At 44.5% G+C, this 288,358-nt stretch overlaps 1 protein-coding gene across 2 annotated transcripts; it reads right to left on the reverse strand.

Annotated features, from left to right (window-relative positions):
- Positions 1 to 23,364: 23,364 nt before the first annotated feature.
- Positions 23,365 to 218,076, reverse strand: LOC144823811 (uncharacterized). Of its 2 annotated transcripts, none has more exons than XM_078682663.1 (10): positions 217,985 to 218,076; positions 209,679 to 210,416; positions 140,336 to 141,127; positions 129,535 to 129,746; positions 118,876 to 119,036; positions 115,462 to 115,713; positions 89,246 to 89,405; positions 82,529 to 82,607; positions 56,437 to 56,475; positions 23,365 to 23,780 (listed from the first exon to the last, which is right to left on the reverse strand). In XM_078682663.1, exons 1-9 carry the CDS (start codon positions 218,046 to 218,048, stop codon positions 56,441 to 56,443), a joined length of 2,493 nt encoding a protein of 830 aa, XP_078538789.1. In that variant the 5' UTR covers positions 218,049 to 218,076; the 3' UTR covers positions 23,365 to 23,780; positions 56,437 to 56,440. The 2 variants fall into 2 exon arrangements, with proteins under 2 accessions (XP_078538789.1, XP_078538790.1); XM_078682664.1 differs by having other exon boundaries at positions 56,422 to 56,475.
- Positions 218,077 to 288,358: the final 70,282 nt, after the last annotated feature.

Consider the following 288,358-nt stretch of genomic DNA (forward strand, 5'->3'; position numbering starts at 1 on the left):
GTATGGCACACTTGGATTGGCTAGGGTGCCTAGAAATTTGACAATCGTAGTTCAGTTTACACATTAGTAATACTGCCTACTCCCAGATACCTTCTAGATTATGTTCACTGAGGGATTGGTTGCTATGTGACTTGGAACTGCAGAAACAATGTAAAACCCATATCAATTAAAAGGAAAAGTACTGATGATGGACTTCAGGCTGAATTTGTGGATGGTCCCTGTAAGTAGCGGACAGTGGTTGCTATTTTACATGCGTTTTTGAGTGTACATTATTGTCAGACTTGGCCCCATTGGCAAGAGTCTCCCTTCCTCTTTTTTTTGCTGTTGCCTCATCTGTTTCTGTTGGTCTAGATACTTTGGGCACTTTGCCACTGCTGGTCAGTGCCAAAGTGCACGTGCTCCATAATGTAAAGTGATGCAATGGATTAGTGATTCCATGATTGGTTATTTAATTTATTGTTAGACCCTAGTATAGTGCACCATGTGTGCCCAGGACCTGTTAAGCAATCACTGATAAAATATCGACGTAAAAAATATAGACGTCGAAAATATCGGAGGCGGAATATCGAAGCCAAGAATAACGAAGTCCTATCTACATTATGATAATTGCAAAAATACCGGAAAAAAAATATCGTTGTAAAAAATTCTGTTGGTAAAAGTATCGTTATTTTAAAAATGTTTAAAAATAATGTAAAATAAAATAAATAATACATATGTTTTAAATAAACATAGTTAAAATATGTTTAAAATTAAAAGTAATGTAAAAAATAATTACATACACATATAAAATATAATATATATACCTACTTATTAATATTTACAATTAATTATTTTAATAACTTCTAAATTGTTAACAAATATTTTATTATTATACATACATACATACATACACATACAACAATAATATAAATAAAATTATAAAAACAATATATATAAAATTAAAATTAAAATATAGTTTTTTAAGTAAATTATACTCTAGATTAACTAAAACAGTAAATATTGGATAGCGTTATTGGATAGCGTGTTAAATAGTGTAGGGGTAAAAACTACTATTACAACTCCAGAGAGTGCAACAGTAGGGAAAGTGTTGGATAGCGTAGGGGTTAAAATAACTTACTAATAACTCAAACATTTAAAAAAATAATAATAAATAAATTATTAAATAACAATAAATTAATTAACAATATCAATAAATAATTATTTACAAATAATTCCCAATTAGTAATTAATTAACAATTACATTGAGGATGAATACAATTAAATAATAATTATCGAAAATTAATTACCAAACAATAATTAAATAAACAATATATAATTTTCAATACCCTAAAATAATAATTATAAAAATTATTTAGCAATGAATAATTAATTAACAAAAAACTATTGATAAATGCCAATATATTATAATTAATAATATTTAACTACCAATTATTAACCAATTATTAACGAATTAATTAATGAACATTAAATTAATTTCCCACAAAATATATATTAATTATTAGAAAGTTATTACCAATTATTATTTAATTAACAATAAATTAATTATCAGTAATCAACAATAAAATAAATAATTACTTGATTACAATTAAATTACTTCCCACCCTATTGACCTATAACCTCACAATAGACTTCAATAATAAATTAATACACTTAATATAATATCCAATTAATCAATTAATAAAAATCATTACCAATTAATACAAATGAATTACCAATTAAAAATTATTTAACATAAATTGGGTATAGACACTCTCTGCCTTTAAAGACAAAGGATTTATGTTAAAAAAGGGGGACCCAGACCCCAGAACTTTAGATCACTTCTAGGAAATCAAGAGGAACCTTTGCCAAGGAGAAGAACCGGAGAAGTTGAAGGAGGATTACTGCCCCTGTGATGTTTGCTGTTTGGGGTTGGCTTGCAGTGGTTACTTGTTGCCAAACAAAGGAGAAATGTACTTTGCTGTTTGCTCTGTCATCTTGAGGAAGATCTACAAGGGCTTGAAATTGAGCTTGCCTCCTGCCTGAAGTCTCAGGGACACAAAGGGGATTTAGTCAGCCCGCCATCCTATCGGAGTACGGGACCGCCCGCCATAAGGGTGGGGGTCCCGTGGGGGTATTAGGATGCACCCGCCACAGTGGCGGGCGCATACACCCTTTTTAACATTGTGGCGGGAGGTGCTCTCTGCACCGCCGGCCACAGCGCTAAAAATGCATGTATGCATTTGCATACACAAAACGGCAGGCACCGCACAAATGCTGGGGGGTACCACAGGTACCCCCCGTGTGTACCCCCCACCTTGCCTTCACTCCGGGGGCCCGCAGGGGGCCCCCCAAGTGAAGACCGCCTGCCTTTCCGTGGCGGCATTTAAAGAAGCCCATACTAATATGGCTGGCGGTGTCTGATAGACACCGCCACTATATTAAACCTTTTCCACCCCCGGTCGCAAGGTGACCGGGCCGGAAAAGCGGCGGACGGTCTTTCCGTCCGCCGCGGACCCCCCAGCCATGCTAATGTGGCATGGGGTCATTCTGGTCAGGATGGCGGGCGGATCGCCCCCACCAGGCTGGCGGTGGCTACCGCCAGCCTGGCGGGGGTAATCCGGCCGCCATCCTAATGGGCCCCAAAGACTTCACCACCAGCTCCCCCTGAATGTCCTTGCTGGGAATTCTAACCTACAGAGAGATGCCTGCGGATGTTTAGGACCTCTAGAGACTGTTTGCTGCTGGGAGCTGGAAGCGAGACACAATGACGAAGAAGCGTGTCACATCCGCGCCGAGTCCCGATGCATCGCTGAGCCATGGGAAGAAGTGTGCCGCATCTATACCGAGTCCCGACGCATCACCGAGAACATTGTTGCAGCGCCTGCTGTGCGTCTGCCAAAGTACACGCATCAGAACGGATCATCGAATCGCAAGGAGCCGACATTTTGTTGCATCGCACCGGATTGTCACATCGCATTGAGGTACCATCTTGTCGCATTGTAACCGGAACGCAGTAAGAAACCAACGCCTCCTCTTCAGTAAGGAACACACGCACCACCTCCCCTGCTCTGCAGTAAGGAAACAACGCATTGCCTCCCCCGAAGCAAGGAACTGAAGCATTACCTTCCCTGCGACTCTTTTGTTTGTTTTGCGTGAGGAATCTAAGGTACTTTGTTGAAAAAGTGTCGCATTTACAACTTGCATTGAATTGAACTATTTCTACAGTTGAAGAGCCTACTTTTAGTACTGTATTGTGGATTTTTGTTGTTTGGTCTTGTTTAGATAAAGAATACTTATTTTTCTAAACTGGTGTGGGGTCCATTTGTAGTGTTTCACTGTGTTATTTATTGTATGTGTTCACAAATGCTTTACACACTGCCTCTGAGATAAGCCTGTCGGCTCATGCCAAGCTACCAAGGGGGTGTTCAGGGGTAATTTTAGGAGTGTATCCCCCTTTCCCTGACTAGAAGCAACGATCCCTATTTGGACAAAGGTGCCAAGCATTGCCAACTAGAGACCCCCATTTCAAATAATTATTTTTTCCTCTGCAGCATATTAAATTTTAATGCTGTAAAGTTCTGGTTGTAGAGGTTGTACCATCTGTGTTTGATGAGCTGATCCTTTAGTGCCAGAATTAATAGCTGACTTCTCTCAGAAACTGGTGGGTAAAATTAGCTTTTGCCAGATGGACTGTTTTGTGGCTGGTCATCGCTCTTTGAGTGCCATTGTGAGTCCAGCAACATGTGTGCGCTACGGAGTACTAACCTAGGCTGGATAATGGAATGCTAGCGCTATTATTACTGTCGTCTTGCAGGTGTTTGCAGTGGGGGTGACCCAAAGAAAGTATTTGCCTTCTCTATGGTACTGCACAGAGTGGTCGGGATAATAGGCAGCCTGCGCATTGGGATATACTGTATCCAGAATTAGTAAGAGGCCTCTAGGATCACCTCCATCAATAGGTTGTGTCTTCTTTTTTTTTTTTTTTTTCAATAGGTTGTGTCTTCAATTCAAACGATAGGCTGCAGTGGCACTGTAAAGTTCCTAACCTGTTCATTATATCACTTCAATGTGTGTGACTGTCCTTTATCAAACTGTCATAAGCAAAAACTACCAGTAGTGAGTCATTTCGCAATACCCACAAAACACACACCCCGCACTCCAACTTTGAGAAATTTGCGTTAATCTTGCAGACGTGGGTGGATGTCAGGATTGGCCACCGAACCAACTTGATTAATCTCACAAGACTATGCAAACCAATCTATCCTAATTTCATGCACCAGCTATGTTCTGCTTAAATCTTCAGGCTGTGCTTTCAACAAAATCCTGTAGTAATATTGAATACTATATGAAACAAACTGTTTCAGTGCCGTTCTTCTAATATTCTTTGTCCAAGTGGCCACTGTGCTTGTCTCTGATTCCATTATCTTGGGACAGAGGAAAGAACAAGAGGCATGCTTGGGCAGAAAACCTGGCTTCAAGCTGCACCACTCGGTGAAGACGCCCTAGGGCAGAATGAACTCTGATGACCCTGCACAGCCCCATCTCAATCAGCAGTCCAAGCGTATTACGCTGCACTGCCAGTGGGTGCACATAATATCCAGGAGGAGCACACTCTTTGTGCAGCAATAGATGAACAATGTTCCACTCTCCAGTCATGTACGCCTATCTTAAACTACAAAGCTCTGTAATGCAAATGGCCAGACATGGGGAGAAAGCCACTCTGCTCCTTAATAGCATAGAAAATACATAAATAACTATGTGGGCTGTGAATTCTACCCAATAGCGGAACTCTACAGAATTCCCTGGAATTTTTAGGTAACTCTGCAGAATTCTATAGAATGAAACTCATAACTTGTAATAGATATTGTTAAATAATTCAGATAAATCCAAGTAAAGTTGGTACTAGTTTAATGGAACAGCACAGTACTCTCTTCATCAATTCCCAGCAGAGATCTGCCAGTATAATTACATTCACAGGTAAACAATTCTAAAAAGAATCTACAGACTGGTGCATGTGCACAGAACTAAGAAACAGTGGATTAAAAGGGAAACACTTCAATATAACTTAAAAGAGAAATACATGTGAGAATAAGAATACAAAATGAAACACCAAGCTCCGCCCACCCCTAATTTTTTAAAGCCACATTACGTGGCTGTGAGTGGCTCCAAAAATATGGAGTAACTGAACACAGTGCAAATTGCAGCAATGCGTTACTCTGCCCTGGGTAGGAATTCCATGTGCATTGCATGGATGTTCCAGCCCAACTTCCATGGATTATAACGCATTCTGATATTTACAAGAACTTGGAGACCTGGAAATGCACTAAAAAGATACGCCTCCACAGGGTAGGCCTAATGAGGAGAAATATCTTAGCACATTGGCAGCTTGGCACAAAGACAGCCAGGCATATGTTAGAGGCAATGTGTAAAGTATTTATGGAGCACACAAACAGTAAGGAAGTGAAAAAAACAACACAAAAAAATCCCACCCCAGTTTGGAAAAATAGGGTAAAATATATTAGATTGACACCAAAGCAAATAAAATCCAATTAGTAGAACGCGGGATATGCAATGTCAAATATTTCATGTAAGTATTGCATCTGAAAGCACAAAGTGCCAGTCACAGCTATCTGGTCATGCGGGACTGGGTGAAATTCACAAATTCGGATCAACTGGGATGAAGCCTGGGCCAGATACAGGGAACAGGTTAGTTATGCTGAAAAAGTTACCTTCTAAAGTCGAGCAATAAGATTTCCATTCATGGTGTAGAAGACCACGATGGTCAAGTAGAGAGTCATGAATGGCTGTCACAGTAGCACCAAGAGCATGCCAGGCTTCATAGACGGTGGTTGCTATGACGAGAAGATCCTGTCGGGTTTTGCGGCTCATCATTGCTGGAGATTCCCTTTCAAGGTCACTGCAGGGTGAGGATTCTGTAGCCTGAAGTGCAGATCTCGCATTGCCGGTTGTCGCTGGCGGTCACTGTTGAACAAAGAGTTATGTTCAATCAAGCTTCATGTTGGCGCACTGCGTGGGATGGTAAGATCTTGGTGCAAACGGGCCAGTTTTTGGTGACAGAGAGCTCAAAACATCAGGATTTCTCCTTTTCTTCAAGAAGGAGTTCAACTAATGCAACACCAAGGGGTCCAGGCCCTGAGGAGCACCTCTTGGGGATCAGGAACTCAGTCAGCCAGCAGGGCTCAGGCAGGTCCAGCTGCAAGTCCAGCTAGATCTACTTGTAGCAGGTCAGCTGGGGAGCTGCATGGAGTTGCAGGGTGTCCTCTGGAACTTGGTATGTCTCTACAGCTCAGAGTAGGATGTCAGTAAGCTGGCCCTTGCAGTCATTTCACCTTGGAATGAAGGGTTCAAATTGAGTCTTCCTTCTCATCAACCCAAGCAGCACAGAGTCATTCTTCTGTAGTATCCACCGGTCAGGAGTGTACTGAAGTGTTGGGTCTGAGGGTCCAGTATTTAAACCTGGTGCCCACTTTGAAGTGGGGACGTTTTATTTGGTATGCCCTTTCATTGAGAACATAAAGTTATAAACCTTGGTCAGATTACCTTAACAATGCACTGAGCACGCTATAAGTGCCGGCCCTTTGGAATTCATCGGCATTTCTGTCGAATTTCAAAACTGTTACCAAAAACTAAGTTGACTTTAGTAAACAAGAATGAGGCTCTTCCCTTAACCGAAGCAGTAAATCTATTATTAATGGTTATTACCTGCTAAGGTATGCATTGTCATAGGAATGCAGTAACACTGAGCGACACGCTCTGTTATTAAATTGGGTGCCTTCAGCAATGTAATGTTTGTTCCACAGCTGTGTAACATCACCTGTATGCCCACAGATGTCACGCTGTGACTACTAGCCTGAAAACCTTTCTCACCATGCCTCAACAATGGCTTGATAGCCCTCCCCCACAGAGTCAAACGCCCGTAGTGCTCCAGGAAGACGGATTTCCCCTGCCACGTAGTTTAGACTGCATTTCATCTACATCTTGTGAACCCTCCACTAAAGTAGTTACATGCCAGCAAAGTACTACATAGGCTATGAGAGGAGAACACAATCAAAAAAAGAGGAAAGCGTGTGGTCTGCCTAAAACCACGCACCAGGCTTCAAAAACAGACAAAACAGAAGTCCGTAGCATAGGGTTGTGAAGGAGGAGCACAGGATGTATTGGGTTTGGATACTGGGGGTAATGGAATCACTAACTATGTTAACACTAATTATGAGTCTGATCTCCTGAAAAGAGTGGAAGATAAACGTATTGCCCTCCTGGATCCGGTACTGATAAAATTGTCAGGTATTGAAGAGAGACTGGCCAACATAGAGCGGCACTTATCTAGTGCACCCCAACCATCGACTGGTACAGGGCAAGCTGATATCATTGAAGGAAGACAGGGAAGGTCTGTTGAATCTAGAATACGACCTAGTACAGTTACATTATCTCCAAATATGAGGACTAGGCCCATAGTGGCTAACCCCATAGTAAGCCCTTCCCCAACCATTCCCACTATACATAAGGCAGGCTCCCGGGTTTCTCAGGGAGGAGTGGCGAATGAGAATATGTCTATGTACCTCCCCCCCCCCCCCGAAGCGACTCCTTACACAATCGTATTAGCCAATGTCCCAAAGCTTTCTTCCTGTGTCCCTGAACACTGGTCCTCATTAAAGAACAAGGCTATGCACCTGCTGGATGCTAGAGCAAGGGTATGGAATGCATTAATTAGCAAGGAAGACATTAGTATACTCCTCCTGGGGTTTTTCTATCAGCCCCATGGTGAACATGTAAGAGGCAGGGCAGTACATGTTCTATTAGTCCAGATTCACCCCCCTCCAGGTGGGTAACCGACGGTGTAATGGACACCCAAAATAATTGAGCACATACTCCAACAACATTAACTAACACCCGGATAGAAAGAACAAGTCTTAATTTGGAGGGTGAGGTAGGGTGCGGTGGTTGTTTATAAATAAGTACCACGTTGGGCAAAGGGGAACTTGGTTGCAGTGGGCCTGTTACGTGTAGAGCAAGAAAGTCACACATTATCCCTGACCTAAAACTAATTTTGTGGAACATAGCTGGGCTGCATTCTAAAATATCTTCTGTGGACTGGTCCACTTTTGTTGACGACCATGATATAATGGTCTTCCAGGAAACCTTGACCCTGGATCAAGTTTTCCGACAGGGCTTTATAAACTTTTCAAAAACAGCACAAGGTGGGCAGAGGGGGAGACCAATGGGGGCCTAACAACATGGGTGAGACAGTCAGACCAGTATAGGGTGGATGAACTATATATTGATACTAGGGATATACTTATAATAGAATACAGATGGCAGAAGTCCCCGATCTGCTGCTCATTATTGTTTATGCGAGGGGTATGCAAGGTGGGAAAGCATCTCCTATCATAGCTCTTTTAGATAAGTTTTTAGATGAACATAGAGGTGTAAGCAATATGATAATTGCTGGAGATTTTAATTGCTCTTTTGAACCCCTAGATGACAACGATGATAATCTTAGTGGTGAGGAGGACTGCCAGTGGAACATACCACACTTAGATCTACCTCCCATTAAAAAATGGACAGGGGCTGCTCTACAGCTGAAAGAGTTTTGTTTAGAACAGGGGTCCGGGCTGTAAACGGGAGGTCGGCTTCAGACAGGTGGGGCTCGCCAACGTTTAATAACGGCCTACGTAGCAGCCGCGTTGATTTTATCCTTCTTAACAAGGAATTTTGGCCCTCCCTAGTAGACATGGAACTTCGAGAGCGGACAGAGAGTGACCATAACCCCTTAGTACTCTCCATGCAGATCAAAGGCATCCCTACTGTTGCTAGCTTGATGCCTGGACCTGCTTATGTTGAAGTACATATATCTAATGACACAAGGAGGGTTAAATGGAATAAAGTCATCAAAAAACCAGAACACTTACAGCAGATGAGAGAGTTAGTGGCCGCAGCGTTTACCACTCTTCTAAGTAGTGCAACGCAAGAGGAGTTGAATGCAACGGTATCACAGGTCCACAGTGATTTGTTTAACAAGCTTAAAAGCTTTTTTAGTACTATGCTTAAAAAAAACAGAGTTATTCTGGCCACAGGGCTGCTCTTGGTATGGTCAATCCTGTGGAAAAGCTTCCAGAACATTAGCCAATGCAATAAGATCAAAGAACCGGGGAGATATAAGACTGGCCAGAGTTGAGTACAAAAAGGTCCAACTAAAAGCAAAAAGGGACTGAGATGAACAATACTGGGCAGAGTTGCTTGATGCCTGTTCAGCGAGAAGCATGGCCATGTTCTGGCATCTTGTGAAATGGGGTTGGGGTGAACCAACCCGCACCCCAGTGAACCATGTAGCCTCAGAAAAGTGGGTATCTCATTATAAGGCCCAGAAAAATGCGACCTGCCCTCCCCTGAAGGCATTCTATTTTTTACTAAGAAAGAGGTGGAAATAGCTTTAAAAGCAGTCCGAAGAGGCAGGGCACGTGGGTTGGACTGCATTCCGACAGACCTGTTCCTTTACGACACAACCAATTGGGTAACATATATACAGCTCCTTGTGAATGCCATTGCTAGCAGAGCACCCATGCCCGATACATGGTCAGGAGCAGAAATCCTCCCAATTTTTAAGAAAGGAGACCGTTCAAACCCAGGTAATTACAGGCCAATAGGCCTCATTGACAGGTGTACAGAAAGTTTGAGCTAGTATGGTATTAGGTAGAATTCAGGCTTGGATTGATGATTCTGACATTTCATCACCCCTGCAGGTGGGTTTTCGTTCTTGTACCAGTACCATCGACCAGGTCTTCAGGTCTATTTTAGTATACTGGCGCATGGTAATTCTAGGCAGGGGCACCATCTATGCACCTTTTGTCGATCTTAAGTCGGCTTTTGATCTTGTCTCCCGAGAAGAAATGTGGACATAATTTTTAGAATTAGGCATGCCACTTGAAGTATTGGCTTTTCTGGTTAACCTCCATAAAGACAATTATGCGCGAGTGCGCTGGGACGCGCAGGGGAGTGTTACACAAAAGTTCCAGATATCTAAGGGCGTGAGACAGGGGTGCGTTTTAGCACTCACTCTCTTTTCGCTATATATTAATAGGGTAGTTAAGTATTTCCAGAATTTCCCTACAGATGCTCCCACTCTAGCAGGATTGAGGATCCCTCTGCTTATTTTTGCAGATGACACCCTGATATTTTCAAAGACACAGAAGGGTCTACAGTCTGCCTTGGCATGATTCGAGGAGTTTTGCCATGACCATGTTCTCATAGTGAATGTTGAGAAAACGAAATTTATGGTCCTTCATAACCATAAGGTTATTAAAGAGAGAGTGGAAATGAAGGAAGGTGTTCTGGAACAAACACAGAAATGTATATCTCTGGGGGTAACTATAGGTAGTAAACTTAGCTGGAAGCCTCAGATTAATCATCTAGTACTTGGACAAACTCAACTGTCGGGCGCCCTGCTGAAAGAGAAGCGTGTTTCATACACTAAACTGGTTGCTCCAGTTCTAAAAATGTATGAGTGTAAAATCAGTGTTTCGGTCTTGTACTGGGCCGAGATGTGGGGCTTCAACAATCTGGCCCCTTTAGTGACAGCGCAAAATACATTTTTAAGGGCACTAATTGGTCTCCTACAATCAACTCCCTTACTGCCTTTGTTTGTAGACCTTGGCTGCTACTCTATCCAAGACACGGCACAATTTAGACCAGTGGCATACTGGAGGAGGCTCTGGGTTACCCCAGAGCTCACCCAATATGCACAAGCGCTGTTGGAAGTTAGGGAGGCTGACAGTAAGCAAACAATTCCATGGCTGGGACGTGTAAAAGTCACTCTCTGTGAGATGGGGATGAGCAGACTATGGGAACACCCAGCTGGAAATCCCTTTCCCTCAAGGAGTGAATTCAAGGCAGCATATTGGAACATGATTAAAACCAAGTGCTTCTCTGCCTTAGTAAGACCTTCATTATCTAGGGACTTTTTAGAATACAAGCACTAGGTTGAGAACGAAAAGTACTGGGACCTCATCATCTCCGCTAAAGATCGGAAGCTTTACCATCATTTTAGGGTGAGATCGCTTCCTATCAACGTATTCGCCAGTGAGTGGAATGCAACAAATAATATTGAATCATTTTGCCCAACACAGAAGGAATCAATGGCACACGCTTTATTTACTTGTCCAGCCTATAAATCTCTAAGGCACAGATGGCTAAAACCCATCTGTTCGAACCTGGGTACAAGGCTCAGCAACTAGGCTCTAAGGATTCTAAATACTGATAGTACTGAATCGATTGTGGTTGCGGTTGCCAACTTTTTAAGTTGGATGTGGGTTATACGAGCAAAGGAGAGGAGGCATTGATATTCGTTGTGTCTTTATAATACGTTGGGTACAAATAATATCACGTGCTGAGTTTTATTGATTCTTATATATCGTATCTGGCTGATTGTACTGAGGATTTCAAGTCCACTTTTATTAGCTCTGTGTTGGAGTTTTCTTAATGATTTTTAGCATTTTTTATTTATTTATTATTTTATGCATTTATTCACTGTGGACCTATTACTATTATTTTGCATAATATTCCTTCAAGGAACATTTTGCTTACATTGATGAAATGTAATGTATCGGTATGGTTTAGTTCTAAATAATTAATATAGTATGATGTTTATGATTTTTTTTTTAAATAAAGTTTACCTTGTTAAAATGGAATTGTCTTTTATGATGTATTTCGAAATAATGACTTCACTTGATTACAGCTGTTTACAACAATACATTGAACAAATAAACTGTTTCCGGGATGGTCTGTAATAGTAGTTTTTTTACCTGTCAGTACCACAATCACTGTGAACCCAGCATCACGTACGACTCCGTACGTCGTCCCTACATGTTTTATTATTCTCATTTAGCCATAATTTTAAAAGGCTTCCGGGTCACACGTAACCGATCCCACTGTGTGTTGAATATACTCTGGCATTCTTCTGGGGGCAAGCCAGTGCTGATAATGTGTAAGGTGAACTGGGATTCGAGAGTTAGGGGACCCCAGCCAATCCCACTGCTCCTTAAACAATTCTGAAGTATTATTTGGCTGTGGAGTCCGCATTTTGCTCGTTCTGCCCTAGTTCGCAGTTACAATCAACAGATATGCTTATTGCTGTCAAGAGGGTGACCTTGGTGGGAATTTTATGTATGCTGAGTTTGTATCAGATTAGACTAACATGTCTGTCGACTTTTACAATGGAGGAGGTTGCTTGCTCTGACAGCTGTTTGTTTTCATCTATGTGTGTAATGTAAACCAGCACCATCAATATAAGGTTATATAGTGGCCACCTGTAAACTAATTCCAATCCGCAGACGGAGGTACGTTTTTGCTGTACACCTCACTCCAAGTCGAAGTGCGGAACAGCGAAACTCTGCAAACTCCGCGGGCTGATTGGCGCTCTCAACCCACCCCTAATGTAAACCAATAATACCATGTTTTAAGGAGAGAGCACATGCACTATAGCATTGGTTAACAGTGGTAAAGTGCCCATAGCCCTAAAGCCAACAAAAAGGAGGTGCCCATTCCAACACCCCCCAGCATAAAGCCTAATCTTTACCTCAAGGGACTTCCCTGCTTAGGGCCATAGAACCTGGACAATGGCCCTCTGCCATCGGGTAACTGTCTGTGCCACTGGATTCAACGTAGCCTGGCTGATTTATTTATTTATTTATTTAAATTCTTGTAGCGCGCCTGAATCAGCCCCGAAGGGGTATCTCCGCGCGTAGCTTCTGTATGAGTCGAATGCTTATTGAGGGGGATGGCAGAATGAGGGGCAAAGTGAGTTAATCTTGGGTAAATAGGAATGTTTTTAATTTTTTTCTAAAAGAGAGTAGATTAGAGATGTATCTGAGTTGTGGTGGGAGGGAGTTCCATAACAGGGGGCCTTTAAAAGAGGGTGCTTGGCCACCTTGTCTCGCTCTGGTGACTTTAGGTACATGCATCAACATGCTGTTGCTGGAGCGCAAAGCAAGTCCAGGAGAGTAAAGAGCAAAAATGTCTTTTAAATATTTAGGACCGGACCCATAGATGCATTTATGCATTATGCAGCAAAGTTTGAAATTGACCCGTTGTTGCACTGGAAGCCAGTGAAGGTGGGAAAGGAGGGGGCGTGACGGGGTACGGGGGGGGGCATTCAAGATGAGTCTAGCAGCGGTGTTCTGTACAACCTGCAGTCTGCATAGTTGTTCTTGATTAGCGGAGATGAGTAGACCATTGCAATAGTCTATCCGCCCGAGTACTAGTGCCTGTACCAGCGTTTTCCTGTGGATGTCTGGCAGGAAGGGGAAAATGCGCCGTAAGAGACCAATTATTCGGAAACATGTTCCCGTGACTTGACTGACATGGTCTTTTAAAATCAGTGTTTGGTCCAGGCGTACTCCCAAGTTTTTGATGGTCTGTTTGGGCGCAGGAACAGGTCCTAGCTCAAGTGGCCACCAATCCGGGGACCAAAGCAGGGTGGCCCCTCCAAACAACATGACTTCGGTTTTAGTCACGTTGCATTGGAGGAAGTTCTGGGCCATCCAGCCTGCCACGGCTCTCATGCCATTTTGAAAGGATTGCATGACTGCAGGTGTGATAGTTTGGAAGGGAAATAACAGCTGAGTGTCGTCAGCGTAGGAGATTGGGGAGAACCCGTAAGATCTTATAATTTCTGCTAAGGGGGCCACATATACGTTGAATAACGTGGGGCTCAGGCATGAGCCCTGTGGCACTCCCTTAGTGAGCTGCCTACAGATAGATTTGTGGGAGCCTAATTTGACACCCTGTTGTCTATCTGCAAGAAAGCTATCAAGCCACGCAAGGGCGGTCCCTTTTACCCCCACTCCTTTCAAGCGGTCGAGAAGGATTTTGTGCGACACCGTGTCGAAGGCAGCGGACAAATCCAATAGCACCAGAATCACTGAGCTCCCCTTGTCAAGTGACATTCTGATGTTATCTGTCACTGACAAGAGGGCTGATTCGGTGCTATGGTTGGGCCTAAAACCAGATTGTGAATGGTCTAGGCCGCCCGCTGCCTCGATGTAGTTGGAGAGGTGTGCGTTGACATGTTTCTCGGCCAGCTTGCTGAGGTACGGTAGGAGGGAGATGGGCCGGAGGTTGGAAAGCTCCGTCCAGGGGAGAGCCGCGTTCTTGCGGATGGGGTTCACCACCGCTCTTTTCCATTCAGTTGGAACATATCCCTTCTTCAGAGACTGATGGGGGGTGTTACCCTGAAACCGGTCCTAGGATGATTGTTTCTGGTTAAGGGAAGAATTGTCCTGGCAGTTCAGGCTGGACTGTTCCCAAATGACTGATTTGCATATGGCTGGGTCTGAACTAGAGTGGCGAAGTGAGTTAAAGAATAATGATTGATTAAACCCAGATCTGTGACTGGGGTGAGTGTCTGAAAAGTTTCAGTGCTCCGTCCATCACCTCCTTGTATTTGCTTAGTTTGCCCTAGGTTGGCAGGGTATGCCCAGACGAGTGTGCCTTGCTCACTTTGCCCGTGGATACAAGCTACCCTGGCTGATGAGGGGTGTTACCCCAATGCTTGTTTCCGGTCCAGGGAAGACCTGGCTTGGCAGTTCGGGCTGGACTGTTCCCATACGGAATGGGGTTAAGACTGATTTCCATATGACTGGGGCTCATCTGGGTTCCTGAAGTGAGCTAAAGAACAATGATGGATTAAACCCAGATCTGTGGGAGCAAATGTCTGAAAAGTTTCAGTGCTCTGTCCATCATCTCTTTTTTTTGTTGCAGAAAAAACAGACATGCCATACAGAAGAATTTCATACATAAACAGTCAGAATACAAGTTTAAATAGAACTTCATAATAAATAGTCTCATATTTCATCTCACAGTAAATAGAATAAATTCACAATACATATCCAACAATACCTATAAAAAAAGCTGAATTACCTACGATGAGAAAAAATAACACCATAAAACATTGCAAAAACCATAGAGCTATATTGCACTCCTTTTCCCCTCTGCAAGAGATACCCCATATCAATTTGAATGGGCGATCAAAGCGTAGCCCACCCATGTAGCCCTTGATCTACGGAATGCCCTTACCCTCTTTGCATATGTCACTTCAAAATGATAGGTCTGATCCAACTTAGAGAGCCACTGACCAATTGTCAGTACCTTTAAGGATCTCCACTTTTATAACACCAGGGATCTGGCTACCGCTATTGCGATGAAAACAGTGGGCCCGATTCACAGAACTAACTTAAGACAAAATCCTAAACTTACTACCATTTACTCATTTTGGTATTCACGGAAGGCACTTACTCAATTGGGTATTCATTCAGTGGCACTTACTCATTGATGAGTAAGTGCCTTCTGTGAATACCAAAATGAGTAAGTGCACTGTTGGGAGGTATCGTTTGGTGTTTTGGCTTGCTTTTTAGTTGTCAGTATCCCTTTCTTGAGGGATAGGATTGAGTTTTAGTCCCATCTCCACATAGAAATCCACTTTACCCTTACAAGAGGGGTGGCTTAAAAGGTGCCATTCGCTTTTATGTAACTAATGGGTTTTAGTCCCATCTACACAGTTTTCTTTATGGGTCGTTCACATTTTGTGCATGTTTTGTCCCTTACATGAGGGGTAGCAAGTTGGGTTTCAGTCCCTTAGTCACAGTTGTGCAGTCTACACAGTTTCTAATAGGTATGAGTCCCATGTATACAATTGTTTTCTTCACTCAGCTAGTTTCCGCAGTGCGATTATTGGGTGAAATGTTTACAGGTCTCATAGATTTTGGTATTCACAGAAGGCACTTACTCATCAATGAGTAAGTGCCTTCTGTGAATACCAAAATGAGTAAGTGCCTTCTGTGAATATCAAAATGACTAAGGCCCATAGGAATGAATGGGAAAAAACGATTCAGTAAATACCGAATCGGTAAGGGGAAGACCTACAAGGGTGGCAGGGTGTCACATTGACACCCTGTTGCACTCCTGAATAATGTATGGGTGCACATGTGGCACACAAACATGCCCTAAGGGCACGTATGTCTGTCACATGGCACTGTTAAAAAAGCAAAAAATTGCTTTTTTAACAGTTTTCGTTATTTACCACCAACTTGTAGTTGGTGGTAAATAACGAATCCTTACAGGTGAAAAGCACTCACTTGAGTGCGTCCTACATTTCAGATTCGGTAATTTAATGAATAGGTATTTAAGAATTTGGTAATTTACCGAATTCTTAAATACCGATTCGGTAAATTACCGAATCTGAAATGTAGCCACCTACATCCCAAATGCCTAATACCGGTCGGTAACGGCTGAAATTCGGTAATTTCGGCCGTTACCAACCGGTATTAGGGTTCCTACATCTGTCCCTATGTGCCTTCTGTGAATGCCAAAAGGGCAGTAAGTTTAGGATTTTGTCTTGTTAGTTCTGTGAATCGGGCCCAAAGTATTGCCTAAATTTTGGCAGCTGAAAGCCTATATGGGAAAATCCACATAGGGCCAACAACGTTTATGGGAGAATGACCATGGACATACAGTGGCTGATAAACCTAAAAACCTCCTCTCAAAAACGGTCTAACAATTTGTCACACGAAAGTGTACGCATGGGCTGCTTTGAAACTGTTGCAGAGTAAAGGATCATTCACTACTACCTTAGGTATAAAAACATGTGTATGCAAAGCTCAATTAACGTTCTCCAAGGTACTTCGTTCAGTGCGTGTCTACTTAGTTTTGCAACTGCTGCTGACATGGGAGTAATATCTATCAATTAAAAACTACATACACAATCTGAAATTGTAAGTCATTCCTGTCGTTATTTCATGGAATGGGAAAGCTCAAGACAACAAAGGTGCAATTTCACATCAACGAAGCCCTCTGGCCTTTTGCACAGCGACAACGCAGGATAGAATTTCACATGCAAGAAGTGGTCAAAAAAGAACTAGAAATGCTGTTGAAGCAGGACACCATTGAGCCCTCTACTAGCCCATTGTGGTTATGCCAAAAATGGTCAGTGGAGGTGCAGCACGCTTTTGTGGTGATATGTGCCAGGCTAAAAAAGCAGTCTAGAGAGAAAGACGTCCAGGTTTGCACGTTGCAGACAGGACCATATAGCGAACGTAACCATAGGTTTCTCCCCTTTGGTTCCTCAACAAAAGATACCATCAACTTGAACGAAAACTGTAGGTACATTACCACTTTTTCTGACTCATGTTGGTTTGTTCAGATACAAAAGGTTGAGTTTTGGAGACCCAGCTGCCTCAGAAATATTCCAAGATGTCAAACATAAAAAGTGCTACCTGTTATGTATGCTTTCAATTACAGGGATGACATACAGGCATTAGGGACAACACAGCAGGAGCATGACAAGGCTCTCAAATAAGTGCACCAGTTACTGATAAATGCAGGTCTCACTCTAAATGCTGAAATGTGTGAATTTCACAAAATAAACTCAAGTCATTTGTGCACATATCCTCTGATGGTGGAATGACTCCTGACCCAGATAAAGTACAAGCACTGCCAGCCATCAAAACCCCTTTAAGATGTCACCATGCTAAGATCCATCTTGGAGATACCTGCTATTGTTCAAAGTATATTTGTGACCTTTTTACAGCAAGTACCCTTTTGAGAGACCTGACTAAAGGAAATGCCCAGTTCCGACGGTCCTCGGAAAGTGAACAAAGCTTCATTAGAATAAAGCATGTCATTGAAAATGCCACTGAGATACTTACTTTGATCTTGATTTACGTACTGAGAATACTGTTGATGCGGGCCCGGTGGGGCTAGGAGTAAGCCTCCCCCTGACTCAGTACCGGCCAGAGGCAACAACGGACAGAGCGGGGTCTCACAGTTCCTGAGCCAGGTCCAGGAGAGGTGAGGTCTGATCCCCGGGCACACTGGATGTAACGAACACACCAGGTGTCACCGAGGAGATTTAACAGACGATGGAAAATATATCCTTTGCTGTTATAGATTGACACTCATGATTGTTTTTTTCTATTTTGCGTTGGCACATTATTTGCACTACATGCAGTAGCATTACTATTTAGAACAGAGGCCCTGAAGAAAGCCTGGGTTCCTTTTTCCCACTAGGCTGAAACATGTTGGCCCCCATGCAGATATTTGGTTAAACTGCTATGATATTGCGCTGTTCTTGTTTTTAACAGGAAGAGGCCTTCCCTAATAAAAATTCCTCCTTTTGGTTCTCTATTCTATTTTAATTCACCACTTTTATTATTTTTTGCACTGCACTAGATTCCATCAGATCAATATCACATGGTCCAACAGTGATTGCGGGTCGGAACGCTAATCCACCATAGGGTACGATCAATGTCTCAATGATCTAGAGACACACGACCCTAAGGACGACCAAAAGATAACATTGATCATCACAAGTCTTTGATGGGAATCCTATAAAATGTTTTTGATCTACAATCACTGGTGGCCCCGTGTTTAAGATTTTTTCCTTTGTCAGCACTATTTAGTCTTGACGCTACCTTGATGTACTATGCTAGACGTCGGGTGAGTTAAAAAGGAATTTCCATGACATTTTCCCGTAGAGACCCCTAGGTTTCCTTGTTGTTCATTTAGCTTTGCAGAGGGGTACAACATAGGCTGGTCTATAAATATCCCTCAGGCCCTCCACTAACGTTTTGTTATTTGTAAAGTACAAGCACTGCCAGCCATCAAAACCCCTTTAAGATATCACCATGCTAAGATCCATCTTGGAGATGCCTGCTATTGTTCAAAGTATATTTGTGACCTTGCCACAGCAAGTGCCCCATTGAGAGACCTGACTAAAGGAAATGCCCAGTTCCGACGGTCCTCTGAAAGTGAACAAAGCTTCATTAGAATAAAGCATGTCATTGAAAATGCCACTGAGATACTTACTTTGATCTTGATTTACGTACTGAGAATACTGTTGATGCGAGCCCGGTGGGGCTAGGAGTAATCCTTGCTCAGCATAATGAACTTCCACATTCTTAGAGACACATTGTGGCGAATTCAAGTCAAAGTCTGTCCGGCCTATTCTCAGCCAGAGAATGAGAGTCTGGCTGTGGTGTGGGCCTGCAAACACTTTCATGAGTTTTTTTACGGAAAACATTTCACGATTGTTACAGACTACCAAGCACTGCTCACCATATTCAGAAACACAAAAACTAAGATTCCCTCTCGCATTGAGAGATGAGGGTTGGATTTACAGGAGTACAACTATACAATTGTGCATAAGCCAAGCAAGAACCAAAACCCTGCAGATTACTTCTCACAAGTACCATCACATCAGCACAACTCAACACTGAAAACAACTGAACAGTATATCAACTTCATTGTAAGGTCCAGCAAGCTAGCAGCCTTATCCTTTGAACAGATCATTCCCACTACAAATGCTGATAAAGGCATGCTTGCCCTGAAAGGTATTTCTGCACTGTCATGAGAAAAAGTGTTCAACCTCTGAGTGACAATGTTGAATTATAAAAGTTCAAAAATGTGCAGGATGAACTGTCTTTCACTAATAAAGGCATTGTACTAAGAGGCTCCAGGATCACTGCACCCATGAGTATCATACAGCAAGTCATTGAACTCACTCACAAAGGACATCGTGGCATTTTCGCCACCAAAAGAGTCTGAGGGTTCAAGTGTGGTTTCCGTGCTTGGCCTTGAGAGTTGAGAAGGAACTAAAGGAGTACTAAACTCCTTTCATCCCCAAAGTGACACAGCATCCATTAACCAAATCTGACCTTCCTGGACATTTGTGGAAAAGAGTGACTTGATTTCTTTGGGCCCCTAGCATACGGAAATCATCTCATGGTAGACATTGACGAGTATTCCCGTTTTCCTCTGGTGGAGGGAATGTCATCAACAAGACATGACAAGATCATTGACTGACTGAACATCATTTTGCAACATGGGGCATACCAGACATCCTTAAATATGACAATGGTCCACCATTTAATAGCAAGGATTTGAAGGAGTTTCTAATTAGATGTCAAGCGTCAAAAACGTACATCCTTGTGGCCCGAAGCCAAAGGTGTCATAAAACGATTTAGGGGCACCTAAAGAGGGATATCCTTGATGGAGGGAATCGAGCTGAGTCAAGCCTTACTTCAAGCCAATGTATCTATTATTTAACTATTCACTCCATCACTATCAAGAGTCCTGCCACCTTGCTGTTTGGGAGAGCTGTAAGAACCAAACTACCACAGTGGACCACTGATCAAACTCGGAATGCTGACAAGGTGCATGCAACTTACACTGCTCGAAAACGTCAAATGAAAATGTATGCTGACCAATGTCGGAGAACTGAAGAGACCATCTTCGACGAAGGTGACTGGGTGAAAGTGAAAGACTGATCCTCCATTTGCTGCTGAGCCTGTAAGAGTTGTGACGCTCAAGGAACATATGGTAATAGTGCAATATCCCAGAAAATCCATCAGATTGGATTCGTCACCATTCATGCATCAATCTAGACATTCACATGTCCCTGTGATGCCAGATAGGACTGCTCCACCTGATGGCCTAGATCAAATATCAACTCCTGTACCCTTAGGGTGCACCTCAACTACCTCTAACCATGCAATCTGGCAGAACAGTGAAGGCACCTAGACAACTTATAAAAATAATATAATGTTGCTGTTGTGTATACCTTTTTATTTAACAACGGGGAGATGTAGTGTCTTGAGACAATGAGCACCAGGACCCCGTGATTCTGGGGGGACTGAATGAAAGAATTATATAACCATTTTGGGAGTTGTAAAGATGTGGGTGTTAACGGTTAGGAGATAAAGAGAAGTTCTGTTGTACGTTGATGAATAAAGACGTTGGTTACAAGCTTGTTTGTGGCATGTTCATTTTCCATGCTCCCGGGTTGGGGAGAATGCAACACTCAGTATTCTGTCCAATGCATTCTCAGCAAGCAATGACTCTCTCTGCAAAAAATGTCCCTCTTTCGATTAAAGTCACTTTTCAATAAATTTCTGAACTGACTCATTTCCATTCGCCATCCGTTTTATTGTGTATAGAAAGTTAGGTGCATGTCAAAGATTTATTACTCTAAAGAAAGCATTCACAATATTAAGAAATATGACATCTTCAAACCTTCTTGGGAGGGCTTTTGTATATCTACATGGTGCAAGTGCTGATCTATGGAGCCTCAATAGAAATATCGAGATGTTCAAATTAGCTAACAAGTTTCTCTATCCACATTTAATAGACTGTTCCTTCATTAGATGAACAAAAAACTATAATCGGCATGACTAGTCACCCAAAATGGGGAATCGACATCTTTCAGCACTTCTTGGATTGGGGTGATCCAATGCTTTATTCAGGAAAGACAAGAAACTTTTTGTAGACACAAACCTACCTCTCTAATACCAGGATCAATGGTCAGGGGACAGCTCTGAAAATATTAATTACATTACAGTGAGGATTGTCTACTTTCTATAGGCCATGTGCACATGAAAGATGACTGCAGAGTCATTGCTCTATGACGAGGTTGATATAAGTGTATTCCAGTGATCCCTAATTACCTCAACCTAGCACTTTTCATTATTTTTAGGAGTTTCTGAGCACCTATCAGTGATTGATATCTTTTATTGTCCTCTGTCAGTAATTAAAGTAAACTTGGCTCATACTCATAAGCTATATGTTTTATTTTATATAACCCTTTATGAAGCCATTTACTCCAACTTTTTGTTACATCTGCAGTTCTAGTGAATTCTATTCATTATGCCTTACCAGCACCCTTCTTGAAGACCTTTGTCAATAATCAGTGTCTCTCAAATTCCCTTTTAGAAATGAATGCCTCTCATTATCTTCTATATGCATTCAATGTTATTCCATGCAATCTATTTGTGATCCAAGACTCTTTTTGCACCCTGTCAGTTACTGCCTCTTCTGTCATCAAGCACTGTCTCTCATTGCAACCTATCAGTGATCATTGTATCTCAGTGCACTTTTTCAGCAACCTAAGTTAGTCAGTGCTATAAGTGAACAATGTGCTTTATTACACATTATGAATGATAAATGCCTCTTTGTGAAGCTTAACAGTGATTGATGTACCGGGAACATACTCTTTTTATTGATCAACATTTCTTAGTGCACTATATTAGCAATGAATCATGTGATCATTACAGATGATTGATATCTCTTGGTGCTCCTGATCAGTGACTAATGACCCTCGGAAATCCTCATCATCGACCAGTGTATCACAGTGCCCTCAATTGGACTGACATTGGCTAGTCTCAGTTGACCCTATTGGGGATCAATGTTTCTCAATAAACCATATTAATGATCACAGTCTCTCAGTGATCTTCACTAGGCATCAAAGGTTGTCAGTGACCTTTATAAGTGATTTGTGCCTTTTGATGCACTGCACCAGTCATAGATGCCTTTGTGATCATTATAGGTGTATCTTATCAATGATCCATGTCACTCAATGATACTTATCAGTACCTATGTCTATCAGTGATCAATGCCTCTCAGGGGACACTAACAGTGATCAGAATCCCATGACGAATCCTATCAGTGATCATGGCCTCTCAGTGATCCTGCTCAGTGATCAAAGTCTCTCCGTGACCTCTTGCTACACCTAGTCAGTGATCAAAGTCTGGTTTTCAGTGCCAGTGTTCAGTGTCCTTAATTAACCCTGGGCGTAGTTTGCATAGTAGCGCTACGCGTAGCTACTCGAAATGCACTTCGCACTACGCGAGTTACGTGTAGCTATGCCAACTGCATGGTGCAGTAGGGAAAATGCTGTTTGCACTGATTGCACAGTGCCCGATGCTTGTCCACCCTGTGCAGTCATTGCAAACCACATCTTGCACAGTGCAAGCAGTCGTTTCCTCCCGCTCAAGTAGATTTGTACTCGAGCTCCAGCTTTCTCAACGTGGACTGGTAGTTTCTCATCACGAGTGGCCGCAAGCATGCGTGACCACTCGCAATGAGAAACCTGACCTCCCCGCGTTGAGAATCTCGCCGGGAGGTTTATTTCCACGCTTGCGATCAGCACCTTGATGTTGCTGATTGTGAACAAGGAAAAAGTCTCGCTGGGATGTTGATTTTTCTTGCTCGCGGTCCCCAACTTGACGTTGCGGACAACGAGCAAGCAAAAAATGCCCGCTGCACTACGCGTTTTTGCACTGTGCTACGCGCAATTCGCATAGCGCATAGTAGCGCAAACTACGCACGTTCCGCAAGCGTAGCATTGTCCTATGCCCAGGGTTGCTCTTTATGGCAGATGTCTCTAGTGGTATGAGAGAAAGCATCCAAGGCTTCTGTCAATCATTTACCGTACCATCCACCCCAGCAGTGCCTCTTGCAAGGAGACAGGTTGTATTTGAGGTCTTTACAATGCTGTTCTCAAAGAAAATGTACGCAAAAAATGAAACTTGGCTCATGCTGTAAACTCTACTGTTTATTTTATATACGTACATATTATGAAATTGTCATTATTTAACAATAAAATAGACATGATGTCAGCATGCAATATCTTCATAGCTGGTTAGCAGAACAATCAGACATCCAGGGCCGCAGTACCCAAACTCCAGTGCGGCATGTCTTAATGTGTCTTCATGATGAGGGATAACGTCCAGGGTGGTTAACGTGGAACCCCTGTGGTCAATAGTGTGCAGGCCATGAAGGTTAGTTGTATTTAGTTACGGTTCCATGCTGACAACATGTTCTATTGCTCTACATTAGAATATGGTGGAAAAACTGAAATGACTTGCTTCTCAGGGAACAAAGAGAGATAGGGACCTTCTGCAGCACCGTCTTCTCCATAAAACCAAGGTGATTATAGCAGTTCTGGGCAGGTGAGGCTGTGAAGAAATAAGAAGACATCAGACTTTTACATAACTTCATATAACCCTCTAGTCTTAATCCATTGGTAAGTGGAAGGACATACTTCTAAAGTTCCCTAAAATAGCTGCACAGTCCTACAGGCGTCTGCTTTTTTCCATCTGTAAATTGCTGTGAGGCTAATGATTTTTTATCTGTGGAAACTGAAACAGAAACTGCTCATGGTCCAGCTCTGAAATACCTTGTGGACAAGTAATGAAAATGGTCCACCTTTCAGCCTCATAGAGCAGCTTCCTTGATAATGGGTGGCTGCATGTTCGATGTAAGGTGAAATGATATATGGGGAATGGACTTTACCAGTATCTATAACCAGTACTCATAAAAGTTAGCTCTACCTGTGGTGTGTGTTTTGTGCTGTATTCCTAACTTACTGCCTGTGTTTGTGTGTGTATATAGGCATGTGTGTGTGTGCTTGCATGCATATGTGAATTTGTTTGGTGATGCTTTGGTACATGCATGCCTGAGTTCCCAGGTAGTAAAGATGCATGCCTATAGCCATGCTCTCAGATCGCAGGCACACTTCTCCCATTAAGTGTCTAAATGTATTGTATCTCGGTTGCCATAGTTACTTCTGCACTGGTGTATGTGGCCCACCTCACATCTTTCAGATGGACGTCTGCTAAAGGAAACTACTTAGTTTATACAGTGTGTCACACAGCTAGAATCAGCATCCAGTTGCGGCTTTATTGGGCCATCATTAGAAAAATGCATTCAAATAATTTGTCCCTAATAGGCTCAATGTGTCAATCCTGAAACCAGCATGAAGTTGGTTTGAGGTGGCCCCTTGGCTTGATCTTCATAAGAACCTGAATGTGTACTGTATTTTTGCTGAACGATATGACCCTGAACTTGGTTATTGGGACTTGTAATGTTGAAACGTTGATATGTCATCTGGTCAATTCTCCTGTAGGTGGACCTAAGCCTTGAATGAGAGGGCCGACTGCCTGTCTGTTGAAGAGCTTTGAGTTACAAGGAGATCCTTGTTCTTTCAGAAAGAGTCAATGATATTTGGCCATCTTTCCACTCCTCTCTAGAGCTTAAGGGCACTGCTTAAATTAGGGACATTAGGGACGCGTCTGCACCCGTCAGCGCAAAGGACTCTGGTCATCCACTACCTACATTCAGGTATGTCTAGGGAGTTCTTACTGTCCCGAAATGGGCCTCATGTACATTGTCATGATGTTTTACATCCTGACAAATGGCTTGGCCCGGTTTGCTGTGGTCTTTGTAAGCTTACGCTTACCCCTGAGCTTATCCGGAAAACATCTTCGCTTTCTTCTGTCCTACGGGGAGGATTAATTAACGCACGGTCACTCTCCAAGAATGCCCAGAACATTCATGATCTTATTGTGGAGACCAACCTTGACTGGCTCCTGGTCACAGAAACGTGGCTAAAACCCTCGTGTAATCCCGATTTAGCCATAGCCCTCCCGCAGAACTTTCTCATCCAACACTTAGATAGATCTGAATTACGGGGAGGGGGGCTAGCTATTATCTACCGTAACTCCCTTAAATGTTCCACTCAAGAACTTGCAGATATTAAAGGGGCAGAGGCGCTAGCCTTCTCTTTGGCCATCCATGACTCTTATACCTTTTCTGGTGCCCTCATCTATCGCCCTCTGGGACCCCCAACAAAGTTCCTGGAAACTGTGGCCGATGTACTGAGCGAATTAGCGCCTAGATTCTCCCATTTCACAGTACTGGGCGACTTAAACCTGCACTTAGATTCCCTTAAGGAACCAGGAGTTGGTTGCTTTATGGATATTATTGACGTGCTTGGACTCACTCTCCTGAACCGCGGACCCACTCATTTAGCAGGACATCTACTGGACTGTATTTGCTCTAACTCCACTAGCCTGAGAGTTAAGCCTCCTAGCCCCCAGACTTGGACCGATCATTTCTTTGTCCCTTTTCATATTGTACTAAATCCTACACCTACAGTCACCTCTATACAAAGTATTAAAAGTCCCGACGGAAAATACACTCCTAACTGGAAAGAACTACCCAGCAGACCGGATGTTGTAGAAAAGCTAAAAGCCAGTATACCGGTTCCATCAGGCCATACCTCTGCTGGCAATCAGAACTTTTGCGACTGGATTGCCAGAGCGGGTGCCTCGCTGAGATCAACCAGCAATAATAATTCAAGGACCATTAAGACCAAAAAGAGTGCCCCATGGTTCTCATCGGCCTTGAAATTGGAACTGGGAGAAGTAAGAGCCTTGAAACGGAGGTGGCGTAGGAATTACGATGCCACTGCCCGTAACGTCTATAGGTCAGCAAGACGGAAATATCATGCTGGAATAAAGTCAGCCAAGAAAGCCCATTATCTACAGGCCCTCTCCATGGCGGGCCAGGGACAAAAAGAAATCTTCAAGATAGTAAAGGATTTTATGAATCCATCTGCCCTCTCGCAGGAGATTACTCCGTCCCAAAATCTCTGCAATGCAATATCTGACTATTTTGATAATAAGATCCTTGCCATCGTGAAGACTTTCCCTTTAGCACCCGCTATGTCGGTAGTTCCTGAACAGACAGAGGAGGTGAGGACTCTTGCCCGCTTGGAGGAATTTGCCCCGGTCTCCCTTGAAGAGACCTCTAAGGCTATTCTGGCCAGCAAATCTGGATCTCCTTTTGACCCCTGTCCCCCTGTAGTCCTACAGACCTTATAGAGGTGGTTAATCCTTTTTTCAATAGGATTATTAACTCATCATTAGCCATGGCAGACATTCCTAATGACTGGAAGCTTGCAGCTGTCAAGCCTCTCCAGAAAAAGGCACTAGCTGACCCTACCATCCTATCCAACCTGCGCCCTATTTCCCTGCTTCCTGTGCTGTTCAAACTGGTGGAAAAGTTCGTCAATAGTCAACTGACGAGTTTTTTGGAGGAAAACAACAGTCTACACCCCAACCAGTCAGGGTTTCGGTCAAAGCACTCCAACGACGGCCCTGCTATTTACAGCAGAGACCCTCCGAACGGCCATGGACCAGGGAAACAAGGCTGTCTTAATCCTACTCGACCTGTCGGCAGCCTTTGATACGGTCTCACATAACATCTTAGTGAACCGGTTGGCTGCCGCAGGAGTAGGAGGGCAGGTCTTGGCATGGCTCAGGAACTTCCTCAGCTATAGATGCCAAGTCACAGTGTTGGGTCAATACCAGTCTGAAGCTAAGGTCATCAGTTCCGGGGTCCCTCAGGGCTCGAGTCTAAGTCCTGTACTTTTTAATCTGTACATTGTACCCCTAGTGAAACTGATCGCGTCATTTCAGATCAGCACAATATCATACGCTGACGACACCCAGCTCATTCTGGTGTTGGACAGGGAACGGCCTGGTGCCGAGGATGACCTTAAGGAGTGTCTAGCAGCAACATTTAAATGGATGACTAACAATCATTTAAAATGTAATGCTGGAAAGACTGAAATCTTGCCATTCGGGAATTACAATCTGTTTTCCCCAAAAATGTGTTGGCCTGCTGATGCAGAAGCTCCCCCCAACACTATAACATCTGCTCGTAACTTGGGTATCAAGTTCGACGATCAACTGTCTTTCAAACATCAAGCGGTGGCCGTAGCCGGGACGTGCTTCCAGATTATAAAGGCTTTGAGGATGTTTTTTTATCTTCTCCCGCTGTCGGCCAGAAAAACAGTCGCAGTGGCCCTGATAAATTCCAGGTTGGATTATTGTAATGGCTTATATGCTGGAGCTAACAAAGCCGTTCTCCATAGGTTACAAATGGTCCAACATGCAGCGGCCCTCCTTGTATTACGTTGGCCCCGTAGGTCTTCAGCTTCAGCAGTACTTAATGTACTCCACTGGCTACCAATAGGTAAAAGGATTCTTTTTAAGATTCTTATAATTACCTTCAGGGCATTTCAACAGCAAGGGCCTAAATACCTGTGTAATGAGTTCAAAAGATATCACCCGACACGCTGTTTGAGGTCCACCAGTCTGAATCGGCTCACAATCCCTCGATTCAAGCTGGTAACAAAAGGTGGCAAATCCCTTTTTGTACTGGGCGCTAAGGCCTGGAATAAGCTCCCGCCCTCCTTACGATCATTGTCCCAAGAAACACATTTCAGGAAAGCATTAAAAACCTGTGTCTTCTCTTTATCTGATGTTGCCTGTAGGGCGCTGGTGTAGTGTGTAGTGCATAGTGCAAGTTATCTCTTTTCCCTCCAACCCCTTCATCTGGGCTGGGTGAGCGCCAAGATACTCCTTGGAGTGATAGGAGCGCTATAAAAGTGTCCTTTACATTACATTACATTACATATAGGACTAATTCCAGCATCCAAATAGATTTTTTAACTAAACTATGCAAATTACAGTTCGGCAGCTTTGACGCCTTGACTTTGCTAGTGAACAGCACAAATGGAATATTCTTTGTGTCTTCTCACAAAAGTGAGCCCTCTGTGCTTGCCATGCTCCAGCCCTGTGTCTGAATCAGTCACTGATGGATTTTATCCTAGGGTTTCTGAGGCCTCTGGTAAACTTGGATGATGTCTAGTGATACACTTGGTTCCATTGATCCCTATCTGGTGAGTTGTTGAAAACCAGATAACAAGGATTGACTAGGTCCCCAAATTTCAGATTGTATAGCCCAGTTTTTCACTGGAACCAGAAGACGCTTCCAAAAACGTGCTATGGCCAGAAGACACTAACCAAGTTAGGGGTTGACTTACGGCTTGGCAGATGTCACGTCCATCCTACTTAGCCTACTTAGAGGGGGTTTGAAAAAATACACACTAGATAGAGTGAATGAGACACCATGTGATTTTTGGCGGATGACCAACATTTGTCAAAGATTAAATCCTCCCACAGACATTTTGAGTTGTAAAATCTTTGAAGAATTGCCTGTAGACCAAACCATCAAAAAGTGTTTGACTCGGAGACACTCACTTCCAGGGTACCAAGATTTTCTTTACTGTGATCTAGCCATAATGAGCTACTGGCCTGTCAAGACCCAGTACCCCAGAGCACCTACAAATTCAACCTTGACTGGACAGGTGGTGTAATCACCCCTTACTTAGATATAGTATACCTATATCTACCTTATATATAGACACATATGCACTTATCCGTCACTCCTATGGTAGGCCTCGACAATCCTGGAGGCAGAGTGTTTGGTTTTATGTGAGAGGGTGCTCTGGCATGAGCTGAGCCCCTCTGCAGCTTTTGGAACCATCTCCTTATAGCTGTTGTATGATATAGCCATACCATATACTCTTAAGTGCATTATAATCCTCACGGGTATTGATAACTTTGGTTTGGTTTTATCAAAACATGTCGTGTAAGGTGTCAAACACTTTGGAATACTACCCCCACGCCAGTTCTGGCTGCGGGGGTAGCATTCCACCCTTCTAGAGGAGAAGACATGTCCACCAGTGGATATGGGGAATGAAACAATGTTACTCAATTAGTCATGTGTAAATCTGACGAATATCTATACTTACAGGAAGAATTTACTTGTAGTGTGAAGCACGGATATGTACTCATTCATTTTGTACTGGAACGTTTGCATGTTAATGTATCAATAAAAATAACACAAAAAAAGTATATATATCTCCACACCTAAATCCACCTTTAACCAGTTAATCTCAACAGAATGGGGAATACCGACGCAGCCCTGGTTTTCTAAATGAAATTCCACATGATATTCCCTTTCGAGAGGGGAATAGTGCTTCCATTTACTGTCTGTTCTAAACAGGTTGTAAATGAGAGTTGGGAGACTGGAGTGGGGCCAAGTATTTTCAAGGATCGGCTTGTGCATGGGCTCTTAATGGAAAAGCTAAACCTTGTCTTGGGTCTGCTTGTTCACTTAATTTGTAGGATTGCAATTGTCTATTAAAATTTATTTTAATATGAACAACTGCAGCAACCAAAATGCATTGTGTAATTAATGTCTACTCAGTCAAGGCAAGTAACCTAAGGTCTAATACAAAGGTTATATAGCAGACGAAATGCAAAAGTACTTATCAACAAGGTCCATTAGGCAATCGAAGCTCAGAAAAGGAAAAGGGGCTACTCAAGGAGAGAATTTCTCCAGAGTGTGATTGAAGTAGGTTTGATTGAGCGCCATCACACAAGGGTGCATATTTACAAGGACTTAACGCCACTGTAGCGGCAATTTTTTTACGCTAAAGCAGCTTTTTTTCATTGCCTTATTTACAAATTGCCAGTAACTGCAGTTAGCGGCACTTTTCCAGCCTAAACGTGAATTTTCAAGATCACCACTCCTGTTAACAGGACTTAATGAAAATGAGATGCAAGAATTTTCTGCTAACCCCACTTTGCCATATTTACAATTAAATTTCCATCCGGCGATAAACCCTCAAAACTGCTGCTAAGTACAGTTAGAGGCCGTTTTTAAGACCAGAAAATAGCTGGTCTTAAACTTGGTGCAAACACTTGGAGCCTCATGTCAGAGGTTCTGGGGCTGGACAGCGCTGCAAGGAATGCTGCTGCCCTGCGACAAAACAAAAGGGCAGGAATGCACACTATCAATAAGATAGGGGGTGTTCTTGGGCCTCATTCATGAAAAGTTTTGCATCGCTGCGACAACACAGCATTGCATCACTTTTCACTGCGCCTTCTTGTAACACCATGGATGCACTGTATTCACTGTACAATGCTTCATGGCACAATTAATGACGTCTGGAATCCTGACTTATCTGTCAGCGCTAAAGTCACACATTGCTGCAGTTGTGTCAAAAGCATGACGCAACTCCAGAAATGCATGGGGCCAGTCTATCCTGTGTCATGGCATCACCCTTAAGCCTGCCATGAGGCAGGCGTAAGGTTCTGACACAGTGGCATCCTAGAATTGTTGGGAACGCCCACCTTTTCTTTTTTTAAACCTTTATTTATAAAGTTTTCTTGACATTCAGCAAGAGAGAACAACAACCAGGTAGGTTACACATGTCCACAATGCATCTCCAAGCGTATACATATAGAGAATCAAAATACGGCAGCTGGTGAGCCTAAACAGGGCAGATACATGCAGATAACATTTCGCAGGCTGGTCTTCATCACGTGGTACAACTGTTATACAACAGCACTACATTACAATAATGTGGTTCTCATTTGTTTAGTCTGAGGGGCATCAAACAACATAGCTATACATCAACAAGCGTCAAGAAGACAGAGCCCGTCTATAATCTTGCATTGGTATCATTGTAAGCCACCCATCCCTATACTCAAGCTGTCTCAGCCGTGACATAGAGCAAGCAACAGGCAGGGTGGGCTGATCTTGTGCACAGGATTCGTTGGATACATTATCTCATATAGGAGTCTAAGGGATATCCCAGAGAGTATCAGTGAGGGCACCCGTACCAACCTCTACCCTTGACTGCCAGTGTCTGAGTCAGTTGACGCCTCCGCACCTTTCAATAAGTAGTTCTGCAATGGACCCCATATATCGCCTGGCCTACTGCGCACTGGTAGCAAATCTGCATATACACTGTTCTGGTCCTGGCAATAAATCATATCTGCCATCCATTCCTTGAACTTTGGGGCCCTTCCTCTGCCCCATCTGCATGCCACACGTCTTTTGGCTAAGAGTAGCGCAACTTCCACAAACCTGCGAACCGTCTTAGGTATGTCCCGTGTGTACCCCAATACCATTATTAACGGATCACTATCGAGCACTTCTCCAGTCATGGTCTGCAAACCATCCCGTATCTCCGACCAGTAGTCATATATACCAGGACACTCCCATGCCAAGTGGATAAATCCCGCCCCTTCCGCCTTGCAGCGTTCACACCTATCGTTGTCCGCCAAGCGAAATCGTAGCTTTCTAACAGGTGTATAATAAAATCTCTGTAGAAACTTGAAATGAATAATTTTCAGCCTGTTGCTAGATGAAATCCTAGCTGTGAGGGCACTACAATATTGCCACTGATCGTCAGAAATAATTTTACCCAGGTCCTCGCTCCACTGTTTACGCGCGGAGCTCTCAGGTCCCTGTCGTTGCAATCTGATATTGTTGTACAATCTGGAGACGATATGGCGACCATCGGATAACAGCATTGCGTGAAGTGGCAACACCACGTCGGGTTCCTTCGGGAACTCGGGAAGGAGCGTTCTGAGCCCCTGCCGAAGCCTAACGTAATAGAAAACCTCTAGAGGAGTGGGTTCAACATCCTGAAACAATCGTTCCCTGGTACGGAACTGCCCTTCGAGGAATAAATCTCCCCACTTGGCAACCTTTAGGCGCTTACACATCAGCTGAAATCCAGCCTCTTGTAGGAGCGGCATATCGGGGTGATACGAGAGGGGCATAGCAGGTGAATACAGCTGCGTGACATTAAGAGTCCTCGCAATGCGAGTCCAAGCATCTATGGTGCATGTTACCGTAGTGAACGGCGTATCAATATCCTGCACCGAACCGTGTATCAAGCCACTAAGCGGCAGAGGTCGTGCAATCCAGTCTTCTGCTGCGACCTGTGGCATACAGGGCGTGGGGTTAACCCAGTGGTAGGCGTGTTGTGCCTGTGCAGCTAAATAATAGACTTCAAAGTCAGGGACGTCAAAGCCTCCCCTCTCATAAGGCTGGGTGAGAATGTCCCAACGCACCCGTGGTTGTTTGCCTCCCCAGAAAAGACGAAGAAGTTCCGACCTCAGTTGTTTAAAAAAAAAGGCACCAGGGAAATAAGGAACGTTCTGAAATAGGTATAAGAACTTCGGCAATATCACCATCTTTATCAATGACGCCCTCCCTGCCATTGACAACGGCAGTGTCTGCCACCGTGTAACGTCATCCGCCAGTTTCGATACAGCCACTCCGTAATTCATCCTCAGTGTCTCCTCCCTGCTCAGTGATATCTGTATCCCCAGATATTTAAGATCTGTATCGCACCACTCCAGGGGATAATCTAACTGAAATTTTTGGACAGCACCAGTGAGCGGGAAAAACTGAGATTTTTTCCAATTGATCTGCACTCCCGATATTCGTCCGAAAACCAGGAATTCTCTTAGTATAGGATTAAGAGTAGCTTGCGGGTCTTTCACGTAGATCGTGATGTCGTCCGCATACAATGATATGCCAATTTGGCGTTGGTAGCACCGAAAAGCGCTGTTTCTATGCAGTTGGCGGATACGACAGGCCAGCGGCTCTATCGCTATGGCAAAAAGCAATGGGGAGAGAGGGCACCCCTGTCTAGTGCCTCTGGTTATCGGTATCGGGGAAGACAACAACCCGTTAGTAACTACTTTGGCCGTCGGAGCAGTGTATAGCAGCTCCACCCAGTTAACAAACATCTTCGGGAACCCCATCCTGTGCAATATAGCAATTAGGTATGCCCATTCAACCGAGTCGAATGCTTTTGTGGCATCGAGGAACACGGCGGCTACCGGAATATCTGGGGCAATTGTCTGAATCAAAGAGAACAGCTTCCTGAGATTATGCGACGTCGCACGGCCCGGCACGAAACCAGCCTGATCAGGTAAAACCAGTTTGGTCATTATCAGAGAAAGGCGCGTCGCTAGTACTTTAGCAAGGATTTTAGCGTCACAATTTATGAGTGACAGTGGAGGATAGGAGTCCGTATCCGTCGGGGTTTTCCCCGGTTTTAACAGGGAGGTAATAACTACTTCTCGCATCGACCCCGGCAACATACCTACATCCAAAGATTCCACATATACTTCACGAAGGACTGGTGCCATGATATCGATGTAGCATTTATAGAACTCCGCAGGGAGTCCGTCCAGTCCCGTCGCCTTACCATTAGACAGTGACATTATTGCATCACGTATCTCATCTATCTCCAGCGGCGCGCTAAGGAACGCCCTATGCACATCGCTGATCCAACATAGCGCGATGTCGTCCAAAAAACCGCCCACGTCTACTGCACCAGTCTGCTTTGAAGTGTAAAGATGGCTATAATGCGACACAAACTCCCGCTGAATACTCTCAGTGTCCCTACACCGTGTGCCGTCTCGTGTCATAATTTCTAACACATTTGAGCTAAATCGCGGCTTCCTCGTCACTGCAGCCAACACTTTGCCCGGACGTTCCCCCTCGCAATACCGTCGCGCTGTCCAGTGCTTTCCCTTGAAGTTGACCTCTCTCGCCGCTTCTGCCTCATATTCAGTCAATTTATCTCGAAATATCTTATGGATCCCTGCGTCCAGACTGGTTGTCATGGCTATTTCTAGTTCTCTCAGTTCTTGTTCTAATCTGCTCAACGTCCTTTGTATATCCCTCAACACCCCTCCGCCCTTAGATATGCAAATTCCTCTGATCGTGACTTTGAATGCCTCCCACACCATTTCCACACTAGCCACCGAATCTTTGTTCCTAGGAAAGAATTCTTCAATTTCAACTCCCAATTCAGTTTTGAAAACTGTATCCAGCAGCATGGACGGGAGCATCCTCCAAGGTGGTCTCAATTTATTATGACCCGGCACAGCAAGGGACACCAGTACCGGACAGTGGTCAGAGTAAGTTCTCGACAAATGTGTTACCGCTCCAATCCCTTCACATAATCCCCGCGTCACAAAACAGTAGTCCAACCTGGCCCACGTATTTGTGCGTGAAGTAAAGTGTGTGCCTTCCCTGCGTGTGGGGTGCGCATGTCTCCAGCTATCTATTAGCCCAGCTTCCTCTATGATGCCCACCAACATGTCTCGCGCTTGTTTATTATATTGTACGCAGCCATCTGATCTATCCATACCAGGGAATAGTGTGACATTAAAATCCCCTCCCCCAAATAACGTGAGTAGCTCCCACCCCCAAGACATGGCCCCACAACATCGTGAAGAAGTCTGGCGTGTCAACATTAGGTGCGTAGCAACTCACAATCACCACAGTATCCGTGCCCAACCTCCCCCACACTATTACAAAGCGACCATTAGGGTCCAGTATGTCCCCCAACAAGTGGAAAGCAGTGGAGTTCTTGATCAGCACGGCAGTGCCCCTTGAGTACGAAGAATAGGATGAGAATTTTCTGATCACAGCCCATTTTCTAGCAAATGTGGGATCTATCTGTGGCTTAAAGTGTGTCTCCTGCAACAGTGCTATGGTCACATTATGCCTATCCAAATAAGCAAGTATATGTCTGCCCTTCCTAGCATCATTAATGCCCCGCACATTCCATGACAGAATCGACAATGAATTCTTACATTTATCAGCCATAATCATCTGTATCAAATATAGAGTCACATCCATCCGCCCGTCCCCTCCACCCGCCAGCCAAATCGTAACAATAGCTCCTGTGGACATGCAAGTGCCTGTGCACCCATTGACCGTAGTAACCAACCATCCCATTCCCCTTACGCCTCCCCCTCCTCCTCCCGCACTTTGTAAACAACCCAACAACCCCCCCCGCCCACCCCCAAACATCATCGCAACTTTCCATATCGTCAACCTTGCAATTGTCGCTATAAACATCCATAATGCATGCATTGCCCATCCACCCTCCTCCCACTGAAGCATCCCCAACTCTCCAGCAATCCTTCCCCCCCTCCCTTACCACCGCTAGCAAACCCCCAATGAGCTGCAGTGTAACAACCAGTGTCAACGGGGCACACCCTGATGGGGTCATCTAAGGTACGCACTTCATTACCCCCTTCATCTCGTACTTCGTGTCAGGCCTCCCCATGGAGGCGTCAACGAGAGAAGGGGGGTGTCGCCTGGCATACATTACCACCTGTAGTTCCAACGCCGACTGCATCCATAACCATCGCACACAGCCGCAGTGGCCATGTAAAATCTCCAGGTCATTAGTGCAGTAGTATCCGTCCGCAACAACCCCTACATTCACCAAGTTAGTCTACAGACTATGCCAATAATAGACTGCGAGGATTCAGTCTGCCTCTTCATCCGCTCCTCCCTCTGCTCGATGCTGTCCCTGCTCTTTCCTTATCGATTTCAGGAAATTCTCAACTTGTTGTGGATTTACAAAAAAATGCTGTCTTGCCTGATGCGTTACTCTGAGTTTTGCAGGGTATAGTAGAGCGTAATCAATTTGCAAGTTTCGAAGCTTTTTTTTCACATCCAAGAACTTCCGTCTTTGATCTTGCACCATCGGTGTGAAGTCAGGGTACAGGGTGAAATTAACTCCATCACAGGTAAGCTGCTTCTTGGTTCTCGCAGCCCGCAGAGCCGCGTCCCTGTCTCTATAATTGAGCAGCCGTGCTATGATCGGTCTGGGTGGTGTGCCTGGTTGGGGTTGAGGGCCTAAAGATCGATGCGCCCTCTCGACTATGAATTGCTGTGAAAAAACCTCTTCTCCCACCGCTGTTTTCAGAATCCGTTCCACATATTCCTCCATCCGCCCTGTGTTCGTCGATTCCGGCATGCCCACCACGCGTACATTATTGCGGCGGCTGCGCGCTTCCAATTCTTCATTCTTTGCAGCTATTACCTTGAGGATGTTGTCCATTCTTGACAGCCTGGCATCATGGGACGCTACAGTATCATCACTGTCCGAAATCCTCCTCTCCGCCGCTGTGATGCGCTCCTCGTGAACGTCCATTTTTTGTGCAATAGCGTCCATCCTGGAGGACAGCCGGTCTACCTTATCCACCACTGTCGCAAAACCCTGCTTCATTTCCTGCAGTATAAGGTGCATATCCGGCGCAGCGGCGTCGCGGCTGGTACCTGCAGTTGACATGTTGTGCGGCCCTCCTGCGTCTGACTCCAGTCTAGCTTTTTGCTTCGCCTGTTGGGTCGATTCAAAGGATAGTTTTGGCTGTCTAGTGTCCTGTCGTCCCATGACAGCACCCCTCGCTGATCTCGCTCTGGCAATACTGGTTCCTCTACCTCTACTACCTCCGGGCGATCCGGAAGCCTCCGTCATAAATTAGCACAGCAACCTAGGCACCCCTTCAGTATGTACCAGGTCAGCTCCGAGTCCTGTAGCTGTATCCGTGATCTTCAACAAGCGACCTTCCTCTGTTAACAGGTATGTGCACCAGATCTCTGTGCACTCCAGTAGGTCTCACTCCGTCGTGCGGTATTCAACTTGCAGTGGGAAGAATGGTTCTCTCAGAGAAGGCTCCAGTGCACATGGTCCCGAATCAGGGCACACTAATTCATCAAGCTCTCCGCCAGTACCACCATAGGAACGAGGTTGTGATTAATCCTTCAGCATTCACCAACATGTGTTCGTTTCTATTTTCTTTTTTTTTTTTTCTTTTTTTTTTTTTATTTGTTAGTGTTTTTTTAAACCACCGTCAGCAGATACATGTTGCACTACGACAAATATGACCAGTCCATGGCAGTGCGTGCGCTTTGTCTCAGAACTTGGCATATAGCGTGAGCTTCACGTGACCAGCAAGCACAGATCCCCACGCAGTGTCGAATGTTTCTGCCCACCGGCAGCCCAGTGTAAACGGAGTCTCAAATGTTTAGTCGCTAAATCACCGATATGTCTCCACACGCCGTGCACTCTTCTCACCTCATTAGCGCGATTATCTCTCCCCGCTTTAATGTGTGTCAGCTCTGCAGCGCCGTTTGGGAGTCCAACGGCCAGTCTGTTTCAAAGCGCGGGCACCCTCGCTTTTGGCGCCGAAGGCACCTCACTTGCCAGCTCCCCCAGCAGTAGTATCACTGTCCTTTCACCGCCGGGATCCAGGGAGGGGGTAAGAGGATGACGGTCACAAGCAGCGCGGCTCCCAGCACCTCTCACCTCCGGCCGGCCGCGCTAGCTCGTCAGCCCTTCAAGTATCCGCGTTACCCTTGTAGGTGTCCACGACCTTGGCAGTCCCGCTAGGAGCGGCAGTAGTGTTAAGAGTAGCGTCCCTCAGGTTCCTTCCCTGCGTGTAGGCGAGTCCGCACAGCAGTACGTCAGGCAAGGCCCTCCGACCTCATGGGCACCTTGGCTATCGCGTACCTTCCTTGCCCAGTGCCGCGCTCCGCAGTCACCGCAGCAGCTGCCGGTCAGATTTTCCTCCGGCGATATCTTCGCGACCACAGCTCCGCAGCGCTCCAAACTTTCAGCGAGTGTTGGGACGGCGTTCCTCTACACCACCAGCGATTGTTTGTCAACGTTGGAGGTGGTGAATTGAGGATAAATATAGGATAGCGGCACAGGCTGCAGGAGCCTCACACAAGTGCGGCCATGCTGCTCGTGCGCCCTCTAGCGCCCCTGGGAACGCCCACCTTGCTTACAGCATACCTGACACAGGTAAAATGTGCCACAGAGTTTCACAAGGTCAAGCATATGCCTAGATACGTTACTTTGTAAATACAGAGCAACATGGTGCAAAATTATTGCAGCAAGTACGTCAAGAAAGTGACACACCTGCAGCTTTAAACTGTTGGAAGGGGCTCATGAATGAGCCCCCCCCCCGTTTTTTTCCCCTACAATGATGCACAATGGCTGCCATGCGCCAATGCAGGCACCCTTGCGCCATGTTGTTGAGAAGTTGATTGACGTTGAGCAGGAAGGGACACCTACCTGCACAAAACCTATAAATCCAGGGTATTTACTTTTCCTCTGTGTGGTGTGCGTTGAAGGAGGATTTAAAGGTTGTTGAATTTCAGGGGTATTGTTGTGGCTCAATCTCTTCTCGAGACGTCTGCAGGTGCTTCTGGACTAGTGGAGGGCAGAAGTGAACCAGTTGGCCTTCTTGGAGTGCTGTTTGCCTGTTTTTTTCTTGAGGGGTGCCAGGGTGTCGGTGCAGTTGGAGATGCATCGATCGAGGTTGTGCACTACAGTGTTTGTGTCTGTAAGCGTTGGCGGAGTGGTGGTGCTGAGAGAGGTGACGAGAAGTTATTTGGTGGCCTTGATCCAGCTGTGATAGGGTGCGATGACAGCGGTGGTGTACGGTTGGCGTGGTGAAAGTATGATGTATACAATGATGGCCGGTCCAGGAGAGTTCGGTGGTGTGGCTGTAGTTGATGTTCCCGCTCATGGAGAAGACCAGCTCGAGCATGTCTCTGGCTATGTGGGTTGGTGCAGTGACCAGTTGCTTGAGTCCCCAAGAAGAGGGTGGTATTCTGGTCTCTGGGGTTGTCCAGATGGAAATTGAGGTATCCAAGTAGGATGAAGTCGGTGAATGGGAGAGCCTGGTGTACGATGAGGTCTACAGGGCAAAAGTGAATGGGGGTTCATGGCCGGGGGGGCCTGTAGATGAGGGTGCCGTTGAGGGTGGTGTTGGGGTTGGTTCGGATCTGGAAGTGGAGGTGTTCCATGTTCTCCGTTGGGTCATTAGAGTGCGTTGTCAGTCGGATAGTGCTTTTGTAGACAATGTCAATGCCTCCTCCTGGGTGGTCGGGGTAGTCCTTCTGGGTGATTTTGTAGCCGGCAGGGATGGCGAAGGCAATATCCAGTCCAGAGCAGAGGTTGGTTGAGGTTTCCATGAAGAAGGTGATGTATGAAGAGGGGGTGTTGAGGAGGTCCCAGATCTGTGCGGTGTATTTGTGGAGGGACCCCTTGTTGAGGATGATGTATTTGAGCTGGTCCGGTCCGCTGTTGGTCGGCTGGACGGCAAGAGGCACTGGTGTGCTGAAGTGGCAGGAGGTGCGTTTGCAGTTTTGTCTGGCGCAGGGTGCAAGGGTATTCTTCGGTGATGCTAGATGGCAGGCAGAGTGGCATCCAGGGTTGAGGGCGAGGAGGGTGCTGGCATTGTAGTTGTGGAGTGTCTGAGAGGCAGGGTCCCTGGTGTTGGGCATGGTATGGGGCAGACAGATGCAAATGGGCTTGCCTTCAGCACACCAGTGGCATGCATGAAGCACATGGCAGCACAGCATCCACCATTAAGTAGTGCTGCAGGGGGGCTGGACAGCTGGGATGCGGGAAACACTGCAAAGGGCACTGGAGGGGGCAGGATGCAGGTGATTGCGACGGCAACAATGGAGAGGATAGGAAAAAAGGAACTGCAGAAAAAGCACAGGACAGGCAAAGCCAAAGAAAGCTAAGATTATTATTAAAAAAAACAAAGGTAGAAAAGCAACAGAAAAGATCAGAAAGATGAACAGGAACCGCAGAAAAGGAGGACAGTATGGCAGTCAAGCTGTAGAGACGCTCTACCACTGGACCACCATGGATGAGGCACAGGCAGGAGTCTGTGGGAGGTGGAGGGGCCAATGGCCGATATCAGTGACTTGAGCCAGATAGTAAAGTTCCCCACCAGTCTTGTGCGGTGCCCTCGGTGATGTAGGTCAGTCGCAGTGCAGGGATTGCTCAGGGCACAGAGCTCATCACCCACAGGTGCAAGGCCTGGGCCCGACTCACCCCCGGTCCTCCTCCGATAAACTTCGCACTTTCTCATCACATGGACATAAACACAGCTGCCCAATGCGCTGCACTCTCTCCAAATCTGTAAATCAGCAAGCAGGAGCCTCAGCCAGGCAAGCTTGGGGATAACCGCCAAGTTCTCTGGGGAACCTCCTGATGCAGGTGATGCAACAGGGCCCCCTTAGGTGTGAAGTTGCAGTGCTCCCATCACACAAGTTTGGAGCAGCTTAGGGGCCACACCCTCCACAGCATCTGCCAGTGCAACATCCTCAGGCCTATGATGAAGAGAGGCACGGCCCACTATTGGTAATCTCCTCTGTGCACCCTGGTGAAGTGGTGGCGCATGGTATGCAATGCAGTCCTCCATACATTGGTGTGCAGGAGCGCCTCTTAAGTTCACAGCTCCAAGGAGAGTCAGTCAGTCTTCTCACACAGGTCAGAAACGTGTCTCCATGCAACCTGCCAGACTTCACCACCAGGTAAGGGAGATCGCCAACACGTCAATGTCTACTGCCACAGCCCAGCAACTCCACATCACCTCTGCCTCCCACTCCGGGTCACAGATGCAGGCCCAACAAGGCCTCCGGGCCCAGGGACTGTCCCAGCTTTCAAGGTTTTGGCTGCCATGGTATTGCAAGGAGGGTGCTATGAAAAGTGATGCATCACTGGTTTTTTCCAGCGATGCGCCTTGCTTCATAACTTTAGCCCTAAATCAGCATTTCCTCTTCCCCTAGGACTCTGGCTGGTCATCCAGGTTGTTGGTGGGTTTGAAGGGTTGTTGATCTGTGCTGCACTTGGCTCCGGATGCTCCGTTCTGCATTCCATTGGTCTTATTTCCTATTTTTCATTGGAGGTGGACTTATAGGCTGTTTTTGCCTCTATAGGCAAAAAAAGTTACGCTGGGCTGACTAATGTGAGTTTTTTTGCTGCTAATGGGCCTTTCATCACTTTTCTCTCCCCAACTTCAACATTTTTATCGCCTGACGCTAGTGTTAGCAGCAGTTTTCACCACGGCTTGCTGTTATATCGCCATCTAGCGACATATTGAAAATACATTGCCAGGGCGGTATTTTTTGGTGATAGACCGCGTTAAGAAAACTCCCACTAAGGCTAGTTACTGGCAGTTCTTGTAAATATACCCCTCCGTATCTCTGAATGCTATGTTATTTATAGTCTGTCCAATGTGTACTGAACAAACTGAACAACTCGTGATGTGAATCTTGAATATTAACTGATCTGAATCTTCAGCAACTTACTTGGTGTAGGTTTAGCAATTTTTGAGAATGCATCTCTGGACCTTCTTATGTATAGCATCAATTTCTTGTGATATGCAATTTAATGTATATGGATGAGAGCCCAAACGCCTTGTAACATGTAACTCTGGGTTCATGAGGTGAGACCTGAGCCAAGTGAACAATAGGATCCAAGGTTTATAAGATGCATCCTTACCAAATGACATTCAGGCTCCAACCCTTTTGATTTGTTCCTGTAAGTCAGTGTTGTATATTCTCGGAGCGTTTTTTTCAGCTTCTCCTTAGGGGAGTCAACGTTTATCGGAAATGCTCCGTTTTTGAAGCGTAGAAATGTTTCAAATTTAGAAAATGTACCATTCCTGGGAAAGTTCCTCAAAAAGTGTGCAGCAGTTCAGCTTCAGAAGCACATCTCCACTCTCGCAATCATCCATCCAGTGACTAGCTCTGGTTTAGCACTATGTAGTTCTTCAGGATGAGGCTATTGGCATGCCGGAAGCTTGATGGTGGAGTGTTTGTTTGCTTCTTGTTTGAGATCTCTCAGCAGCCTTATAATGTAGTTGGATCCATTCTGTTTAAGTTCATGATGCAGTGTGATCCACTTGCCTCTTTTCTTTGTTCTAGGGGGTTGGTGTCCAAATATGTAAATATTTAAATGTTTCATTTTAGGACATATTCTGTTTTTCCAGACTGAAACCTCAAAATTCGATTCCTCTTCACATTTTTTTGATGTACTATGGGGATTGATACTTAGTCTGTTGTTTACTATTTATTTTGAACTGGTGGATTTGAAGGAGGACACACCCTCTCCCTCCTTCAGTATGTTCATGTTACACATTTATATCTGAAGTCGTCGTTCCTGGAGAGAATCCACTCCTCGAAGGAGCACCTCTTTGCTTTGAAGGATCCTATAGCCTCTTACAGGATTGGCTCTGTAACGTCCTCCCCAGCCCAGGAGCATGTAAATGAAATATGCCAAATGTGGAGATCTGCAACATACAACTTTATTCTTCAATATAGAACCAATCACTACACACATTGCATCATAACTTTTATAACCACACCTTAACACCTCCAAGCAGGTTACGTAATTCGTATTTAGAGTCCGCCTAGAACCGCAAGGGTACTAGCACGCATAGTCCCAAGACACTACATCTCCCCCTTTGTTAAATAAAAAGTACATCCATACACAATCGGGCAACTCGATGAAAAAAGTAGAAGAAAGAATTAAACTCATTAGAGTTCCTAGTGGGAAGCCCAAAGTTTTTGGAGTAAACGCCTCACCCCCTGAATTGTGGCATGTTTCACTAGTGACAATGAATTACTATTTATCAATAGGTTACCATGGCAATAATTAAATAGGGTTTTCATTGAGCATTAGTGTCTCAATCCCCCGTTATCTACAGATAGGTACCTTCTTAATAAATGGTATTTTTTGGGGGAACCTTGAGGCATTTGTAATATTCTTTTATCAACTGGATCCCTGCTTTATTAAAAAAGATATGTTATATAACAACTCCCATTTGTGGTTAACATCCCCCTAGTCTTACTACCCCAGCAGGGTGTGGATAGGCGCCAATGATGTATCTTGCCACTATCTAGTGGTTGAGGCATCTACTCCAAAATCTTTTAATTTCCAAGTAGGACCTATCCCCACTTTCTCTCTAATATTCTGTTTTCACCTGGTTGTCCTTTTGTGTATGGAGAATATTTTGGGAGAATGCCACTAGGTCGGTCCTCTCTTACTCTCCCTGTGGGAAGAAAATAAAAGGTACAGACAGCATTAGCATAATAGTTCCTAATTGAGTCATCAAAGTGATCCCACTGGTCGGCGAGATCAGGTGGTATGCGGTAGTTGAGGGGCACCTTGGTCATGCGCTGATGACATAGGTTCATATGTTTAATCAGACAGGTAGGCGGTGTTGCCTCACTATTGAGATTGGGAGCTGATAAACATCAAAGTAGGTATGCCGAGTCCCATTTGATGGACTTTCCAGGGCAATGCACTATCATCAAGTGTCCTTTGCACATTACAACCCTTAAACGGTTGACATCAAATGGAATTTTCGGTTTACTTTTCTGTTTGACCAGTGTCCAGTCCCCATGCCGAAGACTGTTCCCTGGCACATTGGTGCTGTTTTCATATTGCACTTGTGGGAAATGTGTGTGACATAAACCTTATCAGCATTTATTGATTGGTCCAATGTTCATTGTGGTAGTTTGGTTCTGATGGCTCTCCCAAATAGCAAGGTGGCAGGGCTCTCACAAGTTGTGGAGTAAGGAGTTGATCGAGAGGCATGAAGGGCTTGACAATTGGCCTGGTTGCGATCAATTTCTTTTATTGATACTTGCTGAATTACCTTCTTAAGAGTTCCCATGAATCGTTTAACAACACCATTGGCTTGCGGCCATAGAAGTGCGTACTCTTTTGATGATTGTCATTGTGTAGAACAAGAAACTTGTACTCTTTGCAACTGAAAGAAAGGCCATTGTCAGATTTGAAAATAGCGGGGATGCCCCACGCTGCATAGATGTCATCAAGCCACTTGATGACTTTGTCATGGGTTGTCGATGGCAAGCCTTCCAACAAAGAAAAATGTGGATATTCATCAATGATTAAGATGAGATGATTACTATTGCCTAGTGGCCCAAAGAAGTCAACAGCAACTCTCTCTGAAGCATGTGCAGGAGGGTCAGACATTGTTATTGGATTCTGCATCACCTTGGGGGATAAATAGTTGTCAAATCATTCATCTAGGCGAGGGAAGCACACTCAGTCTCTTAGGGCTCTTTTGGTGGCTACAATGTCCATCATGGGCCAGTTCAATGATTTGCTTTCTTAAAATCACAGGTATAAGGATTCTCAAACCTCTCATTGTGATACCTTCTCAAAGGAAGGATAGCTCATCTTGTACATTTTTGAATTTTTTAAATTCAGCATCATCAGCAAAGGGTCAAACATATTTCTTCCAAGATTGAGTTGTAATGAGGTCTTTGAGGATGAGCATGTCCTTATTTGCATTCGTAGCTGCGATAATTTGTTCAATGGATAGAGCGCTGGACCCCAAAATGAAGTTGAGATATTCTTCAGCCGCTTTGGACGTTGAACTGTGACAATGTAGTGACACTCGTGAAAATTAGGCTGAGGGGTTTTGATCTTTCCACTGTTTGTGTACAATCACATAATTGTACTCCTCCAATCGCAACCTCCAACTCTTGATACAAGGGGGAATCTTAGGTTTTGGGTTTCATAAAATAGTGAGCAATGTCTGGTGATCTGTGATGAAAGTGAAACGTTTCCCATATAAAAACACATCAAAATGTTTGCAGGCCCACACTACAGCCAGACTCTGCTCCTCTGGCTTAGAGCAGGCACATTCTATTTCAGATAGTCCTCGACTAGCATAGGCTATAATGTGTCTCTGGACATTCGGATGGCCATTTTATTGAGCAAGGATTGCCCCCTATCTACTGTGATCTCAGTATATAACTTGGGATCAAAATGGGTAATTTTGGTTGCATTCTCAATCGCATGTTTTTTGTCGTATTCAGGAGACCACTGGAAGGAGACATTTTTCTTGGTTAAGTCTCTCAATGTTGCACTCACTGTTGCAAAGTCGCACATATATCTTGAGCAAAAACTGGCCATGCCTATGAAGGATAGTAGCATAGTTACGTCTTGTGGGGGGCAAGTGCTTGGACTTTATCTGGCTCAGGAGTCATTCCCCCATAAAAGAATATGTGCCCAAAGAATTTGAGTTTGGTTTTGTGAAACATACAATGTGCGCCATTCAGAATGAGACCTGCATCAACAAGTAATTGCATGATTATGTCCGTGATGTGGGGACCAGGATGTCTTTTTCTCAAGCTTGCTTTGTTGGCCTGGCGCATATCAACACAAATGTGTATTGCACCTCTGATGTCCTTCTTGGCACCACAACTATGGGCTAAACCTACTAGTGTGGAACCAGTGGAGCATTCAATTATGTCATATTTCAACCATGTTTCTATTTCTTTCTCAATAGCTTCTTGTAAGTGAAAAGCAACTTTATAGTCCCATTGCACTTTCAAGGTAAGTAGGCATGCACTAGATGAAGTTCCTTTAAAAACATGAATTGGCGCTTACATTGACATTATTTTATGTCTCATGGTTGGTGTAAATGATCCTTGACTCTGTAAAGGTTTAGATTCATCATACGTGTATACTTTCGTATTTGAAAGGGTAAGGCAAGGCACAGGAGACAAGTTGTTATAACTTCTCTACTGTCATGATTCAGCCATATCAGATTCCTGGTGCACCTTGTCTGGCACCTGTTTACTGTTTTCTATTGTCTTTGCCAATGCGTATTGTAACTTTGCCACTTGTTTGTGCCATTGCTTGTTGCAAACTATGATGTTATCAAGGCCTTTTGTCCGGTCTTAGCTCCAGTAGTTTACCTGTGAGCTGGAATCAGGAAGCTAATAGGGACCACAACCTGTTCTAGAAGCTTCCTCCTGAGCCCTTTAAATAGGGGCCACACCCTGTTCTCATTGCTGGTGATTGAGAACCCTGAGCTTGAGCAGAAACTGTTCCTGTTCTTCGGTTGCTGAGAGATGATTCCGGTTGCAGCAAGAAGACTTGTGTTTTCTTTTCCCAGGTTCGAGATCCTCTCTCAGCTACAATCAGGTAGGATCATTCCTTTCTTAACCAACAGCATCGTAAAAGGAACTTCGTGCTGTTTTTGTTATTTTGCATTTTGAATGAAAGTTGCATATTGCGCTGGCGTGCTTTTGAGCATTTACATGTTTGATAATTTTAGCACTGTTGTACATCGCGCTGACGCTCTTGTTAGTCATTTACATGTTTGGTAATTTTGGCACTGTTGTATATTGAGCTGAAGCGCTCTTTATTCATTTACATGTTAGGTAATTTTGGCACTGTTTTACATGTTTGGTGATTTTGGCATTTTTGTACGTCGTGCTGAAGCGCTCTTTGGTCATTTACATGTTGATGACTCTGGCACTTTGGGCACATCGTTCTGAATCGCTCTTACGGGCATTTGCATACCTGATTTGGCATTGTGTCACGTTGCGCTGAAGCGCTTACTGGACATTTGCACATTTTGAACTTTGAGGTTCCAAGGTTGTTGAAAGTACAGCTGTGATATTTAACAGTAGTTAAAGCACATCATTACGGAAATTTGTGTCTTAAGGCCAAGTGGCTTTTTATATGAAGGTGTGCTTCATTTTGAAACATGGTTGTTTAGCCATAACATTGTATCCTTGAGAATTATACGAACAGAAATTGTCAGTGAATCCTGAGAAGACGTACACAACGATTTTATTCATAACCTGATTTTCTTTTACTGGTATGTTGTTAAATATAGTCAAAGAGTTTATAAAGCATGAAAAGAAAGTTAATCAAGGACAACGTCTCGTTCCAGGTCTCCCTCCCAGCAGTACCCACCCTAATTCCCTTCCTCCTGTCTAGCCACTTTGATACTCGGTGTAGTTAAGGTTGATTCAAGACTGCTGGAAAGTTGGCTTCTTGAGCGTACTGCTCCTAAGGAACCCAACTGAATTTTACCAGTTCTGACAGACACATAATATTAATCAACCCACCACTGTCTATAATGAAGGGTATGGGGCAACTGTTCACCTTTAATGTAGTTTTAGGACAATGTAAAAATGAAACTTTTTGCTCTATTTGCTGCTTTTCTTTTGACTTTTGATCTTCTTTTCAAGCAGCAAATCCTACATCTGCATGTCATTCCTTGATAGATATCATCAATGATCACCTGTCTTCTTCACTAGTGCTTGATAGTGACATTGAAAAACCTTTGTATGATGAATTAACTGATGATCAACTGTGTTTTATTTCTACTTGTCGTAACTGAGGTTGTCTTTAGGCCTCGTAGGCATGGCAAGAACGCTTCTGGAACCTTCTGGTGCCCATTTTCTCTTACCGCTGTGATTCATTTGGCTTCTCTTTTACTGTGCAGTCTGTTACAAAGTGGTTTTCTCTCCCACAGTCATGCATGTCTGTTCTATGGCTATACATTTACCTTCATGGGGAAATGAAAACCCACATTTTTGCCTTTGTCGCCCCGAGTGGGATGTGTAAGCTCAGACGTGAGTCCCATGCTCTCCACACCACTGGAGTCAAGCAATCCAGGCTGATGACGGCTGCTAGCCAGAAACCGGTCCTTGGATGCTTGATTCCGGTCCGGGAAAGACATGGCTTGGCAGTTCGGGCTAGACTGTTCCCATGAGGCACAAGGTCTAGGCTGATTTGCATATGGCCATGTCTGACCTGGGGTGGTGTGGAGTGCAAAAAAACGATGGATTTAGGCCCATATCTCTGTACTGGGGTGAATGTATGACAATGTTCTGCATTCTGTCCATCACCTGTTGTTTTTGCAAAATGAAAACCCACACCAGAAGAATAACTTTTTTTTCTTCATAGACGTTGACTTGTGTGCATCTATTTTGAGCTTGTGCTTACTTTTCATGGTCAATGCTGACTAGTTCCTGCATCCATATCAGCAGCTTGTTGATCTGCTAGTTCTTTTGCCCTTGCAGGCATTAACACCTTCTCTAAACTGAGTGTTGTTCTCAAGATGCGTGTACTGAAAGAGACTAAAAGACAACCACCGATGCTTCTGAGGCGCATGGCTGCTTCATCATTAAAGTCACAGAATGTACAGCGTTTGATACATGTGTCAAGTCTCTCAACAAACTCATCAATTGTTTCACCAGCCTGTTGCCATTCTTTAACTGAAAATTTACCTTTCACTGTCAATATTTGGCACCTGATTGAACTTGACCTCCAATGCTTCTTTTATCGTTTGGTAAGACGTTGCGTTTATTTGTGAGACTTTCTTTAACACTTCTTTCAGTCCCATCACTGGCAAGGTTTTTCAAGCATTTAATGATCTTGTTATCTCCTTGCTCCTACAGCACATATATGAAATCATCAAATGTTCTGATCCATGCATTCCACCTGGCACTGATGTTCTGTTTCTTCGCTGTGTCAAACAGTGGTGGTTCCGTCAGGAATGTGGCTGTGTTTTATTTTGTGATCCTTTCTGCTGCCATTGGGAGTTGTTCAGGTTGTGTTTATTGCACAGGATGCCACCTGCAACTGCTGCACTCATTGGTCTTGTGCTGGAGCCTGAGTCGTCATGTCCTATTTGAGGTTGTGTGGTGCTATAATTGCCTGTGCTAGAAAGTACGTTTTTGTTTTCGTACCTGGTCGTCACTGCCATTAGTGTTAGCTTTGTATGATGATGGTTCTATTTTAAGGCATGGCTCAGACTCTGTTCTTTGATCCTTACCAGCAGAATCTTCTGGGCTTTTAAAATGTGCTCCTCTGCAAGGCCTTCAACTTCTTCTATGGAGGTGTCTGTGCTGGAGCAGGGCTTTGACTCCACATACGCAAATTGCAGACTGCTTTGCATCTATTAGGTACACATGTGGCACGCATGAGTAGTTTACTATAATATTGCAAACTCTCAGTGAGAGCAGCCTTGTTTCTTCGGGGCACATATTCCCTACTCATCGCCAGTTGTAACATTCTCCCCAGCCTAGGTATATGCAAATGAAATGTGCCACACAGGGAGTTCTGCAACATATGTTCTTATTCTTCAACATGCAACCACACACTGCACGCATTGTGCCATAACTTTTATAACCACATCTTAACACCTCCCAGCAGATTACGTAATTCCTGTTTAGATTCCGCCCAGAACTGCAAGGATCCTAGCCTGCATAAACTCAAGACTCTACAGGATCCTGCTCTCTTCTTAAGCCCCCACACCATGTTTGGCACTGCCTTTCCTCACCGTCTGACCTTTCAATACACCAGACATGTATGCTAAGTTAGTAGAATCCTGCTAGTTCAAATTCTCCATAATGAGGAAGGTCAATAAATCTCACTGACTCGCAAATGTTAATTTTACTATCTAGTTATTCATGCCTACCAGATTTAGCACATTATAATGGTGTATTGACAAGTTGCACTTACCTTTCACATCTCTCTTAAAAATAGAATTGCCTACTTCTGCCTTTCTGGATAGTACATCACAACCTTCTTTGTTGGTCACCATTGGCTTTCCCTTTACCACCATCGTGGCACCTATCCTGAAACAACTTGGAGGTGAAGATGACAATGAGACACTCAGCATTGTTGTTTCCACTATTGCCACTGACCAATCTCTCTTTTTTAAGGCTCATTCCTAAAATTATTTCTTTTGGTGGGTTTTATAAATTTATGAATTTAAAATTGCGCTTTCTGCATTCTAATCTGGGCACACCTATGTATCACCCTTTGACTAGAGTACATTTTAATTGAATTTATTTCAGCTTCAAAAAATGTTCTTCTTAATATACCACTCTCATTCCACAGAGGTGCTATCTGTGTATTACTTGACGTATTTCGCTTGAATGCTCCTTGTGCATAGCCTACCTATCTTCGGTCTGTATTTCCTGGCTTTAAATAAAACTCTAGCATAGTAGATGATGCACATGGGTAGCACAAATAGTGTCACGCATGACACAAGGCACACAATACAGAAAATGAGCAGTGTGTTTGATCTGAGCTAAAATAAGTAATGAATGGCACACATCCTGAGCCAACCATTAAGAGAACCCTATATGATGTAATTTTAACCCACTTCGCCTTCTGAGCAGAAGCCAAATCACACATGGCATGTCACCTGATCCAGTTTTAATGTTAAGCTTTAGACAGGCGCATGTGCAAACTGTATCAATTTAATTTCAGCCAAGTGTTGCATGGAACCCAATTTTTTTTTAAAGTGGGTGGATTCTGGAACACTAATCACAGAGCCTGAACCTACGGTTTCATGAAACTTCCTAAATCAAACACCTGCTGTGATTTGACATGATAGTGAAATAAAGGTCTGCTGAACTTTGCATTGTGTTTATTGCAGGTGGTGTGATGTTTGTGGGATTTTAATTTTTGGCATTGCTGCTGTTAATTCATCATCCAACAGTCTCTGACCTTCTTGCTTTTGCATCCTCAGGTTCCAAACTATCTTCATCTCTACCATTTTGCTTATTTGCAAACCCCTATCACACTTGTTTCCTTCACAGATACCTTGCTCATTCCCATGAAGCTACTTACGTCTTGTTTCGGTCTTTTATTACTCAGAATTTTCTTTTCAGCTCACTCAACTTCAGCTTCCCTTACTACTTACCCTTTTTATTTCCATATTTTACACTTGAGCTGTGCAATCTTCATTCACACACCCACAGCAGGTACTATGCAGGTAGCAGCATTGCAAAGGAGAGAAAAATGTCCTCATGCAAGTTATGCACAAGCAGCACCGGTGTAAGTTTTCTTCACACAACAGAGCAAAAGCACTGCAATATACTGCAGGCTTTCTTGATGCAAAATAGGCATAGCAGAGGCAACTTCTGTGCAAGCGTCCTTCATCCAAAGAACAGGCACACCACGAACAACAGCTCTGCAAACTTTCCTCACACAGAAAAGGTACAGCATGGACATCAGCATTTAAATTGCTATCACATCAGCGCGTTACTGTGAGCATCAGTGCGAGATTCCCTAGCAAAACAAGTCCAGCATGGGCAGCAGATGTAAAAGCTTCTCTCGCACTAAACATGAAAAATAGCATCAGCTGTAGAGCTCTCCCTCAAGAAACAGATACAGCCCAGGAAGCATGAATACTGCAATCTCCCTCACAAGAGTGATACACCATGGGGAAATTGAAGCAATGGCAGGCACCTTCATTAGAGAGGTACCGTAGTGACAGCAGATGTGAACGAATCTCTCACCAAAACAGGTAGAAAATCACAGCAGCAGAGCAAGCCTATAGGTCAAAAAGTGATGAAGAATGAAGGGATAGGTGTGCACAGGTGCCAACATGTCACATGTGACACCGTCAGTCATTCTCAGCATTTTATCCAAAAGCACAGTGCACACAAGGATTTCTGTTCCCATGTTTAAAAGCTAAACTCAAAACTACAAGTTCCAGATTGCACAGTGATCTTGGATAAAAAACTAGAACCAGATAAGGTTTCTCATATGATGGCAGGAGAGTGTGGTTGTATGTGAAAACCTACACACCACTATGTCAAATTTTTCAGGTACATATCATAAAATGTGATGAAATATACAACCTCAGAGTGCTATCAGGTGCATTTGGGTTATGCATTAAAGAAGCATTTTTTTTTTTTATCTTGTAGCTTTCAGGCTGATAATATATAGATTTTAGAGATACCTGCAGGATCAAATATGCTTTTTAAAGATCATTTCTTTCATTTTACCAATGGTTCCAATTTACCTTATGGTGCATGCCTAGGTTCCATTTCAATATGCGGTTTTTGGTATATGTATATTATTTGCGCATTTTCAGACCATTTAAATGAACATGAAAAATCATAGTTTAGAGAGTTCATAATGATCTAAGTAAAGACTCTGCACCATGGAAAATAAAATGTGGATGGGTGATTGGCACTGTGTCTCACTTTCTGAATTCAGGGCAGACTACACAAACTCCCAGGGCTGGATTTCGCATTACAGGCACCCAGTATGGCAATCTTTGTTGGTACCCTGCCCCACTGCCCATGATCTCCTCTCTGCCCCACTGCCCATGACCTTCTTCTACATGGATTCCCTCACTACCTCCAGCCCCACTGCCCATGATCTCCTCCTACATGGATTCCCTGACTACCTCCCTCCAACGGTGCACATCATCTCCCCATAACCTCAATGTAATGTATCAGAGCACGCTTTATGTCACACAGACATAGTGCACAAAGACAATAAATCATACAAATGAAATAAATCAATTTTAGGAAATGTTACATCAGACAATGTGAGCTGCAAGATGTAGGAATCAGGTCATCCATACTGATAGGCATTGTAGGCCACAGGTATCATGCATTTTACCAGTCTCAAATGTCCCGATTCACAGAATTGGGCCGTTTGAGTGCAGTAAAATGCTTTTTGGTATGTATGAATTCCAATTTGCGCTTCAGTAACGTGTTACCGAATCGCAATTTGGAATTGCAAAACATACTGATTCTGTATTAAGAAATGAAGTGTTAGGCCACAGGTATCATGCATTTTACCAGTCTCAAATGTCCCGATTCACAGAATTGGGCCGTTTGAGTGCAGTAAAATGCTTTTTGGTATGTATGAATTCCAATTTGCGCTTCAGTAACGTGTTACCGAATCGCAATTTGGAATTGCAAAACATACTGATTCTGTATTAAGAAATGAAGTGTTCAGGGTGTCCCTTTTCTCATATTTAATCGCAGCGGTATGTAGGAATGTTTTGCAACTGAAATGCAGTCACAAATCATTTGCACGTTACCATCTACTTCAAGTAGGTGGTAACCCATTCGCAAATACGAAGGGGTCCTCAAGGGAATCCCTTCTTCTTTGTGAATGTTCTCAAAAATGTTTTTCAAGAGCAGGCAGTGGTCCCACGGAGCACTGTCTGCTCTTTAAAAAATGTAAAGAAAACTTTTTATTTAAATTTTTTAAATGCATCCCGTTTTCCGTTAAGGGAAATGGGCTGCAATTAAAACAAATATATTGCTTTATTTAAAAACAATCACAGAAAAGTTTGTCTTCTGACCCCAGCAGGCCACCATCCCTGTGTTTTTTGAGCGTCCTAATGGGTCGCACATTGCGACCTGCCTTATTAATATTAATAAGGTAGGTCGATTTGCAACACTTTAGGAAACGCTAAGTAACACTCGTGGAGTTTTGAATATTCAAATAGCAATTGCCTAACTGCGATTCACAGAGAATGCAATTAGGGAATTGATGTTTGAAATTATGATACATGTGGCACTAGATGTAAAGAGTGATTGCTCTGGAAAAACACAAACTCTGAATTTAAAATGTGACAGTGGTTGGGGTTGTGTATATAAATGAGAATATTTTACTACTGAAAGGAACCCTTTTTAGCAACCTTATAATAAATTTGAGAAGAAACTTAAGGTTCTAAGCGAATGCCTTGCAGTTTGCATGCAGCTCTTTGATAATAAAACAAAGCTCACTGTGCTATATTATGAGGATTGTAGCTTACAAACTGCAAATACCAAAACATCATCTGTGAGAAAAGCAGTAGCCTACTGAGCTATCACCACAAAATGCAAATCTGCGAACTGCTTGTAGCACATTTTCAGGAGGCTTATTTACCATTTCTACTACTTAATAAGTCAAAACCATGACCAGACAAAAAAAACAGCTCACTCCAGCAAGTACACTATTCACCAGAGTTATCCTATTGTTATTGTGCCTTCAAAAATTTGGGGCACATAGATCTCAGCAGGCTGCTTTTGTCTACCCTCTTGTCTGACCTGTCTTAAAGAGGAACTGCACTCCTTTCCAGTTTCCTCTCCAGTGCTCATCCCTGAGGCCATGTATATGCAAATTGGAAGTGCAGCAGGAGAGAGTGAAAGATTTTTCAACCCTCAAATACCCCCTTGCTTTCGAATGAAAGGCACTCGTCAGTGAGCTATACGTTTTTTCATTCCCCTCTGCCAGTAATGATAGGCCTCTGAGCGGTGTCTGTAGATTGTTTTAAATGTTATCTATAGTTGCATTGTTTTGAATTATATTGATTCTCAGCAGCTGGGCTGCCGGATCTGTAGGGGGCCCCCTCTGACCTCTAAGGCACAGGGGACCTCTTGCACAGCGGGGGCTGCGGGGGCATCCATTACGCCCCTGCTAGCGACTACGTGACAATTCAATGGGTCCATTAGATTAAAATAGCATTTTCTCTGTAGAGTCTTTAAGGCAAAGTTTCTTTGAGTTGATTAATTTTTTTCTTTCTTTTGGAAACAATTTAAGAAAGCTTGATTGTAACTTTCTTTCAAGATCAAATCAATATTATTTTGATACGTTGTCCCGGGGCACATAAAAGGAGTGGGGCCCGTAGGCCGGTGCCTACTTTGCCTATTTTGTACTCAGGAACTGGTTTGAATGGTAATGTCAATACTTCTGTATGAGGGGTAAGTGGATGACCTAGGAAGAAGGGGTAGAATTATTATGTGAAGTGTTCTGTGGGGTCTTGGGCTTCTACATTTTGTGAGGGGTGAAGACAATAGCCTTTGAAGTAGGAGTAGAAGGTTGGTTGTTGGGAAGGTATTTCCATAAATGGCTTTAGATGCTATGAGCCTTTCATAAAAGGTGAGGTCAGCAGTTCTCGTATAAGAGGTGGACAGATAGTATGGGAAGGAGGGGGCAATTGAGTGTTTGTGATGGAATTTGGCTGGCAGTCTGCGGTGAGCATTTCTTTTGGAGAAATATACAGGATCACTTGATGGTAGTGGTGAATGGATTGGTGGTTAAGGTTCTGCTTTGTTTGAGGGTCTCCACTATAAATCTATGAGAGCTAAAACCATGCCAGAATTTCAAGATATCAACAAAAGATACATTTCATCCACTGAATTAAAATGGAAATTAGTCACATAGTGGTCATCTCAAAACTCCGGCACGGATATGATCCACCTGAGACCAACAACGGACAGCTCTGCTTTAGTTGATATCTCTGGTCTCTGGGTCAGCATTTTTTTAAAAAGGTGAGCCAGTATGATCTTGCTTTAAGTTGAGGGATGAAGAAGCATTGATAATCAATTTTTGTTACAGGTAAGCAGGGTTTAATGTGGCCGAGGTGGCAGGGAGTGTGATCAAGGTGATCTTTGGTCCCAGAGCTTGGGAGCTGAGATGATGTTCATTGGAGGTGGGCAAGCCACTGAATGCTTGAGCCAGGCTCGATCCTGATGTCTGGCTCCAGCACAGCTCCATGTCCTATTGGAACCTCGAGCCCAAAATGAGTTATGCTTTCATGTAGCTTCTGCCTGCCTCTGTAACCTGGATGTGGGGTTATTGCACGAGTTGTCAAATCTGGAACTGGGGGAACCAGGTTTGAGACTCAATGTCAGTTCCACATCCTGTGATTCTGGGAAATTCACTTAATACTTCACTTAATATTTCCATCCCTATAAAGAAGGAATGGTGACCTTGTGTAATGTAACTGGTGCTCATGTAAAGCACTCCAATACTTTCAGGTCGAGGTCCCACTATATAGAAAGTACAGAAAAAATGCACGAAGATGTAATAACAAAGCCATAACATAAGGAATGATACATAGATACCTATGTACTAGCTACTTTGTACAAAGTGAAACAAGAAAACCTGGATAAATAGCCACTTCCCTGTTTAAATTGTGCGCTAATAGGCAAATATTCTATCCCACCATATTTCATTTTTTTCATTATCACATATGAAAACATGTTTAAATACAATACCAGTTTTACAGATTGGATTACGAGACTATGATGTTCCTCTATAATAATCTGGGTCATATACAGTATTTACACGACAAGTGCCTTCCCTTAGTTCACTAATGGTTCATGTTTAAAAACTATCCCTTTTAATAAAGTACTTCTCAATGCAGTGCTAAGGTATGACTATTAATGCCAAAGCTTCCACGTGTAACAGGAATAAACTTGTTTGAATTCTGAAGAGACTATCAGATTTCATTTGATGTTTGTCGTATGGTTTACATAGTAAACATGTTTAGGCCTTGGCTCGTGCACAAGCTCTAAAATCCGAGCCAGACCCTTACTTTGGCTTCAGCTCACCTGCCGGTAAGTTGTTGACTTGCCCAATCCTAACATTCATGAGTTATGAGCAGGATGGCAAATGTAGTGGTAAGCTCATGTTTATCAGGGTAACAAATGTGGCGTCAACATTCTAGTCCAATGTGGTTACCAGCAAATCACTTCAGTGGACATTGCTGGTGTTCTACCATTTATCTAGCATCCTCAGCTTACATTGAAGTTCAAAGGGATACCAAAGTGGTAGAAGCCATCTTGAAACCTTGATACACTACCATAAGATTTGCTTATATTGCCAACACAATTTAATGCTGAAATCGAGCACCTGGCTACTTTCCAGTCTCACTTGTATTCCATTCAACCATGGTAGGAAGGGTTTGATCCAAATTCACTGCATGAATGTACTTCTACTCCTTTACATCCAGTACTTAATTTGTACAGGTGTTTGCACATTCTGGCAATTGGACCTCAGTTTGGCCCCTTGTAATTATTTATTATACATAGCTAAAGCTAGAGATCTGATCACCTATAGGAAGGCTACCAACATAGCAGAGATAATATAATACAAACCATAGCATTACTCACTGAATCAGCGACCCCCTGAAGAAAATACAGCCCAGTCATCTGCAAAATCAAGATGAAATAGGTTTAAAGTCCTCAGAAACATAGGATTAATACTAGAGAGCATGCGAGTGAAACAGGAAAGGAGAAGGGCATGAAAAAGAGTGAGTGAGGGAGAAAGGGAGGCAGATAAAGCGAGGGAGAAATAAGCAACACAAGAAGGAGAAAGAGCGAGATAAATTAAAAGATGTCATTTAACCATGCAAGTGGCTCAGTAAGTAAAGCATTTGAAGGTGAGGTCGTTATGCGTTTCTTTTTCTAATTTCAATTATTCTTTATTGATTTTCGATACAAAAACTGTAATGCAATAAATGCTGACACATGGGAAAAAAGACCATAGCATGTGGAAACAACAAAACAAATAAGGAAAGCGGTTACAGGTAAAGTAGTGTCCAATTAGTCATTTGTGGTTCGCTGTATGGGTGGAAAATCATTATAGCTGACATGTACATAGTTCAGTTATTCCATAATGTCCATATAAATAAAACATATTGAAAAGGTACTTGGGAAATGAAGTGAAATGAGGGGAAATAGATAGATGGGGAATGAAAGTGGAAGGTCCTATGAATTCTCTTACTTTCATATCTTTAGCACATGGTGAGAATAGAGAAATGCACATTATGCGACATGAGATTGTAGGTCAGAGGTGCACAATGTTCAGGGAGGTTTAGTGGTATTAAAGTAAGTTTCCAGAGACTTACAGATGGGTCTGTGTTGGGGTCTCCATGGGGAATGTTAGAGAGCAATGGGTCCCGCTTTCATCATCACTCTGCCGCATCAAGACTCAAGGTCCAGGGGGACTACATTGCCCAGTCTGCCTTTACTATCTGGCGCCCGGCTGCTTTGTCATCTGTAGGCACCAGGAGGCGCTTTAAATTCGGCCGTGGTCTCCCGCAGGGCTGGTCCCGCTTTCACCACCACTCTTTGATGCATCAAGACTCAAGGTCCAGGGGGACTACATCACCCACCCTAGCTTTGCTATCTGGCGCCCGGCTGCTTTATCATCTGTAAGCGCCAGGAGGTGCTTTAAATACGGCCGCCGGCTCCTGCAGCGCGAGACGAGCGCTGGCGTTCCGGCCAAGGGCAGACCCGTCTGCACCAGGAAGAGACAGGGCAGGGCCAACCCTCTGACACTTGCCCTCCAACTGCCCTCCCGGACTCATAAGGTATTGTTCTTCACGCCATTGGCAATTGACTCATATCACTAACTACTTATTTATCTACTTATTTTTCGTTTACCATGCTAGCTGTAGGCTAAAGCTGTAACAAGTATTAATCTTGTTTATTGACGCACGTCCTGGTTCTTCGAAAAATATTCAGTTTTTACCACTTATATTCTGTAGGAGAGTAGGGTCTGCTTTCCTATTTTGCTTTTTGCTTCACTGGTTTTCGACTTTAATGTGGCTGTGGTCCTGCTAATCAGATCCCACAGCCCAGCTGTTCTCTCGCTAAATTCATACCATGTACTTTAGGTACATCACCAATTGGGAAATGGGTCACTCTTGTGAGTCCCTGTACAGTGTACCATAGGTACCCAGGGCATAGGTGCACCCAAGACCTACCAAGGGCTGCAGCATATCTTATGCTACCCCTGGCTGGCCATCCAAACTGACACAACTGACTGATCACTCACCTGGGGCAAGGTCGTGTAATCACCCCTTGCTTAGGTATAGTATTCCTATACCTACCATTATATATAGACACATATGCACCTATAAGTCACTTCTATGGCAGGCCTTAACAATCTTGAAGGCAGAGTGTGTGGTTTTATGTGAGATGGTGCTCTAGCATGAGCTGAGCCTGTCTGCAGTATTTGGAACCATGTCCTTATAGCTGTTCTATGATATAGCCATACCATATACTCTTAAGTGCATTAGAATCCTCGCGGTTATTGCTAACTTTGGTTTGGCTTTATCAAAACATGTTGTGTAAGGTGTCAAACACTTTTGAATACTACCACCTTGCCAGTTCTGGCGATGGGGGTAGCATTCCACCCTTCTAGAGGGAGAAGACATGTTGTTCCTACTAATCCTGGTTAAAGTTAACCAGAGCCTCAGCATCACAAAATGGATGCTGCTGCCACAGACACAAGTCTGACCTCCTGCTGCTGGGAGTCCTTCCAGCAGGGGAGGCTTGGACAATAGGTTTCCTGTCTAGGGAGGTGCTAGCACAACCCCAAACAGGCCATAGTGTATTGGGGCAGGGAGGGCTGAATGAAATGAGACACTGCCTGGAGCACACAAGGTGTCCCATGCATAGCCCGGTTCAAACCAGTTGCTGGGGCACTCCAGCCCCAGCTCTGGCGCGAAACTGGACAAAGGGAAAGGGGTGTAAACACCCCCTGCCCTGGTCCCACCCATAGGAGGGACCTAGCAGGTAATCCAGCCCACCAGATCAGTATATAGGTAGGAACTGAGTCTAGAGACTTTAGATTTATCCTGACTGAAACTTGTAAGAAAACTCTGGACCTTCGACATTCTACTGCAACTAGAAGACTGAAGAATCTCCCTTGTGGTCAAGGAGTGACTACCCTGTGAAAGCAGGCACCATCAAGCGATCAACGGTTTTCTTTGTCGATGCTCCCGCCGGAGCCCGAGCACAGAGCCTGACAAGACCCAGACTTCCAGACTTCCTTCAGCCCGATCCACAGCCACAGCAAAGCTGAGACCGTGGAAGCGACGCGAGACGTGGGACCGGCAATCTTGGAAAGCCAGCGAATTGCTTTCCATGCAACTTCTGAGGCACCCTCGAAGTTGTGCATTGGGGATTGAGAAGCCCCAGCCCCAAGCACCAACTGCACCGAAGATCAGCCCTCCACACTCCACGAGTTCTGCGTGGGGCCCTTCTGCATTTTCCTGCTTGATGTGTCTGTCCGGTCACTTGCCCGTTGGCTAGTGGCCTCTGTGACAATGAACCTTTAAATTTACAACACTGGTATTGTTGCTCCATACTGGCCTCTGCTTCCCTGAAAAGGAGAAGCCCATCAGACCTTGCTGGTCTGATCCCGAAGCCATCTTCGATTCCTGAGTGGGTTGCCATTGCCAAGGCTTGTTGACTCCGATCCGGAAGCCAATACCGCCGACAGTGAGAGCCTTTGTGGGACAGTCTGTATCCAGCTCCTGGTTGTCGTCAACGCCTCCTGGTCCACGTGGCTGCAGAGTCAAGCTTCACGACATCACCTGATCGCATCCCGACATCGCCTGGTTCCTTCCTAGTTCCTTCCTGGTCACTGGCTAGTGACCCAGACTCTGTCCCCTCTGCTTTCAGGTACTCTTCATCCTCGATCCGCCCTTGGCTCCAACCGGACACTTCTCTACTGGTCGCCTGTGGCATCTTTCTCCAAGGCTCCATAGGCATCAGCGGCGAAACCCGACACACTTTGACACCCATGCACCCGCTTCCTGTGGGTGAGGTAACGCGAGTACTTTGGTGCTCCTGTGGGTATTGTCTATCGTAGTGTCTAAGTTTTGAGTAGCTTTTCCCTAGTCCATCCAGAAGTGTCCCAAAAAAACTAGTTTCCAATTCTTTCATTCCCATTCTAACTCCATGGTAACTCGCGTGTGTGTAAAGACACTGCACATGCATCCCGTAGGCCTCCTACTTCCTATCCTTTGGTAGTACAGTGAAGCCCCAGCGATTCCCTAGGCCCTAGGCCTATCCTTTGTTCGTGACGTGGTTCTTATACCACTATTTTAGTATATGGTTTGAAGTGCCCCTAGGGCATTACTGTATTTTGTGCAACTTACTGTATGATAATTAAGTCTCTTGTTATGTGCTTGTGCCTCTGACCTCATAAAGAGTTCAGAGGATTGTGTTAGTAATAAATACATATATTTTTACATACAACCTGTGTGGTGTCCTTTCACTTGGTATTAAAGGGATTGCATATGTTAAACAGATGGCTTTACATGCCCTCTTGAGTTTAGCCTAAGACTGCTTTGACAATGCTACCACTAGGATAGCTGGTCTATAAGGTTGTCTTTACAACCATCACCATAAGGGTTGTTTGGACTGGTGCAAGGTGCTCACTAGAATAGTGAACATCATATACCAGGCCAACTTCTCACATATTCCACCTCTGATATTCCTACACATTGTTGCCCTTGTTTAACAACATTTGGACCAACTCAATGGGGAAAAGGAAAGCAGCAGACGGTGTGAGTGGGGGGCTATTGAGGAAAGGTAAAAAAGCTAAAAAGTTATCTAAACAAGCGTTGTGTAAAACCAATTGTGTCATGGACCGTATTGGCAACCTTGTTAGCAACTGTGAGGATATTTTACTTACTCCACTGGGTTCGAACGGCAGTGCTTCAAATGTGGCCAAGGCCCCTCTACCACCACCACCCTTAAATTTACCCCGTTAATCCCTGACATGTTTAAAAGGTCTACCCTGAAGGGCCAGCAAACGCTTGCTCACTAAAATATTTCGTCGGTAGTGAGTAACAATCCACTTTTACCAAGCTCCCGTTCACCCATTACAAGTGTCATTGAGCCTGACATCGTATTACCCCTAATGGACATCCCTGAGGAACCCTGTGACCATCTGGGTACCAAGGGGTCAGATGGCGAACCCAGCAGATATGACAAAACTAGTAGGGATATGTATTCATGTACTGACTTGTTTACAGGCCATATAGCTGACCTAAAGGCTCAGATCAAACATCTTATAGAGGAAGCTAGTCAACTTAAGGGCATGATTGACACACTTTCTACGGAACTCAAAATATGCACTAGTACAATCCACCCAGTCACTGAAGCTCCGATCAGGGCCCAAGTTTCCAAAATTAGTAACACCTCTAAAGGGAACACAGGTAGTCTAAACAACAAAACTAAAGCTATTGGGCAATTTGCAACATTCAATAAACAATTAACCTGTGGTCCGAGTACTATGCAGCACATCACTACCAACAAAGTGATAGGGAAAAGTGACCACAGCTTGCATATTGGGGACAAAAGAAAAGAATTCCACAACTTCTCCCGTCTCAGCTACCAGCCTGGAATAATTCTACCTGCCAGGGCGAGCCACTATGACAAACCCCAGTCCCGTCCCTACAAATGTCAAAATTTTCAGACTAATGTTCCAAACTCTTCCCATAGTTTAGCTCAGGAAGATGAGCAATCCCTGATCAATAAATGAACCCAGAGGCTGACTCATGTGCGTAAGTGCAGATCCATAATTAGGGAAGATATATCTTCCACCACAAGACATCCATCTATGGGCAATAACTCTTGCCTCTTCAGTATTGGGAGAAAATCTGGTGGCTCTTGAACTAAGAACATCCCACTTGATACTCACAAAAATCAGGATGAAACTAACCCCCCCACCCCGACCCTGTCTCCATCCAAACATCTAATGCGGAGGTACTAAGTTGCATTGGGGACGCGTCTCTTACAAAACATAGATTGATGTTTAATGAACTCATACCCCTCACCTAGACCTCCAGTAGACACCTAACTAGGGGCAGGTGATAGTCTCTGCATAGGATAAATTCCCAGCATTGTCCATGTCGGGAAGGACTATGTAGTAGAACCCCCTAGGGCCATAGTAACATCACAGGACAACCCATCCTGTCATATAGGCAACCATGTTATAGTTCCAGCTACTCCCAATTTGGGTAATGCTACGGAGGATAGCTTGTATAATCCCATAGGCAATCAAGACATATCTCCTATGACATTAGCTTCCTTGAACATAGTGGAGTTATCTTCAAAGACACCCACACTGGACTGGTCAGTATTTATAGATAAACAGGACGTTTTAGAGTTTCAAGAGACCTGGGCACTTAATCCAGTCTACCACCCTGGCTATTTAAACTTCTCAAAGCCAGCAATAGATGGACGAAAAGGCAGACCCTCAGGCGGGCTAACAATATGGGTAAGACAGAGTTCCTCTTATAATATAGTATAAAAGGAGATTGACAACATTGATATTATGGCACTACTCATTCGCCCAAAACACCCCCCAACTTACTTGTTGTCAATGTGTATGCCTGGGGTATGGTGGGAGGAAGATCATCAAAGACAATCACTGAACTTAATAGTTTTCTAGATACAATGAGCAAAGGGAACAACTTAGTCATAGTAGGAGATTTTAACACCATATTTGAGCCTCTGGACACTGAGGATAGCAACCTTAGTGTAGATGAAGATGCTTAGTGGAGTATTCTCCAACTGGAGATGCCACCTATTAAAAAGTGGACCGAGGCAGCCTCCAACTTAAAGCATTCAGATTGGAAAGGGGAGTTAGGGCAGTGAACGGTCGTAGACCTTCTGATCGCTTAGGATCCCACACATACAGTAATGGCCTGAGAAGCAGTCATATTGACTATATCCTCATTAATGTAGAGAACTGGCCAGCTCTTGTTGATATGGAGGTTTGTGCGATGAATGAAAGTGACCATAACCCATTGTTGTTAAAGATTAAGGTAACTGGCCACGTAACATCCCTGTCCACTGGCACCTTGAGTGAGACTGCCGATACTGTAATAAGTAACAACATAAGGAGGATTAATTGATCCCGTATTGTCAAAAACAAAAGTTCCTTTGAAAAAATTAAAAAAGAGCTGATGAGCACATTAGATGGTCTACATCAATTTAATAAACAGGGAGAAATTAACTTTAATTTTACCCAAATCCACGAGGCCATGTTTGAAAAGATTAGGTACTTCTTTGTCAACCCTCTCAATATTTCAAAGAGACTCTCACCCAAACCCAAACAAGGACAATTGGCTCCAGAATATACTGATTCTTGCCAACTCGATAGCCAGCAGAGCTCCCATTCCTGACTCCTGGCGAGGAGCCGAAATACTACCCATTTATAAAACGGGGGATCATTCTAGCCTTAGCAATTATAGGCCAATCAGTCTAATTGACACCTCCCAAAAGATTATGGCCAGGCTAGTGCTGAACAGAATCCATATTTGGATTGCAGAGAATAACATACTTTCCCCATTTCAGGCAGGCTTTAGGGCCCTCTTAAGTACAATCGACCAAGTTTTTACTTTGTTTTAATCTATTGGCATGTTGTACTACTAGCGGGCGGCACTATGTATGCCAACTTTGTAGATCTCAAAGCTGCTTTCGATACGGTCCAGAGAAACAAACTCTGGGCCATATTGAAAGATCTAAGGTTATCATTAGAGCTCTGACAGCTTGTAGTTAAACTGCACGAATCCAACTACGCGCATGTTCGTTGGGGATCACAAGGAAACACCACCCACAGGTTCCTAATTCTAAAATGGGTGCATCAAGGGTGTGCTCTGGCTCTCACCCTGTTTTCATTGTTTATAAACGGGGTGGTTAATTATTTTTCAGAGCACTCTACCAATGCTCCCTCTGTTGCAGCTTGCAGGCAAAAAGGTCCCAATACTTATGTTCGCTTTTGAAACCCTAAGTTTATCAAAAATTCAAGTTGAGTTGCAGCGAGCCCTAATCTACTTTGAGTCATTCTACATGGCACACAAGTTAGTGGTAAATGTGGACAAAACTAAATTGATGGTGCTGCATAAACACAAAGTAATCAAGGCAATGGTTGTTATGAATAAAGTGCCACTGAAACAAATGGATATATTTACCTACCTTTGAATACCTGTATGCCATAAACTAGACTGGAAACCCCAGATAGATTTCATGGCACTTAGGCACTCCCAGCTTGCTGGAGCACTTTTGAAAGAATATACGCTCTCCCAGACCAAGCCGGCTGGCCCTGTACATAAGATATACAATACAAGCTTATGGCCTCCATTCTCTATGGTGCGGAACACTGGGGATTTGAAAATCTGTCCCCATTAGTCCTATCCCAAAACTGATTTGTGAGAGGTCTAACTGGCCTTCGCCAAAGTACCCCACTTACATCCTTATATTTGATCTAGGGTGTAACACGCTGGCAGAGGTTGCTAGATTTAGACCATTAGCATACTGGAGAAGACTATAGTCCACTCCAGAGCTAGGCCACAATGTTCGAGCACTCAAAGACATTTGAGATGCCAACATCTAACAGAAGATTAGCTCGTTACAGCGGGTGAAAAGCTCCTTAGTGAACATGGGGATGAGGCACCTGTGGTAAGACCCGGTGAATAACATGTTTCCTGCCAAAAAAGCTTTTTAAGAAGCATACAGGGCAATGATTAGAGCTAGCAATTTGTGTTCTTCTAGCTCGTCATCACTGACCAGCATCTTCCTGGGGCCTAAGTTGGAACCATTGTATGAAGATTTTTGGGACTTCATAACAAAGCCCACTGACAGGAAACATTTCCTTCAGTTTCGGACAGGTACATTACCAATCAAAGATTTCACCGAAACCTGGCACCACTCCCAAGACAGTAAATGTATATACTGCTTGAATGTGGACAAGACAATTCCTCGCATCTTATTTATATGTCCAGCATGTAGTTCCCCACGGAGCAAATGGCTTAAACCAATCGGCTCGAATATGGGCACCAGGTCAAGTGCTACTGCATTGCGAATACTGAAGACAAGCACTCAGGAGGCACTTGTGCTCGCCTTAGCAAACTATTTACTTTGGGTGTGGAGAATCCGAAAGCAAGTAGTTGGCGACATTGACTATTTGTAATCACTATCATCCCTAGCACACAGTATGACTAGTTTTACATGGTTTTATAATCTAGATGTAATGAAAGGCAATTTCCTTTAACCAATGACAATGGCCAGTACTGATTTTAATTATTTTTTAAAAATTGTTCTCTTTTAACACCATAGCTGCTTCAAACGTTCCGCGCCAGTGTGGAACGTTCGAAGAAACGGGCGGGGCCACGTCAGCCCCACGCAGTACCAGCCAGGTAGTGCTTGCGACGGCCAACGGCCGACGGGAGCACTTAAAGGGTTATCTAAATACAAATTTGTTTTGTTTTTATCATGTTTTACCAACTTTCATGAATTGTTGTTGTTAAGTATTGGTGATTATGTATGTACTTTTTGGGTGATATTATCTATTTATTGTCTTTTATGATCAGTATGATCAAAATAAAGACTTAATCAATCCAAAAATAAAGCAATGTTATCTGCACCTCTGAAATGTGACACACCAGTTTGAGGTGATTGTTTTAACTGCATTTGTTACCAAGGGATTGAATATGATCAGTAATATTTTGAATGTCAGGGTTAAGGAAGCCCTTAATAAGATAAGCAAATTCCCTCTTTGGTTGCTTGTTAAAAGATTGGCAATGAAGGGGCAACATATCCCAAAACTGTCCTACTGATTTGCAGTGGAAGAGTATTTGAGCAAGGTCACCAGGTTCTTCCTTGCAGTTCCAGCATGTGGGGCTGTCTAAGCTATTCATATTGTAGAGGTAGGATGGGGTCCAATAGGCTCTGTGGATTAGCAAGAACATAATCTGAGATGATGATAATATGTGAAGGGACTGACTTCCATTTAGTGTTCCACTAGGTCTCAGGTACAGGGTAATGATTAGAGCTAGCAATTTGTGTTCTTCAAGCTCGTCATCACTGACCAGCATCTTCCTGGGGCATAAGTTGGAACCATTGTATGAAGATTTCTGGGATTTCATAACAAAGCCCACTGACAGGAAACATTTCCTTCAGTTTCGGACAGGTACATTATCAATCAAAGATTTCACCAAAACCTGGCACCACTCCCAAGACAGTAAATGTATATACTGCCAGAATGTGGACAAGACAATTCCTCGCATCTTATTTATATGTCCAGCATGTAGTTCCCCACAGAGCAAATGGCTTAAACCAATCGGCTCGAATATGGGCACCAGGTCAAGTGCTACTGCATTGCGAATACTGAAGACAAGCACTCAGGAGGCACTCGTGCTCGCCTTAGCAAACTATTTACGTTGGGTGTGGAGAATCCGAAAGCAAGTAGTTGGCGACATTGACTATTTGTAATCACTATCATCCATTGTCTTTTCACTCTGTCACGTATTATACTCTTTAGCCAGTATCGAGACCCTAGCACACAGTATGACTAGTTTTAAATGGTTTTATAATCTAGATGTAATGAAAGGCAATTTCCTTAAACCAATGGCAATGGCCAGTACTGACTTTATATATATTTTTTAAATTGTTCTCTTTTAACACCATAGCTACTTTGAATGTTCCGCGCCAGTGTGGAACGTTTGAAGAAACGGGCGGGGCCACGTCAACCCCGCGCAGCATCAGCCAGGTAGTGCTTGCAACGGCCAACGGCCGAAGGGAGCACTTAAAGGGTTATCTAAATACAAACTTGTTTGTTTTTATCATGTTTTATCAACTTTCATGAATTGGTGTTTTTAAGTATTGGTGATTATGTATGTACTTTTTGGGTGATATTATCTATTTATTGTCTATTATGATCAGTATGATCAAAATAAAGACTTAATCAATCAAAAAATAGAGCAATGTTATCTGCACCTCTGATATGTGACACACCAGTTTGAGGTGATTGTTTTAACTGCATTTGTTACCAAGGAATTGAATATGATCAGTGTTATTTTGAATGTCAGGGTTAAGGAAGCCCTTAATAAGATAAGCAAATTCCCTCTTTGGTTGCTTGTTAAAAGATTGGCAATGAAGGGGCAACATATCCCAAAACTGTCCTACTGATTTGCAGTGGAAGAGTATTTGAGCAAGGTCGCCAGGTTCATCCTTGCAGTTCCAGCATGTGGGGCTGTCTAAGCTATTCATATTGTAGAGGTAGGATGGGATCCAGTAGGCTCTGTGGATTAGCAAGAACATAATCTGAGATATTGATAATATGTGAAGGGACTGACTTCCATTTAGCTTTCCACTAGGTCTCAGGTTCAGGGTGAGAGCAATGATTGCCCCAGTTTACCATTCTTTTCCTGTTTGATTCTTCAGGATATAAACATTTATCGAATTTGGAGACGTGATGATATATTTTGTTTAGATTACTATAGAGTGATGGGTGGGATGGCTTCTTGTTGTGAAATGTTGGTGATGGATGTCTTACGTTTGAGAAAAGTATAACATTCCCAGTTCTCTAATTGATATTATGACTGAAGTTTTGAGATGGTTGAAGGGGAGGTGGTAGAGCCTTATTATTTTTAAAAAAGTAGATGCCTTTTCTTACCCAAGAGTCCCAGTGTAATGTTAGACCTTCATGTGTGATTTTCGAGATGTGCCAGAGAGAGGCTAAATTGGAAAATTTCATTTGTGAGAGTAGTTTCTTGTCAATGGTTAGTAGGGCATTCTTAGTGGTTTTGAGTGAGTATTTGGAAATGGTGAGGTGCTTGTCATTGGTAATGAGAAGCAATATAGGATATAGGTTTTACAAGATGGCTCTTTCTACTTCTAGCCATGTGGGTTGAAATTGTCTGATGTGGAGAACCAGTGTGTGCATTTTCTGGGCAAGAAGGATGTCTGGTAATCTCTAAAATTGGCGAGGTTTCCCTCTCCTAGAGCAGTTGGAAGATTTTTCAGAGCTATTCTAGGTTTTTTACCCGGCCATATAAAGTTTGTGATTAGTTTGTCTAGATTATGGTGAAAGTTGTCAGAGAGGGTTCGAAATTAAGATATCATCTGCATAAGCAGAAAGTTTCAACACATTCCGATCAAAGTTGATTTCTGTTATTTTATAATTGTTTTTTATGTCCAGAAGGAGTGGCTCTAGCGTCATTAGGAAAAGGGAGGGCAAAAGTGGGCACTCTTCCCTAGTACCATTTTCAAGGTTTGCAATAGGATGGCACTTAAAGGGTTATCTAAATACAAACTTGTTTGTTTTTATCATGTTTTATCAACTTTCATGAATTGGTGTTTTTAAGTATTGGTGATTATGTATGTACTTTTTGGGTGATAGTATCTATTTATTGTCTATTATGATCAGTATGATCAAAATAAAGACTTAATCAATCAAAAAATAGAGCAATGTTATCTGCACCTCTGATATGTGACACACCAGTTTGAGGTGATTGTTTTAACTGCATTTGTTACCAAGGGATTGAATATGATCAGTAATATTTTGAATGTCAGGGTTAAGGAAGCCCTTAATAAGATAAGCAAATTCCCTCTTTGGTTGCTTGTTAAAAGATTGGCAATGAAGGGGCAACATATCCCAAAACTGTCCTACTGATTTGCAGTGGAAGAGTATTTGAGCAAGGTCACCAGGTTCTTCCTTGCAGTTCCAGCATGTGGGGCTGTCTAAGCTATTCATATTGTAGAGGTAGGATGGGGTCCAATAGGCTCTGTGGATTAGCAAGAACATAATCTGAGATGATGATAATATGTGAAGGGACTGACTTCCATTTAGTGTTCCACTAGGTCTCAGGTACAGGGTAATGATTAGAGCTAGCAATTTGTGTTCTTCAAGCTCGTCATCACTGACCAGCATCTTCCTGGGGCATAAGTTGGAACCATTGTATGAAGATTTCTGGGATTTCATAACAAAGCCCACTGACAGGAAACATTTCCTTCAGTTTCGGACAGGTACATTATCAATCAAAGATTTCACCAAAACCTGGCACCACTCCCAAGACAGTAAATGTATATACTGCCAGAATGTGGACAAGACAATTCCTCGCATCTTATTTATATGTCCAGCATGTAGTTCCCCACAGAGCAAATGGCTTAAACCAATCGGCTCGAATATGGGCACCAGGTCAAGTGCTACTGCATTGCGAATACTGAAGACAAGCACTCAGGAGGCACTCGTGCTCGCCTTAGCAAACTATTTACGTTGGGTGTGGAGAATCCGAAAGCAAGTAGTTGGCGACATTGACTATTTGTAATCAATATCATCCATTGTCTTTTCACTCTGTCACGTATTATACTCTTTAGCCTGTATCGAGACCCTAGCACACAGTATGACTAGTTTTAAATGGTTTTATAATCTAGATGTAATGAAAGGCAATTTCCTTAAACCAATGGCAATGGCCTGTACTGACTTTATATATATTTTTTAAATTGTTCTCTTTTAACACCATAGCTACTTTGAATGTTCCGCGCCAGTGTGGAACGTTTGAAGAAACGGGCGGGGCCACGTCAACCCAGCGCAGCATCAGCCAGGTAGTGCTTGCAACGGCCAACGGCCGAAGGGAGCACTTAAAGGGTTATCTAAATACAAACTTGTTTGTTTTTATCATGTTTTATCAACTTTCATGAATTGGTGTTTTTAAGAATTGGTGATTATGTATGTACTTTTTGGGTGATATTATCTATTTATTGTCTATTATGATCAGTATGATCAAAATAAAGACTTAATCAATCAAAAAATAGAGCAATGTTATCTGCACCTCTGATATGTGACACACCAGTTTGAGGTGATTGTTTTAACTGCATTTGTTACCAAGGGATTGAATATGATCAGTGTTATTTTGAATGTCAGGGTTAAGGAAGCCCTTAATAAGATAAGCAAATTCCCTCTTTGGTTGCTTGTTAAAAGATTGGCAATGAAGGGGCAACATATCCCAAAACTGTCCTACTGATTTGCAGTGGAAGAGTATTTGAGCAAGGTCGCCAGGTTCATCCTTGCAGTTCCAGCATGTGGGGCTGTCTAAGCTATTCATATTGTAGAGGTAGGATGGGATCCAGTAGGCTCTGTGGATTAGCAAGAACATAATCTGAGATATTGATAATATGTGAAGGGACTGACTTCCATTTAGCTTTCCACTAGGTCTCAGGTTCAGGGTGAGAGCAATGATTGCCCCAGTTTACCATTCTTTTCCTGTTTGATTCTTCAGGATATAAACATTTATCGAATTTGGAGACGTGATGATATATTTTGTTTAGATTACTATAGAGTGATGGGTGGGATGGCTTCTTGTTGTGAAATGTTGGTGATGGATGTCTTACGTTTGAGAAAAGTATAACATTCCCAGTTCTCTAAGTGATATTATGACTGAAGTTTTGAGATGGTTGAAGGGGAGGTGGTAGACCCTTATTATTTTTAAAAAAGTAGATGCCTTTTCTTACCCAAGAGTCCCAGTGTAATGTTAGACCTTCATGTGTGATTTTCGAGATGTGCCAGAGAGAGGCTAAATTGGAAAATTTCATTTGTGAGAGTAGTTTCTTGTCAATGGTTAGTAGGGCATTCTTAGTGGTTTTGAGTGAGTATTTGGAAATGGTGAGGTGCTTGTCATTGGTAATGAGAAGCAATATAGGATATAGGTTTTACAAGATGGCTCTTTCTACTTCTAGCCATGTGGGTTGAAATTGTCTGATGTGGAGAACCAGTGTGTGCATTTTCTGGGCAAGAAGGATGTCTGGTAATCTCTACAATTGGCGAGGTTTCCCTCTCCTAGAGCAGTCGGAAGATTTTTCAGAGCTATTCTAGGTTTTTTACCCGGCCATATAAAGTTTGTGATTAGTTTGTCTAGATTATGGTGAAAGTTGTCAGAGAGGGTTCGAAATTAAGATATCATCTGCATAAGCAGAAAGTTTCAACACATTCCGATCAAAGTTGATTTCTGTTATTTTATAATTGTTTTTTATGTCCAGAAGGAGTGGCTCTAGCGTCATTAGGAAAAGGGAGGGCAAAAGTGGGCACTCTTCCCTAGTACCATTTTCAAGGTTTGCAATAGGATGGCACTGGTGCATATACAGGCACCCAGATTAGTTTATAGGGCCATGATCATTTTTATGAAACAGTCTCCCAAGTTCAAGTTCAAATAACTTTTTTCGGTTTTTTAATACAAAACCATAAAAGTTCATGATTAAAAGAAATAAAGAACACATTAAAAATTCACATTATGATAATCCACATTACACAACAGCAAGGATAAAACCGGTAGGGTATTCAGTTCTCGTGTAACTGTTATTACACTTTACATAAACCTTAATCAAGGATTAAATTTATACAGACTAAAGGTCCAGGCATTTCCTATATTTCATTGAACACCTTAAAAAACCGATCACAAATGGTATACAATCAGGTTTTAACAGTTGTGAATAAAAGAGGGCCGGGCGAATTTGAACAAAATTTAGCCTTTTTAAAAGAGGTTTAAGATAAAAAGCCCTGGGGAATTCATAGAATTTACAAAAGAATACAAAGTGCAGCAGATCCTGTGGAGACAGATTGTCACAGCCACAGGTTGCTAACACTGTCCCTTTGTGACATCCCCTCGGGACTGCTAAAAGTAGGTGGAACAGTCTCCCAAGTTAAAGGCTTTGGGGGATTCCTCAAGAAAGGTGATACTCTATCGAACGCTTTCTCATCATTAAGTGTTGTTGTGACTGAGGACAATGTGGACAATTGTGCCCTGTCTAGGACATGACAAAGGAGGCAGATATTGTCATAACATGCATTTTTTTAAGAAATCAACGTGTGAATTACTTATTAGTTGAGGGAAAAAACGGTTATGGTGCTTGGCAAGTATTTTCACATACATTTTGAAGTCCAGATTTATCAGCGATATGGGTCTATAGTTCTTTACAAAGTCCTTCCCTTCTTTAGGGATCACAACAGTGTAAGATTCTGCTGAAATGCCCCTAATAGTACCAGATATTGTGAAATAATGAAATAGATCTAATAGGGTTGATTGGATTGCGGAAGCAAAGGTTTTATAAAATGTGGCCCTAAAGTCGTCGGGGACGAACGCTTTATTTTCTTTAAGAGTGCCAATAGCTTTGGTAATCTATTTTAGGGATATTGGTTTGGACTGCGTCAGCTTGTTTTCCTCTGATAAGCAAGACAGTTGCAGTTTATTCTGGTAGTTGGACCATTGATCAGGCGTTATCTGCTTATCATCTGAGTATAGGTCCTTGTAGAATTATCAAAATGTTTCTAGGACCATCTAGGGAGCAGTATGGACAGTATTTTTATTGTCCTTTATAGTGGTTATTTTTTGGGTTTTGCTTGTGCTTGAGTTATGAGGAAGTATTTTACCTGCTCTATTGGACTCACAGGGGGATATTCTCAAGAACGTGTGATAACCACGCCCAAATTACCTTAACGCAACTCTCCTTATCGCAGTCTATCACGGGAAAATAACACTGTGTTAACGTAGCATTCACAAAACAGCGGTACCATGTGATCGGCCCACGATAACGCGTCAAATGTCCACTCAACGCAACACAGCAAAAATGCAAAACATAAACGCAAAAAAAGTTGTAATGCAGCCAATCGCGATAAAAAAAAAACTGCAAAAACCAGCGACAGGCCTGCAATCCCCATGCGTCAAGCGGGAAAAGGCAGCATAAAAGCAGAACAAAAACAAAGTGAAACAAAAAGAAACCACGTAGCACCATGGATGCACCCGGACCAAGTACAGATGTCAACACGAACCCCACAAGTCCCACAGATCACCAGCAAGGAACAACAGGGACGGGGAAGGCCTTGGAGAAGAGGAAGAGGAAGACGGGGTGCAGTCCGCAGGAAAACCAGATCAGCGCCACGGGGGTGACAGAACACTACCATAAACTGACCTACAATTAGACTAACGTTAATGCAGTCGGAGTAGGAGGTCAATTGAGGAGGCCAAGAGGCGATGGCATGATGAGAAAAGCAAAACCAAGCACAAACCCGCTGCCAACAGGAAGGCAGCAACAGCGACAGGAGGTGGGAGTCCTGTGCCACAGGAGGAGATGGGGGAAACAGAGGCCACAGTCATCAGTGTGGAGACGGTGCAAGGAGTTGGGAGTCCGGACACAGCTCTATAGGACCTGACACAACATCAACAGGGTGAGTAACGACCAGGGACTGGTGGGCTGGGGGGAGAAGGGCACAATGGCACACATGCACAATGATGTGTAGCACACTGCCACCCACAATTACCCTGGATCATGTCCATGATCCATGTGGCACACTGCAGACCACACACACATAGCAATAACAGCACATCCACATTGACGACAATGTGGTACAATGTGCAACCCAGACACTGTGGAACAGAGGGCACAATGGGTTCCACTCATGCGCAGAAACAGGCCAACTACATCTAACAGAGCAGGAAACTGTGAGATGGAAATGTATGCGTACAACCTCACATCCGTCATATATTCCAAATGTCCACTGTCCCACATCAAAATCCAGTACCTCCCAAACAGTCACAATGTACATTGCCATACAGTCTGCAAGTAAACAAGAACAATGCACCGACATACATGCCATCACAATGTAAACATGCATCTCTACTTCACATTGCAGAGGGACAAACAACACCTCCAGCACAGCTGACCAGACAACTCATCAGTGATGCTGGAGAGGACCACCACACCTTCGACACGGACACCCTACAACAGCTCATGGGCATCCCAGCCAACCCACCACCATGAGCATGGCAGATAAGCTACATAGAGGAGACCCCTGCCCCTGCACAGACCACACAGCAGGAAGCACCCACCAGCACTGCTGGCTCCCAACACTTCACTGAGCCACACATGCCATTCCAATGCCAGGTGTCAGAATGCCAAAAGGAGGTGGCTGAACAGGTGTGGGTGGGGTTCGAACCCATGGAAGAAGAACTAGATCACGAACATGGGTGTCTCATTCCCTTCAGGGACCACCTAGACCCCACAAAGGAGACCCACACTGCAACAGAGACTCATGCATCTGCACATTTCCAGTACTGAACCACGCCAAGATGCACGCAATTATCATTCAGACACCCACGCTGGATTTGCGTATGACAGCCCAGTCCACTCCTCGTACGTATTGAATAGGTGACAACAAAGCTAAACGTCCAAGATCTAACCCTCTGCCTGTGGTGACATGTTTGCGTACCTTGTACACAGCACAATGTAATGTTGTAGGGCCCGGGCCCTCTTGCATACATTATGACCACAAGGACACACGCTGATAGTTTGTGGAACTGGCTATGGGTACATTCGCCCGGTCCCTTTATTGACAGAGCCACATGTACAGTGACGCCTGTGCTGGATGTGTGTGGGGTGAGTGTAAGCCAGCCCTCATGGAGTGGTTGGTGCTGACAACAACTACAACAGTGAAAACTATTGAAACTGAAACAGAATACACCAGCATTACAACTGCCAAGCATCAAGGTGGTAGCTGAAACAAGTACAGACGTCACCCAAAATGCAAACAGTAGTGTCCGTGAGTTGCAGTGCACTGAGGTTGGGGCACTAGAGCTGAGTATGCTCATTTAAAGAAATTGTCCAGGATTGTGTCCCTTCAGGATATTCCAGATGTAGCTTCAGTGGTGTGTGTTACACCTGCATCATCTCCCTCATCATCGTCCCAGGTGTCACACACTGCCTGAGGTGACATTGCTGCGTAACCTCTCCGAAGCACAAAGCTTAATCTGTAACGGTCCATTGGTTGTGGTGCACTGAGTTATTGGCACCTGGAGTGCTGAGCAGGGTATTAGGCAGATGATGGCATCCACGACAGGTGTGAGCAACTCTGTTAGTCTGCCTGTACCACTGTTTCGACTCTGGCTGTTGGCGTTTGGAGGTGGTTCTGGCCGTGGTGGCGTGTGCCTCCTGCGGTGATGCGACGCCCAGGCCGGTCAGGGCTAGATTTAATGTGTGAGCCCTGGTGGACGACAGTTGAGGCCGAAGGCAGTGGACAGTGCAGGGCCACAGACACATGGCATTGATGACCCTAAGTCCACTGACCCAGAGGCCCTCCAATATCTCATCAGACAGAGACCGTGACTAGAGCTTCACAGAGTCAGTGGCCCAGGTTGCACTGGACAGTGACTTCTGGTGCACTGAGGTAGGGCCATGCGCACTGAGTGGGTCCTCATCGATGTCAAAGGTGATTGTGGCGGAGAGTTGCGGAGGACAGTGGAAGGTGTCCTCCAGGGCATGCACAGGGCAGGAGCCATCCGAAAGCATCAAATGGAGGAGTGGAATGGTACTGCCTCGTTATTGCCACAAAGTTGGGGTCAGCTACATGAGGATGAGGACAACCCCCAGTTCATAGACTCTGACGCCACCTGCGTTCAATCAGAGTGTGTCCATGGATGTCGGGAAACAGACTTAGTGGCACTGAGTCTGAAAGGGGATGCAGTTGGCGATGAAGCATGTACAATGATATCAAGTCATTCATAAATAAATCAAGGCTCAGTTCCTAATGTGTGACCTACCCGAACACAGTGTGGGCCGGAGGCAGCGGCCAGCAGTGGCCCACAGCCAAGTGTTGTTGGCTTGCGATGCACAAAGTTAGTGACACCAGAGCAGTTGTTGGTAGTGTTCGATCACCTCCACAAAGATGATTCTTTTTTACACAGGACTGTAACACATCTTCCTCTTGCGCCTCTCCTTGCGTGAAATGATATGACTTCTTAAAACACACAAACGGGAGATACCCTCAAATCCGATACGGGACAGGGTGAGAAGTTACAAAAGAATTTTGGTCCCACTACACAAGCCTTTGGCAAGTAACTCAGAAGTCTCCTCTCGCCTACCACAGTAAGACTATGGGAGGTAGAAAGCTACTCGTAGCACACAAACCAGTCTTACTATAAGACACAGTGGTAGTCATCGATGTAAATTAAAAAAAAAAGAAATACCTTTATATAACACAACACATATAGAGCACAAGCACCGTCATAAGAGCACTGAGTGATAATGCACAAACCGATATTGTTGATTAAAAGTGATTCAATTTTATTCTTAAAAACAAGGTAATGCCTTGCATGGCCAGCAGCTTTGCCTGGGATGTTGGTTGTCCGCTGTGTTAGTACCATCAGCCTGTGGGCAATGGTGGTCAGGATGCCGAGGTTGTCCCTTTAAGCCTGTAGTGGGCAATGACATTCTCTGGTGTTGGATCTGTGAGGTTGGTGCGTTTTCTGAAGGTTGCTGTCTTTGTCTGTGGTGCCACAGTGTTGGCCCGGGGGAGAGGTGCGATTAGGGTCCGGTGGGGTGGTCCTGGGGGTGGTGGCGGTGGGTGTTGTGGCCCTCTTGGGTGTCCAGCCTGTATGATCAGTGGCTCCATGGCATCTGTTGCCCTTCAGGTGTGGCTCTGAGCTGGGCTCCCTTTTCTGGTGCAGTCTGTCATCTGACTTTACACCAGGTCAGACCAGGTGTTAATTTCCTGCTGCTAACACGCCTTATTGCATGTTTTGAGTTCATATCACTGATATGGCTGGTCGTTGAGAATATTGCGGAGTGGTGTTGTCGCCGCTTTTGGCACAGGAACGCCTACTCTGAATCTCATTAGTGATAGTAGCCGGGGTCATCTATGGCGATGTTTTTGCATCTGCTATCGCAGGTAAACTTGTGATATGGGCTCTTTGCACCATGTTGGGAATGGTGAGATAAATGTACCGCAACTTGGCTGCGATAAAGTGCCGATAACTCAGCGATAGTTACTTGAGAATATGCTTCACAGAGTTTAAGGCCTTCAAATTTGTTGATCCAGAAACCAGCTTTTTCACTTAAAATGTTGTTGTATTCATATTTCTTGTTTGTGAGGAGGGAGAGGGTATCTGTAGCTAGTTTTTTGATGTCTAGTGACCCCATTCGTTTTATTTCCTCTTCAGTTTAAATGAGAACGCATTATTCATTTTAATAATTTTAGCTTCATATCAATTAGTGTGGCTCTAAATGTTTCTTTGAGAGTTGCCAGAATGTATTTATATGTATATCTGGGGTGATGTTGTCTAGGATATAGTTTGGGGTCATTTATTTGATTTTCTTTGTATTTTCTGGGTTAGAAAAATCGTCTCTGTTAAAGTGCTATATCTTAGTTTGGGTTTGGTGTTCGTGTCAGCAAGAAGTGCATTAATACAAGAAGGGTCTGATCTATTGTGCGTGTAGTTTCCAGAGATGAGGATATACTCTATTCTGGTTTAGGAGTTATGCGGGCTGAAAAAAGGTGCTTTCTCTGGAGTCTGGGTGTCGAGGTCTCCAGATATCCTTAATATTATATTTGGTACCAATTTTCTGTACAATTTTGTGGACTTTAGGAGGATGATATTTACACTTGGACTGACGATCAAGGATTGTATCGAGTTGAAGGTTGAAATCATTTTCTACAGTGATGAGGTTATTGGAGTGTAGATGTCCTATATTATCTGAGATAATAAAAGAAGATGACATGAATATTAGGGCCATACATATATTGACTATGTGGAAAAATGTGTTGCCTCTGCTTAGAGTGGTGATAATCCTTCTGCCCTTTGTGCTAGAGGTGAATGATTCAAGTATGATATTGTATTTTTTGGAGATTAACATGATGACCATATTTTTTGTGTACTGCAGGGGAGAAGTTAACTTTGGAGATTAAATTGTTTTTAAAAGTATTGTCTTCCTTGTGTGCGATTCTCAAATTCTTATTTCCTGGAGTAGAAATATGTCACCTTTGCTTTTAAAGATGTAGTCTATTATTTTTGATCTCCTTACTGGATGGGTTAGTCCTTTGACATTCAAGGAGACAATATTGAGGCTCTTTGTGGGGCTAGCCATTCCAATGGGAGTTATGATGTAGGGTTATGAGAACTAGGTATTCTGACACAAGATGTTTGGCCAGATATACATCTCTATGCCTGATGGAGGTATCTAGTAAACCTCTGTATGTGAAGACAGCATGTGAATGAAAGTGGAGTATGATGTCTCTGAGAGTGAAGGAAGAACCTAGACATCAATTTGTTTGGAGCCAGAGTAAAATGACTTTCTCGATTCCAGGACAGCATTCCAATCATGTCAAAGTGGTTGGAGAAAAAAGTACCAACAATCTGGTAAAAGACTCAAAAGGATGGAGAAAATACAAGATGAAAGAAAATAAACCCTTTTATCCCCCTGCCCCGCCCATCCTCATAAACACCAACATAGAGGGAGTGACAGAAAAGAGCATCTGTCCCTCAGCAATGGAGAGGGTAGCATAGTCATAACTAAGATGTAACAGGTTTCAAGTTTCGTCTCTACAGGAGACTCATTATACAATAATAAGAACAACACTATATGAATTTAGTTGTAACACCAAAAGGAGAATTTCAAATACGGCAGACATGTACAGTTTATATGTGTGATAAGAGCAGGCCTGGACTGGCCATAGCAGGTACCGGGCATTTCCCTGGTGGGCCGCTAGGGTGGGGCTGGTTTTGGGCCCCTGTGGGGCCGTTTTGTTACTGGGGATCGGCAATATCACCCCCCTGTGACAAAATCGTTGGAAATCGACCCTTGCAAACTGCTCATCTGCACTCCCCTTCACCCTAGGCTGGCTGAGCAGTTTGCAAGGGCCGGTTTTAGTTCCCACTCCGGCCCTGGATAACAGCATGAACAAAGAATAGTTAATGGTAATCATAAGAGACAACAATCTTCTGTCATAAGAGGAAACAAAAAGAGGCACAGCGATTTAATTACCAAATCTATATAATGCTCACTACTAAGGGTGGGAGCTCAATCAAGATATTAAGTTAAATCCCAAGTAACCTGGCTGGTGTAGTATTGACAAACAGAAACCGAAGCTTCACCAGGATGCTCTTTTGAATATAAAAGCAAGATGAATGTTAGAAGCAGACCACAATTAATATACTCATTTAACAGTTGCAATGGTAGGGTTCACTGTAGGTTCAGGGTTAAGGGGATTTCTTTAGATGTCCATTGATGTACGTAATGTTTTCGTTTGTTGGGGGTAGAGAGGAAGAATTCCATCTTGTGGTCTGTGAGTTGGAATTTCAACAAGTCTTTGGGGTCCTCAAAAGTGTGGAACTTGCTCATCACCATTACTTTGAATCTCACCAGACCTACAAAGGAAAATATCAGGACTCTTAGATGGTCTCGGAGAGCTAAGAATCCCTTTCAGTTGTCGGCAGTGATTTTGAAGTAGTCTTGCGATACATGGATTTTGTGACCATTTTTGATGTGGTTGTTCTTGCACATGTAAGCCAATATTGTCTCAGCTTGTTAAAATCAGAGTGGTTTAAATACTATTGGCCTCGCCAAATTTCTGTGAAGTAGTTTGAATGTGGAACCCTGTGAGCTCATTCCAGTTTTAGTTTCTTGGAGAATTTCAGTCAAGTAACTTGCAGACGCCAGTTTACAAGGAATTCTTTGCAGGAGCCTGAAAATTCCTCAGGGCCTTCAAGAATTCCAAATATTCTTAGGTTAGCTCATCTGTTTCAGTCTTCCAGTTCAGCTCTGTCTTGTTTCATGGCTTTCAACCATGATTGTAGTGCTTGTAGATCCTTAGTTGCTCTGGGGGTCATTTGTTCCACAGTGCTCAATTTCAGTTATGCCTCTGCTATTGTGTTAATTTATAACATTGATCTCAGCCCTTATCGCTGTCATCTCCAGTTGCATTGAATCTGTAATTTACTTTGTAGATTTTGCCAGGACATTGACATCTGCAGTTTTTTCAATATCATATATGTTGTGCTGTTGATGTCACTTTTATTTTTGATAGGTGAGTCTGGTAGGGGTGACTCTACTTTTGAGGGCTTCAAGTGAGATTTAGATTCTTTATCTCCCATCTTGGACGACTCAAGACTGTGTCTAATGTTGGTATTGGCTGTGTATTTAGCTGAGCTATAAGAACTTGTCTTAGGTGCTGCCTTTTTTCTTGATCTGGAAGGTGAAGTGCTGCTATTTTCCTCTTAAATTCAGGGAGTTGTATTGATAGAAAGTGATGCATTGAGTATAGTGCAAAAGTAGTATTCGGTTCTTATCTGTTGAAGGATTATGCTGTGTAGGAGATCCTAGTGTGCTTGTCCACAAGGTTGCAGTGGCGGTGTGTAATTTATGACAGGATGCACCGAAAACCTATGTCTCTCTCTCTAACCCCTCTAGGAGGAGCCAGTGAGCCAGACAGATTTTGGTGAAGTAAGGTAGTTAGCTGAAACCTTTCTAGGCATAAGTTCATTGTAATATCTAACTGTGCACAGGCTATTGTTTTAGCTGCAGGACTTCCTTCTATTAATAGGCTTTGTCGTCTACATTTCCCCCTACCATCCCTGTTGTCCACATGGCAGATTACTCCATACCAGTATTCCTATTGGTGATGCAGGCAGACAATAGGCTGAACAGGAAGCCGCTCCTGGCATTAACATGATTCAAGTCACCCAGTGGGAGATATGAGGCTTTTGAAGCATAGAGGCCCCAGGATAGATGATTTTCATAGAAGCAAGCGCAATGTTTATTTGGGCACCCTGTTAGGGTCAGGCAGAGGTTTTTTCTCAAGTTATCACCAAAGTAGACAATGCTGAGGTTGATGAGGCACTGTAATAGTCAAAATATTACCTGCTGCGGGTCTTGTAGGTTGCAGGCACTCACATGGATATCCAAAGTTTTGTATAGAGCTTTGCTCCTAATTCAGTGCCGTTCTAAGGGCCGCTGGCCGCAATTTTGAGGGCATGTGTCTGTCAGTGGAAAGGGAAGTTTTTTGAGAAAAATTGCCCGTAGGAAAGTATGTCTTCAGTTAAACTCCGGAGGCTATGCGTTCATGCATTCCGACATCAGGAACCTCTGTTTATTCCAGAGAAGTGAAACGTGTAATGCTGAATCTCATGGCTTGTTTATGTTCAATTGTAACTCTGGTACTTGTATTATTACATCAATAAAAATATTTAACAGAAAAAAAAATCTGTGCTGCGTAGCTTGGATGTAGGAGCGCATGGCTAAGTAGCCATGCACTCCCCTGTGCAAGCCATACCCACAGTCTGTGTATATTTCAGGGGATTGAATCTTGGCAGAGACCACTAATCCTTTCATTTTGTGAGGTTAAAACAGTGAGTATCATTAAACCGAATAATAGGAACATCATCACATGGGTTGCAAAATGTAAAGTATGAAAAAGAAAAAACATATGAGGGAGAAGTGAGAACAGCAGAAAGCAAAATAATTAAAAGAAAGGATTAAAGTACAAGACAGGTGCAGCAAGAGACGCATAGAGCAATCCAAAGAGAGAGAAAAGTTAATTATTTGCACGAAATGACAACACTTGCAGCCTGATTCATCAAGGGGCCGTTTTGCGAGCCCCTAATAGCGATTCATAGCGAATCGCTATTAAGGACTTGCAAAACGGTATTCATGTAGGAATTGCTACATAAATAGCGATTCCTATATATTCCTTATTTGCGAGTAGCAATTTGCTACTCGCAAATAAGGAATAACTCCCCATTCATTCCTATGGGCCAAAAGGCCCATAGGAATGAATGGGGAGTATCCCTTATTTGCGAGTAGCAATTTGCTACTCGCAAATAAGATAGCGATTTAAAGGGTGCCAGGGGTGTCCAAAGGACACCCTGTAGCACCCCTTAAATGCACATTTGAACAGGTGTTGCGCACACACATGTCCAAAGGACATGTGTGTGTGTAACATGCAAAAGAAAAAAATGCACTTAAGTGCTTTTTACACTATTTTCGCAATTTACCACCAAGTCAGACTTGGTGGTAAATTGCGACCAAATATTGCAATTTCGCAATTTCTAATTGGTTGATGAATTGCATTTAAGGAATCTCTATTAGAGATTCCTTAAATCCAATTCCTCGCAAATATGCGAATTCTTAAATAGCGATTTTTGCATTTGGGATGATGAATCCCAAATGCAAAAATTGCACTCGCAAAAGGCAAGATTCTGAGAATCTTGCCCTTTGCGAGTGCAATTTAGCTTGATGAATCAGGCTGAAAATGTTTATAAAAGTGACATCCAGCAGGAAGGAAATAACAGCAAGAGAGACAAAATGGGAAACGGCACGAGGGATGAGAATATCAGGAGAAGGAAGAAAAGAGTAGAAGGGGGCTATTATGGAACAGGAAGATGAAAGAAAGAGATCCTCAATTAAGAGTGCGAGTCAAGGAAAGGCTAGAGTTAGCAGGAGAGATAAAGCGATAGCGTGGCTTAGGATGGGATGAACGAGAACGATGGAGAGAGGATAGAGACAGTGAAAAATCCTGGCACGAGAAAAGGTCACAGACAAAATACAAAAGAAAGGGATAAGAATAACAGGGAAGGTGACAATTGGAAGACAGCATGAGACTGAAAGATAGAAGCGGCAAGGTAAGTGACATAAAGTATGTGAGGGAAATAGAAGGGGAGATTAGAAGCAGCAGCGTGGCAGACAGCGAAAGATGGGAGGGTTTTCTTTATTATAGTGGTACGGAATGAAAGCAGGACAGAACAAAGAAAAAAGAGAACTTAAAGTGAGAGAGAGCAAGTGACAGATGAGGCGAGAGGAGATAAAGTTCCTCTCCACCAGGAAAGTGATTGGAGGGCACTGCCCTACTCTGTACCTGCGATATGGAAGTATGTGGATATCACAGCTTGCGATTCCTGGTTGGCCTCTCGCCTTCTGCGTGACGCACCACAGTTCTAGAACAAATCACATATGCAATGAGATTAAAAGCAACACAAAATCACTATTGCAGCACAGACGCAATCTGCATGGCAGCAGTGGAGGTTTGGCACCTCGAGTCACAGTCATTGTAAGATACATCATTGGAATTAGTGCAGTTGTATACATGTTGGACAATTCACCTTAATGTGAAATAGAAATAGATACCTTCAGAATTAGACGGAAGTGGCAATCTATAAAATGGTACCAAATACAAAGTTGCCTCGTATAGGGTAGGACCTAGCAGTAGAGCAACAGTAGTTTGGAGGTAGCACTAGAGCTTTGGCTACCCTCAGTGACAAGGCCCAAGTACACAATGCAGACGCCCCCCTTTCTGGTATACATGCACACACTCAAGGACGCACACACCACACCTGGGCAATTCTAATGTAGTTTTAACTTATTGCAAATTACAAGTATCTTTTTCACAGTTGGGCCCTCAATCTATTCTTTGTCATAATATTGTAAAGATTTGAAGAGATAATTATTCAATCTACAATACTGTGCAGTTTGTAAAATTAGCGGGCGCACAATTACCTCGTTACCTCAGTTTTGGAACTTAGCACAGATTCTCAAAGTTTTAGCGTCATGTTAGCGTTATTTTCTTCAATTCAAACCAAACGCTAAACCTGTTTCGAGCTTTACAAACCAACGCTAATTGGCATTAGCGTTTGTTTGTATGTATAAGTAATACAAAACAGAGCAAAATGCTGCTCTGCATTACTTTGCGCAAAGGGGTTGTCACATGGGTGGTACATGGGAGTTCCCATTCAAACATCCATGCTTTTTGACACTAAATCCAATCCACTATGATTGATAGAAAGGGTTTAGTGCCAAAAATGAACACTGCTGAAACGCAGGAGTCAAACAGAAATGTTTTCATTTCTCTATGGTCCGACTTTGCATGCTTGTTGCACGGTACAGTCAGGGCCGGTTCTAGGATTTGCGAGGCCCTGGGCTAAAAGGGAACGTGTGAGGCCCCCTCTAATTTAGATAAGTGGCCCCTTGCAAGGAGACCATTCACAGACACTGTGGGGGGCCCATTGTCCAGCATTTTTGTGCCCCCACAGATTTAACTTTCACTCCACAAGCATTTCTCACACCTTCAGTCCGATAGGTGTGAGAATTGATTGTGGTCTAAAAGTTAAAACTGTGGGTGCGCCAAAATGCTGGACAATGGGCCCCCACAGTGTCTGTGAATGGTCTCCTTGCAATTGAAGGAGCGTCTCCTGTCTCCCTCCCCTATGGCTCCGGACACCATCCCTGAGAGGCCCGGCTAGGGGGCCTCCTCCAATGGACCTTGATTGCAAGGCGACACCTTGCTGCCAGGGAAACAACAGGACACACCACCAGTGCTGGGCCCCATGCTGGTGGGCTGAGTGCGAGGCCCTGTGCAGCCGCCCACGCTGCCCATGCCTAGCGCCGGCCCTGGGTACAGTACACATACAAATTAACAGTATTTGAACTTGTCTAGGCATAGTTTTTTGTACAGGAAGGCTACATTTCCTGTACAAAACCTATGCTAGACTCAGGCACACACCCTAGCACTATGGCACTAAGCTGTGTGTCTGGCGCAGGGCAGCTGTAACCAGCGCTGGTGCAAGGGAGAGGGGAGGAGAGTGCCAAATCTCTGAATAACGCTCAAGAAAGGCCTCACTAGTTGTGTTTCATTTTTCCTTACAACTAAACATATGATGTTATGAATTACCAATCGTATAATTCTTTTTCATCTGATATGCTGCCTCTGACCGACACCGTCTTGGTGTGGGAACCGACCGACCGTAGGTCAGCGGTTCCGAACACAGTATTTCTCAATGGGAGCATGTGCCGTGCGCGGAATTGCCCTCAGCATAAGCTCCCATAGAGAAAATTGAGTTTGTGTAAATTCCTGCACTGTGTGGCAGGCACCTCACAGTGACTGCCACATGGTGCAGGGATTTACAGGGGGCACCATAGGTGGCCTCTCAGCCCCCCACCGGAGGTCACAGCAAGAAGGGGGTCCTGCTAGGGGCCCCCAAAGTCGCTTTCTGACAGACTTTCCCCATGCCAGAAAGCCCGACATGGAAAGCCTGTCGGGTGCCGACATCATAACCCCGACGGTAAGAAATGCCGTCCTCACAAAATTATGTTTAGTTTCCGACTGGCTGACGGGCTCATGGAGGGGAAAGACCGGCTGGTTTGAATTCCGACCAGCGTAATCCTAATCCGGCGGTCGGATTTCAAACCAAGGATGTTGGTCGGAAAGCCTGCGACCTGTGGACAGTGGCTTTCCGTCCGATATCCTAATGAGGGCCTTAGTGATTAACGTGCAAACATTTTGCAGCATAGGGGTATTTTTAAATTCAAGTTGGCCATTGCGGATGCATAATGTGCAATTTGATACAAATAGACTGATTAATTTAAACGTGACAGCCAGAAAGGCATTTCTAATGTGCTAATTTATAATCAGGGTGCAGCCATCCTTGCCTTTATAGGAATTCATCCCCATTCTCTACACATAATTTTCCAGCCCAGCACCCACCTCTGAGATGGCAGCTCAATAAAGATACATGTACACAGTGAATTGACATTATGGAGGCTCCAGACTTTCAAGGACATTGCTCACCAATATTTTTCACCACGCGCCCTAAATGGCTGCAACTATTACTATTCATTACTTAACCGGTCCAAGCTTAAATCCATAAACTGCTTGCACAACTATCTCTTTTCAAAAAACATCCCGCAGTTGAGGAGCGCGATGGGCTAACTAGTACTTTTAGCAAGTGTGTAGTTTGCCTAAGGCAGTGATATCTCTCAGACTTGAGATTTCCTACAACGTTTACAACTCAGTCTTTACCGATATCAGATGTTTGATAAGAAGTCTTCACAGGATCTCTTGATCTGACTCGGTTGTACCATTACGTTTCACAAGTTAAGAGCTGATAGCCAAACATGTGCTCAAGCCCATCTAGTATCCAGCTTACAGACCTCCTCCAGCCTGACACCGTTTTCCAAACATTTCCCATTAAGTATTTTTTTTAAATTTGTTTCTGGGTAAACCATTTCCTTTTTTAGAGGCAACTGTAACCTCTATACGTTTTTGCAGCTACTTAGTGTTTGAGATATCACCAGCATAAAGAATTATTGTCTGAAGGGTGCCAATGATTTTTTGTAGCAAAAAATCAACTGGCGAGAGGAGATCAGATAATAAAATGAAGAAAAACGTAACCATTCTTGTTTCAGGCCATACTTATTTTCAGTTTTTGTCAATTTAACTCCTCTCCTCAATAGATGAAAATAGATTCATGTTCTACGGTGTAGTTCTACCAGAAGTCTCAACATAACAGAATTTAACTTCAAGAACTATCATTTCATCTAGAGATGCACTCTAGGAATACTGTTGATGGCAAGGAAAACATTAACAAGCGTACATTAAATACAACCAATGCAGTATGTTATCAGGAGTCATATGCCACTCTTGCTATAATAGGCAGATATACCCAAAATGTGCATGAAAGTGTGGGTTGTTTCTAGCAAGTCTGTACACATTTCTGTCTTTAGTGCTCTTCGACCCACCAAGAGACAGGGCAGGATTGTGACTACATCCTTTGCTGCAAGTTTCAACATCATAGCTATTTTAACTCTTTCTTGATATTTTCTGCAATGCAGAACTTGGCATTTCTTCCACCTCTTAAAAAAAAACATTTTGAGACCCTAACAAATGTGTCCATTTTTCAACAATAAAAATTGATAGAATTTAGCATTTCATCTTAATACTCAACATTAAAATGGTTGTTAAGCCACTCTGTTTAACTGTTACCTTTTGGGATACAGTCTTTCTAACATTTTTATTTGATTCCACATCAAATTTTACCATACCATTTTTCACACTTATCATCTTAAGTGTATATATTATTATCGTTTGTTATTGTCTTATCGACCAATTGTGAGCAGATATCATACCCTTGATTATCATAAAATAGCACCGGAAAACTACTAGGTCTGGAATGACTTCACAGTGACAACAGCATGGATCCATGTTCCCCCAGTCCTGCTGACCTTCGACAGCAGGGTTATGTAAAGTTGGTCACAAGCAGCTGATCTTCAGAATAGCAAAATATGATGAATTTCACACAATGGATGTAAATTGGGTAATCTACGTATCAAAATGTGTATCATAAAAGTTTGAGAAAGGTGTATTCTACATGTGTCAGCTTGTAGAGGATTATGACAATTTCACTTTACTCTTGTCTGTCCCTGACTACTCTCACAGGTTCTGTTGGCTCATGCTCAGCTCTCCTTAAATGTAATAAAATGTAAACGTGGGCCTTTTATGATGTCTTTTTTTTGTTTAGACAGCTGGTGAGAGATCTAAGCTTGGCGTCTTTAAAATTGAGGGGGTATGACCACATAGCATCATGTCAGGGAAGGTGCACATTAATAAACCTATGCCAAGGAGTGGTTAAAAAGGGAAAATCTTTATTTGATAGAGAGTGCTTGTCTTGGGTCCAATTGGTCCAAAAGAAAGTACGTTGATGTGAGATTCCTAATAACTCAAGCACGTTCCTATGAACTTATAAACATGAATTGACTCCAAGGGCTAGAGGTTTTAAGAGAAGACACAACATGTGTGCTTGGACTGTGTGGGGGTAATTTCTGAGAGTGTGGATCTTGCCAATAAGGTAAGTATGGAATTTGTTGGATCTGTTGCAATACTGGAGAGCTATTGAAGTGGATGAACAAGAACCTTGCTGGGTTGTAGAACAGTCACATTTAATCTTGAAGAAGATGGGCCTATCCTGCACTTATAGCAATATTGTCTTACTAAGGTACCTTTTGTGAGGAGAAGTGGAGACATGGTATGATGCAATTTGTCCTTGTTTGATAATTTCTCTTTATTTTACATTCTGGACACCTGAAAATCACATCTGTTTAGACTTTAGGCCCTATTGTAGTAACATGAGTGCAGTAGGATTATCAACAAAAGAGGTTACATTTGTGTTGTATGTAGAGATAATAGATTTAGCAATGTCCATGTATAAGCAGAGATGCTGTTTTGCAGCAAAGTAATCTGTCACGCAAGGCCAGTCAGATTATTCCAAACTTTTTTTCACAGTTATGAACGTGGAGGTTTGTAAGCGCATGAAGATTATGAGATGATAAATTAGAAGGATATAGGAAACTGGTCTGACCTTTTAATCTCAATGTGGAAGGTATGTGATAACTGTGTTGCGAGTTTGGCAACAGTGAGTTCCAGTATTCACCTCTTATTATGCATCAATAGCAACCTGCGTTGAAGAAGTATTTGAAGCTGCAAGAAAGACTCAAATGTTGTGAATGTTTTACAGTTTGCGTGACTCCAGTCAAAGATAAAGTCAAAGTAGAAAAATATTGGTCAAATATAACCTGTCTTTGAGAGAGAACTAAAAAGCAATTTCTGGTTCAATGCTAGCTTTGCAATTAGGTGGATGCTAAATGATGTACAGGTAGAGGTTTAAGAGATAGAGAGGATGATGCCAAACTCAAAACATTTGAACGATAAAAAGAAGGTGACAGTAAGCTGTGATCATTTTTTTCTCTAAAAATATAAACAATCCTTTACTTTGATTGAATAGCCTACCTGTCTTCCCTCATTTCTGCGTGGAGTACTAGGGAACCGAGAATTGACTGGGACTGAGATGCAAACCAGGATTTAATGACATTGAAGGGATTTAATTTGCGCAATTTATTGAGGTCATCAATATCTGGATGACGGTTCTTGGTAAATCTTGATGTTATTGCACATTTATTTAAGGGCTATAGAGAAGACCTGATGTGGATATGGATGTTACAAATGACATTTTTTCATATGGTTGTTGTTGGGAGTAGGAAGGAATGGCAAGGCATCCATGTTCAATCATATTATGTTGGTTATGGTGGAAGAAATCATATTTTGATAGTGATTGAGTCATCGGAATCAAGCTATGTGTTGAAGGTAATGTATTAGGATGTGGCTAAGCTTTTCTCAGTGGGGCAGATTGCAGAGAGATATTATCAGAGCATTAGTGTCAGGGAAGCATTAGTTGATTCACTGGGCATTTACCTAGATAAAGATTTGATCTGTTCATATAGTTTGCCGAGTTTTCTGCACTCCATGGAACACGCAGAGTTCTGAAAAACAACACTCCACGTAGCGGAACAGAGTTTTTTCCGCGCTCGCTCTCACCAATGTCAAGTTGGTGAGCACGAGTGAGCAAAATCCACCTCCCACCAAGATTGCTCAATGCGAGTGTTCAGAATTCTCAACGCGGGTGGCCGCATAATGTTTGCAATCGCTCGCGTTGAGAAACCTTTCGTTAGCGTTAAGAAAGTTGCAATGTGGGTAGAAAATCTACTCGAGCGGCAAGAAAAGAAGCAGCGCCATCTTACGCTGCTTATGGTGCTGTTTGCACAGAAATCATAATCTATAAAGTATGAACCTGATAGCATCATTGTCACATTTGTGAGGAAAAAAGTGATTACACAATGATCTCAACTTTCCTTGCCAAGGGGCTCACAAAGAAATCTTCCTTCTTTCTATATGTCTACAAATTCCATGCTCATTTTGTGGTGTTAACACAAAGGCATGCTAAAACAGTAACTCATGGACTTTACTTACGTGGAGACAGTTAGAGGTGGTCACGTCGCAGAGACTCACAGAACTGTGCAAGTATATGGTGTTACTGCCAGAGAATCTAAATGCATTGAATTGAAACTTTTTTTGAAGGGAGCTTGAACTTCCAAGAAGGGTAACTGGAACTGTATCATTGTATAGACAGCTGTTGAGACAAAATGGATGCTCTGTTACAGTTAATCAGATAAACAGTCTACAGTTTTCAGCTTTTTACTCCTATTTTGGGTCAAATACACATTTTGTTATCCACTGGCCAGATTAGATAATGCAAATAAGGTGACAAAGTGAACACCAAAGCCACAAAGGTCAAAAGGGAAGCTATATAACTGTAGATTAAAACATGCCATGTTCTGTATTTTTGGAGACAAACCTAGGTTACTGAGATGGAAGCTTATTTGCCCCTCTTGGTGTGACAATGTCAAGGTATTTTGCAAGCAATGCTTTCAACTGGTCAAATATCAAATGGAATTGTAAAGTATTGTGCTAGGATCACCTGCATGGGTAAGTTAATATGTCCTCTTGTGCGTTTATCACAGGTCATTTTTCCATGTATGAATTGCATGTTTGCTAATTTGATATAAAACAAACTACTCATGCAATTCTTGAATATAGATAACCAACTAACAAAATGGCTTTGATTAAGCTACTAAATAGAGGTGCTACAATGATACTCTCCTAACAATCATCACCAAAGCTTAGACATTACTAAGTACATACGCCAGGCCTTTGACCAAAAAACCTCATTAAGTTCATATCAGTAACCCTCCCAATCTCCCTTTTTGAATCCACTTCTTTTATCTTCACCATCAATACACTCCTGCTAAAACTCTCAATTAAGTACTTAGGCTGATTGCTTTAGAGGGTTAGAGTAGTGATGGGAATCTTGTTATAATGCATCTCTTCTATTTTTTTAGTCTTAACTTGAGAGCTATATCAAAAGTCAGATTCTATATCTGATTATGTGATTGTAATGTCCGAAAAGTGGGGGGGGGGGGAGGTTGTAGATATCCCACTACTGGCTCAATCTTCAACCGGCTGCCCCTCAGAGAGTCCCACAGCGTCCAGTGAGGTGCTACACATTGATTCTTTCTGGACAGTCTCTACTCCTGTAGGGAAGGCAGGATTATTCCCTCTACCAACAAGCAGGCAATCTTTTAAGTACTTCAGTATAGTTTTACAGCTCTTCCAGCAATAGTCCCTGAGATCAGAGATCAGGTGTTGTCCCCTCAACTATGGGAAACTGGCTGTCAGGGGGACACCATCTAGGATTACTTGGCAGTCTATTAAATACTTTGCAGACCACTCCCTTGCTTGACCAGGGAGGACTTGGAAATAGAACAACAAGGGGGTTCTGCTTCTATACACAGCTAGGAGACAGAAGATGTGAATTCGTTGTATGAAACTGTAGAACCGTTTTCAGGTAGTTCTTTTTTGAAGTGACATTTACTGGCTGATTGCCAGACACAGCATTTGTATAGAGTGACAGTTGTCAAAGCAGCATAGTATCCAACCCGAAGCACCCAGAAATAATGCACAAAGAGATCCAAGGATTCTGTACCTGCCTGTCATCAGAGAAAAACAAAAGTTCATACCTCACCTAAAGGTCTCTTCAGCTTTCAGAGCAAAGTCTGCAGTCCAATCTGTAACCATTACATCTACTCAATGAAAGTGTTCAACAGCACCTTATAACCAAAAACCTTTAAGAATTACTAATGGAATCTTGTCTTCTAGCCTCTGACTATACTATGAAGGGCTTCTCCCTCCTGCTTCAGCAATGTGACAATACTCTCAACTGCCTGGGAGCACAGTCCTTACCTGCACCTTGTGCAGTTATTATTCCGGCTCACTCAGACATACCACTATTGTGCCACGCAGCACTATGCTAAACATGCACCCAGGATGTTAACGCTAAGGAATGGTAAGTGTGTTGAAGCATAACGACATGAGTGGGCTAAGACTCCCCTAAAGTAACTCAGATAAAAATGTGTGGTAACATTATTTATTTTCTAAACAAAGTATGCTGCCACAACCACTCTACAAACTAAAACCACAAAATGAACAGTAAAGAGGGTATGTTTGGCGCACCCTAATAGGTCACAGGAAAAGTTGCCAGGACCAAAATCAGAAAGTTGAGATACCAGAGACACACAGTCGGGCACCCATGGCAGCGTGACACAGCATTTAGCATTCACAGGACATTTACTTCCCAATATGCATTAAGGATTACGGTATTTTCCAGAGTACCATATACTTGCACATTGCTGGAACATAGGAATAGCACTTCCCAATACTTATAAAAAAACATCAATATGTGACCTTCACTGAACATCCTCTTGTATCCTTCACTCACCCCACAAACAGTAACCATCACCTGGCCATGATGTTAGTCCTCTGCTGATATCTCATCCATGTCTCATCAAAACCCTCGCCCAACACACATCAATAAACCACACTCAAAGCACATGAATGAATTTCATTCAGCCCACATTAATAATCTTTCTCAATCATTTTGTATGAATGTCAAGAATAAAAGTTTGTGCTACAAACAAATCCTAGCAAAAATGATGGCAACCAAAATATTGGCCTTGTATATATGTAAAGATATTCCACTTAGCTACTCATATGTTGTCAAGGTATGTAAATGTGCAGTTAAGTATAGTAAATGTATACTTAACAATATATACTTATCACAGTAGTCAATAGATATGCTACAATATTCTTGTAGCACAATATTTCTGTTGTTGACATACATACAACCCAACCATTGCCACACAGTTCATAATTTACACCCAGCCCTCTTTAATAACCCTTATCCAACCAGCATCAATATTCTTCATCCAACCCTCAATAAAAAACTTTAACCAACTACAATGGCCCTCAACCTACATCTATTATTTTCACCCGACTCACATTAATAAACATCACTCAATCCACTTTAATAGTCCTAACAAATTAATATCCTCACATAACCTACTGATATAACGTCTACCGATATCAGAGGATAATTCTCAATCACCTTGACTGTTACGTTCACCCTAACCAAATTGAAAAAAAAACGTATTTAAATTGTATTATTATTACTCACAAAGCCCAATCAGAAATTCTACTAGTTCTACTAGTCGATGCTTCTGTAATAGCTTTTTCTGAGCCATTTAGCTTCCAAAGCTCGAGAGCTGCCCCAAGTAGGTGTCATAAAATATCTAGGAATACTTTTTACACATATTATTCAATGAAGATCCGATCTTTACTGGGAAAACATTGTAGCTGGAGGACACACATGTCACTATTTCTCTTCTTAGTTGTTATAGCATGGAAAGCTGACATGGATCCATCCCTTTGAACACCACTGTAAAATCATGGTGAGTTTATAGTGTGGCATATAGGTTTAGTATTCTTACCATCACACCTACTTACATTAATCATAACCAGGTAACCAGGTAGCTGACGCTATGTATGCAATATGTTTTGTAGTAACCTCCCCAAATATTGTATGTACTGACTGTTGGGGTTGAATAATGCTACTGCAAGTTTGCTGTTTTACCTTGACCTATATGAGGTTATACCACCTAATCGTTGGGAAGGGTTGACTAATCTTGGCCGATAAGGGCTGCAATCATGCAAGATTTTCTTTCTATGACATTAACAAGGTTAATGATTTCCATTAAGACAAATTCTATACACATTTAGCCTATGCATAGTTCTTGAAAACATGTATATGGCTCATGTGAACCAATGTTTGACAGCTTTGCCTTAGGCAAAGTGTATTGCCCTTGTGGGCGTTCACATTCAAATTGTGGATTCCCAATAGAGGGGATTAATCATTATATGCCCTTTAGAAATCTTACACAATCATCATAAGTAGTTGTCCAAAACCAAGTAACAATCAGATGTTGATTGTTTCTTCTTGGTCCTTGCCATTGTGAAACTGAACCCTTTACTTTTGAACAATAAGTCAAGAGTATTTGTTATTTTCAGTTAGAAAACTACAGTTTGGTGTTACAAATTCCAATATTTGTTACCTGAGTGCTGATTTAAAAGCACTTCATAATTAATCAATTCCACATCTCCCCAGCCACAAAAAAATGTAAGTCGACCAGAATCCAAGCCCTTCGCTTGTCAAAGAAATGCCCAGGTAACAAAACCAAATTTAACAATTACATGCAAGCCCAAGCAGCTTTCAAGTCCGCGATACATAGGGAAAAACAAGTCGCATCATATCAATTTTGGCTGACACTTATCTACGAAAGCAAGAACCCCGATTCAAAATAATTCTGGTCACTCATAAATAGGGGCTTGCAAGGCAAACGTGACCACTGCAGCGTAAATATCAGTGCGGAGGAATGGATCAAGTTTTTATCATCTCATTTCAGAGACCATACTAAAAAGGACGACCACCTCAAACCCCTCGGATTAGCCAATGCCGTGATATCGTCTCTGAAAGTTAAGAGCTCAAGCTGACCTGGCCTCAGTCCCTCAGATATTAACGCAATAGAGGGACCAACAAATGAGGGCTATGTGTAAAACAACGATTTACTGTCAGAGACCATATTGACATCAGACGATCTAAAAAACAAGATCTCATGCTCAACAGGGAAAGCTAGGGTCGAAGGAGCCCCAGCTCGAACAATAGCACTCTGCGATGTTGAGTCCAAATATTATGCCAGCATTTTACTGGAATAGTTGCTGGCCTGGGCCGATACAACAAAGCGCCTCCCTTTTAACCAGAAGGGTTTTGTTGCCAGTACCAGCACCACAACCAATTTACTTACGTTAACAGTCTTGATTCTATTCTATTCTATACGGAATTTGTTAAGCGCACGGTCACCCAGGGGTTTCATGGCGCTGAAGAAAGCAGATGGTAGAAGGTAAGGGAAGGGGCAGATGGTGTATTGCCCTAACCGTACGCTTGTTTAAATAGCCAGGTCTTCAAGGCTCATCTGAACTCTGTCAATTTGGTACAGCTCCGGATGGACAAGGGCAAGGAATTCCAGGTCTTAGGGGCGAGAAATGCGAAGCTGGATCCGCCGAGTCGTTTCTTTTTGAAAGTCGGCACCGTGAGAAGGGACAGATGGGTGGAGCGAAGCTCACGGGTAGGTTCATATTTGTTAATGAGTTGGTTGATGAACCCGGGGCTCTTTCCGTGAAGAGCCTTGAAGATTATGCAGCCTGTCTTAAAAGTGATCCGATGAGTGATGGGGAGCCAATGGAGGGAGGCCAACAGAGGTTTGGCTGACTTCCTACGATTGCTCTTAAATATTAATCTGGCTGCTTGATTTTGAGCAATCTGCAGGCGTTTAGCGATGGTGAGGGGAAGGCCCAGGTAGGAAGAGTTGGAAAAATCTAACCGCGAGAGAACCAAAGCGAGCACCACCTGGATAAGAGCAGAGTTGGTCAGCAGGTGAGCGATTTTTTTGATCTTTCTTAGCTGGAAGAAGCAGGAGGAGATCACAGTTCCAACCTGGGTCTTCAGTGAGAGATCGGCACTAAGAGTGATCCCAAGACTTTTGGCTGACTGGGAGGGGGATGGAGGTGTACCTAGCGAGGGTGGCCAAAAGTGGGGCCCCCAACTGAGTGCACTGTTGCTAGGGAGTACTAACTCAGTTTTTCCTGGGTTCAATTTAAGGTGGTTCCGATCTATCCAGCTCTGGATGTGCAGCATGGTCTTTTGAAATTCCTCGACAGAGTCCGGGGAGTTGAGGGGGAATACCAGCTGCAGATCGTCTGCGTAGTTGAATATGGTGACCTTCCTATCCTTCAAAGAGTGCAGTAGGGGTTTGAGATAAAGATTAAAAAGGAGGGGGGACAGAGAGGAGCCCTGTGGGACACCGCAAGTGGTAGGGAGTGTGGGGGCTGTGAAATTCTCCAACTTTACAGCCTGGGATCTGCCCGTCAGGAATGACTTAATCCAAGAGAGAGCCGCGCCGCTGAGGCCGGCTTGTTCGACACGGTGTAAAAGTATGGTGTGGTCCACCGTGTCGAACGCGGCCGATAGATCGAGCAGCACGAGGGCCTGATGGATTCCACTATCGGCATTGGTCCTTAGGGTGTTCTGCACGGCGAGGATCACTGCCTCGGTGGAGTGTGCCTGGCGGAATCCCGCTTGGTTGGGTTCCAAATAGTCAGATGTTTCGATGAAGTTAGATAAGCAGCTGGTTACGTGAGTTTCCAGTAGCTTAGAACCGTAAGGGAGAAGGGAAATGGGGCGGTAGTTAGAGAGGTTGGAGGGATCGGCGCCTGGTTTCTTGATAAGAGGGACCAGGGTAGCCTTTTTGAAGGAATCGGGTACTATTCCCCGTGATAGAGAGGTGTTCAGAATAGGGAGTATGCCCTGGGGGAGGGCAGCATAGACTTCTTTTAGGATATGCGGGGGGCAGGGATCGTTGGGTGAACCCGATTTTACTCGGTTCATTAGCTCCAGTAATTTGGGTGGTTCGATGGGGGGGATATCCTGAAGAGTGTAAGGGTTTCTGCAGATATCCGAGTCATCTATTACAGCATGGTTGGTTTGGATGCTGGTTTTTATGATGTCAATTTTCTCCTTGGAGAAGTTGTTAAGCATGTTGCACATGTCCTGTGAGGCAGGTTGAGAGGGAGAGGTTCTGGCGTCATTGCATAGGTCGTTGACGACTCTGAAAATTTCTCGAGATTTGTTTTTGGGGTTAGATATTTTTTCAGAAAAGAAGGAGGCTTTGGCAGATAAGATAGAGGCGTTGTAATTTTTGCGGGCTGTCTTGTAAAATGCTCTGTCTGTGGCGTGGTAGCCGTGTCTCCACTTCCTCTCCAGTTGACGGAGTTCTAATTTCTGCTTTTTTAGGTCGGCGGAAAACCATTTGTGGGCGTCCATGCGACGGGCGCGGGAGAACTTGGTAAGGGGAGCATGTTCATTGCATGCAGAGAAGAGCCATTCGGTATGTGCTTTGTCCATCAGATTTATGTCTGAGCCCTGGGTGGGGATGGAGTTGGTCAGGGTGGAGAGGAAATCTTGGAGATTTAGGGATCTCCATTTCCTGACTGACCCACCCAGGGGTGCTTGGTTGTTAAAGTGACCCTGGATGGTGATCGAGAATTGCAATAAATGGTGGTCAGACCATATGCATGGTGAGGCCGTAGGGCAGGAGGTGGGAATATTGCGAGACCAGATGTGGTCTAAGATGTGTCCTTTTTCGTGGGTGGGGATCAAGACATGTTGGTGGAGGTTTAAATTGGAGAGGAGTTCAAAAAGTTCTGTGGCGTGAGGCCCGGCTTCCGGGTCGTTGTACCAATAATTGAAATCTCCTATGACCATGACCTTGTCATAGTCGACGACTAGACCTGCTATTTGCTCAGACAGGGAGGTAGGGAAGGAGGGCATAGATGTAGGTGGCCGGTATAATAGTGCTAGCACCATGGTGCCAGTCTCAGTGTCGGATTTGATGACTAGATTATCCGTGTCTGGTAAGTCTAGGGGGGGTAAGATGGTAAACCTAAGGTCTTTATGAATGATAGCGGCAACACCTCCTCCGATTTTTCCTGTTTTTCTATTTGCAGACAGAATGTAATAGTCTGATGGTATAGCCGAGAGTATATCTGGCAGGGAGTCTGTAGTGAGCCATGTCTCAGTGACAAAGAGTATGTCGGGGCTATCCGCTTTCAAGAGCAGGAATATATCTAGTTGGTGTTTGGCCAGGGATCTGGTGTTAAGATAAAGGCAGCGGAGGGTCCGGGAATTAGGTTTAGGGGGGGGCTTGCTGTTTATGGGTTTTAAAGAAGAGATAGGGGCCAATTCCTGTGAGTGATGGTGAGAGAGAATATTACTTGCCTTGAGGCGGGCGAGAATGGTTGGGTCCAGGGATTGAAGAGTGGGGTTGTGGAAAGAATACAGCTCTTGGGGGGAGTACCTAATAGATTCCTCATTATGCCTGGTCCCTGGGCCCGTCCAGGCGCGGACGGGCGCAGACGGGCTTGCCTTAGGCGCGCCTTCGGCGCGCAAACGGCGCTCCCGCTGCGCTCGTCCGCTGCGCTTCCTGCCAAGGCACATAATGAAGCAGATGGAGGGGGCGTGGCCTCAAGGGGGCGTGGCCTCAAGGGGGCGTGGCTAGCGAGCGCGCCTGCGATGGCGGCCGCTGAGAGATCACAACAAACAATTACCGCAGCAGCGCTCAATCGGCTGCGTGGTAGGAGGGCGGTGAGAGAATTAGGTAAGCTTTTCAAGGTTCTTGAGTCAACACGTTTAAAAAGCAGTATATACAAGTTACAGTTTTACACATTTAAAAATAGCGTACCTCCAGAACCCGGCTTTCCGCCTCAGGTCTGGGAATCTGGTTTCTGACTGAGAGTTGCGGGCGGCGCCTTATAACGGGGAAGGGGGCGTGGCCTCAAGGGGGCGTGGCTAGCGAGCGCGCCTGCGATGGCGGCCGCTGAGAGATCACAACAAACAATTACCGCAGCAGCGCTCAATCGGCTGCGTGGTAGGAGGGCGGTAAGAGAATTAGGTAAGCTTTTCAAGGTTCTTGAGTCAACACGTTTAAAAAGCAGTATATACAAGTTACAGTTTTACAAATTTAAAAATAGCGTACCTCCAGAACCCGGCTTTCCGCCTCAGGTCTGGGAATCTGGTTTGATAGAGAAAGCAGCAGTCCAACAAACCCGACTACATTGCTGCTTTGTTGATTTTAAGGCGGCCTTCGACTGAGTGCCTCGGAACCTTCTGTGGCAAAAACTAGAGTCCCTGGGCTTAACACCGACCCTTCTACATGCTATAGTGCAACTCCACTCGAAAACATGGATTAGAAGCTGGGTGAAGGCTCCCATGTCTCTAGGAAAAATCGGAACTAATAGTGGTGTCAAACAAGGCTGTGTGTTGGCTCCACTCCTTTTTAACTAGTTCATATTGGATTTATCCCCAATACTTGATAGCGTTAACTGCCACCCCCTCAACTAGATGGAATCTGCATCAGCAACCTGCCGTATGCCGACAATTTGGTGTTGCTAAGCCTAACAAAAGTAGGTCTACATAGGTTACTCATTGAATGGCTCCCCTACACAACAAGAAACTCCCTACAGTTGAACTTGATGAAAAGAAAAACAATTTCTTTTGGGAAGCACAAGAGGCCATGCAGAGGGTGGTATTTCAACAGTGCTAAGCTTGAATAAACACCCCACTACAAATACCTGGGAATCTTTCTTGATACTAGATGTTCATTCATCAAGCAGAAAGAAGCATTAAAGGCCAAAGCTTTGTCACTAGAGGCCGCTGCTGCGAAACTGTCAAAACAGCTACTTGGCCAAATCTCACCCCTATGCTGAAAGTGATAAAAGCAAAGATAACTCATTCTTTGTCATACGGGCACGAGATCATGAGGGGCTCATGAAGCACTTTATTGAACAATTTAATGATCAAAATGTATAAACGTGCGCTCCACCTGCCAAAATCAGCTTCGCCAGGTGGTCCGTCTCGAACTAGGCCTAATAGACCATCATAGTGTAGAGCCTGGCTTGTTTAGAAAGGTTTGCAACAGATTGTGCCACCCCCGGGAGGGCTCCTTGGAGCCCAGACTTTGGAAGGAAATATTGAAAAGCCCTACTAGCAAGAAATATCGACATCATTTGGATCACAACCTAGAATTACTTGGAGTTAAGGAATTCTGGGAACAAATCCCTCACAGCCGGCGCTAAAGGAGATCATCAAGAAGAGCGTCCGGCACTGGTCCTTTAATTCTGACAGGGCAATATTGTCAAAGAGGAAGCACGTATGGCAGTGATTTCCAATTTTAAACCAGTCGTTGAGTCCCACTACTTAGCAAGCACGTTTGCACTTTACTGGAAACAAAAGTTTTTAGCACTGAGGATGGGGAAATTGCCTTTTTTGAAGAACCTTCCTGAATGGCATCATTCCAACAATAGTATTAAATGCAGGATGTGCGGCTATTACTCTGAATCCATTGAACACATAGTCTGTGTATGTCCCGCAATGCTCACAGACAGAAGGTCTCTATTGAGAGAAGAATGGATCAAGTTAGAAGTTTGATCATGCCGCCAAGCGACAATAGCTGCCTTAAACCCGGATAACACGAAGCTGAACATTGGGTTCACCAAATTTGTCAGTAAAGCGTTAAAACTGTTGCAAGATACTAGAGCTGCTGAATCTCTCTTACTTCAGCAGGGCGGCATTTTGTCTACAGGTCCCATAACAGAACCTCGACTGTTAATAATCTGAATCTGACTTTTAACTGAATTTTAACTGTTTACATTGTTTTAGCGAATTGAAAGAAAAACACAGTTTTGTAATTTTTATTGAGTTGTTTTTTTCATGAATGAACTGAATGTGTTTACATTGTAATGGTTTTAAGAAACCAAACAATAAAGTATTAACGTACTTTATAATTAAATGTAACAATGTTCAGCCTGTATATGCTGAAAACTGTTTCATTGGCATGTGAAGCACTTATTTGAAAGTCTGACATAGATTTTTAGCATAAGTTGGGAGAGACACATCAAATTTCAGAGACTTATGTTGAATTATTTGCAAACAGCAGTGTAGTAAAAACTGAGATTATATTACGAAAAAAAATGCAGAACAGAGAACACCCTACAAAATAAAGCAATTTTACAGAAAAGTTTGGGTAAGTCATTGCAATAAATATTATAATTACCATTGGCGTCAATGATTTATTTTTGTACCACTACGGGCATTGGAAAGTGTTTGTTCTTGAACACTAGGGTACATGTTAGAGTGAGGTTTGGGGTTCCAATCGAGGTAATTTAAAGAGTGATGGTAAGTGTTAGACTTATGGTTATGTTTGCGGTTTTGGGTTATGGGAAGATTTAGAGTTATCATATGAGTTAAATTTGTTTAGCGCAACATAGATATTAAGGTAAATATAAAAAGTGACAGAGGTACTGTTAGGAATAGAATTGGGATTAAGGTTACAACGTGGATCAGAGTCTGAGTTTGAGTGATTTTGCATGAGGATGTGCAAAAATTTTTTGTTGCAGAATACTTTGTTATAAAATGATCACAATGGTAGAGAAAATAATGGCTGTTAAAACATTAAATTTTTGTGTTGCCAATGATTGGTGACAGATTTAATGAATGGGTTTATCTGTAATGTCACAGAGAAGTCTGAATCCCCTTCCATAAATATCGCATAATGTAAGAGGTGTATTTGGAGTGAGTATGCTCATTTGTTAGGAAATCTCAAAGCTAATGAAGGAATACAAATTCCTATTTCTGCTCACATTTTTTAATTCTCTTTTTATCAACCTCAAATAGGTTGAACTGATTTGTGGGTGTGCTGAAAGTGAAGCTTGCAACCTTGGGTACAGGAACATACAGTGAAGACATTAGTTCACTCATTTCTATTTTAAGGTGATATGAATTGAAACGTGATGATTAACATTGGTAAATTCGCAATGAACAGTCTAAATAGGGGGACTCACTCCTATTGCTGAATCATGTTCAAAATACATCATTTTTATTTGGAACTATCATTAGCATTACAAAATCTTCAAGATGTTAGAAGATTAGTAACCAGTGTAAAGGCTGCAAAGTTAAAATTGTGAGTAAAAGAATCTTCAAGAGCTTTTATAATGAAAGTGATCACAAAAATCTGTTATTTAGTGAAAGAAGTCTCCGTTTTTTGCAAGAGCATCCTTCTGAAGCAAGGCTTTATAAAGATTACAACATTTCTCAACCTTTGTAAACTTTTTTTAATGTAGCAAAATTATAAAAGACTAATGGCATGATTACGAGTTTGGCAGTCTGACCGCCAGACCGCCATTGCTGCGGTCGGGAGTACGCTGCAAAGCTGGCGGCATCTCGACCACCGCATTATGAGTTAACCACTGAGCTGGTGGTTTTACAACAGCGGTGCCATGGCAACAGCTTGCTGTGCCTCATAGAGAGCCTGCATCACATGCCACTGCTATGGCACCACCTCTTGCATGTCAGTGCACTATGCACCATGTTGTGCATGGCATGCAGTACACGCACAACAGTGCAAGCAGTGGGGCGCACAACATGTGCCCCCATGAACAGCCCCTCATGGGGAAATTCACCCTGGAGACCTGTATATGGCCCTTTCTTGACTTCCTGCTAACCTTTTGATGGCGTATCACCACCACCAATGATCACTTCATTTTCCACAACCGCTCGTCATGATCCAAAGATGTGGCAGTGGCATTGGTCTTGCACTAGGCTTGTGGTGGGCCGACCACCAACCTCCTAATCGAGCGTTTGGACTGCCACCGTGAGTACGGCGATCTTGGGACTGCCGTACTCATAATCATGACCTTAGTCTTGCATATAATTGACGAAACAAAGCTTTTTTGTGAGGGTGTTTTTAATGTAATACTAGTCTAGGTATGACTTGTCAAAACATCTTTTGGAATACAACTGTCTTAACAGCTAAGATATGAAAATATTATCTACAACAAATAGTTCCAGTTTCAATAACAAATGCTTATCAATAACTGTCCAGAAATATTACGCTAAAATGAGTTGAAAAGGCACCTTATTATTAAGCAAGCCCTTTGTTATGTAAATTTGCCATCTCCAGTTGCCCTTCAAAGACAATGGAAGGCTAATGATATGTAAATAATTACTAATAGAGAGAGGACACCCCCGACTCAGCAGGGATTTTTAACAGTGCACACAAAATACTGTTGTGGCCTGCATTATGAGTATGTTAAGGGGGAGAGGCCTTGGTTTAGAGTTTGATGGGGGTTTACTCCATCACAAACATGATGAATGTCCTGACTGCCTTGTTACAGTGGCATAGGACATAATGCACTTGTAATTAAGCACATAATGTATCCATCACGTTTTTGACAGAGTAACACACCCACCAAACTCTAGATCAGGCCCAGAGTAACTTTAAAAATGGTGGAAAGCAAGAAAAGAATGCATGAACCAGCTCATCACTAGTTTATTGTAAGTTTTTGTCTGAATTTGACACAAAATGAGTGAATATATAGCCTTCCCATGTTATAACTATGCATACATATTACTAATTCACACAGATCAATCTTCATTACCAAATAAATCATGTAGCTGGCCTTCCTCTACCATTGCATTGCATAGTATGAATTCATAGACTACTTGGAGATTCATGGAACATGCAGCACTTTTTGGTTCATATATCTTGTATGATGACTAAGCTAGAGTGCGTTGTTCATTGAACCAGTGCTGCTGAAAGTAGAATTTGAAAGTCAACTGCTAGTAGGAGAAATGTCACAAAAAATGCAATTACCTGGAACATTTCTCATAGCCGAATTTGAACAAGAAATTGTGGAAGTGCAAAATTAATGGACTTCTCTCAACCCTACTGGCAGAACAGATGCTTTTCCTGCTACTATTTTTGGGCAGTATAATTATATGAATAGCAGTAAGAAAATACCTTAAATTTGATTTTCCAAGTGTAAATTATAAGACAATTGCGCTAGGGCCCACAAAGGCATATTGTGTCCACTATATGTTTTTTGGTGCTGACAATTTTTAAATAATGTATTGCACTGACATACTTATATAAATCAACACTTGTCTCATAATATTGAAGTTTTGGCTAGTCTATCAGAATGTACATGCTCAACGAAAGTTTTTGAGCTATTTGTAATCATGAGTAGAGATGGCATACCTTTCTATTTTATGCTACCACAATGACCATGCCCTACTTCTTCCTTTATAGATTTGTATTTCCATTTTATAAGTTAGCTGGGATTTTTTTGGGCCTGCAACTCTAAACACTATCACTCCAACTAAGTCATGGCTCTCTGAGTGGCTGTCAGCACCACTTCTACAATCAAAACTGAAGATTTTCTAAATATCTGGTGTGTGTTTCTATGTTGAGGGTATAGCTTTGTTTGAATCCAGTGTATAAAAAAGAGGGGTAGGAAATATACAGTGTGTCTGAATGGTACTGAACAAAATGACAGGGAGCAAACTGGCTGTGCAGAAAGACACTGCTCCAATGAGTTGCAGTTTGTCTGTTATCTGTTGTTGGAGGCAAAGGGGAAGGTTAGGATGGAGACTTTGCCAAGTAGTCTTACCATGTTTAGCTCTAAAAACTTATTTTGGTAATGCTCTTCCTCTTATTGGGATTTACCCTTCAGCTGTGGCCAAGAAGTGTCAGAAAAGGCAATATTGCAGGCAATTATAAGACTCAAAATGCTGACATAAGCCCTCTGTCTCAATGTTGCAATGTTCCTCCGCTGCCTCATCCTGAGAACATAATGTCCTCAAGAGCAGAGCTTGTGGCTCACGTCTACAGGCTGTGAATTGGGCAAATAGTGACTCGTAAATCACTCGGACAAATATTAAAACGGCATTATGATTCATACTGGGAACACCTTTGGTGGATTTAAAAGTTCAAAACGTATACAGACATGATGCTGGTAAGAGCTGCAGAGGTGATCTGGTTTGCAGTATTTCCAAGAAGCACAATGTTATCTGGGATGACCATATGGCTACATATTGCTGGGACAACATGAGGCATATTCATGAACTGCATTTTGTAGTATGTTTAGTACTACTGCAGTAGTACTACTAAAGTGCCACAAAATACTATTCAGTAAATCTCCACCTCCACATCTCTTATCATTTGTAGGGAGATATCCTCACATGTCTAAGTTTACTACTTAGCAGTAAATGTAGGATTAGACCACGGGGAGGGGCTGCAAAAAGGGACATACTTACTACGAAATGAGAGAGGTATAGGGAGAAGTAAAGAGGATTTTAGGCAGGGTTGGGAAGGGACATGCACCCACCCACAAAAGAGTAAGCCCATTGCTATTTACAAATTGCACTTGTAAAGTTACTACAGCAAAGAAGGGACTCAAAACACTAGTAAATAACTCCAGCTCAGAAGTGGAGTAAATCCAGCACAACACATGGCAAACCCCTGGTGCTGCAATTACTGCAATACCCTCCAAAAGAAAATACTGGCCATAGGGACTTAATAGAAAGCCCCAAAGACTATAGTGGTAAATAAATAAAATGATTTAAAATAGTTCAAAATATAACTAAATTATATCTTTTTAAAAACAATCTTAAAATAAAACATGTATTATTTGGAATTTATGAACTATTGTAACATTCATATTTATTAAAATATAAGTAAAATACTTGTAATTAATTTTTTATACCAGCTTTTAATTAAAAAAAAGGGTTTTCTTACTTTGGGGGATTTTGTTTGTAATTTAAAGCTCAAATATATTTTTTATGTAACTAATATATTTTTTAATTAATCACAGCTTTCATTCAAAATTAGGTTCATAGTGTTGGAGCATTTTTTGTGTTCTATATTTAAAATAGATATATCAAAGTAATGTACATTATTGAGTAACATACAAATATTTTTACTAATTGTTTCGAGTTAAATACATTTCTTTTTTACTTATGCATGTACTCTACTATAAGGAGACTTAACATTCGAAATAAAAATCTCCCAATATTAAAGTATAGGGAACATTTAAAAACTTCATATTACATGGCTAAAAATATTTTTATGTCAAATAAACTCTTATTATTTATTGTATGTTATTGTATATGTTATTGCTGGGACAACACGAGGTCTATTCACAAACTGTATTTAGTCTTCTGTGTAGTATTACTACAGTAGTACTACTAAAGATCCACAAAATACTATTCACAAACCTAAGAGCGTAAATCTCCACCTCCACCTCTCTTCTCTTTTGTAGGGGGAGATCCTCACATGTCTAAGTTTACTTTTAAGCAGCAAATGTGGGATTGGACCAGGGGGAGGGGCTGCAAAAAGGGACATACTTACTACTAAATGAGAGAGGTATAGGGAGAAGTAAAGAGGATTTTAGGCAGGGTTGGGAAGGGACATGCACCCACCAAAGAGTAAGCCCATTGCTATTCACAAATTGCACCACTAATGTTACTACAGCAAAGAAGGGACTCAAAACACTAGTAAATAACTGCAGCTCAGACGTGGAGTAAATCCAGCACAACACATGGCAAACCACTGGTGCTGCAATTACTGCCATATCCTCCAACAGAAAATACTGGCCATAGGGACTTAAAAGAAACCCCTAAAGACTATAATGGTAAATTACAAAAAATTAATTTAAAATAGTTCAAAATGGAGGAGGAGCTACGCGCGCATCCATGATGGCCGCGTGAGCCCAGGGCTCCCGAGACCCTCACCACCTCCCGCATTTATCCTGCCAACATCGACGGGCTATTGAAGACGCAACCCAGCAGACATACTAGCTGTTTTCAGAAAACCGATTTGGACTCCGGAAACCGAACTTATGGTATTTTGAACTTTTGTGGCCTGCCCCATGGACTCCTCCGGGCCTCGGGTGGTCTGAGTGCCCAGGCTGTAATTCAACAACAACGGCTTGCGGAGTCTAGGTTGCTGCCCCGAGTTGACTTTTGGTTTCGTTTTTGTGTCTTTACCCTCTCGCATCTCTATCCTGTCGCAATAGCCCGTGTCGCGCCCGGACCCTGGGATTTCACTGTAAGCCCACGGCGGCGTGTCTGTGGTTTACGCCGTATGCCCACTAGCTTGCTTTTGGTAATATTGGTGGAAAACGCACAAACCATTTTTACCAGGTCCAGGGCGCTTCTTGGGGGCTTACCGCCCGACATTGCGGGCAAACCCAACAGCGAGAAACGCAAAACCAAGACCCCTCTCCGAGGTGGTACCATTCAAACGAACGTCATGGACCGCTACACCCAGCCTAAGGTGTCACCCGGAGGGGCGAATAGGAAGCGGGGTGAAGTGACCGAGGACCCCGCCATGGTGGCTGATCTTACATTGCAAGATGTCATGGGCGCCATCACTGGTATGAAGTCTGCTATGGATCAACAGTATGAGACCATTGCCCTCAAGCTTGACACAGTTGCCATTGACGTCAATATTATCAGAATGGATTTATCAAAAACCCACGAGAAGGTAAAATCCCTGGACTTAAAGACTTCCAGCCTCACTACAGATGTCGCTGACCTACAAACAGAGGTGCGTAATCTCCGGACCTCTAATGACCTCTTTAATCGTCGGCTGGAGGATTTTGAAAGCCGGGCGAAACGCAATAACGTGCGCATCATTGGTGTTCCAGAAAATTCCACAGCCTCTTCCACGGATCTCCTTGTTGAAGACCTCATCTTCACGCATCTTGCGCCTAAAGGAACGTGCGCATAGAGTTCCGGGTGGTCAGCCTAAAACCGGTGCTCCACCATGTCCGATTATTGCTAGAATCTTCTATTTCAGGGATAGAGACGCTATCCTGCAGGCATCGTAACGGGTGGCCCGGTGAAGTTTGAGAATACCACTGTGAGCTTCTACCCGGACTTCACACAATCTGTTCAGAAACAGAGGATGGAGTTCCAAGGGGTGAAGCGGAGACTGAGGGACATGGAACTGAAATATGCGATGCTTTTCCCGGCCCGACTACGGATTGAATATGAGGACCGGACATTTTTCTTTGATCGCCCTGACAGAGTGAGTGACTGGCTTGATTCCTTGCCTGAGCGACGAGATCGCACGGAACACTCCGGCGGAGCTGAGGGTGGCCAACCTGACCAAGAATGAGCGGAAGCTCCCGAGTTTCTAACACTGTTTATGATATGTCACTGTGGTTTGACGTCTCCCGTATTTCTAAGACTTATGTGTGTAACTAGGGGTGGCGGGGGGGTGGGACTCTTTCCTCCTCTGGGTTTCTTCTTGTAGATTAGTTCTATGTTAGGGCGATAGGCACACTGCAAGTTGGGGTGGCTTTTGAGTCTAACGCAGGGGTTCAGGGTGGGGGGAGTTTGTTTCTTGGGATTGTGGGGGAGGGTGGGGAGTGTTTGGGGTGTGTTCTCTTTCAAGGCAACATATTGATTTACTATTTGATTTGGGTGCTGCGCTGCGGGTGGGGTGGGCTCTGCTACCGTTTCGAGTGTGGGGGGTAGAGGGTTGAGATTCTATGTTGGAATGTTAATGGATTGGGGGACAGGATAAAACGGGTGTGGTGTTGCAATACTTGAAACGTTTCTCCCCTGATGTAGTGTTACTGCAGGAAACACATCTGATTGGGAACACTTGTCACGCTATGAATAGGCGGGGATACCGCCTTGCTGCCCACGCTGGTTTCACCTCCAGTTCCAGGGGGGTGGATATTCTTGTTCGAAACTCCCTTCCCCTGGAGGTTGACAATGTAATGTGTGACGATAGAGGGCGTTATGCTGCCCTCACTGGTAGGTGGGAGGGGAAGACCATCACGCTGCTTTCTGTGTACGTCCCCCCTGGTTTGCAGTCCTCGACCTTTGCTGATTTGGGGAGGGTGGTTTTGGGACTTCCTGACTGTATGTTGATCGTGGGCGGAGACTTTAATTCTGTTGTTTCTGGGGTAGAGGACCACCATCCCCCCGGGATCTCGCAAGGTCCCAATCATGGTTGAGTGGATTTCTGGAAACGCTGGGCTTGATGGATTGTTGGAGGGTGATGCACCCGGGTCGGACGCAGTTTACCTTCCACTCGGGTGCCCATGGTAGCCTGTCCAGATTGGACTATGTTTTGATGCCGGCAGCACAGGCCTCATTGATAAAGGAGATCAGACACTTAGCTAGGGGGATTTCAGATCACTCTCCCGTATGGCTTCATATGGACACTAATCCGGGTACTGGGGGTCGAGTGGCTCCGATTAACCCCTGGTATCTCCACAACCCTAAGACCCGTGCTGAACTTGTTAAATCTTTTGATCACTACTTTCTTGAGAATGAGGGATCGGTGTCTTCTTCTGTCTCCCTGTGGGAAGCGTTTAAGACGGTTCTTCGTGGACATGCCTTATCATTGATTGCTGGTGCTAAAAAGATCAGGAATGAGGCGGTGGTCCGACTTGAGGCTGATATTACTGAACTGGAAGGAGAGTTGGAGTTGGGGGTCACCCGAGATAAACTTCATGTCCTCGGTCTCAAACAGTCTGATTATAGGGCCCTGGTGTCTGATGCCGCTAAACTCATGAGTAGGGAGCGACAGGGGCGGCTGTATGATGTGGGGGACAAGGCTGGGAAATTGATTGCCTGGTTGGATGCAAAGGACAGAGCGAGTCGTGTGGTTCCGATGATTGAGAGACCTGATGGAATGCGTGTGACTGACCCAGTTAAGATAGTTGAGTGCTTCGCTGATCATTTTCGGGAGGTTTATTCTCCAGTGTCTGTTAGGCCTGAAGAAGACTCTCACCAGTTGTTGAGAGATATTTCGTTGCCGTGCCTATCGGACTCAGACAGGATGCGCCACTTTCAGTGGATGAGATAGCTCTTGTCATACACTCTCTTCGATCGGGGAAGGCTATGGAACCCAATGGTCTGCCTATTGAGCTATACAAGCTGCGTCCAGATAGGATTGCACAATATCTCTGCGGTATGTTCTTAGAATCGAGGGATACTGGCTCCCTCCCTTACGATCAACGTCTTGCATCGATAGTAGTGATTCACAAAGAGGGGAGGCCGCGGGCTTGTTGTGCGTCCTACAGACCCATATCGCTTCTTATTGCGGAGCCAAAGATCCTCGCTAAGGTACTAGCGAACCGTCTTATCACTGTGATTAGTAACTTGATTCACCCAGACCAGTCCGGATTCATCCCGCGCCGTAATACAGCACTGAATTTGAGACGCTTACAAGGCGCTCTCGTGAGAGCCCCATATCTTCTGGAGTCGGCCATCTAGGTCTCCCTTGACGCCACGATGGCTTTTGATACTGTAGAGTGGTCGTATTTGTGGGCCGCTCTTGCGAAATTCGGCTTTGGTCCTGGCTTTATTAGCTGGGGGAAACTTCTCTATGAGGCACCGTTGGCGCAGGTAGTAGTCAATGGTCGTGTATCCAGTCCCTTCGCTCTGGGAAGGGGTACTCGGCAAGGATGTCCGTTGTCTCCGCTCCTCTTTGCGCTTGCCCTGGAGCCTCTGGCTGCATGGTTGCGCTGGGAACCATCGATGAGAGGTATACAGTGGACCCCTGAGTTTGAGGATCGCATATCGCTCTATGCGGACGATATTCAGTTGTACCTCACTTCGCTCCAAAAGTCCTTAAACATGCTGTTTGAGGTGTTGACTTCATTCAGACGCAATTATGGCCTCGTGATTAACTGGTCCAAGTCCTGTATATATGTACTTGCGGGTGGAGCCCCTGCATTGCCGCGTGGTTGTCCAATACAGGTTACACAAGAGGGTTTCAAATATTTGGGGATTTTTATTACTTTAGCCCCGTGGCCAGATATGAACGTAATTTACTCCCTCCGCTACAACGATTGCGTTCTGACGTGGTGGGCTGGCGCAGCCTTCCTCTGTCCCCCCTCGGGCGAGCGACCCTTTTTAAGATGATGTCTCTACCGCGGTTTTTATACGCGCTCCAGAAAACGTTTAACGCAATTCCGGCAAAATACTTCCGGGAAGTGAAGAGTCTACAAAGACAGCTGATTTGGGATGGGCGTGCCCGTATCGCCCTCCCCAAAGTTACACTTCTCTGGTATGATGGCGGTATAGCTCTTCCTGATATCAGGCGTTACTACTGGGCCTCTCAACTGAGTGCAATCAATCACGGTATGTATTGTCCGGGTTTAGATCCTGCATTTGAGATGGCTAGATGGCTGTTGCCGGGTGGGAATTATAATAGGGCGCTATACTCTAGGTCGGCGATCCGGACGCTTACTGGACCTACCAAGATCGCGGTGCATGTGTGGAATTGTGCAAATGCGGCAATGGGGTGAAGCGATAGACTAACCCGAGCGACCCCCTTGTACGATTCTTCCAAGTTGGGAAGTTTATGGAGGACGAAAGGCTTTGAGAAATGGGATATGATTGGTATCAGTAGAGTGGGCGATCTCTGGGTTAAGGATAGGGTTAAGACTTTCGAGGTCTTGAAGGCGGAGTATGAATTGAGTGATCGGGAATTTTTTCGCTATTTACAGATTCGTCACGCGTTGGGCTCTGTTTTTCCCATTGGGACCGTTATTCCAGAATCTTCCCCGTTGGAAGATCGAATACTTGACAAATATGTGTCCAATAGCACGATTTCTTTGATTTATAAGAAATTAATTAATGATCGGTAGGACCTGTTAACGCATTTAAGGGAGGTCTGGACCAGAGACGGTTTACTATTAGATGATGAGGAGTGGCAATCCGCGATTTCCTCACCCAAGGAGGTCGCGATACCGGCCCGTCTTCGACTAGTTCAACTCAAGATCTTGCACCGTGTGTATGTTACTGGCCCGCGACTGATTCGAATGGGTTATTCTGTTGATGGGTTATGTATCCGTGGTTGTGGTCAACTTGCTACTTTCCTTCACATTATTTGGGAATGTCCAGAGGTTGCTACATTTTCTAGTAGAGTGCATGCGGTCATGAAAGAGGTCACGGGAGTCGAGATACAACCGGAAGCTAGGCGGTGTCTGCTGAATGTATGGGAACCGAATGACTACGACGTGGCTCAGACGCGATGGGCGACCCTGGCCAACATGATTGCAAAGTGAGACATTGCACAGTTGTGGGGCGCTCCCCGCCTGCCGACGGTCTCGGTGCGGAAGGAGAATATGGATTGGTGTATGTTTCGAGAGAAGACGGTATATGTGGCTTGAGGTGGGCCCAACAAATGGGGTCAAATTTGGAGTCAATGGAACTCCTACAGAGGAGACATCTGCATACCACCCCTTCCTGATGTCCCCGACACCCCACACTCTCCCTGATCCGACATTCCATGATTTGTTCTAATTTACATGTTTTAAAATCTTGAGTCTTTTTCCCCCGATTATGCCCCCCTCTCTGATTTTCGTTGATTGACTTGTTTTATGATGGTATTGCCTTTTCCTTCCCGCTCAGAAACGCGCCTGTATTGTAATGCTCTATTGCCTTGATTGTTTGTTTTATTTTTATATAATAAAAAGAGTTTAAAAAAAAAATAGTTCAAAATATAACTAAATAATGTCTTTTTAAAAACCATCTAAAAATAAAACATGTATTATTTGGAATTGATAAACTATTGTGAAACTCATATTTATTAAAATATAAGTAAAATACTTGAAATTCATTTTTTATCTCATCTCTTAATAAAAAACTGTATTTCTTACTTTGGGGGATTTTGTTTGTAATTTAAAGTTCAACATTTATTTTTTAAATTAATAAATATATTTAATTCATTACAGATTTAATTAGAAAATAGGATTATAGTGTTGGAGCATGTTTTGTGTTCTACATGTACAATACAATTAATGTACATTAATAAGTAACATAAAAATATTTTTACTATTTGTTTCGAGTTAAATAAACTTTTTTTGTACTCATGCATATACTCTACCATAAGCAGACTTAACATTCGGGATAAAGATCTCCCAATATTAAAGTATAGGGAAAATCTACAAACTTCATAATACATGTCTAGAAATATTTGTATGTCTAATAATCTCTTTTTATTGATTGAAGATTATCAGCCAAAGAACACAAAAAAATATGCAAGTAGGCATCAGGCCCTACACACAACATCGTATCCACAGTAGATATTGTACAGCGTTTTAACTTAAAGGTGGCTCACAAGTTAACAAACAGGTTACATATTCCTTGGTGTCATCACAGAACTGCGATGGAATTGAGTCAAGGATGCTATAGTTTGACGTATTGTTTGTGCACCCTGCAAGCCTTATATAACGGATCTTCAAGTTTGGCACATTGATCCTGTAACTCTGGTCCATTCTGCAATGGATGGAACTTGTACATCCCTCCACTGGGGCAATATGTCTCTCTTCGCAATCAGGGTAGGACTAGGACAAAAAAACGCTTGGGCTTCAAAATAGAAGTGGCACTCATAACCGACCAAAATAGCTACAAAAGTGGCGCAAATTTGCAAATCAGGACAGTTTGAACTTGTAAAGACATGCTGTATGTGTGTTTTGCAAGGAATGGAGGACTACATGCATTTGTGTTGGCTGAAGGCAATGTTTGTGGTAGTATCAGGGAAACCAACAGAACATGCTTGCCCACCAGTCAATTAAAAACAACAGCCCACACACTGACTTCACAGACCAGCCCATCAGGCAATGCTCTGTAGTCAAGCAAAAAGAGCAAACCAGTAACACATTGTGAGCTTGCTTATTTAACACTAGAAAGGTAAACTGCAGACAAGGGGAACATTTGAGCCCAAGTATGCAATATGACATTTTAATTAGGATGCCCAGATAGTAGCATCTAGAATCAATTGTGAATTTTTCATTTGCACTTGGGGTGCATTGGTTTATGACACTGATGGTTGCTTTTACCCTTTACTCAGGAATTCTGAGTTCGTTTTCAGTAGAGTTTTTGGTGAATCGGTATTTGTTTCTCATCTGAATAAAACACTTTATAAACAGTGGTGGTTAGTAGTGTTTCCGATATTTCATTATTGACTTTTATGGTATAGACATGCAACCTTTTCTTTCTTGTAACATTGATATTCTTCAAATTTTGATTAGATTTGTTGGGGTCATTCTAGTCTCCACTCCTAAGTCTTACTTGTTCTGAGGATGGTCTCACAGAAATGATACCACTCGAGAAGCAAACCTCAAAGCTAACCCCACCACACTTAGGATCTTTTAATGATGGGATCTTCTCATCATCAACATTGATTGTATTCTTCATGACGGATGGACATTTGACATCAATCATTTGAAGAGTGGATTCTTATACATTGACAAACTAAATCATGGAATGTAAACTACAACTTGTAAAGTGAATTGTCAGTGTATACTTAGATATTATTGTATCTCAAACCCCTGCTGTTTGATTTATAAATACAGTTTTCTTTATGATTTCATCTATTGATGTGCTTGTCTTTTCTTTGAATTGTTTCACTGGCTTTATTCTCCCTTTTTTCTAAAATGTTGCATTTGAATGACTTATTTTTATTCTAGATGCTACTAATTGGGTCGCCTAAATATAATTTCAGATTATGTACTTGAGAATAAATGATCCGCTTGTCAGCAGTTTACTCTGATTACCCTATCCGCTAGTCTAACCCTGCTCACAACAAAGTAGTGTGTGGCAACCAGGGTGCGAACACCAAAATTGTCTATAAACCTCAGGAGGGCGATTTTGGAGTCCAAGTTCATGAGTCTGATTACAACATTTTCCAGTCCTATGTTTATAGTAAGCTAACATCTACGATCAACAGTACGCCATCATTCAGTATGGAAAAAGTACCAGGTGCAGATTTACACAGAATAAATCGTGGGATTCCCACTCTCTGTGGTAACCATGTGATCTGCCACAGTAGAATAATTGCGGGTATTGTGTTGTACCTTTTAAAGTGCTTGAACGCTGCCTGCCAGGAACTGATGGGAAGCCTAGAGATGGTAAATATGGATTTTAGCATCTCATTAACCAAATTCAATTCCAGCTGACTGGAAGGGTCTCCTTTGTCTATATGTTGCCAAACATTAAGTTTAATCATCCGGGAGGTCTAATAGTACATTTTGAAGTTTGTCCAAACATACATAGTATTGTACATTGATTGGTGATATTTTTCAAATGATACACATATAGTTTTACTCACCCAGATGTAAGGTGTTAATATGCGCTTGTAGGTCTGAAAATGAAGGAGGTAATATGAAGAGGTAATGTTGCAAGACATATAGTAAAAGAGGAAGGGAGATCATTTTGGGAAGCGTGCCATGACAGGCCATGGTAAGAGGCAATGATGCGCAGGCTTTAAGGTAATTTTTGACTTTGATAAGAAGTGGTGTTATGTTTAAGTTCCAATAACTTTTTTCGGATTGTGTTATTGTCATAGCCACATACCAGAATTAACTGTCCCCCCACTTGAAGTCTAATTCACAAGGATCTCACTGGCAAGTTTCCTCTTATCGGTGCCATTGAGGATTTCCCCATGTTTATCCTAGGCTTAGATGCTTCTTTATAGATTTATAGAATTTCAATAAGACGAGGAATTGTTACGCAGGTCTGTTGTAAGTATAAAATCATATTTTCAGACAGATTGGGAGATTCTATCTTCATGTCCTCCCTCCCATCGGGCATCCACCTGATATTCAGACATTTCACCACATAGAAAAAACCAACTCACTTACGATACCCGTGTTTGCCCTGAGTTGATTGTTGTTATTTTTTATGAGGGGGGGGCCCATAGCCTACTCCCCATCCTAGCTTGCTCAAAGGCATTTCACCACCTTCAACTGCAGCGCTTTTTGCTAGGGTTCTGCTGTGCAGGTGGCTAAATGTCCATCAGCTGGAATGGTGAGGCAAAAACTTTCAAACCCATCTACCCTTAATTCTGCTACTTTCAATCAGTCATAGAAAACGGGGAATTACATTCTTCACAGAACTGCATCATGCATAGGCAGTGCACTGTATCAGAAGAACATTCCCACCAAAAGGGGGACATTGTCCCTTGTAAAAACATCTGCATGGTCTAGGGTCACATACAGGTGTAGTTGACAATGCCTAGAGGTTCAATTAAGCATAAGACCATTTTGGTCTTTATGGACAAGAAGATGCAAAGTTTTACTAGGTGAGTAGTCAATATTTTAGCCAGGATTTTTGATTGAATATTATTCAATGAAATTAAGTCATAAGAAGCACATTCCTCAGGGAGTTTACCTGGTTAAAAGAAAGCTGTTAGCGTTCCACCCCTTAGATCATGGGGTAATGATCTATGCTTGTGAGTAACCTCGTACAGAGATTCTAAATGAGGGATGAGTACGGAGGAATGTTATATTTCTTAAAGTGCTCCAGTGAGAACCATTAATGGGAGGGGTTTTACCAGATAGGATTGAAATGATGATTAAAACATTGTATTTTGATAAATTGTTGGCCAATTATTTCAATTGTGATAAATGCCTACAGCTTACAAAATGAATCAACATAATACGTGGGAGCCCAAAACTGAACATTGGCAATATCAAGGCATATTATCACCCCACAAATATTCCTTGTAGACCTCAATTTATATGGTGATCTTAACACATACACACAGTGCTGTTCTAGGAATCTTGCTGTGTCTTGGCATATGCACAGTGCTAAATAGAAAGCTTGAAAACAAGATGCAACAATGTGGTCTGTGAACTAATAACTAAAGTAAAAGTGGCAGTTTTCTTTTTTTCTTTTTTGTTAAAGCTTAGCAGTCATTCCTGATGCCCATGTGTAATGGGTGTGTTAGGGAGTCGTAGCAACACCGGGCCAGAGTGGGCATGGAGTTATGTAGACGATATCGCACTTGTTACTGTTTGCAATCACTTACCCATCCTTCATGAAGTAGTTGGTGTATACGGGGTCAGTGAGGTCTGTGGATGAGAATGGGCTTGCCCAGAAAGAGTTGATCATTAGTGTAAACCGGTCCGGGTCTAAATCCTTTGCCTCAATCAGTACATAGAGGGGTGTGCTGGTGGAGACGCTGTCGGAACCCATTAGTGGGCTTGTGAAATCTGAATTCTTGTACACAACAATATCCACTGTGGTCCGTCCAACACTGTCAACCTCAATAAAAACTTCACTGTTAGGAGAAGAGTGAAAGGTCAATTAATAAACATATCTAAACAATGGAGTCTGCAGTACCCACTGAGCTGGACCAACCCAACAGAAAAGCATTGTATGCATATCTAATTGAGGAATTCCAGCACATTGAACTCTACTTCAAACCGCTCAACAGTGCAGTGGTCTGAATAGTTTGATGTTAAATATAGTGGGTTTAAATTTCAAAGGTAAGAATGCTGTTTTTTAGCTATTTAACACTGTTTTGTAATATAGTTGTATATAATAATTTTTTAATATCGCCATATAAAATATGAAACATGTAATGTAATTAGTGGTTGTTAAGCGAGGAGTGTTCTCTTGGATTTGTAGGAATTAGGGTGGAAAGTGTTATGATATGTAAACTATTATTATTAGTTTTTAATTATTTGTTGTTACTTATTAACTTATGTGATAAATATGTATGTACATTCATTATGTGCAATTTGATTGATTATTATGTTCATTTGTTTGGTGTACCATTTTTTAAAAGGTGTTAATTAATTCTGCAATAATCATTTGTTATAATGGCAATTTCTTTATTTAAATAATGTAACAATCATTTTTCATTATTTTAAATGTTGTTTTAATTAATTTTAATTGTTTGATGTTGAGTGTGCTCATATTTTAAGTTGAGAAGTGTTTTATTTGAAACATTGTAACTGTTTTCGTAGTTTATTTGTAATATAAAATTCATATTTTATCAATTAAGCTTCATTTGTTTATTTTTAATAATTACATTTAATGGGAGTGGGAATTGTAAATCTGGTCCCTCCAAAGTGTAACACTTTCTCTACTTTTGTTTACATTAGAGTGGGAATATGAATGCTGATCTCTCCAAAATGCAAAACGTTTCTTACTGTTGTTCAGACTTGGGTTGGAATATTAAATATGATGACCCTTCCGGAGTCCAGCTGATTCCCTACTTCTGCTTACATTGTGAGTGGGAATAGCAAATGTGACCCCACCAAAAATTAAAGTGGGAATGGTAATTCTGACCCCTTCAAAGATCAGCCTGTGGCCTGTTGTTGCTAAGGTTGGAATTTGAATAGTAAATCTTACACCTCCAAAGACCAGTATATTCCCACATTAGGTTACGCGGGGGAGGAGCTAGTAACTGATCCCAAAGTTTAACACTTTCTCTGCTTTTGCTCAGATTGGAGTTGGAGTAGTAAATTATACTGCTCCAAAGTGCAGCACTTTTCCTACTGCCTCTGAGATTGGAGTGGGAACAGTAAATCTGACCTTTCCAAAGAGGAACACTTCCCCTACTTCTGATAAAATTGGATTGGGAATAGTAAATCTGACCTGTCCAAAGTCCAACACTTTGCCTATTTTTTTTTACATTGCAGTGAGTAGAGTAATTTTGAGCTGTTCAAAGCCCAACACTTTCCGTACTGTTGTTCAGATTGTAGTAAGACCAGTAAATGTGGCTGCTCCAAAGACCAACACTTTGCCTATTCTTGCTGAGATTGGACTGGAAATAGTAAATCGGACACCTAATGTCCGATTTCTAAATGCACTGTATGCTGGACAAGAGGAGAAAAACTAGCCCATTCAAAGTCCAACACTTTCCCTACTTTTTTTTTATGAAGGAGTGGGAATAGAAAATCTAATTCCTTCAAAGTCTACAATTTGCCTACTATTGCTGAGGTAGAAATGGTATACTTTTTCATTTTTTTAGAATATGTTTTTAATATTGTAATTTCTTATTTTACTTTCTGGGAATATTCCTGTTTTAATTTTAGTTTTATAAAATTTTATTTATTTTTGGGTTTCTTTATATTTATCATGTATTCTTTTTTTTATTACACATTGTAAAATATTTTATGAAATAATGTGTTAGTGTTCAATAACTATGTTTTTTTAATTTTATTTTATAATAATGCGTTCTAACTATATTTATTTTTTATTATATTATTGTTTTAACTTTAATATCTAAATGTAATTAAATATAATGCTAATATATATATATATATATATATATATATATATATATATATATATATATATATATATATATATATATTCAAATCAATATACTTAGCTGTGTTTGATGACGTTCTGGTCCCAGATATTTTTGTCTCAATATTCTTGCAGTTTACAAACAAAAGGGTCTATTAGGATGGCGGTCGGAAAATCACTCTGACTGCCAGTACCGCATGCCATGTTAGCAGGACAACACCGCCTGCCAGTACCGCAGCATAACTACCGCAGCAATGTTAACAGGAGAATGTCCTGCATCTGCCTGCACTGCGTGGCAGGCACTGCACAGTGCCTGCCACCTGGCACAGGGAAATATATATGGGGTACCATGGGTACTACCCCCCCAGTGGACACACACCCTCCCAACACATTGGGGTCCCGCAATGGGTCCTCAGAACATGTCTCTGAATGCCTTTCCATGGCGGTTTCACCGCCACGGAAAGGCTGGCTACCGCCGGCTTCATAATCATGCTGGCGGTCTTTGGCCCTGATCTGCAACTATTGTAGCGCTCCAGCTCCGCCCGCCAGGCAAGCGGGCGGACTGCAACTGGCGGAAAAGTGGCGGGCCGAAAATCACACCGCTGCTGTCGTGACCGGGATGCTAATCGGACCAGTGGTGTTCAGGACTTCGATCGCTGGTGGATGGCCACCACCGGTACGGCGGTTCCCACTGCCGGACCGGCGGCGGCTATCCGCCCGCCATCCTCATAGTCCCCATAGTATGTAACCACAATATTTTGGTTCTTAATATTTTTTCACAATATTTATCACTATAATTGTGTTGTCAATGTTATGTCTTACAAATCTACTGATGACGTAGTGTCAGTTGGTGACCGGGCACAAAGTAGAACCAATTAGCAATCTTATTTATGGTGAGGGACAATTTACTGTCACTGATGTCTGATTATTGATTGGTTTAGAGGCAGACAATGTAATGGGTTTACGCCATTCCAACCTGGTGCATAAACCGTTACTTTTTTGGTATCTGTAAAATCAGGTAAGCACTTTGGATTGACAGATAAATGTGCCTTTGATAATACATTGCCACCCACGCAAACGTGGGCCCCTCACTCAGCCTCTCACTTGGACATTCTCTTATTCTCTCTTAGCCTATCCCTTGGTCACTTGTTAAGTGCAGCTAGACATCTGAAGTACTCACGGAAGAGATGTTACCATCATGGGATCCAGAGAAGTGACATCCACATTCAAAGGATAGGCACATTTGAATTTGAGACCTGTGCTGTCCTGCAGGAGGATGTTGGCGTAGACATTAGGGACCAGTACAAGAGTGCCGGAGTAGAGAACATGGGTTTGATTACTCTACAAAAAAAAATCAATGGTAATGTCTTTAACTTTCAACTAAATAATAACCACAGTAGAAAAACCTAAAGCTTTAGCAAAATCCAACAACAGTAGAGTCTTCAACCTTAGAAAAAAGCAATATTTGTAGAGTTTTCAACCTTGTTTAAAGTCAGAAAAGGGAGAATATTTAACTTCCTATAGAAGAATCACCAAAGGAATGACTTAAAAGTATGAGTTAGAAGAGTTCACTATTTAACTAAAAGATCAATGAAAAATTCTTTCAATTTTATTTAAATACTCTATACAAGATTCGTTTTCAACCTTCTATCAAACAAGAACTAAATAATCAATGGAAAAGACTTTAACATTTCATACAAACATCGCTGCAAGAGTAGACAACCCACTTACTGAAGATCACTTTAAAACATTTTACTGTTGAGAAAAAACGTCAGCGAAACATCATTGGAAGTGCTTTCAACCTTTATCAAAATGATCAGTGGAAGAATCATCAACATTCTACAAATACACAAATAAGGGAGCCTTTATTGTTCCCCAAAAAAGAGAAATGGAAGAATTAGCTGTTATTCACTAAAACATTTATCAAAGACTCCTCAAATGAAGAAAAAAAGCATTCCGAGTTGCAAACTTCAGCGTTTTACAAAAATTGTTAACGCTAAGTTATCCACACTTTTACAAACACCCTGTTTGACCAATGCAGAGGCTTTGTAACTTGGTCCCAGTCCAGGATACCAAACTATTGTCAAAGCTTTGACTCGCATCAACATAGGGAGAAATAAGAGTTGGACACACACAAAGCCACAGCCTATTTTGACAAGACACCACCTATAAGAATGTTGAAATGTGAGAAGCGAAAGCTACGAATGGTTTAATGTTCAGGGTTAGTCTAGTCTGTCTGTATGTGGGTTGGGGAGAGGGAATCTTTGCTAGAATAAAACTGTTGCATCATCAAAGCCGAAGAGGGGATACATAGAGATAGGTGAAACAGATACTAAGGAGGCAATACAGAATTTAAAAGGAAATCTACCTAAAATGGAGAAAAAGGAGGACAATTTTAGCACAAAGGTGAAGAAAGGATACTTTTCTGTGATCAAAGAAGCAAATCGAGAGAAAATTAAAGGATGTGAGTAGTATTAAGGCAAACACAGGGGGATTACACTAATCTCAGGTTACTGTGGGAAAGGGAGACATACTAAGCATTTTGGGAAGAGAAACATACCCAACTGGTAGGGAGAGCTATACTGAAATAGTTGCAAAAGAGGTACATACTTGAATAGTAAGTTAAAGCTGTCCCATAATGAAAAACAGATGTAAAGTAATTCTGTCTGATCAAAGAGTTGGTTGTGTAGATCCATAAAAAAAGAAGAAATGATGTGAGTTGTACTGGGGTTAGAATAAACAAGGCCTCTATTTTGAGATATAGAAGAGGCACAAACTTAAAGTGAGTTGTTCAAAAAATCTAACTTGTGAAAAGTACGTGGAAGGTGTAGTAAAATCTCATCTAGAAACGATATTGAAAAATCAAAATAATGGCACATAAAAATACTTTAGCAGAGCAGAGCTTGATACATAAAATGAGAAATGCTCCAAAGACTACAAATATTGTTCTTTTCCTTAGTGTTATTTGCCGACGTATAGAATGATGTGATGTGATGGCCGAGTCCCAGCTGATTGCTGGCACAGTTAGTGCACTCATGGGGGTTTAGTAATAGCCTAAGAAAGACTGGTTACCTTAAGGTCAATGAGTATGGTAATGTTAGTTGTGCTGCCCTTAACAAAAGAGGCAAATAATGATAGAATGTTGCCTGACCACACTTCACTTGATTGAAAAGTAGGGGAAGGGGCTCCCGGTCTTCAGAGTGGTGCATCCTTTGATGCACTTGAGGTGCTATTTTCTTTTATACTCTCATACCTGTAACCTTCAAACAAATGAGCAACTTGGTTCTTTCAGAGGTTTGATGTAATGCCAGGCCTGGTTGGTTAGGGGAAACATCCATCCACTGTAGAGGCTTGTGTTCGACCTCATGGTCACAATTTGAAATCCAACTTGGTCCACTCAGCCTATCATCCTTCTGAGGTCAATAAAATGAGTACCATTGATTTAGGTAAAAATAAACATCTGTTATTCAGCAGCAAAATGCCCTTGGGTGAATGTGCACTTTCCAAATACACATGTTATGTAAATTCTTTGTAACAAGAAGCCCCCTTCATCTAATAACCCAGAAGCTTACACGTGGGTCCCTATTACTAATAGTGTTCTTGGAATGTATTTCCATGGGAAACCTTGAGAGCTTTCATATAATCAGAAAAATAAATCATTGATCTTAATCAAAATGTATCTTTGCGTTGAGTGAAACAAGCAGGGTGCTCATAATTTAGCATCCAACACAAAAAGGAAATCATCATAAAATAGAAACAGACTGTTCTCTACAGAGGAAATCAGCTTTTCAAGAGAATAAGGAGCGATATGTGGCTAGAGACCTCAGTGTTTTTTTCAAGCCCCCCATCAGCCTTCTTTCTTCCCCACCCAGCAGTCTCTAAACTCTGCCTCCACACATCCACAAACCCACAGCTCACCAACAACCTGGCACCATCGTTCTGATTATTATTATTAGTAGTAGTAGTAATAGTATTATCGGCAATAATAATAATAATGATAATAATATGTAGTACTAAAAGGAGTAATGATAAATTGTTAGCAGGGAGGGTTCCCGTAGCAGGGCTTTGGAAATCACATCACCTCAGGAGCACCTTAGTTGATCACTGTACAAAAGTTTCAAGTGTGGCCAATCAGGCACCAAAGGAACAGAGTGGTTGAACTGAAATAGAGGGCGTTTGTGACAGACCACTGAGAGGGTAGAATCGGTGCTAATGGAATACCTGGGGTGTCCCTTCTCTAGTTAAAGTCGGGGAAACTGCTGGGTAATCCCTGGCAGAGTATCAGCTGGCTCTGTCTGCAGTTTATGTGCCACAGCACCAGTGGGTCACAGTGGAGGTTGTACCGTCATATTTGGAGCAGGATAGCTTGTGCTTGTATTTCCTGCCCCGGGTGGAACTCATTAATAACCCTCACACCCAGGGAAAAAGCTACCTGTGCACCTCAGTTTTCAAGAAATTAATTTCTGCTTCTGAAAGCATAAATAGTTTGTCACACAGGAGCTTTAAACATGGCACCTGCTATGCAAACTTCACTGCAATGATATGAGTTGCTGTGCTGGCAGCTCCCTTCACACCAGTGAGATGTGGATAGTACTCCACCAGAGTCGCAGAGGTTATGAACTCAGCCACACAGGGAGGCTGGCATGCTTCGGTCCCAGGGTTAAAATACAGTCCTCCATTGTAAATTTGCAAATACCTGATTTGTTAAAGGAGCAATGGCAGGTACTTAGGTTTTTGGAAGTCACCCAGTTGGCCACCCGAAGGCAATGAATGCTGTTTAGATGATGTGAAATGGAAGGGTGGGCAAAAAGGTCAGGGACAATAACGTCTCTCAAATTCTGAATGAGCTGCAGCCATTGGAGAATGTATGCTGAAAGGTACAAGTAAAGAGAATTGCAGTATGTGAGGGATAAGCACCTGAACTTTGAGTTATCTGAGGCAGATTTAAAAAAAATACGACTTTGTGCATTTCTTGCATGATGAAAAACTAGGTATCTGTTCCTTAAAAGTCTAGGAAGCATTAAACAAGAAGCCTACATTCAAAGCAGATCGAGTTATGTGAGACAGATTTACGAGTTCTTGAGACTAAAAGACTGAGGTCAACATAAACAGAGAATCCCGAAAAATGTGGCCTAAACTCTGAGCCCTGTTAAATTTGAAAGAGTTGTGCTTCCAGACTCCCATTACCGACATTCACATGTAGCACTTGGATTGTGTTAGACTGATGTTCCTAAGTAACACCACTATTTTTCTTTCATTTTCAAATGTGTTGGCCATTAGAGAGAAATCAAAGGCTCTGATCAAGAAGGTTAGATGATTTATATAGCCTGGAAGGAGTTGTGATGATCTCCACAAGTTAGGGGATACTCTGTTAGAATGTTCACAACGCAGATCTTACAGGAAACCATGCAAATCAACCTATTCTCATGTCGGGGCAAGAAATCACATGTTTGTTCCACTAGAATCCAGTCCACAATTTTGTTTAGGTTGAAAAGATCATTGAGACTATTAGTCTAGCTAGGAAGTGGGGGTTAGAAGTTAGACTAGACTGCAGAACAAGACCTAAAAGTTGAGTACTTCTAGGGCTGTACTGGTCATGTCTAGGTAATAGGAGGCAATGCAAGTACAGAGAATCCTGTAAACTATTCATCAGTGTCTGAAAATGCATGTGTTTCAGTGGCTCCATCTCACACTAGTTCTGCACCAAGCTCTGCTACCCATCGCTTGATCGTTTTTTACCTTTCCAGTTCCAACTCAGTTTTGCTTTTTGTTACTAAGTTATCAATCATGGGGCCATATTACATAGGGTCCCCGTGGGGGTGTGGTAGGGGCAACAGCCATTTTCGCCTGCTTTGTGCACCCCTTGGGCACATTGGCATTATAGAAGGGGGCGCAGACGCTTGTGAGTCCCCTTTGCAACAATGTCTTTCCTCCTCTTCCTTCTTTCCACCCTATCTTTCCTGCTTGTTCAGTCTGGGAACACTTAGAATGTTCATTGATGTCATAGAATGTGGTGTGACTGAAGTGTGACGGTTGACTCCTGGCTGAGCTCAAGAAAACAGCTCCTGGTGGGGCCTTCATACCATCTTCACCTTGGCCTACCTACTACCCTAACCTACTTACTTACCACCTTTGCACTTCAACCTGAATAAAGATTCTCACTTGGAACAACTACCTAGACTCATGTGAGGTATTGACTTTCAACACCCTTCTATAATACTGATAGCGCTGGCACACTTAAAGTGCCAGCGCACTCAACACTGGGTGTTCCCTGATTTGCACAGGGGCACGCCTTTTGCAAATGAGGGAATTCCTTTCACACTGCTCCCATGCTATATTACAGACGCGAGCGCAGAGTTAAAGAAGCACTCAGGAGGGGCACTGACAGTGCGCCATTTAAAAGGTGGTGAACTGTCAGTGTGCCCCCTGAAAGCAGCCCTCCTCAGGGGTAAAGAGGGTCATGTGGACCCCCCAGACATCCCCTTGCAAGCGGTTGCATTCACTGACTGCACCCGCCTGCAAGGGGATATCTAATCCCCTTGGAAATTGCAGGCGGGTGCCATCTGCACTGTTAAAACACGGAGCTGAGCTGAGCTGATCTGTGTTTTCACATGAATGTGCTGCCCTGGGGCAGCGCGATTTCGCGGCTGCCACCAGGGCAGCGCATTCACCATAATGGGGGCATTCTTGAACAGTAAGCCAGACACCAGTCTAATCACTCTAATTCCTAATATTTATAATAATGGCCCTGTTTAACAAATATGTACTATCCAGAAAGAATGTCCTGAGGGTTTACATCCTCACCCCTCACCAAGTCGCCTTTGTGGCGAGCAGACCTGATGCCCTGACAAGATGCCTGTGTTTTTTCCACTACCCCATTTTCCCCTAATGCTTTGTGCGGTCCTTCATACATTCTAGTGTCCCTTGAGTGGGTTGGGAAGGATGAGGACTTCTGAATGGCTATTCTAAAACCTTCCTCAAAGCTTAAGAGAAAGAGAAGCGAAAAGGAGGAAAATTAAAAGCTGATCACAAAGCATCTCAAGGTTCCCCATTTACCTTGTCAGTTGGTTATCATTCACCTAGCAGACGCTGTCTGCCTGAGACACAGTATCAACACTATCACTGCGGCAAAGGGGTGAGGGGCATTAGGTATTTGCTTTTACAATGAGCTCTGTCATGTCGTCCCACCTGACCCTGCCGAGGGACAGGACAGGCGGACAGGAAACAGGAACCGGAACAAGGAACGGACAGGAGGTTATAGTCTGTAAGCGGGTATGAGACTAGCAGGGAATAAAGAAGCACGCGTTTATCTTACCTGTGCCTCGGTGTGGTTATTTTAATGAGCGCTGCGACAATGGCGACGAGGATGGGATCTTCATAAACCCCACACGCAGCATCATCGCTCAGCCATCCTGTGTGGCCGACCACCGAGCCCTGCAGCACCAATCCTGCCGCGCGGAGAAGGAGCGCGAAAGTCAAGGTGCCTCCAGCCGTCCGCCGGAAAATCAGAGAGCGTATGCCAGAGCGCTACTCTGTGTGTGAACAGACAGACACTGCTGCCGAGAGAAGGACAAGCGCGTGTACCGGGCGCTGTCACTGCGTGTGCCTGCGGAGAGTCGGAGCGCTGCTCCGTGTGCGTCCGGACCCCGCCCCCGCTTACCGAGAAAGACGCCGGCTGCAGGTAATGAGCGCGGGCAAACGAGCGCTGTTACCAGGCAATCCGAGGGTGAGTCTAAACCCTGCAAACTGCCCAGCGCGCCCAGACATATTTACATACAAGCCCCAGCCAACACGAGGGAAGTCAAGAGACCACGAAGGGAGTCCGAGTGGCGGCCATGTTGGGGTCAGGCGCCAGTACATAACACAGACCACACGCCTTTGACGGCGGCCATTTTAGGGTCAGGCGCTGTCCGAAAAATTAATAAACTGATTGCAAAACAAGGCGAAAAACGCTAGCTCAGGATACAGAAGGACCTCAGAGCCAAAGAAAAAAAAAAAGAAACAAATTGGACTACATACAATTTAGTCATACTGGGTCAACCAATTACAAATGTCCAATACAAACCCTGACAGCTCATCAGGGGTGAACGAAGTAGCAGGACCAGCAAACACAGGAGGCCCGGTTCCTCCAGTTAACAACGCGCCCACGATGGCCACCAACCTTATCGGAGCATCGTTCATGCGCCAACCAGAAGCCTAACAAAGAAACAAGCACAGGCAAGTGCAAGAAGGAAATAAGCAAGATGAGGCAAGAGGCCTAACAAAGAAACAAGCACAGGCAAGTGCGAGAAGGAAACTAAGCGAAAATACAATCCTTGAAGTCAACAGAAAATATAAGCAAAGGCAAGAAGCCTAACAAAGAAACAAGCACAGGCAAGTGCAAGAAGGAAATAAGCAATAAACAAGTATAAAATAAGACTGCGTAGACACAAGAGATAGAATGAGGAAACAAGCACACGTGACCGCAGGAAACAATCAGTGGTGAAGACTAGAGGAAACCACGACATGCATTGGTAAACACAAGAGAACAAGCCCTAATGAGAGCACACGACCAGTGCAAGTAAACACGAACGACCAAGCTGATCTCAAGAAATCAAGTCTGTCCACCTGAAGCCTGTGTACTACACCATCATGCCTATGAGGAAAGACACGCATAAACCCAATCCCTGCATTAGAGTACCTCCTCCAGTGGCACAGATCAACGCTCACTGTTAAGGTCCTGAATGGTCCAAGTGGCTGGAGTCGGTGGACGAATACCTCACAACGATCGGTGAGTGGAGGGATAGCAGACGTCGACTACTACTGTTTCAGCTGGTGGATCACGAAGGCCGACGTTTAATCAAAATATTTCCAGCAAAAGACACAGAGACATATAGGGGACTCAGAGAGACGCTGCTCGCTCATTTCTACGCGAAGGAAGACGTGGATCATGCACGCATTGCTTTTAACGCAGCACGGCAGGAACCATTAGAACCCTTACCAAACTTTATTACCCGACTGCAACGTCTAGTGACATGTTGCCACTTCGACACCTTCACAAATGAAGATGCAATTCGATTGCGGGTGATTGAAGGCTGCTCAAAACCCGACACCAAGCGCAAGATCATTCAAGGGCGGTTCTCGCTCAAAGAGATCATCAGGAGAGCCGAAATTGGAGAGCGGGTCACAGCGGGGAAAGCGTCCAAAGAACTCCATCAAGAAGCAGGAAACAAAAAGATAAGAAAGGAGACATTCCCCATGTCCGTGAGGAAAGCCCAGGAGTCAAACAAAACCCGAGAGAGGGAGGGCGAAAGCGGACTAGAAGCAAGATACCATGAGAGACAAAGTGACAGGACAGCAGGAATCAAAAAGAGAAGAAAGGAGACATCCCCCATGTCCACGAGGAAAGCCCAGGAGTCAAACAAAACCCGAGAGAGGGAGGGCGAAAGCGGACTAGAAGTAAGACATCATGAAAGACGAAGTGACAGGGAACTCCCTGAGTCACCAACACAAAGGACAATGGATAAGGGTGTGCGAAAGACTGGGACAACCAGGAATCGTGCCAACCGGCTCGACATACCGCCGAGAAGCCACTCAACACACTATTCTGGAGACATATCAAGCAGTGACACAGACCACTCAGAAGAGGCCGAAGACAGTCCACTCGATGGTGCCAACGAAAATCACAAACACCGGCGAGGGGACAAGTCACGCCCTATTCGGAAACCAACATACTACTCCGGAGAACCATCAAGCAGAGACACAGACCACACAGTCTACTCCAGAGAACCATCAAGCAGAGACACAGATTGGAAACCAACATACTACTCCGGAGAACCATCAAGCAGAGACACAGATTGCACAGAGGAGACTGACGACAGTCGACTCAACAATTATGAAGAAAGGACCAAACACCGGCGAGGGGACAAGCCACGTCATCCCCAGACACCGATACGCTCGTACACTAGAACAACTCAAGATACATACGCTCAAGCCATCCGTGATCAGGAGAAAACAGAGAAGAGTCAAACATCTCAAGACCAAATCAAGGAAGCACATACGTGGCCAGCAAACAGTCCCGTCGTAGCAATAACTCAAAAGATGCACCCAGAGGAGTGTCTCCTCGATAGCGTCGACTCCAGGAGTGCGTAGTTGACTGACTCAGAAAGCATGTCCGGACGATCACTTAAATCAACAGAACCCTGGTACCGACAACGGTCACGGTGTCCACCATTTGAAAACACAAGGGAAGCAAAGGCCGCTGTCCCGGTCCAAAGCAACACAACTCAGGCCAACAACCTACAATGTCTGAACTCCCCACGAGACAACATGCCATGTCAGCCCCAGGAACACCATAACGTGAAGAACACACCGTCACCATTGAAGGGGTCAGCAAGGCTTACGCAAAAAGGACACAGAAGAAGCACAGATGCAGGCGCTCGGAAGAAAACTAAAACAACGGACACACGTGCAAGCGATCAATTGCTGCTCAAACAAGAACTACAAAAGAATACGAACAGCCGACATCTAGCGGAGCCATCGACAACCGCATCTCAAGAAGCGATACTCCTGTCAATGCAGCCGGAAAGACACAATGAAGTGTCTCCAACAGACTGCACCATTCATGGGGACACTTAAAAAGGCAATCCAGCAAGCTGCGTTGTCCCACCGGGACATCCAACAGACACTAAATGAAGTACTAAGAGCCTATCGGAATACACCACACGCCACCACCAACCAGTGCCCAGCTACAGTGATGCTAAGAAGAACACCTCGAACCGGAATACCTGTGTCAAATGTGGCGTCACAACAACGACCAATCACCGTCGATCACAACACATTAGTTGACATCGATCAAGCAAAGAAGAACAAGATGAAGACCTATGCTGACCAGCGTAGACATGCCAGAGACTCCAATATCCAAGAAGGAGACTGGGTAATAGTAAAGAGTGACCGCCGAGCCAAGGCAGACAGTCGATATCTTGATGTCCCCTTACAGGTCATCCAGAGGAAAGGAACTATGATCACAGCCAAGTCGGATCATAAACAGCTAACAAGAAACATCTCACATTTCAAAAGATATTCTAGGCGTGATCGACATGAGACTTCATCCAGCCAACTCTCAAGCGAGCTGTCTAACCAAAGCGATGACAGTGACCAGAACCACAGTCCCCCACGATTGGTGGAACCTATAAGTCATCACAGTCACACACCCAGGCGAGAGAAGCGCCCACAACGCCCACAGCGCCTGATCAGAAAACCTCGACGCCTCGTGGAAGAAATGTAGGGGAAGCAAGACTTTGCAAAACAGGGGAGATGTCATGTCGTCCCGCCTGACCCTGCCGAGGGCCTGACAGGAAACAGGAACCGGAACAAGGAACGGACAGGAGGTTATAGTCTGTAAGCGGGTATGAGACTAGCAGGGAATAAAGAAGCACGCGTTTATCTTACCTGTGCCTCGGTGTGGTTATTTTAATGAGCGCTGCGACAAGCTCCATTATTTAATCGAATGTTTGCATGATATTCGATAGAGAACGCAACACCGCACCATAGTATATACAGACATAAATGAATGTTGATGAAGCATAATTTCTGCAAAGTTTTGTAACTAGCCTCACTGCATTGTGCCAAATGGCCACATCTCGCGCTCTACAAAGAACAGACCAAGCTGCATCACGGATATTGTGCGGACACAGTGCTGCAATGTGACTGGGCCCATGAATCATTTGGTATTTCATTTTAAACTCCAGAGTCACTAATCCTAGGGGAAGGCATGAGGAAAAGGAGAGGGAAGATGCGGGACATCTCCTGACGTTTTTCAGGTTTTCTGGCAGAAAGGTTGGTGTGTGTAGTTACTTACTGTAATTACAAGGCCACATGTCCTGCTCGCTTTCGGTACAGTGAAGGTGATTTGACGCATGCCGTTGATGATGGCGCTCTCTGGTCCACAGTCACCCAGGTGTAAGGCACTTCCGTTGATGTACAGTGATTCCAAGAGACATTTTCTGACCGATAACTTGATGCTGCTCTCAAGGCACTGTAGGGAAGTGGTCTGGCCGATGCTAGAGAGACCTGAAAGAATTGGAGGTGATCGTAGAATAAACATCATTGAAGATTCTGTTGCTTTATATACAGAATTTCCGTACTCTTATCCAGAAACTCTCAATGCATAGATAAAATCCTAGACCTTACATAAAATATGTCTGGCTTCAAAGCCAAGAATACTGGATTAAGTAGCCTGAGTAATTTGCCCCAAAGCTAAAACGCCTAAACTAAAATTTGGAACCTTAGGCCTCTTCGATAGACTAATCCGCAACAGTGTGGAATCGTAGGAAGCAGCTGAGACTTCTTGCCCAATAGCCATGTCCGAAGTCAACATAGGCAGGACTAAATACCACAACCAATAGTTCTATCAACACAACTAGGACCATTGGCTCGATTTTCAGGTCTTCACCCCATTGTCAGCACATGAGATTTCATAGTCACCACTCTGGGTGTTATAAACATAACCATTGAACCCATATGGAGCATGGCACGCTCACAACCAGGGCTACAGACCTTAAAACAAAAACACAAGAAACCCTGGTCCTATATCCAGAACTCAGACTCCCAAATCCATCTCTGACTGTAATACCGAAATCATTCAAATCCCTATAGCAAGCACTCTGTTTACATTGCCAGCATCTTGCTCTCCACAGCCAATACCTCAGCTCCCTCCTGGAGAAACCTTGTTATCATAAACATTCCACTTGAATCCCATAATCAGCATTCTGGGCTTCAAGTTAAACACCCTTTACTTCATAGCTGGAAACATAATACCACCGCCACTTTTCCAGAGTCCAAAGGCTTGCTCCCTACATCTTAGAGCCAACAATCGGGTGGTTTCAATATCGAGCACTCTGCCACCCAAATCCACATTCAGGTCGGTTAACCGGCAACTATATTCTACAGCCTCTATCTTTGGGCACATAGTCAGCACCCTGGTCTACTCATCTCCCGGGTATGCTAAACCAGCAACTTGGCATCGCCAGAACCTTGATCTTCTTAGCCAATATTGCAAAATTGGGGGGTGTATTAACAAAAGCAAGCTCTGAATTACTCATCATAAGTCTTATTGTAATGGTTGCAGTTAGGTTATAAATCAAAAGAGAACTCCGGTGTACCACCTGCCGATGGTTTAGAAACTTACAGACGCCATTTATTTTAATTAACAGTACATGGACATACTCTCTAGTGAACATGGGCTGTCTGGCTTTAATATTTCTTTACTAGTTTTGAAGGACACAGGGCGACTTAGTGTGATTAATGAAGCGAGTATTCAAATAATACAGATTAATGTATTGTACCTCAAAATAAGGTCCACATAGTATTGTATAGCATAGCATCACGAAAGTCACCTGAGCCTGCCATCCCCAAGGTCATAGATTCCTGGCAGAGTATTCTGATGGGCATTATGTCCCTTCACCACTAGACTATGGGGGACTGTCTAGAGTTACTGCAGGCTATTATTTTCCTTGCACTAGGAGTACAAAACGTTTTTGGTTTACTTCACATTTCCATTATTGATCAAACATTCTGTTGTCATGTACCCAACCTTACAATGGGTCGCAAAGTGGCTTATAAAGATCAGAACTATGAATGAATAAACTTGAGTCTATGCTTTGAATATTATCAGGATACAAATATATTTCTATCAAGTGTTTTCTGCGGGTGTGTTGTGGGTCATAACAGTATTATATGCTGTATAATAAAGAGCTTAACATTAATGTGGTCTGGTTGTTACCAGGAGCACAGCTCTATGCGATCCTGTGTTTTTAGAAAATATTTTGTATTGGAATCTGGGCGTCAGGAGCAGTGCACTGGGGGCATCGGCGCTGTGCATTCTGATCTTCATTTGCATACACATTGTTTTAATGGGTTGTGATAAGATACATTTTTCAAACAAACTATCATGCTGTAAGTTGAGAAAACAAAGTGACTGTGGCTTGAGTCATAAATCTGTATGTCTTTACCTTGGTTTTCTAGCGGTTTTTCCGTAGATGTTCCTGCATCAGGGAAAAGTTTACATAGAGAATGTGCTCTGAATAAACTAACATTTCATACTAAACTCTATCAGCCTGATTCATGTACGGGCCGTTTTGCGTGGCCCTAATAGCGAATCATAGCGACTCGCTATTGAGGACACGCAAAACGGCATTCATGTAGGAATTGCTAATAAAAAAGCGATTCCTACATGTTCTTTATTTGCGAGTAGCAAATTGCTACTCGCAAAAACTCCCCATTCATTCCTATGGGCCAAGAGGCCCATAGGAATGAATGGGGAGTATCCCTTATTTGCGAGTAGCAATTTGCTACTCGCAAATAAGATAGCGATTTTAAGGGTGCCAGGGGTGTCCAAAGGACGCCCTGTAGCACCCCTAAAATGCACATTTGAACAGGTGTTGCACACACACATGTCCAAAGGACATGTGTGTGTGCAACATGCAACTTAGAAAAATGCTTTTAAAAGCATTTTTCTGAGTTTTTGCTATTTACCGACAGGTCTGACCTCTCGGTAAATAGCAGCCAAAAAAGTTCAAAATCGCAATTTCTTGATGTGTCTTGAATAGCATTTGAGGAATCTCTATTAGAGATTCCTTAAATGCCATTCCTCGCAAATATGCGAATTCTTAAATAGCGATTTTTGCATTTGGGATTGTGAATACCAAATGCAAAAATCGCACTCGCAAAGGGCCAGATTCTCAGAATCTGGCCCTTTTGCGAGCGCTATTGCCTACATGAATCAGGCTGTATATGTTTTGTGGAAAATAGGCATTAAAATTCACCATTGCACCTCATTCTTTCAAAAGGTTGGTTTGTGGTAACGAGAGGAGCAGGGGGTCACCATTCTTCCACTGAAAGGTTTGGCTATTTATAGACTTTCTGATTCAGTAACACTCCTAATGCTTGATGTCAGTCAGTGAAATGACTGACAGTTCAGCACTCCGCCCCTGAAAACTTGTCAGCACCAAAGAGCTGAGGTGGCTTGCTCCAAGTATAGCTGGGATTGCTATGCCACTAACAGACCCCATGCCTAAACTGACTCCATTCTGAATAGAAACTGCTGTCCCTCCAGTGAATTCTGAATCGATTCAGACCTTTGCTATTTGCTTGAGCCACAAAAAGAGTTCTCATGTTACAGTCTTATACACTGCATCTGCTGATCTTGAATTTAGGAGATTGAGGAATACTGACTTTAACTTCTTCTAAGGGTTAGACGATGTCCCTCATGCTGTCTCCATCACTGCCACTCTACCTTCCTTAAGGTCTCTTTCAAACAATGAAATAAGCCTCAACAAATGATGGCGCCATCCTTGGGTTCCAAGTTCCTTTGTCATCGAGGCCTCTGCTAAAGATTTCCGAATGCTTGCTTAGTGAGCCTCAGCAATAATTTTATATTTTACAAAAACAAACTCTACGTGCGACTTTGTTTCTGTAAAACAAAAACAACTGATCACCCTGAAAGTGCTCTCACTGGGTGTGGAAGTCATTTTTCTTTTTCCTTCTTTGAAACAACGAGGCTGCGTTTGGCAGTCCCAAAGAGAAGGTAAGCACATCAGAGTATCCGCTCGAAATGGAATGGATGGTCCATGGTACTTACATCAATGGCTCATCCTCTGTTGAGCCATCGGTGTATGGTTTCCATCGGCAGCATTGGCACCGCTCGCAAAAACATGATGGCCCTCTCAACTCTACATAAAGTGAATACAACATAAGTTTGGTGGACACCCTGCCACGTTTGTATCAAAGTATCCAGCCTGCTAAAGTCTAAATAGGGCCCTATGTCTTAAACATGTTCAACCTTCAAATATCATCAAGCACTCTTAGCTGTGTCCTTCAACTCTCAAGTAACAAATTCGACCAAATATGATTGGAGGTTCTGAGAGTGCAGAAAGAAACAATGGGGCATATTACCAACAACTAGCGATAATTTTTGTCTCTAACTTGTTTAGAGACAAAACTTATCGCCGCACATCGGCGATTTTTATCGCAGATAAACTTTGCTATTAGCAAGGTTTATCGCAAATGCGATAAAAAACGGCCGCAATGCATGAATATCGCTGAAAAGTCAGCGATATTCATGCATTATCGAGCAAATGCTCTTAGCCATGTTATCCACCTCCCATTGGATAACATGGTGAAGAACTGCTCAGGGCAGGTGTTAGCTTTTGGAGATATTCGCGCTTAGCGCGAATATCTCCAAAAGTTGGTAATAGGAGATAGCGATGTTAGCGACTGTTTCCAGTCGCTAACATCTTGGCACGCCCACTTTGCATGTCATTAGTGATAAATATCACTGACATGCAAAGCGGGGCCCAAGATGGTCGCTATCTCCTATTAGCTGTCACTAACTGGTGTTAGCGACAGCTTGGTAATAGGGAGATAATTTTATCTCCGCTTTCTTGGCTTTTAAAGCCAAAAAAGCGGAGATAAACCCCCTTGATAATATGCCCCAATGTTCGTTGTAAGATAGATTTTAAAATACTAAAGTAGGAGATCCTCTCACACTGATACTTCTGCAACTGGGTAAGATGGCAAGTAAAACCAGAATATATTTGTTTAGTTCTCTTACTACTTCCGAAGCATCCCTTTAGCTATTGCATGGGTAGTACTTAGGAGGTCACCGTACCTGCCTCGTCAAAATACAGGTACATTATTTTCTCCCTTTCTGCTGCTCCAAATAAAGTGATCATGAGATCAGCCTGTTTGTTTGGACAAACATGATTGACTACACATCTTTTCTTAACGGCATCCTCATAGTCATGGAAAACCAAGGGCTCCAAAACTGGAGCAATCAAAGTGTTTCTTACAGATCTTACAAGCCTAAGTCTTCCCTGGGCCTCCTGTTATTCAAGAAGCAGGAGGATGCCAAATACGGGAGCTTGCCTCTTAGTCTAGGTTCTCTGGAACACGTTGAGGTCTCTGTCTGTTTCCTGTTTATGACACTCTGATTACCATTCATTGTCTGCTCACATGCTTTCCATCCCTTGTAGAATACCGGAGTAGGTCTGGGTAAAATTTAGATCACACCATTGTTAATTGTAAAAGTTTCATGTTGTATTGCACTTGTTTTACGAAATTCCTGAAACTACACCTCTGTTCATGGCATTATGATAGCGCAGAAGTGCACAAACAATGCTGCCAACTAGAAAGCAAGTGGCTCTTGTTCACATCAGTTGTGTTTTTGTGCTATTTTTGGTGCAAAATGTATTCCTGTGTCCAGAAAACTGATGCAAAGGCACATTATGGGCTAAAATATAGCGCTAAATGACAAATTGGCATTTTTGGAATCATGCATATTTTCAAATAATTTTCTTGCAATTTCATATAATTATGCAAAGGAAGTTTATGTGAATTCCGCACACACGTATAGCTGAGCTCTGCTTCAACTATAACTCTCCGTTATTTAGTCTTTGAATTGGATTTTGAATTCCTGCCTCTTTCAATTTTTGTAGTCTATTAAGTTCTCTCTTTCGATTTCAGAGTTAGCATACTTCATGCCCAGCAACAGCCAACCATTAAATAAAATGGGGTTGCATTATGTCCCTCAGAACATGGATGTACAAATATAAGCTACAAAGAGTTCTGTTGGGTAACACGATTCTTCAACGCGAATTGTTAAAGATGTTGAACATTCAACATCCGTGACAAAGGGTCGCGAAACAATCCCTTTGGTCAATTTAGGAAAAAAGAACGGATGGTTTTTACTATGGGCCTAATTATGATGTTGGTCGGACGAGTGTCTGACTGGCATGATAGCAGAATGGAACTGCCCGATTATAGGTTTGCGGTTCCACCCACTGTATTTGGATGTGACCACCCAATGGACAGTCAGAAAATCCAGTTTGCAATTGCAGCTTCTGCAGCTGGCGGAAAAGGCCTGCAGCAACTGACAATTGTAAAATGGATGTTTTTAAATATCTCTGAACCATGTAGCAGGCACCACGCAGTGCCTGCCACACGGTGCAGGGATGTTTAGGGGGGCACCATAAGTGATCCCCAGATGCCATTTCGGAGGTGGAAAGGGGGCCTTGCTAAGGGCCCCCAAAGTCACTTTCTGCCTACCTTTTCATGGCGGGCGGACCGCCATGAAAGGTCAGGTTGAAAGCAATATCATAATTCCAATGGCAGTGCCATGGCTGGCTCTACTGTCATTATGGGATTATTGTTCCGTGTACTGCCCTGACGACTTCTGTGAGCCCATTGGAAGTGGAGCGGAATCCCTCCGTGGGTTTCACTTTGACAGCCGGTATTATAATACGGCGGTTGAACCGAAACAATAGATGTCGGGTGGAAAGCCTCCAACTAGCTGTCGGATGGCTTATCGCCCGCCATAATAATCGGGCCCTACATTTCTTAATCATACCTTATAAAAAATGAGAAAACATGCATAGCAACTTGTCGTAAAAACAAATTGAAAAAACACATACATTTAAAACATGCCAGACACAACTCAAAGGACTTTTTTAAATTTGGTATATTCAGCGTCATATAAATGTGATGGAGTAGCATGGGCAAGCACTGAGCTGCACTCAGAATCCACTAGAATGAAACCTTTTTAATGGATGATATTCTCCATCGGTGCAAAGTGAACTCTGTCTTAGGTTCATGGTGATGCGGTGCATATATTGCTGTTGGATACTTGTTGATCCTTTGGTAGGACACAATCATGAATTGGAGAAGTTTGATTGTACTCTTGAATTTAATCTTTTGAAGACCGTCCCCCATTTTTTCAATTTTTTAGTCCTGTGAAAGACCCACAGTGATGCAAAGTTATTAACACTTTTCCATAGGGTTGAAGCGTCAACACCATTGTTTAATGTCCTACGCAGCTATTGTAAGACAGAAAACGAAGATAAAGAATAGTTCGCACCTTGATTCTTGGGCATCAGATATATTATGTTTTCATCTTTTGTATGTTTTGTATGTATTTATACTGTGCTTATTTTATTTTCACTGTGTATCATGTTTTCACTAAATCATGATTGTTGATTTATTATATGTTTTGAGTACATTATGGGCAGTTTATAGTAAAAATAGAAAGTAAAATAATTGTTTTGCTAGATGTAGCATTTGATATATGATGCAAATATACTAAATTAGAAAAAGTTATTTTTGTCATGCTTTCGTGTTTACAATGTATATGTTTTTTCAAATTGTTTTCACAGAACAACTAATTAGTATGCATGTTTTCATTTTTTAATAGGGGATGATTAAGAAACAGTTTGTAAAAGACAACCCCGCTTTACTAAATTAAACAAAGGGATTGTTTCTAAACCCATTGTCACGGATGTTGAATATTTAACATCCTTCACAATTCTCATTGAAAAATTGTGTTACCCGATATAACTCTTTGTAATTTATAACAGCAACAGCCAACATCAACTTTTGTTTTGTGCCTGTAAAGCTTGTCTCGTTGGAAAACAGCTGGCCATGTTCATTGACATTTTGAGTACCCTTTCAGGAGTTTTTTTCACTACTGGGTATGGGCACTAACAACGGTCAGAATATATTATCATGGCATACATCTCCACCATTGCTCAAGGGATATCAACAGGTACTCTTTCTTCTTCAGTGATGGCTCTCTCCCTCGTGTACAAAGAACATTTGCCTTGAGAAGCCACTATAATCCAAGGAATCTTCAAGGCTGACACCCTTAGAGTTCCCTGGTTGAACCTCAAGTGTGTCATATGTGCATAGTTTCTACAGTAAAGCACCTATCAACACATTGGCATACACTAGATAAAAATAGACTCTGTCCAGCTAATAAGTAAGTAAGTAAAGAATTTGTATAGCGCACTACTCACCCGGAGGGTCTCAAGGCACTTGAGGGGGGGGAATTCGTTATTTATCAAATAGCCAAGTTTTTAGTTGTTTTCTGAAGGAGAGGTGGTTCTGTGTAAGGCGGAGGTGGGTGGGGAGAGAGTTCCAGGTTTTGCCCGCTAAGTAGGAGAAAGATCTTCCTCCCATGGTGGTTTTTCGAATGCGTGGAATCGCGGCGCGGGCTTGATTGGACGATCTTAGTTGGCGGGTGGAGGTGTAAAAGGTTAGGCGCGTGTTGAGGAATTTGGGTCCTAGGTCGTAGCGGGCTTTGTGCGCGTGGGTGAGGAGACGGAACGTTATTCTCTTGTTGACGGGGAGCCAATGAAGGTCTCTCAGGTGGCCGGAAATGTGATTGTGGCGGGGTAAGTCTAGGATGGGTCTGGCTGAGGCGTTCTGAATGCGTTGGAGTTTTTTCTGTAATTTGGCTGTGGTTCCGGCGTAGAGGGTGTTTCCGTAGTCCAGTCGGCTAGTGACAAGTGCATGGGTAACCGTCTTTCTTGTTTCGGTGGGGATCCATCGGAAGATCTTTTTGAGCATACGCAAGATGTTAAAGCATGATGATGAGATGGCGTTGACTTGTCTGGTCATCGAGAGGGAGGAGTCTAGGATTAATCCTAGGTTGCGAGCATGGTCCGTTGGTTTGGGCGCGTTGCCTAGGGCTAGTGGCCACCATGAGTCGCCCCATGCAGAGGGGGATGATCCTAGGATGAGGACTTCCGTCTTGTCTGAGTTCAGTTTTAAACGACTATTCTTCATCCATTCGGCTACATCTTTCATCCCTTCATGTAAGTTGGTTTTGGCGGTGTTTGGGTCTTTGGTGAGGGAGAGGATCAGCTGTGTGTCATCAGCGTAGGAGATGATTTTGAGGTTGTGTTGGCGTGCGATGGATGCAAGGGGGCTCATGTAGACGTTGAAGAGGGTGGGGCTGAGCGACGATCCTTGTGGTACGCCGTAGATAACTTCGGTGGCCTCTGATCTGAAGGGGGGGAGGCGGACTCTCTGGGTTCTTCTGGCGAGGAATGATATGATCCAATCCAATGCTTTTCCTTGTATCCCGGCGTTGCTGAGGCGTTGTACAAGGGTGCTATGACAGACCGTGTCGAATGCTGTGGAGAGGTCCAGGAGGATAAGGGCAGCTGTTTCCCCGTTGTCGAGTAGTGTTCGGATGTCATCTGTGGCTGCGATGAGGGCGGTCTCGGTGCTGTGTTTGGCTCGGAAGCCGGACTGTGAGGGGTCGAGGGAGTCGTTGGACTCGAGGAAGGCGGCGAGCTGACTGTGGACGGTCTTCTCTATGACTTTGGCAGGGAAAGGGAGTAGCGAGATGGGGCGGTAGTTCTTAAGTTCTGTGGGGTCTGCTGCAGGTTTCTTCAGGAGGGCACTGAGTTCGGCATGTTTCCAGCTTTCCGGGAAGGTAGCGGTGTTGAGGGAGCAGTTGATGATATCCCGGAGTTGGGGTGCTATGATGGAGTCGGCCTTGTTGAAGATGTGATGGGGGCATGGGTCGGTTGGGGATCCAGAGTGAATGGAGTTCATCAAGCGGATGGTGTCTTCGGTGCTGATCGGGCTCCAGGCGCAAAGGGTGGTGGTGGGGTGCTTCAGTTCGGTGGTGAGGGGAGTGGACTGGTCGCCGAAGCTGTTATGTATGTCAGCGATTTTACTGTGGAAGAACGAGGCTAGAGAGTCGCAGAGGTCTTGAGAGGGAGTGATGTCGTTGGTGTCGGCGCTGGGATTGGTAAGCTCTTTGACGATGCTGAAGAGTTCCTTACTGTTGTGGGCGTTGTTGTCGAGTCGATCCTTGATTGCAGATTTCTTGGTGGATCGGATCAGCTGGTGGTGTTTGCGGGTGGCGTCCTTGAGGGCGGTCATGTTGTCTGTGGTTGGGTTTTTTCGCCAGGCTTTCTCGAGGGTGCGACAGTTCTTTTTGGAGTTCTTGAGTTCGTTGTTGAACCAGGAGGCTTTTCTTGCTACCTGGCTTGTTGTGTTGCTTTATCAAGGGCGCTAATTCGTCAGCGCAGTAGGTGATCCATTGTGTGAGATTGATGGCTGCTTGATTAGGGTCCGATGATTTGGCGGGAAGGTTTTGGCTTAGCGAAGTGGTGAGTTCGTCGGTGGTAAGTTTGTTCCAGTTTCTGTGGGGGACTTGTTTTGGGTGGTGGTGGGTTGTGGTTTTTCTGAAGCTGAAGTGAACGCAGCTGTGGTCCGTCCAGTGAAGTCCTGTGACGTGATTGAAGGAGACGTGGTTGCTGGAGGGGAAGATTGGGTCGAGCGTGTGTCCGGCTAATGTCAATCTTTGCGAGTGAAACCTTCAAAAAGTATCTATTATTTCTTCACTGGCACTTTTATCTTTCACAGTGCTCTTTGCCCCATGTAGGAGACTAGCACATTCCCACCATTTAGGAGAAGTCATGACTGCACTACTGATACCCAATGTCACAATGAGACCAACCTTTTCCATGTGCTTATCATAAATTTGTCAAGTAGACATTTCTTATAGCTCTTGTTGAATTCATTGCAAATACACCACTCACCATGGATACCAGCCTAACCTGATAGCCATTACTGTGGGCCCATAGTCAGTTCTATAGATGACATGTAAAGGCTCCAGATATATAGTAGTTAGAGCCAGTGTTATTTTCCTATCAAAACCCTAAATGATACTTTATGCAGTTTCTTAACTCATGGCTCTAGACATTGCACATTCTGAGGTAATCCCTCACAAACCACTGAAGGCCCACAGATCAAACAAATATATTTGTTTTGCTTGTAATTGACTCCCAAAGAAACATGATGGACTTTACCAGAGTCTGCATAGTAACTGTCACTGCACAGGCAGGTTGATGATCCTGAAGAGAATTCATCTGATGCACATGTCGCTGGTATTGTAGACACAGTTGTGGAGATAAGGGGTGTGGTTGTGGGATTTGTGGGAGGGGTTGGCGGAGTTGTAGTATGATTTGCAGTGGTGGTTTTAATAGTTGTAGGTGTGGCAGTAGACATGGTGGTGATGATGATTTCTGTACTCATAGTTGTAGGCATGGTGGTGACAGTTGTAGGGGTGGTGGAAGCTGTTGTGATGGTAGGGGTGGTAAGTGTGGTGGTAGGAGATGTAGTCGGAGTTGTAGGTGTGGTAGTGACAGTTGTAGGGGTGGTGGTGACAGTTGTAGGGGTGGTGGTAGGAGTTGTGGGTGTGGTGGTGGTAGTTGTGGGTGTGGTGGTGGCAGTTGTAGGTGTGATAGCTGTTGTGGTGGTAGGGGTGGTTGGTGTGGTGGTGGCAGTTGTTGTCATAGTTGTAGGTGTGGTGGTGACAGTTGTAGGGGTGGTGGAAGCTGTTGTGATGGTAGGGGTGGTCAGTGTGGTGGTGGGAGATGTAGTCGGAGTTGTAGGTGTGGTAGTGACAGTTGTAGGGGTGGTGGTGACAGTTGTAGGGGTGGTGGTAGGAGTTGTGGGTGTGGTGGTGGTAGTTGTGGGTGTGGTAGTTGTGGGTGTGGTGGTGATTGTTGTAGGAGTGGTGGTAGTAGTAGTGGTTGCTGCTGTCGTGGTGTCACCTGCTGCAATAAGAGCAGCAGTAGATGCAGGTGTAGCTTCTGGATCTGAAATATATAAAAAGGAGATGTTATTCTGTTTGCTTGAAAATCTAACATGTCATTGGTAAAATAAGACTGTAGAACAGAACCTGTTCACAAAAAGCATAATTCTTATCACTTAGGATATTAGTGCTGGCTGGATTTCTGGTGGCTGAAGAATTCTCCTGATTGGTTTTCTCACTCACGTACAATAGCTTCTTTCTAAAAGCTTTGCGAAGCTAAGGAGTGATCTGACAGGTGCATTAACAACCTGGAGAGCAATCCTGCCCTTTTTCAGATTTCTAAAATGTATATTATAACTAATATAGAACACAGAGATCGTGGTAATTTACAAAGGCATTTGCAACAACTCTGCTGCTTGTGTATTAGAGAATGCAGCAAATGGTTTGCATAGCAATAGTGCAAATTGATTTCATGCAATGTATGCTGCATATACAGAAGTGAAGTAAATACATTTTGTGCAGAGACAAAACATCTGTTACGTTTTTTTGCACATGTGGGGAAGACAGTGCAAATCAATTTGTTCCACTAGTCTGACATGGCCAAAAGATTTTGAGGCAGCCCAGAAAGAATTTGAATATCACCTTCATTCTATTGACAATTGATTGCATTATTGTGCTCATAAAAGAGTGCTTCCATTGCAAGGTATGTGGTGCAATGTTTTTAGGAGTAGCAGCAGCTGGCAGGGACAGCTTCGTAGTGTGAAATCACACTACGAACCCGATCTGTGGGATATTGAACAGCACTTATCAAGGTGGCCTATACCACTATTACAACAATCATGAGGCAAAGCATTTGGGGTCCTATTAATTAGAAGCTAATCACGCATACTGAAATTCCATGATTTTTATAGATACGCCTTGAAGGATAATACTCAAGCCCAGATGAAGTTCACATGTAGTGAACAAAACGTGTTGGCTGTTGTTAGACCTGGAACCTTTGGCATGGTTTCCCCTGACTTTTTGCCATTACCTCCTGTATTTGTGACGCTGTGCTGGATTTCGTTTTTGCTGGCTTAGATGCTTTGGGCACTTTGCCTCTGCTGATCAGTGTCAAAGTGCAAGTGCTCCCTGAGTAAATTGTTATTGTAATTGGTTATCCATTATAGGCATATTTGTATTATCAAGAAGTTCCTATTAAAGTACACTGAGTGTGCCAGGGCTGGTGATTCAAATGCTACTAGTGGGCCTGCAGCACTGATTGTGCCACCCACATGAGTAGCCCTAAAATGGTGTCTCAGGCCTGCCACCGCAGTGCCTGTGTGCAGTCTGTGAACTGCCATGTCAACCTGGCCAGTGTCCCCACTGACCAGGCCTAACCCTTCCCTTTCTGTACACATTGGACACCTCTATGGAAGGCCCAAGGTAACCCCCCGGGCAGGGTGCAGTGTATGTGAGAGGTAGAGCATTTAGTAGTGTGGGTGACATGCTCTGGTAGTGAATTACAGCCATTTTCGTTTTTTCACTATTGTAAGGCTATCTTGCCCATAGGCTATAATAGGGAATGCTGGGTACAGTGGTTACCTGCATATCTTCCCATACGAGCAAGATAGGACTTAAAAGTTTGGTATCCCTGAACTCAGAATTCACTAACACATCTTTTAGGAAAGATGGTTTTCAAATCCTGTATTTGAAAACAACACTTTTAGAAGGTGGCTGTTTTCTTGTCTGACCTTTCTGTGTGCCTTGGCCTGTTTGTGAATTGACTGTCTGGTTTGTGACAGAGGCTAAGTGGCTTCCAGAGGCTGAGTGGGCCATCCCTGGGCTGAATAGCTCCATCTGCATCTAGAGTGGTGGGAGGGGTAGCACCTGGGACTGAATAGGGCTGTGCCTGCCTTCCACAATGCTGGCTCCACCTCCTGCTGGGCGGCTGACGACCCTGCCCCTCACTCTGAAAGGAAAGGAAAAGCCAGGAAAACAAAGTGCTCAAGGAACACCCAGAACTGGTTCAGAACGGGCTCAGAGCCCTTCTGCACAAAGGGAACAAATACTTTTTGGGGTATAAGTACAGGACCCCAGACTACAGAAAATTAGATCATCCTGGAATCAAGAAGGAACCTCTGCCAAGGAAAAAGCTGGAAGACTGAAGAGGAAGGACTGTCCTGCTGTGTACTTGTGGGCTGACCTGCACTTGCTTTGCTGCCAAGGAGAGGGGAAGGACTTTGTTTTGTGCTTTGTCCCCTGGCTTGAAGAGATCTTCAAGGGCCTGAGTAGAGCTGGCTCCCTGTTAAGAAGTCCCAGGAACAAAAGGACTTCACCCCCAGCTTCCCCCCTGAACTCTACTGAGAGAGTTATGTGCTTCCTACTGTGCTTGGTCCAGTTGTGGTGCACCTGGAAGTTGTACCTGTTGTTTGGGAAATTGGACAAGGAGAAACTAAGACAATCTGCAAATTTTCATGCATCGCTCACTTGATCGAGATCGTTGCAGCACCTGTTGCCGCTGCAAGACACCGACCCATCCTTCGCTTGCGGAATACATTGCTCCAGTGCGGGAAGATTACCATGCGCCACAGGGCGAGTTTGCACACTTGTCACATAAGGCCCTGCCCACTCCCTGCACCACAGTGCAAACGTGCCCCTGGTGCATTTTAGGTTGGGGGATTAATTCCTCTTCAATCCTGAGGGTCCCTGGGAGCCAACTAGCCCACCAGGTACCTCCAGTACGGGCCACAGGGCTAGGTTGCAGAGAGGTGGTCCGAGGCAACGCCTCTTTTTACACCTCTCTGCAACGCAGCTCTGTGGCGCTTACTGGAGATACCTGGTGGGCTAGTTGGACCCCAGGGACCTTCAGGATTTAAGGCAACTTAATCCCCCAATTTAAAACGAGCCACGTGGTGCATGTCACATCAGGCCCCCCCCTTCACCACTGTGCAAACGCACCCTATGGTACATTTTAAGTAGGGGGATTAAGTCCCTTTGAATTCTGAGGGTCCCTGGGGTCCAACTAGCCCACCAGGTACCTCCAGTAAGCGCCACAGAGCTAAGTTGCAGAGAGGTGTAAAAAAGGGCGTGGCCTTGGTCCACCTCTCTGCAAGTAGTAGTATCTGTATAGGTGCCTGAGTGTCTTTGTGGGTGGGGGGGGAGGGTGACTCTGTCTACTTGGCCCCCATGGACCCTCAGGATTCAAGGAGAATGAATCCCCCAACTTAAAACCTGACAGGGGGCGTGTTTGCAGTGGTGAAGGGAGGGGGCGGGACTGATGTGACATGTGTCTACTTATCCAATCACTCTGTCAAAACCCAAGCACTTATAAGTTCACCATGCACTCTCCTTGCAGTAATCTAATCATCCAGTCAGTACCCATGCACCCATGCAATGACCTATACACTAACACACGCACTACTACAATATCCTGAGCACTACCCATGCGGTCCAGCCATCACCCTGTCAGTACCCATGCACTCCTACAATCACCCAGAAAGCACCAGGTACTTATCTAATCACTCCACCAAAACCCAAGCACTTATACATTCACCATGCACTCTCCTTGCAGTACTGTAATCTTCCAGTCAGTACCCATGTACCAATGTACTCATGGAATGGCTCAGGCACTAACACATGCACTGCTACAATCCCCAAAGCACGCCCCATGCAGACTTCTAACCACCTGCACACTACTGATTCACTCCTCCAATTACCCAGGTAGTACCCATGCACTCCAGAAATCCCTCTGTCACTATCCATGCACTCCTCTAATCACCCAGCCAGCACTATGTACTTATCCAGTCACTCCACCAAAACCCAAGCAGTTATAAAATCACCATGCACTGTCCTTGCAGCACTCTAATCATCCATTCACTACCCATGTACTCATGCAATGACCCAGTCACTAACACATGCACTACTGCAATCCGTTGAGGACTACATATGAAGTCCAGTAATCTCCCTGGTACTGCCTATGCAGTCCTCCAATCACCCAGCCAGTCCTATGTCCTTATCCAATCACTGCGCCAAAATCCAAGCACTTATAAATTCACCACATATTCTCCTCGCAGTACTCTTATCATCCAGTCACTACCCATGTAGGCATTCAATGATCCTGGCACTAATACATGCATTGCTACAATCCTTGTCTACTACCCATGCAGTCCTCTAACCACCTACACACTTCTTATTCGCTCCTTCAATTCCCCTGGTTCCCATGCAGTCCACTAATCACCCTGTCAACTCCCCGTGCAGTCCTCCAGTCACCCAGCCACTACCATGTACTAATCCAAACACTCCAAAAATACCCAAGCACTTATCCATTCACTCAGGCACTCTCCTTGCAGTATTCTAATCATTCAGTCAGTAGCTGTGTACTCATGCAATGATCCAGACACTAACTTATCACTGTTAGAATCCCATATGCCCTACCCATACAGTCCTGTACCCACTTATACACTTCTCATTTGCTCCTTCAATTACCCAGGTAAAACTCATGCAGTCCTGCATTCAAACTGTCTCTTCCTGTGAACTCCTCCAGTAACCCAGCCACTACCATGTACTTATCCAAATGTTTCCTCCAATACCCAAGCACTTAGAAATTAACCATGCACTCTCCTTGCAGTACTCTAATGATCCACTCGGTACCCATGTACTCATGCAATGAGCCAGTCACTAAGATATGCACTGCTGCAATACCTTGTGGACTACTATGCAGTCCAGTAGTGTCCCTGGTACTATCTATGCAATCCTCCAATCACCCAGCCAACCCTATGTGCTTATCTAATCACTGTGCTAAAACCCAAGCACTTATAAAATCACCATGCACCCTCCTTGTAGCACTCTAATCATCCAGTCACTACTCATGTACTCATGCAATGGCCCAGGCATTAACTCATGGCAAATACAGAGGAGGTAATGCCAATCACAGGGGTATCCCAACGCATAGTTTTCTCTAGTGTATGTAGGGGTTTTCACTGTATTCCAAGTGTATGTTAGCATAGCACTGGCTCTAGGCCTGGTTAGTCAAAGTCAGTTATCACCAGTACCCATCAGCAAAATTTGGGGGGCACAGGAGGACTTTCTGCTCTTCTGTTGGTTCTTTCTGTACATCTCTTCTTCTTCCTGCACTTTCTCCGCATTTCTGGACTTCTGTTGCCTCTTTCTGCATTTGTCTTGCTTTTTTCTGCGCTTTTCTTTCTCTTTCTTCACTCGTCCTACCTTTGTAGGCATAGTTAGAAATTAGCATTTTAAAAACCTTTGAAATTCACTGAAAAAACCATAGGTTTCAGGGACGTGATAGTAAGAAATTTTCATTTAAAAAACCTTTGCAACTCATTGAAAAAAACATAGGTTTCAGGGACGTTCTAGTTATAAATTAGCATTTTAAAAACCTTTGAAATTCACTGAAACAAACACAGGTTTCAGGAACGTTATATTTCTAACTTAGCATTTAAAAAACCTTAGAAATTCATTGAAAAAACCCACAGGTTTAAGGGACGTTATAGTTAGTTGGACATTTCACTCGTACAAAACCAGTGAAAGTCGGACGTTATAGTTAGTTCAGCTAACTATAATTCGCGCCCCCGCAATGTTGATGCTAATTTCTAACTATGCCTACAGAGGTAGGATATGTGCAGGAAGAGGAAGAAAGGCGCAGAAAGAAGCAACAGAAATCGGAAAGAGGAAACAGAAGTCCAGAAAGGCAAAGATAGGTGCAGAAAGAAGCAAGAGATGTGCACAAATTACCGACAGAGGAAAAGAAAGAGGCCTTGTTGCAAAGTCATCCTGTGACCCCAACTTTTTGCTGACGGGTATTGGTTATAACTGACTAACCAGACCTAGAGCCAGTGCTATACTAAAAGATACTTAGAATACTGTGAAAACATCTCCATACACTAGGGAACACTATGCGTTGGTGTACCCCTGTGATTGGCACAACCTCCTCTGTAAGGCCCTAGTACATAATAGGGCAGGGGGATTAAAACTATCTCTAATCAGAGGTGCAGAAAGATACTTCTTTAAGTAGTAGTCACATTTACAGAGTGGTGGAGAAAGGGTGGTGGGCCTCCGACCAGCGCTCAGGAATTCTGCTGCATAGGACTTAGACAAGGTACCAAGAGGGCGTCTTGGCTCTCAAAGTCCCTACGGAGTAAATTGGACTTCAGCCCCCATCCCGTAGACAGCCAGGAGGCACGTTTGCAGGGTGTTGGAGAAAGGGGGGCATGTCCCCCTTAGACGTCTTAGCAATCCCACTTTGTGGCACTTACTGCAGGTAACAAGAGGGGTAGTTGGCTACCAATGACAACCTTGGGGGCCAACTACCCCTCCAATTACCTCCAGTAAGTCCAACACAGTAGGATTGCTAAGTTCTCATAGCAGGCCACCACCACTCTGCAAACGCACTCCCTGGTGCGCTCTTGGATGGGGATTGCAGTCCCCTTCGCTGCTGGGGGTTCTTTAGGGGCCAACTAGCCTACATCTTGCCTCCAGTAAGCCCCACACAGTGGGATTGCTGAGAGGTGGACAAAAGGTATGCCCCTTTCCCCACCACTCTGCATATGCCCCCCCTGGTGCATTGTTAGTTGGGGAATTAATTCCCCTTGAATACTGAGGGTCCTTGGGGGCCAACTAGCCCTCTGCGAAACCGTAAATAATCTCTGCAAGCACGCAGAGTTCCACCAACACGTGGAATTGCTTGTTCTGCCCATTTGCGATTCTTTTTTCTTGTTCGGGAACACTGTTTGTGTGCTCGGGGGAATATCTCGCAAACATGCATTTTGAAAGCGTGAACTAGCAAAAAATTACGTGAAGACGTGGATTGTGGAGTTTTTAGCAATTCCGCATTCTCTGAAGAACACAAAATTACCCAAATTCTGCACGTTCCGCAAGCAGAACGGAATTTACCACCCAGACCTACCCACCAGGTACCTCCAATATGTGCCACAGAGTTGGATTGCAGAGAGGTGACCAAAGCCATACCCCCTTTTTACACCTCTCTGCAAAGGCGCCTCTTGGCGCACTGCTGCTTGGGGTATGAAGTGCACTTGTGTTCTGAGGTCCTCAGGACACAAGAGGACCTCATCGCCCCACTAACAGTGAGCCAAGAAGCGCAGAGTGGTGTAAAAAGCGGCGTGGCCCAGACCACCACTCTGCACGCAGCTCTGTGGCGCATATTGGAGGTACCTGGTGAGCTACTTGGCCCGCAGGGACCCTCAGTATTCAAGGGGAATTAATTTCCAATCCAAGGCCAATTTCGGCCGCTGGAATCCCATCCCAAGGGGCATGGCCAGACTTTCTTTATTTTTTTAATTATTTATGTATATGGAGGGGGCCGCGTGATCCCCCTCCTCAGGCCAATTATGCCCCGGGTACTCCGGGCTGGGCTTTTCCTTTTTTAATTTTTTTTTATTTTAGCTTTTTATTAGAGGGGAGGGGGCCGCGTTTGGCCCTGGGGATCCCATCCCCGGGTCCTGGCCTCTGTGATTGGGACCGCGGGGGGAGCCCCAATGCCCCCACGGTCCCGCCGGCTCCCCGCCTCCTGCAGGAGCCGACATTGCTTTTGAGCAAAGGGAACTTTAGATATGCAGATCCCCTTGCTCAAAAGCAATTCTGCTTTGCTTGATTCAAGCAAGAGCAGGTTTCCCTCCCTGCCATAGCAAACAGCAATGTCCTGGGGGTGGGCACCTCAGGACATTGCAGGAGCCGGACCTGGGAGGTGGTGGTCCCCAGGGCCATCGAGGCCCTCCTCTCTTCATTTTCAAAGCCCTGGGGAGTTGGAGGTCCCCGGGGTGGGGGGGCCATAACGGACCCCCAATTTCCATATTTACGGCCACGGACAGATTGTGGCCGCCAGGGCAAGTGGGGGCTCTTTCCCCTCCACACATCATTTATTATCTAAAACAGAGTGGGACGTATTCCAACTTTCAGGGCATCTGCAGCTCTTGCTAACCCCTGTATAAACCTTATCCCTACCTGTAAAGAAAAATAGTGAAGGCGTAAACCAGGGATGAGGAATGAGGTGAGAACAGAGATTCATCTACTGTAATAGAAAAAACATGAAACAGGTTTGCGAGATTTGCCTATTGAGTTTGTGATGCAATACTATTCCTATTACCATAACCACACATACCTATATACATATGACCTCTTGTAGATAGACCAATCCCTCTGAGTCTCCCCTCAATCAGCTCCCCTTGTATCTTGAACATAAGAAGAACAGCAATGTGAAATAACAAAAGAAAATAATTATTACGCCTAGGTTAATTGAGTCTTAACCTTGCTAGCTGTGACATACAACTTGGAAGTCTGGTGTTTCAAAGTTCCCCTTCACAACACCTCCAAAGTAGGAAACCAAATGACGAAATGAGTGTGGTTGGAGCCCAACCAATCCTTAATCCGTTCGAAGGAACACCACATTAAATGTCAGTAAACAAGGTTGGCTCCGTTCTACAGAATCACAGAGAGCAAATGTTTCCTGGCTGCTCCCCGTAGATTAAACAGCAGAATGTCTATCTCTGCATAAACGAGCAACACCAGAATGTGTTCCTTAGAGAGATTCGACTCGCCTCCAAAAGAACCCAAACCTACCTCCGGTATAGTGTCCACCGGAAACGATCACTTTCAACAGAGGCCACGATTACCGGTACTGCTGAAACGAAACATACCAGCCTCTGACTCCAGAAGAATTATTGGCTCCGCCATCGCTGACGAGCATGGGGTTTACTTCCAAAAATGTGTGCCATGCGTCAAGCATGCAACGTCCTCCCCGAGCATGCCGGGAACTGTATTTTCGGATGATTTTAGGTCGTGCTGATGCCGATCAGTGACCCGCATGTTCGGATCCTGACAGTACACCCCCCCTCACAAGGGATGCTGACCGGCAGCAGGCTTGCACGGGAACCTACGGTGGAAGCTCGCCACCAAGCCAGGAGCATGCAACGCACTGGCAGGCTCCCAAGAATTCTCCTCGGGGCCATAGCCCTTCCAGGAAAGCAGATACAGCAAACGCCCCCGTACCCACTTGGAGTCCAGTACCCTCCTAAGCTCATATTCCCTGTCATGCGGGACCCAGATGGGCAGAGGAGCCCGCCGCACGGGACAATGAGAGGGCTTCAAGAGGGACACATGGAAAACAGGATGGATTCGAAAGAAAGCAGGCAAACGCAGCCGCATGGCCACCGGATTGACGTGCTCCACCACACGGTAAGGTCCAATAAACCTAGGGTTAAACACACTGTGCCTCTTGAACCTGATGTGTTTTGTGGACAACCACACCAGGTCTCCCTTTTTATACACCGGACAAGGTCTACGGTGTTTGTCCGCCTGGAACTTATACTTGGCCTTAGCTCGAACAAGGTTTTTGCGCGTAGCAAGGAGTACTCTGCGCACACGCAACAACCTTTCTTTCACCTCGGGCAGTCTGTTGGTGGTAGTCGGGAGCAACAGGGGTGTAAACCTGGGATGGTGTCCGTAGGAACAATAAAAAGGGGAGTGAAGCGTGGAGGAATGCTGAGAGCTATTATAGGCTATTTCCGCTACCCATAACCACTTCACCAATGAATCAGTGTTTTCCTCAACATAACAACGCAAAAACTGTTTGAGGGACTGATTCAGCCTCTCTGTCTGCCCATCTGTCTGGGGATGAAAACTGGTAGAGAGCGATGATGTGATCTGCAACTCCGTGCACCAGGCCTTCCAAAACCGAGCTGTAAACTGGGCCCCTCTGACAGATACAATAACCCTTGGAAGTCCGTGTAGTCGGACTATATGAACCAAAAGGAGGTGGGCCAACTGACCTGCTGTAGGGACCTGATGGCATGCGATAAAGTGACCCATTTTTGTGAGGTAATCTACTACCACGATAATAGCAGTGTTCCCTTCGTCTTTAGGAAGACCGACAATAAAGTCTACAGAGAATCTCTCCCAAGGGTTTTCCGGAGTGGGCAATGGATGCAGCAGTCCCTGTGGTTGTTGGCGATCTGACTTCATACGGGCACACTTGGAACACTCTTTCACCCATCGACACAGGTCGGGACGAATGGTAGGCCACCAAAACTGTCTTAATGCCTTATCAAGAGTCTTAGCATACCCCATATGGCCCGCACATGGGGATTCGTGGCACCAAGAAAACACAGTTTTCCTCAACGTTGTGGTTGGCACAAGCACCTGTGTTCCTTTCATTGGCACACCTTGTCTCACTTTCCAGTCTTTATGATGTCTCAACCAAGTCCTCCATACACAGGTTTGTGCACCTCTTTTCACACCCGACAATAAGTTCTCCGTTCTGGTGACACACAGTACATTAGAGAGCGCGATGATGGCCCGGACAGGTTTGTTGGCATGCATCTCCGGGTTTTCCTGTCTGGTTAGTGCATCCGCTTTCTTGTTCTTGGCCCCAGGTCTGTACGTAATGACAAACCGAAATTTCTCAAAAAACAACATCCACCGTAACTGGCGAGGGGGTCAATTGGCGTGCCGCACGCATGAACTGTAGATTACGGTGATCTGTATACACCGTCACCTGGTGTTTCGCCCCCAACAACCACTGTCTGCATTCCAGAAAAACCTCCCGGATCGCCAGTAGTTCCTTTTCCGTGATCGTATAATTCGTTTCAGCAGGAGACAGTTTCCGAGACATAAAAGCAATCGGTTGTAAGAGGCCGGTGGTTTCTTTGCTTTGGGACAACACAGCGCCTATCGCCACCTCAGATGCGTCGGCTTCCACGGTGAATGGAAGGTCGGGATTGGCGTGCATCAGGACTGGGGCCGTAGAAAAGGCTTTTTTCATCTGGTTGAACGCGTCTTGAGCCAACCTATCCCACATGAAAGGGACGTTCTTCCTGGTAAGCCGGGTCAATGGTGTTACCATAGCTGAAAATCCCTGGATGAAACACCTGTAAAAGTTGGCAAATCCCAACAGGCTCTGGATGTCCTTGATGTTACGTGGACAAGGCCATTCCATCACGGATTTAATCTTTCTTTCGGCCATGACTTGTCCAGACGGGGTGAGCATCACCCCCAGAAATTCAACCGTGGTGACGTGGAATTCGCACTTCGTGATCTTACAATACAGTTGGTTATCCATCAAGGCTTGCAATACCCTGCTCACATGTTCTGTATGTTTTTCCGTGGTATCTGAGTAGATCAATATGTCGTCGATGTATACCACGACATATTTGTCAAGATAGTCCCTCAATACTCCATTTAAGAAGTATTGGAATGAGGCCGGGGCATTACAGAGCCCAAAGGGCATCACGAGGTATTCAAATAGCCCATACCGTGTTTTAAATGCTGTTTTCCACTCATCCCCTCGGCGAATGCATACTAGGTGGTAGGCCCCCCTCAGATCCAGCTTGGTATAGATCTTGGCGGATTTTACCTGTTCCAACAAAACCGGGATGAGGGGCAATGGATATTGGTTTCTCACAGTGATGGTGTTGAGGGCCCTATAGTCTATACAACACCGTTTTTCCCGTTGAGTTTAGGCACAAAAAACAATGGGGATGCAGCCGGAGATCTGGAAGGTCGTATGAATCCCAGTGCAAGATATTTATCCAGATAAGCACGTAGGATTTCGTTCTCCGGTATCGTGAGGGCATATATCCTTCCATTCGGAACCACTGCCCCCGGAACAAGATCGATTCGGCAGTCATACTCCCGATGGGGTGGAAGCGCTTCAGCCTGGGTATCACTGAACACTGCTTCGTATGCCGAATAGCATGTCGGTAAAGACACTTCTTTCTCGGCCGCTGTGGCTATATGGTTTATGGAGGCCAGTGCTCTCGACGGACTGATAAACTGTGAAATACAATGTTCAATACAATAAGTAGAGGTAAATTGTACTGTTCCAGTAAACTATTGTATAGAAGGTTCATGTTTTTTCAACCAGGGGAGTCCCAGGATGATTCCGTAATGTGGAGCATGTATGATGTTAAAAGACAGGCGTTCTGTATGGTAGGTGTTACAGATGAGTTCATATTCCGGGGTATGATGCTTGATCGGCCCGGCTTCCAACTCTTTACCATCTACTGAATACACCGTTTCGGGTATTTTTTTAGGTATACGTCCTACACCCAGTCGTTCGGCTTCTGCAAAGTCCATAAAGCAACCGGTGGCACCGGAATCCCCCATCACCTTTACTTGTCGTTCTTCTGAGGCAATAACCATAATCATATCAAGAAACAGATGGCTCTTCTCCTGTTCCCCACCTAGCGCTATGAAAGGGATAACGTGTTTGCTTGAGGGCACCCTCTCGTCCACCTTCAAGCATGGCAGTTTTCCGACCCCAAATCTGCTGTTCCCGCGGAGGTTTGCCTGGGTCTGAATTTTCCTGACTTCGGTTTAATCGGACAATCACGTAGATAGTGACCTTTTTTCCCGCAGTAGAGACAGAGACCCTGCTTTCGTCGGTGTTCCCTTTCACTCGCGGTCAATGATGCCCTTATTGCTCCGATGTCCATAGGTTCTGGAGCCACAGCATTTCTCTCTCCTTGTCCTCCACGATCAGAAGGCGCCACCGCTCGATCCTTAGGTTTGTGATCGCCTTTCTGCTCCCTCATCCTATGATCCAGGCGCAGTGTTAACTCAATGAGTGCCGTACACGTACGAGGTTGTGGGTCGATGTGTGCCAACACATATATTTAAGTCATCGTTCAGGCCTTGATAAAACAAGGCGGATTGTTTGGCTTCTGGCCAGTCGGTCTCGGCCACCAGTCGGCGAAAGCTGTTAAGGTAGGTCACCAGGTCGGTGTTCCCCTGCTTCAAGGCCAGCAGCTCTCTATCCGCGGAAAAGGTTTCGGCCCTCCGATCAAATGTCTTCTCAAATTCAGACTGGAACTCATCCCAATCATAGAGCAGAGGGTCGTCTCGTCGAACCACAGGGACTGCCCATTGTGCTGCCTCACCCCCTAAGTAGGAAATCAAAAAGGCCACCCGAGCCTGGTTCGTGGAGAACATCTTTGGTTTGCACATGAAGTGCAGCAACACCTGGGTCATAAATACCTGTACTTTCTTATTATCCCCATAAAACCTCTCAGGGGGGGCCAAAGGCATCTGAGTGGGCATTTCCACCACTACCGAAGGGGCAGGGGCAGCGCTAGTATCACTACCAGCGTCAAAAGAATTTACTTGGATCCTATCCACCCTAGCCCGTAATTGGGCGGTTTCTGCTCGCGAAGCAGCGACCTCCCTGTTAGAAGCCGCTAGCTCAGTCTGAACCAAAGCTAAGGCAGCGATAACGTCGTCTAAAGAAGCCATCGCTAGGTCAGCACAATCAGGAAGAGGTTATATTCGTGGGCCGATAATTCTGTCAGGCCCCACCGCCGTACTTCTTCGGGATTGTGCTGATTTGCCTATAACTTCCCCTGCGCGACGTCCCCAAGAGTCTGGAGTATATGCACAGACTACTAGGATAGTCAAGTGAGGGAAGGAAAGGTAGGGGACAGCAGGGAAGGAGACCTGAAACGACAAGAGCATACACTAAGTATATAATTCTTCAGTAGGCACTTTGTTCAATGTCAGCACACATACCCTCTTGTTAACCCCTATATAAACCTTATCCCTACCTGTAAAGAAAAATAGTGAAGGCGTAAACCAGGGATGAGGAATGAGGTGAGAACAGAGATTTATCTACTGTAATAGAAAAAACATGAAACAGGTTTGCGAGATTTGCCTATTGAGTTTATGATGCAATACTATTCCTATTACCATAACCACACATACCTATATACATATGAGTTCACGTCTTGTAGATAGACCAATCGCTCTGAGTCTCCCCTCAATCAGCTCCCCTTGTATCTTGAACATAAGAAGAACAGCAATGTGAAACAACGAAAGAAAATAATTATTACGCCTAGGTTAATTGAGTCTTAACCTTGCTAGCTGTGACATACAACTTGGAAGTCTGTTGTTTCAAAGTTCCCCTTCACAACACCTCCAAAGTAGGAAACCAAATGACGAAATGAGTGTGGTTGGAGCCCCAACCAATCCCTAATCCGTTCGAAGGAACACCCCATTAAATGTCAGTAAACAAGGTTGGCTCCGTTCTACAGAATCACAGAGAGCAAATGTTTCCTGGCTGCTCCCCGTAGATTAAACAGCAGAATGTCAATCTCTGCATAAACGAGCAACACCAGGATGTGTTCCTTAGCGAGATTCGACTCGCCTCCAAAAGAACCCAAACCTACCTCCGGTATAGTGTCCACCGGAGACGATCACTTTCAACAGAGGCCACGCTTACCGGTACTGCTGAAACAAAACATACCAGCCTCTGACTCCAGAAGAATTATCGGCTCCGCCATTGCCGACGAGCAGGGGTTTACTTCCGAAAATGCGTGCCATGCGTCAAGCACGCAACGTCCTCCCCCAGCATGCCGGGAACTGTAGTTTCCGATGATTTTAGGTCGTGCTTATGCCGATCAGTGACCCGCATGTTCGGATCCTGACAGGAGTACTACACGAGACTCGAGTCTCTCATGGCTGCCACCACGCAAAAGAGCATGATCGATTGCGGCGGCAAGCAGGAAATTCTGATATGAAAAGTAAGTGTGCCATCAATGTCCACTCTGCCTGCCTCCAGGCTTCACCCCAGGCTGCTGGCACTCGAGTCGACTCGTCCCGACCAGCTGCAGGAAATTCTGATTTGAAAAGTAAGTGTGCATCGATGTGCACTTTGCCTCCAGTCCAGTCTTCACCCCAGGCTGCTGGCACTCGATTCGCCCGGTATCTGCCTTCGACTCGAGTGCCAGCAGCCTGGGGTCAAGCCTGGAGGCAGGCAGAGTGCACATCGATGGCACACTTACTTTTCAAATCAGAATTTCCTGCTCGCCCGGCCTCCAAGAGTTCATTGCCCCCCCCTGTGCCAAATTATATAATTACAGGAGGAGTTCAGTGGCCGGCCTGTCACCTCCTGACCTCGACACTTCCTGCCTTTTTATTAGTCTCTGTTGTGGGGGATCTCTGAAGGTTGTGTCCCACACAGTGTGAGTCTGAGAGTAGGTGCTGTGTGTCTTTCAAAGGCACAACAAGCACGGCTCTCGAGACAACAGTGCCATTTAGCAGAATATATCACGGTCATCACTACCTGAAATGTGTCCAGATTGCCAGCAGCTGCCTGCGTCCAAGGAGTGTGACAGACTCGGGACCCATCCCCAGCAGGCTTTAGATTTTCCGCTGCAGCACTGTGACTCGTTAAACTTGGTAAGAGTAAAACATGAAAGCTGCTGCCATTTTAAATGTTCGTGCTAAGGTCAGATTTAAAGTTTTATTAGATAGCTGCCAAGGTTTCAGATTGCTACGTGTGACATTTTCATAATTTTAGTATAATTTTTGATATGTATATGTTTCCCTCATTGCTTGATTTTGCTCGCAAAAAGTGTCACTCATATTTGTTGAAATGTCACTCATAATTGCACTACAATTATAACAATGTCACACATAGCAATCTGAAACCTTGGCAGCTATGCTTTTGGTGGAAGCCGTGAGGTGTGAGCGCTAGTTTCATATCACTGCACAATACCGCCAGTTTTCACCACACCACAGACCCTGGACTTAGAGGAAGTGGTGCTCTGCATAGGATCTTGGGGAACTGTCTGCCACTTTTTTGCAGGCTCCTCAGTGGGAGATGTGCAGGGTGGTAAGGAACCGGGCATCAGTTACAGCATCTCACCAATGGTTTAAACCCCAGTAGTTTGTCCGAAAAGTGAAACCAATGGCATGTTTAGAGCGTGGATTCCCAGCTGACATTTGAAAAAGCCATGCGTAATATTAAACATCCTATTAAAAAGTTAATTTATACCCAAAATAACTTTGTAGCAACATTAGGATAATGAAAGACTGGGCCAAAAAAAATAATCTTACCTATACCATGCAGTTTGCATGCAGCTTTTTGATAACAGTCCAAAGGAGACTGCTATATTAGGATTGTAACTTATGAACTGCAAATGACAAAAGGATTTCTGTGACCAAAGCAGTAGCCCATTGATCTATGCACATAAAATACAGTTCTGTGATCTGTATGATACATGTTCTTTGCAGCACGGATGCGAACCCTCTGAGTTACTTTATGATGACTCAAAAACTGCCTCTAAACACAACCCTGATCTCTCTGAGCAGAAACATTAATCACCAGACTTATCTTGACATTTTTATTGTAGCCTGAAAACTACTGAACACACAAGCAACTCTTCAGCAGGTGCTTTTAAACCATAAGTTACTGCTATTAATTCCAAACACAGCGCCCCCTGTGGTCAGCGACTGGTGCACTGCCTAGGAGGCAGAAGGTGGAGAGATGCACAAGGAGGCGCCATACAAATATATTTGCCTTTGCTTTGTTACAATATGGGCCGGAAAATAAAACGCACCGGGCCTTTTTTTGAAATGTGACTTAGCATTAAAGATGTGCTGACTTTTCACAATTTAAATGAAAATAGACCAGTGCTTTAATTAAATACCCCCTCTCCCACTTGTGATAAAGTTACTGGGAAAGCTTTCAAGTGCTCACCGTCCTTTTTCCCCAGCACCCCCCCCCCACTGCCTCCCCTGAGGGGCGGCAATCTGAGGGATAGCCCTGCGCGCAACAAGCTCTAGCTATGCCCCTGATGACTGGTTTTTTATTTGTTGCAGCTTTATATAGCACCAAATAGATCCAAAGGTATTGTACACTGGTCCCTCTCACCCACTTCTTGTGGCGAGGTTAATGCATACTCGAATTTTATTTTGGTGTGGTTACTTTCAAACCTTCCCCCGTCCCATTGCTGTTTTCAATGCCATCATCCACCTTCCCATTATTGTTTTAAACCCCTCACCCCGCCACTATTTCCAGTTCTCCCCCACTATCCCTCTGTGGCTTTCTCAATTCACCCCCACCCCTCCTGCTGTTGCTTTTAAATCCCCAAAACCCTCCAGTTGTTTCTGTCAGACCTTCCCCTTCTACCTCGCCAGAAAAAACATCACCCTCTAGCCATCGCACCAGATTGCCTTTGACAATGCTTCTTTACTTAGATTTCTTGCTTGGGCAGCATGCATTTCTGAGAATGACAGTCCGGCAACCAGCCCAGAGCGTGCTCGGGGTAAATAAATACAAGTAAGAGTCCTAAACAGCACGGACAGTGTGACTGACTAGAGACGGGGTGCTGCAGTTCCTCAATGCTGCGGTCTGTCAGACCAGAACATGTGCGCGTGGGACAGCAATGCACCGGACTTGTTCATATAGCTCTTTGCCACCGTCCCATATCTTTGTAAACCAGCTTTGCTGCATGAAGTGACTGTTCTGCATTCCGAAACCTAAAACCCACGTGCCTTTATTGGAGAAGTGTGGCTCACTGGTTAGAGGAGGCAGACCTGGAAGCAGAGGTCAGCCCGGGACCAGGGTTCAATTCCCGGCTTTGCGGGGTCTTGAGTCCTAAAATGTCCATGGACTCGACAATTCTCACTCCGGTGCCTACTCGATTCACGGGTTCCCACTCTGCGACTCTGGGCAATAGCTTGCTTAATCTCCACAACGGCCCCTCGCGGCGGGATGCCTGGCTTTCACCTTGCGGATACCCTGCCGGGGTTATCTCACAGGGGAATACCAGGACGGGTTCCCTAAGCAAGCGCTTAGAAACCGCTTGGTGATTTACGCTATATAAATTCCTGTACATTTACATTTACATTTACATTTACATTTTATTATTTATCGCTCTCTCTCCTTTATTGTTATTTATCTCTCCCTCCCTCTCGTTTGTTATTTATCTCTCACTCTCCTTTATTGTTATTTATCTCTCTCTCTCTCTCTCTCTCCTTTATTGTTATTGATTTGGACTGATCAAAGTGAACAACACTGCTGGAGTCCTGCTCACACGTTGTCATTGGTGCCTGAATCTTGTTTCCCGTGGGTCTCAGCCGGTCGGTCATCCCTTTGTTTTGAATATGTGCTTTGTACATATGGATGCTGACAAAAAGGGGAGGTTCACAATAGGCTGCAGCATCACAGTCATGTGTTTTGTCTTGTTTTGGATAATTACAACATGACTGTGGGCTCCGTCACTGCTCATGCGTCCACGTATCAAGACTAATAAGCATTTGCAATCCAATAGGTCTCGCATTACTGAAAGTTTGCGCTATTGGCGTTGCATCATTATTTGCAACGCCAGTAGCTCAAACTTTAACTACTGCGAGACCTATTGCATTGCAAATGCTTGTTTAAAAATGGGTACGATTATGCTTTCAACCCAGGTAGCAGGTATTACTCGCCACAAAGTGGCATTAAAAACATTCAATAAAATTGGTATCCCGAAATACATATTATACTTACAAATATCGATAGGCACCCCTTCCGGGCCTGCGGCTTTGCCGTTGGCACTTTTTTGAAGGGCTATTTTGATTTTATCTATCGTTATTGGAATTAATTTAACCGGTTCCACTGAAATACATTTTCCCTTTTTACTCTCTGTTATATTTACACTGTCTGGGTTAAAAATACTACCGAAATGGGAGACCCCATCTTCTGGTGGTACTACACAGTCAATCTATACTGCGTTATGCTCTTTTAAGTACGGGTGATTGATTGGCTTCCAAAAGAGAGCTGAGTCTTTCAACTCAGCTGCCTGGATTAATTTGTCCCGTGCTCCCTCACGGATCTCCCTTTTTCTTTCTTTCAAGGAATTTTTATAACCTTTCCTCATGAGGCTAATACTATGGGGGTCTCTTGGTTTTAGTTTAAGTGCCTGTTTCAATTCCGCATTCAGCCTCGAACAATCATGGCTAAACCATCTAGGGTTAAGATCACAACATTTTTTCCTCCTTTTAGTTGTTAAAATTTCATTAGTAATGTTACAAAAAGCATTTATAATTGCTGGGTCTGAGGAAGCGGTATAAAGGGGGTGGTGATGGACGGAGCATTTGAACCAATCAAACACTCACACCCAGTCAACAGATCTGGGTTTAATCCATCACCGTTCTTTAGCCCACTCTGCCACCCCAATTCAGACATGGCCATATGCAAATCAGCCTTACTCTGTGCCTCATGGGAACAGTCCAGCCCGAACTGCCAAGCCATGCCTTCCCTGGACCAGAAACAAGCTTCCTAGGACCGATTTCTGGCATTCCAGCCGGCTTCAGCCAGGCTTGCTTTAATCCAATGGCAAAGTGAGCAAGGGACTCACGTCTGAGCATACCCTGCCAACTTATGGCGAACAAAGCGGTTTAAAAGGGGGTGGTGATGGACGGAGCATTTGAACCAATCAAACACTCACACCCAGTCAACAGATCTGGGTCTGAGGAAGAGCTATCCAAACAAGTTTCTAGATCTCTAAATGTTTATCCATGAATGTAACTGGGTTCAAACTGGTCCATTTTATTGAGACACCATTATTCCCTTGGGTGCCAATGTCGGCATTTGCTGTCTTTCCCTGTTTGCAGAGTTATTTTTAACTGTTCTAAGAATGATACTTACAATCCCACTTATGTAAGGTTCTGCTTGTGCGCCATAACAAGACCCTGCACTGATATCCCTGTGTATACATCGAAGGCTTAATTTACCGAGAATTGGCATAGGTCATCGCAGCAAGGCTTCTTGCTGGACTGGTCTATGCCAATGTAAAAGGGCAGGTATATGATACATTCTTGTCCTTTCTTCATGCGCTGGCGCACACTTTGCTGCCTAGCTCTAACTCAATCACCCTTACACCATAGTGCAAGTGTGTATGTGTTGCATACATGATTGTTTTTGTGCAGGAAGGGGCATCTTCCTGCACAAAAAAAATGCACAGAGGCATAAGGTTTTGGCACTACCCAGTGATTAAGTAAATCTGGGGAAGCATCAAACTCTGGGTGTTGCGTAGAAAAACTCACTGCAACACCAATTGAACGCCTCCTTGGCACAGAGTAAGGGAATGCAGAGACTTACGCTGCTTTTTCTTACTCCGTATCAATGAGGCCATGCAAATCTATGAAAACTGGCTTTGCTTGGCCTCATTGATATGATTGAGAGACACCCCGCCCAGCCGATTTGACGCTGTGAGGGCGAGGGTTGGGAAAATTACTTCGCCCCACCTGGCACGGCGGACACGCCCACTCACGCTGGCCACGCCCCCTTTCTCCTCATTTCTCTGCCTATAAAATATGATCACCCAACGGAAGCGCAGCGGACGAGCGCAGCGGGCGCGACGATTGCGCGCCGAAGGCGCGCTTAAGGCAAGCTCGTCTGCGCTCGTCCGCGCCGAGACCGGGCCAGAGGCCAGTCCCCCTGATATCGACGTGCTGTACTCACTTTCTAAATCGTCTATCCTTACCTACACTTCTGAACAACTTCGTAATCTGAACTGTTCAATAGATGTGCTGCACCCCCTACCGCACCTACTTTACTCCGATCTCAATATAGGTCCTTTCAAATGTCCATCTTGCACCTCCCCCATGCACTCTTCTACCCCCACCCCCACGGTCTCAGCAGCACTTATTAATGTTCAGTCCCCAAACATAAATCTGAAATTCTGGACTTTATCGAATCACACAATGTAGACCTCTTATTCACTACCGAAACTTGGGGCGATGACTCTTCAGGCCCAGACTTCAAAGCAGCTATTCCCGAGAACTACTGCGTCTGCAGACGTGACAGGAAAAAACATAAGGGGGGAGGAATTGCCATTATATACAGAAACCACTTCAAAGTCAAGTTTACCGACTCTAATCACAGCGACTGCGAGGCTTCCTCTTTCTCCATTGGCATTTCCGACACCCAATCATTCACAGGCATCCTAATTTATCGCCCTCCGGGGCCTAGATCGAAATTTCTTAACAACCTCAACCACCTAATCGAGGCCTCTGCAGGCGCAACACATTTCACCATACTGGGAGATTTTAATTTTCATCTTGAGGCCTCATCCGACCCTGACACCATGGCGCTATCCAATGATCTAGCAGCTGCCGGCCTACAGCAAATTGTCGCCCAGCCCACTCATAAAGCCGGTCATACCCTTGACGGGCTATTCACCAGCAGCCCACATATTGCGGTGTTAAATGTGACCCCCCTCATATGGACGGACCATTCAGCAGTCCATTTTTCCCTAAAACTGACAACCTTACCTTCCCACACTTCTTCCCATTCTCCTATCACCATCAGAAATTGGAAAAATATTGACCCTCTTCACCTCTCTGCTTTACTGCTCGACAGTATCACTACCACTGAGCAGGACCCCTCTCTGGCTTCGGTCAACTACCTTCACAGCCTAAACAAGGCCTGTCACACCCTAGCTCCTCCGAAAACTTTCCATCGCACTAGACTTTCCCCTTCAGCTCCCTGGTTCACAGAATCCCTTCGACTACAGCGGCAACACTGTAGAAACCTTGAAAGACGCTGGCGCTGCCACTACAACGAATCAGAAAAAATTAACTACAAAACTGCTCTCTCGATATACAAAGATCTCATTGTTACTGAAAAATCATCCTACTACACCTCTCAAATAACCCAGGCAACAAATTCATCTAAAGAATTGTTTCAGGTGGTCACTCACCTTTCCAACCCACCTTCCCCTTGCTTCACCGAACTCAATCCCTTTGCGACTCTCTCACACACTTCTTTGAAGAGAAAGTCACAGACATTTTCTCAGCCTTCACCCTTGGCCCCTCTGCTACCTCGTACAATCTTCCTTCCAACAATAACACACCCTGCCTTCCGTTTTTCGAAGCTGTCACGGAGGAACAAGTCTATCGACTCATCTTGGGCACCAAATCAGGATCACCTTTCGATCCTTGTCCCCCTGCCATTCTCAACCAGATCCCTGAAGCCATCTCCCCGGTCTTGACGTCCATCTGCAACGCCATGTTCATAACGGGCATTTACCCCTAAGTCTGGAAGGAGGCCATCATCAAGCCGCTCATAAAAAAAACACTCTCGACCCCCTACTCCCTGCCAGTTATCGGCCCATCGCTTGTCTCCCCTTTCCAGCAAAAATTTTTTTAAAAGCGATGAACATGCAACTATCCAACTTCATTGATAAAAATAACTTACTGGATGAGACCCAATTCGGTTTCAGACAGGGTCATGGTACCGAGACCGCGCTTCTTAAAGCAGCAGATGAAATTAGAATGACCCGGGACAATGGAGGAGCCGCAGTATTGATACTATTGGATCTTTCTGCGGCTTTCGACACGGTCGATCACGCCATCTTGATCAACCGTGTCTCAGCCTTAGGAGTCAAAAACAAAGCGAAAGACCTCCTCGCATCCTTCCTAGCTGACCGCCCCCAAACAGTCAAAATGGCCCACTTCACTTCCCAGACTTTCACCCTTCCTTGTGGCGTCCCACAGGGCTCCTCGCTAAGTCCGACACTATTCAACATTTATGTTTCGGACTTAGCGAGAGTAATAAAATCTCACCGAATTGCCCTGACAACCTACGCTGATGATACCCAACTTGTGCTTTCTGTACATAGTAACGGTACATCAGTGGCAGCAAACTTCCAAACTGCAATGAGGGCTATCAGCTCCTGGATGTCATCCAATTGTCTCAAACTGAACTCTGACAAAACAGAGGCGATGACATTCGGGAAGCTGGACCCCATCTGGTCCCCTCACTGGTGGCCATCAGAGTTAGGAGAACCCCCGCAACCGGTTACCAAGGTCCGCAACCTGGGAGTCATTTTTGATGACAAATTGACATTTCATCACCATGTCAATTCAGTGGTCTCTTCATCCTTCTACATCCTAAAAAGAATAAAAAAACTGCTCCCCTATCTTCCATCATCAGCCGGCAGAACCCTGGTTAGTACCTTGGACTTCTCCAAAACTGACTACTGTAATGCCCTTCTCTTGAATGCTCAGAAAAAAATCATTAACCAACTCCAACTAGTCCAGAATGCTGCGGCCAGAGTCCTTTTAAACGTCCCCAAATTCACTCCCATTTCTTCTCACATCCGCCAGCTTCACTGGCTACCAATCAGGAGCCGAACAGTATTCAAGGCCCTGTGTATCACCTACAAAGCAGTTAACAACGTGGGTCCACAGTTCCTTAGAGCAGCGTTCTGCCCGCTCGAGTACTCAAGAACACTCCGCTCCTCCTCTTAACATCTGCTAAAAATCCCTCGAACAAAGAAGGTCAATTGGGGTGACAGGTGTTTCACTATCTCATCATCCAAACTTTGGAACACACTGCCCCTCCACATCAAAACTGCCCCGACCCTCCTCAGTTTCAGGGAAAAATTTAAAACATGGCTCTTCCCAGCATAACTTATCTCCTCAGCGATGGTTCTGTATTCAAGCGCTCTAAAAATAGCACAAACATGAACATAAACAGAGGCTTGCGCCATTAGCGCATCAAATAAAGTGGCACTCCAGAGGTGCAAGCCTCTCATAAATAAGCCCCTGCGTGCATGTTGAGTGTAATGTGTATGGCGCATAGTAGTAGGGCTCCATGTTGTTTGTGGATGTTTATATGCTGTAGCAGCAATTTTGCCACTATTCTCTTTCTGATATTGACTAAGTTTGTATGCCCAAAGACAGTGCCTGCTTCAACCACCGTCACAAAGGAAGACAAAGAATTTGTACTGACTCTACCTTTGCTGCATGCTGAGGACCTAGCTATAGTGCCATGGACTGGAGAAACAGAAAGCCAGAATGGCCTGTCCACTGAGCCTGTTCCAAGCCACAGCAGACTTCATGTAAGGAAATGAAGGCCAGACACACCCCCTATGAGCTCTAATGACAACTTTTGCGACTGCTCACCCCATGTGAACAAACAGACCCAGCAGGATTTCCCAAAATTGGAGAATGCTTAAACGTTGCCCTTCACACTCCCCAGCCATGAGGTCAGAGCACTGCATTTCTGGAATGTTTTGGTGGAGCAGGCCCTGCTTCTTTTGAAGAGAAACTCTTTTTCTCCTCCTCCTTCCTGTTCAGCACAAATATCCAAAACCATTTTTGGATGTTGGAATCTCTGACTACCACTAGGTGGCACATTACTCCAGCTAATGCAGCATCAGAAGTAAACACCAGCCCCTGATGGTGGGGCCAACCAGTGATTTCTCTCTCTTTAGTATTCTAAAACCTGTGGGACTGTGAAATCAAATCGCTCCTATGCACTTCTTTCTGGGCTGATTCGTCATGGTTCAAAATGCAGTGGCATTGCTAGACCTACTGTCACCTGGAGCGCTCCTAACTTTGCCGCCGGGTGCAGGTAAGAGCATGGGGTGGTAGATGTAGCGTCGCGCTACTAAATAACACGGACACAGTGTGCTGGTCAAGGAGCTTTATTCTCTGTCTGCTTACTCGGACCCCGTCCCTACTCTGCCTGCCCTTTCCTGTCCTGTCCCCTCCTCTTCCCCTCTGCCCACCTAGCTCCGCCCACCCCAACTACTGGACTGCTAACTTCGTTACATCTCCCCCTTTCTTAATAAAGTAACAAATGAAATAGAGATTAGTCCATCTCTGCAATCAGTCTCTTGGGAGGCTGCACGTGACGGCGGGGCCTCGCTGGTGTGGACACGATACCTTCAGGTGAGGGTTCTTCTATAGGTGAAGGTCCGGTGTCGGGTGCGACAGTCTCAGGGTTGTCCCGGCTTTCAGGTGTGGGGACCACAGGTGTACTTTCATGGACTTCAGGAGAGCACTTCTTGAAATGAGAAGCGTTGCGGGTGACTCTTCGTGTCTCTGATTCTGCGGTCACCATGGTGCCCTTTTGTTGGGTAATTGTTAGGGGCTCATCCTTGAAACGACAATCAGTCTTTTGGCGTTGTTCCTGTTTGACAACAACTCTGTCGCCTTCCTTCAGGGAGGGGGACCGGGCCCTTCGCTTGCGGTCCGCATACTCTTTCATCTTGTCTTTGCGGTGCCGATCTGTTATGGCCATTTCTCTGTGTTGTTGATCCGACGGAGGTTTTCTCAGTGCTCCGTCCCATGTGGGGATCCGATTCCTCATTGTCCTCCCGAGCATGAGAGTCGCAGGGCATTGGCCCGTTGTAGAGTGGGGAGTGGTCCTGTAGGCACTAAGGACCTCGTTCAGTGCTGACTGAAGATCTTTCTTCTCGGCCGTGGCTTGCTGGAATGTTCTCTTGATGGTGGACATGAATCTTTCCACAGTGCCGTTGGCCTGAGGCCAGAGTGGCATGACTTTGCGATGTTGAAAGTCCATGTGTTTCGCGAAGTCGCTGAATTCATGACTATTGAATGGGGGCCCGTTGTCCGCCTTGATGACTCTGGGAACACCCCAAGTCGCGAAGACTTCTTCAAGCACCTTGAGGGTGCAGGCGGCACTGGTGGATGATATGAACTGGGCCACTGGGAACCTGGAGTATTCATCCAGGATGACGACTACATACTTCCCGGATTGCAGGGGGCCATAAAAGTCCATGGCAACTTCTTGCCATACCCCATCGGGCAATGGGGTCATCTGTAGGGGTGCAGGTGGATTACTGTGTCTGGTCAGTTGACATGGGTGGCAGTCTTTCAATGTGTACTCAAACATCTGGTCGAGGGCTGGGAACCAGACACGTTCTCTCAGTGCTCTTTTGGTGGAGACGACTCCTCGATGGCCTTCGTGGGCCAAGTCGATTACTCCTTGTCTCAGTGTCGCTGGTATAACTAGTCTGTGGTCTCTGAGGAGGAGGTCGTCACCGGTTACAGAGAGTTCGTCGGAGACATGTCGGAAGGCTTGGAGTTCTTTCTTGACAGCAGGGCTTTCCTCTTCCTCCTGTGGGTGGTATCTCCATCTGTTGGTTCGGGTACGTTTTATTACGGCTTGTAGGATGCTGTCTTGATTGGTCGCTTCCCGAATGGCGTGCATGGGGATGGCTGGTGGACGAGCATGATTAGTCACAAAGTGAATGTATTCTTCCGCAATGGAGGGCGCAGTCTCTGATGAGTCTCGGGGGTGGCGAGACATATAGTCAGCTGGATTCTCATCCTTCCCCGGTTTGTGAATGATCGAGAACGTGTACTCTTGCAGCCGCAAGCCCCATCTCTCGATCCTGGGGGGCATCTTGCACTTGGGATTCCCATAGATTGTGACAAGCGCCTGATGGTCGGTTATGAGTGTGAAGTGTTTCCCGTATATGAAGATGTGGAAGTGTTCGCACGCCCACACGACGGCCAGGCTCTCCTTCTCCGGTTGGGAGTATCGTTTCTCAGGGTCCGTTAGGCTCCGACCGGCATAGGCGATAATCCTCCTCTGATCCGACTCATGGTCGTACTGTGCCAGGATGGCCCCTAAGCCCACGGGGCTTGCGTCCACGGTGATTTCCGTTTTCCTCTTGGGATTGAAATAGGAGAGGCACTTGGCTGATTCCACGGCGCGTTTGATATCCTTGAAGGCACGCTCACACTCCGGGGTCCACACAAATTGCGCGCCAGCTTTCGTGAGGAGCCTCAGAGGGTGACTTACGGTGGCGTAGTCACGAATGTAGCGGGCGCAGTAGCTGGCCATCCCAAGAAAGGAACGCAGGTCGTTGACGTCCGCCGGACTCTTGGTGTTGTTGAGCGTGGCGATCTTGTCCGGGTCTGGTTTCATGCCACTCGCCGAGAAGATGTGTCCGAAGAATTTCAGGGTCGACTGATGAAATTCACATTTGTCCTTGTTGAGGGTTAACCCAGCTTCCATCAGAGCGAGGCAGACACGATCGAGGGCGGTGTCATGCTCCTGCGTGTCCGAACCGTAGACCAAGATGTCATCGCTGTAATTAAGGGCATTAGGGATGTGGTGGATGACGAGACGTATGGCCTCCTGGAAGATCTCGGCGGCTGATGAAACGCCAAAACTGAGACGTTTGTAGCGGAAAAGACCAAGATGGGTGGCAAACGTCGTGATGGGGCGAGAGCTGTCGTCTAGCTCGAGCTGATGGTAGCCCTTGTTCAGGTCCAATTTAGAGAACACGGTTGCCCCGTTGAGGGCCGTGATCATGTCGCACAGGAGTGGGCCTGGGTGTCTCTCCCTCTCAATAGCCGTGTTCGGCAGACGCATGTCCACACAGAGACGGACTTTGTTTTGGGACCCTTTCTTGGGGACGATAACCACCGGGGACACCCATGGAGTGGGGCCCGCAGTGCGCTCAATGATGTCGGCGTCCAGGAGTTCCTGCAGTTCACATTCAACTGCGGATTGCAAGTGAAATGGCACTCTGCGCGGGTGTTGAGCCACTGGTTTGATTTGCTCGTTGATATGCAGGTGGATTTGACGGCCTTTCAGTTTCCCCAGACCTCGGAAGAGGGAAGGGAATTTTCCAGCGCCGTCCGAAATGTCATGGACGTTGAAGAGGATGTGCACCAACTGAAGACGTTCAGCCGTGGGGAGGCTCAGCAGACAGTCAGCCTCAGGTCCTTTAATTACATGGATAACTGCTGGGATGGAGAGCTTGCCATGCGTGAGGGTGGTGTCAAACTTGCCCAAGCATTGGAGAGGTTTCTTCGCCATCCAGGTATAGACGCGGACGGGCGCGAAATGCAAACGTGGTTTGGGGTCCATACGGTCATGTTCGGCAACTGATATGTAGTTGAGCGATGCTCCGCTGTCCATCATGAACTTGGCGGCATGGTTGCCCACTTTGATGTTGAGGCGTGGATAACGTTTGAACTGATCATGGTCAGCAAAGTTGACATATTCGGTGGTGTAGGAAGAATGTCTGGATGAGGACGATCTTGAGTCTCTTGATGGAGAACGACGGTCCCATCGGGAGCGCCGAGTGTCGTGACTGGAGTGTGAGGACGTGGGAGACCTAGGAGGCTCTTCTTGAACTGCTCTGATGTGATGACGCTTGGCCTCTGATCGTGAGGGCCGCTGCGACCCATCCTGTCTGTCACCGTTGTTTCGTTTTTCTTTGTGGTAATCCCCACACATGGCCTCAAAGTGGTTGGACCGTCCACATTTTCTGCACCGTTGGCCCATGGCAGGGCAGGAGTCGATGTGAGGGTAGTCGTATCCACACCTGAAACATCGTCTCGTGCGTTCAGGTCGGCGATCTCTCCTTTCGGATACTTTCCTCCTGTAGTCCGGGCGTCGCCTGGGCGAGTATTTGGAGCGCCGCGATCTGTCTCGCGGGTGACGTCTTCCACTGTCGCGCCGATCCTGTCGTCCCTGCCGTCTCTCCGTGATACGGTTGGCGTGTTCACGGCTGGTACTGGGTCCTGTTTCAATTTCCGCCGCATTTTCTTCAGCTTGATCGTACAGTCGGGAGTTTTCTTCAATCTCTGCTAGTTCCTGTGGTTTTCTCAGCAGTCGCCGTCTCAGTGACTCCGAGTGACACCCAGTGATTATTTGAGATTTGATGGCTGCATCCGGCGAGAAGTTGGTAAAGTCACAATGTTGGGACTGCCGCCGCAGTCGATGTATGAAGGAGCTCAGTGGTTCTTCCTTTCCCTGGCGCTGCTGGTGGAACTTGTGTCTCTCATAGTCGACATTTCTCTTGTGCAGAAAGCGGTTATTTAGAACGGTTCTTACTTTATCATAGGTATCACCATCTGTGGCTGGGATCTCCCGTACGATCTTGCTTATTTCACGCCCCCCTAGATTGCGAAGGGCTATGATCTTGTCTTTGTCTGGTTCAATTTTGGATCCCTCAATGTAGTCCTCAAAGTCCTCTAGCCATTCCTGCCATTTCAGGCCCATGCTGCTTCCTGTTGTGACTGACAGTGGCTCCGGGGCTCGCAGGTGGGTGCCTCCCTTGACTTCCTTGTTTGCGGGAGGGTTGGACATCTTGGCGGTGGGTTTTGACGCCCGCGTCTGCTTCTTGTGTCAGTGACTGGTATGTGTCTCCGAGGTTTGTCTTTTGTCCTCTTGTAGCTATCAATGCTTGTTGGTCTACGCTTGGTCTTGTTGCCAGTGCTTGTTTTGCTTTCTATCACCAATGCTTGTTTCCTGCTTAATGCCTGACTTCAAGATGGCCGCCTGTATTCTGCACAGGGAGGATGTCCTTGAGGACGCCTGACTTAAAGATGGCCGCCCCCAGTCAACCACGAGGTCTGAGCTCCTCTGCACTTTCAGCCACACTCGGTCTCTTTTGGCACTCACCGAGGGTTCTTCCAGGGTTCTTCCTCCCAGTAGCCAGGATTTGGCAGTCCCCCTTCTCTTTCTGGCCACTTTCCACCGCTCAGGTAGGCCAATGCAGGTTCCCGCGTCTTGCTTGCCGCAGCGTGCCGTTCCTCACGCATCGGGGGTGAGACCCGGTGTCGGCGGCATCGGCGCTTTGTCCTGGCGCCTCCGCGAGTTCTCCTCACTTCTCGCTGCACTCCTCACTCGTGCAGGACGCTTCAGGAGGGCTGGGGTAGGCTCCCAGACCCTTCCTTCTTGATTCCTCGTTTCAGGGCACACTCCCCAGATTTTGGCGCGAACGGAGCGCCGGACACCAGAGGGGCAGCGTCTTGTTTTCCGCTGCTCTAGCGTGGCCACACACGATCTCCTGGTCGTGAACAGTTTCTCCACCGCTGGCCTCAGGCTGGAGGCGGCGGCAATCACGGGGCACAGGCGCCGCAGGTAGCGGTCGCGTTCGGCCGGTGCTCTGGACGGGTCAGCTTCTTTTCTCGCTCTCCGGTGTCGCTGGTGGGTCACCTCGTCCCACCCTCGTCGCCAGCTGTAGCGTCGCGCTACTAAATAACACGGACACACTGTGCTGGTCAAGGAGCTTTATTCTCTGTCTGCTTACTCGGACCCCGTCCCTACTCTGACTGCCCTTTCTTGTCCTGTCCCCTCCTCTTCCCCTCTGCCCACCTAGCTCCGCCCACCCCAACTACTGGACTGCTAACTTCGTTACAGTAGAGTCTGACAGACAACTTGTTCTCTAGTTCCGGGATGGGTTAGGGTGGCGGCCAGCACACAAATTGTTCTTGGGGTGGGGGATGGTGGTAGTCGGCAGAATTGACTTGATCACCACCGCCGCCCCGGTTCCCCCCTAGCTACGACATTGTCAAAATATGCACACTCAGCACTGCAATGTGGAAGGAGGGGTTGTAGGAGTGGTAATACTTCAGCAGTTGGCAAGATTGCTCAGCAAGTTAAGACATCTAATTTAGCCTGCAGGTCAGAAGTTTGAATCACAGTAAGGAGGTCTTAGCCTTTTATCCTTATGAGGTTGATCACCAGAGCACTCTGTGAGTAATTATAGCTTATATTATTTAAATTACAAAAAGAACAAGTTGCTGTTATTGTAGTAATGCTTCAGGTACCAATAACTTTTATTTATTTAGGGTCTTTTGAAAAGTGCTCTTATAATTGTCCATTCTCACATTCTCCTGTATCCAATTCTGACATTCAGTGCTCCAGTGTGAAGCACTGAAGTAACAACTACCTCACAGCACTGTACCCTGCCTTCTCATCACACCTCATTCCATCCTGGCCCACTCTTTCCTGTCCCACCATATACCACAACCCACAACCTTACCCTGTCCCTTCAAAACAGACCCCACCATGACCATTTCATCCTTTCCCTCCCCCTCACATTTCATCTCTTCCCTCAGATCTTATCATACCCCATCCCATTTGCAGCAAATCCCAGCACACCGTCATTTCATCCCATCCAAATGCTACTCTGGTGTCACCTTGCATCCTAGCCCACACCAAAGCCCATATAATGCCACCCCATCCCTCCCATCCCCTTATCCCATTATAATCCATCCCATCATTCTCCCATTTCATTCCATCCAATCAAATCCCATCCATTACACTCCAGTCCCCATTGCATCTGCCCTAGCCACCCACGCTTTTCCCATCTCATCCCATCTTCTACCGACCTATTTAATTCACCTGATTCCCTTCTCCTCCCACCCTGCTTCATCCTACCCCCACACTTACCTCACCAGCCCATATTGCAGAGGTACTCACAAACCTTTTACAAAGAGGCCAAAAAGTATGGTCTGTAGTGTGACAGAGGGCTGCAATAATGCCAGCAGGTGGGGGCTGGGAGGCAGGATGGGTCGAAATGTATCAAGAGGCAGACCGAAGAGAGCATTATTTTATATAGAATAGCAAAACAAAGTGCTCCAAAAATAACACAAAATTTCAAAATTTTTGCGGCAAAATTTGCTAATTAATGCCGTAATATCCTGGAGGGTCTGAACAAAAAAAGCTACATACATACGCTAGGAAATCCTGAGAACACACCACTTCAAGTAAAAATCCACGCCTAAAAAAGACTTTTAAGTTGGATAAACAGATTTAAATTTGAGTGTTAAAGATAACAGCAAGCCACATACAATAACTGCACAGTCAAAGATTATGGACTGACCTACGGGACATAGGAGACAGGAAATTCGCTCCACTTCATCATAGTGCACATGTATTTAATTCAATAATGTTTTGCTTCTCTGTGTAGTGAACCTCGTAGACCTAGTAGAATGAATCTTAGTTTTCCCATGTACTTTATTACATTTGGTATGATTAAGGTAGTCTTCTTTTCTTAAAAAGTCTGTTGTCCGAATCTCCATTTGCTGCTCCTAATACTTGATTCTGAATCTCTGTGTCCCTCACTCCCCCTTGAGATGCTTTGGAATGGTTGAAGCTGCTATGTTGATAGTCTCTATAGATGTACTTTGCCCACCCATTCAGCAGAACTATAGAAAGAGGCAGATATATCTTAAGGATTTTGGGGGCCCTGGGCAAACGTATTTTGGCGTGGTGTTTCGGGCCTCAGGCCTGCATGTTGTAAGAATGACCACACTGACACAGCATGCTTGGGTACTGGAAATGGCCCAGGATACATGCGTCCGGGCCCTTTTATTAGGAGGGTCACCTGACTGGTGACGCCTGTGATGGGTGGGTGTTAGTGTGCGTGAAAACACTAGAACATGTCCGGGCAGACACTACATCCCTCCCAAACTTAAATGAAAAGAAGCACAGTAAAGTCCAATATGTAAGAAAACACATAAAAACTACACAGCACCAAATAAGTCTCTTCAGGCCATCAGCCAGGCAGCGCTGGAGCTTTGGACTGCATGGTCAGGATGCTTCAATCCGCCTTGGCGATGTATTTTAGACCAGCCTGGTCTAGCGGTGTAGGAGTCTATGTACAAAGTTCAAGTATCAGTGCATCTGGAGCAGTGGTTGAGTCTACTCTGGAGAACTCACAGGCTGGATGACGACGACAAAGCACAGTGATCTTCCTTCAGTTGGGCAACAGGCGGCAATCTCTTGCCTTGGTTGACCTTGTGGAGTGAGGAGGGCTAGAGGGACTTCGTAGCCACTTGCGGTTGTCTTCCAGCAGGTGCACTTGCTAGGCATGGTGCTATCGATACCAAGCAGCTGGTGAAAGGTGAGAGGAAGGTCAAACTGCGAAGCATGGGGCCTGGACACAGATCGCGCTTGCTATTGGCTTACGGTTGGTCCTCCCGCGAAGCTGTCTCCAGTGATGTCTCTGCATCCCGGTGGCTGGCTTGAGATGATGAACACCTTCCCCTGTGCTGGCCAAGTCAGAGACGTTTTAAAGCAAGGGCAAAGTGGGCTCTGGCACAGGAGCCCAGCCTTTCAAGGGACCCCCTTATAAAGCACCTCTGTTCTACAAAGAGTCTTGCCCTGATGACCTTGAATAGTTTTGAAACAGATTGTTTTAAACACCTTTTCCTTTAATTTATTTTTAATATGGGTGATGTGTGAGAGTCACCATTAAAATCTTTTGCAGAGAAATATGTTTGTTTCATGGAACAGCCATAAAAACGTTTTTTTCTTTAGATGAAAACAGGACCTTACTTATGAGAAATGGGAGGGTGTCACAGAGAATATTTGCACTAATATTAGAGAGCTGCGGCTGTGTTACAATATTGAAAACGCACATCACTATTCCTGAATACAGCTGTAAAAATATTTAGAATTTGGATAAATGTGCCTGTGCATTGTCAGAGACCTGGCCAAAAAGGGAATGAAACAGCTGAAATTGGAACATAAATGGAAAGCAGTTCCGAACAGGTGTAGTATAAGGCCGGACATGTTAGTGTTTTCACCCACACTAACACCCACCCATCACATATGTCACCAGTCAGGTCCAGGGCCAGTCCCAGTACCCAAGCATGCTGTGTCTGTGTGGTCAATCAAGTGGGTTTTATCCCACATGTAAGGAGGCAGCCACGTGCCAGTCCCTTGTGGGGGAAAGTGTAGCTTGCACAAAGGGCACCCCCGCACCTTCTGCTGAGTGACCACAGCATTGGATCTGTGGCACACCTGGACACGTGCCCTCCAGTTTGTCCTGCATCTGACTGCATGCTGACCCAGCGGCAGCCAACCGCACTGACTGGCCCGGTACCGGGCTCTCTGTGACCAGCACCACAGGAGATGAGACCCCACTCCCCACCATCATCACCCGAGTAATGCGGGAAAACTGCAACCATCTGATAATGGACCGAGTGGCCAGGGTAGAGGAGCCGAGAGTGGCCCTGCCTCCACCCCCCATATACCTGTTGCCGGCAGCTGGCAGCTATGAATCAGAGGGAAGTGTTGACATCTCCCGCTCCAACCGTGTCCATGGGGCAGAATGAGAACCGCCCCAAGGCAGACAGAGTACCTGTAGTACCCCTGTACCTTCCAGAAGCTACACCAGCAGCCAAGTGCCGGCTGGGAAGGAGGAAATTGAAATAGCCACAATGGTGTAAGAGGTATGACCCCTGCCTCAGGCTGCCATACACCATGTAGTGGAAGCAGGGAGTATCCCCCCAAGAGGTGCAGTTAGGCCTGTAGCAAGGCCTATGCAGGAGCGGCTTCCTCAAGGAAGTTTTTGTGCCTGCTGATTCCCAGCCGGCTGAAGTGAAGAGTGAGGCCTCACCCATGTTTGCAGGCCCTGCAGAACCAGACAAGCTGCTCTGGCCGGAGAGGGTTGCGGTAGCGTCTCAGAGCGTTGCCTGTCCCACCGCTCAAAAGGGCAAGAAGAAGGGCGGCTAGAACACCAGAACCCTGCACCCCACAGGGTCTTAAAAGCACTGCAGGCGTGCCTAAAATGTACTTCTGTGCGCACGCCCTAGTGCTCCCACAGCCTCCTAGCATGACCCGACAAACAGCGTTCCAGCGGGCTGCCCCCTCATACTGATATCCTCCCGCCGGCAGATATATGGAAGTCAGCAAACAGCACTCAACCGCTGTGATCTTTCTCCAGGTGGGCCGCGTCTGCTTCCAGTAGACCTCAGCAGACAGCCCACTGTCCTCAATGATCAGAAAACAGGCTAACCTGCTTGACGACTATTGCGAGGTCCGTACAGTAGGATAAGGCGGCATAGCACCCTGCGAGCAGCGGGCCCAAAATGGCATCTTCAGCCCTCTGTACATGTCGTCTCCCCAGTGAAAAGGGAAAGAGTCAGCTAAAGAAACCACTGCAGCATGTGAAAGGTGCCTGCAGGTCAAGAGAAGCGGTAGCAGCGCCACATACAGGCCGCTCAAGGCACCACAGCCAGAAGAGAAACAGTTGAGAAGCAAACGGAACTTTAAAAACATAAAATAAAAACAAGGAAAATGTGCATGTGCCCGCGCTAGTGTTGAGCCCCACATGATAAGGGGTAATACCGCTTTTGGAGCAAATCTCAATGCCAAGCTGTCCCATCATTAAAGGCACACAGGCCTGCAACGATAGCGATACACCAACATGGAGACAAGCCGTCACTGGCATTAACGTCCCTATGCCATCGGTTTTGCCCCAAAAGTAGAAAAAATGAGCACTAGGGGCTGAAGTGCTTTTGCTGATGGCTGCTACGCCAACTCCCTACCTGCAGATGCTTTCAAAAGTTTAGACCGCTTGTGGACAGCAACCACAGAGCCACCTGGTGGCCCCTGCCACAGTGCATCCCACGAGCTGCAACAGAAACTTTAGAAAGGAGAAAAGAAATTGGCTGCAGCCCGGTGAGGGGGTCAAAGGAGATCCTCCACTTGGGAGACCTGCATCTGAAAGCCTACATGAGGGAAGAAACAAAGGCAGCACTGCCAGCGGCACCACCAATTTACTTAATGGTGTCATCCAAACGAGCCCCATGGTTACAATGAGCACAAGGTTAGTCCCTGCAGAGAACTTTCATGGAGCCCAAATCTGCACTGCCAAGTAAAGTCCAGCCAAAACAGTGAAACCAAATGCCCAAAGCAGCACAGCCTGAGTACGCAGCATCCAAGAAGAAGAAAAAAGTGCAATAGCAGAGGAGAGTGTCACACCCCACAAGTGCACCCGGACGTTGGGTTCTCCTGAGAAAGCTGAATGCGCATTTCCCTAAGAGCAGAGGCCTCGTGGGGAGAAGAAAAGGAACAAGAAGGACATGCGCTGCATGTACAGGCCCCCAGTGGTTGTTTGATGCCACCACAAGCAAGGAGATTGTGTCACACACCTCTGGCAATGAACGGCCACCACCGCAAGAAAGAAGAGCAAGCATGCCAAGTGCCAGAAGAGGAAGTCTAAGAAGAGATCCAAGAGCTCAAAGTCTGAGGTGCGCCGACTCAGGCACCCAGACGGTTGACAGCATGGGCAGACGCCCAGGAGAGTGAGACCTCTCCACAGTGAAGAAGCAATGCCGAACATAGCAGAGTGTTCTCCTTCACACTGCCTCTATATGGAGCCGCCAGTGGCTCCAGACAAGCAAGAGGAGAATCGCACACTTCGTGTGGCAAGCTGCCACCACAACAATGTGCTCCGACGTCATGCGACACGTGGCCGGATGCCACTGTAGCACCGCAAGCATGGAGCACGTCACTCACTGTGATCAACTTCGCTAAGCATGCCCGAAGGGATGCAGGATGAAACGCCACAACAGCACAGCCTCCAGGTGAAAGCACAACGCCCTCGAGTGATGAGAAGAGGAGCACCGCAAAATCCCTGAGGAGGGGATGGTGCCCGTGAAAGGTCTAAATAATCAGGAAGGGAGGGAGAAGGAAGGTGTGATCCGTTCAGCTTCCTTGAACTCAATACGCAAAAATCAATTGGGGAAAGGATCACTTGTCCTGCATAACCTGGGTATGTATTCTCAGCGTGTCCCAATTAAAAACCCTCATACACGTGTCTTTAGAATGGTGTGGGCGGTATATCTTGATTCTCCACCTATCGAGCACGTGTCTACATCATCATCGGGTTAGTGATTGTGCAGCCTCCACCCGGAGGATTACCCCTGGTTAAGACAGTAGTGATCAGTTATGTGTTTTAAGCGATAAAATCAGATAAAATCTCGTACAGCCAGAGTGTGATTTTAATAGGTCTGGATTCGAGAAAAAATAAAAAGATATTGCGTGCGTATAGGAGTATTTAGGACTCTCACGCACTATTTAGAGCTAGAGTAAAAAAGGTCGACATGTTTCAGCCCTTGTTTGCACATGTGTGTCAGGTGGGCTTTCTTCAGGACCAGTGTATGGTGTGACCGGAGAGCGTGGGTGTCTCGGCAAGTGAAATCCTGGAACAAAATTTTCTTTTCAAGGTGCAATTCCTGGTGCGGATTTATAACACTGGTGGGTCAGAATGGAACTGAGGAAAGACTATGAACGCGATTCCCACTATGTATCCTTAGTTAATCACTAATGGTATTTATTTTTTTCATAATGTAGTGGGTCTAATGGATGAATTAAATTAATTCCCCAAATATTCTGACCCACCAGTGTTATAAATCCGCACCAGGAAATAGTACCAGAGGCTTCCGGGTTCCAAAGAGGAAGAGTCAGCACAAGTCGTGCTTACCGCGAGACCGCAGGTACTGGAGGACTCAACACACCTACAGCCAAACTGTAAAGTATTCGTTCCGTTATTAATCCTGCCACCCCATTCCTTTCTAAAACTTTATTAGCAGGCCTCGCCTAATCCCTCGGACCCGTTGAAGCACTGAATTCAACCACGTAAGGTACGTGGGGGACATTTTTTAATTCTTGGCATTCTCTCAATAACGGCAAGCCAAACGCGGGTGAACAAACAAATCCGCATTAAGAGCGTGACTTGTCTATAAGTTACGGGCACACCCCCAAAATTAATTTCGCCCACGAGCCTCACTACCAGCATTAGTTTTAGAGTGTGTGAATGTGTTTTCTTATTAAAGAGTATCATAAACTACTTGCCAAATCTCCTAATCGACCGAGAATGAAAGGGCAAGGTGACCCTTTTTTACAAAGGTAGTCTTTAACCCGCATAAAACTACCACGAGCCTTGCGAGAGTCTGCGAGTGAAAAGAATGAATAACGAACACACCTTTCAATCTTGAAACCAACTGTGAATGGACGAGTAGAATGAGCTCTTTTTACTTGCCATACTATATGTATAGAACTGTTGGTATATTTAAATTTTGTTCAACATGTATTTGTTACTGACACTACCATGACCCGAAGAAACTAATTTCTCTACAAATGTTTTCAATGTCTTAATATAGACCACGAGGCATTCAACAGAATAAGCAGAGACATTTTGCCCTGAAAAATAATAGAGTGAGAGAGTAAACCTTTGCCATTTGAGGGCTGTGTGGTTTGACAAAGTATTGCCATTTTCCAGTTGTTGATAATTATAAGGAAAATGTTTTCTTATATGTGTCCTTATAAACCCATCCCCATTCCTCCTCCCCTTCCCTTTTGTTTCTTGCATTCACAGGTACTTACAAGACCTTATCGAGACTAAGATTAATATATCCTATTCTTTCACCCTGCACCTTGAAAAGAAAATTTCTTTCCAGGATTTCACTTGCCGAGACACCCACGCTCTCCGGTCACACTATACACTGGTCCTGAAGAAAGCCCACCTGACACACATGTGCAAACAAGGGCTGAAACATGTCGACCTTTTTTACTCTAGCTCTAAATAGTGCGTGAGAGTCCTAAATACTCCTATACGCACGCAATATCTTTTTATTTTTTCTCGAATCCAGACCTATTAAAATCACACTCTGGCTGTACGAGATTTTATCTGATTTTATCCCTTAAAACACATAACTGATCACTACTGTCTTAACCAGGGGTAATCCTCCGGGTGGAGGCTGCACAATCACTAACCCGATGATGATGTAGACACGTGCTCGATAGGTGGAGAATCAAGATATACCGCCCACACCATTCTAAAGACACGTGTATGAGGGTTTTTATTTGGGACACGCTGAGAATGCATACCCAGGTTATGCAGGACAAGTGATCCTTTCCCCAATTGATTTGTGCCCGTGAAAGGTGCCCAAGAGGAAGAAGCAAGTCCTACTGACAGGACAGACCTGTGACAGGTCTGCAGAAAGGTGAAGACCATCCCAAGAACTGGACACGATCTGCGAGATGTCCATGTGGCGCAAACATGAGAGTGGCAGGACACCACTCAGTGAAGGAAGAAAGAACAGTGGCAGAACGCCACAGGGCAGATCACCAACACAGGCGTGAAAGGAGGAACAGATAAGAGTGACAGGACAGAGGACTTGGCCATCACAGGGGAAGGTGTTCATCAGCTCAAGCCAGCCACCGGGGTGCAGAGACATCACTGGAGACAGCTTCGCGGGAGGACCAACCGTAAGCCACGAGCAAGCGCGATCTGTGCCCAGGCTGCATGCTTGGCAGTTTGACTGTTCTCTCACCTTTCACCGGCTGCTTGGTATCGATAGCACCACGCCTAGCAAGTGCACCTGCTGGAAGACAATTGCAAGTGGCCACAAAGTCCCTCTAGCCCTCCTCACTCCACAAGGTCAACCAAGGCAAGAGATCGCCGCCTGTTGCCCAACTGAAGGAAGATCACTGTGTTTTGTCATCGTCAATCCAGCCAGTGAGTTCTCCAGAGTAGACTCCACCACTGCTCCAGATGCACTGATACTTGAACTTTGTACATAGACGCCAACACCGCGAGACCAGGCTGGTCTGAAATACATCGCCAAGGCGGACTAAAGCATCCTGACCATGCAGTCCAAATCTCCAGTGCGGCCTGACTGACGGCCTGAAGAGACTTATTTGGTGCTGTGTAGTTTTTATGTGTTTTCTTACAGATTGGATTAAGTTTGGGAGGGATGTCGCGTCTGCCTGGACATGTTCTAGTGTTTTCACCCACACTAACACCCACCCATCACAGGCGTCACCAGTCAGGTGACCCTGCTAATGAAAGGGCCCGGACGCATGTGACCTGGGCCATTTCCAGTACTCAAGTATGCTGTGTCTGTGTGGTCATTCTTACAACATACAGGCCTGAGGCCCGAAACACCACACCAGGGCCCCCCAAAATATGTTTGGCCCAGGGCCCCCAAAATCCTTAAGATGTCTCTGGGCCAAGTCCTCTGTCCTTTCACTCTTCTCTGTTCCTCCTTGCATGCCTGTGTTGGTGGTCTGCCCTGTGGCGTTGTGCCACTGTTCTTCCTTCCTTCACTAAGTGGTGTCCTGCCACTCTCATGTTTGCGCCACATGGACATCTCGCTGGTCGCGTCCAGTTCTTGGGATGGTCTTCACCTTTCCGCAGACCTTTCGCAGGCCTGTCCTGTCAGTAGGCCTTGCTTCTTCCTCTTGGGGACCTTTCTCGGGCACCATCCCCTCCTCAGGGATTTTGCGGTGCTCCTCTTCTCATCACTCGAGGGCGTTGTGCTTGCGCCTCGAGGCTGCGCTGTTATGGCGCTTGATCCTGCCTCCCTTCGGGCATGCTTGGCAGAGTTGGTCACAGCGAGTGACGTACTCCATGCTTGCGATGCTACAGTGGCATCCGGCCACGTGCGGCATGGCGTCGGAGCACATTGTTGCGGTGGCAGCTTGCCACACGAAGTGTGCGATTCTCCTCTTGCCTGTCTGGAGCCACTGGCGGCTCCGTCTTGAGGCAGTGTGAAGGAGGACACTCTGCTGTCTTCGTTATTCATTCTTCACTGTGGAGAGGTCTCACTCTCCTGGGCGTCTGCCCATGCAGTCAACCTTCTGGGTGCCTGAGTCGGCACACCTCAGACTTTGAGCTCTTGGACCTCTTCTTGGATGTCCTCTTGTGGCACTTGGCATGCTTGCTCTTCTTCCTTGCGGTGCTGGCCGTTCATTGCCAGGGGTGTGTGGCACAATCTCCTTGCTTGTGATGGCATCAAACAACCACTGGGGGCCTTCACATGCAGCGCATGTCCTTCTTGTTCCTTTTCTTCTTCCCATGAGGCCTCTGCTCTCAGGGAAATGCGCATTCAGCTTTCTCAGGAGAAACCAACGTCCGGGTGCACGTGTGGGGAGTGACACTCTCCTCTGCTGTTGCACTTCCTTTCTTCTTCTTGTGTGCTGCGTACTCAGGCTGTGCTGCTTTAGGCCTTTGGTTTCACTGTTTTGGTTGGACTTTACTTGGTGGTGCAGATTTGGGCTGCATGAAAGTTCTCTGCAGGGACTAACCTTGTGCTCATTGTAACCATGGGGCTCGTGTGGCTGACACCATTAGGTAGATTGGTGGTGCCGCTGGCAGTGCTGCTATTGTTTCTTACCTCATTTAGGCTTTCAGATGCAGGTCTCCCAAGTGGAGGATCTCCTTTGACCACCTCACCGGGCTGCAGCCAAAACTTTTTCTCTTTTCTACAGTTTCTGTTGCAGCTCGTGGGATGCACTGTGGCAGGGGCCACCAGGTGGCTCTGTAGTTGCTGTCTTCAAGCAGTCTGAACTGGTGAAAGCATCTGCAGGTAGGGAGTTGGCGTGGAAGTCATCAGCAAAAGCACTCCAGCTCCTAGTGCTAATTTTTCTACTTCTGGGGCAAAACCGATGGCATAGGAACGTTAATGCCAGTGCCGGCTTGTCTCCATGTTGGTGTATCCCTATCACTGCAGGCCCGTGTGCCTTTAATGATGGGACAGCCTGGCATTGAGATTTGCTCCAAATGCGGTGTTACCCCTTCCCACGTGGGGCTCTGCACTAGCGCGGACACATGCGCATTTACCTTGTTTTTATTTAATTTTTTTAAAGTTCCGTTTGCTTCTCAACTGTTTTTCTTCTAGCCTTGGTGCCTTGAGCGGCCCGTATGTGGCGCTGCTACAACTTCTCTTGACATGCAGGCACCTTTCACATGCTGCAGTGGTTTCTTTAGCTGACACTTTCCCTTTTCACTGGGGAGATGACATGTAGAGAGGGCTGAAGATGCCCATTTGGGCCCCCTGCCCGCGGGGTGCTATGCCGCCGTATCCTACTGTACGGACCTCGCAATAGTCGTCAAGCAGGTTAGCCTGATTTCTGATCATTGAGGACAGTGGGCTCTCTACTGGAAGCTGATGCAGCCCCCCTGGTGAAGGATCACAGCGGGTGAGTGCTGTTTGCTGGCTTCCATATATCTGCCGGTGGGAGGATATCAGTATGCGGGGGCAGCCCGCTGGAGCGCTGTTAGACCTGGCACCTTGGCGTGAGTCTCCCTTCCACTTTTTGCTGATGTGCCTCACATGTTTTGCTGGTGTTCGCTGCTCAGGGCACTGCGCCACGGCCAATCCGTGCCGCAGTGCAAGTGCTCCCAATGTAAAGTGTACCTGTAATTGATTTCCATGATTGGCTCATTGGATTTACTGTCAGTCCCCAGTAAAGTGCACCAGGAGTGCCAGGGCTTGTAAATACCAATACTGCTAGTGGGCCTGCAGCGCTGGTTGCGCCACCCACAGAAGCAGCCTTTTAAAATGTGTCTAGGGTCTGCCATTGCAGAACCTGCGTGCAGTCTGGTACTGTCTTGCTGGCTAGGCAAGTGCACACACTTGCCAGCCTCTTAACCTTCCCGTTGCTTCATGTGAGTCACCCCTATGGTAGGCCCTACGGCAGGGTGCTTTGTAAGCATAAGGTAGGACATGTGTGTGGCATGTCCTAATAATGAATTAACAGCCATTTTCGTTTTTCACTATTGTAAGGCTACCTGTTCTCATAGGCCAAGATGGGCTGCTGGAATTATTACACTCTATAATCCCAGCAGGCTCAGGGAACATGGTAGAAGGTCAAGTTTAGTATGCCTGAACTCAGAATAATAAAATACTTCTTTTAGTAAAGTTTATTTTGTAAATAAATGTGGGATTCTTGTAAAGCGCACTGTTACTCTACCCGAGTGTCCTGGCGCTGTAGACCGCTGGGGAACCCGTCCTGGTTTTCCCTGTGAGATGGTCCCTTTCTGGGTATCACCAGGGTGAAACCAGGCATCCCCGGCATCTGTGGGGGGCCGTTGTGGAGATGAGGCAAGCTTAATGCACAGAGTTGCCGAGTGTGTTCCCTGGTTAGAGTAGGCACTGTGGCGAGAATTATCAAGTCAGTTGACCCTGGTCCAAGATCCTGCCGCGACGGGAATTGAACCCTGGTCCCGGGCCGTTCTCTGCTTACAGGTCTGCCGCCTCTAACCAGTGAGCCACACCACTCCACATTTTAATATCCTGTGTTTGCAAATGCTACTTTTAGAAAGCTAGCATTTGCTTGCTTAACCATTTCAACCCGCCTCTGCTAGGATGTGTATCTGCTGTCTGGGTTCTGTGAGTGACAGGGCTGGGGGATGATAGGTGGTCAATGTGAGGATTACACCTAGGTGGGTGGTGGGAGTGCCCCTGGACTCTGAATAGGGCTGTGCTCTGCCACCACAATGCTGGCTCCACCTCCTGGGGAGCGACTGATGACTCAGCCCGACACCTGGCCCAGGAAGAAGGAAGCCTGTCAACAGAGTACTCCTGGCTGCCCCTGTCCCCACAATGCCGGCTCCACCTCCTGTGGAGTGTCTGATGTGCCTTCCCTACTCCCTGAAAAGAGAGACCCAAGTTTATCCAACACAGTGCTCAGAGACTGAAAAGGAACTATGCAAAGGCCCCCCTGGCCTGCCAGGACAAAAGAAATGCTGTATAAAAGAAGGAGCCCTGCTCCCAAGAAACTAGATCCTGTTTCCCACAACGAACCTCTGCCCAACTAGAAGGACTAAGAAGAAGCTGGAAGGACTGGCCTGCAGTTTGCCTTGCTGAGGAAGGAGAGGAAAAGACCTAAGAAGGACTTTTCTGAATTGTGCTTGAAACTTTCTCCAAGGGCTTGATTGAGCGTGCCCCCTGAACTGAACCCCAGGACTAGTGGGTTCTTTGTGCCTTGGCTCGTGTGCAACTGAGCCGCGTGTTTCCTCCCGTCGGAGGTAAGACTGCGCCCCCCTCTACCCCCTCCTAGAGTTTTGGCACTCGGGAGCGGCCCGCCCCCTTTTACCCGTTGAGAGCCTTGCTCTGCCAAAGAGCCACTCTCTGCCCCTTGGGTCAGGCCACCTGCTCCTCTGCCCCTGCTCGCTATTGGAAGGACTTGGAGTGCTTGTCTGCCCACTCCCGACGGAATCCTGGTCTCCTGAGTGCACTCCTGCAGCTTGGACGGCTGCCCGTGCGCTGCGAACGCACCCGGCCGCCCCGCTGTGCCCTCTGGAGAGGCCACGCCACACACAAAGGAATTTGCCCCCAGTACGGACCGTGCTGGAGGCCCCCGTGCCGTGCCACGCCTGCTGGAATACGCCCGCTGGTACAAGTCCCCAAGGTACGTCTGTGCTACGAAGTGCACCAAGAGCCTGACACGTCCCCCTGCGTCGAGGGACAACTGCTGACTTGCTGTGTCAGTGCGCCTACCAAGAATTCTACAACGGGCTCGGGGCCCGCACCGTTCTTATTTCCCCGCCAGCTCTGTACGCCGCATACCAAGACTGTACACCGCGTACTCCTAAAGGACCTTCGAGTTGCCCTCAAGCGCACGGTACATCGCGTACCTCTCTGGAGCGCATTACCTTCACTGTACGCTTGCCCCGCCTGCTGTGGCCCGTATGCTGGATTGAGGCCATGCGCTGCGACCCGCCTGGTCCGTACGCTGTGCACCCATCTCTGCCCGCCTCTGAGCCCGTACGCCCATACCGCTGGATGCGTGAGCATCGGTAGGGCCGCGGGACATTTTTTTTTTTTTTGCAGAGTTTTTTATAGCGCAAACTAGACCCGAACCGAATCAGGTATCAGAGCGCTTTACATATTTTCCAGTTACGTTACATGAGGACACACTTTCATTTTAGGCACGGGCAGATTAAGTGATTTGCCCAGAATCACAGGAGGTTTTGGCGTCGTTACCGAGACTCGAACCCAGATCCCCAGGTCCGAGGTCGAGCGCCCTAGTCGTTAGGCCAACTCCTCTCCCCTAACATGGCAATTGGAAATCAAGACATGGGTGCCTTATGAACACGCGACTAATGGCCACACATTTTAATCCCTACATGGTTGTTGACATGTAGAGCTCTTATCGCATATTTTCTAATCACTATTCTCTGAAAATTGCCAGAAGTTCGTTATTCCTTAGACATGAATTCCATGATGTGCCACAAGTAATTTTGCCCTCCACTCATTCCACTTAAGGCCCAACCAAGCAGCCTACTGGATCAACCATAAACAGACCCTCTCCCCAGCACTCACTGAACACATTGAACAGTACGAAGCGCACAGGAGCGCCAGGAAGCGTCCAGTTCGCTTCTATCTTTCTACAAAGAGCTGAGACACTAGATTAGGTGTCCTGAGAAGGGGAGTAAGCTTGAGTAAGCATTCTTGAAGGAACTTTGATCATTTGAACTGCAACAGAAAACGAATTGCCTATTTTTAAGATCTTGTGGCCTAAAACTGTGTTGAACTGGTCTTGTGATAAGTCATTGCCTCAGATATATATATATTTTACATAAAGTACGTATTATTATACAACTTTCAGCCTGGTGTCCATTTGTGGGGGGAATCAGTGTGCTTTACTGTGAAAGGTCATAAATGCTTAACTGTAGTGCCCCGAAGTTTAACCTTGTCTGCTCGCACCACACTACCTAAAAGGGTGAGCAGGGGTCATTCTGAGAAGCAGTTCCCTTGCCCTGACTAGAGTGGTAGTTTCTGCCTGGCTTTGGTGCCAACCTCAGCCAGCCAGGAATCACATTTCTAACAAGCGCTGTTGGTCAGGTCATGCTAGAAGGCTGTGGGAGCACTAGGGCGTGCGCACAGAAATACATTTTGGGCGCGCCTGCAGTGCTTTTCAGACCCCATGGGGTGCAGGGTTCTGGTGTTCTAGCTGCCCTTCTTCTTGCCCTTGTGAGCGGTGGGACAGGCAATGCTCTGAAGCGCTACTGCAAACTTCTCCGGCCAGAGCAGCTTGTCTGGTTCTGTAGGGGCTGCAGACATGGGCGAGGCCTCACTCTTCACTGCAGCCGGCTGGGTCTCAGCAGGCACAAAAACTGCCTTGGGGAAGCTGCTCCTGCATTGGCCTTGCTACGGGCCTAACTGCACCTCTTGCGGGGGCTGCTCTCTGCTTCCTCTACATGGTGTATGGTGGCATGAGGCAGAGGTCATACCTCTTACATCATTGTGGCTAGTTCGATTTCCTCCTTCCCAGCCGGCACTTGGCTGCTGTTGTAGCTTCTGGCAGGTACGGGGGCACTACGGTTACTCTGTCTGCCTTGGCGCGGTTCTCATTCTGCCCCATGTACACGGTTGGAGCATGTCAACACTTCCCTCTGATTTATAGCTGCCGGCAGCAGGTGCATGGGGCGTCGAGGCAGGGCCCCTCTCGGCTCCTCTCCCCTGGCCACTCGGTCCATTATCAGATGGTTTCAGTTTTCTCGCCTTACGCGGGTGATGATGGAGGGGAGTGGGGTCCCACCTCCTGCGGTGTCGGTCACCGAGAGCCCGGTACTGGGCCAGTCAGTGCGGTGGGCTGCCGCTGGGTCAGCATGCAGTCAGATGAAGTACAAACTGGAGGGCGCTTGTCCAGGCATGCCACAGATCCAGTGCTGTGGTCACTCAGCAGAAGGTGCGGGGGTACCCCCCCCCAAGGTACTGGCACTCGGCTGCCTCCTTACATGTGGGATAAAACCCACTCGTCGCCATTGTGTTCTTTCGGGCCTCAGGTCCGCATGTTGTAAGAATGACCACACAGATACAGCGTGCTTGGGTACTGGAACTGACCCTGGGCATGTGTGCCCGGCCCCTTTTATTAGCAGGGTCACCTGACTGGTGACATATGTATTGGGTGGGTGTTAGTGTGGGTGAAAACACTAACATGTCCGGCCTACACTACACCTGTTCAGAACTGCTTTCAATTTATGTTCCAATTTCAGCTGTTTCATTCCCTCTTTGGCCAGATCTCTGAAAATGCACAGGCACACTTGTCCAAATTCTAAATATTTTTACAGCTGTATTCAGAAATAGTGATGTGTGTTTTCAATATTGTAACACAGCCGCAGCTCACTAATATTAGTGCAAATAATCTCTGTGACACCCTCCCATTTCTCATATGTAAGGTCCTGTTTTCATCTAAAGAAAAAAACTGTTTTATGGCTGTTCCATGAAACATAAACATATTTCTCTACAAAATGTTTTAATGGAGACTCTCACACATCACCCATATTAAAAATAAAGGTGATTAAAACAATCTGCTTAAAAACTATTCAAGGTCATCAGGGCAAGACTCTCTGTAGAACAGAGGTGGCTTTATAAGGGGGCCCCTTGAAAGGCTGGGGCCTTGGGACAAAGCCAACTTTGCCCTTGCTTTAAAACGTCTCTGGCAAGAGGGCCCCACTGGTAAAAAGCCCCAGCCATCACGATAAGACACTATGACATTTTTTTAGACTGAAAAGGATTGCATTTTATGTATTTGCAGTCTTTTGATTCAGAATGATGTAATTCCGGTGTGAACGGCTCCTGTTTAGGTGTTGAAGCTGAGGTAAGCACTATGGTGAGCACCGATCCGTAATTTACACCGACTATCTGTGAATCAAGCCTAATGTTCGTCCGTGACTCATATCTCAACAGACATTTTCTTAATTTTAGCCTGTCTGCTAAAAGACAAAAGTTAATTCCAACACGAGATTTTTAGCTGAAGTGGAATCGAGGGATTCTCCTGTGCTGTGACCCCACGGGAGGGTCAGGCAGTGAAACAAGTCTTATTGTTTATCAGGGTGCCTGCAGCCCAAAAGCAACTTGAATTTATGCAATTGGTTACCTGCACATATAAAGGTTGCTTTAAAGGTGGTATAGACTCAATCGATGGAGTCACTTTAATCTTACTGATGACAAAGATTCATTATTTTTGAGAGGTATTGTAAGAAAGCTCCTTGCTGAACTGTGGAGTGCCTGCTTTTCATAGACCGTAATAAAAAGGTTTACACTAGGCACAATCTGTATATTACTAAAGTCACTATTCACTGCTGCAGCAACAGGATTCAGATTTATGGGTCTCTGATTGTACACACAGCCATTCGAAGTAATAACATTAACCAAAAGAGGTTTTTTGATACACAAAGTAGTCTATATTTCACAGATCAGTTTATTTTTCATTTAAGGTGTGCGTTTTGGTATATGCAGTTTCCACATATTGAAAGAACAATAAAATAGTTACAGAATATTTTGTTCGTTTTAGCCACACCTTTGTTTCCATCTGCACTCTCACTGACCCCATCGCCATTGCACTCAAGATCACAGTAGCCATACTTTTTTTAAAAAGCATAATTTCCTTTCTTGTGCATCTCCTACCCACGTTTTGAGACCCTGACAGGTTGTTTGCTTGTTTACTTGACCGTTAAGAGGACCAGGAGTATTCCCCTCCACATAGTCGAAATGCCTTTCTCTCTCCTGTAGTTTTACGATAAAAAAATGTAAACAAAGATAACTGAACAAACACATATTTATCTGTTGTGAGAAAATAAAATACAGCTAACATAGAGAGTTTTGTGACAATAATATTCAAATGTGTATCGAACATGAGTTAAATACCTGAATAATGAGTTCTTGAAATGCTAAAATTCTTATTTAGACATAATTGATATAGTGCAAACCTGAGCTTTCTGTAACATTTATGTGGTTACACGTATTTTTCAGAGTGGCACGTTAATAATGTGCTTTGAAAAGAATAACGTGCAAATAATGCCTAAAAATAACTTTTCAGTAGTACCTAACATTGACATGTAGTCCATGAAGAGAATAATAATGAAATTATCAAGAGAAGTTGACATGCATTAATGAATGTATTACTTATAATATTATTCAACAGCAGTGATTCAGCTAATTTTCATGTAGGCCCTTAAATGCTTTTTCTTTCTTGTGCAAATGTAAAATCATACAAAGCAGTCACTTTAGCCACTGTGAGAACATTTCATGAAGTTTCTTTTCTGTATTGGTTAACAATGGACTCACTTCTTGCTAAGAAACATATTTTATAGAAATGTGACAATATTATTGCAAACCCAGGTAAGGCGCTAGAGAACAGAAGGACTGTGAGCTAAGTAAAGTTCCACCTACTTCCGTGGAAGTGACTGAAATGTAATACAATTGAATTTAATAAATCAAATGAAATTTGCAAAATGATTACTTAATTCTTCCCGATTTTTTGTGATGTACTGATCACCCCTATTAACGGCTTACTGTGAGTGACAAATGAGAACCCAAAGGACTGATGAAAAAGTTACTTTAAGGTGTGTAAACCAGGAACTTGTTGAGGTATAATTGTCCCTTGGAGGAGGAGTAGGTGCTGGCTGTAACTTTTCAATTTCCTTTCCTGCCATGCTGTCAGACTAACTTTTGATCCTATTTGACTCACTTATGCCATTTCCCACAAACTGAACTATTTCTAACTCCTGAAAACTGTTCCTTACCGGCTTTTAAATATGAGCAGGAAATAACCTTTCGGCTAAAGGGTTAGAGGACTCCTTCTGTGGCATGCAGTGCTGCAGGTCGGACTTGGCCAGATCCATATTGAAGACAAACTAAATCTTGCAGCCTTGCCTTGGTTTGTGTGATTGATAACTGATACTCGAATTTCATTTTGTTTTCTCTTCACAGACAAACTTCAACTGTCTAATATTCTTCTGTGCTGTATTGTGAGGCTACTTGTACTAATGATCTTGTTATTAAATCTGATTTGAAAAGCAAATGTTATTGTCTGTCTATTCCAACTGAGGATGTTTCTGTCTCATTCTTTTAGTCATGTTTATTGTCTTTAGGTGTTTGTATCGGTGTCTGGGAAAAGTTATGATCTAGGATTGAGATAACAATTATTTTATTCCAGGTGCTCATAAAGTAATTTTTTCATGTTCTCCAAGTACTTTAGTCCCTGGTAGCTCAACAAACTGATCCATTGGAGGACCATGGTTAACTGTAATCAGGTTGATTAACATATGGTGTTTCAATGGGAGAAACTGAAATACATTACGATGGAAACATTGGTTTGATGTAAAGAGAAATATTTTGTAAGCTTTCCTCTGCATCAGTTTCCTAATAGCTTGTCGGATGGTTAGTATGACTAATTAAACCAGGATATGAGGGGACCTGGTTATAAAGGTCCTTCAGAAGCTTAGAGAGGTAGTGAATTTTCAACTAACTGTAAAAATCAACTTGGCGAAGACTAGAGTAGATTTGTGATCACAGAAGTATTATGTCATATTGTGAAAATTGTATTTCTATGTTGTATTGGAATTGAATACGGGTCCGTTGAGACCTAAGATACCGGGATATGTGTGGCAAACATTAAGCGTGTTTGTCTGCTGTTATGTGGGTGATGTGCATGAGACGTTGTTGCCCGGACCAAGAAAGGTGACTTTTAAAAGTGTAACTACTAGGAGTTGTTGTGGTTTCTTTTGGAAGCGCATCAGGAGAGATGCTAAATATTTTTACTCAAAAGGGTGAAATTGCACTGGTCGGGATTTTACTGGGAGTGAATGCAAATTTCTGTTTGAGTGAGGATCTATAATTCTTTTAGTGGAACAGACATTGTTATGTGTTATTTTACATACAAATCGATGATTAAAGATGGAAAAGAAAAGCCGATGAAAAGTTTTGCTAAGGGAGGGTATGTCACTGCGAAGAGTTAGACTGACGTAATACAAGTGGCACGCTGGGATTGGTGATTGAAACTCAGCAGATTGAAAGTTGAAACAATAATATGGAAGAGAGTATGCAGGAACAAAATCAGACTGCATTGAACGAAAGAAATCATCCTTGTGTATTAAAGCTGTTAAAAGCTTTACTACACAAGGATGAAGCTATTCCTAATAAGGATTGAGTTCCTTTAGCTCCGGAAGACACACAATCTTTGCATATTTCACTAGAATGGGGAAATCGCACTTGTACCTGGTTGGAGAATTAAATTAAGTACAATATACCAAAGAGGATGGTGCCCTAGCTTTCCCACAATATAAAACATTTAATGTACAGATTTTTGAAAACTTGAGAAGACAGATGAACGATATGAAACCTAATCCTAGACCCATGCAATATGAAGCAATAGAAGAATGGGGACATGAAGCCCATTGAAGAGAGAAATATCAAGGGAGATGTAAGAATACGTTAAATCGATATGCAGAGACAAAATGGGATTCCCAGAAAAAGATGTAAAGACAGGATGTTGCCCTGGGTGCTCAAATGTATCCTGTAATGGTAGCTGAGAATAGGAGGAAAGAGTAAGGAGAAAAAGAAACATATTGAGGAGCCACAAACTCAGGATCTTACATTGACTGAAGAGAATCTGGATGAAATAGATGACGAATTACTGAATGAATTATTGTTAAATAGACCTCCACCCTATCATGAAGAAGAGAGTAGTTCAGGAACAAATCCATTTGTAGGTATAATACCAGAAGCCCCACCTGAATTAAGAACCAGCGTACAAAAATATGTTCTTGTCTGCAGAGCAGACTCCAGAAGGAACAGGGTTTCCAAATGCGGTCATGACAAATAGTTCAGACGCGTTATCAGTTCAAGTAACTATAGGTCCATTTCTTCATTTATAACAAACAGGATATGGAGTTTCACAAGTTCATGCTATAACGATCCCTACTGGGACAGTGGGAGAAACCCATTCCTTGCAAGAGTTGGGTAAGAGGGTGGTGGATCAGAAAGCATCATCCTCACGAGCGAGAACTGTAACATGCAAGAGTGATGCGGGAATGAGTGATAGAATGAATTCCACCATAGAAGGGGGAATGGCGCCATTAATAAACAACACAGAGAAAAGTCTTGAAACAACAAGTAGAGGTCAGCAAGTAATTGCAGGAAAGGTTTTGTGAATGGGAAATCAGAAAATAAATACTCAAGTAATGCAAAGAGCAGGAGAAACGAGTAGAGAGTCCCAGAGAACAGAGATAAGTACATCAATAGGGCCATCTTCGGAAGAACTCGATGACTGGAGTAGGGACATCGTTCCTACTGGAAGTGCAAAGAGTAATGTGAGTAAAGATGTGAATATAGATTTAAGTAGACTAATAGTTGAATTGGAAGAAAATATAATGGGAACGATTAGTCCAGAAGGACTAGTGAAATATTGTGGTGAAGAATGACTGTAAATTTTCAAAGATATAACACGAAAAGCAAGAAATACATATGAGAGGTTTTCTGAGGTAGCTCAAAAATATGGAGTGGGTGTAGAGAAATCCAAAGCCTTAAAGAAAACATATAGATTGGATTTTAGTGACAAAGATCTTCTCTTTGTCTTCTGACAAGCCTTCTGAACCTTCTGCACTTAGAGCCGGCCTTAGCAAAGTTATGACATGCATGAACGCCAATTTTCTAAAACTCAACGGCGACAAGACTGAGGTCCTCATCCTTGGTAAGGATCGCAGTCTCTGGGGCCCTCAACATTGGCCCCCTGAAATGGGTACGCCTCCTCAGCCGGCCACTCAGGTACGCAACCTTGGTTTTATTGTAGATGAGTCTCTATCTATGCGGCGGCAAGTTACTAGGGTTGCGGCTACCTGTTTTACCATTTTGAAATGGCTGAGGAAGATAGTGTGGATGCTCCCGACATACACCCAGCGTACCGTGGTCCAGGCCCTTGTGACCTCTAGGCTGGATTACGGTAACATCCTTTATCTGGGTGTTAATAAGGAAATAACACGTAAACTGCAGCAAGTCCAAAATTCTGCCGCCAGACTACTCTACAGAGTTCCTAAAACCGTCTCAGCATCCAACTCTTTGACCAACCTTCACTGGCTCTCAGTGCAGAATCGAGTAAAGTTTAAGGCCCTCACTTATATGTTCCGCATCAAGCATGCAAAAGTCCCTGATTATGTTGAACAGCTTGCCACCCCCTATGTTCCTCCCCGTACACTCAGATCCTCTACGTTAGCTAAATTTTAAGTCCCGAGAATTAAACTATCTTGCATGGGAGGACGCTCCTTTGCCTATCTCGGCCCCACCCTCTGGAATTCACTTCCTTTGCCCCTTCGGCTTCAATCTGATCTTTTAGCCTTCCGCAGATCCATAAAAACTTGGCTTTTCAATCAATAGTCTTTCTCCTTTTCTTCCTGCCTCTGCTGTCAGCGCCGGGAAACCCCTTGGGGTAGCTGTGCGCTGTTATATAAATTCAAGTAAATAAAATAAATAAAGAGTCTTAACCTTTCTGGAAAAAAAATGCAAATTAAAGAACATAACAGATGTATTTGTAAAGCACACGTTTACCCGAAGGTGTCCTGGTGCAGAATCACAGATGTTTATTGTTACCCAACTCAATGGTACTCATTTTATTGACTTCCAATGGATGAAAGGCAGAGTGGATCCACCAGGATTTGAAGCTGTGACCCTGTAGTCATATGCAGATCCCTGTAGTGGATGCATTAGTCCACTGAGCCACCAGACCCGGAACAATTAGCTACATTGAAACGGTGGGGAGAATTAGAAAGATGGGAAGGTAGATGGGCTAAAAAGAAGGAAGTTGCAACAATGGTTATGCCTCCATACCCAATGATGGAGAAAGAAAGCGAAGTACCAAGCGGAGAATATGTTTATGTCCCTAGGAGTAGACAGGACATTTTGTCCTTAACAAATGATTTTCCAAAATTGAGAGAAAAGCCTGTTGAGTGGTGTAACCAAGTGGAAAGATTTGTGGAAGTCTCAAAGGTATTTTGAAAAGATTTAGATACCCTGTTTTACATTGTGATTCCAACAGATTTATGGACTGAATGTAAAACTGCTGTTGATTAGCCAGAAACAGAGTCTGCAAGAGATTCGAAAACTGGTGCGCCTTAGGTAGAAGTGATGAGGAAGTTAAATCAGGTCATTACGTATCTGAAAGGAAAGACTTTGCCGAAAGAAACAGATTGGGTAAAAATAGACAGAACTACACAGGAATTAAAAGAGACAGTGCATGTGTATTATGCTTATTTTAGGGCAAGGGAACCCTATAAGGTAATCAAGGACCTAGGGTATTAGTTAATTACAGAGAACAATGGTCCTTGCTAGAGGAAGAAAACAAATAATAAATATAGAACAAAGTCGATTCTATATGTTCTATCCAGCCGGATAGTGCAGTTTAATTAGAGTAAATAGATTTTCTGTCACAGGGCAATTGTAATAACCAGTGGGATACAATCCTATATCCGAAGCATACCAAATATACAAGGTGTGACAAGGTGCCAAGGTGACAATGTACATAAAAAACAAACCACGTAAAAATACAGTCAGACGGAACAGAGAAGCTGCTTGTTCTTAATTGTGCATAATAGGACAAGCATGATAAGTAGCGACAGCCGTAACACATAGAAATCAAAATTGTTTGTGTACAGTCTTTTTAAGGTCGACGACGTTTCAATCCCATTCACGGGGTAACTGGGATCATCATCAGGACAGTGATACTGTCAGCCCGAAATATCAATTTATACATAGCTTTATTGTTATTAGTGATAAACCATGAGGTAAGGACACCAGGGTCCAGGTGGTAAATGTAACTGCCCCCGTTCGCTGTTGAGAAATGGTCCCTGAGAGTGACACACTCGGAAAGAAGGACATGGTGGTCCTAGAGGGATTGCGAAATGCCTTAAGCCGGATAGCTTGAGGGGGATGCCGGGTGGCAGGGGGTCTGAGATTTGCAGGTGGAAAGCGCGGTGGCTCAATGCGATTGTGTATTATGAAAGGCATTTGCAAGCTTTTAAGCAATACAGTGGAATTGAGAATGTGACAGAGATAGACAGGGGGCATTTTCTGTATTGTCTTGTATACAGTTTGAGATCTGAGATAAGTGCCATGATACATCAACTTTTGATTTGTTGGCAAGGTGAGCCTAGTGACAAAATACTTCATTATGCCAAATTTTGTGGGGGGTATATTTATTTGTGTGTCACAAGAAATTAAAGGAGAAATTAATGTTGGCACAGATGAGAGCAGCCAAGAAACAATATGTGGGCTTTAATTCAGATTTTTCAGGCACGGTACAGAAAAACGGTCAGACTACTACTGGAATGTGAGGTGTGACGGGAATGCAGAATTTGATGCCTTAAGGAAAAGGAAGGGGATCAAATACAGAGAAGTTGAAAAAATCTTATCCGTGTCACAGATGCGGCAGGTTCGGGCATTGGAAACGCAAGTGTAAGTCTAACCTAGATAATCAGACAGGTGGACAGACAGCTGCACCAGTTGCAAATGGAATGGTACAGCGGCAGGTGAATAATGATATGCCGAATGAGTCAATGTCAAGATTGAGAGGTCAGAATCAAAATATGCCTCGAGCTCCTATGCCTCACTTGAATAGACAGGTGCAAAGATACAATGCTAATATGGGTTTTCATACTAATGATCAGGTAAATTCAAATGTGCAAGTGGCATAACAGTACTTGTTGCAGGCTGATGACAGTGAATTCCAATGGCGGTGCCTAAGAGGGGAGGAGAAATGTGTGCCCGGCGCATCCTTAGAGGTTGATTAGAATGGTCCCTATGTGGATGGTAAAGTAAATTGAACACCTATTTTATTCCCTGTAGATTCTCGTGCTACCCGATCCACTGTGAGAACTATGGAAATTAACAACCTACCCCTCTCAGGAGAAAGAATCCAAGTTGTAGGAGTATCTAATCAATTGATATCAACCCCAGTGACAGAACCTAAGCAGGTACAGGTTAGAACTTTTGATGATTTACACATGTTTGTGGTGTGTGATACTAGTCCGGTAAATTTGTTAGGGCAAGACTTATTGCGTAAAATTAATTTTTCCATATATTGCACCCCAGAAGGAATAGAATCTCATACTAAGGATGACGATGTGGTGTTGAAAATGTCCAGACAAAAGAGAGAAGTAGAGGGTCTATATCCCTTACTGAGAATGACTTGTCTCTTCTGGGATTATTAGGCTAGGACATCGGGTTGGTGAGAGGAGTAGCTCCAATCCGCATCACAACAAAGGCAAATGCAGAGTATCCGAGAACTCAAGCATATAATTTAAACCCAGAAACCACTGCAGGAATAACCCCTTTGATTGAGACCCTGATTAAACAAGGAATTCTTAGATAGATTTTGGGAAGCAGGTGTAATTCACCTATCATGGATATTCGAAAACCAAATGGGAAGTATAGGATTGTGCAGGATTTAAGGAAAACCATCCAGATTGTGATACCATGTTGTCCAAAAGTACCTAATCCTGCTGTGATTCTATACCAGGGGCCAGAAGTACGACAATAATGTTCGGTCACAAACGGGAAATCAGCTAGTTTGCGACTGCAAATTTGGTCTACCCAATATACAAACGCTATATTGCGAGTTTATAGCTTTTACTGACTGACAGAACAGGGTTTGCAACTCGCTATTAGGAAGGGGCGTGCCAAGGGCATCCCTTCCTAATAGCGACTTGAACTTCAATGTATGATTGTTTTGCGACTGCATTTGCGATCACAAAACACTCGCAGTTTACCACCTACTGCAAGTGGAATCGCAAGTGGAATCGCAAACAGTGTCTGAGACACTGTTGTACATTACATTTTGCGAGTCACAAAGCGGCGCAATTTGTGACTCGCACATTGTCAGGGTCGTACATCTGGCCCCAGATTCCCTGTGAGGCTTAATGATTTTCAGTGACTGATTTGTGCCTAGCCTTTTTCTCCATCCCCTTGCATCCCGATAGCTAATATTTATTTGTGTTCTGATTCGGAAACCATGTTTTGGCATGGTGCCAAGTTCGACAATGGTATACTGAGAGTCCTTCGATTTTCAATCAAATATTGAAAAGAAATTTGGAATCCCTGTTGGTTGCATCAGGTACCAAAGAGGCTTGTGTTTCCGAGACTGTTGCCTTATTAAATCATTTGGCAGTAAGTGGACATCAGGTGTCACCAGCAAAACTCCAAAGAGAGGTTCTCTATTTGGGACACCTCATTGAAAAGGGAGTCAGAAAAATGTCCCTGGATCACTGTTATCTTGCAGATAGATCTGCCAAGTAGCCAAAAGGAAGTCTGCATGTTTTTGGGAATGGTTGGTTATTGCAGGCAGTGGATACCACATTTTTTCCCTGATAGCCAAGCCACTTCAGAGACTGTCACACAAAGACGTGTCTAATCCTGTGCAATGGGATGAGGAATGCATGTGCTCTTTTCTTGAACCGAGAGACAGTCTGTGTCGAGCTCCAGCATTGGGAATGCCCAACTTTAACAAGTGTTTTAAATTGTTTTGCAGTGAGCATGAAGATTGTGCACTATCAGTTCTAACGCTACTCGAACTCGAACACAGCAGTAGTCAGTTGACTAAATATGAACAAGTTATTTTGGGTGCTGAAAATGTGACTATGACAAGATGCACACGCTTAAATCCACCTATCTTGATGCCTTTACCAGGACACGAAGGTGAGATGTATGAAGCAGATCTTGATTGTCTGATGTGACTGAATTGAGTATCAAACCATGTTTTGACATCCAAGACATTGGTTGATACAGGTCATATTGGAAAGTCAGAAGGTCCTTTTACCCGCATGCAGCTTGATTTTATTAAGGTGCCCCCTTGCAATGGATTAAAATATGTCCTTGTGACTGCGTGTCTGTTTTCTCGTAGGGTGGAAGCGAACCCCACAAGACGCAATGATAGCTCAACAGTAGCTAAACTGCTTCTTAGAGAATTGAACCCGAGATTTGGATTTCCGGTCTCATTGGAATCAAATACAGTTACCCATTTCAATAACAAGGTAACATGAATGCTGGGTGCTGAGTGGCAAATTGAGCAAAAGCTGCATTGCGCATTTTGGCGTGAAGCATCTGGAGTGGTTGAACAAGTGAATGGAACTGTAAAGTCCTGATTGGCAAAAGTGTGTGTGTCCACATCCCTGAAATGGAATGATGAATTCGCTCTGGTGCTGATGAGTTCATAAAGCATCCAAGACAGAAGAACTGGACTGTCCCCTCATGAGATATTTATGGGGCGGTCTATGAGGCAGCCTTCAGTCCCAGCAAATCAGCTTTTGAATATTTCTGATGTCTTGGTACGTGATTATTGTATTTTTTTTATTGAAAGTACTTTATTCGGTTAAAAGACAATAACCATAAAAGCAACAGCAGGAATTTACACATTTACACAGGGAAGTTATTTAAAAAATGACAATTTCTAAAATATTTCATCCACACCAATTGTTTTCCGTAATTTAAAAGCGTGTTTAAAAAAGTTTAAAACTACAGTAACAGTTAAAACAGTGTCCATTCTCTGAAATTCTAGAAAAGCTGGGCGGCATCTGTTTAAATTCATTTCTTTGAGGAATGGAATAATGAATTTCCTACGTAGTATAAAATTTACAAAAAAATAAAATATGGATGTCAGATTGGGACGAGGAATCATCACATGGACAGGTAGGCAAATTTCGCAACCATGAATTCATTACTGGGAAGGACAAGAGTCTAAAAACAATATTTAATCTAAAACGGGACAAGAGAAATCGATCATAATTAGACATCGGCAGAGTTAAATATGGCTGGACTTTATGACCATTTAATAACAGGAGATGCGAGGTAACTGTCTTTTTACTCATTTCCTCTCGCCTTCTCTTTTCCTCGAGGTAGTCCATACACAGTTTTTTCAACACTTTTCTGGATATATTGTACATTGAAAGTGGGTCCTCATAATATTGTTGGCAATCAATGTCAATAAGAAAACGTTTAACGTAATCTAGCCATTTAAATCTGCCCACATTATCCAGTTTTAATATGTCCTGCAACATAGCCCGATTCATGTCACACTCATTTGTTATCCATTCCCTATGCCACAAGAGGATGGGTTGTGTTCTAATTGTATCTGAAATATGAGGTTGTCCCAGTTCAGTATGACTGATGTAGGTTGCCACACTTTGTGGGACTGTCAGGACATTCCTCAAAAATGTATTTTCGGCTAATTGAATTCATTCTATGTTCGAATACCCCCAAAGACCCGAGCCATACAAAGCTACTGATGTACACGTGGCATTATATATAGTTAAAATTTCTCGTATTGGTTTCTTGCCCAACTTTTTTATAAAATTCTTTAGGGCCAATATTGTTTTTAGGAACAAAAGAGTTCTGGCCTTTACAGCACTTGTCCAAGCCCCAGATTCATGGAACAAAATACCAAGATAGGGAAAAGTGGAAGTGTTTTCCAGAGGAACATTATTTATAAACATACGTTTCATCTGCTTTCTGGATCTTGTGCCACAGTTCATGGAGAAGGTTTTACTACAATTGATTTTTAAATCTAGGCTCAACATGAACTTCTCAAAAGATATTATCAAGTTTTGTAGGGCCAATGGAGTACGTGCCATTAGGACTGCATCATCTGCATACAGGAGTGCAGGGATAGATCCCTTGCCAACCCTGGGCATATCCCTGCACTCCTGCAGCAGATGGTGCTCAAGTCCATTTAAGTAAACCAGAAATAAAAATGGGGCCAGGACGCACCCCTGGCGTACTCCGCGTCCCACGCCAAATTTTCTGGTACATTCGCCCCCCCTACCATAACGAACTGAAGCTGTGACTCCTGCATATAATTCTCTCAGGAAACAGATGATGGAATATTCCACGCCCAGCCCTTTCAAGATTACCCACAATTTGTCATGTGACACACAGTCGAATGCCGACGATAGGTCTACAAACGTGAGAAACAAGCGTCCACCTTTTACCCTAGTATACTTTTGTTGAATAGTCATTAAGTTTAAACATTGTTCAACTGTTCCAATGCCCTTCTGGAAACCATACTGTAGGTCACTCATTATCTCATTCTCCTCAGCCCAGCTTTGAAGTCTTGCCAAGATGATTCTCCCCAGGATTTTTATAGATGAGTCTAGAAGGGAGATTGGTCTGTAACAGGCGCAGTTTTGTCTATCTCCCTTCTTATATATCGGCACGATGACCAAGGTAAACCAAGACGGATCTAAACCCCTTGCTAGTGCTGCATTAAAAAGCTGTACCAGCATGGGGCCCCAGATCTCGATATTTGCTTTATACAGATCTGCTGGGATCTCGTCAGGACCTGCGGCCTTGCCACCCTTCGTTGCTTTCAAACCCATCGTAACTTCCTCCAGGGTTATCACCAGTTTTTCGGCCCCTGCTCCTAAATTACCCATTGTAGTAGGATCTAAAATCTGGCTTTCATCATGGGACCTATAGAGATTTGAGAAATGCTCTACCCAATCCTCCTCAATAATTGCAATCTCCATACGAGCCTTGGGATTGTCATAGAGGAAGGGGGTGTTTACTGCCCTCCAGAATGCGGATGCATCCTTGGACAGTGATGCTTCGCATAGAGCTTCTAGGGCCTCCTTTTTTATTGCATTTTTTCTATTTTTTAAAGCCTAATTATATATTTTTCTAAAACCTCTTATTTCCAAAGGATCTCGGGGTGTCCTATGAATAGCATGTTTCAAAGCAGTCAAAGCCCTTGTACATGCATTATCAAACCAGCTATTATTACCCTTTGCCCGTTTCTTTACCTCCACCCGCAAGCTATTTTTAATTGTGGAAGCAATTATATTAAATGCTCTATTATCTGCTCACTATTAGACTTCTCACCCAGGCAAATCGCGAAACTATCCGAGCAAACACACAACAATTTACCTAGGAACATTTCTGGTATGACCTTGCCCCATTTTAGAGTATACCCATTTTGTCTCCCAAGGACCACATCAGGGGCTATACATAAGAAGACCACGTCTTCATACTTTTCAAAAAATGGGTTTTCAACCTCCATTATTTGGGGCAGGTGGTCACTTACTGGTAATTCCATGATCTTTATCCTATTAATCTTATGGCTAAAGTTATTTGAGGAAATGATGAAGTCAATAGTGGATTATGCTCCTCTGCCAATAAATGTGGGCATAAAGGGAGTAGGTTTATGGGCTATTTCATTTGCGTACCCCAAGTCATACATAAACAATATTTCATTTAATAAATCCCCAATCAAGGAGTGGTCAAAATGTGTTAAACTGATCTCCTGATCTAACATTAGGCCGCAGATGCCTTGTTTTCCCTTTGTACAGAGCGGACAATTAAAATCCCCCCCATAAAATTATTAGTTCCCATGCCGTTTTTATCTATTTCGTGTTGTATGTCCTCCCTCAGCATTTTTAGGGTGCTAGGAATTTCATTTTTCGGGATATTAATATAGAAGTTACTAACCACAACATTAATTCCCTTCTTGTTGCTTAAGGTTATGAGTTGATAATAACAAGATTTTGGCGTAAAACATCCCCGCTCATACTTGAGCTGGTTTGAGAGAAACAAAATTAGGCCTCCATTTGCTCTCCCAAATTGGCCCCCCACGGCCGGAGTGAAAAAACTTCTATAGCCATTTATATACACAGGAACAGTAGACCAGGTTTCTTGAAGGGCCAAAATATCACAACCATTTATAACAGTTTCCCAAGATGGATTTTTAATTTTCTGCCTTAGTCCTGCCACATTCCAAAATAGCAATGCACAGGATTTCCTATTTTTATTTACTACAGGATCAGGCAGGGAGGCGTTACCCAGAACCTTTTCATGAAACGGGGAACTAACTCCTCTACACTTATCTCCGTCTTTTGAATCAAGGTTACTCAAGGTCTTACAACAATCTTCTTCAATATTACCAAGATTCTCTGTAGGGACAGTTTCTACTTGTATAATATCATCATTGCCCTCCCATAGCTTCTGGACGTTTTCATTTCCCTTGATTTCATCAATACACCTCCCTAGTCCTTGTATTCTATTTTGGCGAGTATCCTTCTTGTGTCAATCCACATATTCAAGGCCTGAGAAAACATCAAACCTATTGTTAGTTGGTATATTATAGGCAGGTAGAGCTATACCTCTATTGTCCCAGAAGTAGTTATTTCCAAGATTAGGGCCTGGGGTTGGTGGGTAAAACTGCCTAGGATGGAAATTGAATGATCTATATGGTTGAGGAAAAGGAGTTTGACTATGACCATGATGGTTAAATCCATGATGGTTAAATCCAAACCTGTTAGCGGACTGCTTTTCTACTTCCCGGTTTTTAGAATGTTGAACTGGGCCATATGGGTAGAAGTAGCTAAGGTAATGTGTAGAGATGGAATCGCTACTTCTTGGATCATACCAATCCCCGATGTGCCTAACAGCTCTATGATCTTTAAAGTTTACGATAATTACATCCCCTTTCTTTTCTTTAGGTCTTGAGCCCACCCAAATGGAGCGCCTAACATTTAAAATTTCCCCATTAATATGGGCAGGCAAAGGTCTGTTGTTACGTAGCCAAAAAATGACTTTGTTTCTTAAGGCTCGATGGTCTTCCCTAGTACCTAAAGGGAGCTCAGGGACACCCGCCATGACAATCGCATAAGGGGCAGCTTCTGGTGGTAAATCAACTATTCTATGCGACTGCCAGTTTGTATTATGCGAATTCCCAGCCCCATTATCCTTAATAACCCTATTTTGCGGTGGTTCTGCCTTATCTTCTAGGATCAAGTTATCACCCCTTTGCTCAGTTACTTTGATTGGAAGTTGAACTTTAGAAGCAAGCTTCTTCTTCAGCAAAGGGGGTGTCTGTACTTTTTTCGGGGAAAGAGAAGTTGGCTTATTCCCGACGTGGTTAGATTTTGTAGAGGGAATGAGACATGGTGGAGCTGTTTTTGTTGCTAACATCGTTTTTACAGGTATTAATCTTGGGGTTATATTATTCAACCCCTTCGCCAAGTCCGAGAGTAAGAGAGTATTTTTTTTCTACCTTCTTATCAATCAAGTCTAAGAGCGTGTTAATCATACTAGTCTTTTCTATGAGGGGCTTCATTAATGATTTTACCAAGATTTCAATTTTTTCCAACAAACCACCCTCGCTGATAGAAGAGTCAGTTGTCATTAAGGGGACCATGGGAGGAGTCAATGAATCGTTCAGCACTAACAATGTTGAAGTTGAACCCCTCTTTTGTATTTTAGCGTGTCGTTTCTTTAATGGACCACCCCCTCTTTTTTTTAGCCCTTCATCATCGTTACTGTTATACACACTCAGCAAAGACACGCAGGTACTGGAAGGTGTACTCAGCAGAGAGACATCAGAGCCAAAATTAACCGACACTTGTCCATTGTCCTCTGTGTCTCCAGTATTTGCTAACCCAGTATGTATTGATATAGTGTCTGTTAAATCTGGCTGTGGTACAGTCCCTATTTGCCCCAGGGAGGATCGTCTTCCTATCATTGAATCCAGGGAGAGACCCTTTTTAAGATTGGCAGTATCTACTCTTTTTTTGTAAAGCTTCCCCCACATCTCGGCTGTGCTTTTTTATATATTCTGACCGATCTTGGGGGTGACGGGGCATGCTGTATAACCTCAATAGGAATATCTGGCCGATCTTCATGCATTACAGCATGTACCTGGGCTAATGCCGTCACCACTTTCCTTACTTCAATAGGGGAATTATTAGGCATCAGTGTATCCGCCACTAAAAGGGACGCCTCTTCCTGTATCTTTCTCGGACTCCCCTTGCCTAGGGAAGCCCTTCTGTCATTATTGATCTGGTTTACCTTCTTAATCAGGTAATTATCCATGGTACCCTTGCCAGACGCAGTTTTATCACATTTGCCTTTAGACATCAAATAAACTTATTTTTACACGCAGCCCCAAAAGTATCAGCGCTCTTTACCCGCACCGAAGAATAAAATATAAACTCACAGTGCGATACATAAGATCCTTTCTCCGCAAAGTCAAAGTCTATGGCCCAGTCCAGTCTCCTCAGGCCTCTGAGGGCCTAAGAGGGCCCGCCCTTTGCCCGGGCTTAGCCCGGCGTCCCGCTCGCATCCCGCGACGTGGAGGTGCGAGCGTCTTTATGCGCCTCCTGGTGCTCCTCGCTCGTCAGTAAAACCGCGCCGCCGCTGAAGCTGCCGGGATTCGTAGTCCCGGGGCGGCTGCGGTGATGGCGGCGGTGTCAGGAGAAGAAATTCAGCGCTACAGCGCTCCGTGTCAGGTCTGCGTGTCTCTTGGCGGTGGAATCGGCAACCAGCGAGTCCCCCTGCACATCAGGTTAGCTCCCCCCGCTTCGCCGAGGTGCGAGCGTCTTTATGCGCCTCCTGGCGCTCCTCGCCCGTCAGTAAAACCGCGCCGCCGCTGAGGCTGCCGGGATTCGTAGTCCCGGGGCGGATGCGGTGATGGTGGCGGTGTCAGGAGAAGAAATTCAGCGCTACAGCGCTCCGTGTCAGGTCTGCGTGACTCTTGCCGGTGGAATCGTCAACCAGCGAGTCCCCCTGCACACCAGGTTAGCTCCCCCCACTCCGCCGAGGTGCAAGCGTCTTTATGCGCCTCCTGGCGCTCCTCAGTAAAACCGTGCCGCCGCTGAGGCTGCCGGGATTCGTAGTCCCGGGGCAGCTGCTGTGATGGCGGCGGTGTCAGGAGAAGAAATTCAGCACTACAGCGCTCCGTGTCCGGTCTGCGTGACTCTTGGCAGTGGAATCGGCAACCAGCGAGTCCCCCTGCACACCAGGTTAGCTCCCCCCGCTCTGCCAAGGTGCGAGCGTCTTTATGCGCCTCCTGGCGCTCCACGCCCGTCAGTAAAACCGCGCCGCCGCTGAGGCTGCCGGGATTCGTAGTCCCGGGGTGGCTGCGGTGATGGCGGCGGTGTCAGGAGAAGAAATTCAGCGCTACAGTGCGCCGTGTCAGGTCTGCGTGACTCTTGGCGGTGGAATCGGCAACCAGCGAGTCCCCCTGCACACCAGGTTAGCTCCCCCCACTCCGCCGAGGTGCGAGCGTCTTTATGCATGATTATTGTAAAGGATTGGCTGATGTGGGGCATTCTGGTTCTCACCAGGTTGTAGAAGTCGCAACTACAGTTCAACAGGAGCAGTGCCATGACCTGTGCCCCAGTGAATGGGTACTGTGGAAGAAGCACATGCAAAGATCCTGCTTGGAACCTCGTTGGTGTAGGCCTTACCAAGTGATACTTGTAACCACATTTGCTGTGAAAAGTGGTTATCTGCCTATTTGGGTTTATGCAGCCCACACTTGTCGAGTCCCTTGTCCCCTTGAAAGTGTAGGGTCTGTGGTGGATGAACTGGTGGTGGCAGAGAGACGTCCCATTCAGACCAATCAGAGAGTAGAGGGGGGGCCAGCTACTGGGTCTCGAAACACTATTCAGATGAGAGTCAAGGAGAGTTGATCCCAGTTGGTAATGAGGGTCAAATTGAGGGTAATCTAACTAAGCGAAGTATTGACTCAGATGATGTGAAAAGTGTACCAGAAAAACAAGTGCTAAGAGAAGACTGTTGGCCCAGAAAATATGAAAGACTGAGAAACATATTGACCGCAGGGAAAATACCTTCAACTGTATTTGAAGTTTCTAGTCAGTCTGAGCAAAGTGATAGAGATGGAAAGAATATGTAGTGCGCAAACAAAGAGAGTAAGAATACCACACTAAAGATATGCAGGTCGAGAGCGGACATATTTAGCAGGTGCAAATGAATGGGTAAAAAAAAATTACACTTTTTGCTTCAAGGATTGCAACTCACAAAAGCCACTTTGAAGGAACTGTTGTGAAAAGTGCTGGAGAAATAAAGGCCAGAAGACACTGAAGGAATAAAAGGAACGTGACGAGGAGCTGATAAAAGACTTCCTTCATAAACTTCAGGATACAAAGCATTATATAAATAAAAAAATAGTATCTCTAGATTTGAGATAGAAAATCCAAACCAATCTTCACTAAGGCATAAACGTATATGTGCTTGCTTTTTAGCTGCTTTTGTTCTAATCCTTGTCTTGTTATTGATAATACTAAGGGTCAGATGTACAAAGCTTGTATTTTTCAACTGGCAAATTGCGTCGCTTTGCGACTCGCAATTTGCCACACGCAAAATTTAGTGTACAACTGTGTCTCACACACTGTTTGTGATTCCTAATGGGGTCGCAAGTAGCTTGCCTCATCAATATTAATGAGTCAAGTGCAATTAGCGACCCCATTGGGAATGGCTAGCACTCACAGGGATGGTGGCCTGCTGGGTGTCAACAGATCACCATGTCTGTGACTGCTTTTTCAATTAAGCAGTTTTTTTAATGCAGCCTGTTTTTTTTTTTTAAGGGAAACCAGCCCGTGTGTGACCACAAAATAGATCTGCCCCCTGTACAAACCTTATTTTATGAGTCAGTAACCCATTACCAACTTGCAAAATAGGGTTTGTGATTTGCTATTAGGTAGGGGTGTGCCAAGGGCACCCCTTTCTAATAGCGAGTCGCACTTCAACCTACTGTTGTTTTGCAGCGTCAATTGCGGTTGCAAAACACTCGCAGTTTACCACCTAATTGAAGAAGATGGTAAGTTGCTTGCAAAGGGGAATGGGTCCCTGGGAATGCTAGCCATTCCCAATGGGGTCGCAAACTGCACCTGCCTCATGAATATTAATGAGGAAGGCAATTTGCGACCCCATTAGGAATCACAAATAGTGTCTGAGGCACCGTTGTAAATTAAATTTTGCGAGTCGCACATTGCGAGTCACTAAATGACGCAATTTCCGAATCGCAAAATGTATGGGTCATACATCTGGCACTCTAACCAGAAAACACCCATTGTGTATTACATACTGAGAACCTACTGGCATTGGAGGAATACTTGGCATTGGAGACACTTCTTGGCATTGGGGGGACTGTGATATATGAGAAGGTGGCAAACATGGCAATAATTGTAAAACTCTGACACTGGGATATTGTAGGCATTTTCTGGCATAAGGTGGCATACATGGCACATTAGGAGCAGCCCCCCTGACCAAATGCTGTCCCTAGCACAATAGAGGTGTTTTTTTTTTGCATAAAGTGGCATTCATAACACATTTTGAGATAAATGGAGGGAACTCCTCGAGATATTCAGGTTTCATTGACATGGCATAGCTTGAAAGGGAATGAGTGCCTTTTCAGAATATAAAAAGGAAAATTATGCTTTTTAATACTCTATTTGCCCCCAATCTTTAAACAAAATCTATCGGTCGAAGAATCCCTCCCTGATCCCACCTAGAAGAGGTTTGGCTCACTACAATTCAGGGTATTCCAGGACTTTCAAAGATCATGTCAGCACCCTAATATTGGTGTCTCTAAAATGGTCATTGTCTGAGATGTGTTATACTAATCATGCAATTATTACAGACCTAAAACAATGCTAATTAATTGGATGTATTCAGAGTTAAGGGCATGTGACACTTCTTCCTCAGAACATTAGGGTCAACCGTCATATTATGTCACTATGGTCAAAGAATATGTGATGTCACTTCCGCTATCCCTGGCATTTTGGTGAATTGAAATTCATGATTGAGACAGGGAGCATGAGTTCTGTGTCACACAAAGAGCACCTGGGACAGCACAGCAAGCTTGCCTTTATCATAAACAGTGCTGCTGAGACAGGTAGCACAAATTCTGTGTCACTCATTGAGCACCTGAGTGGCAAGCACATATTTTGGGCCAAATACAGAGAACTTGGGTCATTGAGATTACAATCTGTTTCACATTAGGAACACATGATACATACAGTACAAATTCCCAATCACATACAGAGCACTTGAATCAAGAAACACATATTCTGTATCACATATAGAGGACCTCAGCTAGAAAGCACACATGTTGTATCACATTTTGAGCACATAGAGAGGATATGGGTCAGGAAGAACATAATCTGCTTCATATCCACAGTACCGATTCAGAAAGCCTGTATCACACAAAGTGCACTTGAGTAAGGAAGCATACACCATGCATCACATCAGAACACACCGGACAGGAAGAAGACATTTTAGGGCATATTTATTAAAAGATTTTAGAGTGTGGCTTCATGCCAAACATGGCAACGCCACACTCTGACATTTTTAATAGGCAGGGATGCACTGTATTTATAAAAATACAGCGCACCCCTGCGTTTCCCCTACTGCTGGCGCTAAAAGAGCTGCCTAGCGCCAGCACATGCACCCTTGCGCCATGCTGCAAGGGTCCTGTGCTGCAGGGTAATATTTTATGTGCAGGAAGGGACACTTTCCTGTCAATAAACAATATAAACAATCAATAATGACAATTTGCTCTTTTTATGTGTACTGTAGAATGCAGCACACATGGAAAGAGCTAAAAACTAGGAGGAATTAAATATTTCTCCTCGTATCGCCATTCTAAGACCAGGTATTACCGGGCCTTAGTTCTGGGTGCTGCCTCAGCCTAGTAAATTAGGTGCAGCATCAAAAAGCAATGGGTGTTGCGTTGTAACCTGACTGCAACACTCATTGCCCACCCATTTGCCACAGCAGACTACGGCGGAAAGGGGCATATTTACAAGGTGACAAGGTGACATTGAGCTTGTAATGTGGCTTAGCGCCACTTTGTAAATATGTGAAATAGTGCTACGCCTCTGTAGCATCAGAAAAAGTGACACTCCGGTGGGAATGGTGCTTGTAAATGTGCCCCTTTGTGTCATAAAGAGAGATTGTTAAGAAGCAGGCACTCTTTCTCGTATATAGGGGAGCTTACACAGAAAACACACATTCTGTGTCATATAAAGAATAACAGTCAGAAAGCACCCGTGTTTAAACCGATAGAGGAACTCCTGATCCTAAAAAACACGTTGGCCCTGATTATGGGTTGGATGGAGCAAATTTCCTGTATGGAACTCCACCTTAACTGATCATGACAGTATCGGAGTTCACACACCCAACTTCTCAGGTGGAGAAACAAAAGCCTCGATTTTACAGGCCAGAAAATTCAGCCAGTAAAAATGATTGAGGCTTTGGCTGCAACAGCAGCCAGGACTCTGCTCCCAGTATCTCGCCTGACTTCTTCCATCTGCACAGATGGTGCATGCATTGCTCCCCTTGTCATGATAGTTTCCTAGTTCCCTCCTCTCCCTCCCAACCCCTCTTCCCCCACCCATGTCTTGCAGAAAAGTCCCTGCTCCTATTTACCCTCCGCTTTAAGCAGGTGACAAATATGGGCGTTAAACCCCTCATAATTGGGAATACCATCCAGAATCATCTGCCCCCACAGTTACCCCAAATACTGGGAGGACTAACTCTTAATTGCATAGTAATGGCAGGGTGTTTCCGCATGGTACCAGGAATGACCATGTGCAGAGTTTGCACTCTGTCATTACCTTGAAATTCTCAATCGGGTCCTCCCTGGTGTGTACTGCACACGTACGTTGGTGAGCTGTGGCCTATTTTAACCTTCAGATCACATTGTTGGTAACAACTTCCCCTCGCGCTCTCCTGCCCCTTTGCTAACCTAGAATTCTTACTTCCCTTGACCCTCCTGCTATAATTATAAATTCCAACCTATCACTTGGCATCACTAGTAACTTAAATCTCCACCCCCTCTCCTTATCACCCCTGGTAACCCAGAACTGCACCTTCCCCTTTGTCGCCTTGTAGTCTAGGCCTCCAGGCTCCAACCCTCCCATAGCACCACTTGATAAACTAAGTCCCCACTCCTTGCATGTCCTCTGGACATCCACTCTTTCAACATACCCAACACCCTCTGCAAACCTATGCCTGCAAGCTCCTCACTTGCCACGGCTAAGGTCTTTTCTTTCCTGTACCCTATCTACCTTATGCTTTAGCTCTCTTCTCTGAGCAGTCCCTGGTAATCTGGACTCTCCACCACCCCTGTGTAAAAGAGGAAAACATTAAATAGCGGTGAGCTTTGGGCTCATAGCTCCTACCTGTGCAGAAGACCTCAAATGTGGGGGAGCCAGTGAACTTGTATACATAGTAACCCCTCGGACAGGCCTTGATCCAGATGGAGCCGCTCAGCAAACATCCAGTAGCCGTGTTCGTTTGAAGACGTACTGACTTGATCCCTTCTGCCACCGTGGGGTGAGCTTCCTTTAGGGTGAAGGGCTCACCAGAGCCACATTTAAGGCCTGAGCTTAGGCAGCCCTCCTTCATCATCACCCCTTTGCTCCCCATGTACCGGTTCCAGCCATACATGTAGCGATCGGTGGGGAATCTTCCCTTGGAGTCAGTGCTGCTCAGCCTGGCTGTGCCATCCACTGTGCCATAATAGTCGCACGGGTCGGCACACTGTAAGGCCCCAGTCGGGGTTGCCCGGAGGCAATCCTGCTGAGGATCACTACAGGGGACCCCATCGACACATGCCGCCATCTTGTTATTGATGCAGGTGTACAGACCATTGATTTCGTTGCAGGTGGTGGGTGGGGTGCACATGTTCACGAGTGGATCGGTCGATGGGCACTGGTTAATAGTGGTGCAGGCCTTGGGGGAGACAGCAGTATTCCATTTGTAGCCAGGCATGCAGCAGGTGTCCAGTTTACACAAAGCTATCTTGGTGCAGGTGAAACCATCACCTACGGAGCCAGTTTTGCAGCTACAAACTCCATACCTAGTCCTCGGTATGAAGTTTCCATCGACTAGGTTGCAGAAGGCTGCGCTCTGGGCCACTGTAGAAAGGAGAGAGGACAGATGTTACTTGTGACGGATATTTGACTCTTTACTCCCCTCCCACCAGACCAACTTAAAAACAAGAGAAGGGACACACTCCAGGAGATATAAGAGGTCTTCCAACAAAGAGCAAGCAAGGTCCTTGACGAATTTCATCTGCACCTTCCATTTTGACTGGAAACCGGAAGCAGTAAGACAAACTTCCGCCAAGAAGCACACAAAGGCTATAGACAGCAAGGCAAGGAGCGCTCTGGCATTGAGCACACTGAAGACCCTGACAGGAAGCAGTTAAAGACTTCTGGCAGACAGAACATGAAAATATCTGGCAAAAAACATGGAATCTCCTGACAGGCACCACACGAAGACACCTAAAAGAAACCGTAAGAAAATACCCAACAGAATGGACTTGTAAGATATAGACAGAGCAAATGAAGAGCACAACTGGAAGAACATGGAGGCTAGGCTCTAGGTAGAAAGTACGTGAATATTACTGACAGGACGTGCGTAGAGGCGCCAGACAGCAAGCACATAGAGTCCACTGACGACATGGAGGATCCAGGTAGGAAACAACATGGACGCAACTGACAGGAACATAAGGAATTTCTAAATACATTAACACAGATACAGGAAACACATGGAGCTTCTTGACAGGAAAGACATGAAAACCCTTGGCAGTCACCAGAGGATGGGTCTCGCCAGGAAGCGTGCAGACTCCTGACAGCATAATTTACTGACAGTGTTTGGAGATTATAGACAGTGGGCCTAGGAGATTCCTGAACGGTAGCACCTTCAGACTGCAGACAGGCAGAGCAAATACAGTACTGATAGGCACTACACGTACGTTCAATACGAATATGGTAACCCTCAAAGGAACACTCACCTAAGAAATACCAGAACTACTCCTGGCAGGCAGTATACAGAGCTTTCCATCACCAAATTTAAGCACCAATGTAGAGACACTTGAGCCACCCTGCCCAGCGCCCTTTTTTCTTCCTTGCCCTGAGTACTTTTCTCCGGGGTCCTTTAAGACCAATGACGTCCCTCAGGGTATTTCTGAGCTCCCTCTGCTGGCCACTAAGCTCAGCTGGCCTGGAGGTGCACCCAACCCATATCTCACCCACAGTCGAGATATCTAGTGTCCCTCACAAGGCTGTTGGGCACTGGAGGCTGGTGGGGGCTGATTTGCTATGCAAAAAACCTCTGCTTGGTAACTTGAATCCCTGAGAAAAGTGTTGAAGTTCTTGGGAAAATCTGTTCGAATCAGCCTCCTGTATCTGAGCCCCTCTACATCCCCGTGACTGTGGTCTGTGTGCATGCATTGCATGTGATATGGGCTGACGTCCAATGCATGGTGCATTCCTTGAGATAATGGCCAAAGCAGAACAAGATGGAGGTCCTTTGCATTATTGTTAAGGCAGGTCTCCTGCAGTCCAGTTTCTCTGTCCTTTAACCCTGGAGATATCTGTTTCCCTGCTGTGTGTAGAGGATTTTTGTTCTTACTGGCAACAGTTTTACTGCAGTTAGGATGTCTGAAAATCAGCCATCCAAGCAAAATGAAGGGTTTCCCTTTCCTGTAGACATTTTCGAAGGCCTAGTTAAATTTATAAAGACTTTCTGCTTACTTTGGCTTGGGGATTGGATTTTTACCTAAGCACTTCAATGAAATAGGCTCAGACTTTCCAGCAGCACTTCTGGGATCAAATAAGTACTGCCCTCCACGCCCCCCTCCCAAGGAGACATATCGATGTGTGTTGCCGCATCAGCTGCGACAACAAGAGCCAAGCTAGAGGACTTTTTCATTGTTGGTCTGCTCATGACGAGCTCAGCTCGTCATGATATACGGTGCTCGTGTGCTCATAGCGAGCTGAGCTCGTCATGACTACACCCATTTCTATTATGGCCCAGCACAGGGGAAAAATAGCAATAGCAGCCAAGGTGTTAAAGATGGGAATAAATCAAGGACTGAAGGACAACGCAGACATGAATGCCTGCTCCTGAGAGGAGGCGTTAGAATGCAGAGATGAGTTCTTTTGCTTGAGAGAGGCAGGACCAAAGCCAAGCAGACTGAGCATGGCAGGCCCCCTCGAGCAGCACATGTTCCATGAAGCCATGAGGACGAGCAGATCAGCCTAGTAGGGTGAAAATAAAGGACCACAGCATCATGGCAGTATGATGATGATGGAGACACTAAACAATTGTGTTCTTAGGTGGGATTGCACTGCATTCTCCTGCATTATCATAGACAGCTCCGGTCTGTAGATAAGAATCTGTTAATAGTACCAAGGTTTAACAAGGTTAGATGGGGAGGAAGAGCCTTCTTGACTTCTTGACCACCTGGACCTGCTTCCGGACGGTCGCTCCACCACGCTCCTCCTGTGCTTCCCTGGTATCGTTTTCTGAGCGCTGATCACTAAACTGCCGCTGCCTAATATTGTAGCGCCTCACTCGCATAGCGCTTTTATTAATTACCTGCCTCTCGCAGCGCGACCTCGCTCAGGCTATTGGCTTGACTATTGGCTTGTCTTATCATCAGTAATTGTGTTTATTGTGTTTATTTCACCAGCGCTTGTGCTCGAATTGCGCTTACTGCTAACTCGCTGCATTTTTGTTGTTAGTGATACCCCTGCCTGCTTTCCCTCGGACCCTCCATTTTGTTGTTGTTGTTCTCCCCTGACCCGCCCCTCAGCCACACTACCGCCTCCCTGCTGCCCCTCCCACCCACGGTCATCGAGCCTTCCTCTCTCCCAGCCTAACTGTGACCACCTGGACCTGCTTCCGGACGGTCGCTCCACCACGCTCCTCCTGTGCTTCCATGGTATCGTTTTCTGAGCGCTGATCACTAAACTGCCGCTGCCTAATATTGTAGCGCCTCACTCGCATAGCGCTTTTATTAATTACCTGCCTCTCGCAGCGCGACCTCGCTCAGGCTATTGGCTTGACTATTGGCTTGTCTTATCATCAGTAATTGTGTTTATTGTGTTTATTTCACCAGCGCTTGTGCTCGAATTGCGCTTACTGCTAACTCGCTGCATTTTTGTTGTTAGTGATTCCCCTGCCTGCCTTCCCTCGGACCCTCCATTTTGTTGTTGTTGTTCTCCCCTGACCCGCCCCTCAGCCACACTACCGCCTCCCTGCTGCCCCTCCCACGCTCCGCCCCCTCCACTGTCCATTAATGTCAGATGGTCCCACGCGCAGCGTCCACGCGCTACGTACACACCGAAGGTGCGCCAAAGGTAAGCCCGTCTACGCCCGTCCGCGCCTGGACCGCGCCCAGCGCCAGACCCCCTGCCCCTCGCTCTGCCCAGCCCTCCCGCATTACTTACGATGCCACCACCCTCCTAGCCCTTAACCCCGGTCGCGCCCCCAACTGCGTCCAAGCCGCTCCTGGACACACCCATGGACCTTTCTCTTGCTACTCCTGCAAATTCATCGGCACCGACAACATCTCCGCTACGACCACACCACAGACTCCCGACCCCAACCACCTACAATGCATCCTTCTCAACACCCGATCGGTCCACAGACACGCCATTGACCTATGGAATCTACTAGACACCATCTCTCCAGACGTCGCCTTCCTAACAGAAACATGGATGAACGCTTCCTCCGCCCCAGACATCACCATTGCCATCCCTGAAGATTATAAGATCACACGCAAGGACCGTACCGGCCACACAGGAGGAGGAATCGCTATCGTCCATAAAAAATCAATCCACATCTCAACCAGCTCTGACGTCAACCTCGCCAACTCTGAACACCTTCACTTCCAGATCCACATCGACCCCAAGACCACACTCAGAGGCACCCTCCTCTATAGACCACCAGGACCTCGCGCAAAATTCAGTGAATACATCACGGACTTCATCACTCCACACGCGCTCCCCTCCAAAGATTACATCCTTCTGGGAGACCTCAACTTTCACCTTGAAAAGAACAACGACCGCAACACCACCACCCTTTTGGACAACCTCGCCAACCTCGGACTTAAACAACTGGTCACTTCCCCCACCCACATCGCAGGTCACACACTCGACCCCATCTTCACCTCCAGCAATCATGTCTCCTTCAGCCACATTACGGATCTCCTCTGGACTGATCACAGCTGCGTTCACTTCACCTACAACAAGCCGAAACCCACCAACCACCTCCAACCAACTCTGCAAAGAAACTGGAACAAAATCACCATCGACCAGATCTCCTCATCGCTCCTTTTAAACACACCAGCCCACTCTTCTAACCCAGACCAAGCCGCCGCCAACTTCACCCTATGGTTATCCAACACCGCCGACATCCTAGCACCACTGAAAAAACGTCAAAACAAACCTGGCAGCAAGAAAGCCTCATGGTTCAACGATGATCTTAAGAAATCCAAGAAACTCTGCCGCTCCCTTGAGAAGGCCTGGAAAAAAGACCCAACCTCCAGCACCAAGGACGCCTTCAAAAACGCCACCCGCATACACCACCAACTGATCCGGAATGCTAAGAAAACAGCACTCAAGGATCGACTAGACAACAACGCCCACAACAGCAAGGAACTTTTCAACATCGTCAAGGAATTCACCAACCCCTCGGCCAACTCCAACGACATCACCCCCTCTCAAGCCCTCTGCGACTCCCTGGCTCTATTCTTCCACAACAAAATCGCAGACATCCACAACAGCTTCGACAACCAACCCGGAGAACAGCCCACCCAACCATATGCCGAACACTCTCCCCCCTCGAACACCCTTAACGACTGGAACCCAATCTCCACTGAGGACACCATCCGCCTGATGAACTCCATCCACTCAGGATCCCCCACAGACCCATGCCCTCACCACATCTTCAACAAAGCAGACTCCATCATAGCACCGCACCTCCGAGACGTCATCAACTGCTCCTTCAACTCCGCCACCTTCCCGGAAAGCTGGAAACACGCTGAACTTACCGCCCTTCTGAAAAAACCCACAGCGGACCCCACCGAACTCAAAAATTACCGCCCCATATCGCTCCTTCCTTTCCCGGCCAAAGTCATCGAAAAAGCTGTCAACAACCAGCTCGCCGCTTTCCTCGAAGCCAACAAATCCCTCGACTCCTCACAATCTGGCTTCCGAGCAAAACACAGCACCGAGACCGCCCTCATCGCAGCAACAGACGATATTCGAACTCTACTGGACAATGGAGACACAGTCGCCCTCATCCTCCTCGACCTCTCTGCAGCCTTCGACACAGTCTGCCACAGCACCCTTTTACAACGCCTCAGAAACATCGGAATACAAGGAAAAGCACTTGAATGGATCACCTCGTTCCTCACCGGAAGAACCCAGAGAGTCCGCCTTCCACCTTTCAAGTCCGAGGCCACTGAAGTCATCTGTGGCGTACCACAAGGATCCTCACTCAGTCCCACCCTCTTCAACGTATACATGAGCCCCCTTGCGGCCATCGCTCGCCAACACAACCTCAACATCATCTCCTACGCGGATGATACTCAACTGATCCTTTCTCTCACCAACGACCCCAGCACCGCCAAAACTAACCTACACGAAGGAATGAAAGAAGTTGCCGAATGGATGAAACACAGCCGTCTGAAACTTAACTCAGATAAAACAGAAGTCCTCATCTTAGGTACATCCCCCTCTGCATGGGACGACTCTTGGTGGCCGGAAGCCCTTGGAAAAGCACCCATCCCGACAGACCACGCACGGAACCTAGGCGTTATCCTGGATTCTTCACTCTCAATGAACAGACAAGTCAGCGCTGTATCCTCATCCTGCTTCAACATTCTTCGCATGCTCAAAAAAACATTTCGCTGGATCCCCACCGAAACCAGAAAAACAGTCACCCATGCTCTGGTCACGAGCCGACTGGACTACGGAAACACCCTCTACGCAGGTACTACCGCTAAACTCCAGAAGAAACTCCAACGAATCCAAAACGCCTCAGCCAGGATCATATTAGACATCCCGCGTAACGAACACATCTCTGGTCACCTGAAAGACCTCCACTGGTTACCCGTCAATAAGAGGATCACTTTCCGACTGCTAACCCACGCACACAAATCACTCTACGACATCGGACCAGAATGCCTCAACTCACGACTGTCCTTTTACACCCCCCCCCGCCAACTACGTTCTTCCAACCAAGCCCTCGCCACTGTACCTCGCATCAACAAGACCACCATGGGAGGCAGATCCTTCTCATACCTGGCAGCTAAAACATGGAACTCACTCCCCACTTACCTTCGCCTTACCCAGAACCACCTAGCATTCAGAAAGCAGCTTAAAACATGGATATTTGACAAGTAATCCTCCTCCCCTCCCTAAGCGCCTTGAGACCCTATGGGTATGTAGTGCGCTATACAAATTCTCTACTTGACTTGACTTGACTTGACTGTTGCTGCCAAGTTGTGGAACTCCCTCCTGGAAGAGCTTTCGGGTCAGGTGTCACATTCGCTCTTCCGTAAAGCTTAGAAAACCTGGCTTTTTTTTTGCAGATCTCAGTATAAGCATGCCAGCTTCTCTGCCCACTAGTTCCGTAATAGCGCCTTGACGCCCTTGGGCGCTTTATACATTCAATATTCATTCATTCTCAGCCTGCCCATGTACAGCTCTACTGCCCAGTAAGGGGCATATAAGCCCACCATAACCCAGTGGTGGGCAAAAGTACTACTTTGAATGGTTAACTAAGCTAGTTTCAACTTCCTGAATGTCCTGTTTCTGAGTCCGGAAATAATAGTAGAGTTTAGCCCTAGCAACCAACATCATTGCGTGCCTTTCATCATGCAGGCCCAGTTGTGTTGAACTTGGCGTCTCATCCAACTTCCTACTGTTCCTGAGATATCATTATCACAACTACTCCGTTGCTGCTACATTTACCATAAAGTATAAAACTTGATCAAGCTAACGTTGTCCTTGAGTTTTCCAGCTCTGATGTTAGCAGCACGCTCACCAACAGGTTTTTTGAGTTAATATATGTGCTGCAGAATGGGATCACGATAAAGCCCCTGATCATTTTAGTTAAAGATAGACAACTAAAAAAAATTCCTGTCACCCCGTAAGTTTCCCTTTTCCTTCAGAACAATTGTTCATTTTGTTCAGCCTCAGTGAACTGTGAGATGCGATGGATGATGGTGAATTCCTCAACAAAGGAATCTGCAGCAACCTTGGGCTGTTCAATCAGGAGCAGAAGCGTATGATGGAATCTCTGCTATAGAGTGCTGTTGTGAAACTTGGGGCAGAAAACCACAATTCCCCATGCAGCACAGTGAGTGAGTGCGGTGGAACAGGTGCTTGTTAAGAGTATCCACCAATGAATGCAAAAGGCACATTGAGCCTTCAGGTTTCACTGAGGGTCAAGTGCATCTCTGAACTGAGGGCATCCTGTGTGCAGAGGGTGCAGTGTGAGAAACACCAGTGTGCTGAGAGTCCACTAAGATCTGCAGGCCCATGTCTTAGGGCATCATGCCGTACTGCATGCACAGTGAGGCTTGAAGGCACACTGAGGGCTGAATACGCACTACTTGCATGCTGAGGGTTTTCTGAGAGTAATGGGCACCTTGAGGATAAACTGAGGGCCGACAGCTACTCACTCATCTGAAGGTGTGCCCCATTGAAGCATTCGAGCAGCAGTACTATGCCCAGGAGCGCCTTCATCTTTTTCACCGGCTTGGTATGGGGTTCAGGCCTGCAACACAAACATGGTATGGTTAATATTCATAGCTCTCCGGGGCGCGAGATTCTACAACCAACGACAAGTCTTCTCTCTTGAAGACAGCAGACAGTCGTGCACATCTTGACATTCACCACATATCTGTTTAAGAGAGGCAAAATGCAGACAACAAGAAATAAAGTGAAGATTGCGGCAACAGTTCGCAAAAATACAGTGACTGATTGTACAATTAAGTCATAATACATATAGACATTTAATTAATTATGTGCTCCTTCAATGGAGGTAAAATAGTCATATAGCTTATAAATTATAATGACTGAATATCTTGGTCTTCATCCATGTTCATAGCATCTGTGATTCTTCACATATAGGGGCCTATTCACAAAGGAATTTTGGAGTATGTGAAACAATACTCGGGTAGTACTCTTTCATGTACTCTTACCTGGGAGTGCCGGAGAAACATTTCATGTGGGCGCGTTCTGTTGTAGTGTTATCTAACCGATGTGCTGAGTGGCAATTTGTGTTTTGCTGCCAATGGCACTTCTGGCATTCATTTATAGGGGCACTGAAGGTTGCCACAGGGCAGGGACTCAAAACTTGTGGCCACCATCAATCAATCAGCATTTGCATAGCACAGCACTATCACCACTAGGCGTATCTAGGCGCTGAAAGTGCCATGTCTTGTCGAACAGCCAGGTCTTGAGTTTCTTTCTGAAGTCCACCAGGGAGGGTGCTGTTTGGAAGTGGAGGGGCAGGTCATTCCAGGTCGTCCAGTGATGTAGCAGAAGGAGCAGACCCCGCTGTGGCAGATGCGGGGTTGTGTGCGAGGGCGAGTCTTGGGAGCAGATGGAAGTTCAGCCATTGGTTGATGTAGCACAGTCCTTGATTCTGTAGGGCTTTGTAGGCGTGCCTGAGGATCTTGAATTTCTGGATGGGGAGCCATTGGAAGGTTCTGAGGTGGGGGTGATGTCGGTCTGTTAGAGGAGGTCCTGGATGAGTCTGGCTGCAGTGTTCTATATGGTCTGGAGTCTTCTAAAAAGCTGTTTGGAAATTTCAGCATAGAGAGCATTGCCATAGTTAAGGCAGCTGGTGACAAGAGCCTGTGTGACGCTATTTCTGGTGTTGATTGGTCTGGAAGTTGGTTTCAATTCAGCTTGCCACCAACTGTGGTTCATTGTGGTAGAGATCTTTCCAAAGATCAGTACATCTGTTTTGAGTTGAGTTTGATGCAGTTGTCTCTCATCCATTTAGCTACGTTGGTCAAGGTGTTGCAGACGTTAGTTTTGGCATTGGAGGGGTACTCAGTGAGTGAGAGGATTGCTGGAGTGTCGTCTGTGTTGGAGATTATGTTGAGACAGTGGAATCTGATGACGTCTGTGACGGGGGTCATATAGATGTTGAGCAGGGTGGGGCTGACCACATATAATGTCCTTGAGTGTGGCTGAGAAGGGAGGTAGTCGAATGCTCTGTGTACATCCTTTGAGAAAAGATGTGATCCACTTCAGGGCGTTTTGCTGTATGCAGAAGTAGTAGAGTTTGTGGAAGAGAGTGTGGTGGGAGATGGTGTGGAACGCAGCACAGAATTCAAAGAGGATCTGGGCCTCAGTTTCTCTGCGGCATAGGAGAGTTCTGATGTTAGTGGCAGCAATTAGCGCAGTCTCTGTGCTGTGGTTGGCACGAAATCCTGATTGTGAGGTGTTGAGTAGGTGGTTTTGTTCCAAATATTCGGTGAGCTGTTGGTTGATGTCATTCTTGAGTAGTTTGGCTGGGTAGAGGAACAGGGAGATTGGTCAGTAAAATATTTAAGATCGCTGGGGTCAGCAGAGGGTTTCTTTAGGAGGCGTCTGACCTCTGTGTGTATCCATCTGTCAGAGAAGGTTGCTGCGGAGATGAAGGTGTTGAGGATGCTGATAAGTTCTGTGCTGATTGGGTTAATTCAGAGATGGTGGGGACCGGGATCAGTGGGCGCCCTGGAGTGGATGGCTGACATGAGGGACGTGGTGGTCTGATTGGTGAGCAGAGACTTGGTAGTGATCATTCGGGTGGTGTTTGCTGGTGAGTTGAGGTTGTCGAGGCTGAGAGTGGTGGTTGCGGATCAAAGCTGTTCTAGATGGCGGCAATCTTGCTGTGGAAGTGGTCCGAGAGGGTGTCGCAGAGTACTTGTGAGGGGTGGATGTTGTTCTCCGTGGCTGTTAGGCTGGAGAATTTCTGGACTATTTGGAACATTTCTTTCGTGTGGCTGGCTGCAGTGTCGATGCGGTCAGTGATGGCTACTCTCTTGGCTTCCTTGCAGGTGATAGTTGTTGAGAGCTGCTTTGTTTGTGGCTATGTCAGAGGGGTTTTTAGTGACCCGCCATAGTTACTTGAATCTGTAGCAGTTCCATTTGGTGTCTCTGTGCTCTGGGGTGTACCAGCTGGCTTATATTGAGGTTTTGTTTGCTTTTGCTCGTTTCAGCGGGGTAACTCTGTTGGTGAATTTGGTGATCCGGGCAGAGAAGTTCTGGACAGCCTGGTCGAGGTCAGCTGTACAGATGAACAGATATACAATCGCGTGTACCATTAGGCTGCCCTCAGTAGCCAAAGTCCAGTGTTCACCTGCACAGACACTGATAGAGTAGCTCTTAACTCATTGTCAGTATCTCAGTAGGTGGCAGGTGTACTAACATCCTGAAAGTGTAGGAGGGCACAGGCCCCACCATGCTATGTGGTGGTGCAGTGTCTGATGGCACCCTCTCCTGAGCGAATCCTTTGGGAGTCCTTTGATCCTTCAAATGATCCCCTACCCGCCCATTTCCGGGCCTAGCACTCTCTCCAGTGACTTTTTGCGCATGAGCCTGTGTGTAAAATACGTAGCTGGCAGCTGGTGTTAGTGAGGTTTATAAGGAGAGATTAGTGCTGGCATTGAATTTTGTTTGTGTCTACTGTTGAGCACTCATATTCAGCTAAGAGACCTATGAATCATGCTCCAAAAGCAACAGGGTAGTATGATACCCGTCCACTGAAAGGACCTGTAAGATGTGTAAAGCGTTACATGATTGCATTTAATACATTTGCAAAACAAAACAATATGTGCTGATAGTTGGCAATGAGATGCGATTTGCAGGGCTCAAAATGGCAAGTACTTTCCGGTACCAAGTACCTACTCTTGTTTAATTTGGAAGGTAGAGTACCTGCACTTTTCAGCTCTGCTGCAATACGTTTAATGGAAGAGCACCTGGACTTCCAAGGAGCAAAAAGGCACTCCAATGAGCCTCTTGGCAATTCATGTTTCGTTTTTTCATGTTTTGTTCATTTTACAAAATGTTATTGTTTGGGAAGCTGCCAGGCCTCATCAAATCTAAAAAAAAGAGGCAGTGGCTAAATACAAAAATGTTTTTGGGTCTCAAAGCACACATTACAGTCGTAAACCTTGGCACTGAAGGGAACTACCTTCTTTGTTAATATGATCCTTGTGAAAAAGCAGCAAGCCATCCGTTATAGTGAAGTCAATACATGGCTGAAGTCGGCTGACATATTGTCACTTGATGCATGCTGGAGTGGGTGGAATTAAAATGTGATTGAAAAAATTACAGACTAATGGATGAAGTCTGACTGAATACTCCTGTAAGTAGCTATGTAATAAATACTTATAGTTTTTTTAAGTGGTCTTTCATAACAGAGACCTAAAAAAGACAATTGGTTTGGAAGCCTCTTGCCTTTGGAAAATAAGGGAGGAAAACAAAGGGAAGAAATAAGGGAAGATAGAAAGGAAAGAAGGATGGAAGGTTTAATATAGAAGGAAGACAGGCAATAAAGGAAGGAAGGCAGACAAAAAGGAGGGAAAGATGGGAGGCAAAAATGAAGAAAGGAAAGTGAAAAAGGAAGGAAGGCAAAACGGGATGGAAAGAAAGAAGTTTTCTAGGCAAAAAAAGGAAGGAAGTAGGAACAAAAGAAAGAATAAAAGAAAAAGGAAAGAAGGCAAAAAAAGAAGGCAAGAAAAGGGAATGAAGAAAAAGAAAGAAGGAAGAAAGAAAGAAAGATAGAATGAAAGAAAAAAGAAACAAATAAGGGAAAGAAGGCAAGAAACAAATAAGGGAAAGAAGGAAACAAGAAATGAAAGAATGAAAGAAAGAAAGAAAGAGAAAGAAAGAAAGAAACAAAGAAAGAAAGAACCTAAGACAGAAAAAAAAACGAAAAAAATAAGTTGGAAAGAAAGATGGAAAAAATGAAAGAAAAAGAAAGATAAAAAAGAAAGAAGAAAAAAAGAAAGAAAGATGGTAAGGATACAAAACAGAAATCTAGAAGTAAAAAGCACATGAAAAAGGCAAAAAATAAAAAATAAAGTAAACAGGGCAAAAAGAAAAAAAACAGGTAGAAGGAAGGAAAGAAAGAATGAAAACGGCAATAAAGAAAAAGAAGTAAGGAGGCAAAAACATAGAAGGAAAGAAAAATGGAAAGAAAGAAGGAAAGAAGGACAAAAAGGAAAGGAGGCAAAAACGAAAGAAAGAAAGACACTAGCAAATAAGCATGTTTAAAGTGCCTGAGTTTGTTGTTTGCTATATTCTCCTTCGGGGCAACATTCTTTAGCATTAGTTAAACCAAGCACAATATCACAGGGATGCTCGTCATCCTGTTTTCGATGGCATTGTGCTGACTTGGGGCTAGTGGTTCCAAGTCCCAGAGCCATCTGCGGTAGGACACCAAACCTCTTCTTCATAAGCCCTAGGGCGCAGGATCGTAGTGGGTGGAGTTGCATTGCCACGGCTCATATAACTATTGCAGTATTGTAACACACAACCACCCTTAGCATGTCCGTTGCATACCTTACATAATCAGCGGAAATCCGTTGCATACCCTTGGGCGTTCCCTATTGCATTCTTCCACCATTCACTGCCTTCCCTAATTCCTTAACCCCCCCCCCCCCGAACCCCTCCCCCGATCTTTATTCCGGTACACCTTTCCAGCCTCTTTTCCATCTGGATTCCTCCGTACTCATTTTTCCCTGCTGCATCTCTGTTTTCCCCTTCTGCTTCTATCTCCTGTTTCTCTATTTCACTCAATGTAACCCTCTCTCTCTTTTCTTGTCTCTATTCCTCTCTAACCTTTCTTTTCATCATTCACTACTCCCAATCACAACTGCCTCCTAAGAGTGGATTAGGCCCAACAGAGCACTATCAGCCTGATTCATCAAGCCGAAATCGGCTCGCAAAGGGCCAGATTCACAGAATCTGGCCCTTTGCGAGCGCTATTTTTGCATTTGGGATTCATCATCTCAAATGCAAAAATCGGTAATAGCGATTTCGCTATTTTGCGAGGAATTACAATTAAGGAATCTCTATTTGAGATTCCTTAAATGCAATTCATCATCCATTTAAAAATTGCGAATTCGCAATTTCGGCCCGCTATTTACCGCGAGGTCAAACCTCGTGGTAAATAGCGAAAACTTAGAAAAATGCTTTTAAAAGCATTTTTCTAAGTTGCATGTTGCACACACACATGTCCTTTGGACATGTGTGTGCGCAACACCTGTTTCAATTTGCATTTAAGGGGTGCTACAGGGTGTCCTTTGGACACCCCTGGCACCCTTTAAATCGCTATCTTATTTGCGATTAGCAATTAGCTAATCGCAAATAAGGAATACTCCCCATTCATTCCTATGGGCCTTTTGGCCCATAGGAATGAATGGGGAGTTATTCCTTATTTGCGATTACCAATTTGTTAATCGCAAATAAGAAATGTGTAGGAATCGCTATTTATTTAGCAATTCCTACATGAATACCGTTTTGCAAGTCCTTAATAGCGATTCCTTATGAATCGCTATTAGGGACTCGCAAAACGGGAGAATGATGAATCAGGCTGTATGTTGCTTCTGTACTGATCTCCAGTTGTCAGCAGTCTTTACTGACAGCTACTTAAAGAGAGGCCTAGAGACAGAGATATGTATCTGTGTTTCCTAGCATTTTTGATACCCTCACCCAGGCTGCACCATTTCAACTACATGTAGGTGAGATGATGTGCACAGTACACCATCTTGAACTGGAGTTGCGTCGCGCTCACGACTAGACTCTAGCACTCTGCCAACCTTACGCCAGCAGATCCGACATGTATCTGCCTATCCTTGTGCCACATTTGTTGTGGCGCAAGGGTAGTTTTGCATGTTGCAAGTTTTCAGACGCATCCCTGCTGATTTGCAGAGATGCGCAAGACCTTGTAAATCCACCGAAAGTCCGTGGGACCACAGAATGCATCACTGCAGATGCCAATTTGAGACCCCTGGTCAGCAGCAACATTGAGCCTGCAGAAATGTTCTTCCTAAGAGACTGTGTTAGGGTGCCACCTCACGGCTGCAATATATGATCTCTCCAGCCCTATTTCGCCAGTCTCATTCATCAAATTGTGCTACTTTCACAAACACTGTTGTAAAATGCAGTGCTTTTTACAAAAATGATGATTTTGCGATTATTTTGCAAATCACAAAATCCTGGAGGGTCTGATTAGTCAGATAAACAGAGACCATTGCAAAATAAATTTACATCAGCATTGTCAGGACACAACAAATGATAAAGCTGACGTGCCCTGTGCTCACTTCAAAGGCATCCTGCTATCACAGCTGCTAACTGGAACTCCTTTTGTGGGGATGTACTCATTGTCAAAGAGCAAAATGCAGTCATTTTTTTTAGGTGAATTTAACTCGTGACTTAAATTGGCTGACCCATAGACCCATGCTGTATGCTGGTAGTAGGTGAAAGCAACATATGAATATCAAAAGGAAAAAACAAACACCATTATTTAGAGTGTGGTGGTGAGGAGTCAGTCCCTGTGCCAAAGGCTAAGGGCCTGATTTAGATCTCAATTGATGTGTTACTCTGTCACAATGGGGATAGATATGCTGCCCGCTGAAATATAAATCCCATAAATCCCTAAATCCATCTTTAGCTCTGCATTACTCATTATAGCCTAGACTATATATTATAGAGATAGCAGCCAGGAGTGTAGATATCAATAGTGCAATAAGTTCAGTGGAACCAGACTACTAGGGTTCCTAATGGTCCTATGCCCCTCAGTTATGGCTTTATTTCAGTACCTCACCTCTGTACGGGGTGCTGCAATTTTGCTTGTTTGCTTTTATGGCACATGGCATTCTTCCTACACCCCTGATAGCAACACAGATGCTCAATTTATTCAGGGATGTGGTTAATGTCAACTATCACAGTTGCAAGACTACTATTTTCCCCAGTTTCACAATAGATGTTCAAGGATTAACATTGTTTTCACATAAGTGGAGAACATGCTAAGAGACTGGTGCTTATTTATGAGAGCCTTGCATCGCTGTTGCACCACCAGGGCTCTTATTTTCATTCATGAAGCCAAGCGAAGCGTGGCTTTGAGTGGCCTCATAAATCATGAGTAAGGCGACACAGCAAAATTCGATGTTCCAACTTAATCTGCACCCAAGAGCTTTTCCATGGGCATTGCAGTGGGTTTTCCCACACAGCACCCATGGAATTTGAAGCTGCCCCAGATCTGCAAAGTGATGTAAACCAGGGGAAGCACCAAGACCCAGATGTATGACCATTCCCTTTTGTGTGTCGCAAATTGCGCCAAATTGCAACTCGCGAAAGTAAATGTACAACTTCCTCAGACACTGTTTACGATTCTCAATGGGGTTGCAGATTGCATACCTCAATAATATTCATGAGGCAAGTCCAATTTGCAACCCCATTGGGAATGGCTAGCACTCCCAGGGATGGCGTCCTGCTGGGGTTAGCAGACCACCATGTCTTTGACTTCTTTTTAAATAAAGCAGTTTAAAAAAAAAATGCTGCCCATTTTCCTTAAAGGAAAACGGGATGCATTTCAGTTTCATTTTTTAAAAGGCAGGTAGTGGTCCCTGGGAACCCTTCCCGTTTGAAAGTGGTTTACCACCTACTTGAAGTAGGTAGTAAACTGCAAGTGTTTTGCAGCCGCAAATGCGGTCGCAAAACAATAGTGCATTGCATTGAAACTCGCTGTAAGAAGGGACACCCCTTCCTAATAGCGAGAGCTGCAAATGCTATTCTGCGAGTCGACAACTCGCAAAATAGCGTTTGTACATGCCAGGACCCTTTTTTGCGGTCGCAAACGGGCTGATCTCCTGTTTGCGACTGCAAAAAACAGTCGTACATCTGGCCCCAAATCTGTACGCCTACCGATGTGCGCGTAAGAAGGAGAAATATGTCTTTTTCTCCCCGTTTCCTTCCTCTTTGCATGTGTGCTCCATTCTAAAGCACACAAAGAAAGAGGAACATGCCTCTTAGGATTGTTCTTGTGCAGGAGGGTGTACAGTCCTGCACAGAAACAATCCTGCATGCAACGGAGGCACCCTTGCATCATGGAGCAAGGGTGCCTACATAGGTGCTAGGCTGCCAAAACGGCACCAGTGCAGGAAAAAAGGACAGAAATGCACTGCATTGCTTAAATATAATGCATTTCTGCCTCTTCACTTTGACGAAGGGCAGCGCAGCAAGGTGCCTTGCTGCTCTGCCCTACGCCAAAATCTCATAAATATGCCCCTCTAACTTCAAATTTTCAGTGCAAATTTGCACAATTCTCAAGTGAGTGCCATAGAACTTCCTTGAATATAATTTGTCTTGTTTCTCCCTGAGGGTTAAGTTGGGAAATATTCCAAGCCACAGGTTAGGTTTCATGAGAGATATTTGATCTCCCGAGGAATGGGCATTCGTAAAACACTAAGATGCAACTTGAGTAATGTAGACGTTAAGCTTTATATCCTCAAGAAACACTAGCCCCGGACTTCTAGATATTGTCATTCCAATGAAAGCCTGGCTCAATGATTTCCCCTTGCCAGCAGATGGGAAATGTATATTCTCTATGCCAGAGCCTTACAGAATACCATTACATCTGGAAACAGAAAGTTTGACTTGGAATGGAAAGGACGATCCAAACCCTTATGAAAAATTAACAAACCCATATGAGGCTGAGCAAGTCTGAAGTCTAGAATGCTGGGCCAAATTACTCTGCCAGTAAGAAAGTAAATTGGATGTAGCAGCACAGTCAGGTTGGAGGCACTATGTCCGGGTTTCCTAATTATGAGCAATGTTATCATCAGGTTTGGCGTTACCTGGGTAAAATATTTTGGTCCCCACCCAGCAATTTTATCGACTTTTGAATGATGAAATCCTGAGTGCAAATGCCAGGATTCAAATTTGAAATGTACAAGTTCTACACAGATAAACACAACTGGCAAACTAATCCTGACGAATTTACGCACACAGAAAGAAACATGCGTAACTATGGGGGTCATTACGATGGCGGATGGACATCATCCCTGTGATGGGGATCACCCACCTATAAGGTGGCGTCCCACATGCCAAATTATAATGCGGCCACCATCACAGCAGCTTCAAATGGCATTTTGTTTACATCACTGCTGGCTGCAGCACCCGCCACAATGGAAAAAAGGCAGATTTTGCTTTTCCCTTCACTACGTGGCAGGCATCACACGGTGCCTGTCACATGGTGCATGGAAATGTGCAGGAGCACCATGCAGCAAATACAAACTGCCTTGCCCTCAATGGACCCTCAAAGTCAATCCCCACCAGACTTTCAAGGCGGGTGAACCGACAAGAAAGGCTGGCTGGGATCCAGCACCCTAATTGGCGGGCAGTGCCTGCCAGGCACCGCCACCATTCAGAGGATGCTGGGGCGGTCTGACAGGCAATTGTAACGATTGCTTCTGTCGGACCCCTGGCAGCTGAACTTTCCGCCCGCCAGCGCACTGCCCGCCATCACAATCTGGCAGGCAGTAATTGGCCTCACAATGGCAGTGAACCCACCAATGACAGCCTGGTAGTTGTGGGTTGACCGCCATCATAATCAGGCCCTATATGCTTATTTTAACTTTGACATTGTGGCTCAGTGATAATTGTCATTAGCGCATTAGAAGAAAACAATGTGTGATACAGAGGCATTGCCTCAATAATCCCAGAACAAGATCACCCCCCACACTCAAAGTCCTGTCTGTATCCTGTTTGTTCCTGTCACCCAGTCTTAACCATTTTTTTTTAATATATATATTTAAATGGATGAGGAAAACACAGTGTGGTGTCACATTAAAGACACAGTGCAAATAAAGTGTTCAACACTTTCGTTGAAATAGGCTTTACTCTTTGCAATGAGTCACTAATTATCTCTTTAAATGTCAGTTGAAGTGCTTTGCCTGGTCCAGGACAATAAGCCCCCAACGCAACCCCCTATTTGACGGCATGGGGCTGAGGTGAAAAAAAGCATAACTCCTCCTGGTTTGTGTACTTTATGTACCTGCGCTCAAGTAATAATTTCAAATCACTGGCTAGGTTCTTTTAATACAAAGTGTGACTCTTCATTAATGTATTACTATAATTTAGGCTAAAAAAACACAATGGATATATGTGTGGGTTCCCAGCAGTGCTCAATCTTTACAAACCAAAAAAGTATGCTAATAAAACTGGGAGTGGTGGGAAATTTAAACCAGAGGCATATTGTATAGATGTGGCTGCGGTCCACGCCATGGAATTCTGGGATTGGGCTCTTTAACGGAGCACAACTAACAGTTAATTGGACTTAAAAAGAGGAATGTTGATGCCTGCTGAAGTTTAAGCATTTAGATACACCACATGTACTTATGGCTTGATCAAAACACTAGGACCCATAGAAATTATTTGAGCGACAGAGAGGAATGGCAGCTAGCATCCAGATGCATGGGACCCCTTATCCAGCATTCCTGAGAGGCAACTCTTGAGTTATAGTCTCAAACAATTTGGTTTAAATAGTACAATTTAGGGAATTAGAACTTCCACTGCACAACTCCAGTTATTAAGACATGTGAAGAATCATTGATGAAATTAATCCGATTGGTGTGTCTGTGCTAGGATAGTGAGGTGTCTGCTGTTCATGGTACCTATGACTAGGCCTAGACAAAATCAAAATTACACTGGCAAAATGTGCAAAGTTCCAAAATTTCATGTTATGGTATTTTTGCAAAATCTCTTGAAATTTGCTATTACACATGTTTGCATACTTTTTGCGAGTGGAAGCCTGGTGTGCACAGAAACTGTCTTCCTGATATTATCTCATTTATTTTTGTGCCAAATATGTCCTCACGTGAAAAAAGTCACAATAGATAGCGACAAGCCACATTTTGCTCAAAAAATATAATTTCACGAAATGTTCACTACATTTTGGGGTTCTGTGACAAATCAGTACTATTTACTCTTTTTTTTTATTCAACTGATTTTAAAAATGTCACCAAGTTGAAAAATTCCCAAAGTTTCAACAGTTTAAACGAAAAATATTAACAAAGAAGTAGTGGGATTTACCAACTCCTCCCGTTCCTAATAATATGCACAAAGTTGTATATTTAAAATTCATTCCACATTTTCACTACAGCCCTAGATAATCACACAAAACATATCCAGAGTTCTGGGAGAGAATTATCAAATGTACAAACCAAACAACAAATGTGTTTTACTCTATTTTAAGGAGTAACAGTATTAACAAGATGCCTGCCATGCTGGCATGACATTACAGACATGCAGCTGTTACATAAGAGGCACTCACCAAGGACACCGGAGCAGGTTTGGTAAAAAATGCCCTCCACAAAACCAAATTTAGGGCCTGATTTAGAACTTGGCGGATGGGTTACTGCATCACAACGGTGACAATCCTGTCCGCAAAAACATAAATCCCATAGGATTTAATGGGATTTATATTTCAGCGGGCAGCATATCTATCCCCATTGTGACAGAGTAACACATCAATTGAGATCTAAATCAGGCCCTTAGCCTTTGGCACAGGGACTGACTCCTCACCACCACACTCTAAATAATGGTGTTTGTTTTTTCCTTTTGATATTCATATGTTGCTTTCACCTACTACCAGCATACAGCATGGGTCTATGGGTCAGCCAATTTAAGTCACGAGTTAAATTCACCTAAAAAAAATGACTGCATTTTGCTCTTTGACAATGAGTACATCCCCACAAAAGGAGTTCCAGTTAGCAGCTGTGATAGCAGGATGCCTTTGAAGTGAGCACAGGGCACGTCAGCTTTATCATTTGTTGTGTCCTGACAATGCTGATGTAAATTTATTTTGCAATGGTCTCTGTTTATCTGACTAATCAGACCCTCCAGGATTTTGTGATTTGCAAAATAATCGCAAAATCATCGTTTTTGTAAAAAGCACTGCATTTTACAACAGTGTTTGTGAAAGTAGCACAATTTGATGAATGAGACTGGCGATATAGGGCTGGAGAGATCATATATTGCAGCCGTGAGGTGGCACCCTAACACAGTCTCTTAGGAAGAACATTTCTGCAGGCTCAATGTTGCTGCTGACCAGGGGTCTCAAATTGGCATCTGCAGTGATGCATTCTGTGGTCCCACGGACTTTGGGTGGATTTACAAGGTCTTGCGCATCTCTGCAAATCAGCAGGGATGCGTCTGAAAACTTGCAACATGCAAAACTACCCTTGCGCCACAACAAATGTGGCGCAAGGATAGGCAGATACATGTCGTATCTGCTGGCGTAAGGTTGGCAGAGTGCTAGAGTCTAGTCGTGGGCTGGATGATGTCATCAGTGATGTCATTTGAGATGTCATCAGTGATGTCATGAGTGATGTCACTGACCATGTCATGAGTGATGTAATATGTGACGTCATAAGCAGTGCATTGCACGCGCAAGTTATAGTGAGTCCAACTAACTATAACGTGGGAATTTCAATGGTTTTATGCGAGTAAAATTTCCACCTAAATATAACTGGTGTGAAACCTATGGTTTTTTCAGTGAATATATATATTTGTACAACTCTCGCGCGGTCCCAACTCGAATTTGGGACTCGCCACTGCAGAAACAACTTTTACTTTCTTTGTTATAATCCTATCAGTATTATTTAATCCATTAGGGAACTTACTATCTTGCTCCAAAATCATACGGGATTCCACTGATTTAGTTTCCTTTCCCTGTTGCCACCTCTTCGTAACTTAGGGACCGCTGCCACCACAAAATATTGAAACAGTTAACATTGTTGTCATGCATCTGTTTGAAATGGCGAGCCACCGGATAAGTAGTATCATTATTCTCGACGGCTCGTAGATGCTGCGGAATTCGTACATGCACCTACAGCTTGTTACTTCCCACATACCTAAGGCCACAGGTGCAGTATAGAATATACACAGCATACTCCATCCTACAAATACATTTGCACTGAATAGCAATTCTATCCGGGCTGAACGGAGTGGTGTAATGAGTTGTATTTTCCCTGAATCGGCAAACCTCACAGGAAGAGCATTTGGTGAAACCCAGTTTCACCAAACACAGACACATGGTGGCTTTAGACAATTCTGGGCTGCTTTTCACAATCTGAGTGCACATTGAGGGGTCTTTTCTATTTGTAATCACAGGTTGTGCAGGGAGCCTCGGAGCCAATACTCCATCCGTCAAAACAATTGGCCAATTATGTTTGATTATGGATCGAATCTTCCTTTCTTGCTTGTTGTAGGTGGTGATAAGTCTGGGGGCATTATTAGCATCAACACCATCTCCTGTTTTTTTACTATGATTGGAAAACAAAGATTCCCTTGTTCTCCCCCTCATTTTCTTTTCTGCCTCAATAAGCACGTTGTTGTTGTACCCTCTCTGTTTGACTCTGCTCAATGTTTCTTCTGTACACATTTCGAGATCGTCCTGTGTGCTCCAGATTCTTTTCATACGTAAAAGTTCTCCGTAGGGGATATTTTTGGAATATGTGCTGAGGATGTGCACTGCTGGTGTGTAGTGTAACATTTCCAGCGGTGGCTTTTCTGTGTAAGGTGGTTGCCAACCTCCCTTCTTTTACATACATACGCATGTCTAAATATTCAATGGATCCCCTACTTATGTGTGAGGTAAACTTCAAATTGGAGGTATTTTCATTGATGCAGTTAATGAACTCATCAGCCTGTCTCTCATCCCCCTTCCATACAATAAAAACATCATCAGTATACCTCAACCAGTATAAAACATGGTTGGCATATTTGTCCCGAAGTATGGGTTTGAGAACCTGCTCATCCCACCAGCCCACATGCAAGCATGCATAGCTGGGGGAGAAGCTGGCTCCCATCACCACACCTCGTTTTTGCAGGTAAAAATTATTGCAAAAGGTGAAAAAGGTATTGCTTCGACACCAAGCGATCAATTTTAAAAGCATTTTGTTATGTATGTAACATTCTATTGGCCTCGTATTTAGTACTGTACTGCATTTAATCCTGTATTATGCTCTATACTTGTATACAAGGATGCAATGTCTGATGTGATAAACATCAAGTTCTCTACCCTTTCTATGTATTGTATCTTCTTCAGAAAATCCCCAGTATCCTTCATGTATGTGGGAAGCTGTTTCACAAAGTCCTGAAGGAAATAATCTATATATTGCTTTGCCTTTTCTCCCATACTGTCGATCACTGATATGATCGGTCAACCTGGGATGGGGATGATGTTCTTATGAACTTTGGGGATAAAGTAAAAGTCTAGGTAAGACCGGATGTTCCACATGTAGAAATTTGTACTCATCTAGGGAAATAATTCCCTCTTGTTTCCATTCTAAAAACATTCTTTTTTAAAATGTCCTTTGCCAAATTGTATTGTTAGATGTTTGTCTTCTCATACCAGTTCAGATCATCTAGGTGCCTGTGAGCTTCTAACATGTAATCCTTTTGAGGCCATACTACTGTATTACCACCCTTGTCTGATTTTGTAACAAAGACTTCATGATTACTGCTCAACTTTTTCACCAGCTTAGAATACTGCATTTCATCTTTGCTTTTGTAACGTTTTCTATGTTTGACTTGATGATGTAGCTTTTTTTATTATATATATATATATATATATATATATATATATATATATATATATATATATATTACCTACTGGCGGTCGCCAGTAGGTATATATAGTTAGGATTTTTTCTCTATGGGTTTTTTGAAAATTCTATGTCTAATAACTTTGGCGTTTGTGGACGGAATTGGCTGAAATTTTCAGGAAAATGGCACATTTTGTTTCTGAGCAGCCCTTGAAAATTTGGGGGGGTTCGTCAAGGGGGGGCTGAGAAAAAAGGGGGGTCCCAAAACGTGTTTTTAACATTGAGTTTTCCATAGGGCGGTTGGCCTCACTTTTAGCCCGAACGGCTGAATGGATTTGCACGAAACTTGGCAAAATTGTAGGGACTGGTAGCCCGATGTGCCTTTTGTAGGTCTCAATATATGTGCTACAGTGGATTTTGAGAAATTAACGTTTAAAAAAAGATATATATCTGTAACAGCGGACCGGGCAGCGCTCCGCTCCGCGTACTTTTCGCGCAACGGAGCTTTGTGAAGCGAAGCTGATTGGTTCTCCGGCGTCTGTCAACATTCCAAACAGTCCGTAGCGGCCGCCATCTTGTCTCTCGGTAGGATCGAGAGACAAGAGGAGGCCAATGCGAAGGGTCAAATGACCATAAGGGGGAATAGTAGATCCTCGCTGACCCCCTACGTTTGATGTGGAGGTTTTAAAAGGGCTCCGCGGGGCAAAAAAAAAATAAAATAATAATAATCGAACGGCTGAATGGCTTTGCATGAAACTTGGCAAAATATTAGGGACTGGTAGCCCGATGTGCCTTTGCTAGGTCTCAATATATGTGCTCCAGTGGATTTTGAGAAATTAACGTTCAAAAAAAGATATATATCTGTAACAGCGCTCCGCTTCGCGTACTTTTCGCGTTACGGAGCTTTGCGAAGCTGATTGGTTCTCCGGCGTCTGTCAACATTCCAAACAGTCCGTAGCGGCCGCCATCTTGTCTCTCGGTAGGATTGAGAGACAAGAGGAGGCCAAAGCGAAGGGGGAAATGACCATAAGGGGGCATAGTAGATCCTTCCTGACCTCTTAGGTTTGATGTACCATTTTGTCAAGTTTGGTGTAATTCCGTTCAGCCATTCAGGCTGTAGACGTATGTAAATGTCCTATGGAAAATTGCATGGGGAAAACACATTTGAAAGTGTTGAAATTTAGAACCAATTAAAATGTTACTTTGGTTTTGTATTTGTGTGTGATGAAAGTTAATTGGTTATGTATATATGTCAAATGAGAGGAAACCACAGCCATTTTGTGATACTACTGTCTGAGGTACATTTGTGAGGAATTTTTGGTGGTGAATTTCTGGTGTTTGATTTACACAGTACTAACACTTCTGCTACTTTTAAAAAGGTGAGTTGTTAATTTGTAAGGGGAACTATGTTGTACACTTGAAGATAATTTGAAAAATGTTTTCTGTTATTTATTTGCAGTCCTTCTGTTATACTAAATACTTGATAAAGTTAGTTTTATATTATGTATTACTAAAAACGATAAATGAAAGTGATTATTTTTTTCTGCAATTTACAGCAAGCAATTTCAAAATAAAATGGCTCACAATGAAGAGACCGTGGCAATTTCTTTTGAATTGTCCACTACATTGATTGAAATTGAGAGCACCAATAATGAAATATTGTCACAAGGAGGACATGACTTGTATGATTCCATTAGATTGATTGAAATGGACAGCACCAAGAATGAAATATTGTCACAAGGAGATGACTTGAATGATTCCACTACATTGATTGAAATTGAGAGCACCAATAATGAAATATTGTCGCAAGGAGGAGATGACTTGTATGATTCCATTAGATTGATTGAAATGGACAGCACCAATAATGAAATATTGTCACAAGGAGGAGATGACTTGAATGATTCCACTACATTGATTGAAATTGAGAGCACCAATAATGAAATATTGTCACGAGGAGATGACTTGAATGATTCCACTACATTGATTGAAATTGACAGCACCAATAATGAAATATTGTCACAAGGAGGAGATGACTTGAATGATTTTTTTGATCAATCTCTTGATGGCGAATTTATCGAGTGTTTGGAGACCATAGAGTTACAAGAATCATCATTGGAGACTTTTAATGAGGACATTGCTGATGAGGACATGTTACTAGTTCTTTCAAATTTAGAAAATTCTGAAGAATAAATTTATATTTAGAAATCAAAAATTGTTTGAGACATTATTCATTTTTATTTTTAATTTATGAGGTTGTAGCGAAGTGATTGTAGTATAAAATGAGACTTATAGTATAGAGTGCAACATTTTTATGTTACATGGTACGTTTACTCATATTTACTTCCCTTCTGCCACTATATTATCTCCAATGTGTATTTGACATCTCTTCTTCATCTCCGGCCTCCTTTCTCTCACTGTGTGTCTCCGATGCATCTTATCGCTGCTATTTTGTGTAATTACAGAAGAGAGTAAAATAAAATAGTTCGGAACGTGAAAAGGGGGCAAAGTAGAGTACTCCTCACCCCCTAGGCCTTTTTAGGCGGTCCCAAAAGGATCAGTTTCTGCTTTCCTGAGAGATTATGGTATGAGTTCCATATACCACAATAACTTGCATTACAACATGCAAGATATCTATCTCCTATTACCAAGTTTTGGAGATATTCGCGCTAAGCGCGAATATCTCCAAAAAGTAACACCTGCCCTGAGCAGTTCTTAGCCATGTTATCCAATGGGAGGTGGATAACATGGCTAAGAGCATTAGCTCGGTAATGTATGAATATCGCTGAGTTTTTAGCGATATTCATGCATTGCGGCCGTTTATTATCGCATTTGTGATAAACCTTGATAATAGCAAGGTTTATCTTCGATAATTTCTGATGATGCTTAGCGGTAAAAAATTCGTTGGTAAGCATCGTTAGCGATAAATATCGCTTAACTTTGGTAATATGCCCCAACGTCTGTTAACTTCGATTCGAAGGAAATGAGGAAGTGTTGAAAAACATTGTCTGCGCCATCTTGCCTTTTTTGAAATGCCACACTTTTGTCGTGCACGGCAGCCATTTTAGATGTCTTGACCAGACCCACTCTCTGCACGCTGTCGATTCGTAGCATGGCTCCTCACCCTCGCAAGCATCTTCCCCAGGCACTGGTCACCCCCGCTCTCTGTCTTATGCATGGGCAATAAACCTCCCCCCATCTGCGCTGCTCTTCCCTGAGAATCACACTGTGCCCGCCCGACACCTCCCTTTCGCCCTATTCACTACCGCACCCTCTGACACTCCTCTTCCTCTGTGTCCGATTGTCCAGGCTATCAGCTAGCCCTGCAGATGTAGTTTATGGCCCCAGCTGTAAAGAATCACCCCTCTTCAAAGGAGTTATAGTAGATCAAGGCCCACACCCGATGAGATCCGTCACACCACACGTGTTCCTACTATCTGAAAACTATCCTGTATTGTGATTGGGGAGGGGACCGAGCCTGAAGCGGAAGATTCCAGGAATCACTCTTTGTACATCAAAGTTTTTACAATTATGTGTCACATTAAAAATATATAGCACTCCAACAAAGTAGTAGGAATATAAAACTTTAATAACATATAAATATATACAACAAAACAAAAACAGTAAAAACATTTAAACAACGAAGAGACCGTGGCAATTTCTTTTGAATTATCCAATAGATTTATTGAAATTGACAGCACCAATAATGAAATATTCTTGTCAGTAGCGGTCTGTTGTGCGAATAGTTCCAAGGCAGCAGAACGCGCTGAAATCTAGATGGCACGAAAGTGATGTCTAGCAAGTTGCCGCCCAGCAAATAACGGCGTGGGGCGCCGCGGGGGTGAGTGAGTCCAGTAGGCACCACAGCTATTCTTACCGGCATTGCAGAATTACTGCTGGGGACAATGCCTGTGCTGTAGCAGGGTCACAGCAGAAACAAAAAGGATTCTGTTGAAGATGTTGTTGGTTTTCAATTTGAAAACAGTTCTGGTGTCAACTGCTATGTTATTGTAGTGGTTAATGTTTTGTTTTCTCTAGAAAATGTAAAAGAGGGGGAGGCAGTCCAAAGTTCCGTTAAAAGGGCAAAGGAAAGGATCGGTGGTTTGAACTATCAGTCAAAAAGGGGAGGGGGTGCAACAATTTTTCCTACCGGGTCACACTGTACTTTCACCGGAAGTGAGGTCTGCAGGATTCTAGTAATTCAAAGTGAGGCTGGCGCCGACATCCCGCGGATACAGTTTCGTCACTCCACGGGTGATCATGGCAGTCATTCCCCATCGGGGGTCGGAGACTCCCGCGGCTCCTCTAGAATCTTCAAGGTCGTGGAGGACTACGGTGGTGGAGTCAACCAGTGACTAGGCCATTTCTTTATGCTGGGCCCGCTCTTGCCAGGTCGACCGCCATTTTGAGAGTTCGGTAGCTACTGGCGATCGCGGGGTCAAATGAGCGGACGGGCTCCACCCTGCCGGGCGAGACGTTGCAGCATGGCCACAGTGGAAGAACCCTTTTCCGGGCGCCTGGAGCGCTGAGGGTGCAGCTGGGAAGCCTCCACCTGGGGAGGCGGGAGAGGCCTGTTCGCACCGTCTCTCCCTCCCAGTGCACCCCACGGCGTCTCGCTTGAGATTTGTTATGGCCGGACCAGGCGATGAGGACGAGGGGGGGGGGGTCGGAGGCATGTGCAAGACATCCCCCCCCAGGGTTGTTGCAGCAATTATACAAGAAAGAAGAAGTGTCCCGTCCGTCTTCGGGCCGGGCTTCCGGTAGATGTCGGCCGGACGCCCCTGGCTCTGGCCCCATGAACGGGTTTCTTGGTTTATTGGCTGCAGCCGGATCCCGTCGGCCTCGGCCCCCCGACCGTTGGTGGCCGGACCGGAAGAGCATGTGGCGGGACTACCTGCAACTCTCAAGGGCCACCGCGGCCGGACTGGGAGAGAGAGGGGAGGGTCGAGGAGACATTCCCCCCCCCTGCAACTGTTCAGCGTTGTAAAGGCAATCCCCTGGCCGGGTCCCGCTGGTCTCGGCCTCTCCTCCGGCTACACCCTACGTTAGGATCTCCTGGCCGAGGCGTGGCAGCAGGATCCGCCTTATATGGGCTGCTCCCGGCTGGGCGTAGCCGCAACCCTGCCCTACCTTGGTAGTTTCCAGAGTGGGGGCGGATGTTCTACTGACTTGCATTTTCCCTAGTCTATCGATTTTTTTGGCGTGGCAGGCGGTGGGACAGCGAGGGGTGATTTGGTTTCTCTTACTGTTTTTCTGGTCTCTCACCACTGGCATATTTCTAACGTTTTCTTGTTTCTAGGACATTAATAGGTTTTATCATTACGTTATGTTATCGTTTCTTTGTTCGTTGTTTAATAAAAGTTCATGTTCATCAGTGGCCTACTGATTTTCGATTTCCTATTCTTTTCTTTCCAGGTTGTTTCATGCTAAAGTTTCTGTTAACAGGATACAGTGATCACTTCGTTATTATTGCATATGTCCTTTTCACTAGGGGTGCTCTCTGGTCGGGCCAGATGACGTATGTCTAGTAAATGGTCCGGGTGAAACAGGTGCATCAATCAGTGGGGAGTAGATGGGCATGACAGATTACAACGGGGGAGAAAGGTCCGCATTACGTACCCTTTCACTACTTGCAAAGATTTTCCTACGTTTATTTGCAAACAGGGAATACCTGCAAAAAGAACTAATTCCCAAACAGTCAATGTTCGGACAATCAATCAATCAATGAGGAATGAAATAGGTACGACGTGTTAAAGGCTTGCGTTACCTACCCTTCACTATCTGCAAAGGGAGAGAGAATATTCCTATTCTTCCTCATTTGCAGGCATAGAAGATCCTTAAGAGAACCAACTTCGAACAATTCAATGCTCGATTCAAACAATCAACAAGGGGTACTGTGAACACAAATGAACGCCGCTTATGTACATACGCATTGCTATTTTCAACAGGTTGTTCCTAATGTTTCTATTTTAGCGAGGTCAAAAAGAGATCCCATTAGTGGCCTACTGATTTTGCTCGATTCCTTTTGTTTTTTTACACGGTTTTTCGCTATCTGCAAAGACTAAACAGAGTATTTTGACTCTGTGCTTGTTTGTAAATAGAGAATGAACCAAAGAGAACAATCAATTAAATGGAGAGAGAAGCAGGCACGACGGATTACAAAGGGGGCAAAGGGCTGCGTTAACTACCCTTCACTATCTGCAAAGAGAGAGTACTCCTAATAGAAATGAGGGGTGGGGGGCAGCATTCAAAGCAGATCAGTGTGCATAAACACGAAAATGTTTTTACTTACCACGTACTTGACATTCGACAGCTTATGATATTTGCTATTAAAAAACCATTGAAATTCACTGAAAAAACCATAGGTTATAGACCATATATAGTTAGGAATTAGCATTTACAAAACCTTGAAAATTCACTGAAAAAACCATAGGTTATAGACCATATATAGTTAGGAATTAGCATTTAAAAAACCTTATTTTACTCACACAAAACCATTGAAATTCCATATATAGTTAGTTGCACTAACTATATATCGCGCACCCGCAATCCACTGCTGATCATGTCACATATTACATCATTCATGACATGGTCAGTGACATCACTGATGACATCACTGATGACATCTCAAATGACATCACTGATGACATCACTGATGACATCTCATTTGACATCAATGACCACATCACTGATGATATCATTCATGTGACAATACAATGCATCTCCTCACACTGTAATATAACCTCCGTTACACCCAGTGTTAAATAGAGAGTATCATTTTTGAAACCATTGACACACCAATACTAGTTACTACATACGCACTCACTGATTCCTATGTCTACACACACATTCACTCATACAATCATTCATACATACAATCACTCATCTTTACAACACTATTATATGCACTCATACACCTATACAGACACTCACACTCTGCCACTCATCCATGGAGTTACTCACACACCTAGTCAGTCCTGAAAAGAATCAATCACACTTCCATTTTCTCATCTATACAGTTAAACACAGAACACCTTACATTTTTGAAACATATACTAACACATAGTTACTCTCTTATAGAATCACTGATACAAGTACACATTGATCTGCACAGAGTCACACACCTCCCAGCCAGCCATACACACACTCAGTCTCCCATACAAATACTTGTGCAACCAATCAATAACCCATATAGCTACTTATATAGCTACTGATCAACACATGCAGCAGCTTGCACAACAACAGACATACTGATGCACACTTTCAGACAGTTTAGTCACTAACCCGTGCATTCAGTAAGACGCATTTAATCACTCACTCATACAGTCAATCACGCACCTACTAAAACCTTCATTCAGACACTTATACATCCACTCATTCTTCAATATGTAAAACATATTTAAACTTTACAGAAACACATAATCACTGGATGTTGTCATCAGTGATGTCATCAGTGATGTCACTGACCATGTCATGAATGATGTAATATGTGACATGATCAGCAGTGGATTGCGGGTGCGCGATATATAGTTAGTGCAACTAACTATATATGGAATTTCAATGGTTTTGTGTGAGTAAAATAAGGTTTTTTAAATGCTAATTCCTAACTATATATGGTCTATAACCTATGGTTTTTTCAGTGAATATATATATATATATATATTACCTACTGGCAGTCGCCAGTAGGTAGTTGTAGTTAAAACTTACTTTCCATAGGAAAAGCATTTTTTGATTTGCTAATACCTTTCAAGTAGTTTGAAAAATCTTTGCTAAATTCTCAAAAAAAGGTCTATCCAGGTCAGCTCTTATCCTAAAAGTTTGGGGGTGATTTGGCAAGCGGGGGCTGAGAAAAAAGGGGGGTCCCAAATAGTGTTTTCTCCATGTTAATTTCCATAGGAAACTTTAGCCAAGGCTACAGCCCGAACTGCTGAACAAAATTACACCAAATTTGGCAAAAAGGTAGTGCTTGGTTCAGAAAGCGAATTTTTTTTAAATGGTGTAAATCCATTCAGTAGCTGCTGAGAAATTCGAAAAATAAAAATATAGATATCAAGCGGCGCTGTGGGTTCATGAACTCTCACGACCACGAGCTTCATTCTAATTGGCTGCCAACACTCCAAACCAGAAAGTGTTGGCAGCCATCTTGTGACTTAGTCACGAGAAACAGTGAAACAAAGGTAAAAAACAAGAAAAGGGGGCAGGGTAGAAATACCCTGATTCCCTAGGCCTGCTCAGGGGGTCCCACAAGGACCCCAAAGGGCAAACAAAGCATTTAAAAAAAAAAGAAATAGCCAAATTCACGCTGGGTGCGGGAATCTGGACAAAAAAACAAAAATAAACGAAGCACGGACTCCTGCGCTTTGTTATTTTTAAGCCCCTGGCTGGACCAGCTCTCGGGGCATGCAAAAAATTTATCGCAGGGACCGCCACCAAACCGAGGCTTCATTATTATTTTGCGGGGGTCACGCAGCCCCCCGCAGCCTCGGGAACTGCCACCTCCCCGGGGCTCTCATTTTTGAAAAAATAACCTGCGTAGGGGGCTCGAGCCCCCCCACGCCCCGGGCCACCACCTCCCCGGGGGTCTAACTAAGCAAATGTGGGGGTCCGTTACGGACCCCTGAGTCCCGGGGATTACCACCTCGCCGGGGCTATAAAATGGTTGGGAGAGGGGCCACGCGGCCCCCCTCTTGGAGTCCTTGATGGCCCTGGGGACTGCCACCCCCAGGGTCGACTCTTGCAGTGCTCCGGTTGCCCACCCCCAGGACACTGCTGTTTGCTATGACATGGCTCCCGCCCTTTCAAAGGAAACTTGCTTTGGATTTTGGAAGCAAGAGCAGGTTTCCTACTCTCGCTTTCAAAATCGAAAGCAGATTGCTTTTCTACACAGGGAGTTGAATGTCAGCAGCTCCCCGTGTGGAAAAACAATGCCGGCTCCCGGAAGGAGGCGGGTACCAGGAGGGACCCTGGGGGCGTTGGCGCTCCCCCCACGGTCCCCAATGAAGAGGCCAGGCCCCAGGGGATGGGGTCCTCGGGGCCAGAAACCTATGTTTTTTTTCAGTGAATTTCAAAGGATATATATATATATATATATATATATATATATATATATATATATATATATATATATATATATATATATATATATATATATATTCACTGAAAAAACCATAGGTTTCACACCAGTTATAGTTAGCTGAACATTTCACTCATTCAAAACCATTGAAATTCCCACGTTATAAGTAGTTGGACTCACTATAACTCGCGCGCCCGCAATCCACTGCTGATGATGTCACATATTACATCATTCATGACATGGTCAGTGACATCACTGATGACATCACTGATGACATCTCAAATTACATCACTGATGACATCATCCAGTGACTGTGTGTTTCTGTAAAGTTTAAATATGTTTTACATATTCAAGAATGAGTGGGTGTATAAGTGTCTGGATGAAGGATTTAGTTGGTGCGTGACTGACTGTATGAGTGAGTGATTAAATGTGTCTTACTGAATGCATGGGTTAGTGACTAAACTGTCTGAATGTGTGCATCAGCATGTCTGTTGTTGTGTAAGCTGCTGCATGTGTTGATCAATAGCTATATGAGTGGCTATATGGGTTATTGATTGGTTGTGTATGTGAGTCTGAGTGTGTGTGTGGGTGGCTGTGAGGTGTGTGACTCTGTGCATAGATGTGTGACCAGTTGATTCACTAGGTGTATGGGTTCAAGAGTGCATGTGGAAACAGCTGTATGGGCAGTTGACTGTGTGCATGGCTGTGTTGGTGAGTGAATGGATATCTCAGTGCTACATGTCCAAGTAAGTACATATGTAAAACACAGTGCATGTTAGAGTTGGCATATATAAATGACTATGCATGAGAGCCAGTGATTGTGTGAGTGGCTGTATGGATCAATGTGTACTTGTATCAGTGATTGTATAAGAGAGTAAGTATGTGTTAGTATATGTTTTTATATTTGAGGTGTTGTCTGTATAACTGTATAGATGAGGAAATCGGAGTGTGATTGATTCTTTGCATGACTGACTAGGTGTGTGAGTAACTCCATGGATGAGTGGAAGTGTGTGAGTGTCTGTATAGGTGTATGAGTGCATATGATAGTGTTGTATTGATGAGTGTCTGTATGTATGAGTGATTGGATGTGTGTGTAGACCTAGGAATCAGTGAGTGCGTATGTAGTTACTGGTATTGGTGTGTTAATGGTTACAGCAATGGTAGTTTGTATTTAAAACTGGGTGTATCAAAGGTTAGATTAGAGTGTGAGGAGGTGCATCATATTATCACATGGATGATGCCATCAGTGATGTCATCAGTGATGTCATTTGAGATGTCATCAGTGATGTCATCAGTGATGTCACTGACCATGACATGAATGATGTAATATGTGACATCATCAGCAGTGGATTGCGGGCGCGCGAGTTATAGTGAGTCCAACTAACTATACCGTGGGAATTTCAATGGTTTTGTATGAGTGAAATGTTCAGCTAACTATAACTGGTGTGAAACCTATGGTTTTTTTCAGTGAATTTCAAAGGTTTTTTAAATGTTAATTCCTAACTATAACGAGTTTGTAACCTATGGTTTTTAAAGTGAATTATTTCGTTTTTTTAATAGCTATTTTTTATCGCTATTAATTATTAAAAATGTTATTACATTATTTAAATAATGTATATTTTTCAAACATTAATTATTCAATGTATTTTTCCGTTCACTCGTAAACGCACCCGTAAACGCACCCGTACACGTAGCGAGAGCGCTATTACCGCGTGCGAAAAAAATATAATTATGCATTTAAAGTAAATAATAATGCAAGACATTCAGTAGCATTCAGTAGCATAGTCATAAAAGTAGCATTTTTTAAATTTAAAAAGCGTATTTTGACTCTAAACACATTTCCGAAAATCAAGTAAAACGTCATTGTGACGTGTCGCGTAAGCGCCCCCGGAAGCGCCTTCGTAAGCGCCTACGTACGTGCCGTGTAAGCGCCCCCGGAGGCGCTCCGGAGCACCTTGTGTAAGCGTGTCAAGCCATGTGACCTTAAAAGAACACTTTTTATTGGTTCATAACAGTTTCATCCCATTTCCCTCACTTTGAACTTGGAGAGAGCAAGAGGTATTCTTTGGATCATCAGAAGCATCTCTACAATTTCAGAACAATGGCTGGAAGACAACCATCCTCCAGTGACTCTGAAGAAGGTTTTTTGCCTAAGGACCCTCCTCGGCGCAAAGTCAAGGAGCACCTCATTTGGAAATGTTTTACCTTCCCTGAAGGAGAAAATAAGGTAAATGCGGCAAAGGTGTGCTGCAAGATTTGTGGTACCACCTTATCAAGAGGGAATCCAAACAAAAAATACAGTTTTGGGAATGCCACTTTAATAAGGCATGTAGAAAGGAGACACCCCAACAACTATGCAAAAGAGAGTGTCAGGGACCTGGCACACAATCTCCCAGCAGATGGCGGCAGCACCTCGACTGGTGGACCAACACCTTCGGGAAGTCAAGCTGCAAGATTGATCCCGAATATACAGCCGGTCTTTGCACGCATCCCAATTGTCTGCATGGACTGCGATGAACTGCTTTGTTATTGGGAGCAGAGCATAGAACTCATTGCTCGTAAAAAACAAGACCACCGCTGCTCCACCCACCATTAATGTTTCCCCTTTTTTTGCTCCTGTTGAGCAGTTTTGCATTCCCTAGTTTTGTTTTTGTTCTGAAAAAAATACCAAAAAAATTTAAAAACGTTCGGAAAAAATAAAAAAATTAAATAAAACTAAAAAAGAAGAAAAAAAAGTTCTTTTTAGAACTACCTCCAATTCTCCAAAAAGAGCTATATTCTTTATATTTTTTGTTATTTTTTAAAAAAAACGAATGTATGTGAAGGGGAGAAAGAGACTGAAGGAACAAATGACAGAAGGAGAGTGAGTGAGGGTGAATTGATGAAGGAGAATGAGGATGTGATAGGACAGAGGGAGTGAGAGAAGCAGTGAGTGAAGTAGAGTAAGATGAGTGAGGGAAGGGGAATGAGTGAGGGAGCAAAGGAAGAGAAGAGAGGGGAAGAGAAGCAGGGGGACTGAAAGAAGGTGAGGAAAGCGGAGTAAAGGAACGGGGGGTGAGGAAGGATAAGAGAAGAGCAGTGAGGTTGAGGAAAGAGGGGTGATAGAGGGTGGATAAAGGTAGTGAGCATAAGGGAAGGGGACTGAGAGAGTGAGGGTATGGAGGTAGGGAAGCTGAGAGAGAGGGAGTGAGGGAAGGAGAATGAGGATGTGACAGGACAGAGGGAGTGAGAAAAGTAGTGAGTGAAGTGGAGTAAGATGAGTGAGGGAAGGGGAATAAGTGAGTGAGTGAAGGAAGGGAATAGAGGGGAAGAGGACTGAAGCATAGGTACTGAGAGAAGGTCAGTGGGGGATGAAAGTAAAGGGAAGGGAAGAGAAGGATGGGAACTGAGGGAGTGAGGGGATAGAGAGAGTGAAGGAAAGAGTGACAGAAAGGGACTGAGTGAGGGAGCACAGAAAGGTGAGTGAGGGAGTGTGGGTGAGTTATAGGGCGTGAGCGTGACGGAAGAGGAGTGAGAGAGTAAGAGGACGGAGAGAGTGTGGCTAACAGAGAGAGAGTGAGAGAAGGGAAGTGAGGATGTAAGAGGACAGTGGCAGTGAGAGAAGGAGTGAGTGAAGCGGAGTAAGGTGAGTGATGGAAAGGGAATGAGTGAGGGAGCGAAGGAAGAGAAGAGAGGGGAAGGGAAGTGAAGCAGGGGGACTAAAAGAAGGTGAGTGTGGGAGGTGATTGAGGGGAAGGGGAGTGAACATGGGGAATGAGGATAAGTGAGGAAAGCGGAGTAAAGTAATTGGGTGAAGAAGGGTAAGAGAAGAGCAGTGTGGTTGAAGAAAGAGGGGTGATAGAGGGTGGGTAAAGGCAAGTGAGCGTGAGATAAGGGGAGTGAGGGAGTGAGGAGACAGAGGGGGTGAAGGAAATAGTGAGAGAAGGGGACCGAGTGAGGGAGCATAGATAGGTAAGTGAGGGAGTGTAGGTGAGTTAAAGGGAGTAAGCATGAGGGAAGGGGATTGAGAGAATGAGAGGACAGAGGGAGTGAGGCTAAGAGAGAGGGAGTGAGGGAAGGAGAGTGAGGATGTAAGAGGACAGAGGGAGTGACAGAAGGAGTGAGTGAAGTGCAGTAAGATGAGTTAGGGAAGGGGAATGAGTGAGGGAGCGAAGGAAGGGAATAGAGGGGAAGAGGACTGAAGCAAAGGTACTGAGAGAAGGTGAGTGGGGGATGAAAGTTAAGGGGAGTGAAGGATGGGGAATGAGGGATAGTGAGGGAATCGGAGTAAGGGAATGAGGGTGAGGGAGGGTGAGAGAAGGGCAGTGAGCGTGAGTAAAGAGGGGTGAAAGAGGGTGGATAAAAGTGAGTGAGGGTAAGACAAGGGGAGTGAGGGAGTGAGGGGACAGAGGGAGTGAAGGAAGGAGTGACAGAAAGGGACTGAGTGAGGGAGCAAAGAAAGGTATGTGAGGGAGTGTGGGTGAGTTATAGGGAGTGAGCGTGACGAAAGAGGAGTGAGAGAGTGAGGGGACGGAGAGAGTGAGGCTAAGAGAGAGGGAGTGAGGGAAGGGGAGTGAGGAAGTGAGAGGACAGAGGGAGTGAGAGAAGGAGTGAGTGAAGTGGAGTAAGGTGAGTGAGGGAAGGGGAATGAGTGAGGGAGCGAAGGAAGGGAAGAGAGGGGACACAGACACTCAGTGTGATCCTTGTCAAAAATGTTTAAGCCATACATTTTACCAAATGACACACACAAAGAGAGAGATGGGGCAGGCACAGAGTGAGATGACACACAGGCACAGAGTGAGGTGAGACACAGGCACAGAGTACCCTTTAAGCTAAGAGATGCAAACTGTGAGCAGACACAGGTGACATTATTGACAAATGTGAAAATATAATTCCTTATTTCACACAGACACTCAGTGTGATTCTTGTCAAAAATGTTAAAGCCATACTTTTTACCATAAAACATTTACCAGAGTGAGATGAGACACATGCAAACAGACAAATGACACACACAAAGAGAGAGATGGGGCAGCCACAGAGTGAGATGACACCAAGGCACAGAGTAAGGTGAGACACAGGCACAAAGTACCCTTTAATCTTAGAGATGCAAACTGTGAGCAGACACAGGTGACATTATTTTTTTTTTATTTATTGTTTTTTGTTTTTTGTATTTTTTTGTTTTTGTTTTTTTGTTGTTTTTTTGTTTTTTGTTTTTTTTGTTTTGAAACTCTTTTTATTATATAAAAATAAAACAAACAATCAAGGCAAAAGAGCATTACAATACAGGCGCGTTTCTGAGCGGGAAGGAAAAGGCAATAACATCATAAAACAGGTGACATTATTGACTAATGTGAAAATATAATTCCTTATTTCACACAGACACTCAGTATGATCCTTGTCAAAAATGTTAAAGCCATACATTTCGACAAAAAAAACATTTAGCATACTAATTTGTTTAAGACACAGAGCACAGCCCATTTAAATGACCACTACATTACAAGGCAGAAACCTCACTCATTTCCAAAATACATTTCCAATATGCTCAATTAATTTTTTTGCCAGCATTACAAAAAAACATGACACACAATGCAAGAATAAAGAAGCCCAATATGCTTCTTAATCTTCCCCATAGTGCATACAGCACTCTATCCATATTAAATGAATCATTACTCACCTTTAAAAATGCTTTTGAAGATTTAGAACAGTGTCAGTCACACACACCAGATTTTCTTAAGCAGAATCTCTGAAATGCACCTCAAACACTGCAACCACAAATGGCCCTGATTCCCTGTAATTCTTCACACATATACCTGGACTTAACCAATCAAAAATTCTTCCCACACTATTTCAAAACCAAACTAACATTTTAATTGGTTCTACATTTCAACACTTTCAAAGCCACATAATATTCACCCATCCCCCCAGTGCTCATTCAGCCTGTTACCATGGTAACTCCCACCTAACTCAGCACACAGGTGAAAAGTTCATCATACTATGTTGCAAATGAACTCAGCAAGGGTGTTTGACCTCTCAATATACTAGCTAATCATGTGCAATGTTTCTTTCAATGACTTTTTCTCAACCATTAGAATTACTTCTTTCAAAAAACACAAGCATGCACCCTAATTTTCAGTGGAGAATTTTAAGAAACCACCGATCATTTCTTGTTTTTCAAGTGCACTGAATCTCAACCACTTTTTTTAAAAAAAACTCCTACTTTCAAACTGCCATTTCATTTCCACAACTCATCTGAATACAACCACATCTAACTTTAAGATGCCTAAAGTCTGAATTGTGGGTCATAGCTTTGTTCACTGGAGTGAAAAATATGCAGCAAACAGAGGTATTCACAACCTTGATTTACCAAATGTGGATATTATGTGGATTGGCCAGAGAGGATTGAGATGTCACCAATTGATACCATTGGTAAAATCCTTTATGCATCTACCACACCCTGACCTCATAATTGTGCACTGTGGTGGAAATGACCTGGGCACATTGACTGGGGTAGGTCTGGAAATGCTTTTAAGACATCTTTGGGCAATTGATGTCACTTTTTCCAAAAACTGCCTTAGTATATTCTAATATATGCCAAAGGCAAAAATGGAACTGGTCCAACCAATTTTGTGCACAGATTGAGAAAGCAAGGAAACATGTGAATAAATATGTTTCTGCTTTCCTCAGCGACTATGGTATGGGTTCTATATACCACAACAACTTGCGTTACAACATGCAAGGCATCTATAGGAGAGATGGTGTACATTTTATAGATGAGTGGAATACAGTCTTTCTCTTGAATTTTAGACTCTGCATCGGTACCTACTTGTAGGTACAAAAAACACCCACATAACACAACAGCTCTTTTCAGAGCTACCCTACCTCTAAGCACTCTAAATTATATTTTTACTCTAATTTTTTTCACTGTTTTACCCTGTGGTGCGCTCAGGGTACGCGTACCGGGACGCGTACATGGGAACACACCCAGCGCTTACCCCGTGAAAATTTCAACAAAAAAAAAAGTTTTTTTGCCCTTCAGGGCCCTTCTAGGCCCCCCTCAGAAAACCTAGGGTGGTCAGGGGGTATCTACCCCGCCCCCTTTTAATCATTTCCCCCTTTTTTTTTACCTCTTGTGTCTCGATCCTACCGAGACACAAGATGGCGGACTCTCCGGACTGTTTAGAATGTTGCCAGACTCCCGAGAGCCAATCAGCTTTCCGCTCGCGCACTCCCGTGGCGTGCCGGGTGCGCTCCCCGGTACGCGTACTGGTAAGCGCTCGAAGCGCGCATATAGATATATATGTGTTTTTAAAGTTAATTTACGTAAAAACCACTGGAGAAATTTTCACCAAATATAGAAAAGGCACTTCTGCGTACCAGTCCCTACCATTTTGCCAAGTTTGGTGTAATTCCATTCAGCCGTTCAAGGCTGTAGCCGTGTCTAAATGTCCTATGGAAAATTGCATGGGGAAAACACATTTGAAAGTGTTGAAATTTAGAACCAATTAAAATGTTACTTTGGTTATGAATTTGTGTGTGATGAAGTTTGATTGGTTATGTATATATCAAAAATGAGAGGGAAACACGGCCATTTTGTCATAGTACTGTCTAAGGTACACTTGTGAGGAATTTTTTGTGTTCAATTTCTGGTGTGAGATTTACACAGTACTAACTCTTCTCCTGCTTTCTAAAAGGTGAGTTGTTAATTTGTAAGGGGAACTACGTTGTACACTTTAAGTTAATTGAAAAAATGTTTTCTGTTAGTTATTTACTGTCCTTCTGTTATAGATATGGATTGAGTTAGGCTTCATCACATGCAGTGCTTTATATTTCTAGTTACTGCCTGATACTATACACTACCCAAAGATAACTTCACTATTAAAAACTCTCAAGTACCTTTGTCAACTTCACCTCTACAGTGACTTAACTCTAATGATATAGTTATATAAAGTATTTGATAAAATTTGTGCATATTCATTTAAATGAAATAAATACTTGATAAAGCTAGTTTTATATTATGTATTACTAAAAATGATAAATGAAAGTGATTCTTTTTTTCTGCAATTTACAGCAAGAAATTTCAAAATAAAATGGATCACAATACAGAGACCGTCAAAATTTCTTTTGAATTTTCCACTACTTTTATGGACATTTTGAATGTCCCACTTATTGACAGTACCAGTAATGAAGAAGTTTCTGTTGGAGGAGATGACATGAGGGATTTTTTTGATCAGTCTCTTGACGGCGAATTTATCGAATGTTTGGAGACCATAGAGTTCCAGGAATCAACTTTGCAGACTTTTGATGAGGAGATTCCTGATGATGTGATTGAAGAGGAAATTCCTGATGAAGACATGTTAATAGTTCTTTTAAATTATGAAAATTCAGAAGAATAAATTTATATTTAGAAATTAAAAATTGTTTGAGACATTATTCATTTTTATTTGTAATTCATGAGGTAATAGCGAAGTGATTGTAGTATAAACTAAGACTTATGGTATAGACTGCAACATTTTTATGTTACATAGTAAGTTTACTCATAGTTACTTCCCTTCTCCCACTATATTTTCTCCAATGTGTATTTGACATCTCTTCTTCATCTCCTGCCTGCTTTCTCTCACTGTCTGTCTCTGATGCACCCTCTCGCCGCCATTTTGTGTAGTTACAGAAGAGAGTGACATGTAATAGTTGAGAACGTAAAAAGGGGGCAGGGTAGAGTGCCCCTGACCCCCCCAGGCCTTATCAGGGGGTCCCAAAAAGATCTGTTTCTGCTTTCCTGAGAAACTATGGTATGGGTTCCATATACCACAATAACTTGTGTTACAACATGCAAGATATCTACAGAGGAAACGGTATACATTTCTCAAATTAGGGGATCAGAGTCTTTCTCTTGAATTGTAGACTCTGCAACAGTACCTACTTCTAGGTACTTAAATCACCCACATAACACAACAGCTCTTTTCAGAGCTATCCTACCTCTAAGCACTCTAAATTATTTTTTTACTCAAATTGTTTTCACTGTTTTACCTTGTGGTGCGCTCAGGGTACGCGTACCGGAAAGCGTACCTGGGAACACACCCAGCGCTTACCCCGTGAAAATTTCAACAAAACAAAAAAAAAGTTTTTTGTCCTTCATGGCCCTTCTAGGTCCCCCTCAGAAAACCTAGGGGGTCAGGGGGTATCTACCCTGCCCCCTTTTAATCATTTCCCCCTTTTATTTTTCACCTCTTGTGTCTAGATCCTACCGAGACACAAGATGGCAGACTCTCCGGACTGTTTAGAATGTTGACAGACACCCGAGAGCCAATCAGCTTTCCGCTCGCGCACTCCCGTGGCGCGCCCGGTGCGCTCCCCGGTACGCGTACCTGTAAGCGCTCGAAGCGCGCATATAGATATATATGTGTTTTTGAAGTTAATTTTCGTAAAAACCACTGGAGCAATTTTCACCAAATATAGAAAAGGCACTTCTGCGTACCAGTCCCTACAATTTTGCAAAGTTTGGTGTTATTCCATTCAGCGGTTCGGGCTGTAGCCTTGTCTATTCGTCCTATGGAAATTAACATGGGGAAAACATGTTTTGGGACCCCCCTTTTTTCTCAGCCCCCGCATGACGAATCCCCCCGAAACTTTCAGGGAAGAAGCGGAGCGGAGTTGGCCTAAGTTTTGGAAAATGACACGCAAATTCCTCAACCGGCGCCAAAGTTATTCCCAATAGAATGTTGCAGATTTCCTATGGTAGCTAGGTCCTAACTATAACTTAACTACCTACTGGCGACCGCCAGTAGGTAATATATATATATTTATATATATATATATTACCTACTGGCGGTCGCCAGTAGGTAGTTATAGTTAGGATCGATTTCCATAGGGAAATCGCAACATTCTATTTGGAATAACTTTGATGCCGGTTAAGGAATCAGCCTGGATTTTTCAGCAACTCTGCCTCGCGGCTCTCCGCTCCTTCCCTAAAAGTTTGGGGGGGATTCGTCAAGCGGGGGCCGAGATAAAAGGGGGGTCCCAAAACGTGTTTTCCCCATGTTAATTTCCATAGGGCGGTCTGTCGCACTTTTAGCTCAAACGGCTGAATGGATTTTCACCAAACTTGGCAAAATTGTAGGATCTGGTAGCCCGATGTGCCTTTGCTATGTCTCAAGATATGTGCTCCAGAGGATTTTGAGTAATTTAGGTTCAAAAAAATTTATATATCTATAGCCGCGCCCCAGTACGTGCACCGGGGAGCGCCCCGGGCGCGCCATGCGACCTGCGCACGGGAAGCTGATTGGCTCTCGGGTGTCTGTAAACATTCGTAACAGTTCGCAGCGGCCGCCATCTTGTGTCTCGGTAGGATCGAGACACAAGTGGTGGCAAAAAACAAAGGGAGAAATGACCAAAAGGGGGCAGGGTACACCCCCCCTGACCCCCTAGGTTTGATGTGGGGGCCATAAAAGGGTCCCTCGGGTAAAACATTATTTTTTTTGTAATTCGATTTTCGCCGGGGGGGGGGGGGGGGGGGGGGATTGTGCGACCGGTACGCGCACCGGGGAGCGTACCGGGGAGCGTACTTTGGTGAAAAATAGTGAAAATAATAGTGTAAAATAATCATTTTGAGTGATTACAGGTAGGGTAGCTCTGAAAAGAGCTTTTGGGTTCTGTGGCTGTTTTAGGTACCTACAAGTACGTCCCACACACACCCACACACACACAACCCCACACCCCCACACCCACACACTCCCCACACACACCTCACACACGCACAGCTCCACTCACACCCAAACACCCCACACCCCACACCGACACCTTACACATCCACACCCACAACCACACATCCCACACACCCAGACACACACACACACCTCACCCCCCAACACACACACGCGCACACACAGATACCTCACAGACACACCTCACACATCCCACACACCTCCCCCCCACTCACACACGCACACCTCACAGACACATCCACACATCCCACACATGCACACACATTCTATACACATACTCCCCACACCCACACACACCCCACACACACCCACACTTCCACCTACACCGAAACACCCCACACACCCACACAAACACTTTACACACCCACATCCCCACCCACACCCACATAACCCACACAGATATACACCTCATCCCCCCCAGACACAAACATACACACATACACACCTCACAGACACACCCCGCACAACCCCCACACACACCTCCCCCACCCCCACAAATGGGGAAAACTCAGTGAAACACTAAAATAATAATTTAAAGTGCTTAGAGGTAGGGTATCTCTGAATAGAGTTGTTGTGTTGTGTGGGTGATTTAAGTACCAACATGTAGGTACCAATGCAGAGTCTTAAATTCAATGTACACCGTTTACTCTGTAGATAATTTGCATGTTGTTATAGAAGTTATTGTGGTATATGGAATCCATACCATAGTCTGTCAGGAAAACATAAAGAACATGGAGGCAGGAGATGAAAAAGAGATGTCAAATACATTTTGGAGATAATATAGTGGGAGAAAGGAAGTATCTATGAGCAAAATTACTATGTAAAACAAAAAGTTGCACAGTATTCTATAAGTTTGACTTTACATTATAATCAATTTGGTAGTAGTTTAAGATTTACATATAAAAATGAATAATGTCTCAAACAATTTTAGAATTATTAAATATAAATTTATTTTTGAGATTCATTTTCAAAATTTGATAGAACGTCTAACATTTGACTGTCCGCAATGTCCTCTTCTTGAGTGAACATAACTTCCAACATTTGACTGTCAGAAACGTCCTCATATTGAATTACCAAATCCACAGATTGTACACATTGTAGAAGTTCATGGTCCCGTGATTCATCCATGAATTCCAGGTCATTGGGTTCAATGATTTCCTCATTGTTCATCTCTAGGACAATTTCAAAGGAAATGTTCTGTTCTCCTTCCATTTTTGTGCTGAAATTTGCATTAAAAAAAAATCTGTAGAAATATGGCACTGTTGGGTTTAAGTTCAGACAGGTAGTTTTGATTTTTTAACAGTGAAGTTAACTTTGGGCAATGTATGGTAACAGGCAGGAAGTAGAAATATAAAAAGTGCCTGTGAAGAAGCGTAAGTAAATTCATAATTATAGCAGAGAAGCCTAAGTCAATCCATAAATATAACAGAGGAGCCTATCTCTATCTATAACTATAGCAGAGGGACAGTAAATAACTATCAGAAAACGTTTTTAAAAAATAAATTAAAGTGCCCCTTACAAATTATCAACTTACTTGACAGAGAGGTGAAGAAGACAAAATGCGAAAATACTTTCAAGATGTACCTCAGGTAGTTGTAGTCAAAATGGCCGTGTTTCCCTCTCATTTTTCATTTATATTCATGTACATAACCAATCAAATGTCAGGAAAAAAAATAGAAAATGAAAGTAACATTTTAATTGGTTGTCAATTCTAACACTTCAGATGTGTTTTTGTGAAGTAATTTACCTCAGGGTATTTAGAGAGGTCTACAGGCTAAATGGCTCAATGGAATTCCATCGAATTTGGGAAAATGGTAGGGATTGGTATGTAGTATGAGCTATTCTATATTTGGTGAAAGTGTCTCCAGTGGTTTTTATGTAAATTAACTTTTAACATTTTTTTAGAGCGCTTCCCGGTGCGCGCCCCGGTACGCGTACCGGCAGCGCTACGGCAGTCCTCCATTTTGTTTTCGGTAGATTTAAGACAGAAAATGGAGGACAAACAACGTTGAGAATGGGTATAAGGGGGCATCGTAGGCACTCCTTGACCCTCTATGTTTTGTGAGGGGGTCTTAGGAGGCCCAAATAGGCACAAAAAAAAAAAACATTTATTTTTCGCGGGGGAGCGCTCGGTACGCGCACCGGGGAGCGTACCGGGGAGCGTACTATGGTGAAAAATAGTGAAAAAAGTTAGAAAAAGATAATCATTTGGAGTGATCAGAGATAGGGTAGCCCTGAAAAGAGCTTTTGAGTTCTGTGGCTGATTTAGGTACCTACAAGTAGGTTCCAATGCACAGTCCTATATTCAGGAGGAATATTCTATTCCCCTCATCTGAGAAGTGCACACCATCTCCTCTGTAGATATCTTGCATGTTGTAACGCAAGTTGTTGTTGTATATTGAACCCATTCCATAGTCTCTCATGTAAGCAGAAACAGATTTATTCACGTTTCCGTGCTTTCTCAAATTGTGGACAAAATTGATTGGACCACTTCCATTTCTGTCTTTGGCATATATTGGAATATACTAAGGCAGTTTGTGGAAAAAGTGCCATCAAATTATTAAAGGTGTCCTTTAAAAGCATTTCCAGACCTACCCCAGTCAAAGTGCCCAAGTCATTTCCTCCACAGTGCACAATTAACAGGTCAGGGTGTGGCAAATGCAAAAAGGTTTTCACCAATGGAATCAATTGGTGACATTTTAATCCTCTCTGGCCAATCCATTTGATGTTCACGTTTGATAAATCAAGGTTGTGAAAATTCTGGGACTAGCATACCTTTGAGCCCAGTGGATATAGCTATGTCCAATAATCCACACAGAATACATGGTGAGAGGAGATTCTGATGCAGTCAGATGAAGTGTGGAAAAGAAATGGCAGTTGGAACAATAGAAGTTTGCAAAAAAAACCTGTGGAGTTTCAGTGCTCTTGAATCACAAGCAATGATTGGTAGAATGAGATAGGTGAAAACTGAAAGTTAGGGTGCATGGTTGTGTTCTGTGTAAGAAGTAATTTGAATGGTTAAAAAAAGTCATTTAAAGAAACCTTACACCAGATAAGCTGGTGTATTTGCAGGTCAAACATCCTTGCAGAGGTGATTTGCAATATTGTAGAATAAACTTTTAACCCTGGCAGCTCAGTGAGGAGGGAGTTGCTATGGTAACAGGTAGAAAGGGCTGAGGGGGGGAAGGGTGTTGGTTTGAAAATACAGAGGGAAGAGTTTTGATTGGTTACCATGAGCAATATGTGTGTAGAATTAGAGGTTTTCTGTGCCTTTATGGTTTGCAGTGCCTGGAGAACATACCTTTTGCTCTGCTAAAGAAATATTGGTGTGTGTATCTGACACTGTTCTGAATCTCCTAAAGCATTTGTAAAGGTGAGTTATGATTCATTTAATATACATAGAGACTTGTATATTCTATAGAGAAGATTTGGAAGCAAATTGTGGTTTTTTAATGTTGCTTTGTGTCATGCTTTTTGATAATGCTTGGTAAAAAGTTTTTACTGCATAGAGGAATTGTATTTTGTAAAATCGTGAAGTTTTAGTAGTGATATGGAATGCTTTTATTTGGGACCTGTGCTGTGTTTTTTAAATGTGATGTCAAAAACGATTTTGTGAAAAATGAATGGATTTTACATTTTTTAAAAGGAATAAATAATGTGTGCATGTTTAAAGAAATATATTTGACTCTTTACAATAATGTTACCTGTGTTTTAAATCAGTGTAGGAAGCATATTGAGTTTGTTTGCATAGAGGAATTGTATTTTGTAAAATTGTGAAGCTCCATGTGAAAGCGTTTGCCTCAGTCTTATCCCTGTTGTGAGGCAGGTGCAAGATTTTGCCTCAGTCTTATCCCTGCTGTGAGGCAGATTATTGTACATAGGATCTGTGCTGTGTTTCCTAAATGTGATGTAAAAAACGATTTTGGGGAAAATAAATGGTTTTTACATTTTTGAGTATAATGTGGCGCAAAGGTTTAAAAAGTGACGCATACATGCGTCACTTTTTAAATATGGAGAAAAAAGGTACATGTTTGGGCTTTCCTGGGGAGCCTAGGTGGTGAGGCTTGTATCTAAGAGTGCAGTGGACTAGGCTTCATGAAGCATATCCCTGACTGCATTCTTAGACACAGGTGTCAATTTGACTCTTTACAATGATGTTAGCTGTGTTTAAAATCAGTGTAGGGAGCATATTGAGTTTGTTTGCATAGAGGAATTGTATTTTGTAAAATTGTGAAGCTCCATGTGAAAGCGTTTGCCTCAGTCTTATCCCTGTTGTGAGGCAGGTGCAAGATTTTGCCTCAGTCTTATCCCTGCTGTGAGGCAGATTATTGTAAATAGGATCTGTGCTGTGTTTCCTAAATGTGATGTCAAAAACGATTTTGGGGAAAATAAATGGTTTTAACATTTTTGAGTATAATGTGGCACATAGGTTTAAAAAGTGACGCATACATGCGTCACTTTTTAAAATATGGGGGAAAAGGTACATGTTTGGGCTTTCCTGGGGAACTTAGTTGTTGAGGCTTGTATCTAAGAGTGCAGTGGACTAGGCTTCCTGAAGCATATCCCTGTCTGCATTCTTAGACACAAGTGACAATTTGACTCTTGTAATTTTTGTAATTTTGTAAAAATGGGAGGTAGTTCTGAAAAGAACTTTTTTTAATGTTTTTGTTGTTTTATATTTTTTTTATTATTTTTCTGAACATTTTTTTTTTCTCGATTTTTTGAACACTTTTATAATTTTTTGAGTGTTTTTTGGGGGGAACAACAAAAAAAGGAATTACAAATGGCTCAACAGGAGCAAAAAGATTTATTGCTTCTTCTTTTGGTTACATTGATGGTTTTCCACCGCATTGCTTATTAAGATCACGCTTAGTTCCCCATAGCACAGTGTCTTGCCACAGAAGACACATACAAATTTGAGACTGCCAACATTTTTTTGAACATTGGGCACCATTTGCCGTCCTTCAGGTGCTGCATGTGATACTTTGGCAGAGGAGGTGCTGGGCTGTGGATTCTTCTGATTTTGCGCCATGGCACGAACCTCTGCTTGAGCAAGATTATTAGGATGCAACCTTTGCATGTGGCGCAACATAGTATAATTGCCGAATGAATATTTCTATTTGGGATTGCCCCTGGAAAGAATTTCTCCGCAAATAAGGCACTTAACCTTAGGGGAATTCACTTTCTTCTGCCCAGGAGGGTGGGAGAAGAAGTCCCAAATAAAATGCACTTTTATGTGACTCTGTCTTGGCTCTTCAGGCAAAAATTGCCTGGTTTGTTCCTCCTCCTCCTGTTCTTCCCCCTCATCCTCTTCTTGTTCAGGGACAAGGAACTGGGATGGTGGTCCTTCCTTTCTAGGTGGTTGTGGTGGTGGAGAGGGTCCACCAGCTGCAGCTACTAATGATGCCATTGCCAGAATCAGATACAGGTCTTCTTCTCTCAAAGTAGAAAGTCCGAGTGAGGAAAAAGGTGGGGGCTTTCATCATTTGAAAAAAAAAAGTGTTCTGGACCAATGAAAAGTGTTATTTTCAAGTCACATGATCCAAGCTTTCATCATTTGGAAACCAAAACTGATCTGCACCAATGAAAAGTGTTATTTTCAGATCACATGACCCGACGCGCTTACACTACGCGCCCCGGGGTGCGCCCCGCGGCGCGTCGCGTAAGCGCGTCATGATGTTGCGCGATCGTATGCCATCGCGTGGTTCCGGGTGCGCTTACGCAGAGCCTCATATGACGCATCACGCGACTACGCGAAACGTCATGATGTTGTTTTTGTTCGCGGGAATAACGCTCTCGGACGATCCCCGATACGCGCCCCGGGGCGCACCGTAACATTGTGCTTACCCGAGCGTTCACCGGTAGGTGCCCCGGGAGCGCTCCGGGGCGCGTACCAGGGCAAACAATAAAAAAATATATATATATTTACACTATTTAAAATTTATTATAAAAATTATTACTTTCTTACCTATAGATAATTGCTATTAAAAACCTATGAAATTCACTGAAAAAACCATAGGTTTCACACCAGTTATAGTTAGGAATTAGCATTTAAAAAACCTATTAAATTCACTGAAAAAACCATAGGTTTTACACCAGTTATAGTTAACCTGAAGTTTTACTAGCATAAAACCATTGAAATTCCCACGTTATAGTTAGTTGGACTCACTATAACTTGCGCGTGCAATGCACTACTGATGACGTCACATATTACATCACTCATGACATGGTCAGTGACATCACTCATGACATCACTGATGACACCATCCAGTGAATGTATGTCTTTCTGAAAAATAAATAACAGTGAGTAATGTTTAAATATTTAAATATATGTATTAATGTAACACTTTGTGTATAAGTTGCTGCATGGGTTGGTGAGTAGCTACATGTGTAGGTATATGGGTTATTAGATTTTTTTTAGTATGAGTATGAGTGTTTGTATGGTTTGGTGGGGGTATTACTTAGCACATAGAAGCATGAATCACTGACTCTCTGTTTGTATGTGTTTTGAAGACAGCATATGTGCAGGACTGTATCGGTGGATGAGTGTGTATATGTGTGTGTTAGTGAGTGAATGACTGTCTCACTAGTGTCTTCATCAGTAACTACATATGTTTTAATCTAGTATATGTGAATATTGATGTATATAAGTGAGTATATGTGAGAGTGAGGGATTCTAAAAGTTCCTGTTTAAATTAGTATGTGTTTCTATAAGTGATTGTTTAAGAGAGTAAGTATGTGTCCTTAGAAGTAAGGTAGTAGTGTGTGTATAGCTGTATATGCTAATGAATGGATGTTCAATAGTTTATTTGCATGTGTGAGTATGTGTGTGAGTAATTTTTGGATGCCTGTCAGTATGTAACAGAATGTATAGGTGTATCACTACATATGATGAGTGAGTATATGTATGAGTGACTATATAGAACTGTTGGTGAATGAGTGGATGTGTATGTAGATGGTGGATTTATTGAATTGGTTGTTGTAACTGGTATGGGTATCTCCATTTGTTTGAAAATTTTAGTTTCTATTTTTGAATATTTGTTTCAAGGATTACATTACAGTGAAAGGAGGTCTGTCACTCTGTCACAAGGATGGTGTCATCAGTGATGTCATGAGTGATGTCACTGACCATGTCATGAGTGATGTAATATGTGACGTCATCAGCAGTGCATTGCACGTGCAAGTTATCTTGAGTCCAACTAACTATAACGTGGGAATTTCAAGGGTTTTATGCGAGTAAAACTTCCAGCTAACTATAACAGGCGTGAAACCTATGGTTTTTTCAGTGAATTTAATAGGTTTTTTAAATGCTAATTCCTAACTATAACTGGTGTGAAACCTATGGTTTTTTCAGTGAATATATATATACACACACACACATATATATATACACACACACATATATATATATATATATATATATATATATATATATATATATATATATATATGTATATATATATATATATATATATCGATAGATAGATAGATAGATAGATAGATAGATAGATAGATAGATAGATAGATAGATAGATAGATAGATAGATAGATAGATAGATAGATAGATAGATAGATAGATAGATAGATAGATAGATATATACACTACAGCGGAAACCGGCTACACATCACCACCAATTGCTGACCTTAATGAGTCAGCGGGACACATGCTCCGGGTACACAACAAAGGATTTATTTAGCATAAATGTAGCGCTATCCTGCAGTCCGTGAAACACTTTTGGCAGACGCGTTTCCGGCCGGAATGGTCATCATCAGTGCCAGTTCCACAGGCTGATAAGTTCTTGTGGGCTTCAGAGACCACTGCTTTAGAAGTAGTCTCTCAGCTCCTCCTCCCACAGGCAGGTGTGTGGATTGCACTGAGAATCCCAAGTCCACTGCACGATGGTAGTTGCAGTCCTCATGAGGTTCCTCATACACTGATGTGGAACTCTGAACAATAATAATGACCCCAAACTCTTTTTTAAAAAAAACTTTTTATTGAATTTAAAGAACAAGAAAACAGAGAAACAAAAAGAAAACAAGGCAGTACGGTACAAACGTGTCACCACGTGGTTCGTGGGGGGGTACAAATGTAAAGCAGACATCATTGCATTCGAAAAATACTGGGGGGGGGAGAGAAGGAGACCAGAAGCAAGCAATACATCTATATTCCTGCGGAGGAAACATCAGGTTGGGAGGAAGACAGGTCGGTATCAAATACCGAAATGGGGGGGGGTACATATATCTCCACGGTATGCGTTCCACTGAGTCCAAATTTTCCCCCATTTGCCAGGCCTGCCTCGGGAGACATACACAGTCTTTTCTCGAAACATGGACCAGTCCATGTTCTGTTGCCATACCAGAATCGTCGGAGGCCTCTGAGCGCCCCATAGCTGGGCAATGTCACGCTTGGCTATCATGTTACCCAATGTCACCCATCGAAGCTGCACCTAGGTACAATCATTCGGTTCCCAGACATTCAACAAGCATCTCCGCGCTTCAGGCATCAACCGCACACCCGTGACCTCACTCATAACATCATGCACGCGAGCCCAATAGCGCAGTACAGCAGGACATTCCCAAATGATATGTAGAAATGTGGCCACCATACCGCAACCACGTCTGCACAATCCATCCGTCAAAAATCCCATGCGCACCAGACGCGGACCAGTCACATACACCCTATGAAGAATTTTGAGCTGGACAAATCGAAGGCGTGCCGGAATAGCCACCTCCTTCGGAGAAGAAAGCGCAGCCTGCCAATCCTCGTCATCGAGCTCCAGACCATCACTAGTCCACAACTCTCGAAGGCTATCCAGTTGATCAATCATGGTATTGATTAACTTTTTATAAATGAGCGAGATCGTGCTCTCAGGGATATGCCCATCCAGTATCCGATCTTCAAGCGGGGACGCTTCCGGAACGTCCGAGCCCAGGGGAAAAACAGACAGGACTGCGTGTCGGACCTGCGCATATCTAAAGGATTCCTTATCATTCAGCCCATATTCAACTTTCAGTTCTTCAAACGACTTGACTCTACCCTTGATCCACACATCATCAACCCTGCTGATCCCAATCATGTCCCACCGATCGAACCCCTTCGACTGCCATAGGGAACCAAATTTATCTGAAGCATAAAGCGGCGTGGCACGGGTCGGCTTGTCGGCCCATCCTGTAGCAGCTGTAGCCCGATACCACACCTGCACGGCTGTTTTAGTGGGGCCCGTAAGCGACCCGACGGTCGACTTCGCGTATAGAGCCCTGTTGTAATCACCGCCGGGTAGCAACCCTTTATCCATCGCAAAGGCCGGATTTGGCGAATGAGCGTATGCGCCATGGTTGATGGCCCCCAGCTGAGAGGCCCAATAATAGCGACGGATGTCAGGGAGAGCGATGCCGCCATCGAACCACGGGAGCATGAGCTTCGAAAGGGCAATACGAGAACGGCCCCCCCATAGCAATTGCCGCTGGAGGCCTTCAATCTCCCGAAAATATCCGGCCGGTACAACATCAAGCGTGTTTTGAAGCGCATAGAGAAATCGGGGGAGCGACATCATCTTAAACAACGCCGCACGTCCCAGAGGAGAGAGAGGAAGCCTACTCCACGTTCCAACATCTGCACGGAGGCGTCGGAGAGGGGGCAGCAGATTGCGTTCATATCGAAGCACAGGGTCCTGGGTAATAAAGATTCCCAAATACTTAAAACCTTCCAGTACGTAAGAACATAAATGCAGGATTTTGACCAGTTGATAACTAGACCGGACTTTTTATGAAAAGAAGTCAAAACGTCAAAAAGGACGATCAACGACTTACGAGGTGACGTAAGATACAAAAGTATATCGTCTGCATACAGAGATACACGGTCTTCAAATTCCGGGGACCATCTAATGCCCTTCAAGGACGGTTCCCATCTCAACCAAGCCGCCAGTGGCTCCAGAGCAAGGGCAAACAAGAGCGGGGATAGAGGACAGCCCTGACGCGTCCCCCTACCAAGAGCAAAGGGGGTCGAGGCACGCCCATTCACCACTACCTGGGCTAAAGGTTCAGCATAGAGCAATTGCACCCAGCGGATAAAGGCGGGTCCGAAACCGAATTTAATGAGGACCGCCCAAAGATAAGGCCACTCGAGCGTATCAAACGCCATGGTGGCGTCTAAAGACGCCAAGATGGCCGGCTCCCGCAGAGTCCCCGCTCGCGCGAGGACTCCATGCAGTCGCCGAAGGTTAAGTGCCGTGTTTCGGTGTGGTATAAATCCGGATTGGTCCGGGTGGACAAGATCGCCTATAACAGATACCAGACGATTAGCGAGGACTTTGGCCAGGATCTTAGGTTCAGCATTTATCAGGGAAATAGGTCTGAAGGATTCACAACGGTCACGTGGCTTACCCTCCTTATGGATAACTACTATGGAGGCCAATCTCTGGTCAGGAGGAAGAGACCCCTCCTCCAGTGATTCCAAGAACATCGATCGGAGATACGGCGCCAGTACATCCGGACAGAGCTTATAAAGCTCAATAGGGAGTCCATTAGGGCCTGAGGCCCTCCCCGAGCGAATCGAGCGGATAGCGGTCGCAATTTCATCCGCCGTGGGCGGAGCTTCCAACAGATCCCTCTCTGGATCAGACAGGCATGGGAGCGAGATATCACGTAGAAGCAAGTGGGAGTCCTGCTCCGGTCGGTCAGACACAGGGGAGTACACTACCTGAAAATAATCAGCAAAGCGCGTAACGATTCCAGCAGGGTCTGTGATATCTACACCATTCACATCAACCACAACAGGAACTACCTGACTCGCGCATTCTCTCCTATCCAACCAAGCCAGCAATTTCCCAGCCTTATCTCCCACATCATACAGCCGCCCCTGCCGTTCACGACCCATCTCTTTCGCTGCATCAGTCACCAGCGCTCTATATTCAAGCTGTTTAAGGTCCAGAAGGTGCAGCCTCTCAGGGGAGACCCCAGAGTCCAACTCCCCCTCAAGAGCGGAAATTTCAGTCTCAAGACGGACAACCTCCTCCCGCCTACATCTCTTAACATTGCCAATCGATGAGAGGGCCTGGCCTCGAATTACAGTTTTGTACGCTTCCCATAATGAAACAGAAGAGGTCACTGAACCCACATTTTCAGCAAAGTAGTGATTGATCGCTGCAAGAAGTTCCGTCCTGATCTTAGGATCGCGGAGGTACCATGGATTGATCGGGGCGATACGACCCTCCGAGCCCAGGTGCGCGTTCACAACCAACCACAATGGGGAATGATCCGAGATACCCCTGGCTAGATGTGACCCCAAACTCTTGGCTCTGGGCTGCACTCCACCACAGGAGTACTGGATATGATGGTCCCGCTAATACCTTTGTTAGTACCCTTATCAGGCAGCACAATGCCGCCTCCTTTCTTCTCTCGCATAAATAAGCTCCAAATGGAAATACCTCTGCTTGGGGGGGCGCCGCAATGTACTCCTCGTACTCCACCAAAAGTTGCTGATTTCGCGGTTCTTCAGACCGAGAGGCCGTGCCATCTGCCGGTATCAGCGGAAACCGGCTACACATCACCACCAATTGCTGACCGTAATGGAAAGTCAGCGGAACAGGACACATGCTCCAGGTACACAACAAAGGATTCATTTAGCATAAATGAAGCACTTTCCTGCAGTCCGTGAAACGCTTTTGCCAGACACGTTTCTGGCCGGAATGGCCGTCATCAGTGCCAGTCCCACAGGCTGATAAGTTCTCGTGGGCTTCAGAGAACACTCCCTTAGAAGTAGTCTCTGGACTCCTCCTCCCACAGGCAGGTGTGTGGATTGCGCTGAGAATGCCAGGTCCACTGCATGATGGTAGTTGCAGTCCTCACAAGGTTCCTCATACAGTGATGTGGAACTCTGAATAATAATAATGTCCCCAAATTCTTGGCGCGGGGCTGCACTCCAACGCAGGAGTCCTGGATATTTTGGTCCCACTAATACCTTTGCTTGTACCCTTATCAAGCAGCGCAATGTGGCCTCCTCTCTCCCCTCGAATAAATAAGCTCCAAATGGAAATACCTCTGCTCGGGGGGCGTCGCGATGTACTCCTCATACTCCCCCAAAAGTTACTAATTTCGCGGTGCTCCAGACTGAGAGGGCGTGCCCCTGCCGATATCAGTGGAAACCAGCTACACATCGCCACAAATTGCTGACCTTAATGGAAAGTCAGCGGGACACATGCTTCGGGTACACAACAAACGATTTATTTAGCATAAATGAAGCACTTTCCTGCAGTCCGTGAAAGGCTTTTGGCAGATGCGTTTCGAGCCAGAATGGCCGCCATCAGTGCCGGTCCCACAGGCTGATAAGTTCTTGTGGGCTTCAGAGAACACTCCCTTAGAAGTAGTCTCTCGACTCCTCCGACCACAGACAGGTGTGTGAATTGCGCTGAGAATCCCAGGTCGACTGCATGATGGTAGTTGCAGTCCTCACGAGGTTCCTCATACAGTGATGTGGAACTCTGAACAATAATAATGTTCCCAAATTCTTGGCGCTGGGCTGCACTCCATCACAGGAGTCCTGGATATGATGGTCCCCCTAATACCTTTGTTTGTACACTTATCAGGCAGCGCATTGCCGCCTCCTCTCTCCCCTCGCATAAATAAGTAACCCTGGGCGTAGTGGGCGTAGTGGGGCTTCGCGAAGCTACGCGAAGCTACGCGAAGTGGGCAAAAAACTACGCCCACCCACGCACTTCGCCTAGCCCCACTATGCGACCCCCCGCCTCCCTACTCCTGCCTCCCGCCCTCCCTAAATGCTTAAATGACATTATAAATGAATTATAAAACCACTTACCTTGTCCGCCGCATCCCGGGGGCTCCCTCTCATCATCACGCCGCCGGCGTGCGCGTCTTGGATACTAATGCGCATGCGCGGCCGCCCGCGCATGCGCATTAGTATCTAAGACGGCGGTGTGGGTTTTCGTGCGTCTCTCTGCCTCTTAATGGCGGCGGGCTCCGAGCGGGGCCGCTACCCCTTTATACTCCAACTGTAATTCCTTCCAAGATAAATCAAGAATGGCTTGAGCCCAGAAATTTCTTGTTGGAGCGTGAAGTTTAATAAAACATGCAAGCAAGTAACATGCCCGGCGCGTTTCGGTGTCAAGCACCTTGGTCACTGGTCCCGTGACCAAGGTGCTTGACACCGAAATGCGTCGGGCATGTTACTGGGCTCGAGCAATTCTTGATTTATCTTGATATATATATATATATATATTTATATAACGCTCAATTCTCCTGTGCCTCCCCAGGAAAAACGATTCATAAAGGGGGTGGTGATGGACAGAGTATCTGAATTAAGCAGAACACTCCTACCCAGTCAAAAGATCAGGGCTTGATCCATCACCGTTTTTTAGCTCACTGCACCATCCCAGCTCAGAACCTGGCTACATGCAAATTAGTCTGACCCTGGCCCAGTGCATCATGGGAACAGGGCAGACCAAACTACCAAGCCAATTCTTTACTGGAAAGGAAACAAGCTTCCGGGGACCGGTTTCTGGCATTACAGCCGTCTTCGGCCCGGCTTGCTTGAATCCTGATGGTGCAGTGAGCAAGGGACTCACATCTGAGCATACCCTTCCACACTTGTGGTGGCCAAAACGATTCATAAAGGGGGTGGTGATGGACAGAGTATCTGAATTAAGCAGAACACTCCTACCCAGTCAAAAGATCAGGGCTTGATCCATCACCGTTTTTTAGCTCACTGCACCATCCCAGCTCAGAACCTGGCTACATGCAAATTAGTCTGACCCTGGCCCAGTGCATCATGGGAACAGGGCAGACCAAACTACCAAGCCAATTCTTTACTGGAAAGGAAACAAGCTTCCGGGGACCGGTTTCTGGCATTACAGCCGTCTTCGGCCCGGCTTGCTTGAATCCTGATGGTGCAGTGAGCAAGGGACTCACATCTGAGCATACCCTTCCACACTTGTGGTGGCCAAAACGATTCATAAAGGGGGTGGTGATGGACAGAGTATCTGAATTAAGCAGAACACTCCTACCCAGTCAACAGATCAGGGCTTGATCCATCACCGTTTTTTAGCTCACTGCACCATCCCAGCTCAGAACCTGGCTACATGCAAATTAGTCTGACCCTGGCCCAGTGCATCATGGGAACAGGGCAGACCAAACTACCAAGCCAATTCTTTACTGGAAAGGAAACAAGCTTCCGGGGACCGGTTTCTGGCATTACAGCCGTCTTCGGCCCGGCTTGCTTGAATCCTGATGGTGCAGTGAGCAAGGGACTCACATCTGAGCATACCCTTCCACACTTGTGGTGGCCAAAAAGATTCATAAAGGGGGTGGTGATGGACAGAGTATCTGAATTAAGCAGAACACTCCTACCCAGTCAAAAGATCAGGGCTTGATCCATCACCGTTTTTTAGCTCACTGCACCATCCCAGCTCAGAACCTGGCTACATGCAAATTAGTCTGACCCTGGCCCAGTGCATCATGGGAACAGGGCGGACCAAACTACCAAGCCAATTCTTTACTGGAAAGGAAACAAGCTTCCGGGGACCGGTTTCTGGCATTACAGCCGTCTTCGGCCTGGCTTGCTTGAATCCTGATGGTGCAGTGAGCAAGGGACTCACATCTGAGCATACCCTTCCACACTTGTGGTGGCCAAAACGATTCATAAAGGGGGTGGTGATGGACAGAGTATCTGAATTAAGCAGAACACTCCTACCCAGTCAAAAGATCAGGGCTTGATCCATCACCGTTTTTTAGCTCACTGCACCATCCCAGCTCAGAACCTGGCTACATGCAAATTAGTCTGACCCTGGCCCAGTGCATCATGGGAACAGGGCAGACCAAACTACCAAGCCAATTCTTTACTGGAAAGGAAACAAGCTTCTGGGGACCGGTTTCTGGCATTACAGCCGTCTTCGGCCCGGCTTGCTTGAATCCTGATGGTGCAGTGAGCAAGGGACTCACATCTGAGCATACCCTTCCACACTTGTGGTGGCCAAAACGATTCATAAAGGGGGTGGTGATGGACAGAGTATCTGAATTAAGCAGAACACTCCTACCCAGTCAAAAGATCAGGGCTTGATCCATCACCGTTTTTTAGCTCACTGCACCATCCCAGCTCAGAACCTGGCTACATGCAAATTAGTCTGACCCTGGCCCAGTGCATCATGGGAACAGGGCAGACCAAACTACCAAGCCAATTCTTTACTGGAAAGGAAACAAGCTTCCGGGGACCGGTTTCTGGCATTACAGCCGTCTTCGGCCCGGCTTGCTTGAATCCTGATGGTGCAGTGAGCAAGGGACTCACATCTGAGCATACCCTTCCACACTTGTGGTGGCCAAAACGATTCATAAAGGGGGTGGTGATGGACAGAGTATCTGAATTAAGCAGAACACTCCTACCCAGTCAAAAGATCAGGGCTTGATCCATCACCGTTTTTTAGCTCACTGCACCATCCCCAGGAAAAACAGCACTCTAGAGGTTTGCAGAAACAGGGTACTTTAATCGGTAAGCAACAGACGCGTTTCGGCGTTAAGCCTTCGTCAGTGTCAATGACACTTCGACTCATGCAGACAAATAAAGCATTGAAAATGTCATGAAAATTTCATGAAAACAAAGAAGGGACTAAACCCTCTGTAGTAATAAGGCACCATCTTAGAATGTGTTCTGAAGCACACACAAGCATATTATGTCTATCGCAAATCGATTCCTTGTAATACAGAGGTATCATATAATGCAAATTAATACATTACATAGTTATCTGGCCGTGGATCGGCTATTGTCCCTCGAATGTTGCAATACAAAATTCAAGCTTTCTAATACCAAATGAAACAGTAATATTTCAAAATTTGAAATCATGTGTTTAAATCAACCATGCACAAGCAGATAACCAATTCATATGTATATACATACACCCATTATTCAATTCAAAATCCAACGCATTGAATCAACCCCATAGCCCCAAACCCATAGAGCTAGGGGAGAGACCCTCTGCGCAAAAAGGTCCCGAAAATTCTCTTACATATGAGGAAGTCACAAAGCTAGAGTCCAGACATATTTACAGTTCATTGTCAATTAATTTCCCTAAATGCACTGCCAGCTCCTCCCCACTATTCAGGCCTCTGGGATATATGGTCATTAAATCGATAATATATCTCGATTCAAGCCCTCTAAGTCGTCTCAGACGGTCCCCTCCCCTGATATTCGGTGGTACAGTGTCTAAACCAAACAATTGCAGTTTGTTTCTGTCCTTCCCGTGTTGTTCTGAAAAGTGCCGGGCCACCGGCTATGCCGGATCGGCTTTGTCGATGGCCCGAAGATGCTCCAATATACGCATCTTTAGTGGGTTGATCGTGCTCCCCACGTAGCGTAAGCCGCACGGGCAGACCAAATAGTATACAGCATAGGAGGTGCTGCAAGTGATACATTTCAGTATCTTTACACATTTGCCTGTTTCCTGAATATCATAGGTAAGGACCCTTCTGCTCGCTGCACAGGCCTTACAGCGGCCACAGGGATAAAAACCCATCATAGCTGTCAAGCTGCTGACCAGCTTATCCCTTAGTCATCTTGCTCTGTTAAAGGTCACTAGGGGGTATGGTTGTAGATCATCTTTAAGTGCATTATCTGTAAGGAGGATGTGCCAGTTTTTTCTTAGCATAGCTTTCAGGTGGTTTGCCCCAGAGAAGTATGGCGTTACCAGTCTAAATTTCCCTTCTTTGCTAGGCTCATTGAGTAAAGAATTTTTCTTTTTCAAAATATCTTTTCTAGGGGTCCTTCTCACTTTTTTTAGAGTGTTCTGTAGCAACCCGTCATCATAACCCCTAAGACTAAACCGTGAGAGGCATTCCGAAGCGGCCGCCTCGAAGTCCTGGTCTCTCGAGCTGTTTCTGCATAGTCTTAGTAGTTCTCCATAGGGTATGCTGTTGACCAGCGGACGTGGGTGGCTGCTGCTGGCGAACAAGATAAAATTGCCCGCAGTTTCTTTTCTAAAGAGTGCAATCTGGATTTTACCGTCATCAATGAACACCCTCAGGTCCAAATATTCTGCTGCCACCGGACTAATGGACCCAGAGAGGTGCAGATTGTATTCATTTTCATTCAGGATTTCCACATACTTTTCTGCCGTATTCATTGCCCCCTGCCACACAATGAATAGGTTGTCTATGTATCAGTACCAGTTCAGCACCCTCCCACTATCCTGTCCTACACTACAGCTCCTGGTCACCTGCTCCTCCCACCAGCCAATGAACAAGTTTGCATAGCTGGGGGCAAAGCAGGTGCCCGTCGCCGTACCAGACATCTGTTTGAACAATTGTTCTTCAAACAAGAAGATATTGTGGGTAAGACAGAATTCCACGAATTCCAGTACCATCAGATTATGCTGCGCAAAGCGTAGCTGGCGTTGGTCAAGGTAGTGCTGGACCGCATTCAGACCATGGTGATGCTCTATAATTATGTATAGGCTGGTAATATCCAGCACCATCAACAGATAGTCGGTTTGCCAGGTCATATCCGTGATTTTATTAAAAAAATCTTAGTGTCCTGAACATAGGACTTAAGGTTAACAACAAAGGGAAACAAAACATTGTCCACAAATCTGGACATATTCTCAGTGAGACTGTTAATCGAAGAAACAATAGGTCGCCCCGGAGGATGAGTACTGTTTTTATGTAGCTTGGGGAGATGATAGAACGTAGGAGTCATAGGGTTATTGCTGCGTAGAAAAAGATGTTCATCTTTCCCCAGCAATGCAAGATCATACCATTTATGTACTAGAGTATCATACTCTTTAATGCTTTCATTGTACATCGCATTATTAGTAACCCTATAGTACTTCTCGTCAGATAATTGTCTCATCGCCTCCTGATGGTAATACTCTCTACTAAGCAAGACAACGTTTCCCCCTTTATTGGATGGTTTCACAATAATGGTATTGTCCTTCATGAGATCATACAGTGCCTTAATTTGTGCATCATTCATATTCTGCATGGTCAGATTCATAGTCTTTCTATATTTCAACAGAGCGTTCATCATTGCTTCGGTAAAGAGATCAATGGCATCCCAAGGTACTTGTGGAATAATGATAGACACCGGTTTGAAGTGACTTTCTTCTCTTTCTTGAGCCACTCCCTGCAGTGTCGCTCTTTCGGCTATATCCATGCCGGCCCTTGGGTTAGAGTCCCGTTCAGTCCTCAAATCCTCCATGGCCTCCAGACCGGATAGATCTTTGCCACTCAGCAGGTCTGTTGCTGTTATTCTTGTTCCTTGCTTCGTAGTGTCCTTGGTATGAGGTCTCAACTTGAAATATTTGTTGAGCTTAAGCTTCTAGTTTGAGTATACTCCAAATTGGCACTGGGGCAAAATGTCAGTCCAAAGCTTAAGAGTTCATGTTCGTCTTCAGTCAATGGTCTGTTGGTGAGATTGACCACAGTCAAATTAGCCACATTGCCTGGCTCCGCATCTGTTATTTCTTTTTGTTTTTGTTGCGGCCGGTCCAGCTCGGGGCTCCTGTTCTTCCTCTGCCCTTTCCTCCTGTTACCGCCCCCTGCCCTTCTTGTCCTCCATTTGTGCTCTCTGGGAGCTTGTTCTTCCCCCCTCGTAGCCATGATTGCCGGATATGTTTGAATTTGTGAAAAGGGGGGCCACGCTGCCCCTATGATTTCTCTTGGGGTCAGACTGGTCATCACTCAGCTCATTCTCTGTTACCTCGGATTCAGAGGTAGCCACACTTGAATCTGGTGATGTTTGTACATTGAGACGGAGAGCTTTCCTTGGTGCATCAAATTTCTTAGCGAAGGTTAGAACGCGACCCTGTAAATAGTCGTTCTTGTCGCGATCAAACTTCTCTTGTTTTCGGGCTTTGATCTTTTGTTCGTATTTAGTCAGGCGATTTTTCATAAGACCCTTCAGCTCTTGCACCTTCAGAGTTTCTTCCTCTTTGTCAATTTTTTCCTCTAAGTCTTTAATCTCCGCTGATGCCTTCTCCCTATCACTCCAGGCATATTTGACGAGGATTTTTAATGTCCCCTCGCAATACACGGCTGTGTGCTCTGCCCAATCAGTAAGGAGTTGGGGGTCTGGATGCTCATATGAGGGGACCGTATATACTCTCAAGCCTCGGGGTACACGATGCTCCTCGATATAACTCGTGAGGCTCGTGGCCTCCCACCATTTTCGAACTTCCCGTTCGTATAGCCTCTCCAATTTTGCCATGTTGTCTCTAAGTGTATTGCTTTGTGACTCTACTGCTTGCGTTGTTGATTCTGGCGGTTTTACATGCCTTTTGAACATATCTTTAGCCGCATAAGATGGTTAATCCTATGCTTACTCGATCTAGTTCCCCCGTAGTGCCTCCCTCTAGGACGCTCTGCCGCAATACTCGCTGCAATATCCCAAATGTAGAAAACGGGCTCACCGGTAGGTTCAGTGTACACTGGATGCCGTCACTGGATACTCACGGGGCAGTCCCCCGTTCTATTTATATATATATATGTTTATAGTTTGCATGCCTCCCATTCAGCAAGAAACGAAATATCAAAAGACCACACCGTCTTGCAGTATATTTATTTTATTTCCCTATGTCAGGAGGTCTTGATCACATGATACCTTGTCCACCAGTCAAATAATTTATCGGGTAGTGAAAACAAAGTTAAAGGCATAGTGATTGTGAAAAATCACCCAAATGTATTGAATCACATGGGGGGGTTACAGAACTGTCAATCTTATGGACAACATTGTCTCTTTAAAGTTACAGAGTTACATTGACAGCAATCACCAGATGTCATGTCATAAACCGTTTCATCTTAACATCACATTCACTCCAATGGACTTGTTACAATTGAATTTCAATTATTCTATTACTTAATTAAATGATAATTATGTTTAAATATCACTGTTCAAGTGATCAATACACCGGATCACCGTGGCGCCTCATGAGTGTTACTGTGACAATAACATTCTTGGTTGTAGTGGTCTTTGTCCTTCAATCATGCACCAAGAATTTGTATGTATAATATACTGGTTGCCAGTGGATAGTTATAGTTCTGATCGTGTTTCCATAGGAAATTCATTTTTTGGTTTGCTTATAACTTTGGTGCCATTTGACAAATCACTACAAAACTTTCCCCCAAAAGATTTGTTCACCTCAGCTCTTTCCTGGGAAGATCGTGGTGATCCATCAAGCAGGGCATGAGAAAATGTGGAGGGGTCCGAAAACTCTTTTCCCCCATTCGTTTTTCCATAAGAAGTTTGGACACAGGTACAGCCCAAACTGCCAAACAGATTTACACCAAATGTTAGTAGAAAGATAGATCTTGGCCCAGAAAAGGTGCTTTTTGTGATTTAGTGTCAATCCGTTAAGTAGCTTTTAGGCAATTAATGGTGACAAAATCTGCATATATCATGCTGCATAGGATCTGCGGACCAAACAAATCTCTTGGAGAGATTTGATCAGCTGCCACCACATTATCAATGATTTGATGGAGCCATCTTAGGACAATGGACTGAAAAAAAGACATAAGGGGTAGGATGGGAACATCATGATCCCTATGCCTGGTGGTGGAGTCTCAGAGAGACACCGCCGGAGTCCAATTTTTATTTGTATTTTACCACAAGCATGCGGAGGATCTGAAAATCTGCAGTAAAATAAAACAGGAATGCAGGTTCCGGTGTGAGCCATGGAATGGGGGTGACACTACATAATTCATTTATGGTGATGGGGTGCATGGCCCTCCTCCTCAAGCCGCCAAGAGGGCCCAAGGAACCTATTCCCCGGGATAGGTATTTTAGTGAAGTGGAAGGGGCTCCCTGAGCCAAGAAAGGCTCCTGTGACCCGATCCGCTGGGGAGGAATCAATAAACAAGCATAGGTGGCCGAGCAGCCCCCCACTCCCCTAGCCTTAAAATGGCAAATAAAACATAAAAGGAAGGGGAGCTTTGTGGCCCCCATAAGGCTCTTAAGGCCATCCACTGGGTATGGCTCAAAGACTGTGTCCCCCAGGGAGCCCATGCCTGGGACACAGTAGTTTCCGTGCCTGCATTTTCCCAGGCCGCATCGGTGCGGGTAGGGAAACACGTTTGCTCCCATTCAGCAGGACCACTTTACAATTTCCCACCGGGCAGGGGCAAAGATGTCAACCTTGTCTGCAGCAGTGCGTTTAGGAATGGCATGTCTGTTCCCACCCAATGTGACCTTTAAAAATAATCCCTGAGGGAGGGAGCAGATGTCTGTTTTACTGTCCACACTCCTACAGGGAGGGAAACACAGATAGCTCCCACACGGTGGTAGCAAGCATAAACCACTGCTTCAGTTGGGCGGGAGACATGCTGGCTCCTGCAGTGTGCAGGTAGCCAGCAAGTACAGCGGCTACCCTGGGACTCCCACTGCAGCTCCCAGCATGCTGCTTGTTAGATGCCCTGGGTTGGCACTGGCGCATCCAATTATAAGTAGGACAGGCCCTGGGGGATGGGGTCGATGGGCCACAAAAGGATTGGGGAGGGGGTCAGTGTGACCACCACCCCTTTATTATGACAATGGGACCAAGGGGAGACCCAGGGCCTATTAAGGCTCAGGTTGGGGTTTGTGCGCCCCCTCCCCTACATTTAAGAAATGGCCAGCGGTATGGGGCCCCAGGGCTAACAATTGGCTTGGGGAGGAGGGTTGTGTGCCCCCTCCCATTTTGGACCCTAGGGGCTGGGATCCTCAGGGCCCTTTGTGGCTCGCGGAGGATTTGTCCCATTATTTTTGGCCCTGGGATAGGGAAACACATGGCCCAAAGTGACTTGGAGAAGGGGACCTCGCACCCCCTCCCCTTTAAAAAAAAGGCCTCAGAGGATGTGATCCCCGGGTTATGGAGTGGCTTGGGGAGGTGGCTGTGCTAATCATTTGGATGTGGCCAACCCCATGCGGCACACAGTGTAAGGCCATGCACCATGCGGGGTTTGATATCTGCAGAAGTTTGGACGCAGGCTCTGCAGCCAACCCCCTGCCATGCACGGGCGAAGGCTTTGCAGAGCAGGTGTTGACAGTCTGCATGATTTTGGACGTTGGCTCAAGTCTGCGAAAGGTGTCGGTTTGGCTTCCTGCAGATAGGTTGACCACTGGGGGCTGGCCCCAGGCCTAGGCCGAGGCCAGCCCCCTGACGTGGATGGCCCAAGGCCATTCACAGCATGGGGATGGCTGCCTGCAGAAGCTGTTGGCCGCAGGGCCAATCTTGGCCGAGCGCGGCGGGAGGTTGGGTTTACAAGTGGCATTAAAATATTACTTTAGGTTGAAGAAACCTAGAAATTCATTGGAAAAACATAAAGGTTAAAGTAACATTATAATTAGGTGAACATATCAATGACAATTTAACTTCTTAAACATACAAAACCACAGAAATCCATAGTTATATTTATCTATGGTAGCTATGATTCATGCCCTAAGGTAATTATATCTTTCACCTTTTCCATGTACTGCTAACTACCCCATATGTTAAATCACTCATGACATCATTGATAATCCCATTGCAATGGAATTATTGATAAGAAAACTGTGCACGGCAGGGACATAAGTTATAGTTACCTTAAGGCATAAGTATTACTGAGCAGCGATAACTACAACAGGTGAATTTCAGTTGTTTAGTATGTTAAAATGCTGCATTGTCACTGATATTCTCACCTAACTATTATGTTACTTTGCCCTTTGTTTTTTTCAGTAGATATATATACATTCACTGAAACAAACAAAGGTTAAACCTTTGTTATAGTCAGGAAAACCTTATGTTTATGGGCTTGATTATGATGTCGGACGGACGGCCACTCATGGCCTGTCGGTGGCCGTTCGTCTGACATCTGGTGCCTTGGTCCAACTGCTGCATTATGATGTGTGGTGGTTGAAGGCAGCGGGCGGAGAACAGACCAATGGATCTGATGGGCTCAAGGAGCCCATCCGACCATTGGTACGAAACACCCTACAATGGGGCAGTACCTGCTCAGGCAACGCCATAGGGATTATAATGGGCCAACTGCCATGAAAAGGCAGCCTGAAGGGGACTTTGGGGGTAACTAGCATTGCCCTCGTCCCCTGTGAGCCTTCGCTATGGGCCCAAGGGGGCACCTATTGTGCCCCCTAAACATCCATGCCCCATGTGTCAGGCGCCACATGGGGAATGGATGTTTGTAAGCATCAGTTTTTCCATTGTAGCTTGTGCTCTGGCCTGAAATGGAAAAGGTTATGATTCCGACCACCTACATGTTGGTTTGCATCATAACTAGGCGGGGGTTAAATATAAAGAAAAATAATTGCAATTTAATTTAATATATTTCAATTATTAACATTTTATTCAAAATTAAGGTAATGATGTAGCATTTTTCCTTTTACATTTAAAATAAATATTATTCATTTAAATTAATATTTATCTTAAAAACATATATATTTTACTATTATTCTAACAACTTTAATAAACTTTTAAACTTTTTACTATACCATGGAGACAGCTCCACCCTAATGGCAGAGACTACAGTACTATGTGTGAAAAAGTTACAAATAGTAGCTTTACACTCATAAGTTAAGCTCTGACACATGTAAGTCTACCCCTTGTAGCAAATGTACACTCATGAATGGTGAATAGCCCAAAGTAGTACATTTACTGCAAAGCGTAAGAGTAAACGTACACAGGTAGACATACTCACTTGTAAGTTTACCTTTGTGGGTAGGCCTTGTAGTTCTCTAGTTTGCCCTGCATCTCTTGTCTGTAGTAGTGAGGTTGTCTGTTCTAACATCAATAGTATCAATGCCCACCATCATTTTACCAATCATAGTTCTACCCTAAGCTTGAAAGTTAGCCTCTTCTAACCCTCTGGGCTCTCTTTAAATGTAATTGATTTTTTGTGAAACTGTACTAATTTGTAGGTCTGCAGGCAGCCTAGAACATTATGATTTTACTAAAAGGATATGTATAATATATACAGGGGTTTTAAGCCAGTCTTTTCATCTATTGGTTTTTTATTGTATTATTCACGCATTTTTTTCACACTTTGGGGAGTGGGAGTGGGACCGCCCACCTACAGGACAGCGGTCCCACAGGGGAAATTATGATGCGAACACCGCCATGGTGGTCTCTCCTGCCACAGTTCACATTGCGGCAGGTGCTGCTGGCTGCAGCACCTGCCGCATTGTTAAAAATCACATATTTCATGTCCCTGCTCTACGCGGCAGGCACCCAAAAGAAAGGTTCCTGGATGAAGGGGGCCTGTTACATGCCCCCAATGTCTATCCCAGCCAGCCTTTCCATGATGGGTGAACCACCACAAAACGGCTGACAGAGGTGGTCCATGGTAATCTCCAAGGCGGTGCCTGGTAGGCACCACCTCCATTTCAGGGATGGGAAGGCCTCACCCGCATCAGTGGGTTCAAGGAGCCCGTCGGATGCGTGGCAGTTGGATTTTCCGACCACCATGGTCCTACCTTCCATTATAATATGGTGGGTGGGAATTGCCTCACGATGGCGGTGAACCTGCCACCTATAGCCTGGCGGTGGTGGGTTCACCTCCATCGTAATCAGCCGCTTTGTTGTGTGTTTCTCACATGGCCCATTGTCGTTTTCCCTATATTAGCCTAATCATGCTCACTGTATGCTGCTTTGGAATTGCACACATTACTAAATATCACACTTGCCTTTGTGCCACATTGTATTTTTACACAAATTCAGCACATGTTTTTCCATTTTATTATTTTCCTCTGCAATGCCTAGGCAAGGTCAAACAACATTGTTGTTATTCTCTCTGGTCAGGCACTGGCAACTAGAAATAATAAACTAATGTATCTGCTGTTTTTTATACACATATCTTGTCATATAACTGAGGACAGGGTTTCTGAAAATACGGACTCACAGAGCGAAGGTCCTAAGACAGGAGTGTTGCGTCAGCTGAGATAAAGAACATCCATCTAAGTATGCTAAGGTATGTGGTTTGGAACTAAACCCAGATGTCTATAATATATGACCACTTAGCTTCAGTTGTATGAGAGGGGTTAGGCGGATCTGTCGGATGAAATAACAGGGCTTTGTATGGTAAATGGTTTTTTACCCATGCTGATGATATTATTGACATGTATTTGTTTTCTAATTGTGGCGCATTTATTGCATCTTAGAGCATGATAGTTTAAATAAACATTGTAAACTTCCTTCGTGTCTCTTTTTTTCTTATTGTGGTCAACTACGAGTGAGAAAGCGAAGCAGTGTTTCCTGTTACTGTGATCCCAGAGAGGGTCGAAAGTGTTGTTTTCTGTGGTGCCAAAGCACGTGTCTCTCTGGAAAGATTAGGAGGGCCAGTGAGGTACTAAAACTAGACTCAGGCTCATAGATACTGATGTGGTATGGCGACTCAATTCCGACATGCTGATCTTCTATGGTCCCAAGCGTAGTTCTGTTCCTGAGCAGAATACCTGCAACAACTTCAGCCATTGGCTAACTTCACTGTAAGTGATGGCATTGTGCCCTTCAACAATGAACACTTCGACATACAAAGTTGTTCCCTGAAATGCAAGCAACATCTATGGCAATGTGTGTTTTGTTTGTTAGACCAAAAATAATTTTTGCTTTTAGCCATTTTTGTTTTAGAATGATGAGGGCCCAGCAGCTCCAAAGTGCAGGGAAGTTCAGGCGACAGCCTATCAAGCAGGCGGTGGTCCAACTGCCGCACTACGATGTGACTAAAAGTGTTCCTTTACACTGTGGCTTGTGCTGCGGCCCAGAAAAAGGGTCACATCACTGCAGTAGAAAGGAACACTTCCTGCACATCCATGGACTGTATGCCATGCTCTTTGTGGCACATGGCACACAGTGCATGGAGGTGCATGGGAGCACTACATGTGCCCTCAGGGCCCCTTTACAGCGGCCAACAATGGACAGGGGCCCCGTTGGTGGCCCCCAAATTCTGTTCCGACAGCCTTTTCATGATGGTACTCCTGCTAGGAAAAGGCTGTCAGAAAGGGATATCGCAATCCCAATAGCAGTGCTTGCCTCAGCATCGCCGCCATGTGGCATTACGAATACAACCACTGCCCCATCGGAATCACTGATCCTGGAGGAGGCGATAGTCTACCTCCGGCTGCTGTGGGTCTGACCGTGGGTATTGTAATCCGGCAGTCAGACCGAGGAGCTGTCGTGGTAGGACCGCCAATGACGGCCTGTTGGTGGCAGTCTGCCCACCATCATAATCAGTAACTATGTATGTTGAATAAAGGCTGGTGCAGTGGATTTGAAGTCTGATAGTGAAATCGACTGATTTAGTTTTCTCAGAAGGCAGAGCTGGAAGGATGCAGTTCTATTTAATTTTTCAGACATCGAAAACTACAAAGAAATTTTGTTCAATCATTCATATTAGGGATTTGACTGCTCGGACTATGGTGGGGGCTGAAGTTATTATAATTTGTAAATCATTTTTATCGTGAAGTTTGGAGTTGCTGGGTGTGAAGGAGGAGAATTTCAGTTATTTAAAGATTTAGTTGTAGAAAGAAACAGCTCATGCAGATTGTAAGATTTTGCAAGGGTCCTCTTAGAGTGGTAATATATGACAAGCTTGAAATTGTACAGTCAAACAGGATACCATCCCTGTACTTTTGTCAAGTGGGTGGCCCCTTCCCTTACAGCATTTGTCAAAGCAGCTTCATGTAAAAACTGAACATGACTGACAGGAGTATCACTTCTGGGACCCCACAAAGAGCCAGCCCTAGAGAGGTGCGATTGGTGGAATTGCATTGGGCACTGGCTTTGGATGTCTTGGGCACCATGTTTGCAAGTATATTATGGTTTGAAAAGGAAGCACCTTCTGCCGCATTCATGGCCTCCAGCAATTCTAATTCAACAATAAGAATGCCAAGATGAACTCTGTGGTTAATGTCCTTCCTGTAGAGAGATTGGAGGGATGTCTACTGGATGTTTTCACTCATGTTAAGGTAGCACAGTGGGTTAATATGCCTGCTGCAAAGAACGTGTACCATGCAGATGACAATGTGAATATAATGTAAATAAGTCAGTGGGATACTGTATTTGTTTGAGAGATCCTTTTGTTACTTGCAGTTAAATCCTAACATAGAACAGTGAGCTATTAACCGTCATCTAAGAGCTGCATGCAAACTGAAAGGCATAGATTAGAGCGTTATGATTTTTCCCTGGTCTTTCATTATCCTAATGTTGGAAAAAGGATTAATTTGGATAGAACCCTCAATCATGGTGTTACGTTTTAAATTCTAAGTTTGTGCTTCTCCAGACAAAGCAATATTAAGCTATACTGTCTACCAGTATGGATGACATGTGACTCCTACATCTTGTAGTCCGCTGTCTTACATGCCGTTTCCTAAACACTTATTTGAATACCTATGATTGATTGTCTATGTGTAGTGTGTGTGATGTAAAGTGCTCTGACACCCTACACTAGCATGAGTGGTGCTATAAAACAAATTGAATGAATCTGAGCGAGAGTAGTTATGGAGATTTGAGGGGCACTGTTAAAGCGTGATAGTGAAGAAATCAATGGCGAAGGTGGTCATCAGTGGAAGCCAACAAACATTGTCGCACTGGGCACCTCCAGCGCTAAAGCCAGCCCTGAACTCACATTTGAGGGGTAAGTGAGGTGATGAAGGAAGAGAACCACTTAATACTTGGCCTCCCTGTTCCGGTGGAAAGGATGTTCAGTAGGATTGAATGGTCAATGCATGGTCAATGGTGTCAATAGCATCAAAGGTAATTTATAGGTCTAGCAGCACCAATCAGCAAGTCGCTGTTTTCTCTATGCACAGTATATCATCAAATATTTGGAGGATAGCTGTTCCTGTGCTTCATTTAGTCAGGAGTTAAAATTGGTAAGAGTTTAGCTTGTCATCATTTGATATAAGGGACAAAAGGTTGTACAGAAACATCTTTAAAGATTTCGGCAGGGAATCTAGCGCTTAGAGACTGATCGCATATATTGTACATATATGACCAGTCCTACCGTAAGAGAGGAGGGAAATATGCATACTTCAACTGAAGAGTTAATATTTTTAGGATTAGGCAGCTATGATTATGGAATGTAATTTGTTCAGCAGTGCTAGAAGGAGGACATCAGAGTATGATAAAAATTGTGTTGCAGACATTATTCATAGAAGGGAAATCATGTTTAGTTGTTTGAATGATGAACACTTTGGATTCCATTCTTCTCAGTTGAAAGGCAGAGGGGTATATTGGGACAATTTCTGAGCTCATTGTCTATATATTAGCTCTTATCTGAAATAATTTGGTGATGTTGGTCTCTAAACAAGCCACCTTGCTGAGGGACTAGCTCTTTTTTAATTCTTCTTTGATTCATTAGAACTTGGGGTGAATCAGAGTCCTGTGTTTTTACAGAGGGCTTTCCTAATGTCCTCATTGTCCTTTGGTGGTAATGGCTTTTAGAGTGGGGTTACATATTCTAGACATTTGAGAATGAATGGGGTATAGAGATTTATCTTTCTGGACACCTCAATATTTTTTTAATTTAGGATAGTCCCTTGTTGTGGAGCCCAGGGTTGGTGACAGTGAATGGAAGAGCATGATGGTCCACCGATTGAGTTTGAATTGTTTCTCTAATTTAGTGAGGCCAAGGCACAGAATATAAGGTGCATGGGATTGCTCTTTGTCAGGATAAGCTAGGAGACTCAGGGGCCTATTACGATGGCAGGCGAACTTTGTCCGCCCGCCACCGTAACGGAACATGGGACTGACCGCCAAAGTTGCGGCAGTCCCGACAGGCCAATTAGGATGCGTCCGCCACACTGGCGGGGGCATCTTTGACATTAACATTGCGGCAGGCGGTGCTATAAGCAGCACCCGCCGCAATGTTAAGGCCCATGTTGTGCATTGCCATGCACAACATGGCGCAGTTTCCGCCATGGAAAGGCAGGCATCCGCTATGGATGGCACTGCCACATATCCTGTGCCTTTTATGCCCGGCCGGCAATCCGACCGGCAGAAAAGTGGCAGACAGTCTTTCCATCCATCGCAGTGCCCCTCGACATACTAATATGGTGGGGGGGTGTGAAACTGGGTCAGTTAGTGGATGGATTGCCACTGCTGGCACGGTGGTGCGATCCGCCGGTGATTCTAATAGGCCCCTAATTGTGAGCTGCTGTTTTGTTGATGTTTCACAGTACATTAAGGTTACCTAGGATAATTCTGATTAAAGACCTGATTACAGGTTTGGCGGTCCCAAGACTGCCAGACCCACAGTGGCAGTCCGACTGCCGCGACCAAGGCAGTCCAACTGCCATATTTCGAGTGCGACAATCTGACAGTGATTAGCCTGATACAAGACCGCCACCACCGCCAGAATCCTGGATTCTATGGTGGTAGCAGTGTGTAAAGTGGTAAGGAATGGAGGCGGTGCCAATCCCAGCTCTGCTGTGCATATGACAAATTAGCTTTCTGACAGTCTTTGGATGGCAGGGATCCCACCATGAAAAGGCATGCAGAATGGAATGAGGGGGCTTAAACACTCCCCCAGGGTATTGTACCCCAGTAAAAACTGTGGCACATATTGTGCCCCCCTTATGCCTGCACTATCGTGTGAGCACTGTGTGCCATACAGGGCATGGTGCATGGCAACTGTGTGCGCCTGACAATACAGGCGCTGCAGCGTGGCAACATTGGTTTCAGGTTTACTCAGTGAACTAAAGCATGCCTTCTACGCAAGACCGTGCGTGGCAGATCATCGGCACCACAATCAACTCATAATATGGCAGTCGGAAGACTGCCAGTGCAGCAGTCTTCTAGAGACCACGGCCTCAGTGGTCGAGCGATTGGACCACCAAACTCGTAATTTTAGTTGTAATAATGTATATAAATAATGGTTTTATACTCTTTTTTAGTAATGGCATATTGAGTTTTTAGAGGATAAGGGTGGGAAGATTTTGATAAAATGTATAATTTAAAGTACATTTTATGTTAATTATTTTAATGATTTGCAAATTATTAAATGTTTTTATTTACTTAGTTACATGAGTATTAGGAATAGATTTTATTTTTAAAATAATTAAAATATATAATAATAGTATAAAATGTAAAAATGTAAAAAATAGGAATATTATAAACATTATTTAAAAATGTTGTGATCAACAATTTCCCCCAAAATGGTTAGTAAATGTCACCCTCTTGGTCTCCAACACCTTCTCCCAGTATGGTTAGATTGGAGTGGGAATAGTAAATGTAACTCCTTTAGTGTCCAACACCTTCTCCCAGTATGGTTAGGATTGAGTGGGAGTAGTAAATGTCAACCTTTTAGTGTCAAATACCCTCCATAAATTGGTATAGGTTGGTGTTGCAAACCTAAATGACACCCTTTTAGTGCCCAGTGTCTTCCCCAAAATTCATTTAGATTGAAGTGGCAATAGTAAATGGCACCCCTTTAGTGTCCAACACCATTCCCAAGTTGGTTTCGATTGGAGTGGGAATAGTAAATGCTATTCTTTTAGTGTCCAACACCTTCCCCAAATTGATGTATGTTGGAGTGGGAATAGTAAGTGACACCCTTTTAGTGTCCAGCACTTTCTCTAAATTTGTTTAGATAGGTGTGGGTATAGAATATGTCGCCCATTTAGTGTTCAACACTGTCCCCAAAGTGGTTTAGATTGAGTGGAAAAAGCATTTTTCACACCTTTAGTGTCCCACCTTCTTTAATTTGGTATAGATTGGATTGGGAATAATAAATGTTACCTTTTAAGAGGCATATTTAGCAAACTTTCATGGATGGCAGTCCAGCAAGCGTGAAAGGGCAGGAATGCGCCGCATTTAACATTATACTGTGCATTCCTGCAATTTGCCTGTGTTGGCCCACTATGTGCTGCTTATCCCCAACACAGGAACCTTTGCACCATGGTGCGAGGGTGCCTGCATTGGACTCAGTATTGTTTTTGTGCAGGAAGTGACATGCTCCACACAAAAACAATCCTCAGAGGCATTTGCCTCTTTCTAAGGACCTTATTACGACTATGACAGAGTTGTGGTGGTGGTTCGACGACCGCCGCACTGCAAGACTGCCCGCAGTATTACAACTGCAGTTGTCGGGTCGCCACTAGACGGTGGCAATGCCTGGACAAAGGATTGTGGTCCTTCCCTGGGAAGAATATGCTGGCGGTGCCGGAGCTTGCACCACTGAGCATATTTTGCGTTTCCTCACTGCCACCCTTTTCATGGCGGCTCGACTGCCATGAAAAGTGTGGCGGAGAGGCAACAAAGGGGGCCCTAAGAGGGCCCCCTACTGCTCGAGGGCCTGAGGGTGGAATCAGGAGGGCACATGTTATGCGCCCTGTATTTATGCACCCCAGTTCCTGCATGGTGTGGCATGCACCACATGTTGGATTCCGCACAATGCAGAAACTTGCAGATGGTGCTGTCACTGTAGTGGTCTGCATGTAAGGCTCTCTAATGAGCCTAACACACCACTGCCATTGCAGTGCCGCCATGCACATGCCTTCCATGGATTACAATCGTAATCGGGCAGGCGGTGTTTGAACAACTTTGGCAGTCCTCCCACGGTGAGGTGGCATTGTGGCCAACGGGAGGACCGCCAAAGACGTAATAAGGCCCTAAAGGCCCCCTTTGTTGCCTCCGCCATGAAGTGAGGCAAACCAAAATATGTTCAGCAGTGCTGGCTGTGGCCCTGCCAGGGTATTTTTCCCAGGGAAAGACCGCCAGCCCAGCAAAATCCTTGCTCCTGGCAGTGCTGGCAGTCTCATGGCAGTCTGACCACCGTAGTTGTAATACTGTGGGCATCAGAATATATGGGTGGATATGTAGGAACACCCATGTTCTACCCATGTAATGCCCTTACCCCGCAGTGTAATGCAAAGCAGTTACTAGCTCTGCCTTGCGTAACACTAGATTTTTCAAGCCTTGCAGGGCCATGCATTGTGGCCTTGCGTGGATTGATAAAAATGTAATTGTAGGTTTTGCGCCACCCTGCATCGCCTTGACTGGTGCAGGGTTATGCAAAATGTGTAATAAATATATCCCTTAGTGTCAAACACCTTCACCAAATTGGTAGAGGTTACAGTGGGAAGAGTAAATGACACCCATTGTGTGCCCAACACTTTCCTAAAAATAGTTTATGTTGCAGTGTAATTTTTTTATTTTATAATTTTAGTCTAAAATCCTTTGTTTTAGTCACAGAAATAGTTTGTATGATTTCATTATGTGTCACTGTTAGATGTTCAGGAATTTCTATTTCTTGGTATCTTCTTGGGGCAGTGGGAGTATCACTGGTGGCTTCTTTAGTTTCTGGAACGCTGGGCCCTAATATCTAACCTCTGTTCCAGAGACTACATGATGTTAATTGTAGAAACATCAAAAGGTATATTACAACAATTAGCTAAAGAGATAGCAGATCTAGAAGAAAAAATCAAAAACTCAGGAGTAGTAGAAGATGTAAAGGCAAAGCTAGATGATATAGAAAAGGATTTAAAGTCGTACTCCGACTATTTAATCAAGAGAAAAACAGAGAAGCTACAAAAGGATATTCAGTTTTTTAAAAAGGAGACAACATATCCCTATTTATCTGACCATTTTTTTACTAATTTTGAAGGTCCCACAGACAACTGGGGAAATAGACAAACCAGATATGGCAAAAGAACTAATACTTTCTCCAAATCATCTGGTTCTGACAGTGACGGAGTCTACTATGAAGGCAGTTATCAAAATGGTAGACCCAATGCCAGATATCAAAATAGGCCACCTTTTTTAGGGAACCGCCAGATGAGACGTGGCAACTGGAGGCCACAATATCAACCTCGCTTCCAGAATGCCCCTCAACAGGATTTCAGCCAATTCCCAGCACATCAGCCCATGATGTACAACCAGTATTTGGAAACGAGAAACAACAGATACTGGAGAAATTAGAACTATTGCCAATATTTAACCTCAGTAAGAAAGATTTAACAGTAGATACTATCTCTGTTCTATCTAAAGGCCTTACCTTTGCACCACACTCTGGATTGAATAAATTTGATTTAAATTCTTCTTTCTAGGACAGGAAGAGAATTCAGAGGAGGTGAATCGATCTGGCTTAAGACCCAAATCGGTTTTCACACCCACAGTAAATCAATTACCACCCCAGGTCGCCATATTTGAACAGATAATGTGTGATAAATTCACAAATATCACCAATTTTACTCCTAAAACGCCATTCAATCTCACATCAGCTCAATATAAGGCTCTAAATGACATCAAGGCAGATAAGAACCTCACAGTGAAGGCGCTCGTAGCCGTCAACAGTGAGGACAGCCTGCACAGCGCTTCCCACCAACGCTGCAGCTGGGGCCTCTTCCCGCCCCTTCCTCCCAGCAGCCTTATCACAGCTCGTGGCCCCCGCTCCGCGGGAGCCGCTCGTAGCCGTCAACAGCGAGGACACATTGCCGCTCCTATTTACAGCCCTGTTGACCTTTTTATTGACTTTCATTGACTCTTTGCACCGTGGATCAGCCCGGACCCTGGGAGCTCTGCCGATTGAGGGCGTGAGGTAACGACCGCGGGTGGGACTGCGAGGCCCAGCCTGCACAGCGCTTCCACCGACGCTGCAGCTGGGGCCTCTTCCCGCCCCTTCCTCCCAGTAGCCTTATCACGGCTCGCGGCCCCCGCTCCGCGGGAGCCGCTCGTAGCCGTCAACAGCGAGGACACTTTGCCGCTCCTATTTACAGCCCTGTTGACCTTTTTATTGACTTTCATTGACTCTTTGCACCGTGGATCAGCCCGGACCCTGGGAGCTCTGCCGATTGAGGGCGTGAGGTAACGACCGCGGGTGGGACTGCGAGGCCCAGCCTGCACAGGACTTCCCACCGACGCTGCAGCTGGGGCCTCTTCCCGCCCCTTACTCCCAGTAGCCTTATCACGACTCGCGGCCCCCGCTCCGCGGGAGCCGCTCGTAGCCGTCAATAGTGAGGACACTTTGCCGCTCCTATTTACAGCCCTGTTGACCTTTTTATTGACTTTCATTGACTCTTTGCACCGTGGATCAGCCCGGACCCTGGGAGCTCTGCCGATTGAGTGCGTGAGGTATTGACCGCGGGTGGGACCGCGAGGCTCAGCCTGCACAGCGCTTCCCACCGACGCTGCAGATGGGGCCTCTTCCGGCCCCTTCCTCCCAGTATTTAAATCACAAACACTTCCGCGCTACCGGGACTAGACGGGCTAAGCCCGGGCAAAGGGCGGGCCGTCTAAGGCCGTCCAAGATCGACTAAGGCCGGGCTGGGCCCCCCCTTTCATTTGGCATCTTGACTGTTAACTGTAGACATACTAAGTGTATGAAAGATTCCGGAGGATCACAGGCACGATTGCGATTGTTATTTAAAAGTGTGGGTTGGCTGTGGTTATAATTACTATGTCTCTGCGGTCTGGGAAAAATCACCATGTTGCAATTCCCACTTCTGGCGGGGTGGTTACAGGCACCCTGGATCACTTCTTCAAGAGAGCCTCCACCATACTGGAAAAGGAGATTGCAACGTAGAAAAGCGCCTCTCCTTGGATTTAATAACGGGAAAACGGTCTTCCCTAGGTCGTATAGGGACGACGGTTTCTCCGGTGCCCACAAATACTCCAGGGGACGAAATCAGGCAGGTGGATGTTGGGGATACTTCAGATAGTTCGAGTATAAATCTATCTTCCCTGAGCCTGGACCCCAGCAGTGTCAACGCTGGTTTGCATAACTCTCCAGGGCCAGTTATTTTATCTGTTCCCACTTTGATCCAGGGCTCCCCAGATAGGGTGAAAATGAATAGTAGGAAAAGAACGGGGCACCTCTCTGACGGGCCACCATGCCAAACAACAAAAGAAGATTTCAAATCCGGCCCCGATAGCTGTTGTTCAGCTCCCTATTCCTTCTAGGCCCGATACAGAAGTCAATAGCCCACCTGATTGTCCAACTGTCCCGGAGGGTGACCTCCTGGGAAAAATTGAGATTCTGGTGAAATCTCTGATGCTGCCACTCCCAGAGAGAACTAGGATGATCAACTCTAAGTTAGATCAGATTGAAAAGCAGGTCGGAGAAAATTCACTTTTATTAGTTGACTTGGCCAAGGGTAATGTCCATACTAATTCATCGGTTACTACCACAAAGGACTCGGGTCCCAGTACTACCACTGCTAGGGTGGCTGACGAGGAACCTAGAAAAAAACCAGGAAAAAAACAAACACACCCTTGCCAAAACCCCACCCGAAGAAACAAGTAGGTACATCAAGGCACGGCGGGAAGGTAATGGATCCGGTACGTGCATCCCAACCCTTATTTAGTGGTTCACCAGCAGATAGAAGGCCAAATAGGCAACTCCAGCAGGATAAGGAAGTTTGTAAAGACCAACTCTCCAGTTTAAACCTTCCCCCAGAGGCAGCACCCTATACAATAGTCTTAGTGGGGGTACGATCCCTGGGGGCAGGGAAATTAGAATCTTACAGGGAACTGAAGAACAAGGTGGTTTTTTGGCTAGATAGGAATAGGACCCTCCCTCCATCTTTGAACACAGAGATTTTGGATGTTAGAAGGGTGTATTGGGTGGGCAATAACCCCAAAGATCTTGAAGGGGATTGTATCCTAGTGAACTTTAGGGATACATGGGTTGTAGACCACATCCGGAGAGAACCTAGATTTGGCTGAGAGGGCAATATCCAATCCCTGGGCCTTGAGCATTTTTACCCAGGGGCTA

Source organism: Lissotriton helveticus, chromosome 3_1 (assembly GCF_964261635.1).
Source record: "Lissotriton helveticus chromosome 3_1, aLisHel1.1, whole genome shotgun sequence".
In the NCBI taxonomy this organism is placed as follows: Eukaryota; Metazoa; Chordata; class Amphibia; order Caudata; family Salamandridae; genus Lissotriton; species Lissotriton helveticus.

Coding starts and splice junctions, on each gene's coding strand:
- LOC144823811 (XM_078682663.1), bottom strand. CDS start 218,048: ATGAAGGCGCTCCTGGGCATAGTACTGCTGCTCGAATGCTTCAATGGG. Junction 210,417..217,984: donor TGGGGCACACCTTCAGATGA/GTGAGTAGCTGT, acceptor TCCTTTCTACAG/TGGCCCAGAGCGCAGCCTTC. Junction 141,128..209,678: donor ATTTGAGGTCTTCTGCACAG/GTAGGAGCTATG, acceptor TATATATTTCAG/ATCCAGAAGCTACACCTGCA.